General features: G+C 45.8%; 3 protein-coding genes across 4 annotated transcripts; 1 reads left to right on the top strand and 2 right to left on the bottom strand.

Annotated features, from left to right (window-relative positions):
• Positions 1–6,644: 6,644 nt before the first annotated feature.
• On the bottom strand, positions 6,645–18,904 carry LOC126524192 (monocarboxylate transporter 9-like). Its single transcript, XM_055067096.2, has 4 exons — positions 18,889–18,904; positions 16,498–16,641; positions 13,052–13,939; positions 6,645–6,931 (listed from the first exon to the last, which is right to left on the bottom strand). Exons 1-4 carry the CDS (start codon positions 18,902–18,904, stop codon positions 6,645–6,647), a joined length of 1,335 nt encoding a protein of 444 aa, XP_054923071.2.
• A 9,179-nt stretch (positions 18,905–28,083) lies between these two features.
• LOC126524512 (monocarboxylate transporter 13-like) lies at positions 28,084–112,142 on the top strand. Of its 2 annotated transcripts, XM_055067345.2 has the most exons (5): positions 28,084–28,264; positions 73,264–73,503; positions 101,910–102,053; positions 106,200–107,054; positions 109,350–112,142. In XM_055067345.2, exons 2-5 carry the CDS (start codon positions 73,278–73,280, stop codon positions 109,568–109,570), a joined length of 1,446 nt encoding a protein of 481 aa, XP_054923320.2. In that variant the 5' UTR covers positions 28,084–28,264; positions 73,264–73,277; the 3' UTR covers positions 109,571–112,142. The 2 variants fall into 2 exon arrangements, with proteins under 2 accessions (XP_054923320.2, XP_050028769.2); XM_050172812.3 differs by lacking the exon at positions 28,084–28,264 and having other exon boundaries at positions 73,221–73,503.
• Positions 112,143–139,802: 27,660 nt separating this feature from the next.
• On the bottom strand, positions 139,803–145,084 carry LOC126524510 (monocarboxylate transporter 12-like). Its single transcript, XM_055067095.2, has 3 exons — positions 144,986–145,084; positions 143,525–144,370; positions 139,803–141,219 (listed from the first exon to the last, which is right to left on the bottom strand). The coding sequence occupies exons 1-3, from the start codon at positions 145,080–145,082 to the stop codon at positions 140,966–140,968; spliced, it is 1,197 nt and encodes a 398-aa protein (XP_054923070.2). The 5' UTR covers positions 145,083–145,084; the 3' UTR covers positions 139,803–140,965.
• Positions 145,085–288,358: the final 143,274 nt, after the last annotated feature.

Here is a 288,358-nt window from a genome sequence, read left to right on the forward strand (position 1 = left end):
AGACAGAGGCGGTAAGATAGATAGATACTTTCAAAGTGGCAAATGTTCGCCAAAAAATCCTTCGCATTTAAAAAACACAGTTGCGGCTATAAAAAGTAGTTAGCAAGGTTTTATGGAGGCTAAGTCGTCAAGCATAGTTTCGGCAACAAAGTGAACTGCGGTGCCATAGCACCAGAGAGAATGGTTCGCTATTGCACGCGTTGTGGATTGACAGCTGTTACCGGTCGTGACTATAGTGACCGGCCCTCCACAATAATCAGTTGCTAAAGAGATAGAGGGCTTGGGCTAGGGCTTCGGTCTTTATTACATGACAGTTTTTCTCGTACCGCCATCCGGTGGCTATCTATTTTTCTAGACTTCTATCTTCAATGGCATCAGTAGAGCGGCCACCAGGAACCATGGCGTCCTCTGGGCTAGTGCCATAAAAACTATTACCATACTGACTGACCGACTGCGTGCTTGCGTTCTCAGTTTCTCTGTATTAGACTCGCACGCACGCCAGCCTTGAAGAGGCGGCAACCAAGACGGTGTCTTATCTCAGAGAACAAGACCTCAGTGTGACTACTGAAAAGTGCGCATTGGTTGGCTTTACGCGCAAATAAATGTCATTGCATCCCGTTTAAATCAATGGTCTAGGTGTGTCTTATGTTAAGACGCATCGCTTTCTGGATGTCATCATTGACCGCAACCTCTCGTTCAGCCCTCACTGCGTCTATCTGAAGAAGTTAGTTGCCATTGCTCAGGTGTTCAAATTTCTCTGCTGGAGCAACTGTGGTACAGCATTCCATTCTATGATGCAGCTGTACAGGGTACTATTCCCCAAACTCCTACGTTACTGTCTACCAGTGTTTTCAAATGTATGCAAGACGAACATTCGCACTTTCGAGATCATACAAGGCCAAGCACTAGGCACGTGTTTAGGGCGGCCTCTGTGTACGTCATCAGCAGCAATTTCCATCGCGGGAGACTATATGATCCAGACACGTGTAGCTATCCACTCTCTCAGAGCGCACATTCGCCATCTGTCAAGGATCCCCGACCATCATTTGGCCTATCTGCCAGCCAAGAGACCTCAAGCGACCTTTTTAAGAGTGAATAGCGCTCATCAAGAGTGCGCACCGTCATCTTATACACCAGTGGTAAAGCCTTCATCTCCCCCTGTGGTGCCTGCGACAGCCTCAGGTGAATTTTGCTATTCCTTGAATTGCAAAGAAGGTGGATCATCCAGCGCCGGCCCTTAAGCAACTTACGCTCTTATTTCTGCACCAGACGTATCTTAACCACATATATACAAAGCCTATGGTTCCACCTTACCTGCTCAACTTCCGCATTCGTCGTACCAGCTAAGACAGATTTCAGTTCGATTCAAATTGTCACACATGACTACATCTACATCGGCAGAACTTGCAGCTCCCAATGCCGCTATGACATAGAGTCTCGGTAAAAAAAAGCTGCGCTCCGCTATTGCGGTGCTGCGACCGTCAGCGCGCGCCGCTGCTCGCTTGCACCGATAAGAAAGAGGGCGAGGGAAGCACGTCTCTTACCCTCAAGCGTCGTTTGATAACAGCGCTTGTGGAAAACTAGTGCGGTGAGCGCAGCGCGAACGCGACGGTAGCGAAGCGGAAGCCACACGGCCGGCTAGCATGCCGTTTGCAGCGTATGCTGGCTGTGCGGGCGGTGGTCTCTGGCGACCGCTGTCAAACGCGACACGCTCAAATTTCACAATGCCGAGCATTGTGATCATCCGTTAATGTATGTTCTTGCTCTCTTTCTCCTAACGGGCAATTTTCTCTTGCAATGCGCGCAACGGCCACAGAAGCCTAGCTTTTGCACCTGTTTATTTTGGAAACCTGTTTGTACCTGCTTGTTCTGTACGTTTTGTACCTGGAAACCTGTTTAGGTTTCGGAGATCTATATATTATCCCTTGACGATAACGATGACGATGATGATAACAGTTATTGGCATTCGCTCTTTTTGACGGCACAGTGACAAGTAGTCACCCGGCATGCTTGAGCTAAGTAGGTATTGCATATATGTATTGCAATTTATCATTTTGCCTATATCGCTCATTTATTTCTGTATCAACTAAAGCCCCTACGTCTATATTGAGGAGTTGCCTGTAACCATTCCACCACTGTCAATATCTATCCTGGTTTCTTTTCCACCCATACTCTAGAGTTATCTGGCTTTAGGCACAGCGCAATATATACAGGACGCAGAGAAGAATACACACACGGCGTTGTTTTCTGCTGTGTATCCTGTCCACATTGCCCTGTGCCTGCAGCCAAGAATAACCAACAAGTCCACCTTTTCGCATATCTCTGGCTTGTCTGGACTGATTGCCAGGTAATGTTTACATCCGTTTTGAAACGCAGCGTTTCTGGAAGGCGGACATATCGTACGCCTCTTGCTGGGTGAATATTCTGGAATTGATTAGGAATTGCTGAGTCGTTTCTGGAGTTTTGCTGCAGCAGGAACATGCGCGAATATTTGCTGTGCTTGTTTTTGTGCCCAGGCAGCAAGGCAGGGCATTCAAATAGCAACGCACTTCTCTTTCTGATACCGTGGACAATTTCCCTCGTGGTGTTTATTTTCCCGACTGTTTAAATCCCCATCGATTTTTTTGTTTTCCTCCTTTGCGTCCAATTTAGTCCCATTTTTTCTCACTTCTTTGGGACTTCTGGTTGTCAACTCGCAGTTTCAGTTATCATGCACTTAGCTGCCAGCTTTCTTTACCTCTTCTTTCATTCCGTGTCCATGGTTTTTAGGTGTAGGGTCGCTATGACATGAAGCTACTCCAAACTCTTCTATTGGAATCCCGCAATCAGCCCTCCACGATGGCTCAAGAAATGTTCGTGCCGCCCCCACTTCACTCTTTCTCACGCTACGTAAGGAAAACAGCTATAGCTCCCTATCTGATATGAGGTGTACAGACTAAAAATGGATGAATAGAACGAATAAAAAACATAATTACTTCTGAGTCGGCCTATTTTCGCCATTAGCCCTCTAGGATTGGACAAAAGCTTTCGTGCTGCGCCCACTTCGCCTCTCTGTAACGTGGCGCCACAAAACCGCGAAAACTCACCGCATCAAAGGGACGTCTACGCGTTAGAGATGCATAAATATGCCGAACAAAATTCAATTCTTTTTCTAAATAGCAGGAGACTGCAGTGTTCCAAATGAAATATATGATGGCTGCCCGCCGATCACTCAGGCGCCGCCCATTCGCACCTGCCAGAAAGCATGGTTTTATTCGCGTATAATAAGCTCTTTGCGCGGCAGCATAACGTTATCGAGCCCTTTCGGCACGTATGCGACATCGCTCTGCCAACTCTCCTTTCCTGAGGATCCGTTTTAGCAGCGTTCTTAACCTTCCGCTGCACGCCACCGCAATTTTCGACCAGCCACCGCCAGCTAAGTAAGCGGAAGCCGACCAATCACAAACGCCGGCACCACTCTCCTCATCCGCTTCTCTATTTTCACTGCGCTGGCCTAACCCCGCCGAAACCATCTCCACTTGAGCGTGCTCCTCGCCTATTGTCCGCCACTTAGATAAGAAACACCGCTCATAGTAGGCAATTGTATTCCCACTGAAAGCAAACAAATCTGACCACCTATAAACGAAGAGAGTGTTCATTTGGGCTGTTTAGATAACACTGCGGGTCGCCGCCACATGATTGGGTAAATGATTTCGTAAATTTGACGTCAGCAGATTGAAAAAAAAAAAAGAGCAGATTGGTACAGTCCTAAGTTACAAGGCCCCAAGTCTATATTTGAGCACTCTACACACGCATTTATTTCTAACCATGTTCCTGAAGCTTTCTTCGTGCAATAATTGTGCTCGGTGCTTTCCCGAATTCAAGAGGGCCCACCCTTGTCACCCTGCAATATCTCTTAGCTTCTTTTTTTTTTTTATTGCGATAAAGGCTTGCCCTTAAGGCATAATTCTTGGAGCGTATATGTGTATTATATGTGTGCTGTGAGGCCTGTGTTGTGTATGAATTGAAGCAGTGTTTTGTGGAATCTGTTGTCATGTATCCAGCGGTCATAGCTGGTTGTCACACTGTAGCGGAGGCCGGCTTGCAGTAGGAGACACGAGCGTTCCGATTGTAAACCCGCACATGTCCATATTAGGTGGTATGCATCTGCTTTCACCACAGGAACGGAGCAGTATGGACACGTAGCACCCAGTGGTAAATGCGACCAGTTCCACCTTGAGACAACAGCCGGTGTAAGGGCCACCCCGGCCCGAAGACTCCTAAGCACAACTTCCTCCGCCCTAGTAAGGTGAAGGGGGATCTCTGTGCTTTTACCGTGGCCCCACACAGACGACCGGCTCCCCGAGCTATCGGTGATTTCTAAACCCGGTAGCATCACTGATTTTAAGCAAAAGGATTGCATTTGCGAACGTTTAGCGCTTGCACAATTACTCCTTTCCCGATTTCTCGCACCAGCTCGTATTAATTGGAAACCCGGTGTTCCATTTGATGCACACCGCTTGCATTTTTTCAGTTTATGTTCGTGGGTGGCGCGGTAAAATCTCGGCCGTGGCGGCCACATTTCCATGGGGGCGAAATGCAAAAACAGGCATGGTCCTCTGCATCAGGGGCAGGGTAAAGATCCGCTGGTGGTCAAAACTAATTCAGAGTCCCTGACTTCCACGTACGTCATAATGAATTCGTGGCTTTGTCACGGCAAACCCCAAAATTCAACTGAAAATTGTATGAACATACAGGGTGCCCCACCTAACTTTAGCCAGAGTTAAAAATTATGCAAATGCCATGTCGGCGGACAGAACAAAGGTAATGTTGTTTACCGTCAATAGGAGATACACGGATAATTTGTTTTTTCATTCTGCCTAGTTAACTGAATATTCCTAATTATTTAATCGACTTCTCAAATATTTTAATTAAGTAAAAGGTGTCAATGAAAATATTCTAGCGCCACATGAAAAACTCCTGATACAGCTTTCTTTTGCTCAATACGTGCTACACAAAAGTGTTTTTCCAAGCGTGAAAGAGACCCGCCAATACACGCAAATCGCCTCGAGCGGCCAGTCGCGCGGCAATCTTGCGTGCATTTGCGGCGTTCTTTCACGCTCGGAAAAATACTTTCATGCAGCACGTATTGAGCAAAAAAAAGCTGTATCCGGAGTTTAGCATGTCGCTTTACAGTTTTCTCATGGACACTTTTCATCTAGTTATAGTATGTGAGAAGTTAAATAATTAATTAGGACTAATTACCGAATTGAGGCCGAATTAGAAATTAGCTTGAGTATCCCCAAGAGATGGCGAACAGCAACAACGGAACGACCAATTCCAGTGTTTTATTTCTTCAAGAAGGACGCTTGCACAGCTATAGTTGCTTTCAGTGCCGTCACGTCCTATGATACCTACGTGTGAATACAATGAGTCGGGTTCTGGATTAAAGGGCCCCTGACAAGGCCCCATAGCAAATTTTGGTTATACGCTGGAAGTTCCTACGCGCCCTCTAGGGAGCGTTCTGCTGCAAAAATTTTTCAAATCGGCTCATTAATAGCAGAAGTAGAAATATTTAAGTATTTCAATATTTCAATATTTGAAATGATTTCAGCAGGTGGGCTCCACTGCATAGCGAGACTCGCTCTCTACTCGCCCAGTCTAGCCTTCGCAAGCGAAATTCATCCCTGCGTTCTCCCATGCCGGACCTCAAGGATCGAGTCGCACACACGTCACGGGCCACGCTTACACTTTTTTTTTCTCCTCGCTCTTTCTTTTTTTTCGGCGATGCGCATTTTTGCTGGCGACACTGTGCCCGAACTGTTATCGTTTCGCGCAGCGCACGGTTTTGCGCGCTGTGCACAAGGACGCATGACTAGCAGTATAATTCAGTGCTACACGAATACTGCGGCAGAACAAACGGATCGCAGAGCATGATCACGCGCTGGAACACGGTAGAAAATGGCATATTTGCGGGACTTGCGCACATGACCGCACGGCCGTGAGAACATGCAGATGAAGCGGAAGTACATCTCTCGTGCGCCGGTGCGAATAAAGCAAAAAAGACGCAGACATTCCATTTGTGCGTTTTATTATTTCTCTAAACTTTGATTCGTCAATCGAAGCCACAGATGACGCCAATATCAGATGGTGCCTTGAATAATTCTCGAAGTCACGTGTGAACACGAGTGACGTCACACTGCGGACTCGAGGACGTAGCCGCAGGGGCACGAGTACGTCATCCTCCGGCTTGGAGCGCGGCGGCCGCGAGGAGAAGGAAAAACGGCGTTCGGTTTTAAATTTCAAATCTTTCTGCGGCGTGTTGCGATGTAATACTTTGCAGACACGATCATTATCATGCAATGTATGCTCTGCGCCTGTCAGCTCAAAATGGCCAGACCTGGTGAGGGGCCCTTTAAGCTCAGTATCCCGAGACAGAGTATGTATACACACCGACGCCCGTCACCTCTTGAGTCCACCGGCAAGAATGAAGCCTGGGCTGAGCAGCATATATTGCAAATCTAAGTATGTTTTACCTGGACAACGAAGATCCACTATAAGTAAACGCCGTCATAACGATGCTTTGGAACCTAGTGATCTGGTTATAATAATCTTAGATTTGCGAACGCCTGTAATTCAGACAGGATAAATTATTTTGAGAAACTTTATTTACAGACTTTTCCACATTCCAGATCGAATTTCTTCACGCCGTCCGCGGGACAACAGCCAGCGCTGGGACCATGGGCGACGCCTGCGAAACCTGGGTTGCAGTAAATTGCGTGGCCAGCGACGATGATGGCGTCGGTAGCTCCGAAGGGCTGCGGCTGCCATTCCTTCCGTTTGCGCCGCTCGCGTAGGAACACAGCTAGCCAAACCAGTCCCAACAAGAACACGCCTCCGGACAAAAACCGGTACATATTGCTGTAGCAACCAACGTGGTCTCGAAAATAGCCTGCAAGAAGAAAGCAGAGCTTGCTCTCTACATTTTTCTTTACTTACATGCCGGAATTGTCCCCCATTTGTGCTGCTTTATTACAAAAATCCGAGAAAGCCTACAGATTATCTATGCTGGATGTTTCGCTTAATAGTTTGCAATGGAATGCACCAAGGGACTGAATTTTAACTACGGCAATGGACGGTGAGAAGCGCGCTCATTCAGCGAACCTAATATGTGCCATTTTTTATAAGTGTCAAAGGCCCAATTATAAAGGATAAATGGAAGCATTGAAGGCTTCAAGGACAATACGCTATAGCTCTGCCACTACGACTTAGCAAAGAAGTATTCAATCACTTTGTTTTATTCTGCCTGAAGTAATTGTGTTACTCTAGGCAGCGTAGAGGGGCCAAAACACCGGTAATATTTTTAGCATATATAGAGAATGTAACATCCGCAAAATAGCTTTTAGCCTTTACGTAGATGCTCATGATTTTGATAACTCATTTACTTACTAGATTGCATTATGCTTCGCTCGCATAGAAATAGGTAAGTAGCAACCGCCGGTCACTACACGTTGTCCCAGCTTCTGGGAAATCCAGTTACCTTGCCTGGCCTCGAGAACATCGCCCCAACCAGGCACGTACCCAGTGGGCGGCCCTAAGGGGGAGGGTGCGTCCCCCCCCCCCCCGATACTAAGCGGCATACCTGCCATGAGTAACTACTTGAGAGGGAAAAACTAAATGAGGAAAGAAACAATTTATGATAACTCAAAGGGAAGCTCATTACTTTTCGAAGCGAGATCTGGATGCCTTTGAACACGCGCCTATAAAGCGAGATATAAGAAGGAAGAAGAAGCATGTGCTTGCTGCGGTAAAGCTAGGGAAACTATGGAGCTTGGTTTATTAGAATGTGAAGATGTCTGCCCAGCGGTCGATTTAGCCACCACTGGCCTCCTTGAAGCTCTTCGGTTGAGCGAAAGCAGTGGAAAAGTAAACATGTCCGGCAATAGGGATTAGTAAGGCGATTGGAGCATTGGTGGAAGAAAAGTAGGGAAGCGACAAAAACGGAGACGTACAAAAGCAAAGTTCGCAATAGGGGATCAGAAAATTCGGTTGTGAGAGTTCATAGTGTTTTTCTTCCTTTTTTTTTTCTTGTTTAACCTAGTTAGGACATTAGGCAGTTTAATAGCAAGAGCTTGGTGGCGCAACCCACCGCCCTGTTCCAAAGGGACGCTCATAACATCCATCTGCTCATAACATCCATTCATCTTCCTTACGTTTGCGTTCCCGTACGGTAAACTAAAAGTCTTGACAGGACGCGTACCGTAACGTCCCGCAAAGGGGATTATGGTTAACGTACGTAAGGCGACAAACGCTATTCTAAATCACTCTAATGCCAGTTGCGTTTACGTTTTTCTTTTGCTTCATTGTTTCCTCGAGTACACGGCTCGCTGCGACGCTGGCATATCCTATGAACCATATACCCGTGATATAGATTAGATAAGGTGGAAAATAACGTCATGCGAAACAGCGTCCACGATCAAACCGTGCAATAACCGTTAAACCCATAAGCAAGATAAATGTCACCCGTTACCTCGTCTGGTTTTTCTGTAATTGTACAGCACTTTTCAAGAAAAGTTGTCAGCTGGAAACAAGAGTCGCAAGGAGTTCAGAAATAAAGCGATCTACTAAAGGAGACAGCCGAGGCAACACCCAAACAGGAAGCAAAAACGAAAATTAGCAAATTTAACCATTGCTTGTGAAACGATTTATGGATCGACACCTTTTTATATCAAAGAGAATTAGCGAAAACGTCGCCGGAAATGGAGAAGGATTCCGTGTGTTTTAAATGACGCTTCTACCGTTATTAGTCTAACCGCCTGACATAGCCACTTCTCTGCTATGCTTATGTGGGTGTTGTTCTAACATTCCGTTGTGGGCGGAGTACGTCTAGAACCGCAGCGTCCTGCGCTCTACGAGGTTGTACGGGGCTGGCGGCCACGCATCGTTACGCAACTTTCCATACAACAATACGAGTTGGTTTTGGCACTTAACGTGGTAAGCAGTGAACGAGGGATCCAAACTAACTTTGATTGTTCCGCAAATACTTATTTCTCTGTATTTCTTTCACAGCTAATAAAAAAAAAAGTTACTAGAAATGATTATTTTACACTTTCGCTTGTTTACTTGCTCTTGGCAGTGTTCTTCCTAAGCTTCTTTCCTGCGCGCGTACATTTGATGTGGTTCCTTGTTTGTCACGCAATGGAGAGTTCTATTTTGCAGGCGTATACCTGGGAGATACACCATATTTTATTTCTCTTTTGCGGGAGTACGCATTCTTGTGGCGAACGGTGGGAATTAAGGTACCCCCCCACCCTTATTTACGCAGAAATGTTACCTTCGGTTGCCCCCCCCCCCCCCCCTCGAAAAAAGATCCTGTGTACGTGGCTTCCGCCATCTCTTTCGTCGAAGTGAGGTGGCTGCCCGACAGGAGCGTCACCACAGCCACTCAGCAAACCTGCTTTTACTGTGGAATAAAGCGAGTCAACTCTCCGTTCTCAATCTGTCACAACGGGCATTACTTGCCTGCACTAAACCGAGCTCCGAACAGATCCTACATTATGTGTAGGGTTCCCTCTCTCAATGGCAACAGCAATCAAACTATTTCATGGATTGTAGCATGAAAGGAAATTGGCGAACCATCATTTTCTATCGCGCAAATGCCCGCCGACAATATGCCGAACCTTAGCGTCAGCGCAGCGCGGCGTTCCTATCCGTTGACACAATTACAAAGGTAGCTAGTCCCGCAGATGTCGGACGGAGAAAAAAAAAAGATCCGACAGTTACGAGATCAAGTGACTTTAGTCTGCCGGCGTCTGTTGCGACGCGCAGAGGGAAATAAAAGTAATAAAGTAAGCACGCGCATAGTTCGATTCCCAGAGGCGGAACTACGGCACCGAGCTGACCGGAAAACCTTCATCAGCGGCTGTAGCTTGCCCACTTCGAGTTGCAGGACTAACCGTGGGCAGCATTGCTGTCTCGAATGTTGGGAAGTTTATGCAGCAGCCTTTTATCTCGTTAAGTGAAACCTCTCTGCAAGTAAAGTTTAATTGATGGATTACTACTTGGTTGACGAAAAGAAAAAAATCACTAATAGCTTATCCTTATCATGGACGGCTTCGCGGACGACTTTTCCTTGTACAACATTTTGTCAGCTCCTTACGTTACGAATGAAGCTCCTCCGCATGCGTTGCCGCTGACCAGGTTAATCGTTGCAAACGCACACTCCTCCTCTGTGCACGAAGATGATGCCGATGTATTGGCAGCCCTGTTGAAACGGGGCGCTGACAACTGGTCACCTAATGTGCTTGATTGATTCAGGTTTTACTGCATCTATTGTCATCTAGGTATTTGCTTATATACTCATAACCTTAACTTTCGTATTAAAAACCTCTTTCACTATATTGTAACTCTCACTCGTGGTACCTCGTGTACATGAGGGTATCTGGAAGGTAAACGCTCAGTCAGATTGCATAGCTTGTTTCGGGTCACATCACAAATGAAACGCTAGTAGTAGACATGGCTAATGTGGCGGAAAGACAGGAAGAATATTTAAATTGAAGATACGGCACAGCCTGTCTCCGCTGTTTCTGAAAGATAAACACAGTGTAAGTTGGCCCATGCGGACAACTAACCGGCGGCGTGCACACGCAAAGCCGCATAAAGAAGCACCGCAACTTCAAGTCAACAATACGCATGCACATGAACACTTACACACAGATGCGAAGTGCTGTGTGAGGCAATGGCAGTGCCAAGCTTCTCGCAGGCTACACACAACGGCGCCCGACAATGCCACAAGCAAGCCCGTCTCAATGTGAGTTTTGTGGATTGCACGTAGACAAACCATAGTGGTCTGCGCAAGGTAACATTTAAAATAACCTCGCGGCTTCCTTGTGCCATCAACATTATCTCCAAATGTCGTCAATTAATGGAAACAGCGCAGAAAGCTTCGCTTACCTGAATTCAAAAGTGCGAGGGATGTGCATAGTCTTTTGCACGTTACAGTCCTCCTAAACTTTATAGGTATATTACAAAAAAAAAAGAAAACGACCTGGTGTGGCTAGTTCACTGCTTCATCAGCAGCCCTTCAGATGTTGTCTCTTTTCAAATTTGTATTTAAACATTTAGGTTCGCCATATTTTCTAATTTTATCCTCAAGGCATAAGTAACAAGCACTTGGAATTCGCACGATGTGCGCGCGGGACCAAACTGCAGTATTTACCGTCGGAACACTTACAGCATTATCAGGAATCAATTCACCTGGGTTGGCCTGCTTAAATGAGCACAATGGCGAGGCTGCTGCATTGCATAGCCGAGGATGCTGTACTTTACTCGCGACTCCAAATAAATGCTCGCCCGCCCTAACGGCAGCGACGGGAAGCAGCTAATATAGTTTCTATAGCAAGTTCTCAAATTACTACGTGTGCTGCAACGTTGCCTCGTAGTTATCAAATCGACACGATGCCGCCACACAAAAAAAGCCCCAAAAAGAAAAAAAAATGTCGAAATAATTTTGCTGTCTACCATTATGCGTGCCACAGCAGTGGAAAAACAGCAATTCTTCATTTCATCATTGCCCCAAACTAGGGGACGAAGCGCAACGGAGAGCGGTACGGATAATTGGCGACAAGGTCGCTATCATGGACAAGCTAAGCCAAGTGAGAGCCTTAGGCACGTTCTTCTTACCCCATTGTCCCTTTTTCTTAGCACCTTGCTGCATTCTGGCGAAGCTGTCGCTTCTACCACCTATATTGTCATTACGGACAAAATAATGCAATGTTTTTAATATTCTTCTTAAAGTGTCTGTGAACAGCTGTTTAATAGACTTTAAGAAGAATTTACCATGGTTTTTTTTTCTATTTTTAAATAGCGTTCATTTTCATCAAAACTTCACATTTGAGGCGAATTGTAAATATGGTAGTCTGTGATACAGCAACAGTATTGAGCACAATTGTTTATTAGGTTAAAGCCTCACAGTCCACGAAATTTCAATAGGCTACGTGGATTGGTGTAGTTGATAAAAATCGTAAATAAAGCAACTTTTGAAAATAGAAGGAAATTAAGTAGTTATTCTAAAACACTCATTTTCTGCACGGAAGCCTCAAACAGTGCTAGCTGACACTTCTTTACGTCTACGTTTTACATACAAAATGTATTCTTTGTAGCTGTAACATATTGTATTGCATATTGTTGTCAATTTGCGAGAATGCCTTGTGCATGAAATAGGTGCCTCCACACTGAAGAAGTTCGCTATGTTTTTCGTCCTAAAATATTCATTTGGCGATGAAGCCACGTTAACTTTCGCGCTAGCGAGTAATATGCGCATGAAATACAAAATATTAAATAAAATCTAAAATACAAATTTTTTTTACCCCTGTTGATCTCTCGTGGAATCACCCTGCATATCTTCGAGCAGCTATACGATCTTTTTTTATAGTTCACCTATTTGTTTTCATCATAACATGTATGTTTCTTCTTTCATCTCAAAATATGTTCTGAAAGTGTTGGTCCTCCGTCTCTTTACAATTCAACTCGTTATCGTGAATTCGTTACCTTGTGACTGCGAAAGGCTTCTGAAAAATAGCTAATTGCGAGCACATTGTGCCTTTTAGTTACTTGCTTGATCGCTTTTAGTTACACTTTAGCTTTGATTGTAGCCCTGCTGTTTTATTCTGTGCTCGAAAGTATATTTTCTTGTCTAACTGGTGCTATACCCCTTTTTTTATGTAAAATTTTACAATAAAGGGGTCTGTTAAAAAGCTTAGACCATTTTGAATTTTTTTTCTTCATGAGCGCTGCTGGGATATGGAATCATTGAATAACGAACTATAAAAATGCGGAGACACGGCTTCTTCTGGGCGCTTTGCAGTAAATACACAAGAAACGCATTAGACGAACTCATCAAACAGACACAAAAAATAAACCGCTCTATTTTTCCATATTCGACTTGCCTCTACGATGATTGCCTTTATGTTCCCAATTTGTGCAATTTGTAAGTTGATGCATAGCAGCTGACACTTACTAATGTTGTATGAAAAAAACACCACAGAAGAAGTTTGTAGAAGAAAACACTTACCAATAAATAAGGGTTTAAGTAAGAACAGGGGGCCAGCCACAGTGCCAACGATACCGTAGCTAATGGGTAGCCGCTGAAGGCCCATGTAGTCAGCCATGAGGGCTGGGTACATAGTGACGCTGCAACCGATGGCCATGGAGAGGCACATGCAGGCGGCCAGAATCTCATAGTAAGTGCTCACGAGAGGAAACCCGAAGAGCACGAAAGACATCCACAGGTAAGTCACTGTTGCGAGGCAACTGCGCGTCACATACCCTCTGTCCACAAGCAAAGGAATGAACAGGCGTCCAAGCGTATCAGTCATTGAGAACAACGGTATGAGGCCCACGGCAGCCTCCAAAGCTGTGCCCTTGTCGATTGCAAAGTCCACGATGGTGGCCATGAAGACGTCGAAGTTGTAACCAAACACAATGTACGTCAGCATCACAGCATAAAACATGGGATTCTCCAGTACGGTGAGTCCATGCCGGATGCTCCAGGGATTCAGCGGGTTTTTTTCATCACTGTCTGTGTTCCTCACATTCTTCACACCAGAAGTTCCAACAAATGACGTGGTATTCAGTGCCGCTTTCTTGACCTCTTTCTCAATGGTATAGATGTCTTTGGCACGCTTCAACGCCACAGCGTCTTCCACTCGCTTTCGCCGGATCCACGATGGCTCTTTCAGGAGGAGGCTAGCGGCGGTGACATGACTTACAATGGCGCCGAAAATCATAATGCTACTGCGGAAATTGTAAGTCTCCTCGAGGTAGAGCAGCAGCCTCGGAAAGACGAAGGCGGAGCTTGTGGATCCTGCGTACGTAATGCCCAGGGCGAATCCGCGGTACTTCTCGAAGTGCTGGTTGATGTATAAAGGGAGTGTCATGAGGACAAGGCCAGATCCTATACCTTGAACACAAAGAGAAAACAGAGAAAGGAGAAAACATTTGAAAATTTCAAACAAGGTAGATTGCGCGCGCTAAGATATATAGTAATTTTCCATAGTGCACTAATGAAAAAGTAAAACCAATATCCTCTTTACAACACTTCACGCATCACTCTGCTTAGAGTCACACGCCACTGGAACCGTAGGTAACACAGTGTCTCGGTAACATAGTACCGAATTTCGAAATGAATATATGGCTGATGGTGGTCCTATCTCACATTGCGGAATTATACCTGCAAGTATGTTGGCTATTATCACAGCGTATTTTGTGGGATGTCGCTGTAACCATGGACATGTACTTCCAAACAGAATAGGATTTATCGCCTATTGTTTGAAGGCAATGAAAAGAATGCGTTATGCTCAGTGGAGACTCGTGCCAGAAGTTCGGAGGCTAAGCCAGAACGTGAACGACGGGCGCGATGTACTAACTTACCTGGGCTTCGTCCTGTGCGCTTTAAAAGGCATTTTATGCTCCTTTATAACCTTGTCTGAGCTGCTTTTCTGTGGAAAAGGTTTTCTATGGAGCCTTTTGACCCGCATTGAGCCGCACTTGCAACGTAAGATTTTGAAGCGAAAGTGCTCTACATCGACACTTTCTGAAGGTAGTCTTCTTAGGCGGCACATAATGCAGGTCCAGTTGGACCTTAGTTTGACGTTGCCTAAGAAGTGCTACCAATAGAGCATTGAGGAAGACTACAAATATATTTGATTAACGTATCCAGACCAAAACGTCCAAATTAAATCTTTGTTTCAACTTTTGTACGTGTGCCTGCCCCCTTCTTTCACTATATATATATATATATATATATATATATATATATATATATATATATATATATATATATATATATATATATATATATATATATAAGAAACGAGAAGAAAGGGGGTTAGCAGAGGGGCCCGATTTTTATTAGTCATATCATAAGAAGCCAACAAACACTGACACCAAGGACAACATAGGGGAAATTAAATGTGCTTAATAAATGAAATAAAGAAGCAATAAATTAATGGAAATTAAAGCGGATGAATAAAGAACTTGCCGCAGGTGGGAAGCGAACCGACAACCTTCGCATTTCGCGTGCGATGCTCTACCAATTGAGCTACCGCGGCGCTGTTTCCCCATCCACTTTCTTGGGTATTTTACGTGTCCTAGTAGAACCCTGGGAGGGTTAGCCAGAGCCTTCGCTCACAGACTTTGGCGGCGGACTTGGAACGTCCTTTTTGCCGCAGGCGTCACGAAAACGTGATCTTTTTGGGTGAAAGCAACTGGTCAATAAACCCACATATGCTACCTGAAGGCATCAATGTAGCCGCGGTCGAGACCCTCGTTATGTAATAAACGAGAAGAAAGGGGGTTAGCAGAGGGGCCCGATTTTTTTAGTCATAGAAGAAGCCAACAAACACTAACACCAAGGACAACATAGGGGAAATTACTTGTGCCTAATAAATGAAATAAAAAAAGCGATAAATTCATGGAAATTAAAGTGGATGAAAAGACAACTTGCCACAGGTGGGAACCGAGCCCACAACCTTCGCATTTCGCGCGCGATGCTCTACCGATTGAGCTACCGCGGCGCTGTTGTTCTGCGCAATTGAGCACACAGTTTCTCGTCACGTATGCCTACGACGAATCTGTCGCGAACAAGGCGGCCTTCGACGAGCATGCTGTTATAGCTGCAGCGCTTTACCAGGTTGCGTAATGCCGAAAAAAGTCATCCACAGATTCGCCTGGCTGCTGAGGGCGGTGGTGGAAACCACGACTTTCGTATATCTCATTTACTGGATGCACGAAGCGCTAATCCAACTTTTCTTTGATGCCAGCGAAAGAAAGCGCTTCCAGTGTTGACACCTCCAAGGACGAAAGAATGGTCCAGGCTTGCGGTCCCATAGAGTGAATACGTGTCCGTACCTGGGCCTCGTCGCTGGCACTGTGGAGGCCGTCCACGAAAGCGTAATCCTTCACCGTCAAAATCCACGTTGACCATTCTCCCAGGTTTGAAAACGTGAAGTTCTCCGGTGGGCTGAGACCAGATGCGCCAGCGTAAACGTTGTACACTTTTGGTTCGGCGGTCTAGGCGGGTGTGGATTCCGTGTCAGGCATGTCAGTGTTAATGGTGGGATCCCACTTCTGACACCATGTTCTATACAGGAGCCGCGGGACGAGGTGGACTACCGGCAGGGCGGAAACCAATGTTTCTACCCACTCCACAAAGCACCTTATAAATACAAGGTCATTTCAGATTGTAGCGCCACCACAGAAATGGGCAGAAAATGGGCAGGACATCTAATGAGGAGGGAAGATAACCGATGGTTACGGACTGGGTCGAAGGGAAGGGAAGCGTAGCAGGGGGCGGCAGAAAGTTAGGTGGGCGGATGAGATTAAGAAGTTTGCAGGGACGACATGGCCACAATTAGTACATGACGGGGGTAGTTGGAGAAGTATGGCAGAGGCCTTTACCCTGCAGTCGGCGTCACCAGGCTGATGATGATGACCTTAGATATCTTAAAGAAGCCTTACCAAACACAATTCCTTGAGTCACAGTAAGCCATGTTATGGTCGGAGCGAAGCTTGAAGCGACGATGCCGCAACACATAATAATGCTACCCGCAAAGGTAACGGGCGGCGGTGTGTACTTCTGGCATAATGGACCAGCCACGAGACCTGCAGGAAGGCGATGGTAAGGGATTATTGGCACTATATTCCACCACGCTGCTTTAGTTTGATGAATAGAGGTGCCTTATATATACACACACAAGCGAAGTCCTAAATAATAAATATAACCATGAAACGAAGAGCCAGAACAGTGGTGCTTTTCTATATCATAGGAAGCCAAGAAGCAAAGACCCCAAGGACAGTATAAGGGAAATTATTTGTATTTATTAAGTGAATGAAAGAAATAATAAATTAATCGAAATTAATGTAAATAAAAAAAACTGACCACAGGTGGGATACGAACCCACGTACTCGCATTACCCGTACGATGGTCTTACCAATTGAGCTACCGCAGTGCCATTCTCTGGTCCACTTTCTGGGGTATTCAGTTTACCTACTATAACTAACCTTGGCTGAGTTAACCAGTGCCACCATTCACTAACATTGGCGGTGGATGTACATCCTTTCTGCCGCAGGCGTCACGTGTACGTCAACTTTTTAGCGGAAGGCAACTGGTCAATAAACTCGCGCATGCTTCAATGCACAGTGCTTCCAACCGGGCAACGCTGCTTGAATTGAGACCCTCGCTATGTAATGAACGAGAAGAAAGGAAACATTTATTTTTTTTACTCTTTTATTGTGCCAGACAAGTACTACATTAAAGGGCTGAGGAGATTGGAAGAAAAACCACTTTATCGCGGCTTGACAAAGCTCTTATCACCCGTAAGTACATGACACAGTTGCATGCAGACAGGTGACGAACTCTACAAGCACATTACAAATACTATTTTTAGCTAATACTAGACTGACATATAAAACTATACGTAATCCAACAACTATATAACCTTATAGGCCTTACAGTAGTGCTTAATTGAGTTCCAATGACTGAGTATTTGTCTACTCGACGTAGTTGTACGTAATCAAAACAAATATGCCATCACAACTCTGTGGTCCTTTACCCTGACATAGTTAATTTTTGAGCTAACTTTGCAGCTCACGTTATTTCAATATGGGTGCGTTTTGCAGTGTATTGAATTGAGTTTTGACTAATAGATGTGTACCAAACAGAAAATTACACGAAGGAAATGGATCTGTCAGGCAACATGACCTAGACATGTTTACCCCACTTCTGTAAAAGAAAGAAAATATTATAAATTGAGTATTGTTACCTAGGGTGGGTCGAAAAATTAATCTGCAGAAAACTAAATAATGTTTAACAGGCTCGGAAGAGAACAGCAGTTTACAATAGGTAGCGAGGCACTGGAAGTGGTAAGGGCATACATCTACTTAGGGCAGGTTGGGGGGGTGACCGTGGATCCGGATCATGAGACGGAAATAATCAGACGAATAAGAATGGGCTGGGGTGCATTTGGCCGGCATTCTCAGATCATGAACAGCAGGTTGCCATTATCCCTCAAGGGAAAAGTGTATAACAGCTGCGTCTTGCCAGTACTCACCCACGAGGCAGAAACCTGGAGGCTTACGAAAAAGGTTCTACTTAAATTGAGGACGACGCAACGAGCTGTGGAAAGAGGAATGATGGGTGTAATGCTAAGGGATAAGAGAGCAGATTGGCAGAGGGAACAAACGCGAGTTAATGATATCTTAGTTGAAATCAAGAAAAAGAAATGGGCATGGGCAGGGCATGTAATGAGGAGGGAAGATAGGCGATTTTCATTAAGGGTTATGAACTGGATTCCAAAAGAAGGAATGCGTAGCAGAGGGCGGCAGAAAATCAGGTGGGTGGATGAGATTAAGAAGTTTGCAGGGACAACATGGCCACAATTAACGCATGATCGGGGTAGTTGCAGAAGTATGGGAGAGGCCTTTGCCTTTCAGTGGGCATATCCAGGCTGATGATGATGATGATGACCTAAGAAATATGGCCACTAAAATGCGCTGGCATAACTGTGCTGTTTCAAGAAACATCAAGAGTTACTGTAGAACAATTTTGTCTGGGACGAATATTTTCGTTATGTGACACGACTTTTGATGGCGTTGCTGCCTTTACTCTTATAATGTAAATATACAGTGTACGTGTCTCTAATTGTGGGACACTCTTTAGAACGGAAAGGCAAATCGCAAGGAACGTTTAAATTTTACATGCATAGCTCCCTTCCTTATCATTACTTTCTTAAGGCTACAGTTCACAAGAACATCTCTTGGGTTGACCAATTTTTCCTTTCTCAGTGCTCTAGCTTTCCCCATTCCTTCGATTGTTTCACAGTTGTAGCCTAGAGATGTTTCTTAACTCACCAGCAATATTGGCCATGGCTCCCATGAGACAAATTGGCCATGCAGCTTGACCGCGGCCCACTTGAAATTCATTCATAATTCCTATGTAAAGAAAGCCTGATGACCTGATTGTTGCGTTAGTGAGAAACGTGGTCATAGCGCATATCACAGCCACGTGCCAGCATTGGTCGACGCCTAGCGAAGCTCGAGATGGCGCTTTCGTCGTCCCGGCACTGCTTTGTTCAGGAGAAGGCATCCTGCATTGAACAACCCAATATGTATTCTTTCAAAACAATTTAATATAACCACACAGATGGCGCAAGTGGCACCTTGTGCTGAAGTGAAGTGCAAACAATAATAACAAAATGAAAATCTCATTACGTGACAAAATCTCCATCTAGCACTGTTCCCAAATCGCAATAGACAGAAAACACTTTTGCTTCGTCGACTCGGAGCTCTCCAGGTAACCTTTTTTTCTGACGTTAGCGACGCAAGCGTGCCTATCAAAGTTAAGCGATTTTCATTGCGCGAAGGTACTCGTATGAGCGATGGAGGTCCTCAAAGGGAGGGAAGCTCACTAAGGTTAAGCAATTGATTGAAGAACCTTTCCATGGATCAATCAATGCGTTGCTTGCGACCATTTCGTTTTTATTACAGTTTAATCAGTTGAAGGCGAAATAATGAATCAGCATCGCTGCCGATGGAGCTGTTTCGCATTGTGAACAGCACGTTAGGCGATGACAATATATGTCTACTCATGGAAAGATTCACTGAATAGCGTCAGTAGTTGCATGGAGCACTCTTTCTGGGAAGTTTCTGGGCCTATAGCGCTAACTTTCATTTTTATCTCGCGTGCGTACCGCCGAATCTGTATTATAAATCGTCCAGTCGAAAGGTTCGATTTCTCTGGACAATATTCGTGTTGTATACGCAGCCCTTCGTCACACTGATAACTGGTTTCGCCACACAAACTTTATTTGGAAACGCTACATAGGGCAAGTCGGGCCAGAAACATACATACATCACCCTAATATTAGTGATACTTGCGCTATTATAACAATTACAGACAATGTAGTTTTTATATATATTTGAATTGGGTCACAACGTAGAATAGTAATAAATTGTTCTATAATAAAAATATCATCTGTAACTTTACCCCAGTGTTCATTAAACCAAAAAAATAATCCTCTATATTCTAGGCATCGCAGCGTCCGAAGAGATATCGCTCCGTCGCTTCAATATAAAATTGGCGAGGCCCGTCCGCAGACTTCAGGAGTGAATCATTTAACCAATGTATAATAATTAGAAATTATTTCTCGTGTACATGGAAAGGTAGCGATTTAGCAATAGTTGTGGCAGCCCGAAATACGTCAGCAATTACCCCGTTTTACGAGTTATCAACCACGGCCAAGTTTTTTTTTTTTTTTTTGCGAAATTAAAATGTTTGTGATGGTGCTTGTGGTGATTGTGCAATAGCAGATTAAGCAACACTCAAGGCAGGGAGTCGCCTCAACTGCAGCGTCTGTGTCAGCGACATAAAACTGAGTGGCCACAGATGTGAACGTCAGCTGTCATGTCGCTCAAATACCTGTAGGGCACGATATTTAGGATAATCTCGCGGCTTTCTAGGAGGACACAAATAAAAACAAATTTAAGGGATTACGTGCCAATACAACGATTACGTTAAGAGGCATGTCGTTGAAACGAACTTGGCGTTAATTTCCACTACCGGGAGTGGGGTCCTTAGCGAGCACCCAGTGCGAGGTGCGTGCGTGTTTTCGCAGTCCATCATCATAGAAATGCAGCCGCCACAGCGGCGTTCGAACCCGCGACCACGTGCTCTGCAGCCCAGCGCCAAAACCGCTGAACCCCTTCTACGTGTCGGGAATGCGAATTCCCGCATAAAATCAGGAGGAAATACACTTGTCCGAAGCGCATTCAATTACTCCGCGTATGGTAACTCCATAAATCAGTGCCCCGCGAATCTTCTTTTCCGCCCAAATTGGAATGCACACAGAATGCGTACTGTGCACAATCCGTCACGGCAGCCTCAGATGATTTTTCGATTGGGAGAAGCTAGGGTCCTCGGGGCGCCAAGGCCACACCACCCGCAGCAGCCCGAAGCTCCGCCGCTTTCACGCGCCGTATAGTCGCAGCTGCCGCGCGAATGGCGCACGCCTGGCTTGGAGTGCGCGCTCCTCGGGAAAGTGATCGGTTAGCAGGCGCGGCTCAGTACTCTCCACAGCTGCTCCTCTCCTCGCACTGCGAAGATGCCTCGACCAGCAAAGGCGAACTTTGCTTCAACGTCACGCTCCATACTAGCCAGGGATAAGTAGGGCTGCGCTAATCTAACGGAAGAGAAGCAAGAACGTTTAGCTCGCTAACGCGCAAAGATTGAGCTAATATATACTCCTTCGCGCCATGATAATTCCCCTTAAGGAAGTTCTGGCGGTGTATTTTTTCCTCTCTTCTCTGTATTTGAGTTGTTATTACGTTGTTATCATAACAAAATATTACAATGTACAATTATAGCTACTCGGAATGATTTTATTTCGCTTATGTTGTTTTTTACGAGCAATATTGTACTTATAAAGAAGTTTGTTAGCCCAGCAATACCAATGAGCCTACAGCCTCCCCCTTGAAGTGACGATGCCCAACGCAAGACGGATGCAAAACTGCAAACCCATTGAAAGTTCAACCATTGCTACGTGGAACTATTATAAAAGAGTCCAGAGTATGAAGAAATATGCACATCACTCTCAGAAAGACGTATATTTTTCTCATAAGTCCTGGTGTATGTTCCTCAGCACAAAAGGAATAAAAATATGACGGGTATGTTCCAGTGTACACAGCGACAGAGAGGTTTCACGCCTGTTAGTTTTCAGTGTTGTCCCCATATCACTGTATAAGCCAGACTTTCGTAATAACAGACTGATTCTTGCAAATATGTACATATGAGATCGCGACATTAAACAGACGAAAACGACATTCATTCCTTTCAAATCGATCCCGGCATTCTAGGCAACCACGTCTGATATAGGCAATTACTGGTGGCAACGTCCCAAATTAGGAAGTAAGCAATACCGAAGTAGCGGTATGCGTGTTATATTCAGAGGAATCATTGTCATACTATGAAATAGGCATCACACCAATACAAGAAAGAAAATTTACGCATTTCCCCAAGACAAACCGAGTTATAATAGCAAAAGCAATATCTCATACATATAATTAGAACGAAACATAAATCTCCATACACTTGTGGTGTACGATAGCTTCTTCCATAGAAGCGAACGCATGTTTTTATATCAGAGCCTTCAAGTTGCTGTATATCCGCCTCAACTCAATACGTATATAGGCCTAAACAAAAATAAATAAATAAATAAATGCATAATCCATTTTGTTATAGGAAGCATTTTGAATGTGACAATTTTTAGCCCCCATCATGGGGCAACGAATGAAAAATCATTGTTAGCGACAATTACGATACTCAGTTGTGTATAGAGCCATGTCCCTGACTGCTCGAAATGCCAAATTCGCCTCAAGAGGCAATATATAACCACGTACAACAACAGTGTTTATGTGACGGGGGAAAGTACTAAAATTGAACAATTATGCGCCTTCTAATGTTACAATAATGAGCATCCTTTTCGCATCTTCCTACGCAGCTTAAGGTAGTATGCGGGCAGGAAGGCATTCAAACAAGGCGCCAAACAAAATGGCCTGCAGCTCGGCCCCGCTGACCGCGCAAACTTCATTGAACCGTTCTGCAGGTAAGCTAACGACACGTTATTCGCTTCTTTACCTATAAATTGCTCTATAAAGCAATAAATACGTGACTCTCTTGGTTGTTCTACATTTAGAAAGGCCTAAATACACTTTTTCGTCACAAGAGGCACGTTAGATTGCGATCAGACCCGATCCGGGGAAAGCACCTCGTACTACTCGTGTATTACAAGTGTACGTGTCCTCTTTACCTTAAAATTTTAATTACTTCAGCATATGCTCCAAAGCCGCTATGATAGTTCTGGCGTGATATATTTGCTTACGTCTGTGTCGGCATTGGTCATCAGAGCGTATCGCCCCATCCACGGCGGCGCTTCGTAATTTCTTGGTATTTTTAAAACTTCCAAATGTTTTGTTTTGTTCCAAGACCATTTTGTTAACAGAGACACGTACATGAGCTTTCCAGGGGGGAGCCTAAATTGGTGCGCCTTTATCGGAACTGCGTCTTCCAACAAGTTCACATGTTGCGCTTGCCAAATATCTCCTTTGTTTGAGGTTTAGCTGTTGAAACTGCCGCACCTGTTGCAATTAGTTATCTTAATCATGCCAGCAGTGGTAAAAAGTAGATATTTGAGGGCCTCCGCGCATCATCTGGGCGGTTTTATGATACCATGAGGAGCAAAGCAGAAAACGGCAGAATCGACAGGGCAAGCTTCTGAGTATCAAACGGAAGGACAAGAGCAAGCAAAGACAAGCAAAAGGGACTGTTCCAAGATGCAGTTAGAAGAGAAAAACGGTGGATATTGCAGGAGCGTTCTCAGCTTTGTTTGCTAGAGCGACATTTTTAAACACTGTTTTATATCAAAACCATATATTTTTGAAGATAGAGAACATTTTCTAATCAGCCGGTAGTCATTCGAAAGAGAGAGTTTCGCCTAGTTGTTGCCGAATGTCGGGCGCAGATGGTGAAAGCCAAAGAAGCATGCCCTGTTTAGAAGTTTAGTGTAGATTAGTAAATGTGTCCTTAAGAGTTATTCAAAATGTAGCAATACACAATATCAGTTTTTTTTCGACTAATTGGTTGTAGTAATAATTCGTGCTTTGGTTCAAAAGAAAGCCCTGCGCGTTGAAAAAGATGTTGAACAAATGTAAGCTGTGTAACTTACGAAACTTTCTCAAAAATGTTTTTTAACCAAAGGAAGAAACCATTTTATTGGTATGCTTACACCTTAAAAAGTTTGAATATTTCTGTGCAACTTGCGAAACGTTATTAGACTGGAGCATTTCAAGACGCGTAGAAAATATGATCCCTCTTGCGTAAAATTAAGCGAAGTGAAAGAGAACCGTAGCTAAACACTATACGTTGCTGCTAAAGCCGCTTCAACTACAACGCCACTGCATAGCCCATGGCAAGCCGGGAGAACGGGCAAAATAGTTCATACCTTCTATGCAGCTCATGTAGCCCTGGAAGCGCTTTGTAGATGTGATGACGAAGAACAAAGGCTCGTGACACTCGCGTGCTAGCTTTTTAGTCATTTAGCAGGCAGGCTATCAGATAAGCCGGCGTGTTATAATCAGCGATTTTGAAGGGCAAGATGGGCGCTTGCGCAAATTCTTTGCCCGCTCGCCTCATGCGAAGAGCAAACACGAAGGCAGCGGAAGACACTGTGCGATCTGAGGAAACTCACATGGTGCAAGATACGCGTGACGTCACCTCATATTTTTTGTGGCATTAACAGCGTGCCATTTATACCTATCTTGATTGTCAGAGACACTGTCAAGCATACATAGAAGGATGATGGTAAAAATAACAAGCTTTCGAGGGGGGGGGGAGCTTTCAGGAGAGTGTCCTTGTGCTGCTCGCTCACGTGAAGGTCGAGTCAAATATAAATGACACTTAACTGAAACAGCAGTCTGAAGCCCATTTATGGTAGCATCAAGCGTAGCGGCAACGATTTGTGCGTGTTTATTTAATGGAAAGAAACAGACAGAAAGATCGCCAACAAATCACAAATAAGCAACCTAATTATGAACGCACTATCAAATCACGTGACTACATAGCGCCGAATCGCGAAAGTTGAGTTGATAATATATTATTTTCAGACAATCTGAATCAATAGCGAGTGAGATGCCATTTTCACTGTTCGGTAGATAGCGCCGCAATTCATCAACATCATCAGTTCATCATCAACGTCAACAATTTTGGGTTGCACAGATTTGGTGGCGTTTTAAAAGGCGCCCGCCAGGCCTTCACTCCTGTATTACTACTTCCTTTTTTTTTACTTTGGCCCTAATTCCCTCAACATGGTTAGATTAATGACGTGGGTGTCAGCAATTAAATAAAGGTTTCATCATTTATAACGAGTTTCCACAACCAGGTGTCATTGGGCAATCCTCTCCTGATTTTAGTAGACCCTAGCTGCGTAACCCGAAATGCATTTATTTTCCTTTAATCTGCCGCCCCACCGCGACTGAATGTCCCTCGCTCTGTCTTTGCTCATCAATACTGCATTGGCCAACGCCTGCCGTTGTGTTCTTTATAGCCCATATAATGCTTGAAAAGCTTGTCGCAGAATGGCGAAGGGTAAGACTTTTGTCAGCCAGTCAATAAAAGAGCTTCCTGGCTGGCACCGATAAGGTAGCATGATCATTCATTGTCCAGATCAAGCTGGTACAGCCGCACCTGTTTGGAGCTCGAATCAGGTTCAACATCGCACAGAGTTCATCCGGGAAGACAAGGGGATGTAAAAAGAATAACAGAAGTTTAGTACATCATTACGGATGAGCAGAGTGCTCCACGACAATGTGTACATACATATATATATATATATATATATATATATATATATATATAGAAGCGTTCGGTATGCGTGTCAAGGGCTCAGTAGATGTGTCTCCACGAGGCGGCTCGCTGCTATTCTTACACACTCCATTATCCGGGCAACCTCATTCTCTCTTGCTCCCTGGCAACGGGCCTTGTCAGCAAACGTCCGTTAAACCCACACAAAGGAATACGGAAAGAAACCCCTCCTGGCGTAGAGGGGGTGAACGTAGGTCACATCGGGTCAACCCAGACAGAAGAATGCGGAGAGAAACCCTTGCCTGGCGTTAAGAAGGGGCGGGGGGTGAACGTAGGACAAAGGAGAGTAGTGCATATTCCCATCGCACGCATCTGACGGACAAGTACCTTCGTGTTGAAGAGCGTGGCGATTAGGCACGTTGTGTCTCAGGCGTTTGGCGCCTATTCCATTCATTGCCGCATGAACTAAACCGTAACGGATTGCCCTGCCACCGAAGGAGATCCCGATCTGCATTGGACGACACCCGCTGGCCAGAGGGATGACGCAGCTGGGTGCTTGTAGTCGTCGTCGGTTGTCGCACAGCTATCTCAATCGCGAAACGCTGTGGGTGTTTTACCATGTCACTCAGTCTCTGGGTCCGAGTCTAGATGCCTCGGAATGGTCTGCAGCAGCTTCTTGTTCATGATATGCGTTGCCACAACTGCACCGACACTCATCTGCTCAGTCAAAAAGCGCGAGACAAGTTCTCGCTGAGCTCCGCCAGGCTTATTTCCCACTCAAGAGGACAGTTTTACAGACTTACAGCAGCACTATATAGACACACGAACTTGTTATAGGCTTCATAAGACGTGGCTCAACCAAACTACGTAAACCAAGATAACACCCGTGCAACCCTATGTCAGGAATAAAAAAGATGAGTTTTATTAAGGAAGACGGCTGTGCTCCCTCCCAAGCAGCGTTGGCGCGATTTGATTTCAGCAAATTCCATGAGTGACACCAACTCAGCATCTTGCAGTAAACAAAATCACGTTTGACGTAATAGTTCTGCGGAATCCCGCGTGGTGGATAGGCGTAATTAATAAAAGGAAAATGAGACATCCGCCCAGATGTACCAATTTCTACAAAGGAAACCCATATGGGTCCCTCGAAACAAAAAGCATCGCAGTTGAAGAAGAGTTCGTCCTGATCCGAGACTCGATCCCGAAACAACCTGTATTCCGGGGCAGCCGCTCTATCATCTTGACTTGAGGACGAAGTCGAATCCATCAACAACTCAAATCAAAGGCAAGAGTGTGGCGTACTAGTTCTGCGGAAACCCGCAAGTTGAAGAGGAGTAAATAATAAAGGGAAAATGAGACATCCATCCAATCGTACCAAATCGCTACATAGTGCTAAATTTGACGCCGTAGGGACGCATTGCCGCTACTCGTCTGTCTTGAAAGCGATCTGCGACGTGGCTCAAGTGCGCGCCCACGCGGGCCTCACCTTCAAAGTGATCTGCGATGTTTGCAGAGTGCGCGTAGTACCGGTAGCTTCGTGTGCACTGTGCTTTCGACGTTTCGTTCACGCTGAAGCGAGACATGCATGAAGGTCAATTCGCTTGCTGCTGCTACGATTCCTCACCCCAGAATTTTCACACCGAGTTTGCACGCTCATCGAGCGAGATGTGTTCATGATTACCGGTGCGCGCGTGACACCGTGCTGGTTAATTTTGTTAAAACACGTTGACGGGCTAGTTGGTTTGAATCAATGTTATAATGTGTAAGCGCAACTGAACAATCACCTAGAAAGAAACAAATACACAAAGACAGCGCTGTCTCTGTGTGTTTATTTCTACGTCGTCGTTGAGTCCCGCTTACGTATTCTATCATTGTTAACTTAGTAGTAAGCGAATGTTTACAAGTTTATACCACCGACAAAGCTACTATCCTTACTTTGTACAGCGATCTATTAATTTGCTATTACAATTGGTGTTTCGCCTTTCGGGCGGAACTGCGAATTTTTTCTTGAAACGCTAAATGTTTGATTAAGTTCATAATTATTAATAAATGATTAACTCTTTTGCATGTTAGTGATGAAACACTTTCCTTCCCTTGCTGTTTAGAAGCCTCTTCTTTTCGAACAGAAACACTTGGAGAACCAGAGGCAGTTTGCATCACCCACATGGTTACATTTGAAGTTGGGAAAATAGTAAGGTTGACTTTAGGCGTAGATGTGGCAGTGTTTGCCGGGTTGTCCTCTAATGGGGCGTATAACGCACTCCAAATAAAAATGCATTGAGTAATTGTAGAACTTAAAACAGTACTCTGTGCGGTTTATGATGCAGTCTGGCTGTCTGTGTTAGTCGCTGGCGTTGCCACTGGATCACTTCCCTGTAAAAAAACTAAACGTGCTGCAAAGGCTCCACTGGGCACTCGTGGATATCTTTAGGGGACAAGTGACGGTGAGATAACGAAGCATTGTGGCGACAGGTTCTGACGATGAGGTCAAACATTCACAAAGCACTATACACAGTGCCTCAAAATTTATCTCTATATTTATTTTGTTTGCGAGTCTTAGGAATGGTGCCGTGGCATGGCCGTTCTATCAGGCGATAAGAAAAAAGACTGAGTGACGACAACCCTTCCAAGATACGGTTCTTCTGATAGCACCTCTTGTTCAGCTGTTCTGTAACAAAACAACCGGTGGCGATACAGGGCAGGAGAGTGGAAGGTATCGCGCGTTTTTCTCGCGGACTTACTCGTCCGCAGGTTTCATATGGTTTAGTCGTCGTAATATATTTCGTGGAGTTGAACTTCAAGGACCTTCAGCAAGAATTCGCTACAACGGGTACCTGCCATCTATAAAAGTCGCATCAATAGGTTCCACCTCTGGTAAGCTTTACGCTGGAATCAAATGCCTCTGTTATTTTTACTTGATGAATGGAATGGACAGCACTAGAAAGATATTGTAAATTCCTCAAAATTCTAGATCGCAGGAAGTTGTCCCATCGTCGTCTTGTTAGCAATCCGTGAGTTCATTCTTCTTTTTTTTTTTTTTCAAATGGGTGATGTACTTAAAAGTTGTCAAGAGCGTATAACGCCATTGTTCGGGCTTGTATGGAATCCTCGAAGAAGCGGATAGTATAGATGGATAGCAAACTTGCGTTTTCCACTTGCTTCAATATTTGACTTTCAAATACGAGTTGAAATTTCAAATTTTAATCCGAGCTGCCCTGAAGCTCTTTCGAATTCATGATGTTCCTCAGACTAGCACCGCCTTCGCGGTATTTAGCCGTGAAATAAGCTAAGAAATACAATGGTGTTTCACTTAACTTTTTCCCAGAAACTTGCCTTTAGAACTAGAAACCATCCCAACTGCAGTGCCCGGAAATTTTTTTAGGAGAAATTGGTGACGAATATCTGAAAACTGCTCTCAGACTCAATATTTCTGCTCAGTGCACGTTACCATTATTCCGCGAATTCATTTCTTTCAATGCAGCAGTTCATCCAGTTATAATAGTTATGAGGTTAATTAGTGAATATATTCAATAAGAAACATGGGCCTGGGATTTTTTGTGGGTGCAGTTATCGCTTCTTCCAGAAATACACCTAAAAAACGGAATAGCCTAGCATTTCACAAGTTATTTTTTAAAGCAATGTTCTAGAGGTTACAAAAAAAGCAGGGTTTATAGTCTAGTTGTCATGTTGAACATGTATGCGAACAGTTCATGAAGTACTCCATGAAATTCTTAAAGCATAATCGCTCAATCCTCAAGCCTGGATTCCAGCCACGGACGGATATAGCGTAGCCGGGATGAAAGGGGAATAATTAAAGCTTCGGGAGAAATGGAAAGGGAAGAGGCTCATGAACGCTGAATTTTGTCAACACTGAGGTACCGGCATATTTCAGATAGGGAGGCGGGGCGAGGCTGTGTGGCCGCCTCCCAGCACCCAATCTGGATGCACCAGTAATGATAATGTTCACGTGTTATTGTATATTTCATGGATGTATTAAATAGTATAAAATATTGTCACAGTTTCTAATGTGAGAAGAAGAGGACACTGATGGTGGCCTTGGAGACGACGAAGATGAGTTTAGTTTTTTTCGCTGCTCTGCGCTTATTGCCTCCACCATTAAAAGCGATCTGTGAATTGACGTACGTTTCTTCCTCGTCGTAACATCATTGGCAGAATTGCTGGGTAATCACTTGCGCTAGACGGAGCTCCGCGGTGGGCTTAACTTGGCCACCATGATATCTGAAGGAGAGTCAACCACGGCCACGTCGTCGCCACCGACGGTCATCCTGGCCCAGCCTCGTCACCCTGCCACGTTTTCCGGTAGTGATAACGTTGACGTCGATGACTGGTTGCAGAATTACGAACTGGTTAGCGCACACTACAGGTGGTATACCACGCTTATGCTGGTTAATATAATATTCTACCTAAAGAAAACAGCATGGGTCTGCTTCGATACACATGAAGAAGAGATTACAAGTTGGGGCCAGTGCAGACAGAAGCTAAGAGATTTGTTCGGCAAGCCCGTCAGCCGCCAACGTGCTCCTAAGAAAGACCTTGGGAGCCGTGCGCAGATGTCTACTGAATATTACGTGGCGTTCATCGAGGACGCCCTCACTCTTTGCTGCAAGGTGGATAATAATATGGCAGAGGCAGTGAAGGTCAACCAGGTTTTAAAAGGCATCACGGAAAACGAGTTTAATCTGCTTGTTTACAGGAATATAACAACGGTCAACGAGATCATTAACGAATGTCGCCACTTCACCTATAGTTCAACAGTTTACGCGTTTACCCAATAACGCAGCTTTATCGACGTGAGCGCACCTCCTCCGAGAACGTCGTACGTATCGACCGGCGAGAAATCGAAGCCGCGTCTCCTGCCACGCCAGTGACGCAGTGCTTTGACGATTCTCGGCCGCTCATGTTTCTCAATCGGTAGGTCATTCACCAAGAACTTGCCAATGTGGGTCTAACGTCCATCTGCTCCACCAACCATCCTGACTTTCGTTCGTCTGCTGCCTCTGCCCCTGTTCCCCGGAACCAATACGTTCCATAACAAAGCTATAGCAACCAAGCCGAATGGCGCACACATGATCATACACCCATCTGATATTTTTGTGGACGTGTGGGCCACATCTCCCGCCACTGCCGAAATTCTTGGCCAGCTCACTCTCGACCAAGCTTTCTCGCCCAGCACTGCTCCCCACTGAATCCTTGCCCACCTGCACTCTCGACCGAGGTTGAAGACGCAACTGACAACGCTCGAGCCAGCGCTCAGCATCACCAGACAGTCACCACTCTGGTTCGCACCAGCTGCGTCGCTACCAGTACCCAGCTTACTGTGGCCGCTCTGCAACGGGAAATTAACTGGGGCAACTCCTGTAGGTGAAGCTGCTCTAGCATCCCGGCCTGAAATTTCTCTGCTAACCCTGCCTACTGATCTGAACCGACGTGGATTGCCGACGCGGACGCAGATGATTTGCCCGTTAGAACACTCATCGACACTGGAGCGCCAATTTCCATCATGGGTGCGGAGCTTCGAACGCTCTTGATGAAAGTACTTACTCCTCCTCCGACTCTACTGCTCCAGGTCACCGACGGTCGAACTCCGGCTGCGCTTGAAATGTGAACTGCACGTGTGAGTGTCGCCCGCCGCCACACGTCCGTGTTGTTTAGTGTGCTCGAACATTGCCCTCACTATGTGGTCCTCGGACTTGACTTTTTGACAGCCCATTCTGCTCTGATTGACTGTTCAGCCAGTGTTGTGCAACTTGACCTACCTCTTCCCGTTGACCTTCCTGCTGAAGTTCCAACTCGGCTTTATTCTGCGTATTTTATTCGACTCCCGTCTGCAGCAGCAACCTGCGCCACTGTTTTAGCCTGCCCACTTCTACCTGACGGAGACCATGCCTTACTCCCGCGACTTCGTCCTGTTTTCTCACAATGTCTCCTTCCCAAACACCATCGTTTCTGCAGCGGACAATCAGACATGTCTTCCCTTCCTAAGTTCCGAACAGTGCCCACAAGTACTTCCTGGAGGCATGTCTCTTGTGACGTTGTCACCGTCACACGAGTACCACATTTCCGCTGCATCTGTTGCGCGGTCTTCGACCAGTCCACATTCTGCGCCTACCGCATTTACTGCGCCAGTCGAATTTACAAAAATTATTGCACCGGACCTCTCAACCCAACAAGCCTCTGAGCTCCGTGGGCCTCCTCGAGTCGTACTCTGACATTTTCGACCACAATGATCACCCTTTGGGTCAAACTACGGTCGTGAAGCATCGCATAAATACCGGCGTTGCAGCACCTGTTTGCCGACGCCCTTAACGGGTGTTGCCCTCTGAGCGACAATTTATCTAGAACGAGATTCAAAAAATGCTTGCCAAATGTATTTTTGACCGCTATTTCAACCCATGGGCTTCCCCATTGTTCTAGTCAAATAGAAGGATAACAGCTGGCGATCCTGCGTTTACATACGGTATTGTCATCTGAACACAATCACCAAGAAATATGCATATCCATTTGCCAGCATTGCCGATGCTCTGGATTATCTCTACGGTCCCACTTATTTTTCATCGATAAACCTTCGCTCTGGACATTGGAAAATTGCCGTGGATGCAATGTATCGTGAAAATACCGCATTTGTAACACCAGATGGACTAATCAGTTCAGGGTAATGCATTTTGGCTTGTGCTATGCCCCGGCGACCTTTGAACGCATGATGGACATGCTCTTGCTGGCTTGAAATCGTCCATCTGTTTGTGCTACTTGGATGACATCATCGTATCTTCTTCAAATATTGCGACCCATCTGGAAAGACTGTAAGCTGGTCTTTCTGTTTTTCGCACCGCTGGCTTGCAGCTCAACTCGTCCAAGTGACACTTCGGTCACCGCCAAATAATCATGCTAAGACATCTCGTGGATTCGCAAGGCTCTAGCCCCGACCCCGCTAAGATTCATGCCGTGCATAATTTCCCCGTACCAACTTGTGCCAAAGATATTTGAAGCTTTATTTGCCTTTACTCTTACTTGCGCAGGTTTATGGAAAATTTCGCCAATGTTGCCCGTCCCTTGACTGATCTACTGAAGAAAGATGTTCCTCTCTGTTGGGGCTCTGAACAAGCCTCTGCTTTCTCGCAGCTCATCACGCTGCTCACCACACCTCCTGTTCTCGCCCGTTTTGACGCGTCCGCTCCGACAGCAATCTGCACTGACCCTAGTGGCTACGGCATCGGCGCAATTTGAGACGCACCGTCCCGTCGAATCGCGCATAACGCGGCTGTGCCCAATGTGGGCACAACCGCGCTATCGCCTACGCCAGCCGCCTCCTCTCTCCAGCTGAGCGCAATTACTCGATTAGCGAGCGCGAGTGTCTCGCCCTTATTTGGGCGGTGGCCAAGTTCCGACCTTACATAGATGGTCGACCATACTATTTACAATCGATCACCATGCCCTCTGTTGGCTTTCTTCCCTCAAGGATCGCAGCCGACGCCTCGGTCGCTAGACCCTACGGCTTCAGGAATACACAATAACTGGCGTCTACAAGTCGGGTCGCCTACATCAGGACGCCGACAGCCTGTCTCGTCATCCCGTCGATGCACCGGATGGTTTAGGGGAGGTCGCACCGATCTGCGTTCTTTCGCTCTCCGGCTGGAAAGACATTTGTGCTGAACAACGACGCGATCAATCATTACGGCACGTTATCGAACGCTTGCTCTCTGATCCGTCTGACCCATTCCTTCATATGCTCATGCTACAATATGGCATCCTATACCGCCGCAACATGCACCTCGACGGGCCCGAGCTCCTAACCATCATTGCGTCTTATCTTCGACAGGCTGCACTCCAGCAACTAAATGTCATTCCCACCGCTGGACACCTTGCCGTCACTCGGACCTATGACCGAATTCGGCGACGGTTTTTTTGGCCCCGTCTCACCCACTCCGTCCGGCGCTATGCTGCCGCGCGTGAGTCGTGTCAACCACGGAAATAACCACCTGTGCATCCTGCTGTCTGCCGCAGCCATTGGATATTACTACCGACCCTTTTTTTCGTGTTGGAGTTTATCTTCTCGGACCATTCCCTATATCAAATGACGGAAATAGGTGGATTGCCGTCGCTACGGACTCTACAATCCGCTACACCATTACTAGAGCCCTACCCACCAGGTGCACTACAGACGTCGCTTACTTCTTCCTTCGTGACGTTATCTTACACCACGGGGCACCTCGTCAACTTCTCACCAATCGCGGAATTTACTTTCCAACCAAAGTCATATTCGCCTTACTTCGATCATATTCTCCTAAACACAAACTTACAACCGCTTACCATCCTCAAAGTAACGGTCTTGCCGAACACCTGAACCGCACATTCAATTACATGCCAGCAATGTATGTTTCCTCCGAACATCGCGACTGGGACACTGCTCTATCATTTGTCATGTGCGCTTACATTTCCTCGCGCCTACCCGCCGTGGTTGCTCAGTGGCTATGGTGTTGGGCTGCTGAGCAGGAGGTCGCGGGATTGAATCCCGGCGGCCGCATTTCGATGGGGGCGAAAACACCCGTGTGTTTAGATTTAGGTGCACGTCAAAGGTGGTTCCAATTTTCGGAGTCCTCCACTACGGCGTGCCTCATAATCAGAAAGTGATTTCGGCACGTAAAACTCTATAATTCAATTTTGTTTTATGTTTCCTCGCGCCACGACACAGCTGGCTACTCGCCCATCTATCTCTTCAGCCGTGAGCAGACTTTACCTTTCGAGACTCTCCTTCCGAGCACACTCTACTCGCCCACAGAGTACACTCACGAAATCATTGCCACAGTGGCTCAAGCACACCAGATTGTCCGCATTCGTCTTTTTGCTTAAGTGCCGTTACGACCAGCGTCATACGACGTGGAGTACGAACCAGCTGCCCTTGTGCTAGTTCGGTCTCCAACTCGGCGTGATGTTCCTTCGGAAAAACTCCTCTCGCGATTCTATGGCGCTTACCGCATCCTTCGCCAGGAGACCCCTGTCACATATGAAGCGTCTCCACTGGATGCCACCGTGCCTTCACCTCTCTCTGACATAATGCACGTCAGCCGTCTCAAACCATACCGTCGTCGGACCGATAATCCTCACCAATAAAATGCATTTTTCAACGGGGGTAATGTCACAGTCTGTAATGTGGGAAGAAGAGGAGGCTGATGGTGGCCTTGGGGACGACGAAGAAGAGGTACATTTTTTTTCGCTGCTCTACGCTTATTGGCTCCACCAGTAAAAGACATCTGTGAATAGATGTACGCTTCCTCCTTTGCGTAACAGTAATAAATTAAAACAGAATGACTGCGTTTTTTGCGCATGATTGCCTACGCGCACATTGTGCAATAAATATTAACAGTAACACAATTTAAAGTACAGCGCTAGCGTGCGTATATAACCTACTGCCGAAGAAGTAAAATAAAATTTTGGGGCCAACATTTAAAAACCGTTTTCTTCTAATGACAGCAAAGCGATCAAAATATCCAGCCAGTAATTGACTGCTAAAACGAAACCTACAACTTTCCTGTTTATATGCCGTTGCTTCCCTTCGATGTTGTCAATCGCTGCGGATCGGTAGTATCGTATAGATTAGCATGCTTGTAATAAGGGTCAGAAAGCAAACGTGTATAGCCGGTATTGTAATTGACATGAAGAGAAAGAAATGGAGCTGGGCAGGTCATGTAATGCACAGGTTAGATAACCGGTGGAGGATTAGGGTTACAGAGTGCGTGCCATTAGAAGGGAAGCGCAGTCGATGACTGCAGAAGAATAGGTGAGGCAATGAAATTAGGAAATTCGTGGGCGCCTGTTGGAATCGGTTGGCGCAGGACAGCGGTACTTGGAGATCGCAGGTACAGGCCTTCGTGCAGCAGTGGACATAAAATATGATGTTGATGATGATGATGATGACGAATAAGGATTTCACAAATGTAGTGCGGAACACTAGAACCTAGTAGGCGGGAAACGTAATACAAATTCTTTCTAACCTCCCAGCAGGTTTCACATATTTGACGTAAAAAGACGTGCCAAATATTTACTAAATAACGGTCGAGTTCAGTAAAGGATATCCGCCTATTGCTGTGATTACTGCGCATAGCGGACTCGAAAAAGATTTGATTATGGCTTACTCGAAGCTGCGGTGTTTCTTCTTACCGACCATTAATCTGTGCCAGTATAATTTGTGATTTAAGAAGAATGTTCCCTGGCGTTAAAGGCCGCTAACACTTTTACATATCCCGCGAAAAAGCTCGTTGTCGGCTGTTTTTGTATATGAACTTGCTTCGCAAACACTATGTACAAACGCACGTACAACAAATATAAGCACCATTGTTTCGTATGTGTGTTAGTCTGACCAACGAATTCGTTTTCCAAAGGTACAGCGTTATTTACTCACCTTTCACTGCCGTTCAAGCCAGGGAATATTTCTTCACTTCTTTTTTGTTCAAGATACTGCAGACCTTAAAGGGGCCTTTGCAGGAGGGGCAGTACTACAGAAAAAAGAAGAAAGTGCATATGCACGGGACAAGCAGAACAAAAAATAACAAAAATAAAGCTAATGCAATGACTGCAAAGAAAGTTAGTAACACTTCGAGAAACGCTTCACAAAGACAAGATAAAAAAAGAAACAGCAACATTTTTCAGATGTAAAGTGTTCAGCTATCAACATGTCCAATGCTTTCAGCGTTAGTAAAAAGCGATATGGACAAGTAATTCCGTTTAGTTTTTGTATGAGAAAACAAGAATTATTCAAAGGTGGTGTTCCTGGCAAAATACGGGGTTAGTGGTTCATCATGCCGCTGCCTTGTCAATGGTCCTGTTAGCGGTTGTATGTATTGCTGCAGTTTAAAAGATAGCTGACTATTCTGAAGCAGAGAGTTGAACTTAATCCTTTTATTTTCCCGTTGCAATTTTAGTGTTTCTTTGTTATTCATTTTCTTTAGGTTAACCCGCCATGGTTGCGTAGTGGCTATGGTGTTGGGCTACTAAGCACGAGGTTGTGGGATTGAATCCCGGCCACGGCGGCCGCATTTCGACGGGCACGAAAACACCTGTGCACTTAGATTGAGGTGCGCGTTAAAGAACCCTAGGCGGTCAAAATTTTTGGAGTGCCCCACTACGGCATGCCTCATAATCAGAAAGTGGTTTTGGCACGGCAAAGACCAAAATTCAATTTAGATTTCTTTTTTCATTAGGTTAGTGAGCAAGTCAGGCAGACGATATTTAGCAAATACAAAGCATGCAGCTTTTCGCCGAATCTTTTCTAATGCATCGATGTTCTGTTTCGTGTACGGGTCCCAAACAATTGCTGCATATACTAGGATCGAACTTCTAACAGATTCGTAATCAAACAGTTTGGTTACCGGAAGTGACCTATTTAATTTATGGTTGAGCAGAGCAACATTTTTTGAAAGCTGAAGCACATGTAGTAGTAATATGCCGGTTCTAGGAAAGATCATACGATATAATAAACCCTAGGTACCTATATTCCTTGACTTCCGGTGAGCATTCATTTTGTAGACCATACGTAAACGGTAAACGCAGCTTTCTTATAGTTATTCTCATAGAAACCATTTCATGAGTGTTAATCTACACATTTTACTTCCAGCACCAGGAATAACTGCTCTGAGGGGTAGAACTTACGAGAACTTAATCTTCACGGCAAGCAATTTTATTGAACAAAACGCAATCATCATCAAAGGACCTTATTTGAACGAGGTGACTCCTTGCTGCAGCGAATAAGGATTTAAACTTCGCGCCTTATCGATCAATGCCCATGGAACGTGGACAATTTCAATCACGGACGAGCCAGATCCGCATAGGGTACTTCTACACGGACATTTCCGATCGCGATTCTGCTTGGTTCGGATTCACTCAGTTGCTGTGCCGAGGATCTCCATCATTATACGGAAGATTTCCATCATTATACGAAGCAATAGCAGGTAACAAAAGGGAAAGCAGGTTATTTTCAGAAGTACTGCAAAAGCTTCCGTTAAAATATGGGAAGGCATACCCGTTTTAAGTTTAAATGAATATTTCACTGTAATAATACAGTGACCACTATTCTGAATTAAACAGACAGAATTCCGTATATTTATTATACGGACATCCGTATTATTGCGGGGGAAACTATACACGCTGTCTGAATGACCGCTTGTACTCGCGAAGTTTCACCCAATAACATTTATTGAACACGCAAGCTGTACGTGTAATAGGGTACGTACAAAGTGTGAGATCTAGCATTCTACCAAAATGTGCAATAACACTTTGATACCTGGTAGTGATGGTGAATAATACAGCGGTAAAACTGTAAACGACGAAACTAATCTTTTGTTGGCGAACTTCTGCTCACAAAAGCAAGTTACACCAAAAGCAATAGCGGCGCACAGGGTCGGCGATTGTCGAAATATGATCGGCGCGCCATGCACGTCGGCTTTTATACATCAGTCATCGAAGCTTCCAGAGTAATCGCTGGTGCCTGCGTGTCTTCCAGAAAATTCTGCACCATTCACGTCGCGCATTCATGCAATCAGATTACACAAGGTTCGGTGACAACAGACAGCGGATAGAACCATCGATGACATTCGACAAACTTCCGACGATAATATGTGTTTCACTATGAAACGCAGTCTCCCGATAAAGAAGTGCACGTGTCAATACCTCCCTCTTAAAAAGCATCGTCCCGATGCTACAAACATGATAGGAGAGTTAAAAACAAACGTACACTTAATAAATAAAATGTAACAAAACAACAAAGAAACAAAGTACAAAGAGAGTCTATATTTTCAGCTAAGCAAAGTCCCCAAGTTCGTTAGAGCTAATAGAACACCTTACGTCGGACAACATGGACTATTTCAGGTTGTGAGAGCGGCAGTGCGAATGCGAAATGTCGTTTGGCGCGACCTGATGGTCCAGTGCGCCAATGCATCGCATGGTCTTGTAGGGTCCGAAATACTGGCGTAAAATCTTCTCTCTAAGTCTCGTCGGCGTATCGGGGTCCAAACCCAAACACGGTCGCCACGCTCGTATTTCACATATCGTCGTCGAAGATTGTAGTGTTCGCTGTCGGTCACCTGCTGGTTACCTTTGCGGACGTGGCGAGCTGCCGGACTTATGCGGAGTGCTGAAGATAGGCGGCGACGTCGAGATTCTCATGGTCGGTGACGTGAGGGCAGCACCGCGTCGAGAGTCGTCGTAGGGTTCCTGCCGGAAACCGGCTTGAACGGCTTCATCTGCGTTATTTCTTGCACCGCCGCGTCACAAGCTAATGTTAGGTACGGCAGGACGGCATCTCACGTCTTGTATTCGACATTGACGTACATTGCAAGCTTGTCGGCAAAGGTCTTGTTCAGTCCCTCCATAAGACCATTCCTTTGCGGGTGATAAGTGGTTGTCCTCTTTTGGCTTCTCTGACTGCATTGCAAAGGGTTTGGGTGAGCTCTGCAGAAGTCCTCATCACCGGCCGTTCTTCTGTCGGTGATGAGGACTTCCGGGGCATCATGTCAGGGCAGAATGTTCTCAGCGAAGAATTTCGCGACTTAGGCCGCACTACCTTTAGGCATAGCTTTCGTTTCGGCGTAACGGATAATGTAGTGGGTAGCCATGGCAATCCTCTTGTTTCCATATGTTGACGTCGCAAAAGGCCCCAGCAAGCCCATCCCGATCTGCTCAAACGGTTGGCAAGGAGGCTCGATCGGCTGTATTAATCCCACCGGCCTTGTCAGTGGTGTTTTGCGTCGCTGGTAGTCTTGACATGTGCTGATGTAACGCGCGACGACGGCGGTCATTTGAGGCCAATAGTACTTCTCTTGTATTCATGCGAGCATGCGTGAAAACCCGAGGTGCAAAAAGTTCTTCACCAGGACGTCGTTTCGTAAGCAAAACCAAGGCAATCCGCGCCTGAATATTTTTGGGACAAAGTCGGCCTTTCCTTGCAAGTACCCAGCAAGGCTTTTGAGCTTCGGGTATGCTCGTTGCTGCTCGGCGATATCGTCGGCACTTACTGTACCTAAAAAGGCGTCCTTGTCTTGGTCATGTTGGGGCGGCTGGTCCACGGGAGCGCGAGACAGCCTGTGGGCATCAGAGTGTTTTCGTTCTGACTTGTAGGTTACAGTGATCTCATATTCTTGCAGTCTGAGGCTCCACCGCGCCGGACATCCTGAAGGGTTCTTTAAATTCGCTAGCCAACACAACGGGTTATGGTCGCCAACGACGTTGAACGGCCTGTCCTATTGCTAAGGACGGAATTTTGCTGTAACCCAAATGACGGCAAGGCATTCCTTTTTGGTCCTAGAGAAATTGCCTTTTGCTTTTGGCAGCGACCGACAAGCGTAAGCTAGTCGGTCGCTGCCAGTTGGTCGCTGTCCTTGTTCAGAGAAAAGACAGACCCGCTCAAGTCCGTCTTTCCTCTGGACTAGGACAGCACCGAGGCCCAGGCTACTGGGGTCAGTGTGGATTTCTTTATCCGCGCCCTCATCGAAGTGCGCAAGTACCGTTGGCGACTGAACGCAGCGGGATCACGGCTACGTCGCGTTGACCTGTGCCTGGTACGTGATGTCGTCAGGCAGTCTTTCGTCGGTGTATTCGTGACTTACCGGCTTCGTCGGGATGGCGTCGTCTCGCTGATATGTCGTCAAAAAAGTCTTTTTGGCGTATTCGTTGGCGGCAGATCTTCGTCAGTTCGACAGACAGCAACCGCACCTCCATTTTTTCTGCTTTTAGTTTTCCGGATATGGGCTTGCAGGCCGGCCCCGGGCTGGGCCAGTGCACGGTTGGCGTTGCGGAGACAGGTAGCGGCCGGTGATGGTGAACAGGATGGCCATCAAGGGCTTCGCTGAGTGGTGTCGAGGTAGTCACGATGTCACGTGGGCAGTCACCTTGCTGCGGGCACGATGCGTTGATGGCGAACCCTCGCACTCTCATCTTGGCGAAAGGGCATCGGCGGTATAAGTGGCCGACTTCTGCGCAGTGATAGCAAAGTGTATGGTGGTCGGGGGCGCGGCAAACGTGAGTTTTGCTTGGAATGCTGCCCGGGACAATGCGTTGGCGTGATGGCCGCGCGGGTGGTGGAGGACGGAACTCTGGCGTCACTGGACCCTGCCGCGGATGTGGAGGGGGAAGGGGACAGCGGGTTACGGCGGCGTACGTCATCGCTTGCGGTTGAGGCTGCGGCGATTGAGCGACCACAAGTAATTGTTGGAGCTCCTCACGTACGACGCCGGCAATCGAAGCAAGTTGAGGCTGTGAGGAAGGGAATAACTTCTGAAGCTGCTCCTGCACAACCGCTCAGATGGTCTCACGCAGGTCATCGGCGGCCAGTGATTGAACTCCGGCGTAGATTGTTGAGTTCAAGCGGCGGTGGAATTGTTGGTTCCGCACTACAAGCGTTTTCTCAATGTTGGTTGCCTCGCGACGAAACTCTTTCAAAAATCTTCGGTCGGCTTCGTATCATTCTCCCAAAAGTTTTTCTTTCACACCACGCATGAGTAGGCGGACTTTTGCCTCCTCGGATATATCAAGGTCGGCGTGGCTAAATAGAAGGGTGATTCTTTCCGTAAAGATGGCAACGTTATCGTTAGCTAGCGGCACCCGGGCTTTGAATAGAACTTCGGCCATTTCGTTCGGGGCGATGCTCGTGAATGTCCTCAGGAAGTTACAGCGGAACAGGTCCCACATTGTAAAAGTCGGCTCCCGGTTCTCGAATCATGTTCTCGCGGCATTTTACCTTGTACAAGGTATTTTACAAGGTATTACATCAGAGGTCAGGTTGTTGAAGACCGAGATCCTTTCGAAAGTCTCGAGGCATGTTTCCTGATCCTCCGACGAAGCTCCATGGAAGCTAGATGGCTCTCTGTGTTGTTGAAGCATGATGCGGGACGCTGGTGCTCCTATTGTGGGGGTCGTCTTGGCAACGATCTTCCTGGTCGGCTCAGACCAACGTCCGTGCTCCGGAAGCAGTGCTTGCAGCCTGCGGCTAGCTCGCTGGTCTTTGGCGACGTTGGTGTTGTCTGCGTGGTTCGCGCTTGGATCACGGCTTTGCGGGGGGGTTCGGTACATGAACGCACTAACACCTCCACCAGATGTCACGTGGTAGCGACGGTGAAAAATATAGCAGTAGAATTGTGAATGATGAAACTAACTTTTTATTGAGCGAACTTGTGCTCACAAAAGCAAGTTACACTCAGAGCACAGCAATAAGGCGAACATGATTGGCGATCGTCGAAATCTTATCAGCGGGTCATTTGCGACGGCTTTTATACATCAGTCATCGAAGGTTGCAGAGTTATCGCTGGTGCCCACGTGTCTTCCTGAATAACCTACACCATTCGCGTCACGTATTTATGCAATCATATTACACAAGCTTCGCTGAGAATAGACAGCGGATAGGACTATAGATAACATTCTAGAAACATCGCATACATGCAGGCGCGTCCTGCGCTGAGCGACAGCATTTGTTAGACGATGAAGCGCGGTCCCCCGATAGACAAGTACGCGTATCAATATCATAATAATATACATGGGTGTTTCATCTAAATTTAGGCAGAGTTTAAAAATATGTCGATACACTCTAAGAAGGCGTGACCAAATGCGTAATGCTCACTTTTATATGCCATGTGTCACGCTACTTTTTGTATTTTGCTTAATTAGATAGTCAAGATTAATTAACCAACTTCTGAAGCATCGAAGCTATAAAAAAATTCTATTTGCAGAGCGGGTTGCAAAACGTCTGAATAAGCAGTTTCTTTCTATCTATTAGGTATTAGTGGTTTTCAGCTTGCTGCAGATGCCCGCGAAATAAAAAAAAAGACACACCACGTAACATGCCCGATTGTGCTCCGTGATTGCAGCGGTGCTAAACGCTCCGTGTACAAGCGAAGATAGCATTTAGCCAGGTGTGCTGCCGCTGTATCTGCTTATCGCTACCGTGAACCGCGGCGAGGACAGCACATCAGTGATGAAAGTCGCACAGCCAACGCCGGCGTCACTGCCTTGTCGCCATTTTAACAAGGAGCACACCCTGCTAAATGCTGTGTTCGTTTGTACGAGACACGTTTGAGAGCGCTGCAATCACGACGCGCAGGCGGGCATGTCACGCGGTGTTTTTTTTTTTTTTTTATTTTTTGGGCATCCGCAGTAAGCTGAAAATCACTAATGCGTAATAGACAGGAAGACATAAACTGTTTATTAGGACATTTTGCAAACCGTTCTGCAACATTCTGATTATAATTTTATTAGCTTGGTTGCTTCCGAAGTTGTTCAATTATTCTTGACTAATTATCTAATTAAGCAAAATACAACATACAACATGACACGCTATATGCAAAAGTGAGCAACGTGCATTTGGTTACGTCGTCTTAGACTGCATCGGCATATTTTTAAACTCTGGCTAAAGTTAGCTGAAACACCTTGCATATAGGCATCCTCTATTCCGGTCGTGGTCGTCCATTCATGCGGGCTTTGTGACGCCGATCATGTGTGAAAATATATGCGTGTGTTTGCACTGTTTTCACGTTATGCGCTTCGCAGTTTATAGTAAAGTGCATATGTCTAAGTGAAGGAAAAGCGGTGGGTGCTATACGCAAAAAATTGTGTGCACTATGAATCAGTACCGATACGCAGGGTGAGGTATTTAGCAAGAAATGGTCTCAAAGAGATGTGGCGACCTATTCATTCATGTACTACGGCTAGATTAAATTTTCGAAGGACAGACGCATTTAACCGAATAGTGAAAGGGCTTTACTGAGCCATATTGTAGTTGATTTCAATCGCCCCATAACATTTCTAAAATGTCTCACTCGAGAACTGTTCATCCATTGACGCACCCCGATTATGCATAATCTTCACTGTTCATGTGTTGTCATTACTTGAAGTAAGATGTAATCGCAAGCATTTGGCACTTAATGATGAAACAAGGCCGGTCAGCACGCATGTTCTTGCACGGCAGAATAAAGATCGCGAACGTGCACCGATATGGTGTGCAAACTACGGGAAGATTATCGAAGATGAGGACCTAGTACCATGCTAGTACTGTGTGTACTGTAAGAAAAAAAAGGAAAGAAAGAAAGAATGAAAGAAAGAACGAACGAAAGGAAGAAAGAACAAATACCGAGTGCTAATTCGGTGTAACCATTTAGCCTATATTTATGTTGTGACCCAAAATGCAACATCATTTGTTCCATAGCCTTTGTTCTACCCATGGTAAAAAGTTATAAAAAACTCATTATTTAACCTTTTGTTAATTGCACCAACCAGCCTAAGTTAGTACTATACTAGAGTTTATTGACGTGTCACAATGCACTGCATTGTACTGCATAGCAACACTTGGGTTTATATCCTAAACACCAAACCGGGCGCTTGTCTGGTTGACCTCCCTGCCTTTCCTCTCCTTGATTTCTCTATCTCTTTGTACAAAATGTACTACCTTGTATGGACAGGACACATTCTCCTCTCTTATAGTTCAATTTTTGTCAAGCAAATCTTTTACTGTTCCAACAATTAGAGAATAAAAATAAACGCGATCTTGTTTTGTTCTTCATGCTCACAGAGCGCGGCACCAGGTTGTACAGCGCGCTGCGCTTCCGATCTCGAAGGATCTAAGGAGCGGTTGACGAAGCTGCACATAAGTAGTCAGACAGCTTTTGTCCTTTTATGTTGTAAAAAGCGCTAGTATATCGAAAATATGTCTTTGTACTCAACAGTGGTGCAAGATCCCAAGGAACAGAGATTGGCGCATTGTCAGTGAAGAACAGAAGCGACGGATGTTTAGGCTTCTTGACTCTCTGCATGTTCACATTTGTCGCTGCTGTGTGGCGTACGCTTGTGTGCTGGTCATGTGCCCTCTTGGTGTGGGGATATTTGTACCTAATGTGTTTTATTTCGTCTACAAAACTCTGTACGCGGCGGTATCGAAGAAGTCCTGTATTCGTGTGCACGTGTGCACTTGGATACGGAAGAGCCTGACCTCAACGAATATTCAACAGTCTACGCGCGATCGCAACTTGCTCATTAGGTAAGCCCGTTGTACTTTGTTTGGTTTGCATAGCGTAGGTGTTAAAATTGTGTGGTAAGTGGTGCCCCGAACAGAAGTATTGTTTCAAAAAGCCAGTAAACAGCGTGTTGGGGCGAAAATGAGGTGTGAACGGGAAAAAGAATCACCTATCATTTCAGATCGGTTTCAATGGTAGCGCTATCGTCTCGATCGTGGTCGCAATTTTCCATGTGAAACTTATAAGCTCATGCTCACTTGCTTTAAACACTTACAGCAAAAGTGCATTAAGTGGCGAACATAACCTGCATTGACGCCTCTATCAGTTCGCGAGCATAGTGTATGCGATTCACCAAAAGCTTCCGTTAGAATATTGTCACGTTGTAGTGACGGTGACGAAAGCAGCCAAACTGGGAAAGACGAAACTAGCGTTTTATTGGGCGAACTTCTGCCCTCAAAAACAGGCTACACTCAAAGAATGGCGGCAGCGGCGAATACAGTCGGCGATGGTCGAAAATCTAATCGGCGGGTCAAGCGCGTCGACTTTTATACATCAGTCGTCGAATGTTCCAGAGTAATCGCTGGGGCCCGCATGCCTTCCACAAAGTTCTGCATTATTCGAGTCGCGCACACATGCAGATTACACAAGGTTCGGTCACAGACAGCCGTAGGAAGCATCAATAACATTGCAGAAACTTCCGATACATGCAGGCGCGTCCTGCGCTGTGCGATAACATTTGTTAGGTGGTGAAACATGTCGACCGATAAAGACAAACAAGTATAGGTGTCAATATGGAAATAAATGCTCGAGCAAATAGCAGTGGGTCACTACTTGTGATCATTGCTACCTTGCTTGCATGCCCTATTTTTTTTATTAAAGTGGCAACAAAAATTGCTCCCTCTAGCTGCTCTGCTGTATTTCCTTGGTGCAACTGTTTGTTGTGCAGCAAGACGTTTTGATTCAAATGATGTGTGGGCAGTCCAGAGAAAACAGGGGGACGGCAGGAGATCGAAATTCAATACGACGAGCAAAATTAGAACAAGGTGAAATAGTCAAGGCATTCCTGTCAGTAAACAAACTGTAAATGTTGTATCAGCTGCAAAAAAAAAAAAAAGTGGGCATACGAGAGAAGCAACTTAAATTGCCATAGACTGTATTTTGTGCCTAATTAAGTTGTATTAATAAAGCGCAGAGCAGATATGCATCAAAATCAGATAATTATGCTGATACTTAGCAGGAACAAGGTGAGCCATCATTACCAATTAACAATTTTCTTTTACTGAAAGACAAGTTGTTGTTGTCCTGCTTGAGCTGAGTAAAGGTCTGCCGCCTGCAATTGGCCCATGTATCTAAACTTATCGCAGTATTGTTGATCTCTAAATAACTAGATTTTCTTCTCAGCCTTTTAGTACCTGAATCCTGGCCACCTGCATAGCTGTGCAGGTGATCACTGTTAGCGACAGTGGAGTGCTGGTGGTCAAGCACCTCTTCATTACAGCAATACATCTGACAGCATATAGCTGTGGTATTATGCGAAGGTGTTTATATATGAGCCAAATTACATTGTCTGAGTTAATACTTTATTATATTGACGTCATTCGATTGTGATCTGGCAGGCGAAAGTGCTAAACAGGGAGAAGTAACTTTACTTTGCTCTTGGTAAGTTGCGCAATCAAATCAATTAGGCTATCACGCATGAAACAGGCCATCTGTACAGGTGTTCTACAATTCTGCAGCCCTGAATAGCTCGGGGGTTAGGTGCTGCCGCTGTAATTTCTCTGCAAAGCATGCAGCAAGGGCCATCATTGTAAGAGGCTGGCGTCAGCAGACGTCTGTATGCTGTGCAGTTCAAAAGTAAAAATGAGGTGTTCCTGCTGTGGTCACTGTATAAATTTATTTAGCTTTACTCTTGTATGTGGCAGACTTGGGAAAATTGACCCGTTTTGGACAATGACAGAAAGACAAGGGCCATACTTGTACACATAGACATTACGTCGCTGTTAGTTATCCAAGTCTTGCGCCTGCGTGCTCAAATTTACAGTGCTCTGATTGATGAATGTCAACTCTTGTTGTAACATTAAGGCTACACCTTTGATATTATGATAGATTAGGATTATTGCATACCATCATACTGTAATGATATTTGCACTAAATGTGTTTGACTTTGTCTACAAAACTTACACGCTGGTGCATCATGAAAACTTATCTTTATGCGAAACATATATGTCATGCAGCTTACCGATCTGCAGGACTAAAACGCAACATTTCTGTTTCGATAGCTTCAGAACTTGGATTGCGCTTCGCGTTATACTGTTCTTCCCGGCAAGACTATAAAATAGTCTTTTTTTATATTTCTGGAACTTCAAACTGCGACAAGCTGAACCACTGGGAAGCAATTCTGGGATGCGTACCACGTGTGGAGCCTTGTTCAAACGCAAGCAAGTATGGATTCGCCTTGTTAAATAGTGTCACGGACACTTCTGTAGTGCTATCTGTCCAATAACCGTGACAGCATAGAAGCGCCACCCGCTTCTATGCATTCTTTTCTGTTTCGTTGGGGCATCACGTCATATTGCATTATAATTGTAATATATATTGTTGTTCGTTTTCTGAGAGGTCCATAGTTTCATAATTGGGGTCTCATTAAGTGTGTCCAAATTACCAGTGCCCCAAATTCTATTTCATCGCAATGTAAGCTACTAGTACCTAAGCAATTCCCTATAGCAGAAAACCAAGGTTGAGCTATTGAACTGTACCAAGCATCATCCTTAGTGCACAGTCCCAGTTAGACCGATTTCACTAGTCATGCAGAAGTGCAAACACACTTGCTAGTTATTTGCTGAACAATTAAAGGGCCCCTCACCAGGTCTGGCCATTTTTAGCTGACAAGCGCAGTGCACACAATGCATGCTCACGACCGTGTATGCTAAGAATTACATCACTACGCGCCGTGGAACGAGCTGAAACTTCAAAGTAAACGCCGTTTGGCCGTCTCCTTGTGGGCGCCGCGCTCCAAGACGGTGGAATGACATCATACTGTGAGAATTATACGAGGAAATAACTGTTATTTTTGTAATCTGTTGCTTCAGTAGAATAAAATAACTTTAGACAAATAATAAAACACACAAATCGAATGCCTGCGTATTTTTGTTTTACTTCGAACCGCAGTAAACGAGATGTACTTCCGTTTCGTCTGCTTGCTGCCACGTCACGCAAGTGCGCGCGCAGAGAGAAAGACTGCGTAATTTTCCAATGTTCCAGCGCACAATAATGCTGTGGTATCCACTTGCGTTTGCCTTGGTGTTCGTGTAGCACTGATATTTGCCACTGGTCACGTGTTCTCGTGCACAGCGCACAAAAACGTGCCCTGCGCGAAACCAGACAAGCGCAACTGCTCGCGTGCGCGACCATCAGCGGAAGTGGGCCATGCAGAAAAAAAAAGCAAGACAAAAAAACAAGAGGGGGCCGGTCGCGTCACGCGATCCTACAGCTCTGGTATGGGAGAACGGAGGGAAGGAATTTCGCTTGCGAAGGCTAGACACAGCAAGTGATGAGAATGTCATTGTTGGCGTTGACACTCGCCTCCATAAATTAAGGGTTAGAGGTACTGAAACATTTCTATCTCGGCTAATAATGAACTAATTTGAAAAATTCTTGCGGTAGAACGCTCCCAAAAGGGCATGTAACAACTTCCAGTGCATAAACAAGATTTGTTATGGGCTTCGCGAGGGGCCCTCTACGGTGCAAAAAAAATATTGAATATTTACGTAGAATAATTTACGGGCTATATATTACTACAAAAAGATTACTTCATGTGTAAATAGGAATCGCATCACATGGGCAATCAGTAGCCAACAATGTGTAAACTTAAAACATTGGTTGTGCACTTTGATGGCTCCGAATAAGTAGAAATACATCATAAACACTTGACAATTACATTTTACTTGACACAAGGATAGAGCGTACACTAAACGTACTTGCCTGCTGTAGCCGTGTGCCACGCATATTTCAATTGTAGTCCAGCATTCCAGTGTATGCTTTTGTTTTTGCATCCTGTCAGAGGGCTGGTAACACTTTTCACATTTCTAGCAACTAGCCTGTCTAGCAGCAGTAGTAAAAATATGTGAACTATACTTTTTCAACTATTGGATAGAATGTGTAGGCAGTTCTCATCGAAAATTAAAGCCATCGATTCAACACAATGTGATGTGAGTTTTTGTGAATATGTTGCAGGTTGAGAAAAATGAGGTTTCTGCAGTTGCCAGTGTTCCGACTAGAAAGGCAAGCCAGTATAAAAGTGTGCACACCACTGATCTCTAGTACACCGGGCTGGATAGCGCATCGAGTGCCGTCGACTGAAACCAGCCTTGACCCAGAAGTTCGCACTTAACGACTTAGCTGGGACGCTTCGCCTACACGGGAGTGCGCAATTTCTTTCCCTAAAATACATGCCTATTGTGCCGCAAACTACCCAAGCAGGTCAGAGCAGTGTTCCGAGAAGATATCCAGAATGTCCCATCGCAGTGCCAGCAGCGTCTCTAACATTAGTGGCATGCACTGGAAAGACTAGTAAATTATAAAGCTTCTTATGTAAGAAAATACTATCGTATATGGCTTCAGGTTCCAGTATTAGCTCATAACAGACATTTAGAGACCACATCTCTTGGAATGCGAAATACCAGAAAGAATTATTTTTACAGCAGCAATATTATGTGACCGTACGCACTAGCAAGTGCAGCATGCACCCTACTTCGAGGACAAGTCGCTGCACGACACCTATTACCCGTGGCTTCACCTGTGCGCGGCACGGCGAGCGGCAAAGCGGCATCCAGCAAAACATATTAGAGATCAGGGGTGCGCAAAGTGTTTTATGCTCCCTTTCTCGATGCCAGGTGAATACACGGTAACTCTTTCCTATGCAAAAAACTGAAGGCAAGCGCTCTGAACGCATTGCATCTAAAAGTGGCAGGTACTGGGTAAAGCAAGTAGTGCTATAGTAGATTTGCACGAGGCACGCCGGTTGCTGGTTGCTTGCAAATTGCCAACGTATCGTTAACATGTGGAAATTCCGTCTTTATCCTCATCTCATCGTGTATTTCTGCAGTGGAAATCGCCCTCATAACTGGAGAAGCCATTGAAGCATGAAACAATTCATGAAACCAGTTTCAATACTCGGGATGTCCCAGCCAAATATAGCCTCAGTATAAAGATATGCGAATGCCATGTAGCGGGACTGAACCAAGGTAATGTAGTCTGCCGTCACATACTCCAATTATTTATTTCATTCCACCTAATTGATAATTAGGCTTAATTATTAATTAAACTTCTCAAATATTATAATTAAATTAGAAGTGTCAATGAGAAATTGTTCAGCAACAAGAAATGCTCCCGATACAGCTTTCTGTGGCTCAATACCTGCTACATAAAATTGTTTTTCAGAGTGTGAAAGAACCCTGCGAATACACAGGGTTTTACCGAACGGAAAAACACTTATGTAGCACGTATTGGGCAACAGAAAGCTGTATTGGGAGTTTTTCATGTCGCTCTACAATTTTCTCATTTACACTCTTTACCTAAATATGATGTTTAAAAACTTGATTAATGAATTAACACTAATTATCTAATTAGCCGCAGTGAAAAATAAATTAAGTATCTGGAAGCGAGATCAAACAACATTACCTTGGTTCTGTCCAGCTGCGTGACATTCGCATATTCTTGAACTCTGGCTGAAGTTAGCTGGGACACCCTGTATAACCCTGTATAACCCTGTACAGTCGTTTGGACACCTTGTACTCAGTCGTTTGCCCCTCATCGACACCCCGTTCGAGAGAGCGGCTGTGGACATAATCGTTCCTTCATCTCCAACTTCTAGCAAAGGGAACTGGTATGTCCTTACATTGCTAAACTTCGCCACGCGGTATCCTGGTGCTGTAGCGCTGCCGGCTGTCGATTCAGGTACAGTAGCGGAAGGTTTACTGGAATTGTTTTCTGGGATTAGATTTCCACAATAAATCATGTGCGATATCACTTCCTGTTTTACGTCCACTTTATTGAAGCAACGGAATGAACTGCTTGCAGTCAGACATCTCAACTCTACTTCCGATTATCCAATGTGCAACGGTTTGGTTGAACGGTATAACGGTACACTAAAGGGAATGATGCGAAAGCTGCGTCAACAGCAGCCGAAGATGAGGGAGCGGTATTTTGCGCCTCTTCGTATAGAAGCAAGTGCCGCAGAAAAATCTCAGGTCCTCATCCTTAGAACTAATATATGGTCGTCAGGCAAGCGGGCCACTGAGCGTGCTGAAGGAGGTATGCCCAAAAGATTAATTTGATTTGGAAACCAAAACCACTTACAGATATGTACTGGACCTTAGGGAGCGATTGGAACAAACGATACATCTAGGATATCAGAACCTTGGCAAGGCACAAGCACCACAAAATAAATATTATGACCGATAGAGTTGTCACAGACCGTTGAAGGTTGGGAGCAAGCACAGCTATTGCTCCCAATAAAACATAATAAATTGTTGACGCTCTAGAAGAGATCCTTCGTCGTCATAGGAAAGAAGAACAATTTCGACTGTTGTTTGGGCCTTGGCAATAACAGGAAATTATTCCACATCAACATATTGAAATGTTACAAGTAACGCCAAGCATTAAAACAATCCAAGCATCGACATTCATTGTGATTGAGGAAGAGGAAACGGATAACCTGATTTCCAGCCTGAACAATTGAGGTGGACCCCGGAACGAGAAGCAGAGTTCGAAGCTATGAGGAATGCGGTGACTTCCAAGCCTATCGTCAAAGCGCCGAACCTCAACAAGGAATTCCTTCTCCGCTCCGACGCGTCCGATGCGGGCACAGGAGCTGTTCTCAAGCAAGAGCACGACGGTGTCGTATTTGTCATGGAAGTAGACAGTTGGTCCTACCTGAAACTCGGTACTCCGCCATTGAGCACGAATGCCTGGCACTGATGGGGGTAGTCCAGAATATTCATGTTTTTCTTCATGGGACCCCATTTATAATTCCGACTGATCAACAATCCTTGGTGTATCTGTCGCACGCTAATCACCTAAATAGTAGGGTCCTGCGGTGGAGTCTAGTAGTAAAATAGTATTTTTTTATGTAGAGCATATGAAACGCTCTCAAAATGTGGGTGCAGATTTCATGAGTAGACTACAAGCCTAAATGGTCTACCCTAGGGTTTTTCACTGTGTGTGTTTATTATGCAGGTATCGCATTGCTCAGATACCCAGTGGTTTGTTTTTCGCTATATCCCTCACTCTGCACCGCGTTCTTTTATAAAAAGAAAGGTTATTGCGGTGGACACTTTTTGTAATGAGTGAGTGGAAAGTGGCTGTTGTAAACTGTTGAAAAGCGCAGTGACAAAACACTGCGGTACAGCGGCAGCACCAATACCCTCGAGTGGCCAACAAAGATGATGTTGGCGTATGGTCGCACGAGCTGTCGGACGACGAAGAACGAACGCCACCCAACCAGGGGGCGGCACGAAACCAGTAGGACGAGGAACCAGGAGAGAGAAGGAGAACAGACTGGAACTTGGGGAGAAAAGATTGCTCAAGAATGGGGCTCGTAGAACGCTGGTGTCAAGGTCGGTGCCGTCGGGGTGAAGGCTCGAACCCGACAGCCTCGACATAACCAAGACGACGCAGGCTGTTCCTGGAGAGATCCACCCAACGCATAGCTCGGTTGTTGCGGCTGCATCTGCTGCTGCTGGTGCTGATCCTGATCCTGGTCCGGGCCCTGGTCTTGATCCTGAGCCGCCGTGAGGAAAGCGGATGTTCATCGGAGGCAAGCAGAGACCTGGGCCGACGCTCGTGAGAGGCGTCCGGCAATAACAGCGAGCCAAGAAAACGGTACGGGCGCCGCTCAGCTGTGAGGGTCGGACTTGGATGGCTTTGGACTCCAACAGCCTTGGCCTTGGACTTACGCCGTAGAATCGGTCGCCCGGGGTTGGCTCTACCGTGCGTCCACGTCCTTCGTTTGTCGCTACTCGCCACGCCACTACCACCGTCAAAGCATCGCCACCTGAGTAAACAAGACTTCCGATGTCTGAGTTTTTTCCTTGTTTTCCACAGCATGGACTAACGCGGCCAACTGTATTTTTGTTATTTTGTACCTTTTGTGTGCTCCTTGTTATTGTCTTGTCTTTTTCGTCGTAATGAATATTAATATCGTTTTTGAAAAAAAAAAAAAGCTGGTTTCGTCTTTCCTGAACGAAGCTCTGCCTCAGTTGAATAACTCCTACAAGAAGCTCTCGTACGTGTTATTGTACAAGCTGTTGAGGATTTCATTTCGAAAGTCTTCAAAGCATTATTCATTTAGTGGTGCTAAGATTCTACTCAATGTTATTGTTTGTTACTTTCATATGGTGTCCAAGCATTGCGGTAACAACCCTCGGAGTACAGAGCAACGGTGTACTTCACATGAGCTGGTGCCTTCGGCTGCATTTTTAAAAACTGCTTTCTTGTTCAGTTGAGATTTTAAAATTTACTTTATTAGTCGTGTCGGGTTTCCTTTTTCTACAGATTCTTAGTTAAACATATGAATAGTAAACACCACTTGACCTTTGTGCTTGAATTTCTAAATTGCACACCTTGCTGCAAGACAATTTCATTTCAAGGCTGCTTGCACTTTACGAAAAAAATCACTTGAAGTAGCCACAGCCACCAACAACAGTAGCATGACATGGCTATGAGAATTGTAATATCGCAGGTTGATATATATTGCTTTTAAACACGTGGAGCCCTGTTTTTGGTCTAAATGGATTGGTGGTACCGAACCATCATGCCCAAATCAAAGAATAAACAGAAGCACAAATGATTTTGCTACTGTTTACTAGAGAAGCTCACAGCAATTTTCGTTTGAAAAGTAATTTCACTGGAAACAAGTTTACAGTGCCTGGAAGATCACTACAAGTGTCTCCTTTGAATAGTACCAGATACAGAGCCTACAAAACATTTAGCTATATTGGTTGCACTTTACTTCTGTATACGGGGCTGTCATTTGTAGCAAGCTGTATTGAGAACGGCCATACCTCAGTCATGAGTATGGTCTTAATTATCATCATCATCAGCCTATCTTACGGCCACTGCAGGGCGAAGGTTTCTCCATGCGATCTCTAATTACAACTGTCCTGCGTCAACCGATTCCTATTTGCACCTGCGAATTTCCTTATTTCATCACCTCGCCTAGTTCTTCTGCCATCCGCGACTGAGCTTCCCTTCTCTTGGCAACCATTCTGTAACTCTAACGGTCCGCCAGTTATCTAACCTACGCATTACGTGGCCTGCTCAGCCCTATTTTTTCTCTTAGTGTCAAGTAGAATATCAGCTATTGCCATTTACCTGCTGATCCACACCGCTCTCTCCCTGTTTTTTAACGTTACGCATAACATTCTTCGTTCCATCCCTAAACATCTGTATTGTACTATAAAGTTGGCATCACCCGTGAAGTGTCACAAAGGTACAAATACAACTGAAATGCTGTTTTTTTAAAGAAAAATAATTCCAACAATGATCCTTCTTAAGGCAGCCTGTGGATTTCTTAGAAATCCCTATGGCGCTCAAGAAAGATGGTTTATGGCTCAAGAAGACGGCTTATGTGGTCCACAACCGTGGACCACATAAGCCGAGACCACACGCAGTTGTTCATCCAGTGACTGTAAAAATGTTCACTGGGTCAAAAGTCTAATTCGGCGCCATCACCGTTCTCCTGCACTTTTTCTACCATACTGCCATGCTATAAATACAAGCTGCAACAGGCCGTCAACCAGTGGGCGCGGCAGCGGTGCTACTATGCAGACCAACCCGTTTCTATACCTTCTGCAGGTAAGAAAACGCTATGGAAAAGTTTACTGTACTAACAACGTCTGTCTGCTCCTGCTGCCGTGCCCACGGCCCTTGATCGATCTTGTGTACTCGATGCATGCTTTTTTTCAAACTCTTCTACTACTTAGCGGGGAAGTTGAAACAAATCCGGGCCCAGATGATGTGACCATTGCAGAACAGGTGAAGTCTATTGCGAAAGATATCCAAGAAATAAAGAAAGGTAAAGCAGCGGCTAACCAAAAGCTTAATGCAATCGACAAAAAAGTGGAAAAGATCGGAATGCTTGAGAAACAAGTTGCTGAGAGTAACGAAAAAATTGCTGCAGTTGAAGAGAATGTGTCCTTTCTGGCAAGAAAGGTTGACGAACTGGAAAATAGAAGTCGTAGGTCGAACCTCATCATCTATGGGTTGGATGAAGAAGAGGGTGAATCCACTGAACGTCTCCGTGGGTCTATAACTAGAAACATCTTTCAGGATATACTACATATTGAAGTCGAAGGCATTGAAAGGATTCATCGTCTGGGGCGAATGCGAAGTGACAGAACAACAAACTGGCCAGTCATGTTGAAAGTTTTGGACTATCGTGATAAGGTGAAGATGTTCAAATGCTGCTCAAAACTAAAACATTCAGGATATTCTACCAGCGAAGACTTTTCACGTCTTCTCAGGGAAATCAGAAAGAAACTATGGGACACAACTAAAATAAACCGTGACCGAAAGGAGAAGGTCTTCTTAATGCACGACAAAGTAAGCATCAATGGCCAGCTTTTCAAATGGGATGAGGAAATATACGACTTCGTCGAAATAAAAAAAGTGAGAAGAAAATAGAAAAAAACGGAAATGCGAGCAATCCATCAAAAAGAACACTCAGCTGCCGATAACCCTATTAAATATAAACTTGCGCAGCCTTCTAAATAAGATTGACCACTTGGAAGCTACCCTTCTCGCCTTTAATCCAAATATTGTTGTGATCACTGAGACTTGGCTGCACTCTGGCGTTCAAGATCATGAAATCGTTCCCCTGGGCTATGTCATCATTCGCAAAGGCAGGGAATCTAGGGGTGGGGGAGTGGCCTTGGTCTCAAAACGTGATCTACCCTTTCCGCAAATGCCTGACATTCCTGGTGTAGAAGCCGTTTGGTGCAAAGTTCACTTGAAATGTAAATCTGTTAATGTGGGCGCGGTCTACAGGCCACCAAATGCTGAAACTGTGTATTTGGATCTTCTGTTTGATTACATGTATAAATATGTCTATGGCTCTATGATCATATTAGCAGGTGACTTTATTGTCCGCTAGTTAACTGGAATACCTTAAGCTCAACTGATGCAACAAGTAATGCCATGTATCGTATCCTATTCACTTTAGAACTTGTACAAATTGTTAGAGAGCCTACTCGTGCGCAAGGGTCATCCAATTCTATACTAGACTTGGTGTTTGTTAGTAACTACTTCAGAATAGATGATTGTAAAGTTGAAGTGTCAAAAGGAATTTCTGACCGTGAAACGGTACTGTGTACGCTTTTCTTGCCAAACTTGGGTCGCCACCGCGGTCCGACGAAATATGTGCGCGCATTTAACAGAGCGAACGACGCGGCTCTTATGACTTATCTTATTCATGAATTTAATGATTTTTATGATTTGTATGTTCAGAGTATCATAACTGTTGACGCCTTGTGGGTACAATTTAAAGAGCACGTGATGCATTGCATCACAAATTTTATCCCTTTGAAAAAGAAGGCAACATGCAAGCACAATCCGTGGATTACTCGAGAAATATTTCCGCATGAAACGAAAAATTAATAGGTTAAGGCAACGAAATAGACAACGACCAAACTTAGAACTAAAGGTAAAAATAATTTCGCTAACAAAACAATTAAAGAATAAAGTACTCGAAGCTAGGAAACGATTTTGTGGCACTACACTTAACAACTTCATTAAAAATTCGCCGGCCAGGTTCTGGAGGTATATAAACAGAAATAATGTTACTGTTAGTTCGCCTACACGTGGAAAGCAGCAAGCTGACTCATTTAACAATTACTTCCAGTCGATATTCACCGCCGATAACGGTGTTTTAGGAACATTAGCGTGCTATAGTAATTAGTCTACACAACTTTCTGGCGCTCCGGTCATAAGTGTACCTGGGATTCTTTCTCTGTTGTTGAACCTTGATGAAAGAATGAGTTGTGGTCCTGACGGAATTCCAAACTGCTTTCTTAGGCGCTATGCCGAACCAATCAGTGAATATCTCTACCTCATATTTTCTAAGTCACTTCAGGACAGCTGTCTGCCCGCTGAATGGAAGGTAGCAAAAATTGTGCCCATTCACAAATCAGGCGACGTAACGTCCCCGTCCAATTACCGGCCTATATCCCTCACATGTACCTGTTGTAAAATTCTTGAGCACATCTTATTAAAATTTCTCAAAGAACATACTGGGACTAAAAACATCATTCACCAAAACCAGCATGGCTTCAGAGCAGGGTTGTCCACTGTTACCCAACTGGCAGAAATCTTTCATGACCTCGCAGAGGGAATCAATCATCAAAGTCAAGCTGATATAATTTTCCTTGATTACTCAAAGGCTTTTGATCGCGTGGCACATGCTAAACTGAATTTCAAACTAAACAAAATACTTGGCGATGGTCCCGTTACGAGGTGGATAGCCAGCTACTTATCGGAACGCCGACAATATGTGCAATACAATGACCATGCTTCTGATATCGTTCCGGTCATTTCTGGCGTGCCGCAGGGCTCTGTGCTAGCGCCATTTTTGTTCATTTTATACACAAACGACATAACATACCACGTTGATGTGAAGGTGCGTCTCTTTGCGGATGACTGCGTGCTATACCAAAAATTAAACACTCATGCAGACCAAATAAGGTTAAACACAGCTTTGGGCAACGTCATAAAGTGGTGCAATACATGGCAAATGGCAATCAATATGGAAAAACCGGTAGTTATGTCTGTCACAAATAAGAAAACAAATCTTAATTTCCCTTACGGTACTGGCAACGGCGCTCTCAGAACAGTAACTGAAAAGAAATACCTTGGTGTGATTATCTCTGATAATCTCAGCTCTAAAACCCAAGTACAAAACATTACCAAAAAAGCAATGAACAGTTTCTACTTCCTTAAGCGCACCTTGCGCTTTGCAACTTCAGATACCAAGTTACTCGCATATAAAGTCCTTATCCGTCCAATCTTAGAATATGCAAACGTCGTCTGGTTTCCATATATGCAAAAAGATATACACATGCTCGAATCAGTTCAACGAAAAGCTGTTCGTTTTATCTACCACAGATACCAGCGCACTGATTCTCCCACAGAGCTGCTTTCCTACGCAAGCCTAGCCACCTTATCAAGCCGCGTCACGCTCCATAGACTCAAGTTTCTTTATCAATTAATTCATAACGCATTTAACACGGATCCTGCTACTTACATTAGTTTTAATCGTTCTAGAGAAACACGTCACAAGCATGACTTTACGATTAATGAATACTCTTGTGCTAACAACACATATTACTTTGCCTTCTTCCCTCGAGCCATAAGAGAATGGAACGGCCTAGATAAATCTATAACTGCGCAGGATTCCTTGAAAAAGTTCGCTGAGCTCGCAGCCTCGTCAGTCTTGTCAACAATCCAGACCTGATGATCATGTTCAGACTGTATTGATTTTGTGTTGTTGCCCACTCGGTGTGTAACTGGCGTATTACTGTACTGTACTGTATACTGTTTGTATTGTTGCCCGCTTGATGTGTAACTGGCGTATTACTGTACTTTACTGTATACTGTATTCCTGTATCTTGCTGATAAATCCACTCCTGTAACAGACCCAGTGGGACTAACAGTATGTTAAATAAAAAATTAAAAAAAATAAAAAGTTGGTCAACAAGGCAAACGGAAAGGGAACCAACAGCTTCAAGCATAGAACTTGCTCAAGCTTAATGCAGTTTTAGTGTGAAAGTTTTTAGATATCATTAGCCAAAAAAAAGGAAAATAAGTAGATGGGATTGTCCTTGTATGGACACCTCCTTTCGGCAGGGAATCGGCAGTAAAAAAAAACGTCTTATGGGTAATACTTTGAACGTTTCTGGTAAAATTAGCTGTAGTAGGCTGAATAACAAAAGCGTTTAGATATAAACTAGAAGACATCTTATTCCAGTGCCAGAATTTTAAATCACCCCATTAATTATTCTGTTTGATACTCTATGCGTGTCGAACGACAGCGCTTCTTGATGCCTGTCTATTGGTGACATCATTCTTATGCTGCCCAATTCAACTGTTTAAATTGCATATTTCTCCTTTACAAGCAAAGTTTCATTCATCACAAAAAAACCTGTTATGTGATTTTCAGAAACTTGCTGATAAGATAAGAGGGTGGCATGTACTCCTAGATTTCTTAGATATGCGTTCAAGAGCCTGAGATCTTGCAAATGTTAAAGACATACCCCTTCTGAGCAAGTTCTTGGTATTGTCCGCAAGGTTATTTGCGAATGTGAATTTGCCTCAAGTGGGTAAACAGTCAATCTAAAAGATGTCAAGCGATATCGTTCAAAATGCAGCACATTACAACTAAAGTAAATAAAGATAAATATAGCGGCAAATGGAAGAATTATTGGAATGATGCTACTCTTTCCGTGGTATAAAATTTCTCTTCCCATCTAAATCTGGAATCCTTTAAAAGACCTGATGATGCCTAAACAGCAGTGTAAGCACTCTGATCCAAGCACTGAATACTTTATGTTGCTCCAGGAATCAGTTCCTCTGCCGGCTGCGACATCCCACGCTAACAATTTTGGGCAGCAAATGTGAGACATAAGATACTTGACACCTAGAGTTGTGCTATTCGCTTCGGCTGTTTGGGAATGAGGATCATTGTGTACATGTTATGGCCATACGTGTCATTACTTTTAAACAACAGTAAGGGCATCGAGTTTTTCAAACCTGCATAGACGATTTTACTGTGTGTAGATTAAAATAAAGACCTTCACAGCTTATATTAAATGCACTCTCCAAAGCTTTACTCTATACAGGTGCACTACGTAATACAAAGCACACTCTTCACCTCTCGTCACGGCCCACGCGGTCACTCAGGTTCTTCAAAGCTAGTTTATTGTATTGGACGTCCCATTGAGCTTCAGTTATTTGCAGGATATTGCATTACAATTCTGTCATATCAGATAAATGTATTAGAGAGTTTGAACTTGCCCTAAACATAATACAGCTGTGTACCGGTAAACTGGCAACGGCTTACAGTAACTACAGCTCGTGGAAATGTAATTGCAACTGCTATATTATATGTAACTGCTAGTGCACAGGCATCAGGCAACAGCAATCGTTGTGGTACACTTGCTTCTTCTATTCTGGAGTATGCATCCTCCACCAAATTGTAATATGAAGTGGCGTCTCATTTGTCGGATTACCTTTGATAGACACTCCAGGCACATTTCTGGCGTTGCCATTGTCGTCGGCATCGCTGTCACCGTGTACTTCCGTATGAGTGGTGGTGGTGGTGAAAACTTTTATTCAACAGAGGGTGAAGCTCGTAGGCTCCACTAAACTAGGCGTCGTCCTTAGTCCGGGACGTCATTGGTCGAAGCCGCCGCTCGAGCCCGTCAGACCAGAGCTCGTTGTTCCTCTAGTCCGGAGCTACTGAGCAGGGTCGCCTCCCAGTCATCCCTATTGGGGTGGGAAATAGGGGATAGTTTGGGATTCTATGGCAGGCCGAGACCGTGTGATATATATCTGCCAATCACCACAGTGATATCACCACCGCATTGCCCACTGATATTAGGATCGAAATCTTTAACTATAGCTGGCCAGAGCAACCTATTAGTTTGAAGGCGCCGTAGGATGCGTTCTTCTGTTTTGGATATGCCTGTCGCCGGAGGGGGATACACCCGCCGCTGCTCGCAAAAGTAATCTCGGATCGCACTGAACCGTAGTAGAGGGGCAGGATATTCAGGCTGTTTAGGGCAACAAGGAAGTTTCCGGGGAATGAGTGCGCGGGACGCTGCATGTGCAGCTTCATTACCTCGAAGTCCCTGATGGCCTGGAGTCCAGACTATTCGTTTTGGCACGGGATCTGGGTCCCTGATGCAGAGTTTGAGAATTTTGTTGGCTAGCGGAGAGATTTCCCCTGCCAAGTAGCTTTCACAGGCCCTTCGAGAGTATGTGAGTATGCATTGCGATTTCGGGTCTGCAGCCGCCAAGGCGATAGCAAACTCCTCTGCTTGGTTTGGATTAGCGGCTCTAAATGAGAGTCCAACCACCTGAGTTCCCCTATGTATAACCGCCGCCGTGTAATATCCCCTGGGCAATGGTCCCCCTACATCAACATAGTAAACCCCAGAACGGGATCTAAGCAGTCTTTCTTGCGATTTGGCACGCGCGTGTCTTAGTGAAGGCTTGTGAGGGTGAGCCGGCGAAAGCGGTTCAATTTTGCTTGAGCGAGCGAGGAACGTGGCCCACATGCGTGACCTCGCTTGTAACGCGCGAGGCAGGTTGTGAGCCGGGGCAGGAGGGGCGTTCTTCTCAGTCGGCTGCTACGGTGCCTGGATGTCCTCCTCGCCCGCCGCTCCATACAGAATAAAGGCAACCACGGCGTCTGCTACGGAGTTGGCCGTGTGAATCGCGGACGCCGTAGTAGGCGCCCTTGGCGGACGCCGTAGGTTCGCGTTGCCGGCGCTCGTGTGTCTTCAAAGCGGTCTGCGACATGGCTAAAGTGCGCGCCCGCGCGGGCCTCATTTTCAAAGCGATCTGCGATGCTTGCAGAGTGCGCGTAATGCCGGTAGTTTCATATGCGTTGTGCTTTCGACGTTTCGTTCGCGCTGAAGCGAGACATGCATGAAGTCAATTCGCTTGCTGCGGCCGCGATTGCTCCCTCCAGAGTTTTCACATCGAGTTTGCGCGCTCATCGAGCGAGATGTGTTCATGTTTACCTGTGTGCGCGTGCATCCGTGCTGATTACTTTAGTCAAAATACGTTCATGGGCTGTTTGGCTGGAATCCCTGATAGAACATGTAAGCGCGACTGAACAAGGACGTAGAAAGAAGCGCCACATAAAGATAGCGCTGTCTCGGTGTCCGTTTCTTTCTACGTCCTCGTTGAGTCATGCTCACACATCCTATCATGGTTAATTTAGTTAGTAAGCGAATGTTTACAAGTTTACATGGCCGATAAAGCTACTATCCTTACTTCGTGCACCTATCTATTAATTTTCTATCGCATTCGGTGGTTCGCCTTTCGGATGGAACTGCGAATATTTTACGTAGCAGTGGCCTATTACAAAGACTATAATGATCCCGTCTTTTTTTTTTCAGGCCTTCCTCTTTCCGTCTTTACTTCCCCTTTCGCGTCCCCTTGTGCAAGGTAACAAACCAGAGGCTTTAACTCTTATTAAGCTCCCTGCCCTTCTTTGATTTGTATAACTCTCTCATAAACATTTCTCCATGTCTGTGCCACAGATCATTGTTGCTACGACTATGAGAGCAGAGTAGCTGTTTATAAAACCCGTAGAGAACATTCTGCGAATCTTTTGTGAGGAGTAAACATAATGAGTAATCGAATCATTTTATAATTTTTCAATAAATTTACACGTTTCACCTTCCACTATGGTGTATTTCGAATAAAAAGGTTGGCACGTTTTCACAAGGTTTTACTTCAGGATGTCATTTTGTGTGCATAACGCCTCAACGGCAATACTCTGGTGCACAGAATGTTGTGAGTTTCCTTATGCATAGGTCACATCTTCCATAGGGCTACCAAACCGGTTGCTCCTTGGGGAGTTGGAATGCAGCAATAACGCAAAGCACCTTTGACGTTCGTACAAAAAGAATCGTGCCCTTTGATCCCCTTACTCTCTTCACTTGATGGCTACTGTCATAATAGCGTGATCGACACCGTGAGCGTCAATGTGGTGTGTAATCAACATTAATTTTTGCAGCTTTCCCGAATGACTTGAATAAGTACTGTACAATCAGGTTTCTTTGTTTCACACATTTTTATCAAACTTCACTTTTGATTGTGGCAACAAATAGAATATTGTTTGCGAGTGCTCCTGCCATCCTAAATATAATGTGAAAGCATCTCATCTGAGCTTACCACCTCATACCTTCCACAAACCAACCGCCAGACCAAGCGATTGAACCGGGCGCTTACAGATATGCTAGCGAAATGTGTTTCAACCAATCACCGCAATTTGGACGCCGCTCTAATTTACGATATCTTGGCGTATAATTGCTCTCACATTGACACTACTGGCTATTCCCCCTTTTACCTCTTCTATGGCCGTGAACCCACGCTACCGGTAGACTCCTTCCTACTATCGATTACGACCTCGACAAGTAAATGTGCGCATGATGCCATCGCTCGCACTGACCAAGCTCCACAACTTGCACGCGCTCGCCCATCCGTGTCACAAGAGAACTATAAGCGTCACTGCGACCTCTGTTACCTTGAAGTGGCCTTTTCATCGGGCATCTTAGTGCTGCTTTCGTCACTTTCCCATTGAGCAGGCCTTTGCGAGAAACACCTGTCTTGCACAAAGGCCAATATTGCGTGGTTCATCAAGTCATTGATGTCACCCACGAAATCGTTCCAGCTAGCTTCACAACGTACTCCGCTCCGACCACCACTGATATTGTCCACGTGGCCACCCTGATACCCTACAAGTCCATGCTCACCCCAGTTATCTAACGGCACGGGGACGTTGCCATCGCCGCCGGGAGTTGGGCTGGTAAACAACAGACGCTCAAGAGCCGCGGTGCAAATAAAGACGAATGTGGGTTTGGCACGAGCTAGTTTCTATCTTGGTCTCTGGCTGCGTTGCTCTTGCGAATACAGTGTAAACAGTTTGTTTTGCTCTTGTGTTTCCAAACGTAACAATATTGCCCTTACCATTTTTCGCAGGCTGTCCGTTACTATTTCACGGTCATATGCAGTTGAATATTTGCTGAATATATTTTTGTTGAAGGATGATGGGCAGATTGTTCTAGAAAAACTGGCCACCCTGTATACGCAATGCCTCATGACTTCGAGCGTACCGGAATCTCGGAAGAACGCTAACGTAATCCTAATACATAAGAATAGGGACGCTAAAGACTTGAAAAATTATAGACCGTTCAGCTTACTGTCCGTTGCCTACAAAGTATTTACTGAGGTAATCGCAAATAGAAACAGGAACACCTTAGACTTCTTTCAATCAAAGGACCATGCAGGATTCCGTAAAGGTTACTCAACAATAGACCATATTCCTTTCATTTCATTTAATTTAAAGATACTATGAATCCCATCAGGGATTGTAACAGGAAGGGCTGTATGTGATACATAGGAAGATGGTATAAGGTGTTACTTATTAAATCTGATACAATAAAGAATTTGGGCATATAACAATTTGATTACGTGAATATACAAGAGAATAAGAACAGCGAAAAGGGTATGAAAAAAATAATTACAGTTGCAGAAACCAGTTACAGGGTCAGTATTGAGGTAATAATAGTCACGCAACAATCAAGGTTACAATAATGCTAACAAGAAACGAAATATATTGCATCATTGCCGTAATTATATTCAACCACAAACACAGTTAAAATAACAAGGCAACAAAGAACTACGTACATAATGAGAAGAATTATTGCTGCAATACGTATAGTTGATCCGCAATCAAGGTACCAAACGTATCTAAAAATGAGCTGCCAATGATACCTGCGTTAAGATTATTCCATTCGCGTGTCGCCCTTGGAAAAAATGAGCACTTGAAAATATCAGTAGGGAATGAAAATTCGCTTAATGTGTGCGTGACTTTATGGCGAGTTAATTTATTCGAGGTCGTTGATATGTGTGTCATAATAGGCAGTTTGAGTTGATTGTGTATTAACTGATACATGATCTTTAGTCTAGCAAGCTTGGCTCTGTTATCCATGGTTAGAAGTTCTGCCCGTTTCACCAATGCTGATGGTGAATCTGTGATGGAATATTTATTATATATGTATCCCAGCGCTTTTCGCTATACCTCTTCAAGTTTTTTAATCATCTTGTTAGTAAACGGGAACCAAACCGTGTTGGCGTACTCTAGAACCGGTCTTATAAGTGTTTTATATGCGAGTAACTTCGTTTCAGATGGTGCTAGTTTAGGGCGTCTGTTAATGAAGAATAGCTGTCTTATTGCGGTTGATGTGATATTGTTAACGTGAGAATCCCACCTGAAGTGAGATGTTAACGTCACAACGAGGTACTTATGCTCATGAACAGATGCAAGAGGAATGTTAAGGGTGTACTGGAAGGCTGATGTATGTCTTTTTATGGTTATAGATAATAGAACGGACTTTTTTAGATTGAATATAGTGAATTCATATTGGTGATATGATTGATAGTGATATCGCACTATCACTCAGGTGATAAAGAAATATGCGGAATATAACCAACCCTTATATGGAGCTTTCACTGATTACGAGAAAGCGTTTGATTCAGTCGAAACCTCAGCAGTCATGGATGCATTGCTGAATCAGGGTGTAGACAAGCCGTTTGTAAAAATACTGAAAGATACCTATAGCGGCTCCACAGCCACCGTAGTCCTCTCTAAAGAAAGCAACAAAATCCCAATAAAGAAAGACGTCAAACAGGGAGATACGATCTCTCCAATGCTATTCACAGCGTGTTTACAGGAGGTATTCAGTGACCTGGATTGCGAAGAATTGGGGATGCGAGTTAATGGAGAATACCTCAGTAACTTGCGATTTGCTGATGATATTGCCATGGTAGTAACTCAGGGGACCAATTGCAATGCATGCTCACTGACCTGGAAAAGCAAAGCAGAAGGGTGGGTCTAAAAATTAATCTGCAGAAAACTAAAGTAATGTTTAACAGTCTCGGAAGAGAACAGCAGTTCACGATAGGTAGCGAGGCACTGGAAGCAGTAAGGGAATACATCTACTTAGGACAGGTAGTTACCACGGATCCAGATCATGAGGCTGAAATAATCAGAACAAGAATGGGCTGGGGTGCATTTGGCCCACATTCTCAGATCATGAGCAGCAGGTTGCCATTATCCCTGAAGAGAAAAGTGTATTACAGCTGTGTCTTACCAGTGCTCACGTTCGGGGCAGAACCTGGAGGCTTACGAAAAGGGTTCTACTTAAATTGAGGACGATGCAATGAGCTATGGAAAGAAGAATGATAGGTGTAACGTTAAGGGATAAGAAAAGAGCAGATTGGCTGAGGGAACAAACGCGAGTTAATCAATTCTTAGTTGAAATCAAGAGAAAGAAATGGGCATGGGCAGGACATCTAATGATGAGGGAAGATAACCGATGGTCATTAAGGGTTACGGACTGGATTCCAAAGGAAGGGAAGCAGGGCGGCAGAAAGTTAGGGGGGTGAATGAGATTAAGAAGTTTGCAGGGACAACATGGCCACAATTAGTACATGACCGGGGTAGTTGGAAAAGTATGAGAGGCCTTTTCCCTGCAGTGGGTGTAACCAGGATGATGATGATGGTTATGATGATGATGGTATTTTTTGTCGCTCTTTGACAAAATGTTTAAGAATAATGCATCTTTATTTGCCATTTCTATTGATCTTAACTACGCGCACCTTGATACAAAGTTTATTTCCTTTACTTTGTCATTGCTTGTTTTCGAAATGTCCAAACAGTTTATCTAAATTAGTATTTTGGTTTCTGGGAAGACAAGATTTACTGAATTAATGCTTGCTTTCGTGTGTACATCGTTTCTGTTTTCGTCACCCCGACTCTTTACAAGAACTGTCCCCAGTGCCGCTACTTGCTTCATAAAAATCACTGCTAGGCACACCCTACCTTCATTTTAAAACTTCGGCTTGTCTTGACCTATTATATGCACCAGCTTCTGCTCCTCCAATGAAGGTAGGCATAAATGAGCTGCGTACACACAAAAACGCTGCCAAGAAAACAATTGCTGCCCTGACGACAAGTTCTTTTGATAAAATGTAGGCTACAGCAACATATCTTCTTCAAACAGTGTTGATCCATGTTCATGTTTTTCTAACACAGTCATTATCCTTTTTGTGGCATTGTGATTATCGTTTTTCCCGATTCCTTTAAAGTGAAAATTCACCAAAACTATTTGTTCCTCCTAATAGCATCAAGTTTATCCTTGCAAGCTATTTGGGGCCAAGAACAACTTTCACCAGAAATGACTGCAAGACGAGTAGTTGAAGAAAATAAAATTGCTTTTCTGATCCGAAGGACTTGATGAGTTAAATACTGCACCTACTTTATATGTGTCATGCAAATAATTGATATTGCAAAGCGAAAAGTGCTTTATTTTTTCGCCTATGTAAATGTCTTGGCCATACAATTTTCTTAATAGCAACCGGCTGCTTCTCCTATGAGCTGCCTTCATGACATTTGCAATAAAGGATACTACTGGAGACAAAAGTGCCCAGGAGACGTACGAGCTTCGTACAACTTGCACCTCTGTCCTATCAGCCGGGATCAGCCACGCTATTACCTGCGTTCAAGACCACTGGAAGCCGTGGGTCACGTACGCAGATTCCGAACTCAGATATTAACGCAGCTGATCCCGGCAGAAAGCGCATCCATAAAATTCTGTTGACGTTCGCACGTTCGTAGAACCACTGTCAGCCCACGGCTACCTGAACAGTGACAGGGTGGACAGCGCACAATTGCGGACATATTTTCGTTTCGAGCAACATGATTTGCGAAGGCTGCAGAGTGCACTACGACTTCCAGAAGCTGTATCTACACCGCAGTGCGTCAAAATTCCAGGAGATGAGAGTCTTTGTGTAACTCTGCGGCGTCTCGCATATCCAAACAGGCGGCGCGAACTGGAGTCGCTCATCGGGCAACATTACTCTGTGATTTCATCGGCGATAAATGCGGTGCTCGCCCACATTGAGAGCACTTTTGGATACCTTTTTCAAGATGCAAATAACTACTTCTGGTCAGATCTCGCCAAATTTGAAGACTTTTCCCAGGTACGCTTTCGGTACTGTGTCAGTGTGCGGTCTACTCATCCAATGTTTATTTGCAGGCCGTATATTCCAAATGGTCGCCGCTACAGAACTGTTGGGGCTTCATCGATGGTACTGCACGGGCCATTTGTCGACCATCAAGGGACCAAAAGCTCTGTTTCCCTGGGCACAAACGGTTTCATGCTTTGAAATATCAGGCCACCATGTGCCCCAATGGGATCATCTGCCAGTTGAATGGCCCATACGTGGTCAGTTGTCATGATGCAGACAAGTTCACGGTATTGATGATTGTCAGTATATACAGCTAATTGCTGCATAAGGGGACTCAGACTAACATGCTTACTGTCACACGTATACCAGACAAGGTGCAAGCTTTCCATGTTCTTGGAGGAAACAACAAGCGATCCGTTTGTGTGTAATGTGTAAGTGCAGACCTAACGCAAGTTGTTTTAGGTTCGGAGCAAGAAACAATAGTATAATAAGTATACTAAAAAAGGTCTGAGAGCACAAGCTGTCTGGGAACTGTTGCCAAATTTTATAGAAATTGTGAAATAGCTGTGAACTTGTATCACAGGGACAAAATAAGCAAAAATTACAAAAAACAACCATACCATTAAGGAAATTTTAAACAATGTTTTCAAGTGTACTACCTTATGACCAGTGTTTATGGTGAGATGGTAGAGCACTCAAAATTTTCTGACAAGGTAGTGGGAGTGATGTCAAGAACAATGAAAAATACGCATCGTGGTGTAAAGCTGATCCAATGATATGAACAGCATAGTTCCAAGGTTATATTTCAACAGGTGAGTAATTGATGGTACACTAATGCTGTGACACACCGAAGAGGCACTGCTGCTGTTATAATATTATAATTGAATGCGAGTATTCTAATGGTTTGGTGTTGTATGCACAGGTGGTCAGTGAGATAAATAGGTATTGAACCACATGACAATAAAACAATTAATGTGGCTGCAAGAAAGTGGTTATATCAATCCTAGCAAGGCGAACATTTTAAAATAATGGCATGTTCCGATTAACACTTGTGCCATAAACTGGTTTTCTTTGTAAGCGCACATGTTTACAGGGAATCGCACATTTTCATGAGGAATAATACCCATAAAAGAGCATTCATTCACTAAGGAATAGTGGAAATATCCACGTCTGATTGTCGGATACTGTGGCAGAAACCAGTTAAATTATTTAGATGGAATATCTTAAACCTAGTCTTGTTGCATAAATAGATGTGCATCAAAAAACTATGCAGAAAGCAGTTTCCTAAGCATGTGTGTGCACTTAATGGTGGCCAAGCTACACACGCACTTTGCAAGAATTTACTAAAAGCTATCAGATGTGATTCTAATTAGTAATATGTTTCTTTGTGCTATCATTACAGGTATCCTCCGAAGGAGCAAGACGTCCCAGAAACTTGAGAAGCTTAGGAAAGGACGAAGTTTTTGCCTCTACGGTGATGCGGCCTACCCCTTACGATCTCTGCTACTAAAACCTTATGGCGGGTCTAGCCTTACCGCGCAGCAGCTTGCCTTTAACAGAAGGATGAGCACTGTGAGGCAGGCAGTTGAGTGGGGCTTCGGAAAAATAGCAGCGTTGTTTGCTTTTCTAGATTCTCAAAAAAATCAGAAGTTACGCCAGCAAAATGTCTGGCGTATATATAAAGTTGGTGCTATCTTTGCGAACTGTCACACCTGCATGTACGGTTCCCAGGTCTCAGAATATTTTGGAGTGGAACCCCCGCAGCTGGGGGAATATTTGAGGCCGCAACACTTACTCGGGTTTCTTCAACACAGCAGAAGCCCTTTATTTTATACATTTTTCAAAACAGTCCCATAGAAAGACAGGCATGGAATGACAAAGACACTCGTGCGTGTCTCTCTGTAGAGCCTTATTGAAAGATGAGTGCACACCTACTAGCCAAACTTATGAGCTGTGCTGTTGGAGGAGGCTGAGCGTTTTGTTTTCATGCTGCGCGAGCATACTTTTTATGTTTTCAAGCATACATTCATTATTTTTCTTACACTGTGTTTCCAGTTTTTCGAGTCTTTCCTCAAACAGAGCGACCTTTTTTTCTTTCAAGGCCTGGCGCCTCTCATCATACTCCAACCTCCGGTGCTGGAGTTAAATTTCCTTTTGACGAAGGGTGAAATCATTCTCCTCTCTCCCATTCAGGAGCTCCAGCCCCATACCCTGCAGGCCTCTAATTCCTGAAAAGTAGCGAAGAAATATCAAACTACGTTTATCTCAAGACATCCCCATTGTTTTGACTCACATCAATCACAAACGCAAATACAGTCCTTAGGTTCACTTCTTTACTTTTATTATTATTTTTTACTATATGTTCTAAAACAATGTGTTCTATCTGCTAAACTGTTATTTGTTTGAACTACATCTTTTATACTTTCTTTTTGACATGGCCTATTTTAGCCATCAGGTACCCACTGGCCTCACACCTTAAGACGCATGTCGCGAAATCTTTTTTCCGTGCTTCATTGCTTTTTATTTATTTAAAGTGTTCACCATTGACATAACTGGTTTGTGGCTTGTCTGTCCACACTACCTTGCAAATGCCTTCTTGTTAATCACACTTGTAACCCTTTATTGTTATTAATGTTCTATAGTATTTGCGCAATGGCATGACTTCTGCTCCTCCTAGTCTATGGAATGTTAAAGGGTGCCTGCCCTGTGGCAGTACCTTGCCTTGCACCTCGTGCAGTCGACGACAGGGCATGCAGGGTGCGCTGTTGTGCCTAGGACAATCAAGGAGCGAGGTGCTGTGCACCATACACAAGTGCAGAAGGTGCAAAGAAACATAGTTGGATTAATTGAATAGACACCAATAATAACACTGCTGGCATAAGGTACCACTTACTTTGGCTAGATAAGACTTGAATTGTTATATATGCATAACAGTCAGACAGGAAACCACGAAATCACGAAGCTGTTATTACTAGAAACAATTCAATGGCTCAGAAAATGTTAACCGCAGGTACTTCGGCTTAATGAACACAATATTAGTCTTGTGCAGCTGCAATGCCACCTGTCATCAGTTTTCGAACAATGTAGTTTGCTTTGCCGTACCTGTTTGAGGAGCGCGTGCTTGTCGCCGTCTGTTCTGAGTTAAATAGGCCCTTGTGCTTGTTCGTCCACTTCATTCTCTTCAGTGGCCTGCTCTCCTTGGGTGGTGTCCAGTGCTACAAGGGAATCAAATTTAGAGCATACTTTCTCATCACTTGCATTAGTTAGTGCTTCATTTTACATTGTATTTGTTTCCTTTTATTTGATATTTGAACATATTGCACAGTGCTTGGCATTGCACGGGAATGACATGGTTTAATTTGTGGTACACAGTGGTAACTTTTTGTGCACATGAATAAACACTGATATGTCAATGCCATGTCTCTACAAATACGCACCTTCTTCATGACTGTAATTAAACAGGGAGAGAGAGAGAGAGAGAGAGAGAAGGGAAGAAGGAAAGGCAGGGAGGTTAACCAATTAAACAGGGAATTCAGATTGCACTTCTGCCGTGTGTTCTTCCCCCGCTCAGACAAAGAAAAATACTGTGCTTTAAGGAGCCTGCAGTACAAATTGTGAATTACTTAATAAACTATTTACTATCACTTTCTTTGCACCTACGTGACGGGTCAGCTGTCGACACTTGCTGACTTGGCCTCGTCGTGCTGGCTTCATCCCCATTGCCTTCTTGAGTGTAGCACACCCGATCCAATGAAGGCTCTTCTGTGTTTTCGTCGTGGCTGGCGTACATTGACAGCAACAAGACTGATGCACAATCTTCACCTACATACAAGGGGAAAAAACAAAGCACAGGGATGACACCAAACGTTTTTATTGGTTTTAAAAATAATATTGCAAATGCACATTCAGAAGGAGTACAATTCCATTTTATTGGCCCTGCCAGTTACCTTGGCTTTTCATAGTTTTGTGTTTGCAAACATGAGTGAAGTTAACATATATGCCGAAATTGGTCCGAGACAAAACGGCAGGAACAGCAGCAGCTAAAATTGAGTGTCTAGTGATAATCTAATCCTAATTTTGCTCTCTCTGTTGACAGTAAATAACTGATGGGTGCAACATTTTGGCTGCATGGTACAGAACAATAGGCGGGCTCAGTATTTGCATGGTTCTAAGAAGTGTTACATAACTTAGCTGAGCAAACTAGGCTGGAGCCATGGACAAATACTAGACGTCTCAGTGCTCTCGCACTGTGATCAAAGACGGCGCGGGCGCGCGTGTACATTTAAGCAGCGCGGACTGGGAACCGTTACGCTCTCGTACACCGGGCGCGCAAGGTGGGCGAAACAAGGGCTCAAATGCAAACTGTATTTCACTTGTCTCGCCACCGTCTGACAAGGTCATCGATGCCGTGGCCGCGTCTCTGATTTGCCGCACCAGGCGCCGTCGGTCTGTTGCCGACCGCGCCGATGTAGTATGCAGCCGCGGCCCTGTGCCATTGCCCGTTCTCGGCAAAGTTCTAGGCACATAGCCGGCGTTCTTCATCAAATCTAAGATTTCTTGCAACAATTGCTCCCTTTCTCCATAATGCTCCTCGGTGCCAGACCTACGGAGAACAAGATCAGGTGACGTTGCGACTGTGCGTTTCACATATGCTGAATAAAGTGCGCAAACATGACTGTGAAAAGTAGGGCACTCACTTCCTTAGGTTGACGTTATCTCGCTCGTAAAAATACCCCACGAGGCGATCCACACGCTCCTTGATAGCACGAATAGTGAAATGTCTCATCACGGCGAGCATTAAATTTCGAAGTACTTCCTCCCATGCTGCGGTGTTTTGGTAGGGGTCGGCAGCTGCTACTTCGCGCAACAAACACAACTCTTCGTCAATGCGGAACCACTTACGGGGCCTGCTATGCGCTGCAGAAGAAACCGACCAAGGCGAAGCCGAAACCACGTTCACACTGTAGGGAGCCATCTTGCATTCGAAATCGCGGTCACTATGAGGCTGTTGATGCCGATGTGGCTTCACAGCGGCGCCCTAGCAGTGATAGTGGAACGACGCTCCGCGCTCCGTTTAGGCAGCTTCAAAGCGGACCGTGTTCCTCGCTCCGCTATCCCGCTTACAGCTAAGCGGACGGCGCATGCGGATTCGTGTTTCCGCTCTGCTTAGCTGCTTAGCGGAGCGTAAACATGCTCAACTAAAACACTCTATTGAGTGTAACTCGCTTCGCTCTTCGTGCTTGCTCTGTGACCGCAAGAATATTCAGCGGAGTTTATAGCCGTGCAGAGCTTCTATACGTCTGTACTTCGGTCGCCATTCGTGTAAGTAGTTTGGAATACAGCGCGCACCCTGCAGCTTTTCCGCGGCTAAGGAGCCCCTGCCAGCATAGGCCATGCCTCGAGTTCTTATAATTCCCACGACCTGTTGTTCCTACTGTTGAAACGGCGGAACCGCTGCTGGAGACACCCTCGAGTGCGTTGTTACGTGATTGTTCTGTAGCGCACGGCAAAGACGTCGGTGGAAATTCTAAAAACGAAGTTCAATTACTTTAGAGGTAATTAACACTTCATTGCTGATTTACTGTGTAGATTAATCCAGGAACTGCGGCTGCTGAATATGTGCACTATGCCTTCGGCTTGGGAAGGTTCACTGCGGGCCACTAGCATGCGGGTACACCAGTTTCTGTTTGGGAAAAGTCAGACGAGCTAAGGAATAAAACGCTTCCGTGTTACAGCGAAATATTTCGCACTATTCGTTTATATGTTCATGCATCCACACAATTTGTTATTCTTTACGTCGTCTCTTTATCATGGAACTTAACGCACGTTGCTAGGCTAGACGGGGAACTTCAACACAATGTACTACGGAAAAAAGCCGCAAAAGAACCCCTGCAATTGTACAATTCTAATTAAATGCAGACACATTAAAAACGTAATTGAAGTGCACGATAACTTAGACATTATTTGCGAGTGGTTACGCCAATTTCTTACCTTGTTTAGCTATGCAATGTCGCTTGTCGCATATCACCATCGATCATCTTGCAGGCGTGCGCACGAGCATGGAAGCTTGCGCGGGCGTGGCTTGCGCGAATGCGCCGCGCCAAAAGGCAGCGAAGCACGAGTGCTGGCACGTGGCAGTGATCGCCTGCCTACTGGCCTGCCTCGCCTGTGCCCTGGCTCGGTCATCGGGTTTCCTGTACGTCGGCATCATGGAGCAATACGACGCTGATCACGCGGAGGCATCGTGGCCCATCGCTGTGGCTGCCGTGTTATACAACATGGCCGGTGAGAACATGGCCGGCGACAGGCAACCTTGTTTGCTTTACATCGCATACATCAAATTAGAATTGTTACATTTACGTAATAGGACCGACCATCAACAAGGACGTGTCACCAGGTGTAGCTGGAAAAGAAAAGACCATAATATATAGTGACTAGATTGAGCAAGCCGATCGCGATTTAAATAGGAATTATAATTTCAAGATAGCGCAGAAACTTCGAAATATAGCATGTCGCCCCAACTTGCGGTGAAAATTACTACTAAATATTATTGCATTAGAATTAAAAGTCGGCTTTTATTGGCTGCACCATACTTTTGTTTAGGATCGAAGTCTTTATATTACATAGGTGTTGGCGCTTTGTTCTATGCCTAGCAGCAGATAACGAAAGTTCACGCCAACAAGCGGCGGTGCATTCACGGCTACGAGCGGAACGGTGTGCCTGCGGCTAGCCGTGGTGTCCCTAATTGCATGGCGGCGCCGATGAGTGCTTTCGTGCGCGTTCGAGTTTGTGATGTAAGCACTTTGAGTGCTGTGGTATCCCTGTGTCATTGGAAATGCCGTTCTTCCGGCATTAAAAACAGACATTTGGCTACTGCAACACGCTGAATTGTGTATCACGTGCAAATGCATCATGTGGCTTTCAAAAGTTAGCTCGCTTAAAAGAACGCCTTGTCTTGTATCTCGATATATCAGTCTGACAGAAAAACTGCGGAAGCACGTATCTATAATTCTAGAAATAATTGAAGACTGAAGAAAGGATGAACGGAAGGTTCATCGGCTTCTTACACAAGATATTTTCTGACAGCTAGAGCCGCGCCTCTCGTGTGCTTCACATCAATGCCAGCTTGCAATTGCTATCGCGCTCTTAATATCGTTGTTTCGAGCATGTTTCCATCGTACGACTTAATGAAAACGATCGCGACTGCAAATACAGAAATTATAATAAAAAGTGTTTTACGGTTTTTTCTGCGTTATCAATGTGGGATTGCAGAGAAAACACGGGGAAAGCAGAAGATGGAAATTCAAGACGATGAGTAAAACAAGAACAAAGCAGGAGCAACGTTTCCACAGGTGGACTTTTGGTTTTCAGGGCGGCATATGCTTTCCTCGGCGCAGTATATATAGGTAGGGTTCTTCTAAAGGGCAGATGGGGTAACAAGCCCTTAAGAAAATATGAGATGAGTTTCATATGAAAGTCTTATGAGTTTTGACATCACAGCCATTAGACTATCTGATGAATTTCTTTGGAATTTTCAGACGTATTCCTAATGTCATTCTAAAACATATTGGCCACCGTCTTTCTGTTAAATTCATGATGAGTGTTTTTCTTGTGAGCATGAAACGTCTTCCTAATGTGCGCGTCAAAGCAGTTTTCTGGCGACATTCTCATGTCTTCCTAATGAAGGAATAAAGCTGTATAAATATTTAGCCTATTTAGGACTTGAGACTTACTCCAACCAATTACCTTCCTAGCCTATTTAGCAAGCTGCATTAAGTAATATGTCGATAAACTTATCCACTAATGATACCGAGATCCTACTTTTTTGAACACGTACACTCAATGCATACCTGACATGTCCATCCAGAATACACGCCGTGCTGCTGCAGCCATGGCCACGGGTTATGTGGACACTGTGGGGGGTCACGTGACCCCCCACAGTGTCCACAGTGTAGTGTCCCACAGTGTCCCACAGTGTAGAGGTGAAGCCGTACGGCTTCACCACTAAAAAGAGCATTATGTGTTAACTTATATATGTGATACAGTAAGATTGTCACGTGGCGAACACATGCAAGGGGCATGTAAAACCAGTCACGAAAACAATGCCTGCACTGGTGCAGGGTGGCAACAGAGCACAAAAAAATTAAATTATAGGTTTTACGTGCCAAAACCACTTTCTGAGTATGAGGCACGCCGTAGTGGCCGACTCCGGAAATTTCGACCACCTGGGGTTCTTTAACGTGCACCTAAATCTAAGTACACGGGTGTTTTCGCATTTCGCCCCCATCGAAATGCGGCAGTCGTGGCCTGGATTCGATACCGCGACCTCGTGCTCAGCAGCCTAACACCGTAGCCACTGAACAATCACGGCGGATAACAGAGCACAAAGTCGAAGTCACCGATGATTGTCATGATAACAGGGACCCCTTCAACAAAGCAAACTTGCGTACACGCAAGCAGCAGCAGCAGCAGCGCATTACATGAATGTTTGTTTACATGACAATTCTAGATTTTCTTTCATGACTTTAAGCAACTTTCCCCTGCAACGTTTAGTTGCGTCAAAGTTATGACAACACCCCTTGAAAGCAAACCTGTGCCAGCCGCACGCTGTGATTGCTTAGATTTTTTCCCTAATTCTGCTCGTAAGCTGAAAGCTTTGTAAGCAGAGAATATTTACAACGTCGAATCATTTATAAGCGAGGAAACGTCATTGCAGTAAGAATCGGTCAAGAGGCAGATGAGCCGTTATCATGCGACTTCAGCAGAAAAGCGGGAGCTCACGCACAAGCGCGCCCGATCAACACGTTTATTTCGGAACGTAATCTTTCTCATCGGAAGAAAACGCTTATCAAGATTTTGAATTCTGCATTATGGAAACAAATTGGCGTAACTAAACTCTAACACCCAGCAAGCATCGGCATAGGTTTCATTGTTGTCGTGGGAGTTCTCTTTGCTACGTTCGCAAGGCACTCTATGCCCACACGAGAAGCACGCACAACACGTTTACTCACCGTTTACTCACCTAAAAAGCACGGTTACTCACCTTTTTATTGGTACGACGCGGTCGCGAAGCGCCCTCGAAGTTGCCGGTGCTGCGATGTTACTCCCAGCATACATGCCGGTGCATAGTGGACGAGCAGTGGCACGCTAACAATAAGCATTATTTCTTTGCGACGTCCGCCAAACTTTGCACGACAACGAGAGACAAAGGGAACGCGCCCCACGGCACGAACATCGTTTGTCCACATTTGGCTGGCGCGCCACTCATAAGGCAAGTTTGCAGCGAGACACAAGTTGTGTGTGGCACTTATGCGCACGCGAACTAAGTCACATTTCATTACAGCAAACACAAAACAAACGATCAAACAAGCACATCGTTGCAGCTCGCACACCCGACCGAGTCGTTGTAAACAGAGCGGCAAGCTAATTGGATGGATGCTAAGAGCGTCCCTTTTGAAATGGGGCGGTGGGTGGTGCCATCAACAGGTCGCACGGGGTCGGCCAACGCCTCGGCTAGCGTCATCTGAGGACTTGTGCAGCTGCCTCACTGCGCATAGCTGTTGTAAGACAACCAGAACCACAGATAAGTCTACATTGTAAGCTATAGCTTAGCATAGAAAGAAATTCTATGACGCATTTTCAATCTTGAGTCGCTTCTGCTATCTGCAGCCAGCAAAAGCATGGCCTTCGAGATCAGAAAATGTTATTCCTATGGAAACCCGTCACTGTGGCGTTATTCGAACGATTTGCACTTCGGTTACCTCTCTTAAAGCCCGTGAATTACGTATTTCGCTCCTTCCCATGCTACCTGCGCGGTCACTTCATTTTAAATAAGTTCCTGCGGTCGTTAACATCAACTGTATAGCCTCAGACATCGTTGACGCGATCCCCGAGGGACACATGTTCAGTGCGCAATGTTTCAGTGCCCGCTGCAACAGTGTCAGACGGAAAGCATCAAATCTGCTCATCTGGCGCAGCTTACACCGCTTTAGAAATCTTGCTTTCGTGTTAGTGTGTTTAATGTGCGCGGGTTGCACTCCTGTGGACCGTACCTTCTGTGTTGATCGTGCGACCCACGAAGATTCCTCGAAAAGCCCACATGTCTCGGCAGCGTGCATTTGTCCTATGTCGTATGTGCCAGGAATGTGCGCTGGCGTACGATGTGCTTGCAACCAAGTACTACAGTGCGTTCCAGTAAATAGACGCTGCAGCTTACGCACAGTTTTCCTTGTCATGATCATGTCAATCTGCACAATTCTCGGTTGCCACTTAAAGACAAGTAACACAGCCGAGAAATCAAACTACGCAGAACAAGGCATACGTTATATGTTTGCACAGTTTACCAAATGTGATAACGGAGTAACACGAACTCACAGTGCTCTTTAAAAAGAAAAGGAAGTGACGTCGCTGTTTAGTGCCTAGCCCTGATAAATCGGAATCATTTCCAGAGTACTTGGCGCTCCCGCTGTGTTATATCGTTTTGTTCATTTTTGTCTCTTAGACTGCCCATAACGATGAATCTGAACTACTACCACCAAAGGCCAAGGGTCCGAGTGCCTTAATTAACTATATACTAATTAACGGTACAATAATTATCATCGTCTTCATTAACACCAGGGGTCATAGGTTCGACTCCTACCTATAGTCATGGGTCCGAGTGATCTTAAGTGTATCTTAATTAATTGTACAATAATTATTACCGCCTTCATTAACACCAAAGTTTGTGGACACGACTGCCACACAAGATCATGGGATCATGTTCTTTAACTATATATTAATTAAATGTGTCTTAATTAACACCACATTTAGCAAGAAAGGTCGTGGGTCCGAGTGTCTTAATTGACTATATGTTATTTAACAACACCTTAATTAACATCGCCTTCATTAACAACAAAGGTCAATGGTTCAACTTCCACTAAGGCTCGTTGGTACGAGTGCGTTAATTAGCTATATTGTCTTAATAAACTTAATGTAACTGTCTTAATTAACTGTGCCTTAATTAACACCAAAGGTCGTGTGTTCGTAGCCTTAATTACCCCATAGGTAGTGGGTTCGACTCCCATGAAAGGTTGAAGATTTGTAACCTCTTTGTACATCGTATGCTCAAACCGACATTACCGGATTTTCAGCCACATTAGCCATTTATTGCTATCGCATTACAAAGAATTTTTCACGATCGTACACATTCATATATGATGTACTTTGACATTACAAATAACACAAAAAAGCTGTATACTCTTCTCATCAGAAATCATAAGGTGCATTGTCATTTGGGTCTCTGGTGTACTTGTGAAGCCAAAAAACATTAGACGATGCATTTCTTATATATGTCTGGCGTCACATTGGGAACCTATAAAGTTCTCTACTGAAACTCATGTTTCATTTTCATAAGGGTGGGTGGGTGCGGCAACGACCGAATTGGTGTTAGCAGTGAGGATATAGAAATGAGACTAAGGGCCAAACAATTAAATCTTCCTTACCTCAGTAAGGAAGCCTTCATTGCGGTGAGGCTACATTATGTCACTCTGAAAGCTTCCTTACTGAGGGGCCCTCGGTGAAGGCTTCCTTGGTTCTTCCTCAGCATAAGGTAGCTCCAAAGCTACCTTCATGCGTCCTTACGCCGCTCCTGGCCATGTACGAGCGCTTCACCTGACTGCCTAATCACGTGACGTTTGCTTGCGCATGCGCGCTGTCGCCCACCTGTGGAGAAGCGCAAGCACGGTACGTCTTGCCAGGCATGTTCGTTTCAGTCACGCGTGTGGCATGGAAGCGCTGCTAGGCGTTTCACGACGCCGGTGTGCCAGCGTTGCTGGAGCACATCTAGTTTTGTACTGGAAGGCGCTACTTTTTTTTAAGTTTAGTAAACAAAACTAGAAGAAAGCGTCCACGGTTCTCTATATTAGCACTTCAATTTAAAGATTGTGCGATGATACAACATTTTTTTATTGAGTAATGGTGTTCGCGTAAAGCTTTTAGGAGATAATTTCGAACCCAGGCATGCGGCAACCGATCCTTACGTTAGGACGGGTGAAGGGAGCTTTCAGAGTACTGTTGCTTCCTCCATCGGTCCTTCGCTCTAAAGAGGCCAAGGTTAGGAAGCGCTCGAAGGAAAGGAACGTTTCATCGTTTGGGCCTAAAGGAGTGCTGTGAACAAGGTCGGTGACACGGCCGTGTGTCAGCCGGTGCGTCAACAGCCGTGTGCACAACGGCCGCTTGTGTTGTGCACAACGTTGCCACCACCACTGAGCAAATGCTCAGTGGTGGTGGCAACGTTGTGCGTTCTCAATATAACCTCAGTTACCATTTGGGAACATGCTCGGGCATAAGCGAAATGGCCTTCAAGGCTAAAGATGACGCGTCAAAAAGAACATGGAATTGGCAAACAAGCCTTATCTTAGTTGCCCGTAGCACTCAATGCGCAAGTGGTAACTTCCGGGATGGAAAAGCACTGCAGAAGGTGCTTATTGGAATTAATCGAAAATTCTCTCACTTACCTGCAATTCAGAGTAGGATGGATGCCCTTTTTTCAATTAAGGAAACATTCGACAAAAGGGAACACTCCATTCGGCATCTGTATGAACAGTACGACATGGCATTTGCAGCAATGAAAAAAAGAACACGATCTGCAGAAATCATAAGCCTTGGGAAAAGCGTCGATATGGTAGAATCATCTCAGAAGAATCAGGAAGTGTCTGAATTAAACTAACAGGTCCCCGCCCTCGAACAATACAGTAAAAGAATCTACAAGTTCATGACTGCCATTTAGGGTGAATGAACTGGCAAATAAACTTCACCTTCCTGAGGTGACCCATACCGACTTTAATGCCTTACACTGACTGCCTGCCAAGTATGGAAAAAACTCGGTAAGATTAGTTCGTTTGACATTACGTGTCATGCGCGATGAATGGATGGCAAAGAAAAACTAGCTTACATGTGCTGAATTGTCGATACTTTTCAGAAACAATTTAACTCCGCAGAATAAGAAACTTCTGTACATGATGAAAGCAAAGGCTCGGCAAGTGCACTACGAGTTCGCGTGGCAAAAGGATGGGAAGCTTTTCATACGTAAGGCATCTGGCCAGCGGGCAGTGCGCATCAACTGCGAAGCTGACCTGGATAAGATTTGTTGAGCGGTCACAGGATCGCACCGCTTAATATTTTCCTTCTTATGATTGCTGCTTTCGATGGCTGACTTCACTAATGTTTTGTATCACGATGTTTCTTCTTTTAAATCCCGAGTACGTACCCTTCGCAGAGGAAGCGATAACATGTGAGTTTTCTACACAATTATGAGAACCTTAAGAAACAAGCAACGTGAAACAGAGGCATATTTTGAATTCCTTGATTACAATCTTACCTTTACAGCATTTGAGGAAACTTGGTTTCAGAATCATCAAGATGTTGTACACGGTTCGGGCTATATGTCAGGGGGTGTTTATAGATCAGATCGTAGAGGTGGACGAACTTCATTTTAGATTAAGGATGCTATTGCCTATGATGCCTTATCGGATTTTTCTGGTATTAGCGCGCATTGCTTCAATTTATCGCCCACATTCTGGTGAAGTAAAAGCATTCTTTGAATATATTGCGTCTGTTTTTGAATATGTTTTCTCCGCAATGCTTCTCATTGTCCTGGTTGGGGATATTAACATTGACTTACTAACGGACACTTTACAATCTGGTAAATTTCTACACATAATTGAGTCATACTCTTTACAAATGTTGTACGTTCGCCAACAAGAATAACAGGAATTAGTGAAACTGTGGTTGATCCGTGTGTAATTATTGATGATAAAAATTACGTTATTCCTGGCATTTTTTCAGTCGATGTGAGTGACTGCTTACCTGTATTCTGTATCTGTGTTGTTCCAAAAAACAAAATACACCCCGTTTTCAATACACCAGATCCTTATCGTAGTTTTACTCAAATGTGTCTCTGCTTTTCACTCGATGATCGAGTGTGTCGACTGGTTTGGATATTTATGAGGAAGAAACCACAGCCATTTCATACGACATATTTCCACAAAATGCTAAAGGTTGCTATGAAGGAGCTTTTCCTTGAGTTATGCAAGAAATGCACATAAAAATGTAGAAAACCGTGCGTAACAGAAGAGGTATTCAGAGAATAAAAGCCCGTGATATTATGTACCGTCAGTTTATTAATCTAAAAGAAAAATCTCTTCTAAATGAATATAAGAAAATTCGAAACAAGTTAAACTCTGATCTCAAAATGCTCGATGTGAATATTACAAGAATATGTTTATTGCTGCTTCTGATGACCCAATAATGTTGGAACGCAGTACGATTACTTATTGGTCAACAGCAGAATAGCATCCCGGGTACACTAATTACTGATGGTGTTAAATACAGAAAATAGATTTTGTCAGATAAATTACATCCCGACTTCTTATCTTCAGGTGCATATTCATCCTACAGAATTCAATTTTCACTTCGAATTCCATGTTTATATCTCCTTGCAGTGAATTAGAGATCTACTCTTTTCATAAGACGCTAAATAAAGATACTGCTGCCGGTAATGATGACATTAAATCTACTCCAATTATTTTCGTTGCTCACCTTTCATCAGCACCTTTGCAGCATATCTGTAACAAATCATTATCAACAGGCATTTTTCCAATTATCATAAAGACAGCTAGGGTTGCGGTCTTGTATAAAGGTGGTCCTATCAATGATCTTAACAATTATCGACCGATTTTGGTGTTACCCTTATTCTCAAAGGTTTTAGTGCACATTATAAAACCAAGACTAGCCAAGTTTCCTGATGAACTTGGATTGATTGTCAAGGTACCATTACGCTTTCGCGAAAAAAATCCACAGAAACAGCTTCACTTAGTATCAAAGAAAAAAAAAGAGCTAAGAAAATATTGATGGCAAGTAGTTCACCCTAGGAATTTTTTTAGACTTCCGAAAAGCATTCGACTCTGTTCAGCACGATATACTGTTTGAAAACTGGCCACAATATGGCATTTGTGCGGCGGCTCTAAAAAGTGTTACGCAATTACTTAACAGACAGGCTGAAGTATACGTCTCTTCACGGGCATAAATCTCGGCTACAGCCATTGAAATTTCGTGTGCCACAAAGTTCTATACTCGGTCTACTATGTTTTATTATCTACATCAATGATATCGTGCCCGTACCACAAACTTCCTCTATAGTTCTGTATGCGGACGATACCAGCTTGCTTTTTTTCTGGCAGCCGTTAAGATATTTAGAAAATGCGGCGAACAATTTATTTATCTCGCTTTAATACTGGCTTGACTGTAACCAGCTACAATTAAACGTTAGTGAAACTAAGCATATTTAATTCAAAAGCAGAAATAAGTGCGAAGGTTGGACCATTTCTATTTGATATAACAATAATTACATTGAGCGTGTCCCGTTGTTAAAATTCTTGGGTGTACTTTTTCATGAAAACATCACTTGGACACCGCAAATCAACAAAGTATATGTCAGTATGTGTAGATCAATTTCTCTCTTACATTAACTTAGGTATCTGGTAAAAACTGGCTAAAGCTCCAGTTATACTACTAATAAGTTCACTCTCATCTCCATTACTGTCTCTTAATCCGGGGTGCGACTTCAAGAACGAACCTTGAAAGGTTAATAGTTGTACAGAATAGAGCTGTTCGCTGCGTAGATAATCTGGGACCAACTGAACACACTGCGCAATTTTTTATAAGCTTAAATTACTTACTGTTAACCAACTTTATAACCTTGAGTCCGCCTTGTATATTCGCAAGGAAATTGGAAATGACTTGAATAGTTGTATGACTCATTGCTACCTTTCTAATGTTCCCTATGATCTCCGACACGAGTGATTTAGAATACCGCTATTCAGAACCATTTACGGGAATCAAACATTGCACTACCTAATACCTAACCTCCGCCACAATAGTTAGATCCATGAACTTATTGAAAAATGTAGTTCAATACACAGTTTAAGGAAGAATGCGACAATGTACTTACTCTCTGGTAGTGCGTGCAAATAAGTTCCTGTGTTAAAAAAAAAAGTGTATAACCTTTGTACTCTGCTACATTCTCTAAAAGTTAAAAATTGCTAGGAATGGTTCTTACACATTCTATAACGCTTGCATAATCTTGTACTTTTTCATATGTTGTCAGTGATGTACGCGTTTGTTCTTGTTATGGGTGTTTGCTGTTGCATTATTGTGATTCTGTTACACAATATAAGATGCCTGTTCGCGATGTTACTTCTGATTTCTGAAAAAAAAAATTTAAGCATGTTCTAATTTATAAAGCCATTGTCTTTACGTTTTCTTTTCTTTTTATTCTCACTGCTTCTGACCAAATATATGAGTGGAGGGACCTTAGTCAGGCAGAGTTCATCTGCCTTTAGTCCTCTCAACCCTGGCAATGTATGTCTGAATAAACTGGAACTGAAACTGAAACAGCCCCCCTCTAATACCCGCTTCACTGGTGGTCGTGGGCTGTCGTGCTTCTGGAAGAGATAATAAAAGGAGCGGCACGATACCGTGCTCGTGAAAAGAATAAATAAATGAAAACATTGCTGAACTGCAATCAATACATAAAGAAAGGAAAAAAGGAAAGGAACGAAGGGAAAGAAAAACCACTAAGCAGCCAAACAAATGTTGTTGCCTATAAATTGAAACTTAGCATAGCGAATAGTTTGTAAAGGTCCCTTTGAAACGTTTATGCCTATTAGTTGCAGTGTCTTGAATTTATGGATAAGTTGTGATTCTCTGTATTTACCTTGCCTTAATATTTACCACCCCGCAGGGGTGTCTGCGTCAGCAGGCGTTTGGGGTGTTGCGACACCAAGAACCCGAGCACACGAGGGTTGGGCCCTCCCGCGTGTAGCCGTGCGCGGCTTAGCCATGTCTGGGGAAAGGGGTATCCTGGGGATTGAGCCAATGCTGGGTGTTTGGGCCTTTATGGCCCCCCGGTGGAGGCAACACACCTCTTTGGCCTCTGCTTCACATAGACGGCCCCTCCAGACTGACCCACCTGGAGAAAAACGTCAGTCGCCTTTTCCTGTCTCTCTCTACTCAAATCTTCGTCTTTCTTTCTCTCTTTTGACCTTTCATGTCTTCTTCTCTCTTCCTTTTACTTCCTTTCCTGGCGGCAAGGGCTAAACTTGTGTGGCTATCCTGCCTTGGGTACACCATATCTGGTTATAGTGATGGCGTACGACTGGCGTCGTGCAGACTTGTACGCAAGCTCTTCCGCGTCCCTTCCTTGAGCTCCGTGGTGGCCGGCCAGCGCTGTTGCCGAATTTTTTTCGTATTTTCATAGAAACTTCTTTCCCCCCACTTCCTGATCGCCCTCAGAAACGAGGTCGCACCGAAGATTTATTCCAGTTTTTCGGACGCCAAATACAAAACTCCCCCCGCTTTCCCGTTATTCACTCTGAAAAGTCAGACAAACCAGTGCGAACCATTTCGCCGTTCCTTGTGTCAAAGTCCTTGACTGATGTTTTGGTCCAGGTTACAAAGCCTCGAGGATGGCAAGCGGTGACCCCCTCTTGGAGCTCCGCGACCAGAAGCAATATAACGAACTACCGAAGCTAGTGTCATATGGGGAGATCTACATAACAGTAACCCCGCACCGTACAATGAACACCACACGCGGTGTTGTGTCGTATGATGATTTGCTTGAGCTGACTGAAGCGGAACTCCTGGAGGGTTTCAGCGAACAAAATGTGGCAATGTCAGAAGAATTAAGATGAGGCGAGATGGTAAAGAGATTCAGACGAAGCACTTAATAATCACCTTTGGTTCAAGTGTCCTGCCCGAGTCAATCAAGGCCGGGTACATCAAGCTCCGTGTTAGGCCGTACGTGCCAAATCCGCTTCGATGTTTCAAATGCCAGCGTTTCGGCCACAGTTCGCAGAGCTGTCGGGGCCGCCTAACATGTGCGAAATGCAGTGTCCATGAACTGAAGCTTGTGAGAACGCTCTCCACTGTGTAAACTGTGATGGGGAGCACGCCGCGTACTCGCGGTCGTGCCCCCATCAGAGAGAGGATAGTATCCATGAATCGTTCGAATGTTGCTGGCGCGTTACAAAGGCCGAAAGGCATAACGTTAGATTCATAAAGACCGTCTGGTGTCACGAAGGCCATTTTCTCCTTATCGTCTGGGTGCATGGGTATCTTCCAATAATACCCTGATCGCAAATCCAGTGATGAAAAGTAGGCAGCGGTAGGTAGACAATCGATGACATCATCAATTCTAGGAAGCGGGTACACATCCTTTTTGGTGACCGCATTCAGTTTCCTGTAATCAACGCAAAACCGCCATGATCCATCCTTCTTCTTTAATAAGATTACTGGTGCTACCCACGGACTAGAAGACTCTTGAACAACACTTTCCCGCAGCATGTCTTTCACCTGTTCAGCAATAACTGTCCTCTCTGTTCAAGAAACGCGGTAAGGCTTTTGCCGAATGGGGTGCGCAGATCCGGTGTCCATTCTGTGGTGAGCACGAGAACGCGGGAGTGAAGCCTGCTTGTCGCCTTGTGTGAAATCGAACACAGAAAGATGTACCCACAAAACTTGTGCGAGAGCGGGGCGCTCATGTGAGGGCAGTGCCTTGTTGATCATTCGTAGGATCTGCTCTTCAGAAATGCTTCGTTGGGGATCGCATCTATGAGACTGCTCCTCGTCGCTTAGAACTGTAATGGAGCTGTAAGTAATCTCGTAAAATTCAACGAGCTTCATATCACGCGGCAGAACGGCAAGGACGCAAGAACAATTGAAAGCCCACAAATTTGAGGCGCCATTCACTACTCTCACGACAGAGCGTGGTACAAGTACATCTTTCTTTGCGCAGCTCGACGTAAGTGGCTCGACTTGCGCGTCAAACGATGAAAGGTCGGCAGCAGCGAAATTGACAGGGATACGTGACAGCGACTAAAGTGGTAGCAACAAATCGTTCGCAACAACACAATAGTTTTATCACTGGTAAGGATGTGTCGGCAAGGGTGGCGAGAAGCGCGCTATTCAAAGTAATTTCGCCGGTGCCACAGTTAACGGGCGCACCACAATCCTGAAGAAAGTCAATCCCGAGAATCACATCATGAGTGCATCGCGGTAGTACGAGAACTTCTGTTTTAAGATCGTCTTCTCCGAACAAAACACTTGCAACACAAATACCAAGGGGAAGTAGGCACTCTCCATTGACACCACGAAACGTCACACCATCATTCCACGGGAACATAACTTTCCGACACAGCCTCTCTTTGAAAGTCACACTCATGACGGAAACGGTAGCACCAGTATCCGCTAATGCTGTTGCAGGTATACTATCTATTAACACACGCACTTTGTTCTTCACCATCATAACAGGCAGAGGAGTATTTCGCAGAGACGCAGACTGTCCGTCGACCTTACCTCCATCGGCCGCGCCGGCTAGCTTCCCGACGGCGGTGGAGACGTAGCACGTCGCCGTGGTGACGGTGAACGGCGTTGGCGACTGGTTGGGGGCGTCAGGCTGCGGTCTGAAGCTGGCGAGCCACTCCTTCTACTATACTGACGGAAGGTATTCCAAGTGGCGCGCCTGTAGTGTTTGCAGGGTCTATCGGCCAACGGTCGTCATAACTACCACGTCCAAAATTAGGCCAAGTTGGTGGTGGGCCATATGTTGTTGTCTTTTCGCGCCGGCGACAAAAAACGAGCAATGTGTCCTGAGGCGCCACAGCTGTAACACACAGGCGATGCGCGACCGACGTTGTATGCCTCGGAGTCAACCCTGGGACGCTGCGAATAATAAACGCGATCTTCCGAATTCCGATTCGTGGTGGTAGCTCGATGAGTTCGTTGATCGTGCGTCATGTCGTTGGGAAAGGTACATCGGTGCTGTCGCAGCTGATCGACTCGACAGTTTGCAACGCCTGGCATGGCAGACAATGCTGACACAGCAGATGCATGTTCTTGAGGTTGGTTGGAAGCGCAACCAAGCTGCTCAACATCCGCCTCTTTGGTGTGTCGTTCAAGTTCTTCGCGGACAATGTGCCTTATAGTTGCCGCAAGGTCAAACTGAAAACTTTAGTTGTCGTTTTCGTCAACGCTTGCCACCGTTGTGACATTTGCTAGCCTTCCAAACTTTGGCGTGATACGGCGCAGATTCAAGGCCTCAAATGTGCGGCAATGCTCGATGAGGTCGGCGACCGAGGCGAGACTCTCCTTTCCGATTAAACAATTGTAAACATCCTCGGCTATGCCTTTGAGAAGGTGTCCAACCTTGTCCTCTTCGGACATTCGAGGATTGACAGTCCTGCAAAGCGTCAGGATCGCCTCTATATACCTAGTACAGGTCTCACCTGGGACTTGAGCGCGCTGAAGCAATGTCTGCTCCGCCCGCTTCCTTTTCGTGGTGGAATCGCCAAAGCACTCTGTGAGGTGAGTAACGAAGCTGTCCCACGTTGTGAACGTATCTTCATGGTTCTCGAACCACACTAGCACAGTGTCTGTGAGGAACAAAACCACATTGTCGAGCTGAGTCGTGAAGTTCCAGCCGTTTTACTTGCTCACAAGCTGTAGTGGGTGAGCCATTCCTCCGCGTTCTCGCCGAATTTTCCAGAGATAGGGCGGGGCTCCATCTGATGCATCCAGGCACCGGTTGTTCGCACTGGAGCAGCCAGAGAAGGGTGTTGGTCGCTGCTGTGGGACATCGGGATCTCAAGTGGCGTTGCAGGCAGTCAAGCGAGGCGTCGGCTCCGGCGTGGCACTTGCTGCAGCAGCTCTGTCGTCTTGGTCGAAGTACCCCGCACCTCCACCACAAAACTGTTACGATTAATGTTCAACCGGCTTTATTCAAGGGACGAGGTTGATGGTGAAGTCAAGATGGCGTCCTCAGGCTGCACCAGCTCACGTCTTCTTCTTCTTCTCCTCGCCTTGCTCATGCCGTAGCAATATATATATATATATATATATACATATATATATATATATATATATATATATATATATATATATATATATATATATATATACACACAAAAAAATGTTCGTTCACGGGCGAATCGGAAGACAGCGAAACCGGATTTTTCTATGGCACTTAGCTCATAACGCGCTGTTCTCATTTAAAAATGGTAAAAGAAATACCGTCCACTATGTGCTCACTTTCACAGCAAAAGAGGCGCACGCATCTCAGTTGGCACGCCTCGACGGCGCGTTTCGGGAGTTTCTGCTGCCTATTTCGTGAGCCTTACGTGCCTAAAAATTTCCTTGATTTGTCCACGATAGATGCCTTTAGCTGATCGCGATGGATAACTGAATATTGAACGATGTCTAAACAGTTCTGGCACTGGCCGATAGTACTGAGGCAGTTTTTCTTTTCTCCATAACTCACTCATTAATAGACTAATCTTCCAGCCCTTTTTTTTGATTGACTTGATATAAGGAGATGTTGACGCACAATTTAAGGCGCCGGCTACTCCTTAGCTCATGAATGGTTCCATCATACAACTTACAGGGTTCAAGATAACATATAAAATAATCTTTTCACACAAGCACCAGGACTTATGACGCAACGTTTTCCCAGAAAGGCTATGACGTAAGAAGCACATGGTACATGCAATATACAAGGTAAATGTCTCCATAGTCATGTAGATAAAAGTCTCAAAAATACAAATGATACTGTCGCCTAATAACACAGTCTCTATTCAGCGGGTGGTACATTCGTCGTGTAAATGCATTATCACGTATAGTCACAACAGAACAGTCAACATAACATAATTCACAAACACATGCATATATACAGCGTCATTGAAATGAAAGGAACAATAAAAGCGTTAATAACGTCCAAGAATGCTGCTGTCGTTAAGAAAAGTTTTTAGTGTTTTTAAAGCGCTCTTCTTCAAAGACGTTGTTGGCCAAGGACCAAAAAATTTCTTCAAACTGAAAGGTCTGGGATCTAATTTAATTAGGGTTAATTTAAGTCGGCATCTTGGTGAGTCGTGATGAGACCAATCTAGAAGGAGGTGATATATATCTTCGTCTACAAATCCACAATCACATTCGTAGGTTTCCGCACAGCCGATTCTGTGTAAGAAATGCTTTGTGTAGGCAGTGCCTAGCCCTAATCGATGAATAAGCGTTTCTATAGTTCTGTCTAATGATAATGAAAATTTTAATTCAATGAACTGATCAATATTGCTACGGGATAGTATTTCCAATGACGAAGAGCCGAGCAGTAAGAAGACGACGACAGCGATTAAAAGCTAGCGCGGGCTGTTGCCTCTTGGCCAAGCGCAGCGTATTTTCTTGTAAATATACTTGCACATAGCTTTTCATCTGCGTCTTCCTACGTAACAATATGGTATAAGTCTGAGCTCTTTGAATTCTGGTCAAAGCAAGTGTTTCTACACATTTTGAAAGACGTTGTCCTTATAATGCAACGCAATTCAGTCTTTGATATTGGGAGCGCAACTGCATTATCTTTGAGGCGTGCTTGTCATGCTGCTTCATCGGCTGCTGTGTTTGCAGGAACGTTACAATGCCCTTTTATCCACTGAAATGCTATTGCATGTTTCGCTGCGCTTGCCTTTGTGAGCTTTTTGTTGCAGAGTGATGTTAGAGCCGCCTGTCAATCGCTGAAAATTACCCATTTTTGCGCATATCTTACTGACAATATAAATTTTATCACACATAGGATTGCGAACAGTTCAGCTGTTGTCGACGAAGTCGCACGAGAGAACTTAAATGATTCTTGTTTGTTGAGGCGCGGTAAAATGAATGATGACGTTGACGAGGTTGCTGTGCTGGAGCCAACTGTATAGACGTGTGTGTATCCTGAATACCACATCTATATCTGGTAAAGTGCTAGTTGTTGAGCAGCTTGAATGAACATGTCTTTTTTTCTGGATATCCCGTCTACTCACAATTCGATTTTTGGAAGTGTAAACAGCCATGGAGGATATTCGACGTCTGAGTTCCAAAATTGATTTCTTGGCAGTACGTGAAGATTTTGTCGAATTTCTATATGAGCATAACTTTCATATCGTTTCATTATGTCTAGAGCCAATGGGTGACTTTTATGCTGTGTTTGAAGATGGAAATAATGTCGGCATGTTTCTGTAGTCACATAACTGGAAATGGTGACTGGCGAGCCTCAGCTATTACAAGGTAGCTAGAAGTCGCTCGTGGGACTCCTAGACATATGCGTAGCCCTCTGGCTAAAAGTCTTTGAAGGCGCTCTTCTGACGGGTGGGAAAGTCCGTGTAAGATGGGAGCGGAATATGCAATTTTTTGCCGTATTAATGCACTGTAAACAGTCAGCATGGACAATACTGATCCGCCCCATGATGTGCCTGCAAGTCTGCGAAGTACAGTCACTATGGCATTGACCTCGTTTTCGAGTTTTTTTATGTGGGGCGTCCCGGATAGCTGCCTATCAAGTATTATGCCAAGAAATCGATGCTGTGTGACAATCATTAGAGGGTGTCCTTCCAGGTTAAGAAGGAAATTTTTTAACTGCCTCCGAGTAAAGGGTAATAGAGCCGTTTTTGCGCGTGATAGAACCATTCCTCTCTGCCTCAAAAATTGGTTAATTATATTTATGCCGTATTTCAATGCCATCTGAAAAAATTGAGCATTAGACCTAGATGTCCAAATACACACATCATCTGCATACAGTGAAAACTTTACCTGTGATGGCTGTCTTCTTGCTAAACCAGCCATGACGCAGTTAAAAAAAGGGGGCTGTGTACGCTTCCCTGTGGTACTGCTTGTTTGACAACATGTTCAGCACTTTCCTTCACCCGTCTGAACAAATGTGTTGCGGCCTCATAAAAATGCAGAAGTCCATCGCAAGGACCTGCCAGACAGTCCAAGTTGCAACGTACTTAGTAGAACATGAACGTGGCTAACAGTGTCAAATGCCCTTTTGATATCTAGGAATACCGCTATCGTCATGTTTCTACGTGCACGCTTGTGTTCCACACAGGTTATTATACCTAATATTACATCCATTGTGCATCTATGTTTTCTAAAACCTCCTAAGTAATTGGACAACACACTCGCCTAATTACACCACCATTGAAGTCGCGCGTCAATCATTTTCTCCATTACTTTGCATAAACAACTTGTCACGTTAACTGGGCGGAAGGATTCAAGGCACAAGGGCGTCTTACCTGGTTTTAACATTGGCATGATTCGAGCGACTTTCCAAGAGTCAGGTACAGTTTCTTCTATCCATAAATCATTATACACGTCTGGCGTACCTGTCGGTCCGAGGTCTCTTAGCATATTGTACGTAAGGCCATCAGGCCCAGTAACAGATTTTTGGCGACATGATGCAATTGCACATTGAAGCTCACTTAATGTGAAAGTATGATATAATTGAGGATGTTGGGCGCAGTAGCAAGCAGTAATTTTCTGCTTAGCTCCCACTACTGAAATATCAAATTCTGCACATTGCGATGAAAAAGCAGGTCTGGAAATGAGCTCGCAAAATTCATCTGCGACTATTATCTCACACGTGTCACGAGCTACAGCGAGAGAACGAAATGGGAAGTTCTGTGTTACAGGTCCGCTTAAAGAACGAATTACTCGAAAAATTCGTGGGACAAACGTGTGGGGAGACAGCGTGCCGCAGAAATCGCGCCAGCGCCGTTTGCCTAAATTTTCCATGCGCCCGCGCATTACTTTGTGTATTTTCTGAGCGTTTTTGTATACTTCCAAACTTCCGCTGCGTGGGTACGCTCTTTGCGATCGGCGTCTGATGGCTCTTAGGTGTTCATACTCTCCGTCAACTGCAGCATAATCTTTTGGAATTGAGACATTCTTTGTGCATATGTTCATAGTAAGCTGCAAAAGTTCTGTAAATCTTTCCACTGTTGCATGTTGAATAATTTGATCCGTTAGGCGGTACCGGAAAGCTTGCCAGTTGGTTAGTCTGCTGTAACGCCTGATATCATAATAGTGCATGCTAGGGTGATTTACAAGGATGGGAAAATGATCACTTCCGCACGTTTCCATATCTGTTGAACATCCCACACGATTAACTAGCTTATGTGAACACAGGGTAACATCTATGCAGCTCGAATATCTATATCCACGAATAAATGTTGGCGACCCATCGTTTAGAACACTGAAGTTGAATTTATCTATGGCGCACTCAATAACGTTACCACGTGCATCACAATGATCACTGCCGCAGATGATGTTGTGTGCATTGAAGTCGCGACATACAAATACATTAGAATGAGGTGTTTTGAAGATATCCACTACCGCTTCTACTGAATTGCGGTTTGAAGCTGTAGATATAGATTAATCACTGTTATGCAGAGCTTGTCAAAGGATACTTGACATGCGATGAATGCCGGGAAGTCTGAGTCACTGGAGCGAATTTCATAAGATGGTAGGTCCTTTCTGACGTACAGGAGCACTGTGCTAACAGCACCTTGACGAGAAGTCTTGTATATCACATAATTCGAGAGGCGAAAGTCGTCATTGATTCCCGCCTCTTGAATGCAAAGTATTGGAAAGTTGTATTGCACAAGCAGTTTACGAAAATCAGCACACTTCCTTCGAAAACTGTTGACATTTCGCTGAAATGTGGAGACATTTTTGTAGAGGTTATTGATGTACTGCCTGCCGCAGTTTCGGCCCGGAAGGTTGACACAATAGTGCTTCCAGAGGCAGCAAGGCTTTCACTTCTGGTAGGTTGCTTGCTTCCGGCAGAGCAGATAGGACTGCCTTAAGAGCTGCGAAAAGCATTGGCAAAATCAGTTGTGTCACCAATGCGGTGGTATTTTCGCTATTAGCTGGCGTTACTCCTGCAGTAGCTGCGTAAGGTCGCTGAAAAAAATGTGAGCGAATATTGGAGCTTTCTTGTGTATTACTTTCTGCCTGTTGTCGTCTGGGTTTCCGTAACATTGATGCATAAGACCAGGCGCCTGACTGTGATCCTCTTGACTGGTCTCTTGATTGCACTGTTGGTTGTTCTCTTGAGGAAGAATAGCTTATTGATTCTCGTGGCTGTGGTGGTTCCGGTGCCCGCTGATGTGGGTGATCTTGCACTGGATGAACAATCTCAAGGTTTGGGGCGGGTTCATTGCGTCGCGGTTGTCTTCCATGGATAAGTTCATGTCGACGCATTTGTGCCGCTGCCTTGTTCTGAGGGCAACCTGAGAAGAAGGCGGCATGGTTCCCCGCATAATTCGCACATTTAAGTTGAAGTGACTTGCACTCCTCGTGGTCATGATCGTCTGAGCAGATTTTGCATCGACGTGTGCTGCGGCAGGTTTTCGATATGTGCCCAAAAGTCTGGCAATTATAGCAGGGAAGTGCTGCCCTTAGGTATTCTTCTACGGGATGACTGGTGAAGCCCAGGTAAATTCTTCCTGGAATAGGGCCATCGTCTGTGAAGGTCAGAATTACCGTGTGAAGTGGATGTGACTTTACTGCTTCATCTTCTTGGCGGGAATACCTTTTCTGTCTGCGTGCCGATATAACTCCTGCGTCTTTCAAGAAGTCTAGGAGTTGTTCGTCTGTATACTGCAGAGACACATGTCTTACTTTCCCAACGTTTCGCGTGTATGACTCCGGGATGAATGGCTTGACTTCCGGGCCACCTACATTTGAGAGCATCAAAATATGTTTTGTGGGTGCTAAGGAAGCAACGCTGAGACTGAAACTTTCATCTCTGTTTTTCCTGAGAGACTGTACTTTTTCTTTGGCAGCGGAAGCTATTTCGGCAGACACTCGGTTTGGATTTATTTGCCAAAAAGTAGTACCTTCCCTTGTTGGGCGAAACACAACCCGAATGCCTTCTGCTCGCTTTTTCTTATACGTGACCAAAGTAAATGTTGCATCTTTACCCATCTCTTGTTCATCACGTAGCTCATAATTCGATGCTGTATCATCATATTTGCTGTCTTCTAGGCCAAGTTTCTTGGTCTCGGCTTCACCGTCCGCCATTATTCCTGAATTCGCCGACGTGGATTCCGAGTTGTGGAGAACCAAACGTGCCGGCATTATGAAGCTTTGTGACGCTTGCGAGGCCCCAGGCTTTTCATTACGGCCTGCCGCATCATTCACATGGCTTGCTACACTTGTACAAGCATAATGATCCTGACGATGTTCATGGCTTCCGACCACCGTAGTGGAAGGGTAATAGCCAGGTCCTCAAAAAGGAAACGTCGTACCTGTAAGGCGCCCTGCTCGCTGAATCTTCACCCTACGTCTTGTTAGTCAATCGGCGTCAATGGTAGCCGTAACTTTCCAAAAAACCAGAAAAATCTGAGCACCACACAAAGACAGCGACCGAACAGATACACGAAGTATCATATGCCGATTTGTAGAACACCTGCAGAAACTGCCGATCGAGTTTCCTGTATGACATGTCTCACGACGTCTTTCTTTTTTTCCGGGTTGCAAACGAAGCGCGCGATATATGAAAAAACCATGTGATGGAACGCTTGTGCTGTGGTATGGTGCTTCTCTCAAACGTGCATTCGGTGAACAACGCCAGCAGCTTGCATTTAGCCCCTCATTCGACAGGAGCAGTCGGCCGAGCTGCCTACTACCGTCATAACACCCTGCCGCTTCCCCTTCGCCAGTTGCGGTGCAGCTGACCTTGTTTAGCGAACGCATGCTTGGGAGCAGCACGATACCTCTGCGCAAGCACTCCGTCGCATAGCTTTTTTTTATATTTCGCGGGCTTTCTTTGCAACCCGGGAAAAATGACTGCGTGAGAGGTATTGTAAAGGAAACAACTCAATCGGTTGTTTCTTAAGGTGCTCCACAAACCCGCCTATCATACCTGGGGTCCTCAGCCAATTATTTGAAAGTTGCGTAACTAAACTTAAGTAATGAGTGAGTTATGGGGAAAACAAAAATTGCGTGAGTTACTACAGGCTATTGCGAACAGTATGCGTTCGGTTCAATTTTTAATGTCTTGGCTCAACTTACATGGGACGACCTGCATCTTTGCAGATATATTAGTGAATGCAGCAGGCACTGTGACGAATTTCTAACCCCTGTTGGTTTGACATGTAATCTTTCTCTTTTGCGCATAGCCAGCAACCATAGTCAGGAAAATCTGGAATGCTTCGAAGAGAAAGCTTCGCTTGAACAAATTTTTACTAAATGCGTAACGCCATTAAACTTGGTAAAGCGGTTATCTAGTCATGGGTTTCGCATGTATTTGAATAAAAATTAGAGGTTGCGCAGAGATTGTGCACCATAAACCACGCTCCAAATATAGTATCGCTATTTTGACATAACTTGTGCCTTTCCTCGGAACGCTGATATTAATATCAAGAATAAGGAACTAAATGTCATATGACGAGACATGTGAAGCCTTGTTTCAGGACTGGTGCCACATTTTATTGGCATATAATTTTACTTTCCTAGCAGAGATGAGACAGATTAAACAAATGTGTGTATAGTATCACCCGCCCTTGGCACTATCGTCTCCTTTCATCCGCGTTGGCTCTTTCATCTATTTGCTGTGCTCCTACGCTCGGTTACAAGGACACCGAGGGGCGACGCTCGCTGCAGGAAGGGGCACCTAAAAGCTGTTCGCTAAAGTAAGCAGTGATAGACTTAGTGTTCTTGCATAATTAGTATTTCAGTTAGATTTGTCTTTAGTGCTTCCTGAAAAATAGCGCTACATTTCCTATTCTATTTACCCAAATTGTGGTACCTATGACGTTGGCTTCTGCTGTGTGTATGTACCACAAAATACAAAAACGTAAAAAAAAACCTGTATGAAAAACGAAATGTATAAAAGCATAGCGTATAATATGGGCTCTTTAGTTTGTTTTCTTTAAATGGAGATCTGAGTGCTGTGGAATTATTAAAAAACAGAAATAGTTTAGCAGCCTATCTCAAACAGGCAGAGCACTACGCGACAATATTTGTTGATAAATCCGGCCCGCAGTAAATATGCTGAGCGTTCAATGCTTCGCTATCGAAAACAAACAGTACAAGTAGAAGCAAGATTCTCGTGGACGTTACAGCACACGCAGGTGAAATGTTAACCTACACATTTATTGATAACTTTTTTCAAGTTAGAAAAAAATGATGGCTGAAATACCGTCTATGCTGATCCTCTGAGCCTCATGACATTCAATAGAGCGAGAGAGAGAGAGAGAGGAGTCAACTTTTATTCATGCCAGAAATCATACACCGGGGTAAGATTTTTTTTTCCTTACAAAATGCAGACAAATTCATCACTGGCTGCAATACTAAAGAACAACAGCTCCAGCGGAAAAGGATATATAAATGCTGGGGCCATAAACACAACGTGTGATACAATAGCACCAACGCCTTCACAAATATTCAGTCAAATGCTTTACTTGAAAAATGTCTTGAGTTAGAAATGTCGAGCTCTATGCAATATTATCATTGATTCCACCTGTTGCGTATGCTCCCTCCAAACCTATTGTAATCTTATTACACGCGCGACACGAAGCGTGTAGCAGTTTCTGGGCGCCATCCTGGCGCCAGCGATTACGCTGGAACTTTGGACGACAGAAGTTGGTTTCCACTGACCAGGAGATTTTTTTTGGCCGAGATATCGGAGATGGCTTATTATCACTAACACTGTATTGTCAATCATTTTATTATCTGCAAACTGCATGCTGCCAATACATATACATGACTAATGTATGGCTACATTACTCGATAACGCGTTTATGCCCAATAAGAATAAGAACGCATATTAGTCAAACTGGCAGATGCATCAATTAGAGGCTAAAATAGCGTCAATATAATGTCACCAGAGTAATCCCAGGCCGTTTGGGCATCCATTGCCGAGATTGTAACAGCAAACCCATGTTTGATAGTACCATTTTGTATAGGGCTCATCGCACAATGACAAGACAGATTGTGGAAGCTTACGAAATTGCTAAATTACAAGATGCATGAGCAAGTCATCAGTATCGCTACCTGAATAAGAGATACGATTCATCAGTTTGTCGCTGTGACTATTGCAGTGTATATTTTGAACATACCTTAGACATGTGTACGGTTCATCGACAAGCACCGCTGAATTTTTTTTTTTTGTCTCGTTTGATTTCGTTCGTTCGGCGCGCGACAATGAAATCTATAGTAGTAAGTAACACTGTCTGTGTATGTGCGTTTTTTCTACGTCCTTGTTCAGTCGCACTTAGACATTCTGTAATGGAGTGAAACTAACTAGCCCGCCAACGTGCTTTAACAATATACGACACACGTCCTACATTCAACAAAGCTGTTCCGGTGCTTCTTTACGCATGCGTCCTTTCTTATACCATCTGATTTAGTTTTTTTTTTTCGTACAGTCTCAACAGCTTGGTCGCAGGGGAAAGGAGAGCGTTAAGTTTTCCACATAGAAATACCTTCAAGTTACGAGACAAGTGGTGGACATATAAGGAATAATAGCAAAACTTTTTTCTTGCGATATCAATCATAAGACACCCCAGGCGAACTTCCTGCTCGTCGTCGCTGTGCAGGTCCGTGCAGCTCCGTACATATTTAGGTATATGTATTGTATATGTCTATACAGATAGTACATGCTGTTTAATAACGCTATACTTTTCTATCACCAGGTTTCTCAAACGAGGCCTTGCGTTTCTGACTAAGTTTTACTGAGACTTTTGAGAGTAGCCACCCGCAAATAAAAGTCATTAAACATAACGTTCACAGCTCACGGAGTTTAACTCGAATGTTCTCAGACTATAAATAATAAAACTACCAGAACGCTATTCATTGCGAATCTTGAAAGTGATGTAATTTCACTGGCGCGGCTCATTACGAACTGCGTAGTGGTGCCTGTGCGATGCCATTATAGAGACTACACGGCATGTGAAAGCTTCTAAAGCTGCCAAAATTTTCTATGTCACGTTAGCCAGACACGCTTATAGTTAGAACACAAAGCGAGGAGCTCAAGCGTAACGCTAAAGCCTTCTTACTAGGGCGTGCCTCGTAGTCAGCTCGTGGTTGCGGCACGTAACTCATAGTTATTCTTTTTATTTATACATTGCTTAATCGTGCTATCTAATGTCTGAAACTGCAAGTTGTCCTAGTATTCACCTAGGGCGTAGTCTACAGCATCATCTGCATTAGATTTCTTTCACAAACCTTTTCTCGCACTTGCTTCGGCCTTCCTTCTTTGTTTGCATTACTGTTGCATTACTTTATTTAAAGTGAAAATTCGAACGTAAGCAATCTTTTTAGAAGCCACGCTCACTTTCACGAGCGGGCGTGCATCAGAAGCGCGATATTTTACTCGCTTGTTGTGCAACCAGAAGTGCACCACTTGCTGCACACGTTGCCCATAAGATGAAGTATTTATCCGTCGTACTTTTGAAAAAAAAAAGGTGTTTTGGATACCATTCCCCTTTAATTCGGCTCAAAACTTTTCAATCGGCACGTGACGACAAAGTTCCGAGTTCACAAGTTAAGTGACCAGACGTGAATTTTATTCAGAGTATAACAGTTGTACAAGTGCACGTTACGAAAAGGACCGGAGGCAAAATTCCTGAAGAGGCTTGTCCTCATACAAACAGTCATAGCAATTGACAAGCAGCAGCAAAGACAGTTTTCAACGTAGTGAACTTAGAGTAAGATCAGTCACACAATATGAAAACGCGCATTGAGTGGCATCACCCAACATCTGACAGTACGTTCACTGAATAGATATGCTACCTTCTGTAATGCAGCAACAATTCTGCAACGCTCCATTTGTGAGCCCTAAAAGAAGTACTCTCATGAAGGTATCAATGTGGTTGTTATTGTTAAGAAAATGTATTGGTTGAAATTCAAACTTTCGTGCTGCATATTTCCTTATCTGTAGCGTTCTTCAAGAGAAATTCTTCAAATTGGGCTTCGTTTGTGGAGGGGATTTCAGGTTGTAGATAATTTTACCTTTATTGTTAGGTGTGTGATGCGACTCCATTGCATTACTGCAGGTTATAAAAAAATAATAAGCAAATAAATTAATAAAGGAAATGAAATGAAATTAGTTGCTTTATATTCATTATGCTTATGTAACAGAAATGCACCCGCCGTGGTTGCTCAATGGCTATGGTGCTGGGCTGCTGAGCACGAGGTCGCGGGATCGAATCCCGGCCATGGCGGCACATTACGATAGAGGCGAAATGCGAAAACACCCGTGTACTTAGATTTAGGTGCACGTTAAAGATCCCCAGTAGTCCCAATTTCCGGAGTCCTCCACTACGGCGTGCCTCATAATCAGAAAGTGGTTTTGGCACGTCTAACCCCATAATTTAATTTTAACAGAAATGCGTTGCCGTGCTGTTGGAATATGGTATGTGGGCGACCGCATTTATTGCGCTCTTTTGAATGGTAAAACGTGCATTGAGGTTTACTCGTGTGAGCTCAGCCTAAGAAACATCATTGCATACGAGATTGAATGAGCCTAAAGTTCTTCCTTTACCCGTACCTGGTAGGAGGCACCAAAAATTTTATATTCTTCCATCATATTGAAAAATGTTTGCGATACTTGTAACGCGTTCTGTTCAGTTAGTTATTCACGCAAAGTGACGCCGAGAAATTTGGCCCATACGACATCTTCAATTGCACTGCGCGAAAACGTTGCACAGAAAATTAAAGCTAAAGATTTTATTTTGGCTTTTTTAAGAATTAGTTGCAAGTTATTCTCACTCAGCCGCATTGCCAATTCATTCATCCATGCATTTCCATTTTTGGTTATCAGATTCACAATAGCGGCCGATAAAAAGCACGTTGGCGTCAGCTGCTTTTAATACCATTTAGGGCGTATTAGCAAGGTTAAACACATTGTCACGTAGTAGTGACGGGGAAGCACACAGCAGCAAAAATGGTAATACCTAACATTTTATGGGGCAAAACTCTGGCCACAAAAGCAAGTTACACTGAAAGCACGACGATACCTGCGAACACAGTCGGCGATCATCGGAGTCTGATCTGCCGGTCAAGCGTGCCGGCTCTGATGCATCTGCCAGTTGAAAATTTGGACAATCTTCCCATAATTTGCACAAAAGCGCCGCCGGCTTTGCCACTTCGTGATTTGCTGCCTTCGATATTGGCTGGCATGATGCCTGGTGTTTGTTATCGCAGGTATGCGTTACTCACCCACACGGTGGTGAATAAAAAAGAAACGATTGAATGATAAAAATGTTTGCGCACGTGATCTATACAGCTCTTCTGTCATGCTGGTATTGCACAGAATAGGTGGAAATCACCTAAAATTAAAAATTGATTTCAAAGCGTTGGCTTTCCCTTAGCTCATTCGAGTTTCACGCGGTATATATTCGCAATTCACAGCGCAGACCTTGGCAGCTCGTCAGTTTGGCCACGGGGCACAAAGCTTAGTTTGCTTCAATAACAGCAGATGCTGTAGCCCTCCGTGCTTCACGGGCGGCGCAACCCATCCATTGCGCACGCAGTGTCGTGAATGCTTTGCTTTGCCGCGGCGCTGTCACGGGTCGGCTTTCCCTTAGTGTGCCGGTGGAAGCATGGGTGTTTATAGACGCGTTGTGTTAAGCAGATCGAGAGTGTTTACCCTAACGGTGTATTTCTTTTTAGCTGGGACCACCTGCGACGATGGTTCACTCGATGCGCTGCCCACAGGCCCAGCTGTGCCATTACTATGATAGGAGCACGGTAGTTTAAACCTGAACGTCAAACTTACTAAACACTGAAAATTTGCCGAAGCAGGACTTCCAGACCCCCAAGTGATTCAGCCAGCTCGAGATGACACGCGAGAATGCCCAGCCAGCACCAAGCTTACGCTTGAGAATTCACGTTACAAACACGTAACTATCGCGTGATTTCATTGCGAATAGCGTTCGTGGCATTTTCAGACGACTTTTCTTGCCAGCTATCTATCTAGATATCTACCTGTCCCACCGAAGATGCAGTGCAACCACGGCGATAGTACAGTCTCAATACGTGGGGCGGTGGCGTATACGCGTGTGCCCTTAGCATGTGCCGCTCTTAGCTGAACCTTTCTGACGCCAACTTTGGTATGTGCCACTGTGTATATGCCTCTCTGCCCACATGACATAAGCAACTGGGTCTACGCCCCACCGCATAAGTGCTGCTCCTCAACTCCACGTTTGACGTCAACTTGGGTCCTTGTGCATCAGTGGGTATGCGTCAACATCACAGCGGCGCCGCTAGAAGGCGCAGCTTGTCCAAAAGAATCGCTACGACCGAATCTATTACAGGTATAGCTAGCGCTACAAGGCAGATTAATAGGGAAAAAAAAAGAACGATTAATTTGATTTATAGAAAAATGCTAGATGAAAAACATGTATAAAATACCTGAATAAACCAAGAAGGTTAGGTGACTACTTCTCACTGCCCTGTTTCAAAGGAGATGCCATAAGATCATCATCATCATCATAGTCATCACCATGATCAAAGCGCGAGATAGAAGACCATCACACCTTATGCAGGAAATATTTAGGCTATTCGCTTACTCGGATTAACCATCACAGATGTCTTTTCTCCAAACTGTTTGAACGCGAATGCCACCGGGTGCCACCAGACGTCACCGTGCTACTCCTGATGTGGATGCAGTGCCTTAGCATTAGTCCATGTAGGGGCTACTAAGTGGCCCCTGAATATATTTTCTCGTCGAGTCATTTTCACGCAAAGTGGTCTGCGAAATTAAAGCACTAGGTCTAAAGTTGATGCAGGCCTTGCTTAGCATTCTCTTTGAAGATTCTTCGCTATGTCCCTCAACGCAGGGCTCGTGGCGGGACCTCTATGCCAGACGATTGGCGCAGTCCCCGTCCTGCACGCAGGATGCGCCATCATGTGGGTATCGCTTATCACCAGCAGCTTTTCCCGAAGCATTACTGGACTGACATTCACCATGGGTGCCTTGTTTGGTGAGCACAGACACTGCATCATTTTATTGTAGTACTGTCTTTAACATCTTCTTGATGCTTATTCGCGTGTCAGCGACAGGGGCTCGATCGGTATCCTGTGACCAGCGGCTTGTTGTCCTTTGCATTCAACTTCCCATTGCTTGATCAGACTGACCTGAGCAGGACTCACATGTCTGTTTGTTGCTTAAACCATACACCTTTGTATACTTTTATGACTAAATTAGGGTAGCGCGACAAACAGGGAAGAATGCGAAAGGACACAAGAAGGGCTTGCTTGCCAATAAAAGTTTATTCGAACAAACCGAGCATTTGAAATCAAGAAGTTCTGACGGCGCCATCGCGAGAACTCCAAGAAAACTACTTAGCAAGGTGAATGTAAGAAAAAATATGAGAAACAAATATAGAGCGAAAGAATAAAAGAACAATGCCAGACAACGTATGTGCCAAAATGTTTAGTTGTGTTAAATGGATTTCGTTAAATTTTCGTGACTGCGCACCCCGTACTGGTTGCCTGAATTCAGTTTTTTTTTATTATACTATTAGCCCTAATTAGTCTTGTTGCACTTTCATGAGCTGCGACTCTGTGGGGCTGTTTAGATCTCTGAAGCCCAAATTAGTTTTGAATGTGAACTCTTGATGTAGTTATTGAAACAGCTGCTTAGATGTTTGAGCTTCACCGAATGGGCTTAAAATACGTAAGTTAATGCCCCTTAGCTTGTCAGGAAACTTTGTCGAGAGCTTCAGATAAGGACAGACGGCGCCAGGAGAGGCGCTGGCGCAAGTAGAACAGAATGAATCAGTCACCGCGGTGAGATGACAGGGGCTCCGCGATGATGCGAATTTTCACCAGGAACAATGTGACTCCCGTATTTATTACCGCATGTTTGTGGACTGAACACGCAGCGGGAACAGAAGGAGAAGGAATTTAGTATCGGAAGCTTTTGTGCTTACCTTACACACCACAGCGATTATGTGTACGTGACCAACTAGGTCGCAGATCTCGCGCAATATGGTTTCGACGGTGCAGTTTATTTATTTATTTATTTATTTATTTATTTATTTATTTATTTATTTCATTACTCTCAGGGCCCGAGGGCAATACAGAGGGGAGTGGGTACGTTCCATAAAGTGGAAAATGGAAAAAAAAAGCAGCAGTAATTGTATAAAACTGCAAATAAAAAAATAAAAGGTTACATCAATACAATAAAGGAAATTAACAATAAATAGCGCGCAGCACATGGAGAAAGAAAAAATAGTTGCCCAATAGCGATTCTCTCTGTCTTTGCTCTTAACTCTGAGTTTAGCATTTCAATTTTTTTTTACTACGTTCGACTGGCTCGATAATCGAGTACATCTGCGCAAGTTGGCGCGGAACGTAAAATGCGCGTGCTGGTTCTAAACAATATATGAATGGCATTGACGTGAAAAAATTTGCTTTCCGCCAGGCTGTATAATTAGTACGTTCATGCATTGATGGTGTTAAGCGTCCCAAAATATGGTTCTGAGAGGGTGTCCTACCGCTTCAAAACCCGCGAACTTGGGATGACCAGTACAGCCTACGTAGCCAATCAGCCATCGCGGCGGAGGAAGAAATTGTAGCAACACTTCGGACGAAGATGACGGCTAGAAGGAAACAAACGTTTGTTGAATCATTCTTTTGCGTTGACAACTCAGGCGCGGTAGGAAATAACGTCTTTGAGCACATATTATGATCTGTGCTAGCTGCGCCTCTCCTTGCAGAATAGTCCCTTTGCTTAACGAAAGCGCAAAATGGTAGCCACAAATGAACGATTTAATATAGGGGAAACGCAAACAGGGGCGCTATAACGTAAAACTATTCCAAACTTTTCTATTCCAATTCTGCTATCAGCCCTCCACGATTGGTCAAAAACTTTTTTCGACCACCCCCACTTCACCTGTCTGTCACGCGACGTCACGAAAACCGCGATACCTCCCCATCTGATATGATGTGTACACACTGATTATGCATGATTTGACAGAAAAAAGAAAAACAGTTATTTCTTATTCGACCCCTTTTCGCCATTAGCCCTCGGCTATTGGTAAAAAGGTTTCGGGGTGCACCCACTTCACCTGCCTGTCACGCGACGTCACAAAACCGCAAGAACTCACCGCGTCAAAGTGACGTGTACGTGATAAAGATGCATTAATATGCCGAACAAAACTGAAATTTCTTCGGAATAGCCGTAGGCTGCCCCGTTCCGAAAGGAATGGAAGATGGCTGCCGCCGATCGCTCAGACGCTGGCTACTCGCACCTGCCGGAGAGCATGAGTGTATTTGCGTAGAATAAAACTTCTTGCGTGGCCGTGTAACGTTTTCGAGCACTTTCGGCACGTTCATCCCCTCATTCTGCCAACTCTTCTTTGCTGAGGGTCCGCTTTAGCGTCATTCTTGAGCTTCCGTTGCATGCCGCCGCTATTTTCGACCAGCCACCGCAAGCTAAGTAAGGGAAAGCCGACCAATCGTAGACGCCGGCACCACCCTCTTCATCTGGTTATCGACTTTCAGTGCAGTGGCTCGGCCCCATCGAATCCCTCTCCAGTTGAGCGTTCTCCTCGCCTCTTGTCAGCCAATTAGATACGACAAACCGCTCAGTGTAGGCAATGTTATTCGTTTTTAAAGCAAGCAAAAGTTACCTCCTATGAACGAGGAGAGCGTTTGATTAGTCTATTCAGACAACCCTGCGGATGACCGCCCGGTGCTTGCGTTGGCGGTTACGCAAATTTGACGTCAGGAGATTGGAATAGAAACATATTGGAATAGTTTTACGTTATAGGGCCCCAGGTATCGGGTCAAGGAATGAAACTGTGTAACTAGACGAGGCTGTTTCTCCGGCTTAGAAAAGTGATTCGGTAGGCCTTCAAAAATCCTAGGAATGGCGTCTGCTTTCTGTTTAAAGAAATAACTTTGCAGCGAAATATTTTACTTCCCCGCGCACTCATCTGCACGAAAACTATCATTGTCAACAAAATGTTCTCCACATATGCGAACGCGCCTCCGGCTGTAAGTGAAGCCGATAAATTCTCACTACCAAATGGCTCGCATCTACTTGTCGCGTAGGTCCCCCTTGGTAGGCAAACAACGTTGGCGCCCTTGCAATTGAACCGACAGGCAGGTCCGCAAGAAGTATTAGGCATTGTCGCTGTCATGAAACATTGCTGTCACCACACGGGTAGATATGCACAATGCTCAAAGATGTAAACTTGACAGTGACTAGCATATTTTACGCCTAATCACATGTAAGTTCGATATGCACTTTCTGTTTGGCCATCATACGTTTTCGGGTCTCAATTAAGGAGCGGTCACCAATTACGGTTAATCTGTAAAAAAAAAACGCATTGCAATAGTTCCAAAATTGTTAGCGTTTCGCTTTTCGAGTATTCTACAAAAATCGGAGCGGCAAATTTCTCGTTGCACCAGCAATATTCAAGCACCTCTAATGACAGTCGGCCCTTGCGTAATAGTTGGCGTAGGTACAGAACGCCCATGGAGCTCTAGCGGCGTCCACCCCTATGTCCTTCGATATACGCCAGCACCGCGGTACCTACACTTCGGGCGCTATGAGAAACACACCAATAGCGTAACGCGGGAGTTTCTTGACCACAAGAAAAGTATTCCATGCGGGAGATGGAAATTCAAGACGATGAGCAAAACGAGAACAAGGTGAAAGCTGTCACCTTGTTCTCGTTTCGCTCATCGTAGTAATACTGATATTACAGTAGATTACACGTGCTTATGGAAGGCTTCTAACTTTGCAGATAACTATGTTTTATAATTCTTAACCATCGCGCAGTTAAGAATTAACCACGCGATGTTCCTGAAGCTCATAGCTACGTAGCTCCACTGGAACGTCACTTTCATTATACTGAGTGTTGTCATATTGCTGATTTGACATGTCGTTGCCGCTGATAATGTCTCTGTTCGAGTCGCTTTTATTCATATGGGATCGACATAATATTTCAAACTGCGCCTGCATCTTGGGTAAACTACTGTCCTGCAGTTATGTGAAATAAATGAAGGAATAATATGGACGGCCTTTAAGTTTCCTGTAAATTATTCAATAAGTAGCCCCTCGCACGTTTTAGAACAGTGAATGACATGCTTGTTTTATTCCCCTTCTCTCTTAGGAATTGGCTCTGGTACCACGTTCATTACACTGCACGTCATAGTGAATCAGAATTTCAAGAAATACAAAGGGCTTGCGCTCGGGATCATGTACACCGGCTGTACGGCCTCTGCCTTCATTTTCCCTAGACTCCTGCTCTTCCTTACCAATGCCTACGGCTTTCGAGGAAGCATGCTAATATACGGTGGTATCACGATGCACGCAACCGCCCTGGCCTTGCTGCTAAAGAAGCCAGACTCGACACACCATAACAGCGAGCACAAAAAGTCCACGGATGCAGAAAAGAAAGCGGGGATCTTTACCGTTGAAAGAAAAGAGAGCAACAATTTACAAACTCCTGGCGAAGAAGCAACCGCCAACGAGACACCACCGGACCATACTAGTTTATTATACGGTATGACGGTGTTGAGGAGTCCCATGCTCTACGTCATTTTGTTCACGTACACCGTTTTATTCTTCAACTATGGCGTGTTTATGACAACTATTGTGGACTTTGCCGTCGACCGGGGTTCTTCAGTTGCCAGCGCAGTGAACCTCGTGCCGCTCTTTTCTATCACGGACACTGTGGGGCGTCTGGGCCTTCCCGTGCTGGCAGACCGTGGATACATACGCCGCAGTACTCTGACAATGCTGAACTATTCGCTCATGGCGGTCTGCATGTTCGCGCTGCCTTTCTCGTCGTCGTACGCCTCCCTGCTGGGCGTGTGCATGTTCGTGGCACTGTTCCAGGGATGCGGTATTCCTCTCTATCCCGCTCTCATGGCCGAGTACATCGGGCTTGAAAGGCTGCCTATTGGCTACGGCATCGTGGGAACAGTGGCGGGTCCATTGTTCTTATTGAACCCATTATACATTGGTAAGCGCAAGTGTTTTGTCCGTTATCTGCACATATATGTGCCATAAATAATAATATATAATATGTGCCATAAAGTTATTCGTTGAACATTTATACAATATTGCGTTAACATTTAAACAATAAATTGCAATTATTAAGCATGTAATATGCAACGTTTCGAGAATTCTAGCTCAAACACTACAATTCTGCCATCTGCAACACATAACTTAAAAAAAAAGTTTTGGGAGTCTTCTCAAGAATACTTATTATAGAGAATGCTTTGTGTGCTTTAAAAGAAACTTATCAGAAATATATTTTGCTGATGTGACTTCGTATCGTATAAATATCGCTTACCTTGTTCCAAACTAATAGAAATAATTTATCCAGGGTACTCTGTGAAGATAAACTTTTATTACACTTCACACAAATATTAAGTGCGTGTCTTGTGCGGGTAATCTATGATTAAAATAAGGCTCACCCATTAATTATATTCATTACAGATTTCAGCATAAATCTATATAACATAATTGCAGAGAGTTCAATAAAAATTAATCTGCAACATTTTTTTAAGCCGCATAAAATTATAACTTTATGCAGCGTTCCGTAGTAAGCAGCGCTCCGAAAACGTACTGGGCAAAAAAGAAAAGTCTGTAGGAGATGCTTTTAAAAAAAAGTGTGCAGGTCCAGAGCACATGCTGCAATCTATGTAGTGCTAATATTTAGTCAAGCGGGGAAATTATTATGTTCAAACTAAATGCAATGGGTGCAATTTTGACTGTTTTGCACTGTAAAATTTGTATTCTTCTGAAATGTTTATACGTAGTAGGCTAGTACACGTAACAAAAAAGTCACAAATACGATTACTATTACTGATTTCAAATATATAACTGATTGAACTATCCGAACAATCCGGAAAAAGTTACCGATTACTATAACGTTGTTTTTCTCTCTCCTTTTACTATCAGTGCAAAATACAGTAAATAGAATGAGCTGGCTGCATCTTTCAATGCGTTCATTGCAGCCCTTGACACGCTGTTTACCTGCACTAAGAATTGGCTTTCGAAATTTTCTGAGGTAATCTTCCTTCGCTCGATGTGGGCCCTGAAGAGAAGGGCTGTGTCGTGATGTGCTAACACCTTGGCGAACAAAATAGTGGTTGTTCACTATAGCGAAAACCGGTTCTGGGCTGTCTGTGAAAAGCAGCGCTTCATTGTTGATAGGGCCTGGACAACACGGCCCGTCATTAACTAAAAAAAATGCCCATAGGAGATTCTCCGGCATTGGCATTCGAAATGACCATGTCTATCGATCTACAGAAGCGTTGCTTCAATTTCTCGGCCAACATCTCGTTGACCTTCTCCCGAAGCACTTGTGAAATAATTAGGCATTTAGATTTAAACGGCTATTACCGGACACCAGCGAACGTTCATGTTTCTTGAAAAGGTGGCGAAATTGGCAATGTAATTTAACATAAAGCTGCATATTATTACGCTCTAAAACTGTTCGCGTAATATGACCGCAAGGAATAGGTGTGTATGCGTCGCATATATATCAAACGGATGGAACTATAAAATTTTGATTGCCAAAAGCTTATTCCAATATCGAAGAATTCACGAAGAGCGCTAACCAAAGCATAGATGAAATGAGTAGCAGCTCTTGTCGCCTATGAAGGCCGCCTAGAAGCATGGCCAGCAGTGAGAGAGGGGAAGTAAAGCGTAAAAGTTGGACTTCCAAGACAGTTGGCAATCTTCGAGCCTGCCACGTTCAACTGATGGAGACGCAGCTGCAAGACGCTTATTGCGCGAAGGAAGTAACCCACGTACATGTTTGCATGCCTTGGGAGCATGTAGTCTTCGTCTTGCGCGAAAATCCGTGAACATTATGCACGAACGATGGCGATTAACCCTGCTACTTCCTATTACCGGAAGACTGCAGAGCTGTAGTTGCGAATTTCCTGCCTGGATATTGCATGCAGCTTAGGAAAACCTACCTTGAACGAGTATTATATCATTTCACTTGCGTAAAAAGTTACAACAAAATAATTCACCGCCGTATTGAAGCCAGCGCAACCTATTTTTTCTTAGCCGTGTTAGTCAAATAGCACAAAACTAGTAAAACGTTGTGGTGCCCAAACAGCGCCTCCTGGCAAAATTAACCGGGATAATATACAAAAAAATACCTATACTTCATAACTGAACTTCGCAGCAAATGATATCTTCTAGCAGAAGATAACCATGTCAGTTCTAATATTGTTGTAATATTGATTCTGAGCCATAATCTTAATATTAGGGATTTTTCCTTTTCTAATTTCTTTAGGATACTTCAGGGACAAGAGAGGTTCCTACGACGACATGTATAAGGTTCAATCCTTAACCCTAATTCTGCTTGGAGTCACCTGGATGATCGTCGTCTGTGTCGAAAGGAGAAGAAAAGGAACTTCGACCCAATGCCGCAACAACGGAGAGAACTTGCACATCGTTTCCAGCTCTTCATCTCTTCACTCCTCGGGAAAATATCAGTCGCTTTCGTGCTCGTAAACATAATTCTTTACAGCAAGCGGCCTGCTTGGAACTGTTAATCGTGACGTGCAATGCTTGGTTGAGCCACAGAACCGTAACTACTTCTGTGCAGTGCAATTCCTTATGGCGCCATACTGACGCCTATGGATATTGAAGTTCTAGAAAAAAAAAATAGACACACAGATACATTGGCACTCTCGCCATAATTCGAATGACAGGGAAGTTGAGTGCGAATGGGAGGTTTAACCTGTCAGCATTTGAGGCAAGGGACACACTACTTCGGGCGATTCGATCCCCAACGCACGATGAAGTGCTGTTTCTTGTGTAACAGTGCTTGGTGAAGTAAATGACTCACAAGGCTCTGGCACTTGTATAAATATATTAAAATCTAGTCTGCGCATTCCATTTCTTCAAAAAGATAGCGATATAACGGCGTTCATAGATAAAAAAAAAAACATGCGTATCTCAGGCCGCTGTCTCGTGGGCTCCTCGTGCAGTAGGTTTACCATCTCTATTTCAATTGGCACATAGGCACGCTGGCGTGCATGTCTCGGTATAAAAGGATGAGGCATTTCGGCCTCCGGAGTGACAACGGTACTGCGGTACTAAGTGAATGAGAGTAAAACCTGTTACGTCGATAGCGTTTTTGTTCCGTCCGACTTGAGGCTACAGACGAGTGGCTGGAATACGTGCATGTATATCGCTGGAGTTTGTGACCTTACAAATGAAGCACTAGTCACCTCAATCTCGGCCGTTTATTTTCTTTTTTTTTTGTGCTCGCCGTGTGAAGGTACTGAGCCCTGAATGACAAAAAAAAATTATGGAATGAAATTTAACGCTAGGCTCGCTGCGCGAGAAATTGGCAGGCTTAAAGCAACCCTTAGTCAATTCCTGTCCTAAACAACTCGCTTTCATGTTTAAGTACATACCATTTAGGAAATGTTAGCGCCGTTAAGTGCCGTCAGCAGCTCATTTGCGCATTGAATGGATGCATAGTAAACATGATCGAAGACACCTTCACTGAACAAAAGAAAGCTAACGGAACAAAAGAAGCCAACGGCGAGGGAGCGTTTGATTCTGTCGAAACCTCAGCAGTCATGGAGGCATTACGGAATCAGGGTGTAGACGACCCGTATGTAAAAATAGTGAAAGATATCTATAGCGGCTCCACAGCCACCGTAGTCCTCCATAAAGAAAGCAACAAAATTCCAATAAAGAAGGGCGTCAGGCAGGGAGATAGGATCTCTCCAATGCTATTCACAGCGTGTTTACAGGAGGTATTCAGAGACCTGGATTGGGAAGAATTGGCGATAAGAGTTAATGGAGAATACCTTAGTAACTTGCGATTCGGTGATGATATTGCCTTCCTTAGTAACTCAGGGGACCAATTGCAATGCATGCTCACTGACCTGGAGAGGCAAAGCAGAAGAGTGGGTCTAAAAATTTATCTGCAGGAAACTAAAGTAATGTTTAACAGTCTCGGAAGAGAACAGCAATTTACAATAGGTAGCGAGGCACTGGAAGTGGTAAGGGCAGGTAGGGCGGCGGATCCGGACCTACTTAGGGCAGGTAGTGACGGCGGATCCGGATCATGACACTGAAATAATCAGAAGAATAGGAATGGGCTGGGTTGCGTTTGGCAGGCATTCTCAGATCATGAACAGCAGGTTGCCATTATCCCTCAAGAGAAAAGTGTATAATAGCTGTGTCTTACCAGTACTCACCTACGGGGCAGAAACCTGGAGGCTTGCGAAAAGGGTTCTCCTTCAATTGAGGACGACGCAACGAGCTATGGAAAGAAGAATGATGGGTGTAACGTTAAGGGATAAGAAAAGAGCAGATTGGGTGAGGGAACAAACGCGACGTAATGACATCTTAGTTGAAATCAAGAAAAAAGAATTGGGCATGGGCAGGACATGTAATGAGGAGGGAAGATAACCGATGGTCATTAAGGGTTACGGACTTAGCAGAGGGCGGCAGGAAGTTAGGTGGGCGAATGAGATTAAGAAGTTTGCAGGGATGACATGGCCACAATTAATACATGACCGGGGTTGTTGGAGAAGTATGGGAGAAGCCTTTGCCCTGCAGTGGGCTAACCAGGCTGATGATGATGAACGGGATGAAAATGGCCAAAGAAGTCAGGTGATATGTATGCACTAAAGACAACTCACAAGAAAGGTCACATAACGAACAGCGGAATATAAAGTCAGGTTACTCAGATACACTAAAGACGGGAAAAAACGTGAACGTGACATTGTGTGAGCACCAGATTAAGTGAGAATAGCATGTCGTTGAGGGACCTCTCATTCTTCTGTACACTACCTGTAAACAAACGATCGTGTGATACGAGGCGTATGTTCAAAAGAAACACAAGGTGTTCTACTGCAGTAGGACTAGGCGGGCCACATAAACGAGAATGTAGACACGACAATAAGCTGAACGTCAATCAGAATGCATGATGGTCGTGTTTTGCACCATTCGTGGATGATTATAGTTGTCTGTACTCTCGTTTGTTTGTTAGCGAGTGGCCAGGCGCATGTGTATCGTTGCCATATGGATGCTTTCCCAATAAATAACAGTTGCGATTGAGCGACCGTGTTCTGTCTTGCACCACCCGTTGTGTTACCTTGCGCGCTGCTACTAGTTTCCTAGTAAATATGGAGTCAAATCACAGAAAGCACATGAATTCAAGCACCGTAAAAAAAATTATAAATTAAGGCGAAATAAAACTGCTCATTTTTTGCCTCGATAAAAGAGACACAGGACTGAAAGGAATGACTCGGACACAGCGCGAACTTCCAAAGCTTGGCTTATTTTCCGACACTATATATGCGTATATAGAAAACAGATAGTAGCACGCGCAGGGTGCCTTTGCGACGGTTTAGCAGTTTAAAAACAGCAAAGATGCATGTGTGCGAAAGTTGAGGTAAAATTTTGCGAATGAGTATGTAGTGGTTGCAAGGTTAACAGAGCAGTCTGTGAAGCCCTCCCCATCTAGCCACTTTCTGCGTCTTGTTTAGAAAATTTATCTTTTTTTCTTGGAACTGGATTAAGAGACCATAGACTCGTCTCTTAATCTTGCAACCATTAGATTTCTTCTTTACAACATTTTACCTTAATTTAGAGACACATGCATGTTTGTTGTTTTTAAAGTGCTAAACCTGTACAAATGCGCCAGCGCATGCTGCTATCTGTTCTTTTTATCATATTTACGTGTTCCCCCTCGGAAAATAAAGCAAACGTTGAAAGTAGCGCTGTGTCTCCACGTCGTTCCTTTCAGTCCTGTGTCCCTTTTTGTGCGCTGAAAGATTATTATGGATTACTAATATGAACAAGTATACGCTCTAACCAATAAAACGCTGATAGATTTCAGTGGACGATATAACTCTATTCAATAATAGCGAACACCACAATATTGCTTCCTTACGGAGATTTGTTGAAGGCCACTAGCCTTCGTCTTCTTAAATAACTGTTGTTCGCCATGGGCCTAGAGCTTTTCGAGTACTGAGGGCCTGTGGCTTAATTCCGTTTGTTCAACTATCAAATGGCCCCATGCTGTAGCATATGGTGGGCATACTAGTATATTTTGTGCATCCTCATCAGCGTGGGCACAAGTGAACTTAGGACTATGAACGCGTCAATGCCGAACTTGCTTTGTTAGCATAGTATGACGCGGCAAATGGTGAACTAGCGTATGAAAATGGTTGCTGGTATCGAATGTCCGTGCAGTATAAGATTCAAGGCAAATAGGAGTAAAATAGTTGTCTATAGTTTGAATTTGATCACATTTTCTCTGCATCCACCGACCTAAATGTGTCCTAAAATACGATACAATTTGACTTACTAATGAGGAAGCCTCATTATTTTGCTGTACTTATGCATTTTTCGTGCTGCTTCATCAGGTTCTATATCCTCCAGGATGTTGCAACGACCAGGGACTGCAAAAGCACTGGAAGAATATTACTTGGATTCCTTCGCTTTCTATTCTTATCTTTTTTTTATTCTTTATAAGATAAAGCCGAGCTCTACGAACTACTTTTGGTATCTTCAAGAGATGATAATACTGCCTGGAAATGACAGAACTCAGTTTCTGTTTTCTTTTACAGTGTTCATGTAGTGTACGGCTTTTCTACTACAGCTATAAATACGTAGGTCTTGCAAACTAGTCCTTTTCTGAAATCTCAATTTTTAAGTTTTATTAAGCACGGAGCTGTTCTAAGTCGATCCTTCGGCGGGCGGTGTGACGGACGGGGCAAGTCCCATGGCCTAACCCCCACAATGAGAGTTAGGTCATAGAAGGGGGGACAGAAAGGGTTATAGAAAAACAGGTTATAGAAACAGGTGCGGGCAGCAGCGGGAGCTTGCACGAGAGCGGCAGTGCCGACGTCGTGTACATCCCATGCTTCGAGACTGAGAAGCGCAAGCAAAGCGCCAGTGGAGGGAAGCCGCTATCGCCGGGATCGAGAATTGGAAGCGCAAGCCAAGTGCCGGTGCAGGCAAGCAAACTCCCAATTTTAAATCAAGGCAATCCACGCCAAGAGCCAGCAGAGCCAAGCTAGCCAAGCCAACCCCTAACTTCGAGAGTAGGAGGTGGACCAAAGACGTCGACGCAGAGATATTTCTCCCACGGAGATTGCCGATGGATGGCTCAACACAGAATTACTAGACCGGCAGCGTGTCCACAGCAGCAGCTGAAGAATGTGTGCAATCGGGAACCGAAGCTATAATATAGCAAAACAACGACCAACGAGACAAAATACTTTGATGAAAATCGCGCCAAACATGAGTTCACACTTGAGAAAACAGCTTCGCTGTTTTGACAGCCTTCACTGCGTGCAACTGGCTTTACTTTTAACGCGAAAGCGTTAAGGGCTCCGTTTCCCAGAAAATCCGGTGTCTGCGCCCAGCGTCCTCTGTCGCATCGAGAAAACAAAACTTTTCGCACCGAATTCCGAACAACACAACCCAACCACTCTTGTTCCACCAAACCAGCTCATTTCTTGTATTTCATTCTTTCCAAAGTTATTCCTCGGAATTTCGAGAACCGCAGCAGACAAACAAATGTAATGGAAAAAAAAACATCAACAGCGCATATATATTATGTTAGCTCTTCTCACAGTGAAACATTACAAAGTGCGATACAATAACAGGAGATCCACCCTCGCAAGAGGTCGCCTGTCTACAAGAAAGCTTGTCTTCGTGCATAGCGTTCGCAGCCAGCGCTTCCAGGTAAACGTTAAGGTTACATAAACTACAGTTGCCGGGAAGCATGAAAAGGAATCAGTGGAATTAGAATGCTATCGCGTTCCACTCATAAAGGAAAGTTGAAAGGTTTTTCAGAAGAAATGAGTGAACATCTGTACATAATGGTTTTCAACCCTCCGAATTCGAATATCGTATCGAAATTGAGCGAAAGAAAGCGCAAATATCTTTTATTTCGACGAAAAGTGCAGCAGCGGATACGCCCAGCTCGCGCGTCTCGTTTTCGCCTGTGATTGGTCGCGTGCCTCGTGACGTCAACACTAGTAACCGACCGCTGCCGCTACACATGAAGCGCGGTGCCAGGTAGTTTGGTGCTGTTTTTCGCAGACGGTAATGGAAAATTGAGAGAGACTGCGTTTTTCTGAGGAGTTCGGCGTTACTCCCTACATGTACGAGCCGATTTCGAAGAGCCGGCCTCTCGAAGAAGCAAACGATGCTGGTGCGAGCAGTGCTTTCGACGCGAACGAAAGCAAAGTCTTGGGATCTCCTCGTGTTGGAAATGCTCTTTGGTGAGTATGCTTTTTGCAAAGCGATCTAGTGATTTCGCCGATCTTTCGCCGATCTAGTGAGCTCGTTTCCGGTCAAACAACTGTAGTGTTGTGTTCCTGCATGCCTCCTCGTGGAACGTAAGCGGGGATGCGATCGTCGGCATTTGTGCGCTGTCCAAATCTGTCGGCAATCTACAAGGACGGTTTAAACGCGTGAAAAGCTTCCCGGTTCATGCAGTACGTGTAGTGACATTCATCTGTTGACTACCACGCTGACTACCATTCAAGTTGATTACTACTCACGTTGACTACCACGTACGTTGACTACCACTCTACATACACGCAGACCACCAACAAAGGAATGTAGGGTCAATCGAAGCAGATCGAAGGCACGCACGCAGAAACAAGCGCAGTCAGGCACGGTCGCGGACGCTGCGAAGGAACGAAACACTAGAGTTGACGTCACAACACCGCGGTTTCCGGTCTCCGCTCGCATCGTCAGCGTCAGCAGCAGCGCGCGGCATTCGACGGGGGGCGGAGCTACAACGCAATTTCAACCGACGATTACGTCGCTCCTAATTGAAAAAAAATAACGGAAATTTTACCTACATGGTTTATACGGTTCCCGCATCCGTATATGAGCGTCTTATTGAATTCGACGGACTCATCAGCTTTCCTTTAAAGGCGAAGGTTGCGCGTCCTCCAATTTTTTTCTAGTTTCCACGGAGAGTAAAAAAAAAATATCTCCTATGTAATGTATTTTTGTAACAGATTGGTAAATTGATAACGATGACAGTGTGTATTAGCCTTTAGTGATTCTCTGTACTAGCCTTTAGTGAACAAAGGGCCCAGGAACATTGCAGACAGACATATAGGAAGCGCTCTGTGTGTAATGTCCTTTCGTCTTATGCGCACTAAAAGCTAATATGGAATACCAAAATGCCCAAACTGACAATATTTCATTATAATATGTGTGAGTCATTTTGCAAATTCACAGACATTATATGCAATCATGTTTCACTTAGTGTCCATAGCGTTCACATGAGCCTTAATTGATTGTGTCTCAACAACAAGACAACTTAAACGCCACAGAATAATCATACTCAAGGAGCTAGTGCCCTGGCTAATAACGTGTCGCATAATATACACCTGCGCTTTTTACTGGTTGTTATAAAAAGTCTGTGCACAAAAGACTAAACTTTCTGAGCATTGCTGTGGGCTCCAATTTTGCCAGTTCAGCGGCAAACTTTTCTGCGCTGATCCTTCAGCTCTAAAATATTCATACACCCTATCAAGTACTGCACATTTATCTTGAAAAGGCACTTTTTGTACAACTACTCATCATTATTTTTTGTAGTGCAGAGGGGAGCTTCTCAACAACGGCTTCACCCTCCACTCGGCTGGAGAAACGCTGACGAAAAACGTGCCAATAGTTTTTTTTTTGCTTATATTCTTTTCATAGGGCATTTGAAGTGTGTACGTTGCACAAGTATTGGCAAATGGCAGGATTCCGTTGTTTCTAGCTCTGTTTTCTACAAAGCCCCACTTGCTAGATCATCTGAGCGGAGCTTGACATTTACGCAACTCGCTTAGGAACCACCTTGAAATGTCACAGAGTCATCATTTGTTAGTGACAGGCCGGTTTGTCAGCGATGGTTTCAACTACATTTCTGCGGGCATTGCCATAATAATTCCCTAAGTCTGTTAAAACACCCGGGTCTAATCTCACCTAAGTTAGCTACACTGAATGTATTTATCACATTGTCTCCAATATTGGCCATTGTGTGCATGTAAATCATTATGATTGTTACACAGACTAGCGAGAAATACTTTGCACTGTACCAAATTTGGGAAATAAATACATGAATAATTAAAAATAAAAAGACAATAAAGGAGGCAAATGTGTCGAAACACAGTCCATTGGTTTACTATAGGGATCTGCGAGAACGTTCTTATGCATTTTCAAATTCTGTTATGATATATATTCTCATGAAGTGGAAGCAGAAGCTCGGTAACACGAGACGCGAAAAACGTGAAGAACAGGATGCAGTTCGCATGGTATGGCGTTTGGTGTCTTTCTTTTACAACGGCGCAGTCGACTTTTACTGAGATTTCCGAAGAATTGGCCCCGAGCATTGGACGGAGACGCAGGAGGAGCCGACGCGTTCGGACGCATCTCTGCTGGCTCGGTCTTTTTCGAATGACTGCGATCGGAAGATTTGTTTCAATCCTCAAGACTTCTGCACCATTCGACAGATCTTGTCGAGGGGACTTTCCCGAGCCCGTTTTTGACCCGGTACACTCATTTTCGTCATCTTTTTTGTACTTAGAAGTTTCCTCTCGCCGACTCCACCGCTAACCCTAGATTTGGGGTTGGTGGCGGCGAGCAGTACGGCTGGGCGCCTGCCCTCGCCGTAGGAACGGCATCATGCCGGAGCTGGAGATGGTTGAAGGGGAAGCTCTTTGCCGCGACGAAGCTGACGCGCCTAGGTGGCGGACCGCTTTAAGCAATTCTCTCCGGCAGCAAGAGAGTGTTTCAACTCAAAGTGTCAGGACAGCTAGCTGCCGCAAGGCCAATACGCAGTGCGTCTTTCGGCGCCTTGCGACCGCGTCGAGCTTCCACCCCCCCCCCCCCTCCCCTCTTACCGCGGAGCCATATTCGAGTCATTGTCCGACCCAAGGGAAGCCTGGATCTCAGGAAGGTTAGCCGGGTACGCCTGGCCCAAGCCCTGGCGATGGCGGCGATAGTATCCCCGGAGGAAACAAAGGAGGATATTGTCTGCCCGAACTTAACTCAAAATAGTCTTGTAGTCCCTACCCCAGAATCCAAGGACGCGGGCGCCTACGTGGCGCTGCGTCTCATCAGGCTCGGCTCGACCGAGTATAAAGTTTCCGCGTACACCGCGGTCTCCAAAGATACCTGCAAAGGCGTCATCCGAGGCGTGGACGCGGACATTGGCGCGCAGCAGTTGGCGGCCATGATCGTCAACCAGCGTAATCCTAACGCCATGTAGGTACGACGCATCAAGGAAACGACTACGGTCGTCGTTATCTTCAGTGGTCTAAAGGTACCCAACTATGTTATGTGCGGTGGAAGCATGCTAAGGTGTACGTTGTACAAGAGACAGACTGACGATTGTTATGGGTGTGAGGCCTTCGGTCATCGTGCGGATCTTTGCCCCACTCCGATGAAGAAAGTGTGCCGTGGCTGCAGTGTCAATGACCCTGCGGAGGGTCACCAATGCCAGCCGAGATGTGCCTTGTGTGTGTGTGGGGGGGGGGGGTGGCACATCAAACGGCAGACAGGTTCTGCAAGCACCGTTTCCAACTCCCCTTTGTGGTGAGACAAAGAAGACGACGTCGAAAGCTCGCCAAGAAGCACCTGCAAGCCCAGCAGGTCCTGACATCACGCAATTCCAGCGTGGCCTCACCTTCGAGAACGCGCTCTCCCTCGCCAGCTCTTGAGAGGCGCCGCAGCCGCTCCAGGAGGCGCTCTCGATCCCGCGGGCGGTCGCGCTCCAGGGGGCGCTCCCGCTACAGGGGTGCGAATTTAAGAGGCTTACACCACCTGGGCGAATCGCGCCAAGCCAAGGCCGGAGCCGCAGCCAGCACAGGTAACTTACGTGGCATTACCAGAACAAAAGGAAGACCTTAGAGTCGCCTTTCTAATTCAGGAGAACGATACCTTGAAAGCTCAGCTTCAGCAGATGAGGATCAAGTTCGAAGTTATCAGGAATTCAGCACAGGCCCTGACGCGGTCTCCGTTGGCGGAGCCGAGGCCGGCAAAGCGGAAAAAAGGTCCGGAAGGAGAGGTTACGGCGGCGTCCGACTGGGCCGTCCTTGCAGCAATCAGGTATTTGCAAAAGCCGGTAGCGCAGCAAGCGGAGCGCTTTGAACTCGTAGCATGTAAAGTCGCAGTGACTTAAAGCAGGCTTGGTCTCGGCGAGAACTCTCTTGTCCTCCCGATGACGCCCGTCTCTCTGGTTCCCCAGGCGGATCCCGGTATGCTAATGGCTCAGGCCGCCGAAAATAAGGACGTGCCGATAAGTCGGCAAAATAGTGGTAGCAATCATGGCTTCCAACAAAAATGAGTTTGTCGTTTGGCAGTGGGACTGCGCGGGGTTCAGAAAGCGCAAGGCCTCCCTTCAGCAGTCCATTGTCCCATTTGTGGTTAGGCCGCATGTGGTTGCTTTACAGGAAAGCATTCACATGGCAGTTGCCTTTCTGCATCGGATAGGGGGGAGGGGCAACGCGGTCTGGCTATCTAGGTTGCGAGAAAATATGCGTTTGTAGAACACAAGCTTCACCTAGGTCACTCTACTTCAGAGGCCCAGCTGGTCGAAATCATCCCGAATAATTGGCTTACGTGTAGCCTCTTCATAATGAATGTCTACAGTATCCCTCGGTATCACAGGTAAGCGTTCTCCTAGGTGATCGCAATGGCGGCTGACCTAGCGGCCAAGTCGCCGCTCGTATCTGTCGGTGACTTCAATGCACACCACCCGACCTGGGGATATCGAAAGGCCACTGTTAAGGGGAGAAGCCTGGTTCAAGCTATGACGAACTGTTCATAGGAGCCGGTCACGAACCCTCAGTTCCCAACTAGTGTGGGCACCTCCGTTACGAGAGACACCACTCCGGATCTAGCATTTACCAAAAACGATGTGAGCGCACTGTGCGCAAACCTACAGCAAAGCCTGGGAAGCGATCACTTTATCCTCTCAGTCACCCTGGAAACCCGGGCGGCTTCGCCTAGGGAGTTCAGGGTGACGGACTGGGGCGAGTTTAGAAAGCGCCGCAAGGCTGATCAGATCGAACATGCCACGTTGGAGTACCTCTTCTCGCGATTAGCGGAGGATGCGCTCCTCACAACCAAGGCAGTCCAGACTGACTTACAAGTGGATGCAATGGACTCACGTCTTACGCATTTGTTGGAGGCTAAAAAATCACTAGTTGACAGATGGCGCACGCAAAAGCTATAGGAGGCTGCATAAGCGCATAGCGCTCTTCAATAAAGAAATCGAGGACTATTGTGAGGAGCTATCTAGGCAGCAGTGGAATGAAGTTTGCCCGAAGGTAGATGGGCAGATGCACATCGCAGGCAAATGGAACCTCTTGAAGGTGCTGCTCGATGAGACTAATTCCAAAGGTTATCAGAGGCTGGCAATTGACCAATCGCTCCAAGCAGAGAGAAGGGGTGAGGTCGATGACACGACTCTACTTAAGGAATTGGCGGAGCAATACCTTCCGGTTGGCCCCGTCGGGGACTGGGATTACCAACAATACCGGGGAGGGCCGCTAGAGGAAATCGACTCACCCTTTGCGAAACTTGAGATCGAAGAGGTGCTTCATGAGCTTAATAGTCGCTCAGCCCCGGGTCCTGATGGATTCACGAATAGGCTTCTGCGTAATCTTGATGATAAGTTCATCGCTAAATAAACCGAGGAGGTCAATCTCCTCTGGACAGAAGGCCGCGTGCCGGAGGCTTGGAGGACCACCTCGGTGGTTCTCATTCCGAAGCCGGGCAGGACACTCGCCAAGGAGAACTTACGTCCCATCTCCCTTACCTCTTACGTGGGCAAGGTGATGGAGCATGCGGTTCATAAGAGGGTTACTAGGTATATCGAGGGTCACGAACTCTTTCCACATAACATGGTAGGCTTCCTGCCAGGTCTCTCGACCCAGGAAGTGGTGCTCCTGATTAATAGGCAGATTATCGACCGAGAAACCCGAGATGTTCGTGGAATATTCGCCCTTGACCTCGCCAAGGCCTTTGATACTATTTCACATAAGTTCATCCTCGAGGCGGTCGAGAGCATGGGGCTGGAACCAAAGTTCCACGCCTATGTTCACGCCTTCCTCCGGGACCGCAAAGGAACCATAAAGATCGGGCAATTACAATGGAGGACATTTACCCTGAGTGCGATGGGCATGCCGCTGAGAGCGCTCATTTCGTCTCTCTTGTTCAACATAGCCACGAAAAGCCTTTCGGAGCGTCTTTCCACTATATACAATACTAACCACGCCCTATATGCGGACGACATTACTGTCTGGTGCATGGGAGGTTCGGATGCTGAGGTGGAGGAAGCGCTCCAGTCGGCATTGTCTATCACCGAAAGTTTTCTGGAGGGTACGGGACTTCAACTCTCCCCCTCCAAATCGGTGTCGCTTCTCTACAGACCGGTTCGGCCCGGGAGGAGGCCCTCCTCGCCGCTTAATCGTTTACACATAACGGTAACCACAAGCGACGGGCTGTCAATTCTCAGAGTCAACTATATTAGGGTGTTTGGCTTGACTCTTGAGTCCAACATCACCTCCAGCATCAGCATCACCTCCAAAACGGAGAACACTCAGTTGAACAAGACAACAGGAATTCTTGTCGCAACTACAGGAATTTCTGTCGCGACTACAGAAATTTCTGTTGTACGACAGAAGTTCCTGATGTTTCTGTAGTTGCGACACACATTTCTGACGTTACGACAGAAATTCGGGTGTCGCAACAGAAACATTCTGTCGCGAAGACCAAGAGTTCTGAAGTCGCAACGTTCTGTCGCGCCAACAAGAGTTCTGAAGTCGTTACAACAGCTTTCTATCGTGACAGCGATTCTGACGTTACGACAGAAATTCTGTCCTCGCAATAGAAAGATTCTGTCGCGACGACGAAGAGTTCTGAAGTCGCAACAGAAACTTTCGGTCACGATAACAAGAGTTCTGTAGTGACAACAGCTTTCTATCGTGACAGCGATTCTGACGTTACGACAGAAATTCTGTCGTTGCAACAGAAAGATTCTGTAGCGACGACGACGAGTTCTGAAGTCGAAACAACAACGTTCTGTCATGACAAGAATTCTGTAGTCACAACAACAGCTCTCTATCGTGACAGTGACTTTAACGTTACGACAGCAATTCTGACGTCGCAACTGAAACACTCGGTCGCGACGACCAAGAGTTCTGTAGTCACAACAGAAACGTTCTGTCGCGACCACAAGTGTGTATGAAGTCGCAACAACTTTTTATCGCAACCGCGATTCTGACGTCGCAACAGGAACTCTCTGTCGGGACTACACAGAAATGTGCTACTTCCTGTCGCAGCGACATAAGTTCTGACGCCTCGACAGAAGCGCTTTCCGTCGCGACGCTTTAAAATTGTATGTCAGTTCCGCATTGGTGGTGTACACTCTACTTTTCTCTTGCACGGTATTCAATCGTGCTTCTCTGAAGGCGGCAATGCTGATAGCACCGACACCGGTATTAAAGTCGACGTTGCCAATTGTTATAATTGTGCCTTACAACGAGGCACTAGCAACGCCATACCGGCCTCATCAAAATCATACCATCTGCGGGAAAGCTGTGTATCCATTTTACTTTATTTGGTAAGATGTGGCACACAGGCCTGCGGACTTACATAAGCCGTTACAATGACACATTAGTTAATTTCCCAGAAATATTGCATAAGCTTTTGCGAAGCGAAAAGGAAGTCTTGGGTTGTTCCTCAAAGTTACGTGAAGAGCTGTCTAGCTCTGGTCTCATTATTCTGGTACAGCGTTGCCGTGAGAAGTCAGTATGCTGTGAGAAAGAGCACTCATCCACGAATGTTTATGTAGCTATTTTGCATTGGACACACGAATTATTTGCGCGCTCAAAAGTGTAAAGAACGAGAGACAACTGTCAAAATTAACAGTAACAACCCTAACAGTCACCATTGCCTATTTCTGAATTTCTCATTTAATATGGATATCGTACATCAAAATCAATGTTCTAGCACTCCACGATGTACCTGTCGATGGTAACACTTTTCCTCTTCTAGAGATGCGGCAGTTGACGCGGTGCAGTGATAGCGGATCTTGGCTCTTAAGATGCAAATGTAAACATCAGCGCATCGTGCTATTGACATGGCCAAAATGTACACTCAAAGACATGTAAGGAGAGGTGCAGTGAGTAGAAACGTTCGTTTCGCTTTGTGAACGCTGCCTTTTCTGTGTGTGACTCTCATTGTACCCTCCATTCTGTGACTATGCTGGTGAATGTCTGGTTGAATGCTACCATAATAAATACCATGAAAGAAAGAAAAAAAAAGGAGCGGTGCAGTGGTAAGATGCCGTGCTCGTATTCGTGAAGTGGCAAGTTGGAATCCTCGGCGGAGACGTTTCTTTTATTATTTCTTTCCTTTAATATTTTTCTTTTTTGTACTAACAAATTTACATAGCCTTAAGGAGGTCTCTGTAAATTTTTAATTAAATATTGATCAAGAACTACAGAACTTTCTACTACAGGACGTCACACTACAGACAATAGAACTACAGAAACAACGTCCCAAAATACGACAGACTGAAATTTCCTGTTGTGCTTTTCAAGTGGGCATGATTAGGTTGATTTCAAAGGTCTCAAACCGCAGGGGAGAGCTTAAGGAGAGCAACCTCCTTCGGCTCTACCACGCGTTCCTCATGAGCCATATTAATTAGGTCGCATCGGCACCACAATCATCTAAACGCGAACAAGATAAATGCGACATTTAATGCGGAAAAGTATCAAAAGGGTGCTGGGACTCCCCATGAGCACCAGCACGGACGGGCTCATGAGCCTCGGCATGTACAGCGTCCTATCGGAAGTGACTGAGGCTCAGAAACTAGTTCAGGTCACGCGGCTGTCCTCCGCCAAGGCTGGGCAGCGTCTCCTACAGTCGCTGGGCTGCCATCATACGGGCAGTCCGGAGCAGGAGGTCTTTTTGACAAAAAAAATGAAGGACACCTACGAGGTGAAACCGTTCCCGCGTAACGTCCATCCGCAGTGCAATGTTGGCCGGTGAAAGGCACGCGCCAGCTCTCTGCTTGTATTCGCAGCTAGATCCCCGGGAAATGTGGCTTTCGTTGATGCGGCACAGTATGGCCACTCCGATAGCTTTGCGGCCGTAGTCGTTGAACACCGCGGACGCGTACTCAACTCAGCTTCCGTTGGGAACGTGTCTGTCTTCGTAGCAGAGCAGGAAGCGAGAGCTCTAGCGATGAAGGACCCTTCGCGTCCTGATATATTCACTGACTCCAGGGCTGCCGTCCGGGCCTTCGCCTCGGGGGTTGTCTCCAGGGAGGCAGCTGCTGTGCTCAGTTCAGGGAGTATAGTTGGCTTTCACACAATTACCTAGTTTCCGGCCCACCAACGTCAACGAACAAATCACGTGCCGCGGCGGTCCGGGCGGGTCCGCAGGAGGGTTCGTGGAGAGCTTCAGGGATTCACTTAGCACCTTTCACGAAGTTACGTCTCACTAGCAACAGTTAAGACGGAGGTACCCCTTCCCGCAATCAAAGCTCATTACACCACAGTCCTCAGCTCTCCAGATGCTGCAGGCAGGTTCATTCCCGTGTCTTAGCACGTTTAGTTACTTTGCTGAAGGCATAGATCCAGGATGCCCCAGCTGCGGGGCGGATAAGGGCACACTCGCTCACATGCTCTGGCAGTGCCCGACGTTACGTAGCGCCAAGTTCAGCACAGAGCAGAACTGGCAGAGGGCCCTTAAAAGCGGCGAATTCTCAGTCCAGCTCTCGGCAGTCCAGGAGGCCTGCGAACGGGTGGAGGGCCACGGTCTTCCAGTGCCGGCGTGGGCGCGGCCAGCAACCGCGGTGGACCCCCCTTCGAGGGGTGTCTGATCGGGGCTCTCCAAGACCAAATAAAGTTCATTTCACCTCGCCCCGAGCATCGCAATTCTAAGCAGACGGACGCTACCGGGACCGCATGCGTCGACGCAAGTATACATCACAGCACCTGGGGCCGGCGTTTGGGCTTCCTCAGTGGTTCTCGCGGACGGCGGTGCTAGTGAGCTCACCCAAGCCATCTCCTCTCTCTGACAACGACTTCACCAAATGACCGACGGTTTTGCTTCAGTCGCTGGACGAACCACGTTTTTGTTGCGAGTGGCGGCAACTGTTACCGATTTCTTTTTTACCAAGAGGCCCCGTAGCCTGCGTGCGTACCATCGAATCTGTAGCTATTCGCCACGCGTCGGCCTACACCGAGAAGAGGTCCGTGGAAGATGGGTGCCTCCGAGGTGCAGCTCAGGCCTGTAATCTATTCGAAGGGCATGCCTATCCAATTTGCTCCAGCAGAACCGTGGCGCTGCTTTTTACTTCCGAGAACTGTGTCAAGCGCCTCAAGCGCTCGCGTTAATTAGCTGCGGTCTCGCCAACAAGCTCCAGGTGAAGACATAGTCGAATAAATCTACGACAAGGTGGGGCTCTTTGGCACCTGCAACCTTACCTGGCCTTCCCGAACGATCAAGCAGTATGTTATAGTTGGTATCCGCGACGCCACGCATGGTGTCGTCCTGTCGGCAGGCACAGCGTCTGACGCTTCCGCCCTGCAAGGCTTCATTGTTACATGACAGAGCTAGACGGCATCGGGCCGCCACCACGCTACCGTGTGGTACCTCGCATGCTCCCCTGCTGGAATGTGGGTGCTGTTCCGCTGGTGAGGCCAGCAACTGCCCTAGCAATGGGGTGCACGCTACAACTTTACAAACGCGTTACGAGAGCAGTACGCTGCAGTTGCTGCCATTTCGCGTAGACGGTATAGGAGAGCGGACAGCATTCATAAACACGAGTTCTCAGCGTTCCCCGCTGCTTGGCGACACGCCCCTCCCACTCTCCAACCGTGGACTCAGCTACCCTGGCGATGCCTAGGGGAAAACGGACCGCCAGCAGGCTACCAACAACCGCTGACAAGAACCTGTGTACTCGAAGCCTTCATCTTCCACGACTTCACTGCCGACATCATTTAAGGCAGTCACGTGCAACTGCGGGGACGTGCAACTGAGCTTTGAGGGCGGTAAACAACGCTCCGCTCCACTAACTCCTGCGCGCCACCGACTGAGTCACAGGTAGGTAAGCGTTCCAGTAGGAAGGCTCTTTCTAGCGTTTTCGAGCAACATGCCGCCCTATTTGATAACAATGCATGAATTCCCGGTACCGACTTGATTGAGCACTACATTCCAACGCACTTTCACCGGCTTATATTCGTACCACTGCAGTGGTATGCTGAACGCGTACGGACTGTTGTTGCCGAAAAAATACGTGACATCCTAGCTGTAGGTGTGATTAGACAGTCATGCAGCCCTTGGGCCGCACCTGTTGTCATTGGTCGCCAGAGAAATGGCAGATTGCGGTTTTCTATTGAATATAGATAGATTGATTGATTGAAAACTTTATTATTCCACCGAGCTGGCGTGCCCGCCTCTTAACCTACAGGTAGGTAGGGGGGGAGGACGAAGCAATCCCCGTGCGTTGAGGACGGTGAGTCTCCACGGCCTCAACGGCCAGGCGGATCGCTCGACGCTAGTCGTCTTCAGCCTCGCTCTGGAGCAAGGCCTCCCAGGCTTCTGTACTGTCAATGTTTTCCTTGGCCCCTGGGGAGCCAGCACACTCCCATATTATATGGCCTAGCGTACTTTTTTTCCTTACAAATTTTGCAGAGGGCGTCGGTATAGTCCCTCGGCTGTGTTAAGTAGATCCAATGTGCTGATGTATAATTGTTTCCCTGGAGGCGCCGCCAAATACGAGCGTCCTCCAGAGAAAGAGACCGATGCGGAGGCGGAAAGATTCTTCTTTCGGCTTTGTAGTGATCGACAATTTCCCTGTTCATGATGATGCTATCTTTTATCCCTGGAACTGGCTACTCTAGAGTTGCCCGGTGGTACAATGCTCGGGCGAGCTCGTGAGCGGCTTTGTTGCTTGGGACTTCTTCATGGGCCGGTACCCGAATAAAAGTTATGTCCCTCCGGGGAGGGTTTTTGTGTAGAATTTGGAGGGCTTCTTCCGAGATTCTCCCTTTGTTAAAATTTCGGATAGCTAATTTGTTATCGCATAATATTACTCCCGCTTTTGTACCCGCACAAGCGAGTGCTACGGCAACCTCCTCGTCTGTACAAGCGTCCCTAGTGCACGTGGAGCACGCTATCTTAATGCACCGTCGATACTTAACCGTCGATACTTAATGCACCGTCGATATCTTAGCCACCATCGATACCGAAGCCCCGTCTCTGCCGCAAGTGGCGTCCACGTACGCTACTTTATGCGCCGGTCTGTTTTTAAGTTTATTTACTAGAACCTTAGCCCTGTGAGCTCTCCTCTTTTTGTTGTAGATAGGATGCACATTTTTAGGTAGGGTGGTGATTCGGAAGCGTTTACGCAGGTCCAGCGGAATGTCTTTCTTTTCAGTCGGGGCACCCTTGTCGCATTCGATTCCTACCCATTCCATGATTTTTCTCCCTGTTTTAGACTGGCCTAATCGTTCCAACTAAAGCACTCGTACTGCCTCAGTGAACTCAACTAGCGTGTTGTGAACCCCCATGTTGAGGAGGAGGCCGGTCTAGGTCGAGTCTGGGAGCCCTAGGACTCTCTTAACGCTCTTCCTAATGATCGCATCTATTTTCTCCTTTTCTTCTCGTTTAAACAAAAGATACGGTGTGGCATACGCTATACGGCTGGTAATGAAGGCTTGCATGAGTCTGAGGAGGCTGTTCTCTTTGAGGCCCCTGCCTTTGAGTGAAATTCTCCTAAAGATCCCCGTGACCTGCGCCGCGTATCCTTCTAGCTTTTTGATTGTCGTGAGGTTGCATCCATTTCTCTGGATATACATGCCATGAATTCTGATTTCCTCCACCTTGGGAACCTAATTTCTGTTAACAGCTCCGATTTCTGTAGCGAGCACGCGAAGCCTCTGCTGGCTGCATACACTTCCATCATATTCGCCGCTATCTGTAGTTTAAGTTCGATGGCTGCGTCACTCCCACTGTTAACCCAGATGTTAATATCATCCGCGTACATGCTAAATTTAATCGATTTAATCTTATTGATTTCCGCCGGGAGACCCCTCATCGCTATGTTGAATAGGAATGGTGATAGCGCCGACCCTTGCGGGGTGCCCTTGCTCCCAAGTGTGATGGGAGGAGATTTTACATCCAGAAATTTTATATTCGCCTCCCTCTGTGACAGAAAGTCTTTGACGTATGCATATACCTTGTGTCCCACACCTACCTCTTCGAGGCCTACCGAGATAGCCTTATGGCTAACGTTGTCAAATGCCATGGTGAGGTCGACCCCTATTATCGCCCTGGTGCCAGTTGAGTCGTATCCGGCTAGGATATCATGCTTAAGTCTGAGCATGGCATCTTTTGTACTGAGCCCTGGCCTGAATCCAACCATTTCATGCGGCCACAGGTCATTCTTCTCAATGTACCTGGTCAGTCTCGTTTGAACAACATGCTCCATCAGTTTCCCTACACACGAGGTGAGGGAGATTGGTCGCACGTTGTTCAAGCCGGGTACTTTGCCTGGCTTGGGAATAAGGACTACGTCCGCCTGTTTTCATGTTTTTGAGAGTTCTCCTTACTCCCACACCTGGTTCATGAATTTGGTTCATGCAATGATGGACTCATCGTCTACATTCCTGAGAGCTGTGTTTGTTATCCCCTCCAGACCGGGGGCCGATCTCAAGAAGCGTACTATAGCGGACTCCTACCCACTGCGCTCCATTGAATACGCAGTTGATACTGTAAGGCATGCAAGATTCTTTTAGTCGTTACACCTGCGGGCTGGGTGTTGCCAGGTCAATGTCGCTGACGAACACAAATTGAAAAACGCGTCCTGTACACCATTAGGGCATTATGACTTCAACCGTATGCCAATCAGCTTACGGACAACTCCCAGCACGTTCAAGCACGCTATGAATACAGTGCTAGGACCGCTTAAAGATCACGGATGCCTTATGTATCTAGATGATATTTCACTTGTGGCCACAACCCAATAAGAACATTTTCTGATCCTAGACGAAGTTCTTGGGAGCCTCTACAACGCCGGATTCCAAATAAACAGCGAAAAATACCATTTTGAAATTACGAGCATTTCGTATCTGGCTTACTCCTTGAAAGGATATCAGCCGTTACCAACCTCCCTACTCCGACGTACATAAACAGCTGCATTCGTTTTGGTCATTGCGTCTTACCTGCAGAAAGTATGTTGCTAACTTCGCGTCGACAGCTGCTAACTTAGCAACCTGTTCAAGAAAGAAGCGCACTTTAATCGTGCCATTCGCAGGAATATCTGTTGCAATCGCTCAAATATCAGCTGACTGATTACCCTGTAGTGAACCACTTCAGTGAACACTGGATCTCAGAGGTGCACACAGACGCCAGCGAGGTTGCGCTCGAATCAGTGCTTGTGTAGCGCGACCCTGATATTACGGAGCGGGTTGTCTTCAACTACGCCAGCCCAAAACTGTCAGATTCTGAACGCCACTACCACACAACCGATGGAATACGTAGCCGTTTTGCGGAGCATTGACGACAAATTTAGACACTATCTGCTTGGTTGCCAGTTGAAGATGGTAATGCATAATGCAGCAACCTCACAGATGTTCGCAAACCAACACTTGAAGCATAACTTCGCACAGTGGCACAGTGGATAATATGACTACAAGAGTATGCCTACCACGTCCGCCATCGCGTCCTTACTTTGAATGAAATGGCTGATGCATTATTGCGAAATCCTAGTGGGGACGCTTTGTCTGGAATGAAGGAAGTCTGGATGATATTTTCAGAAAGACGTCACCGAGGCCCAACGCGAAGACACTGATGTGGCCGCTATCGTATCTTCACTTGCGTACGCGCAAAACAGCAGCAAATTTGTCATGTGCGACACAAATTCTATATCCTCCTCTATAGAAGAATAAGCTGCAAGGTGGAGAACACCTTCTAGTCATCCGTGCTTCCGTGCGGCCTGGTATTCTTCATGCCATGTACGACGTACCAGAAGGCAGGCACCGATCAGCGAGTAACACTGGAAAAAGTACCGGAGCGTTTTTAGTGGCCCAAAATGGGTAGAGGTGTTAGCTGCTACGTCCGTAGCTGCAAAAGATACCAGCAATACAAGTGGCTTCCAGGATGCCAGCTTGGGCTACCCGTTCCGCCTCCTGCTACTCCATTTGACATGGTTGGCATCAACCATGTTGGCCCCTTGCCAACGACAGCGGCTGGCAATCGCTACATCCTGATTGCTGTTGACCACCTTTCCCAGTTTGTGGAGGTCTCTGCCGTGCATTTTCTAGCAGCCAGCTCCATGACAAGATCTTTCAGAGACCAATTCTAAGTGAGGCATGGTCTTCTGAACAAAATAATATTGGATCGGGGACCCACCTACCGTAGCTCCGAACTCTCGCGTCTATCTACGCTAACCAAGAGTTGAGCACCACTATGCCTCAGCCTACCATCTGCAAGCAAATGGCCTGACCGTAAGAGCTAATCGGCGAATTCAAGTACCTTTGGCTTCCACCTCTCTCCACCTTGCGGGTTTCCGCAGAACTATTACGCCAATCTCCAGGCTGCTCTTTACTCAGTGAACATTTCACTGCAGAGCTTAGCTAGGACATCGCCGTACGAAATAGTCTATGGCAAGCTGCCCCAACTTAAAGAGCACAATTTGAACACCCCGATCAGATTTGCCATCCCGATCACGCGAGAGACGTCATGCTGCAATATTAGAGAAGCTCGTAAGGATTTTACTTTAGCCCAAGACGGTCAAAAGCGTCATTCCGATCGTCGGAGCCGTTCTTTGTCCGCAGTAGCAGATAGGAGAGGAAGTATGGGTAGAACGAGGGAGTCGTCAACCGAGCAAGAAACTACGCGCCAAATTTTAGGATCCCTTCGTGATCACTGCATGCCTAGTGAAACAAGCCCAAGAATTCGGAACATCGACTACTGCAGCGAACCAGTGCGAGGGGCGATGCGGTCTGCGTAGCTCTATGGGAAGCATTTTTATTTAAAAAATTGATTCCTTAGCTATGCCCCATTTTTCGCAAATTGCACTTACAGTCGTTAGTCCCAACAGCGATTTCACGCTATCAGTGGCCTCTAGTCCTATTTCAATGGCTGGATTTTTTCCCAGGGACACTTTTTAGACCCGTTTAAAATGCGTGGTGCGATCTTTAAATGCTAATTGCATGGCCGCGAAAACGGGTCTGCCAATTTCGCTCTAGTGGCATTAGGCCTTCCTCAGTATGTAGGCATAGTTTAGCTAAATTCCGCTTGTTGAATTTTACTTTCCTGGGGCGCGTTTGTTTAGCTATTATGCGGCAAAGCAGCACTACAGTGCAAAAGATTCATCCGTCGTATTGAAAGGAAAGTGTAGGTCGATAATGTTAAAACTCATAGACTCGAACATGCAGCCATGGTGCACATTTGTGCCCATATGTATAAGAAAAGATGACACTGCCAGATTCTCTAACAAGTTACGGATCGAATGGTTTTATAGAATGAAATCCAAGCATTAAGTCTAGCTGCGCGCTCTATTTGCTTTCAAATTTCTACCCATGGTACGATGTTTTGTTTGGTACTTATAAAGACGAACATCACATTCTAGCTTTACATATGATAACTAATTAGTAATTAAAATGATTGAATTAGTACTTAACTAAATGATTACACAATACAGCTAAATATTATGACTATGATAACTAGTGCCCACTACTTACTGACGTACTATGCTTAGTTCTCTCAGTTTTACACACTTGTAAATATATAGATATCAAATGAATTATCGCGCAAGTAATTCAACAATGAGGCCTACTGGCAATTGGTAGCATGAAGTCACTAGTGATGAATTATTTTTGTTACTGCTACAACAGTTGTTCTGATTCGTCTGCGTCGTCATTGGGGCTATTCGTACTATAAAATAATGAGCATTTTGTTGACATTCAGCGTGTTTACCAACCGGCAAAACCAAGAATTCTCAGAAATCTTGAATAGTCAGGAAATACTCAGGGAAAGCTAAGCAAACTTTTCCTTCTATCAGGGAAAATTAGCTGTAATTTTACTGAAAGGGAAAGAAAGTCGCGCTAATGCTGTTTATTGAATCGTAGCGAATGTGTTTGGCTAGAGGAGTTTTCAGTGCACAGTTAACGACTGATTTTCCGGACGTCCGATTTCTGGGACAGGCCCGATAATTTGGATGCCTTTGCGGCACCACCACGTACCCGATAGATTCAATGCATAAGAGCGTGCGATATTTCAGACGCAAGAACCCTTCGCCGTCCGATTTCCCGGACATTTTGCCGTGACTGCAGGTCCGAAACGGCATTGCTCAAAGCCACTACCATTTTTATTGTCACGTGGTAGTGACGGTGAAGAAAGCAGCAATACGGTGGAATACAAAACTAGCTTTTATTGGGCGAACTTGTGCCCACAAAAACAGGCTACACTTATAGCACAACGATAGCGGCGAACACGGTCGGCGATCGTCGGAAATCTGATCAGCTGGTCAAGCGCGTCGGCTTTTATAGATCAGTCGTCGAATGTTCCAGATTAACTGATGGGACCCGCGTGTCTTCCACAAAGTTCTACACTATTCGCGTCAGGCGATGAAATCAGATAACATAAGGTTCGGCGACAACAGAAAGCGGATAGAAGCATCGATAACTTTCCAGAAACTTCGAATACATGCAGGCGTGTCCCGCGCTGCGCGATAACATTTGTTAGGCGGCGAGAAGTGGTCGCCCGATAAAGATAAAGAAGTACATGTGTCATTACCCCCCTCTTAAAAAAAACATCGTCCCGATGCTACAAATATAAGAGAGCGAAAGACAAAAGGACACTTATTAAACAAAAGCAACAAAGCAACGAAAAGAAACAAAGTCGAAAGGTCGGTTAGGCGAAGTCCCAAAGTTCATTAACGCTGGTAGTACGGCTTGAGTCGCACAACGGGGACTATTTCAGGTCGTGAGCGGCGCCGCTGTGATAGCGAAATGCCGTCTGGCACGACCTCATAGTCCAGTGCGCCAATACGTCGAATGATCTTGTACGGTCCGAAATAGCGACGCAAAAGCTTCTCGCTCAGTCCTCGTCGGCGTATAGGTGTCCAAACCCAAACACGGTCACCGGGCAGGTACTCGACGAAGCGTCGTCGGAGGGTGTAGTGTCGGCTGTCGGTACGCTGCTGGTTCTTGATCCGTAGGCGGGCGAGCTGTCGGGTTTCTTCGGCGAGCTGGACGTAGGTAGCGACGTCAAGGTTCTCCTCGTCAGTGACGTGCGCCAGCATGGCGTCGAGCGTCGTCGTCGGGTTCCTGCCGTAGACCAGCTTGAACGGCGTGATCTGTGTTGTTTCTTGCACCGCCGTGTTGTAAGCGAATGTTACGTACGGCAGGACGGCATCCCAGGTCTTGTGTTCGACGTCGACGTACATCGCTAGCATGTCGGCGAGGGTCTTATTCAGCCGCTCCGTAAGACCATTCCTCTGCAGGTGGTAGGCCGTTGTCCTCCTGTGCCTTGTCTAACTGTATTTCAGAATTGGCTTGGGTGAGCTCCGCTGTAAAGGCCGTTCCTCTGTCGGTGATGAGGACTTCTGGGGCCCCATGTCGCAGCAGGATGTTTTCGACAAAGAATTCCGCCACTTCGGCTGCGCTACCTTTCGGCAGTGCTTTAGTTTCAGCGAAGCGGGTGAGGTAGTCCGTCACCACGACGATCCACTTATTTCCGGTTATTGACGTCGGAAAGAGTCCCAGCAAGTCCATCCCGATCTGGTGGAATGGTCGGCAAGGAGGCTCGATTGGCTGTAGTAAGCCGGCTGGCCTTGTCGGCGGTGTGTTGCATCGCTGACAGTCTCCGCGTATTCTGACATAAGAGGCGACGTCGGCGGTCAGGCGCGGCCAATAATACTTTTCTTGTATCCTGGATAGTGTCCGGGAAAATCCGAGGTGTCCAGCGGTCGGATCGTCATGTAGGGCATGCAATACTTCTGGACAAAGTCCTGACGGGACAACAAGAAGGTAGTTGGCGCGGACTGGTGTGAAGTTCTTCTTCTCGAGCAGATTGTTTTGAAGCGTGAAGGAAGATAATCCGCGCTTAAATGCCCTGGGGACTACGTCGGTGTGCCCTTCCAAATATTCGACGAGGCCTTTTAGCTCCGGGTCTGCCCGTTGCTGTTCAGCGAAGTCTTCCGCGCCTATTATTCCAAGGAAGGCGTCGTCATTCTCGTCATCTTGCGGCGGCGGGTCAATAGGTTCGCGTGATAGGCAATCGGCATCGCAGTGTTTTCGTCCGGACTTGAAGGTTACAGTGATGTCGTATTCTTGTAGTCTGAGGCTCCACCGTGCCAGTCGTCCTGAAGAATCCTTTATATTCGCTAGCCAACACAACGCGTGATGGTCACTGACGACTTTGAATGGCCTGCCATAAAGATAAGGCCGAAATTTAGCTGTAGCCCAAATGATGGCGAGGCATTCCTTTTCGGTCGTAGAATAGTTGCCTTCCGCTTTTGACAGCGACCGGCTAGCGTAAGCTATCACCTGTTCGACTCCGTTTCTCCTCTGGACTAGAACGGCACCAAGGCCTAGGCTACTGGCGTCAGTATGGCTTTCTGTATCGGCGTACTCGTGGAAGTGCGCAAGTACCGGCGGCGACTGCATGCGTGGTTTTAGTTCTTCAAATGCGTCGGCCTGCGGCGTTTCCCACTTGAACTGAACATGACATTTATTAGACGTGTCAACGGCTCGACGATGCGTGAAAAGTCCTTGACAAAGCGCCTGTAGTAGGCACACATGCCAAGGAATCTACGCACTGCCTTCTTTTTGGTGGGTTGCGGGCACTGTGCGATGGCAGCTGTCTTTTGCGGGTCTTGACGAACACCAGATTTGCTGATTACGTGGCCTAGGAACAGAAGCTCATCGTAAACGAAGCGGCATTTTTCCGGCTTCAGAGTAAGCCCTGACGACTTGATGGCCTCTAGTACTGTCGCAAGCCGCCTGAGGTGATAGTCGAAATTTCCGGTGAAGACAACGACGTCATCCAAATAAACGAGACAGGTCTGCCACTTCAATCCTGCTAACACCGTGTCCATGACGCGCTGCAACGTTGCAGGCACCGAGCACAGTCCGAATGGCATAACCTTGAACTCGTAGAGGCCGTCAGGGGTGATGAAGGCCGTCTTTTCGCGATCTCTTTTGTCGACTTCGATTTGCCATTAGCCAGACTTGAGGTCCATCGACGAGAAGTATTTAGCATTGCAGAGCCGATCCAATGCGTCGTCTATTCGTGGGAGGGGGTATACGTCCTTCTGCGTGATCTTGTTCAGACGACGATAATCGACGCAGAAACGTAGGGTTCCGTCCTTTTTCTTTACCAGGGCAACAGGGGATGCCCGCGGGCTTTTTGACGGCTGGAAGATGTCGTTGCGCAGCATTTCATCGACTTGTTCTCTTTTAGCTGCACGTTCTCGCGGCGAAACTCGATAAGGGCTCTGGCGGAGTGGTCGAGCGCACTCCTCGGTGATTATGCGATGCTTGGCGACTGGTGTTCGTCGAATCCTCGATGACGTCGAAAAGCAGCCTTTGTATCGTAGGAGCAGACTTCTGAGCTGTTGTTGCTTAATCACGGGGATACTTGGATTAATGCCGTAGTCTGGTTCGGGAACCATCGTCGTCGGGGTAGATGCGGCGGAATCCGAGAGAACAAACGCATTACTGGTTTCCAGAATTTTCTCTCTGTACGGTATCGTCGTGCCCTTGTTGATGTGCTTGAACTCCTGGCTGAAGTTTGTCAGCAACACTTCAGTTTTCCCTCCATGCAGTCGAGTGATCCCTCTTGCGGCGCAAATTTCACGGTCTAGCAGTAGACGTTGGTCGCCTTCGATGACGCCTTCTACGTCAGCGGGTGTTTCGGTGCCGACCGAAATAACAATACTCGAGCGAGGCGGGATGCTCACTTGATCATCGAGAACACTCAAGGCGTGGTGACTACGAAAGCTCTCTGGCGGTATCGCTTGATCTTCCGACAGCGTTTTGCTGCTTTCTTTACCGTCACTACCCCTCACCTCCACCAGATGTCACGTGGTAGTGACGGTGAAGAAAGCAGCAATACGGTGGAATACAAAACTAGCTTTTATTTGGCGAACCTGTGCCTACAAAAACAGGCTACACTTATAGCACAACGATAGCGGCGAACACGGTCGGCGATCGTCGGAAATCTGATCAGCGGGTCAAGCGCGTCGGCTTTTATAGATCAGTCGTCGAATGTTCCAGATTAACCGATGGGACCCGCGTGTCTTCCATAAAGTTTTACACTATTCGCGTCAGGCGATGAAATCAGATAAAATAAGGTTCGGCGACAACAGAAAGCGGATAGAAGCATCGATAACTTTCCAGAAACTTCGAATACATGCAGGCGCGTCCCGCGCTGTGCGATAACATTTGTTAGGTGGCGAGAAGTGGTACATAATACATAAAAAGTACATGTGTCATTATTATCTCAATAAATCTTCGACGGGGCCTAGTTGGTATGGAATCGTTTCGCTTGCTGCGCTGTACTGTTTATACCGATTTTTTCGCCGCTAAGAACCACCGCTCTCGCACGCAGATCATCTGGCAGCCGTAGCCTCCACCGCAGCAATGCTAGGCCTAGCTACTTCGACGATCCCTACCGTTAGCATTTCACCGCTGTTAGCAATGGCACCGACTCAGCCTTTCTAATCCTGGCCATAGCTTCGAAGCTCAGAAAGCACAACGCGTTGAATTAAGCCAGTTTCTAAAAGTAAGCTTCACCTCATATAGAATTGTGGCCCGGTCAAGGATACGCAAAGTATTGCAGTGAAGCTTAACATGTGCGGGAAGGGACAATTGTCAGCGGACCAAGTATGTATTCCTTAATTATGCACTAGCGTACCCGGCGTCTGCTGTCCCTGTACGAGTACCGATATGCCTAATAAGTCTACTGGCAGGTCTGCAGAGTTTTTTTCGGATCTGCCAGTGGCGATTTGAGCCCCTAAGGGAAGTAAAATACATGCATTCATTTTTTTCGTACTACGCGGTTTTTCGGATGTTTCCAGGACTCTAGGGATTCTGAAAAATCGGACGTTGACTGTACTAATACCCAAGAGGATGCTTCAAATGGTCCATGGGGCGAACGCGCAGCGGAAGGGGGACGAGAACAGAAAGCGCCGACGCTTGGAGGAATGAACTGAAAAGGAAGCGTGCCGCCGCTGCTCGCTTCTTTGAAGGAGCTTGAACTAAAAAACGAAAGCCTTGGCTTACGCCGAGATGCAGGCGTCCCTCATACAAACAAAAATAAACCCTTTAAAGCAGTGAAACGCAACACTGATGCCTTGTGCACGGGCTGAGAGTATGTCAGGACAAGTGTGGTTGGCTTTCCAGCTGCTGAGAGAGAACCTCACTTGCGAAAAAATTCGGGCCTCAACCAATGACGTTGCTATCAGCTGATAGAAATAGGTCCTATGTGAACATATTTGCTGCTGCATGCACCTCTTTTCATTCGTATTTGAAAATGTTCGGATTGATTTTCATTCGGCTTTACCGTTTTTTACGAAGCTATTTAGTTCGCTGTGTATTTTAGTAACCCTTCCATTCTGTTTTCATTTGGAATAAAATAAACACTACTAAGGCGTAGTGTTTATTTTATTCCAAAAGAGAACACAATGGAACAGAACTATTCAAACTGGATTAGGTGGTTTTCTTATTCTTTATATTTTAACGTGCCTACTAGAGAGTGACAGCATCGGGCGATATTTTGTCAGCCCATCTTGACATAAAACCAATTTCTGGGTCACTCACAGAATTTTGCAAAGACACTCAGGACAAACCTGGGAAACGCAGGGAATTCTGAAATCCCAACTTGGTAGACACCCTGACTATTGCTAACTGATAACGCCGACTCTACCTTTCATACGTCATCGCGTTGCGAATGTCAAATTAAAAATCATTCAGTGACTCAATTATCATAGGTAGCAGGACTAATTTACTAGTGATTACGAATCAGTTTGTTTAGCGTGACAGTGGCAGCCTTTATTCGTGTACGCTGTCATTGATCAATTCACAAAGTCAATAAATTACTATTTTTTGTTCACTGGTGCTGAGCGATTAGGGCCCGTTATTAGTGGTCATTAGCGATATGCTCTGTTCGATGTTCTCGTATTTTATAGAGAATACCTTAATGAATATCAAAGGAAATGTCATAAACACACAATAAATCATAACAGCCAGGAGGTGGTAGAAAGGAGTCACTAAAGATCAGAAATTACTCTGTTTAGTATGACAGCGGTAGCCTTAATTCCTGCACGTCCTCATTGGCTCCAATGACAGAGTGATTGAATGATGGTGAGCCGTTGGTGAGATTTTCAGTAAACTTGTTTCACGTCAACTTCGGTCAATGTGTGTGTGTGCTGCTCTCCAGTGAACGACATTTGCAACAGTTACATTAAACGATTTTACGCTACCAATGTGTAAATGGATATGCGTCGTTTTTTAATGAATCTCCATGACCCCAACTTGCGTAACTGAATGTGTGCCACTGCGTATGCGCCGCTGTTTAATTACATAAGACATATATGAATACCTCCCGTGGTCGGTGGAGCCGAACCCGCTTCATAAATGTTCAGACAGTCTCGACCGTCTGAGTAATAATTCACACACGCTACGCGTGCAGACTTCAATGCGGCGCAGCGCTGCTATATGGCGCTGTGGGTCCAGAAGGAAGCGCGAGGGTGCATCGCGGCGGAATACGCACCTCCTACATGACGCCTTTCCGTGCTTGTAGCATGGCATGTAGGTACAGTGTTTCGATGCTTATCCTATTAAAGACGACATTCATCATGACAGATACTCTGTCGTTTTTTTCCCCAATGAATTACACTGGGCAGACTAGCCATGTGATTATTTTGACAAATGGCATAGTACACGTTGGTGAACAGTTTTGACAGTGAGTCTAACAGGCAGTTAACGCTGGCGCAACTTCGAGACTAGAAAGGTAGCCATATTCAGGAATGAGGGTGGGTGTGCCAGAATAAATACAATAGCATTTAAGAAAAGTTAGGAAAGTCAGTGGCACGTTTTACCGGTCACTCACATCGCGCAAGGAAGTAGTCCCGGATGCATAACACAGAGGAGAAACACTGGAGCCAGCCTTTCGCCAGCGCAGACAGTGCAACTTCCGGCGAGTCTTATCGATGCCCAGCCAGCGTCAGCCGCTTCCTAGAGTAGGCAATTGTACTCCCGTGGCGTAACAGTAAAAGAAGCGCCTACATCCAGTGTATTCCAGTTCTAGAGCGTCCACTGCTGAGTGAAGCCGTCCCAGTGTCATCCGGTAAACGCAAGTACCCCGAGTGCAATCAGATGTCAAAAGGTGCTTTGCTTAACACTCGGGAGCAGCGAAAGACGTTGGCTATCGCAACACTGATTTCTCGGTAGACAACAAGCACTGCGGAAGAAATCGCAGCGCGCACATGCGGACATATCTGCTCTGATAACGGCGATTGAGAGACGCTTGTCGCGAGCATAAAGCAATAAACACGGATAAGGTAGCGTGGTGACAGTGAAAAGATACGGAATTCTCGTCTTTCTTCTGCTCTGTCTTTTGTGTGATATTTATGAAACCTAAAAGAAGAGGTTATTGGAATACAGGGCAGTGAGAAGGTTTAGACTGACAAAAAATAAATAACGGCAATGCTAGCTTGTTCAGGTGATAAGGCCAAAAATGAGAATTTATTGCAAAGAATATGAGACAGCTGTCTTTTATTCATTTTAATTCAACACAGTCATTGATTGTAAATATAAACCACCAAGTTTACAACAGCGTCGCGAGTGCAGCTCAGATCATGATCGGATGACGTGCACTTCATGAAAGAAATTTAGGGGGAATTTCGCTAAATCGTGGTAATAAATATAGCTCATCGACAACATAGAGGGTGCTTAGAGTTCAATATCCGGATGCAGAAATTTCTGCATCACCCAACCAAACAACTACATTAACTTCGTAAGAGGCAAGACGAAAATTCACTTCTGAAGTAGCAGTGATATAATTCGGCCTGAGCATGATCCTGCACGCCTGTCCAGAAGGCACGCCTGCGATCAACTTCATTCTACAGTTAAATATCAGCCTAGAATAAAAGCCACCCTTACGTTCAGGCGTCCTAAACGCAACCTGCTTCCTGCCTACAAGAGGAAGGCTGTGGTAGAAGCTGGCAGCTTATGGTAATGATGCAAGAGCGGTGATGATGGTGTAACGATATTCTCAGGTATGTGCATGGGCTATACCTGCGCTTTTCCGCATTTCGCCCTTTTATTACCCGAAGATGAAATTGCAACACCAGGATGAACTAAATAGGATGCAATAAATGGAGCGTACGTTGGAAAATTGATCACTTATCATTAATGGTTGTATTGTCATTGCGTTAATTCCTGCAAACCACGGATATTTTATTCACTCCCTGAGCTGGCATGGCAGATATTAAGTTGATCAGGCGACATAAATTATTGCAGCGAGGCTTGTTCCACATGGAAGGGTGGGAACAGTCAGCTCCAAAAGCGGCGACCAAGGCCCTACTGGTCAAACACAGTCTTGCCTCACTGATGCGTCTATTATACCAACAGCACTATAAAGAAGTAGCGACAAAAATTTGCATTATGAATTTTTACGTTGTCGGTATTCCATATATGGTAACGAAACAGGCACGCTAGGTAGTATGGGACATATAGCACCAGGTTGAGCTGCTCCACGCCACATGTCCTTCAATCTTAGCGTACCAAAATATACAGAGTATCCTTCAGCTTTCTTATTATAGTGGCATTTCATAAGCACTGATAATGCGAGTATTTGCCTTACGAAATGGCGCCAAATTCAACATCACGTTACATATTCGGTCGGCATCTCTGCCCTGTTGGTAGACGCAGATTTCTTGAACTCCCCCTTATACTGGCAGCGAGTAGCACCCGCGGCAAGCGAGTCGTCCACGGTGCCCTTGTGGTCCAACCTCCAGATCCCTTTTCTCTTGTTTTCAGCGCAGACCACCACGAGCCAAATGAGCGCCAGGGCGACGAGTGCAGACGCCAGAAGTGTGTACAAGCTGTCGTAGGCACCGATGTTGTCTCTGAAGTAACCTGTAACGATAACGTTGTATTAGTGGAAAATCTGGCGCTTTTGTCATAACGAGAAAGTGGAGTGGTATTGTCGTAACGTTTTCTATAGGTTGAAACCAATTTTGTGGCTACCGGTCACCTTTCGTAAGAGAAAAACGGCGGCTCCTTATTAAAGCAAAACTTCAGTGTTGACCACTATATCTGTCAATGTGGCATTTTCACTTCTTTGGCTGCATGCGTTGGTGACGGATTAGTTGTGCGCGAACCATTTTCGACAAATCAAAGTGCCGCAGTCAATATTTTCGTGATTATTATGGCAATGCAGTTGCCTAACGATCCTTTCTGTACAGGGGCAGTGAGTTGGATTTATGAAAAAAGTTAAAAAAAATGATGCGTAACGAGTTCCTGGGATATTTTATCGAAAAGTCGGCATATTATCACCTTTTCAATTCCGTCAATCCCCCAACCCAAAAGCCCGTAGGCTGACTTAAGGCATCATGGGTGCGATCGGAGACATTTTGTTCTATACGCGTCCTGTTCGGTTGCTGCAACGTCACAAAGTGGCAGTATGCAAAATTTCGGACAACGGGGTGGAGAGAGCAGCCAATCAGGAAGCGGTGACCTCCCCAGAAGTTTACTTCCGTCGTTTGTCGTCCGCTTGTAGACAGTGTACTACAAAACGAAATGCTTCTCGTCCTCCAAATGATTGAAATGTTTATCTAAAAAATGTATTTTTCTTCTCAAGCCCAAACACGTTTTCAAAGTGTAGTACGTGTGACTACTGCAAATTATAACTATTAGTTTCTTTGCGTCGTCCCTAGGTGGTGTCGCGCACCGCGAGAAGAAAAAGCTACGACGGGAAGAGTGGCGCACTTTTCACGAGGCAGCGACAACATTCCAGTGGCTCGCTGGTACCGATGATGGGGTCGATTTCACTGTACAATTAACGAATTATTTGTTTCGAGAAAAAAAAACGACGCTCGAATTCACTTTCTGCCATATCTTCAAACGCGTTTCGCACCGCCACCCGCTCTCCTCCTTCCTCTAGAAACGCCAGCGCAACAACCTAAGTTCCCAACGGAAGCGCCATTTTCTCGAATTGAACTATGGATTGGATCCAAACGTGCCATGTCGCAGCCGCCAGTTGGATCCAATCCAATGCACCAGACGCACCATGCGAAGCCGTATGATCGCTCCAAACTTCCCAGCTCCCGTCGGGTTCGGCGCCTAGCAGACGAAATGCTCGGTGGGAGGATGATTGGCAGGAGCGTGTCGTCATTTTGACGTCACCAAAAACGTGGCTGCGCCCCGCGGCTGGCGACGTCGGCGTGGAGTAGGCCAATCGCGCGCGCCGGTAACCAAACGAACGCACCGAACAACCATCTCCGATCGCACCCCATACCAAGATCGATGGTAACACGTGAACTTCATCCAGTCAGCTTTCCCGAAATTTCCCAGAGTAGCTCAAAGCTCGTGACCAGTGAAAAGCCAGCCACTTAATAAGGTTTTCTGTCTATAATTCTGCGTTGGCCATTCACTAGCTGCATGTAGGTTGCACGCCCTGATCTCTATCTATAGTTACCGCTTGGTTGCTACGCTAAAGGAAGTGGTGGTGAGCTATTAATAGGTGACATATTCTAATACACCGTACAGTGATGCAAGACAGATGGTCTTGACACATCACTTGCTGCGAGAACTTTACTACCTGCCTATTAGGCATGTTTATTACGGTGAGATTTTCCCTATTACACACATTCTTATACAATTTTTTTCATTTACATATGATTCAGCCCCTATTTAGATCTTGAGAATGAGTGGCAAACGTTACACAATATCAGTAAAAGACAATAAAATCAATGAAAGGAAGCAATTAATCCTTGAACGAAGTGGCATTGAAAACTAAACAAACACAAAGAACCATACAACAAATGAAGCAGTTTACTTGTTATCAAGGAACATGTTGCTATGCATGCTGAACATGCAACGATGAAGCCAAATTTTGACTTACTAGGACTGGCTAATAAAGGAAAAATCATACATCAACCCGTTCGTAGCAATTGCTACACAGGAAACCCATACGGATTCCTCGAAAGAAACGCCTGGCAGTTGAAGAAAAATTGAAATTTTTCTTCAACTGCGAAGCTTTTTTTTTCTCGAGGAGTCCGTATGTGTTTCCTTTGTAGCAATTGCTACGAACGGGTGGACGTACGATTTTCCCTTTATTAATTGCTTCTCTCCACCTCGCGGGTTTCCGCAGAACGATTACGTCATACTAGGACTGACGTTCAAAAATACGCGGTAAATGAAAAAACTAAAGAACTCTTACCTATGAGAAATGGTTTCAGCAGAAACAAAGGACCAGCGACCGTTCCCACAATTCCGTAGCTGATGGGCAGCCTGTCTAAGCCCACGTACTCGGCCATAATCGCAGGATACATGGTCATTCCACAACCGACGAAAGTGGCCACGCACAGGCAGATGACTAGCATCGACGCATAGGAGGTAGACCACGGGAGGGCGACCAAGCACAGCCCCATGAGCAGATAGTTAACCATGACGAGAGTGCTGCGCCTCAGGTAACCGCGATCCGCCAGCACAGGCAGTCCAAGTCGCCCGACGGTGTCCGTGATTGAAAAGAGAGGAACCAAGCCGACGGCTGCCGCCACAGATGTTCCTCGATCGACGGCAAAGTCTGGCACAGTTGTCATGAAGACATCAAAGTTGTAGTTGTAGATGATGTACGTAACCATTATTACATAGAACATGGGACATTTCAAGACGGTGAGGCCATAGCGCAAGCTCCTCGGGTCGGTAACTGGCTTATCGGTTAAGGGCTTTTCGGCGATAATTTTCATATCTCCACTCTCGATGGTGAAAATTGGTGTCTTAGCCTTCTGGGCTGCTATTTTCTCTTGGTGCTTCTTTTGCCGAATCCAAAGAGGTTCTTTCAGGACGAGGCTGATCGCCGTTACGTGCATGACAATGGCACCGAAGATCATTACGCTGCTGCGGAAGTTGTAGGTTTCCTTGAGGAACAGGAGAAGCTTCGGAAACACGAAAGCCGAGCTTGTAGAACCGGTGTACATGATCCCAAGGGCGAGGCCCTTATACTTGTCAAAGTACTGGTTGATGAAGACGAACAGCATCATGAAAACAATTCCTGAGCCGAAACCTGCACAATAGACAGAACGAAACAATTTAACGAAATATATTTTAGACAACTCCGTCACAAGCATAGTGTCAAACAAAAGCACACGAATGCTATAAACACGAAGTGTTAGTTTATCTATCTTGGTCTGTTTGCCTACTGCTTACAAGAGGGGTCTAAATACTATGTGAGCTGCTGAGCTGCACAGTAACACCCCCCTTCTCTCAATCCTGTCTGTGGTGTAGCAACAATTTCCCATACTAGTAATATCCGTTCAAATACATGATATTGCTGTGGTTGTTTATGTAAACGATTAGGCACAGTGTACTTAGCTTCAAGCAAGACGGAGTGTCATTCTATTTACGAAAATGTTTTTCTTGAAATTACGAAGAATTAATCATTGCTCCTAAGAGGGTCGGGAAAAACACATTCATAACATCACGGAAAGTACTTCAGTATTATATGTCCGCTAACTCAGTGTTCACACCTGCTTCCTGTGGCCGAGAAACGTTATCCATCTCGTGCATAGACTGAAAAATACCTGGTTTTTGAAAGGGAAGTAGTGGTACCCAAGTTTAAAGAAAAATAGAACTGACATTTCCTGTCAGAATAGTATTTTTTAAAAGGTGGAATGCTCACCGAACAAGATACCAAGAGTCGCTGTCATCCACGATATGCTCGGTGAAAAGCTGCTCGTGATTAGGCCCATCCACATCGTAACACTGCCCACGTACATCACAGGCACTGGTCCGAACCTCTGGCACAAAGGACCAGCTACAATGCCTGTGTAAAGAAAAATGCATCCATTATAAGGCTACCGTTGGAAAGATTTCAATCCCAACATAATTCCGTACAAAGCGTACCCGGTGCGCGGTCGCGATGGCCGTGATGACTGCCAGTTGCACCGTTTAAATAATTAAGTATTCTCATGGCAGGCTTAAGCGCCTAGGAGTGCCCGCACAAATGTGACAAATGTTTACTTACTGTTCCACTTTACATAGTTCTGTACACAGCACCACTTCTCCTGGATCTCGAGCAGTACAATTCTTTCTGCCTATCTTAACGGTTATCGTGACATAATATATACGAAAATGAAATGCAAGAATTTATATTCGCTCCCCAATAGCTATAGTTGATCGCATATAAACAATAAATAGCGTAATAAACAGTTAAGTACTTGTTAATACAATACGAATAAGTTTACTGTTGTACTTAGCATGAGAGCATTGCGCATTGAGCCGTATCCTGCATTCGGAAAAATTGCAGGAAACTCCAGAGGAGCGGGCTACACGTGGCAGCCCTCCCTGAGCGGCTGCCTCCTTCACCTGCTGGCAGGCACAGTTGCAAGTCCATGCTAGCGCGGTCGCGGCAGCAGCTTGCATTCCCATAAACGAGGCCAACTTTGTACTTCCTTTTTTCTCACAGACCAGGCGAATAACGACGTAGAATCCGGAACGCGATCTTTACGCAATATTTGGGCAAGAACAGCGCGGCGGTGAGCGCAAAGTCATTTTTCCACCACTTTAGGCGAAATATGCGCCTACGAGGGCCTGTCAAACAAAAAACAAAACTATTCTTATAAAACTTTGGACTTTCGTGTCACTGACGTGTAAGATGTATGAGAGGAATTACGTCTTGTTCGATGACAACACACTGAAGTGAAAGCAAAGTTCAGTGTTGAGCTTGCGTTCCTCTCACGATGTGATAACAAAGCGCGGAAGCGGCACGACGCGACGCCGCACGCACGAAGAGTGCCCCGGCAAATGTTAAACCTCTGACAACGCCGGCGCAACAAGCAATGCCGGCAGCAGTGTTACCAGTGCTGCATCTTTTATGCGAACCATATTACTAGAGCTCAACCCAGCTCCTCAGGCGCGGCGGTGTCGCCTTCAATACCACGTGACACCGTGACGTCACGACAGAGGAGAAACTGGGCTCCAACTCGCGCCGTCGCTCGCGGCGTCGCGGCGGTATATAAGCAGCTGCGCTTTTTCTAGGTGGCTTTGGCTCAACTCTTGCAAGATGGGCTGGGTGGGAATCGAACCAGGGTCTCCGGAGTGTGAGACGGAGGCGCTACCACTGAGCCACGAGTACGATGCTTCGAAGCGGTACAAAAGCGCCTCTAGTGAATGCGGTGTTGCCTTAGAAACGAGCTGTTTCTAAGGCTCAGGCGTGCGTCGCTTGCTTAGGCGCACATTTCGTTGCCGCGCCGAACGCTGCGTTCGCATACAACGTGCAGAACAGCATGTCCAAAACTGTCATCATCAGTGCCTCATACCCTCGTGAGCAGTCGTTCATACCTCCGTAAGCAAGCACAACATGCAATGACTCATAGTCCCGTAAGGTTCATGGCTACTCACATTGAGTGAATTAGGTGCGCTGACACCACCACTGTTGTCGTTGTGGGTGACTTCAATGTGAATGTGCCGGTTCGGAAAAGGGAGCGGTTTACGCCTTCCGAGTTGCGAATATATCCTATGCGATGCCACAACAATCCGGCCCAACCGACAACCCAGCGGCGTACGTGCATTGATGTGAAATTATCAAAGAACGTGATTACAGTTGCGAGTGAAATTCTGACCCCCGATCAAGACAATAAATGAGCGTGCGTACCTTTTTCAAAATTATGTGTCACCTTCGTGTCATGTGTTCAACAGTTTCGCTGGTCAACAATCTTCACAGTGTGGAATGAGTGGTGATTTCTTATATTCCGCCTAATTATTTAAGGAACAATGATGAATTGTGCAATAGTTTTAATAATCACTTTAGCGCCAAGTGCGTTTCCTTGACTTGTAGAGGTGGTTCAGAAACGGTAGACCCAATTGTTTGTGGCAAGCTACATGCTGCGTCGCGATATTTTGGGGCGTTTAAAGATAGCCCGCGCAATGGCAAATAAAATCACGTGAGTGCGCTCATGCGCAATCGTATTGCAGCGCTCTCAACCGTGCGTCGAGTCTTTCGCTTAGCAGGCACGACGGCGCTTCCTTCTCGTGTGCCAACGCGCAATATGCTGACGCACTCTGAAGCTGATGCCTAGAGCCGCGGCCGCTCCCTTCGCCACGGTCAGCGCGCACGGTTCTTTACCACGAAGCAGGGTTGCGAGCGCTCAAATACGATAACGTATTATCGCGGTCACGTGGTTTTATTTCATATTTCGCGGGCTTTCTTTTAACGCAGAAAATATATCCACGCAGCATGATGTACGTTGCCACAAAAAATTGGATCGGTCGTTTCTGAACCCCCTCTACAACACAACGAAATGCATTTGGCCCTAAAGTGAATAATAAACATTTCGCCTGATTCATTTTAGTAAATAACTAGTTAAGCAGAATACACTACACACTTTAAGGAGCGCCGCATGACGGGATGCCATATACCATTTGTTTCATTCAGCTGTGGCTAACCCCTTTTTAATATACTCGGCACCAGTTACGTGAAACATCTCTTATAGTGCATCGCAGAAATGTGTCGCTGAATAATCTTAGTCACAGCCTTAGTGTAAAGAGTGGCGCCCACTTGAAGCATTCACCAAATAATGCAGTTTTCAGGTTTTCGGAAGTTATCGAGTAAATCTTAGTGCAATTCATTGACGAATGATAAGTGTACATGGTAATGCATGCTTGTCACTCCAGCAGCGGTAAAATTGGGCTAGTATAGTCACAGCTGTGGCCTCATCCGTGAAAGATATTCGTCACCCGTAGCAAGTACATCGCGCTGTCACCCCAGTGTAGGACAGTGCATATGTTCGTGCTGGCATATCCATAAGGAACTGGACACGGAAGGTACGCCAAGTTGTCTTTACTCATGTTGCAGGGAATAGTTATCACATATTGGAACCGACCAAAACGTATTGACGGAAAAGGAGTTAAACCACACAAAGAAGTGCACTAAGCTGTGCGTGAGTGTTTGCACAACCAAGCAATAATATTTCCCAGAAGTTCAGGCATATCGCGAGCGTTGGAAACATATATTGAATGACGCGTAGTTCAAGTAAATATACGATGCTACAGCCGTCTACTCATTAAAATATTTTATAGCAATCATTTACACTTACAATTTTACTGACACTCATATATTATATACATCAGAATACTGTTCGCTACCTTGCACACATAATTTACGCGTAATTCTTTATACCGATAGAATTGTAACTGAATGTGAACGCATTTCTTACGGACTTATGTCGTCATATAGTTAGACGTCCCTCCAGCATCCTTTTTCTCTTGTCTTGTGTATTTTTGTGCTCCTTCTCAGCTTAAGGTTTCGTTTTGTTTTAGGTATCTAATAATTTTACTCCATGTTACATTTCCCCGGTTATTGTGAATCTCTCGGTCTGATGCAGCCGCAACGCCAAATCACAAGCTCGCTTAGGTGCGGCAGGGAATTTGAACGTGATTGAACAGGCACATCAACATAGTAATTAATACTGCGGGCATTTGATGATTGTCAAGTCGCGAATTCATTTAATTAAGTAAGAATATTTTGTTTGCCGAGGTAGAAGTGCTCAGCCAATGGTATAAATTGTTTCAACAATTTACTCCCTATTCCTAACGGTTATAATCCTGTTAAAATTTTTCTTTACTAAATGTACATATTTTTATGCTTGCGAGTGCCCACAAAACACCATGTGCTTTTATTTTTGACGAGTTTCATGAAGCACCGCTACTTTGAAGTATACAGCACGTAGAAAGTCACAAGAAAAATGCTCGTGATATACTCGGCTTTCAAATTTAAAGAATATTTGTTCAGCAACCTTATCTTATCTCTACGGGGATTCCACGATTGGCCACCGCTGCGGTGATTAGGATAGCGATAGCCCATTATGCGGGCGATCGCTATCACCAGCGGTGAGTGCCCCAAGCGAAGACAATGAGGAAACGCTGGCTCTGAATGGAGCTTTCTCAAAACGACAGCTGTAAATAGCCTACAGTAGTTAGTCATCGTGAGTCCTAAAGCATATCTACAGTGGTCAAAGAAGAGAGTTTGCGACAACAGTTAGTTTGACATAGTTTACACAGATTCGCCCAAAACAAAACCCTTCCAGAGCACTCCACCTAAGTATGGACGCGGTCTCTACTCACAAAAGGGAGGGAGAAAGGGAGAGATTATTTATTGTGATTAGATTGATTAGATTAGATTGAGATAATTGATGCCTGAAATGGCCCGCTCATACACGGACTGTGCGCCTACTGGCCTACTGGCGCACTTACCTGGTTCCGGGTAAGTACTGGAGCTTTGTAAATGCACATGCAACTACTGAACATCTCCTTCTTACGAAATCCGTGATACAAGATTGCAACGCGGGAGAACCGACTTTAATATACACGATATTGCGTTCGCTCACCGGCTAGATTGCTCACGGCACCGAAGAGGCAAATGGGCCACGCGGCCTGTCCGCGATCGACACGGAACTCTTCCATCATGCCAATGTACAGGAAGCCAGAGGACCGGATCGTCGCTGAAGTCATGAATGTGACGAGTGCGCAGAGACCAGCCATGTACCAGCAAGCATCCACTCCGGGCTCTTTGTGCGGCTGCTTAGGTGGCGGCGGCTTGTACACCACGACATCCTGTTTGCTCTGTTCGATGTTGTAAGCCATTTTTTCAACTGCACGGAATGTAAAATAAAACTAAAGCCATTTGCTTTTCCGATTAACTGTTCCAGGACTCTGTCCAGCGCAAAACACCACTTCTGAAGTCATCAACTTCATGAGTTGGATCATGATTTATTTTGCCTCAAAGGCCCCCAAAAAGGCTTTGCGTAAGAGCGTGTGTGTATGTGTAAAAGGGGGGGGGGGGGTTGATGTACACACAGTGTTTGCCAAAGCAAGAGACGAGTGCAACGAAAATAGCAGCCAAGGAAAGCAAAGACAGAAATAGTCACTGATGATATCAGAGCAAATTTCATTGACATAAGATGTCATGAGCATCTTGATAGTGAAAATGCGAAGGATATTTGGTAACTGAGGATCGCATGAAACGCGTCATCAGGAAAGCCCTATGAGCTTTCTCGAGCAAACCTTATTCGTCAACTGGCGCGAATCTATGGCGCATATAAATAACTTCCCCTTGGGCTCAAATACCGCGGCGTTAACAGACAACATGTCTTACGCTTGAACTTCTGCCACGGAACGCACGTGCCAACGAATCCCACTTTTACCAGCCCTAGCTTGCTACAGAGCTCCGAGGTGCGTTTGCCCGCTGCATTGCTAAAAACAATGGATACGTATTTTGAGATCATGACAACATTCCGCACTTTCCATCTATTTCTCGACGAATTTATCTCTGGCTGTGGGATATTGAGATTACGGAAACTAGTTCATGTGCCATCTGAGTCTCTTAAAGTACTACAAACACGTGAGCGACGTGTTGTGAATTCTACTCAGCTAAATATTATGCGGTAGTCTTAGATAGTAAGGGAAATAACAATTGTAATGAATGGAATCAAGAGATGCCCTGTAAAATTTTTATTCATTGAAACAAATGCCATCTCTTCCTCTTGTGCGATCGACAGCCAAGCTAATACCGCGAGAAACTTTTCTTTACTGACGGCTGCGCTACCGTGTGTCTATATTTAACCGTAATTCTAGTACACTGCTCTCAGTGCCAGATAGAGCTCTCTGCTGTAGTGTGTGGTATCGAACCAAGCAAACAACTTTAGAGTAAGGAAGCAATTACGAGTGATTATTCGCGTCAAATTGTATGTTCGGTGTACCTTCAGGTAAGCGTTTTAGTTGAAGAGCCGCCACACCCTTTCTTCCTTTTATAGCGACGATTAGGCGCAGAACTCTGTGCAATGTCCCTGCTTTACCGTCATCCGTAACTTATGAGTGCACAACAAAGTAAGGGCCAGCATAACGGAAGAAAAAAACGAGTAATTACAACATACACACTGAGTCTAAAATTTTTTGTGGGCTTACTTGAACTGGGAGCAGCGTCTCACCCGAAGGGTGCTTCTTTCTTCAAGTGCCGCCCGAGCAGTCCGAGCAATGCGGACGACAGAAAGCAATGACACCTGTGCGAGTGCAACCAGGTTACGACGTTTGCATGTACGGCTAATTTCCTTACACGCCTTATATGTTGACGTTTATCACTGACCTACGTATCGCGGCTGGGCGAGAGAGGTTAAGAGAACGGGAGACGTTTTTGTCTTCTGGGAAGAATATTGTTAATCTTGGACGTCAAGTCTCTATGCTGGTTTCGTCCGCCGCCGTCCACGGGGAAAGGAGACGAAGGAAAGAGAAAACCTACTACTTCTTTCCTTCGTTCGCTTACTCGGAAACTAGCGTCAGTGTGAGGCAATGAAAAGGCCAGGCGCACTGTTGTTGTCTAATGGCTTTACAGCTTCACTCAGCGACAAGGTGAAGCTAGAAAAAATGAAGAAAACTAGATATTCCAGCGACCTGTTGGTGCTTTCGGCTCGTATGGTCAGATGCCAGAAAGCTCGCAGCGGTTACGAGTGTCATTGGCCGATATTGGGTGATAATTCGTAAGGGCGTTTTTCTCTCCGGATTTGTGCATCCGAACAACCCTTGCTATTTTCAGTTGCTCAGGGAAGATACCAGTACCGAACGTTAAGTTAATAATATGGGTGAGAACGTTTCTTAGTAACTAGGAAACATACTTTACTGCTTCAGCCTTAAATTCGTCATAACCAGCGGTGACAGTTTTTATTCTATTAAGTAACTCTTCAGTCTCTTGCGGGAGACGTCATACAGAACGAAAGAATTTGGTAAAAAACTTATGTGTCTTGTTGGTTGTTGACTGCCTATAATGGCGCTGTGTGCCTTCCCTGACTGCATAAAATACTCATTGAAGGTGTTCGCCAAACACTTCCCTGCTGTTGCATTTTCATTTGCCTCAATCTCTTGTACGCTAGTTATTGCATTGCTTCTGCTTGTCAACCTGTTTACTGTTTCCCATATCTTCTTTACATTAGTTTGATGGCGAAGAAGCAAACTATCATAATAATTTTCTGTTGCTTTGTTTAGATCTGAAGTTAGTATATTTCGAAGCTTCTTGAACTCTTTAAATACGTTTATATCGCGCGTACTAGTAAAAGTATGATACATCTTGTTTTTTTCTCTCATTCTTCTGTATAGTGCAGGGCTAATCCAACGTTTTCTTATTGCTTTCTTATTCTTTCGGCCACATTGTAAAGGGAACGCATCCTCACAACTTACTTTTAACTTGTAGAAGTTTTTGTTAGCATCATTAGGATCAGTGCAGTCATACACGCTAGTCCAATTTATTGCCTCCACCAACGAATACAATTTTTCGAGTGATTTGTCATTTATCACTCGATACTTGCTTACTTCAAGATTTCTGCGTGTGAAGTGATCAGTAACACAAAACACGGGTAGATGATCGCTTATGTTTCCAAACTATCACTCCACCCATTAGTTCTGATACACTGATATTCGTAACACAGATGTCTATGGTTGTACCTGTTTTAGGACCAATCCGTGTTGGAACCGAAACCAAATTCTCATATCCGTATGACATAATAAGACTCTCATAATTCATCGCGTAATGGTCATTACTCACCGTATTCTTATTTATAGCAGGAACAACAAACGAAGGTAACTTGTTTGTCTGAAAAACCTGCAGCAATTGCTCAGGAAAGTCTAAGAAGTCACGTTTAGAACCAGCTGGTTGCCTATATATGGCAGCAAGCTGCAATTGAGATGTGTTTATAACTAACCATTCGACATTTACATTTGTATTTGTGTACTCCTCAATGATGCTGTAAGCATAGCTATGATTGATATATACCGCCACACCCCCTCATCTTTTCCCTACGCGGTCCAAGCGTATGCAAGTGTAATTGTTAATTACGGGTGTATCATCGGCTATAGACAGCGAAGTCTCCGTAAAAACAATGACTTCATATTTCAGCACGAGAGACTCCAAGAAAATATGTAGGCTGTCCAGCTTCTCTTTTTATACTTCTAATGTTTAAATGGTGCGGCAGTGGCGTAGAGTTAGAACATCCGCCTCATGTGCGAGAGGACCATGGTTCGAATCCCGGTGTTGCTCAATTTTTCGCCAGATAAAAAAAAATCGGCGTGTTGATTAAATTGCATAAACAGGACTGGAATGTGGCCTGATGTGGGTGAACAGAACCGGTAACGAACTCCCTCACCAGACCAGGATTGGCCACCCTGGTGCAGTGCTTGGACACAACCTTCTATATGAACACAACAATGAAACGCCGGCCCCTCAGTCCCCAGCAGCTGTGGGGCAAATGACCACGACGGCGGTCAGACCTGCGACACAGCAGAGAATGCTAAGAACCCCTGGTTCCGGACAGGCCGCCATTGGAATCTGAACCTGGAAACTGTTAATGCTAGAACGTTATCTAGTGAGGCGAGTCTAGCAGTGCTATTGGAGGAATTAGATGGCGGTAAATGGGATATAATAGGGCTCAGTGAAGTTAGGTGGATGAAAGAAGCATATACCGTGCTGAAAAGAGGGCGCGTCCTGTGCTACCGGGGCTTAGCGGAAAGACGAGAACTAGGAGTCGGACTTCTGATTAATAAGGATAAAGCTGGTAACATACAGGAATTCTATAGCATTAACGAGAAGGTGGCAGGTCTTCTTGTGAAACCTAATAAGAGATACAAATTAAAGGTCGTGCAGGTCTACGCCCCTACATCCAGTCATGATGACCAAGAAGTCGAAAGCTTCTATGAAGACGTGGAATCGGCGATGGGTAAAGTCAAAAGAAAATACACTACTTTGATGGGCGACTTCAGTGCTGGGTAGGCAAGAAGCAAGCTGAAGACAAGTCAGTGGGTGAATATGGCATAGGCTCCAGGAATAGCAGGAGAGAGTTATTAGTAGAATTTGCAGAGCAGAATAATATGCGGATAATGAATACCTTCTTCCGCAAACGGGATAGCCGAAAGTGGCCGTGGAAGAACCCGAATGGTGAGACTAGAAATCAAATAGACTTGATACTTTGCGCTAACCCTGCCATCATACAAGATTTGGACGTGCTCGGCAAGGTGTGCTGCAGTGACCATAGGATGGTAAGAACTCAAAGTAGCCTAGACTTGAAGAGGGAACGAAAGAAACTCGTACGTAAGAAGCCGATCAATGAGTTAGCGGTAAGGGGGAAAATAGAGGAATTCCGGATCAAGTTACAAAACATGTATTCGGCTTTAACTCAGGAAGAGGACCTTAGTGTTGAAAATATGAACGGCAGCTTTATGGGCATTGTTAAGGAATGTGCAATAGAAGTCGGTGATAACTCCGTTAGACAGGATGCCAGTAAGCTATCGCAGCAGACAAAAGATCTGATCAAGAAACGCGAATGTATGAAAGCTTCTAACCCTACAGCTAGAATAGAACTGACAGAACATTCCAAGGTAATCAGCAAGCGTAAGACGGCTGACATAAGAAAGTATAATATGGATAGAGTTGAACATGCTCTCAGGAACGGAGGAAGCCTAAAAGCAGTGAAGAAGAAACTAGGAATAGGCACGAATCAGATGCATGCGTTAAGGGACAAACCCCGCAATATCATTACTAATATGGATGAGATCGTTCAAGTGGCTCAGGCGTTCTATAGATATTTATACCGTACCATTGGCAGCCACGACGATAATAGAAGAGAGAATAGTCTAGAGGAATTTGAAATCCCACAAGTAACGCCGGAAGAAGCAAAGAAAGCCTTGGAAGCTATGCAAAGGGGGAAGGCACCGGAGGAGGATCAGGTAACAGCAGATTTGTTGAAGGATGGTGGGCAGATTGTTCTAGAAAAACTGGGCATTCTGTATACGCAATGCCTCATGACTTCGAGCCTACCGGAATCTTGGAAGAACGCTAACATAATCCTAATCCATAAGAAAGGGGATCCCAAATACTTGTAAAATTATAGACCGATCAGCTTAATGTTCGTGGCCTACAAAGTATTTACTGAGGTAATTGCAAATAGAATCAGGAACACCTTAGACTTCCGTCAACGAAAGGACCAGGCAGGATTCCCTAAAGGCTTCTCAACAATAGACCATATTCGCAATATCAATCAGGTGATAGAGAAATGTGCGGAATATAACCAACCCTTATATATTGCTTTCGTTGATTACGATAAAGCGTTTGATTGAATCGAAACCTCAGCAGTTATGGAGGCATTACGGAATCAATGTGTAGACGAGCCGTATGTAGAAGTACTGAAAGATATCTATAGCGGCTTCACAGCCACCGCAGTCCTCCATAAAGAAAGTAACATAATCCCAATAAAGAAAGGCGTCAGGCAGAGAGATAGAATCTCTCCAATGTTATTCCCAGCGTGTTTACAGGAGGTATTCAGAGAACTGGATTTTGAAGAATTGGGGATAAGAGTTAATGGAGAATACCTTAGTAACTTGCGATTCGCTGATGATATTTTCTTGCTTAGTAACTCAGGGGACCAAATGCAATGCATGCTCACTGACCTGGAGGGGCAAAGCCGAAGGGTGGGTCTAAAAATTAATCTGCAGAAAACTAAAATAATGTTTAACAGTCTAGGAAGAGAACAGCAGTTTACAATAGGTAGCGAGGCACTGGAAGTGGTGAGGGAATACATCTACTAAGCACAGGTAGTGACTGCGCATCCGGATCCTGAGACTGAAATGATCAGAAGAATAAGAATGGGCTGGGGTGCGTTTCGCAGGCATTCTGAGATCATGAACACCAGGTTGCCATTATCCCTCATGAGAAAAGTGTATAACAGCTGTGTCTTAACAGTACTTAAGTACGGAGGAGAAACCTGGAGGCTTGCGAAAATGGTTCTACCTAAATTGAGGACGACGCAATGAGCTTTGAAAACAAGAATGATAGGTGTAACGTTAACGGATAAGAAAAGAACAGATTGGGTGAGGGAACAAACGCGGTTTAATGACATCTTAGTTGAAATAAAAAGAAAGATAAATGGGCATGGGCAGGACATGTAATGCGGAGGAAAGATAACCCATGGTCATTAAGGGTTACGGAATGGATTCCAAGGGAAGGGAAGCGTAGCAGGGGGCGGCAGAAAGTTAGGTGGGCGGATGAGATTAAAAAGTTTGCAGGGACAACATGGCCACAATTAGTACATGACCGGGGTAGTTGGAGAAGTATGGGAGAGGCATTTGCACTGCAGTGGGCGTAACCAGACTGATGGTGATGATTATGATTATGATGTTGATGATGAATGTTTAAATGAATGAAAGAGTAGTTAGATTGCTTGGTCCTAAATGTGGTGATGAATAGTTCTGATGTGTACACATCACACAAGCTCATCTGCAGTAAAGAGAAAGTCGTCCTCAAAGCAAGCATATAATTATCTGATCCAATCGTTAGTTCATTTTTTGCAAGGTCATCGGAAGAAGAGATTCGCAGGACACGGCTATCGTCGCCTTCCCGTGCTTGGACCTTGCCACGTGCTGTCAGGCAAGTAGGCAAGTAGAACCCGAAAATTAATTTTAACTTTGCGATTAAAAATAAAGGGTTTCTTCTTAACAATAACTGATTTTTTGAACAATTACAATTATTGTAAATCACCAGAGTGAAGCCCTTCATGGCCACAGAGTTCGGTACTAAAAGCCTTTTTATCAACATCAACAACCGATTTTTTTTTTGGTAAACGATACCTCATCAGCATGAGACAGCTATGCCTTTGGCAAATACCCGTATGACGGCATCCCTCTCGACGGCAACATTATCAATATACGAGTACTATCATTTTAACCACTATATCGGGCCTGCATAAATGAAAAAGAAAAGTCAAGGCGGGAGAGCTCTCGTAAATGTTTTGCAAAGCTGTGATATAGAGTCACAGCAGACGCTGGGAGCGAGCGCAAATCTTGAGAATATAGTGGCGCTTATTTTCTTTGTCACCAGTCGCACGTGGACACCGTCACTGTCAGGGTTGGAGCAGCAGCAGCGTTTTGCTTTGCGCGACACGTGCTGTCAAACCGGACTGCGCCCGCCTAGAGCCGTCGTCTCCAGTCAGGTGGGCTTATTGCAGACTCGTGGCTTCGCAAATTGCCCTGACGAGTAGCAATCTTATCAGGCGATGATGTGCATATACGCGAGTGCACGCTAAAAGCGTTCTTGTACTCTTGGAGATCGCGTAAGGACGTCGCGTCTTTTATTAAAACACGTCACCTTTGTTTCACGCAACGAATATTACACATGTGCAAATACTATATAGTGATATCGGGTGTCAATATATAGCTGTCTCTGAAAGGAAAGTCTGTTTGGTAAGAAAGAAATAATGCCACGAAAAAGAGCTTAGACGTTACAATTTTCATGTAATAATTCCCAGGACACGGCACTTGACAGGGATGGCACTAGAATAACCATAGAAGAGAACTCTTCAAAGCATACATAGAATGATGGGAGATGAAGGGGAGCAGATCTGGGCCTGCTAGTGGAACGTGTCGACATGTTTCAATCCGAGAAACTCCTGGAGACCCGAATAAACGGCGATGTGTTTTAACAAAAGCTGCCACAAAAGTAGTTATTGCTCCGACGCCTGGCACCATACGACACATCCGAGGCTGAGATACACAGAAGAACTGAAAGTTGGGTGAGTTAGTACCTGCGCGTATTTATGCAACTCAGTTCGGAAAAAGAATAACTAATTTTTTTCAGTACCCCTGCTGTTCTTATACCACATACCGTGTTCGAGTCTAAGCCGAGCACCCAAAGTTAAGAAAAGTACATCAGGTATTGCGAGCCAGAACTGCGATTTGATTATGAGGCACAGCATAGGAGACTGAGTGATAGGATAGGAATAACTTTAATAAAGTGCCGGCAAACGACGATTTAACGAGTCGTGACGCTGGCCAAGCGTCGACCCGGGGTTATACCCTACTCTGCACTAGCCCAGTTGGGCCCGTTTGTAGTGGGTCATGAGGCTTGTGCTTTTCGAGCGCACCCCGGGCCTGCTGGACGGCCCATAGTTGTGAGTCCTTGTCTGCAGACTGCAGTGCACATTGAAGTTTTGGCGGGTAAGTCCTGGAGGTAGCTGCCGTCGGGAACCTGGCACAGTCCCACATGATGTGCCATTGGTCCGCCGGACCCGCTGCTCATACACCGCACAGCCCACTCGGATAGAGCTCTGGGTGAAGCACGTGCATTATTGCGGGGGCGAGGAGTGACGCGGTCTGTATTTGTCTTAGGATTACGCCCTCCTCCCAACTGAGTGCCGGGTGGGGAGGCGGCATTGTCCGTCAAGCTAAGCGGTAACACTTGGTTACTTCGGCATAACTAGTCAATCTGTCCTTGGTTTCGAACCACCACACGGAACGATCACTCTCGGGGGCGCGGAAGGTAAGCGCTCGTGCCGCCGAATGGGCCGTCTCGTTGTGGTTCGGTGAGGATGCACACTAGCCGGCGTGCGCCGGGAACCACTTGATACGGACGGTGCTGCCGCGGTCTTGAAGTTGGAGCTTGCCGATGATGGCGGCCGCCGGCGCGCATATTCGCCCCTTGGGAAAGTTGCGCACAGCATTCCTCGAGTCGCTGAGCACGGTGCGACACTCGGCCTCGGTGATCGCCAGAGCGATGGCAACCTCCTCGGCGTCTGTGGCGTTCGTGCACCGCACGCGCGCTGCCGTTGTCTTGGTGCCGGTAGCCGCCGCAACGACCACTGCCGCGAAGCCTTCCCGCTTGTATTCCGCGGCGTCTACGTACCGGGCGTGCGGGTCTTGGGCGTGTTGCTCGGTGAGGGCCTTGGCCCGCGCCTGCCGCCGTTCTTGGTTGTATTCTGGGTGCATGTTCTTCGGGATGGGGTCCACGTAAATGTGGGCCCGCGCCTCATCTGTGATCTCGCACGGTTGCCGGCTGGGAGCTTGGAGGTTGTAACCCAGGGACGTCAGTATACTGCGGCCCGTCTTGGTGGTAGAGAGGCGCTCGATTTGCGCGGTAAGCTGCGCCTCGGCTATTTCTTCTAGGGTGTTATGGACGCCGAGCTGCAAGAACCGAGCCGTACTCGTGGTCTCCATTAAACCCAGCGCTGTCTTGTAAGACCGTCTGATCAGCGTGTTGATCTTGGTCCTGTCAGTGACGTGCCAGTTAAGGTAGGGCGCAACGTAGGCGATGTGACTGATCACGAACGACTGGACAAGGCGCACGAGACTGTCTTCACGCATGCCCGCCCGTCGTGTAGAGACTCGATGTATGAGCCGGATGGCGTCCATTGCCTTGGTGGTAAGCTTGTTGATGGTCTCGTCGTTGCGGCCGCTCTTGTTGAGCAGCAGGCCCAGGACCCTGATCTTGGGACCTTCGGGGATGCGTTGCCCCGATGCAGTCACAATTTTGATGTGATCACACGCCCGAAGAGGAGCGCGCTTCCGTCCCGGTCGAAGTGGTGTGACGACGAACAGCTCGGATTTGGCGGGCGAGCACATTAGGCCTGTGCCATCAAGGTGCTGCTCGATGGCGGTAACCGCCGCTTGCAGCTGTTGCTCGATGCTGGCGTCGGTGCCGCCGGCCGCCCACAGGGTAATGTCGTCGGCGTAGATCGTATGCCGGACGCCGGGCCCCATTGCTGCCCTCGCTACCCCGATCATGACGAGTTTAAAGAGCAACGGCGATATGACCGAACCCTGTGGAGTACCCGTACTGCCGAGCTTGTGTTCGGGGAGCTTGAGGTCTCCGGCGTGCAGTTCTACCGTGCGATTGGTCAAGAAGTCTTGAATATAATTGTAGCTCGTTACCCCCATGTTGAGTCTTGATACTTGTCCTAATATGGCTGAGTGTTTGACTTTGTCGAATGCACTTTGTAAATCGAGACCCAGAATTACTTTGCTGTCTTGTGTCTTGTTGTCGACGATTTCTTGTTTGAGTTGTAACATGGCATCTTGTGTGCTGAGTCTGCGCCGGAAGCCAATCATCGTGTCAGGATAGAGGCCTTCCTTCTCTAGGTATTCCTGCCACCGGTTGGCGACCACGTGCTCCAGCACCTTGCCCACGCAGGACGTCAGCGAGATGGGACGCAGGTTGCCGATGTCCAGTGGTTTGCCCGGTTTCGGAATCAGGATCGTTCTTGCCGTTTTCCACTGTCGGGGGAGCTTGCCCGAATGCCAGCGTTCATTAAATTGTAACCGTCTGGGATTGTCAAACGCGCACCCAAATTTGAGTGCCCACGAGTGTTTTTACATTTCGCCACCATTAAAATGCGGCCGCCCCGGTGAGAAGCGAACCCACGATCTCAAGTTTATCAACACAACGCCACATCCATTAAACTATCGAGGCCGGTAACGCGGAAAATAGAATTTGGCGAGGCATCTATGGAATGCGCTCTAAGCGCAGCGGTGAGAAGGATAAAAATGGATCCTTAATCACTGCTCAAACCTTCGAGCTTTCTCCCTCTGCACTAATAGGTTGATTCAGGATTTCCAGGTTCTCAAACCACACTCGGTTTCTGAATCGTGGCTGATAAAAGGAACTGGATAATAAAAAAAAATAATGATTTCATATTTTCTACAATCTCTTCTCTCCTTCCTTCCTGAGTGATAAATTGTAACCGTCTTGGATTGTCAAACGCGCACCCAAATTCGAGTGCCCACGAGTGTTTTTACATTTCGCCACCATTAAAATGCGGCCGCCCCGGTGAGAAGCGAACCCACGATCTCTAGTTTATCAACACAACGCCACATTAATTAAACTATCGAGGCCGGTAACGCGGAAAATAGAATTTGGCGAGGAATCTATGGAATGCGCTCTAAGCGCAGCGGTGACAAGGATAAAAATGGATCCTTAATCACTGCTCAAACCTTCGAGCTTTCTCCCTGTACACTAATAGGTTGATTCAGGATTTCCAGGTTCTCAAACCACACTCGGTTTCTGAATCGCGGCTGATAAAAGGAACTGGAAAATAAAAAAAAGAATGTTTCCATATTTTCTACAATTTCTTCTCTCCTTCCTTATTTCGCCCGCTTCCGTAGTAAAACAAACACTGAATTTTCGCTCGTACAGAAAACTTCACCGACATCAAACTGCTCTGCATATTATCTAATAAAATTGAAAGTTTAAACAGCAAAGTTCCGCACAGCCAGGGACGACGACCACGCATTATTTTTTATAACTTTCTTTCTGAAATAATACGGGATGTGTTGATGTGCAAAGTTATTACTGTGCGTAAGGTACGGGGTAATAAGCATACTATACGTGTAATCACGAAAAAGACAGAGTTTCACCCGAAAGGCGAAGCATCGATTGCGAGAGCAAATTAGTGGGCAGCTGTTTATACGAATTAAGGATGGTAGTGTTATCGGCCGTATTAACTTGTACACATCGGTATACCAGCTAGATTAACGAGCGTGATATCACGCGCGCGCTAGCAAACATGCACATCTCATTCGATGGCCGTGGCAACTCGCTGTGAAAACGCAGGACGGAGGAAGCGTGGCAGCAGCAGCAAGCGAATTGACCTTCGTGCTGCCCTTCGGATCAATGCGAACTAAGCCACGAAAACACAGTGCGCGGCGGACTCTGTCCCCATCCCAGATGTCTTTCAAGATACGGCGGCCCGGGCAGGCGCTCGCGGCCACCCGGTGTAACACGCCCCCCCTCCCCCCTCCTTCCCTATCCTGACCCAGGATCCTTGGGCGCACAAGAGTGAGTCGCGATTGCCGGGTCACCCTTGCATGTTTTCACTCGAACATACAGTACACGGAGCGCGGCGATGACTTCATCGTCCTTGGACTTTATAAGGAAGCTCACGGCGTCGGCGAGTCCGATGGCAGAAATGCCACTGGAGAGACGATATTCTTGCTATCACAATAACGGTATCACACCGGTACGAGGGTATGTCATGCGCAAGTTGCGTTTCCGGCACGCAGGCCATCGTAATTTTCAACAAAGGTTCGAAATATTGTTTTCTTGTATTTTTGACAGAACAGACGCGTGCACTACGCATGTTTTCCTATTACAAGCCCAAATGTGTGGGCATCCGTAAATCTATGAGCGTGCGCTGGCTGTGTCGTGTCATATTCTCATAGGAATATCTGTTTTATGCGTCTGAAAAAGTTGCACATGAATTTTCAAGAAAAAGTAAAGGGCACGCGAACACTGTTTAATTGAGGAAAATCAACACATGTGCAACGCGTCTCTGTATTGTAATTGAATATTATTTTTACAGAACATTTATTTTGTCCGATTGTCCTTAGCCCTCTCCTGATCCTAGTTTAGGTGTTCGTAGTTCACGTTATACTTATTTTTCGTTCAGTTACTGCTTGGAATCTTGGGGAGTCCAGCCACACATTGCGTTAGTATGCACGAACGCTGCAGGCGCGTTCCAGCTAAAATTGAGCTCGAATTACTGGAAGGCGCTCGTTGCAGACACTCGCGCCTCCCATACCTCACAGCGGACTGTTGGTGTTCTAGCTGCACCACACGAAAATGTCTTAAGGAACGGCGGGAAGTTATTCAATGCCACATTCAATCGAATCTTGGACGGACTCAACGCAGGCTCAAGCCGCCGTTGGTGACGTTGCAGGTCACCATCTTCGCAATGCGCTGAAGCGTAGTTGTAGAAAAAAAGTTCTTTAGGCTTGACGACCTTTCCACTCAAATTGAGGGAGAGCGCGGTCTCGTTTTGCCGCTCAAGTGCGTGACTATAGAGCTCGTACAACGGCCAGAGCACCGCACTGTCCAGGAACTCTGCCTCACTGCGCATAAAAGTGCGCGGAGAGTCGACACCATGTTCGGTAGCGTCGAGTTGTCGCCGGAGACACTTAATCGTGCTATCATACTCTCGTTCCGTCTGCACGCTCCACCACTTGCTAACACTCCCATGATCGTCGAACAGCGAGTTGCCCTTCAGAAGCGCTTGAAGCACGGCCTTGACGACATGCTGTGAGATGATAGGGTAGAGTGGTAAGGGAATTTTGTTTGAAGTGCCACTCAAAAAACCAACTACCGCATTAGGGATGAACACGTGGTTGTTAGTCGGCTGGTACTCGCTGTCCCAGTCAAAAACAGATGTAACATAGGTGTTGTCGTACGCTCTTGTGCTATCTGCACTGGTGGCATGTGCATTCCAGTAGAGAGATGACGCATGTGAAAATACGGAGAGAACTGCGTCCAAACCACTTGCGTTCGATCTCAGGGACAAATCCGGAGTATTTCGGTAGTCTTCGTACTGCTGAAAGTTGTGCTGCGTGCCGAACGTAAATGTCATGCTGTTCAGCCTGTTCACTGCCCTCTGCACGTCGGCTAGGCCAAACCACGATCGCCCGGTCTCCAAAAGCTCCTTGACTACCATTCGTGTATCGCGAAAAAGTGCGGCAAATTGTTCGTCGCGATCTCGACGGTAAACGTCGGCAAATTCGCCGCTAGCCGCAAGCTTCGCTATGATGCCGACGCCGTAGCGATACATTTTCTCAACCGTCGCACTGCAAGCTGAAATTCTGGCATCAAGTGGTGCCATGTTTTGATCTTGACTTAACTTGTAGGCGAAATGGAAAGCTGTAGGCATGAAAGGCCAGAGCGTGAGCAAGACTTTGAGGCCAACGTAATTGGCTACCGCGGTGCCAGAATCTTCCAGATCGAAGATGGAAGTGAACTTTCTAAAAAACGCAGGATCCTCTAGAAACACGTGAGTGGATGGTACGATGCGGTCGCTTGTGTTAAACAGACGTTTGAAGTATCTGAGCCAGTGCCAGCTATCACAGTTCCGTAACGCACCAATCGAGGTCATAGTCCGTACATCCAAGTCTCTGTGCGAAGAGTCAAAGTAAGACAGCTTTTTAAGGACCATTTGGAGCCAATAAATTTGTCTGGCTGCCTTATTGGCGTCTGAAGAATTTCGGTACGTATTTAGAACGCGTGCAAGGCTTTGCTCGTAATATTTTGTATAGTTTGCATCTGGACTAATGAAGTGTCTATTCAGGTGCGTCAGGGGCGCCTTCAGCACTATATGTGGCGTTCCGTTTTTCCTTATGTCTCGCAGCACGTGGACCCTAAACATCGGCCGCAACATTAGCTGTCTGTCTGCAGCGGACACAACTTCGACGATGTCGCCAGCAAATTTCCCATACGGCCAATCACTGATCTGAATGGCAGCGAGGATTCTGCGAAAGGCATTGAGAGCTTCAGCGTCACTCGAAGAGTGGTTTCCTTTGCACTTTGTATACACCAACATCGACTGAGTGAGGAAATTGGTTTCTCTTTCTTGTGAGCGCTCTCTCTTAAGGTGGAAGAATCTTTCGAAAAACAAGTCGAAATCTTTTATCAGCTGCTGGGTGCTCATCCGGGCTAAAGAGAGGTGCATCCAGTCTTCAATGTTAGACCTGCAAGTAAAATAAGACAGATTCCGTTACTTCTCTCAAATAAAAGCGCAAAAACAGTCACGTCTGACAACTGCACTAGCCTAAGGACGCATAATGATTTACTGTAAGCCCAAACGAAGTATTTGCATTTCATTGGCGCTACACTATTGTATCAAGTGCGTTGGTCTACCCGTGGTCAAATGGATAGACCACCGAGCTGCTGTACTGGAGCAGCTGGGTTGAGAGCCAACCGTCAGACTAATTTCGATTACTGCGTTCGTAACTCTGGGTGTGTGGTTCTATTCAATTGTTCTTTCTGACGCCAACTTGTGTCACCGGGCATGAAAAGCTCTGCAACGCACCTTTTTAGCACTAGCTTGGGTCAGTGTATTAAAATTTGGTATGTGGTGCTCTTCCAAGAACATTTTTGGCACCAGATTGAATCTCAGGTTACGTGCTGCTGGGTATGCGTTGCTCTTCAATGGCACGCTTTTACGCAAACTTGGAGCACTGGGTGTGGGCCACTGCGTGTAAGCCACTCTTCAATAAACTAACGTTTCAAGGCAACTTGGACCCAGCTATTCGGCACTGTGTATGTGCCATTCTTCAACAAATATCGTCGATGCCAACTCGTGTCGCTCGGTATGTGTCACGGAATAATGGCACTATCAATAAACTCGCCAAGTTCTGCGAGGCCGTGCTGAAACATGTCTGCAAAGGGTCAACCGGGACGGGAAGTGCTCGAAAGTTAACCGAAGTACACGATGTATCGCACTGAGCATTACGTACAACAATATCGTACAAGTTCAGACAGCCGAAGCATCAGTAGTCTATTGCGATAGGAAGTATAAGGATGCCTGAAGCATAGTGCTGCCGTGCTCGCCCGCTACCTATGGAGTTTGAGCGGCTGGCGCGTACGGTATTAGAGGATCGTCTGAGACGCGCCGTGCGTTTGGCTGCTCAAACGACGAGGAAAAGTGGAGGAAGGACAGCGTTCTTTGCTTTGATGTGGGTACGAATGAAGTGTTCACGCACACTACAAGCCCACTATCATTCCTGCTGAGTTGCTGTGGGTATTTACTGGTCTCAGCGGAACCGGCAGGGAGCTTTAAGCATACGTCACTTAATACATCACTGGGTGCTGCATAATACCAAGCTATTCCGTCGGTGCCATCTTCCTTAACCGTCGTGCGACAATGTCAGTGATTGGTCCTCCTCCCCGCGCAAAGAATGTGAGACGCCTGGTAGCTGCAATAACGTTCTTTTATCTAAATAGCAGCAGCTGTGATGGGGTGCATACCCCCGCCAACATGTGGCACCCTCCTATAGCAGAAATACCTTCCAAGGAGCTGAAATTCAACGGTAATCAGCGCCATCACTCTCATTGCTTCCCCCATTGGGCCATATTGCATTTCTTTGTCCTTTCAGTCTAAATGTAGGAATATCAGGCCCCCACATTAGCGTTCCTATAGAGGCTCCCTGAAACGGTTTGGATAAATTTTGCAGACGCGTAGGGCAGAGTTACTCTAAAACATTCGCTTTACACCTTAGGAGAAGCGTCTCATAATAATAGAGCTACGGACCATTACAAGTTGCCCTTCTTCCTAGCCATGCTTTTTCTCCTCAACTCATTCCCCGAGTAATCATTATTTATTTACTTATCACAGTACCCTCAGTGCCAACAAGGCATTACAGAGGGCGCGAAGGGGGGGGGGGGGGGGTGAGGGAGGCGCTACACATTACAATGGCGACACATGAAAAAGTACAAGTACAATAGCCAGTAAATGTCAAACAAAATTCAACGTCTAGCAACAACTGTGATATCTGAGAAAAAAACAACAAAGAAACCAAACAAAAATACACAGACACTGATCACACCAGAGAGAAAAGGCATCATTAGAAACAGCCACTGTGACATTCCTCGGTAGTTAATTCCAATCTAAAATTGTTCTTGGGAAGAATCATTTTTTGAATGTGTTATTGCTGCATTTGAATTTCCTAATTTTGTTAATATGATCAACTCGAGGAGAAATGTAGTGTGGGCGGAATATATAGCTGTCCAGTTCTACGCACGTTCTAGAATAGGATATATTGCGAAACATTTATAATCTTACTTTTCCTGTGTTTTTCAAGTGAGTCTCATCCGAGGCTCTCTTTCACAAGAGACTTGCTAAAATGTACTGTATAATTACTGAAAACAAACCTTATCATCATCTTTTGAACTCTTTTACTCTTCTTTTATCGTTCCATGGGTTCTGGGCTGTGCAAACGTACTCAAGCGCGGGCCGGGCATTTCTTTGATAATGAACTTGTTTGGTTTTCATTGGCAAATGCTTGGTATTGTGAAGCAGGAAACTCGCTCCCTTGGAGGCCTTTGCTGGGACGTAATGAATATGTCGGTGCCATGATTATCCTGATGTTAAGAATATAGCTAAGTATTTGATCTCAGTGACGAGAGTAGTGTCATTTCCATTTAAAGAATAAGCAAACTCGAGTTAATTTCGCCTTTCTGTAAAAGACGTTGTGAAAGTGTTTTCAAAATTTATCTGCATTTTTCAATGACCACACTACTCAGCAAATTTTTGTAGGTCCTCCTGTAAGGTTGTGCTGACCCCTGGACCACGGATTACTCAATATAAAGCTCAGTCATCGGCAGGAAGCGCACTGAAGAAGATAGACCACTGCACATATCATTCACATAAATAAAAATTCGCCGACGATTACAATGCTCCCTAATGCGACAGTTGAGCGCAGCTCCATACGTGTTTTTATTTGGCGATATATCGGCTCGCGCACACAAACTGTCTCGTGCAGCGCGTTGCAAACAGACCGAAGCGTGGCGCGTCTGCCTCGCTTATCGGGAGATCGCGAGAGGCAATGTGTGGTGGACGTAACGCGTGGTTGCGAGTCACATTAGCCGCCACAGACAGATCTCCGCTCATGCAACGCTTTGTTTCCAAACAGACAACGCGCGGTACTTTCGCGCCATCCCGTAGCCAACGTCACTACAGAGCCTTCTTTGCGCGGCAATGTGCTTTTCGCCTAACGCATTGGCCATACCCTCCTCCTCCGCTTTCCGCCGCATGGTTCCGATGCAGGCTCCCCTTCGCTTTTCTTCTCATACTCTCTTCGCTATCGCAGTCTTTCATTCCTCTTTGCGCTCCGCGTTCGTTCGGTTGTAATACTATTAGCACGTAACTTTAACATGACTGTTGCAATAAACTTGACTTGAAAAACGTGACTTGACTGTGTGAGGAACAAGATGGAAAGCCTTCTTAAAATCAGTAAAGATTGCATTGACTGGCATACCCTTATCTAGGCCATTTGTTAAGCCCGTAACTGGTTCACTAAGTTGGATGAAACCAGAATGCGCCTACGAAAACCATTTTGCTGCGGGAACAGCAGATAATGTGCATTTATATGTGTCACAATGGATGTAAAAACAACATGTTCAAATACTTTCCATACCACACTAGTAAGAGAAATTGGCCTGTAGTTTGAAAGAACAATGTGAAGTCACGACTTATGCAGAGGAACAACACTGGCTCATTTCCAGTCATCAGGCAAAGTACCCTCAACAACCGAGTTCTAGAAAATAACGCGCAAATATTTCGAAAAAGAATGAGCACGCCAAGAAAACAAGGAAGGGGACAATTCGTCGGGCCTCGCTGCCTTGGATACCTCAAGTTTTTTAAGCAGCCAGTCCATTCCCTGCTTATTAAACGTTATGGCTTCCGTGGGCACTGAGCGCAATTTATGAAGCCAAATACTGCTTCATCGCTGGCGTCGTTATACGCGAAAACTGAGCTAAAAAAAGGAATTAAGAAATTTGGCTTTGGTGTGGCTGTCATGAACAGTGTCATCGTGTTTTAAGGCTGGAATTGATATGTCGTCTTTTCCGTATATGTTATTACATGGCTAGAATCCCTTAGGTCGATATTAAAGCGGAAAGAAGAGAAAAGTACTGACTTCGCCCGCTTAAGAATGGCTTTCACCCACCGTGGTTGCTTAGTGGCTATGGTGTTGCGCTGCTAAGCACGAGGTCGCGGTATCAAATGCCGGCCACAGCGGCCGCATTTCAATGGAGGCGTTATACGAAAACATCCGTGTGCTTAGATTCAGATACATGTGAAAGAACGCCAGCAGGTCCAAATTTTTGGATTGCCTCACTACGGCGTGCCTCATAATCAGAAAGTGGTTTTGGCACGTAAAACTCCATAATGTGTTTAAGAATGGCTTTTGTTTTAGTCGTTACTCTTATCAACTCATCTCTATGTGTGGCACAGGAGTGGCTCATCTAAGCAGCGTAACCACGTTGTCTGCGCATGACGATTTTGCTGGCTTCTACAGTGCAGCACGGCTTGCTTTTACAACACTGTGACTTCATCGTCTGCGCCGGCATGTATTCACGTAGTTGAAAGCTCCGTCTTCACTGGCTCTGCTTTCTGAGGTGACGTCGTGTTGTCTACTTCCGGTGTCTTGGAGCCAGCGCGCTAAACCTCTCTAACGTCTCCGCTAGCCACCTGGCCGTCGATCCCCAGCCAGATCTATCCAAGCAGCGTGTGCTGCGAGTATTTTGTCACGCCGCCGAGCGTGCGTTTCGATGGATTGGCGGAGACGTAAATTTAGACCCCTTCATACTACTACCACTGTAATCACAGGCCATAGCTTAAATGTCAGCGGCATAAGCAGTCTACACAGTGCAGCCAGCTGGGTGAGCAGCGCTTAACCAGCAAACACAGAGATAATATTAAGGCGTAAGCCTTTGGTGGCTCATGAGTCTCCGGGCGCAGTACGTGCATGGTGGACGCAGGAAAATGGTGATCAGCGGCGAGGGGAGCAAGAAGACGAGGCGCCACCGGCGAGGGTAGCAAGGAGAAGGAGCGCCATGCCAGTAGCGCTGTGCGAGTGCGCGCGTGGGAAAGTGCGGACATGCGCGGGGGGGGGGGGGGGCGCACACGGGCTACAAACCTTGCAGCCATATGGCTGTGATTGCGTCCCATGCTCGCGGCCACAGCGGCGTGCGTTCACAGAACAGTTCAGACAACACCAACAGAGGAAGTCAGTGATAGGCTTTCTCCTATCGCAGTTCAGCACAGCAAAGTGCCCATAGATTTTGCTGTGGCCCCCAAGTGTAAAACATTTACATACTTTAAAAATACAACGTATTCATTATTACGCTGCTGCGCAAAATTTTTGCTAGCAGCAAAGTAGAATACAATTGGTTACTGCAGTATTATCTCTGTCTGTGCTCCGTGCCACCGCGTGGCTGCACTGTGCAAGCCACGCACTTTCGCGCCTTAGCCCATCTGGCAAAACGCCCAGTCCGCCTGCGTTTACCAGAACAATGGACGCGCTAAATCTCTCTAATGTGGTAATAATCTTCCGACGTGAAGTGACGGCCACAAACGCGTAGGTCCTGGTTCCGATCAGATAGTGATAGCCTTAATCGCTGTTTTCCTTGCAGAGGAAAACAGCGATTAAACGACGTTTTCCTTGCAGAGGAAAACGTTGTCACAGCATTACATGTCGCGAGCCACTAGTTTCGGAACCCACAACGCAACAAGGGCGTTTCATTGGCCTCGCGAAACAAAACTTCGATACCAACACTGGCCCCCAGCACGCGCCAACATGCAGAATATTTTAACAGATACAGAAGAGACTTGCTGTGTGCCGGAAGTGCTTGAGGGTGGTGATACTTCGTCGTTGTGTATTCTCTTTCTGTTACATCTTTATAGAAACGATGGAACCAACATTGAAACTTCTACGATATACATTTGTTAACCATAAAGTTCTTTCTTCCTTCTTTACTTCTTTTACTTCATTTTTTCTCTGTATTCTTTCACCTTTATTTGTAACAGATGTGCATTAAATTTCACGAAGCTCAAAATTAGAGGAATCTGTTTAAGAACATTCAATAAAGTATAGTTGAGTAAAGTATACGCTTCTACAGCACATGTAGAAAATAAGCGAGCTATGACGTTGCCGTGAGACTAGGATTTACGTCTGTGCGATGTGCTGACGTATGCTACCATTCTATGTGATATACGTGATTTGCAGCAGGGGCCCTATAAGATAAAACCATTCCAATCTGTTTCTATTCCGATCCTCTGGCATCAAACTTACCTAGTCACCGACGCAAGCATCGGGCGGTAGCATACAGCGTTGTTTGAAAAGCTCAACCAAATGCGCTTCACTTGTATAGGGTGTCACTTTCTTTCGCTTTCCAAGCGAATAGCTTTCCCTACGTTGAGCAGTTTCTTTCTTTTCCAATTGGCAGAGTAGAGGCGAGGAGCACGCTCAAATGCAGAAAGTTTCGATGGGGCCGAGCCAGCGCAGTGAAAGTAGATAGACGGATGAGGAGGGCGGTGCCGCGTATGCGATTAGTACGCTTCCCCTTACTTAGCTTGCGGTGGCTGGTCGAAAATCGTGGCGGCGTGCCGCGGGAGGTTAAGAATACCCTAAAACGGATCCTCAGCAAAGTAGAGTTGGCAGAGCGTTGTCGTATATGTGCCGAAGGGTCTCAATAACGTTATACTGCAACGCAATATTTTATATCACACGCAAATAAACCCATGCTCCCCGGCAGCTCCGAGTATCCAGTGCTACAGCGATTGGCGACAGCCATCTTCTATTCCTATGGGAATGGGGTGGTCTCCGGCTATTTATAAAAACTTTCCGTTGTGTTCGACATATTCTTCTTCGGCACAGACAGGTAATCTGGGCGTAGCCCAAGAACATATGAGCAATAGCAATTGGTCAAAGGACGTCTTTATTGCTAATGGCCAAAAAGGCGTCGAACTAGAAATTACTTCTCTTTCGTTAGGTCTAAACGTGAATAATCAGCGTGAACATGTCATCTGAATGAGAAGTTTTCGTGGTTTTAGTGATGTCGCGTGACAGAGAGGCGTAGTGGGTGGTGATTCGAAAATTCTTTCCCCAATTGTCGATGTTTGATTGCAGAATAGGAATAGAAAAGTTTGTGATAGCTTTATGTTATAGCGCCCCAGAGCACACGGAGGTGCGGATGATTTTTCTGGTGAGTTCTTTCTTTCATGTCTTTTAGTCTGCGCTTCTTCGCGCATGCGTGAACGTAAAGTGCATACCAGCGTGCATGCTTGAAACTACAAAAGGAAAGCAGTGCACAGGCGGGGCATGTCAACAGCGATAAGACAGCCCTGTTTATCTTGCGGTGTCCATCTTTTGTGCTGTTTACCAAGCGTTGTTATTTGAAAACCAGCCCAAATACGTCCCACCCTAAAGACCGGCGTTCGTTGCTGGTTGTGGCCGCGCTTTTTACTGACATTCGCACATCACTCTTCCGACCATGAATTAACCGACAGCGTCTAAGTCGTTCAAGCTTTCCTATATATTTGTAGATTCATGAAGCGTATCCAACGTAAGGAAGCTCACAAGGCCTTCACGAAAGGCAGAGGCACAAAAGGTCGCTTCTGGACATGAAGAGAAACAGCAAACAGCATAAAAAACATAATGGGTGAGGTCTCAGAATTTGAACAAAGAAAGTTTTGGCCAATATTTTAAGGTGAATAGTTAGTATGTGTATGGGCTGCGACGTAGTAATTTGTGTGTGCTTTCGTTCGCGTTTTTTTTTTCTTTTTCTGCTGAATGGCGTAATAACAAATAAAATATATAGCACTAACGTTATTAAAAGCGAACGACACAATCACTTCGTTTCTGTCATTTGGTCAGAAAGCAGTGGCACATAAATGCCGCATACACATACTCGTCTTTTCAGTTTTTCAGGCACAGATAGACAGATTAGGGCGAGCTTGAACGCAATATTTACAGAAATATTGGACAGTCGAGCTACGCGGTAGGATGCTGATCTTCACAAGAACACTCAATTAGAGTCCTTTCTTGTTTTTATACAGTAGATAAAACAATGGAGCACAACCGGCTGCTGGGAAGTGTCGTATCCTTAATGTGGTCTATATACACAAGCCCTGCCTGCCGTGGTCCTGGGTGCTGTACCAGACAGCTAACCCTCTCAAGAGTCCGAACCTAATTCGGTGCATGAACAATATGCTTGCTCCAGTATTCTCAGATTATCGTCGACTCGGACCACTGTGTCCACTCTACTATGTGGACAATAGTGCCACCCCTCGACAAAGAAGACGCTCCTCTTGTTACAAGGTTTATTGATGGTTAGCGGGAAGCCATAAGCACAGTCATGTCGGTTCAAGTACAGAGCAGCCGAGTAGCTCCAGCTAAACGCAAGCGCGAAATGCGGCGCCGAGGTGTCAGTCATGTTCCTTTTCCGTAGACCAGTGGCAGAAGCCATGCTCCAGATGTCTTCTTCCCTATAATGGCCCCGCGGCAGAAAAGTATCTATCCTGGATACTTATGGTGGTGATACGATAACGGAATCGTAGTAGGATTTGAGACAGCTGACGTGTACGGTATTGCGAGTACAACGGCGGAGGTCGTCAGACGATGTGAGAGGCTCGATCACGTAGTTCACTGGAGAGACGTACGGGGGACGATGCGGTAGGGCCCATTTTATTGAACGAGAAACTTCCACGAGACCCGGAACATGGGGTGGAATCTACAGTCAGTTAGGGAGCCGGTACGGAATGTTTTATTAGTTAAGGCGTTGTCGTGTCTATTCTGTTGGTGAGCTTCATCTTCCGTTATAGAAATGCGAGCAAGTTGCCGGCCCTTTTCTGCGCACTAGTCTTGTTCTGAAATAGGCTGGCATTTGGAGACGTCAGGTTGGTATGGTAGTAGTGTCCAACATGCACGATGGTTCTGTTCTATATAAGAGTAATGGTGAGAAGTCAGTATTTTCTAGCCTTGCAGTGTTATTAGTGCATGTTACAACAGGGAGTACCACTCACTAGTTGAATGGTCGAACACGACATACGTAGCGAGCATTTCGCCAAGCTTGCAGATGAAGCGCTCAATTAACCATTCTGATTGTGGGTGGCATGCTGTTGACGTGCGATGAATTACGTGTAGCTCGGTAAGGAGAGCTTTGACCCCTTCGGACAGAGACACCCGACCTATGCCACTGAGAAGTTCACAAGGCGAACCATGTCGAAGCATGAAATTGCGTACAACTAACAAAGGAACCTAACATGCTGCAGCGGAACGAAGGGCTACTGTCTCAGCATAGCGGGTGAGGTGCTCAACGCTCTACCAGATGTGGTAGACGGGAGTGGGCCGTAAAGGTCGATGGCGATGCGGTCAAAAGGGCGCTCAGGGCAAGGTAGAGCTTAAAGTGTGCCGGTCGACCGCTGAAGAGGTGCCTTGCGTGGCTGGCAAGCGGTGCAGCCAAGGATACACTTCCGGACAAAAGTGTACATTTCGCGCCAGTAGAAGCGCCGGTGCAATCTCATATATGTCGTCAAGGTGCCACAATGAGCACTCCGTGGGTCGGCATGAAACGCAGCGCAGGTGTCGGAACGCATGTGACGCGGTCCAATCAGGAGCCTTTCGACCGTCACTCACCTACTTCCGACAGTAGAGCATGTTTTAGCGCACAGGAAAAGGAGCCGTTTGTCGGCAGACGGCGCAGGAAGGCGGCACGGCAAAGGGGGTGAACAGATTATTTATACTCACCATCCATGAATACTTGCGCGGCTCCAACGGCATGGAATCGAAGTTGAGCGCTGAGACCGACAAATCTTCAAGCGGTACCGGTCAGCGAAAAAGGGCATCTGCGTCAATGTGCTTCCGGTCAGATCTGTATATCCCTTGTGCAGTACTCTGGTACCTGAAGTGCACAGCGGCCAAAGTGGCCAGATAGATTTTAAGGACAACAACCAGCACAGAGCGTGATGATCCGTTATGACGTAGAAGCGTCGGCCATAGACGTAGGGTCGGAACTTCGCGAGAGCAAACACGATGGTCAGGCACTCTTTAACGCAATACTCCTGATGGTCTCGGCCTTTGTGAACCTGCGACTCGCGTAGGTGATAATATATTCTGCATAGGCACGTTTGCGTTGCATGAGTGCTGAATCAAGGCCGGCACCAGTGGCATCTGTATGTACTTCCCTAGAAGCCAGGAGATTATAGTGACGGAGTATCGGAGGATATGTTAACAGCCACCGGAGAACCTGAAAGGCTACATCATATTCAGGTGACCAACTGGAGGTGACGGTGGCAACGCTTAGAAGCCGCGCCAGAGTTGCAATGGTGGTGGCGCAATTGCCCACAAAGTGGCGGTAGTAGGAACAGAGCCAGATGAAACTACGAACGGTCTTCAGTGACGTGGGTTCCGGGACGTCGGCGAGTGCCCGGATTTTCGCGCCGTTAGAGAGGATACCTCTGGTTTGAACATGGACGAAGGTAGTCAATTTACGGGCAGCAAAAGGACATTTCCTGATGTTCAGCTAGAGGCCAGCAGTCTTAAGGCACGTCAGAACCTGCTGGAGACGGGTAAAATGAGCGGAAAAATTCGGATAATATACGAAGATTTCATCTAGATAGGATAATAAGACGTTGCACTTTAGGCCACGAAGGATATTGTGCATCGTGCGTTTAAAAATGGGAGGGTAATCGAAGAGACCCAACGCAGGACGGTAAATCCATATAACCCATAAGCTTTAACGAATGTAGTCTCTGAGCGATATATGCTGCCACAGGAACCTGCCAGTAGAGAAACCGCAGGCTTAACGACAAAACATACTGATAACCTTGCAAGCAATCGAGGGAATCGTCAATACGTGGTAAGTGATTGGCTACTTTCATGTATTTTAGTTGAGACAACATTAATGAACACACAATTGCGTAGAGGGGGCTTTCTTTCGCACTAGCACAACTGGGGACGGCCACGGACTATGGGGCGGCTGAATGACGGCGCGTTGAAGCATGTCCTACACCTGGTCATCGATAAGCCACCGTTCTGCTGCTGAGGCAAAATACGGGCGTTGCCGTAGCGGAGGGTGTGATGCAGTGTCGATATCGTGTGTTACAGTGTCAGTGCCGGCCATGGTCTGCATGGTACAATCGAAGCAAGTGCGAAACTTGTCTAGTCGAGAAAGAACCTGCTCGCGGTGTTCTGTGGAAAGACCAACGTCAATGCAAGAATTAAAGACATCAGCAACAGCTGATGGGCCGACGGAAAGCGACGTAATGACGTCGATCGCGATAACAGAAGAGGAATCACGAACTTCCAATAACTGAATGTCGGTGACATGGACGCAACCGAGGGACTTGCCACGAAGGACATTAAGCGGGTAGGCAAACGAATTCTGGACTAGCATCGTTGTCGCCCCAAATGTTACGTCGAGAACGGCAAATGAAACTGGCCGAAGTGTGTGAAGAATAAACACTGATGACGGCGTGAACAGTGCAGGAGCTTCGGAGACAGGTGGGCACAGCAGCGTGACAAGTAAAGCGCTTTCTGGTGGGACATCGGTGTCGCCGGGGGCAACAATCTTTTGTGGAGCGGCAAACATATCCGGCGTAGTGTTGAAGACACCACACAGTGCGGCTTCGGCATGGGCGCAGTCAATGACACTACAATGACGCGACAGTAAGTGGCACTCTAAAAGTACGTCGTGAGAGCTGGAAGGCAGCGGTACAAATTGAAAGCCTATCAAAATAACGAAACATATCGGCCGGTTGCCCGCATGCGCCAGGGATGTTGCGGCCGGAAGCATTGAGTGAGCATTTGAGGTGCAGCGAATAGGACAGACGCGGCGGCGTCTCGTAGGGAAGCTGTGGCGTCCAGTAGGGCAGTGTGGCGTGGAAAATCGCGGTAGAGGAGCGTCGTCAGTGTAGGATGCGACGCGACTTATGTGTACGTCAAAGGTTCCGTGACTGGGGTTGCTGGTGATTGGTGGGAGAACCTCTGCAATCTGCTCGTGGATGGTCTGCTGCATGGCTGAGGACAAATGTCACCTCATCAGTAAGACGGAGCAACGGGAGTTGGCGGACCACCTCTTCACGAATGAAGACTGATGTGTGACAACACAGATCTATCATCAGTGCGTCTGGGACCATTCACTAAGGTCTAACGTGATGCCACTTGAGGAACAGCTGGGGGGGGTGAGTGCTCGTTGCCTGTGTATATTGTCGAAGCTTTGGTAGAAGGTGCCTACGACCGCGACGGAGGTAGGATTCTTAGCCAGAAACACAACAAAAGTGTCATCTACGGTGCCCTTGAGTATTTGCTTAATCTTATCTTCCTCAGTCATATCTCGACTTACATGGCTGCAGGTTGCAGCTGGGACACCATATCGACAATAGTCAACATAAACTGTAACGCTAAAGTCTAAAAGGTGTTTCAGCTAACTTGGACGAAGTATTAAAAATGAAACAGGCGCTACGCCTGCTGAACTGGCCCAATATTGTTCTGAGCCATATGAAGCACGTCATGATATCCGCCAAGCCATCAAGTTGGGTAACTAAAGAAACATTGCTTAATTAACTTCTTAAATAGTAACTATAGCGAAATATCCTCAATACAAATGTTGTTGCGCTTGTTAAGAAACGTCGGAATATTTGATCTATGCTAAGATAACTGTCCTGTTTATTTTTTACCGCCTTTCTTCAAGTGCGCGAAATTAAAAAAAAATATACCACGTGGCTTCCTGCTAACGTGCCGCGCTGTATGTGACCTCGAATATAAGTTGAACGAATTAGCAAATGCTGCTCCACACACAGAGATTATTTGAACAGGCTGTCAGTGAATGCGATAGACGTTCAGTGCTAAAAGGGGCGTATGGTTTTAAGAAAAATTACTCAACGCAAAAGCGACCGCCACGTGCGAATCTGATATGGGACCGGAAGTAGCATTTCACGCAGCGCACGCATTTTTCTTTCTTTTCTGTTCGGACCAATAAAGAAACAAATTGGAGGGGGCGAGGTTCATAGTGGGATGAAGAACGGTGATGAAAACCATGCTGCTTCCGATCTATAGACATTTGCCTATATACATTCCATATACTTCACTCTACAAATATAGAACTGGATAAGCCTATACAGTTTTCTATCGATATTCTGCAGACATTTGTCTAATAATTTGAATTTTAATATTCTATAGATACTCTATAGAGTGTCTATAGACAGACATTTTATAGATTAGTCTACAAAAAATGTAAGTCATAGACTGTCTATAGTCTGATCTATAGGAATAGTCTCTACATAGGCTATGGGCATTTCCCTATAGGCATCCCCTAGACTTCAGTCTACAAAGGCAGAACTGTATAAGCCTATATACTTGTGTCTACAGACATTCTGCAGGCTATTCTCTAAAAACGTGAATTTTCATTAATCTATGACACTCCATAGACAGACATTTAATAGAAGAGTCTAATGAAAGTGAAAGGACATATGTCCATGGACTATAGTCTAGGCACAAGCCCCCTGGCTAAGTCGGTGGCTCCGCCCACGTAGGCACCGGTAGGCCAAAGGCTTTCCGATGTCGTGAGCTCTCCGGACGGCCAGGAGTTGATCTTGGAGGACTTCTCTGAATATGCGCCGACTCCAGTCCTCCTCACTGTTGAGATCCGAAGCCCTTTGGTTGGGGCACAGCCAGAACAAATGATCAAATAAACACGGAGTGTGTCCACAACCTTTACATTCCGCGAGAAAATCCTGGTCAATTTTGTTAAGCACAACAGGTGTGGGATAAGGTTTAGTTTGAATCATTCCTAATGTGACTGCCTGAGTTCGGTTGAGCTTCTGATGGGGGGGGGGGGGAGGGAACCTCCTGCCGTCCCTATAGTGTGAGGTGATCTCGTGAAAACTAATAAGTGGGTCTTTGTAGGAGCCGCAGTCATCCTGGAGCAGTTCCTGATCTGATGCGCTGCATGTGAGATCTCGCACAGCAGAGTGAGCTTGCTCGTTAAGATTGCAGCCATTGGGGCTGACCGAGTGGCCCTGATGAGCCGGAAACCAGACTAGGTGTGAGCTATCCACTTGGTCGTAATTCTTAGTATTAATACTGTGTGTAAGTAACTTGTGTGCTTCCATTCATACGAAACCGGCTGAGTGATTCCTAATAGCTGTACGGGAATCGGAGAAAATCGTGGAGCATCTCCTCATTGTAATTGCAAGTGCTATGCTTGCTTCTTCGGTGTCATGAATGGAGCTCGTTCTTAGTGACGCCGCGCTTATTAATTTACCGCTCTCATCGACTACGGCAATAGCGTAGCGGTTGCCCGGTCCATAACTAGTTGCATCGACAAAAAGAGCTGAGCTGTGTTGCTGGTGCAGTTTACCCAGAATGCATTTGGCCCTGGCGTCCCTTCTGCCCTTGTGAACAGGATAAATATTTCTAGGTATGGGGTCTACAACAAATTGTACACCTCCTTGGGTATTGTGAACTTAGAGACGTCTCCTCCTCGAGGCAGTATTCTGACTTCATCTAGAATTTTGCACCCTGGCTTAGTGTTGGAGAGTCTTGAAATTTGTGACGCCGAATGCGCCTCAATAAGCTCATCTATTGCGTTATGAAGTCTTAACTTGTTGAGGAGTTCGGTACTCGTTCCGTGTGGGAGTCCCAGAGCCCTTTTGAGTCCGGAGCGTATAAGTGCGTTTAGCTTAACCTTCTCTCCTTTCCCCCTCTTCAGGTATGATGCAATGTACGTCACATGACTGATGAAAAATTCATGATATGCTCTGATGAGATAGTCCTCCTTGAGGCCTGCATTTCGATTTGAGACCCTGCCCAGGAGCTTTAAAGTACTGTTGGCCTGACCTGTGAGAAGGTTCAAGGCCGTAGCATTACAGCTCCTTGCGTCAATGAGAAGACCCAGAATTTTAATTTTCTCTGCTCTGGGTATGACCCGTCCTGTGTTGTCTGTGATTTTATTTGGCAGTGTTTCTCAAGGCGCAAGGTTTCTAACACCTTGTCTCCCCTGTCTAAAGAGCAGCAGTTCAGATTTACTAGGTGATAGCCTGAGTCCGGTGCCCTTAAGGAAGGATTCTGTGGTGTCTACCGCTGCCTGTAGTGTCTGCTCTATTGCTGCGAGTGACCCCCTTGGGACCCACACTGTTATATCGTCAGCGTATATGACGCGCCCCAAGCTCGGGATTTTGGACAATTCCTCCGAGAGCCTGTGCATGGCAATGTTAAAGTGGAGTGGGGACAATACTGAACCTTGTGGTGTGCCGTTGTTGCCTAAATTGTATGGACTGCCTGTGACTATGCCTAGTTTGACCCGAGCTGTCCGATTAGCTAGAATGGACCTCACATAATTGTAAAAATTGCTTCCCAGGTTCAAGGTTGAGATTTCATGTAGGGTATGTTTATGTGCAACCGTATCAAATGCTTTGATAAGATCGAGACCCAGGAGGCCCTTTACGTCCCTGCTAGGGTCGTCAATAGTAGCCCGTTTGATCATCATGAGCATGGCGTCCTGTGTGGATAATGCCTTCCGAAAGCCTATGAGATTGTGCCTGAAAAGCTCCTGGTTTTCTATGTGTTCTATTATCCTGTTATCAATAGCATGTTCGGCTACTTTGCCAATACAAGATGTAAGTGATATGGGCCTGAGGTTCCCCTTTGTAAGTGGTTTGCCGGGTTTCGGTATAAACGTCACCTTGGCCTCCCTCCATTCCGGTGGGACAGTGCCGGATCTACAGTGAGTATTAATTTTGACCGTGATTATGTCTATGGCATCATCGTCCAGGTTTCGCAAAAGTTTATTTGTGATGCCATCTGGACCCGGGGCAGATCTCCCATTTTAATTAAAAAGTACATGCCTTATCTCAGCTGCAGTGAAGTCACTATCCAAGTCCGGTTGCGATATTCCGGAGTAAGGTTCGCTTATTTCTTCTTCGTTTTCATATTCATTTTTAAGTGGCAGGTACATGTGTGCGAGGTCATTTGCGACCTCTCTTGCTGTCCGCCCTATAGTTATCTGTTTATTGACGAGTCTGTTTATGGCGAGGTTTGTAGTACCTCTGGAGAGCTTGTCATTAAGTAGGCTCTTCAATAGATTCCATTTGCCTCCTCTGCTCAATCTGCTGTCTATTTCTGAACAAGTTTCGTCCCATTGTTGACGTGAAAGTTTAGCCGCGTATGTTTCGATATCACGATTAACTTGGGCGATCTTGGCTCTAAGTCTTCTATTAAGTCTGTGACTCTTCCTTGTGGTTAGAAGGGAATGTTTGGCTTCCAGCATGTGAGCTAGCTTGGAGTCCATTTTTGGGACTTCGATTTCTGTTGAGACTGCTTTAGTAGCTTTCTTAATCGTTGCTTTCAGTTGATCTGAAAGCTCCTCATAACATTCGTCATCTATACTGGTTTCCTTATGCAGCTTACGAAAGAGATCCCAGTCCACGCACTCATATTTCCTTGGTGGTGGTGGTTGCGTCTGTAAGACGACTTCATTTATGTAATGATCACTTCCTAAATTCTCCTGCAGATTGTCCCATGAGCACTCAATTCCCCAAAGGAATGTTAGATACGTGGTTGTATCTCTGGTAGTGGAGGTGCGAGTTCTCGTGGGGAAGTTAGCATCTGTATTAGGAGCAAATTTTAGTTCAGATGCCGGGGTTGCTAAATTAGTACCCTTAACGCTCTGATGACCATAGCCCCATTCTTTGTTGGGAGCATTCAAGTCCCCACCCACTAGGAGTGGGGCTGTATCTGCCTTACTGGAAATGCGGCCCAAGAGGGTCTTAAAGTCCCTTTTCCTATCTTGCGTAGACCTATAAACGTTAGCTATATACACGTTAGCTGCTTTTTTGTTCTTCAGGATGAGTTCGATCATTTGTGCTTCTTGACCAACCTTGTACTTGGGAAGCTCGTGAGTTTCATAGGAGGTACCCTTTCGAACCAAAGTCGCTATTACTCGACCCCCTCGAATGGTCAAGGTTTCGGAGTTGTAACCCGGTACAGAGATATCCTCCTTAGCTAGGGTTTCCTGTAAGAGAATAACGTGCGGCTTTACTTTGGCCGATCTTATGAGCTGCTACAGGGGAGCCTTGCGCCTTCGGGTACTCGCACGATTCCACTGCCACATTTTAACGTTATTGTTGGCGTTTGAAGCCATTATGATACCATTGATTGACTACCCGAACCCCTAGAGTCCGAGCACGGGCTACGGTTTGTGCCTCCGTGGACTGCCGATGCAGCCGCTGCGCTTGCCTTTGCCTTAACTTTGGGCCTTTCTAGTTGACCCACTCGAGCATCTAGATTGTGATAAGCTGCATGATTTTCGCCAGAGTCCTGTCTATTGTTTCTAACCTTGCGGCTATTCGGTCTTTTTTGTGTTTGGGGGGTGCCTCACTCTGTTCCATCTCCTCTGCCTCAGAGGTTTCTAAATCTCCCTCCTCTGTTTCGCTAATGGGAAGAGGGTGGGGGGCTTTACGTTTAGGTTTGCCGGTCAAGGGTTTTGGAGCCGTTGTCTCCATCTGACTACGGGGTGTTTCGGACCCTTCTTTAAAGGATTTGAAAGCCTCCCTAAGCTCAGACAGTTCTTGCCTTAATTTCCAATTTTCTGATTCTAATGCCAATATTCGGGGATTTGACTCACGTTCCGGCTGTGCACTACCATTAGTACTCCTAAACCTTGCCCTTGTCGGTTGTCCTGGTTTCCGAAGGCCTCCGTTCTTGACTCGATCGGCCCAGGTTGTTCTTGGGGTCGACTGTGAACGGGACCTCGATCTTGCCCCAGGTCCTCGGGGTTGCGGGTCGACACCAGAAGATTCTCCAGAACTGGGTTGTCCTCTGGATCGAGAACGCCCCCTTGAGCGGGAGTGCTCTCGTGAGCTGGAGCGTCCTCTCGTGCGAGAGCGCAAGTTGGTGTCATTTTCTTCCATGACCCCTTTGCGCTCGGAATAGTCGCTGTCTTCAATGTCGTCCGCCACCTGTCTGTGGCGTGCTTGCTGTCGTTGGTGCATTCGACGCCTTTGCCTCACAATATAAGGCACCTGGAATCTTCGACTGCATTTTCGGTCCCCAGTTGGGTGTGCGCCAGCGCAAATAGCGCACTTGGGATGACAATGATGCTCTTCAGGTGGAGAAGTGATTCCACAGCGCCCACACTTTCTAACACTTGCCGGATTGGGACAAACGTCGGATCTATGTCAGATTTCACCACAGCCGTAGCACACATCTATCTGTCGTCGATAGAGATTACAGGGCATGAGTACGTTACCACAAATAACGTGTTTTAACACTCTTTGTCCTTCAAAAAGTACCACCACCGTTGTAGCTTGCTTGATCCTACGTACCTCGACGAGGCCCGGATTTCGGTGATTGACGAAAGGGTTTTCAGTTCCGCGTCGCTAATGTCCAGGTCGACACCGCGAACAACACCCTTGCATGTATCTTCTCCTGCTGCGGTGTAGGCCGCCACTTAGAAGCGTCCATCCCTCGTATGGATCTTGCGTACCTTGGCGTAAGCTCTAGCGTTTTCTTCCCGCGGAGTCGACACCACCAAAATGTTTTGACAGCCGTTCAGACAGTACGTGTCCTCCGTCGTGTCTTCCGGCGCTAAGGCTGCCGCCATGGCCAGCGCTCTGGAGAGATGTACCAGGCTGAACTTTTTAACGTCGAGGCCGCCACGGGGGCGGACAATTATCTTGATGTGATCCCTAGGTAGCATCGGGATCCTAGAGGCGGTAGCGACGCGCTTAAGCACTTTCTGCGAGGTGGCCGTGCGGCGACTACCTTTCTTGCCATGGTTGGTATCCTTTATAACCACGGATTTCCCGCCAGCGGCTAATGCGCATCTCCTTCGGCGAGTGATGGCTGTCATCTATGCGATATCTTCCTCCGAGGTGATCTCCATGCCTTCAACAGGTAAGCCGGAGGCCATGCCTACACTCCGTCGTGCGCATGAGGCCTAGGCCTACAGCGCGAGTTAGGGGCTGGCACCTTTTCTACGTGGCACGCAGAAAACAGTTTGCAAAGAGGCGAAAAATGGACCCACCGGCAGAAAATGGGCATCCACGTAATCCTTGTGATACGACGCGTCGATCGACACTAGGTTCTCAGGGGTGGCACAAAAATTCGGCGCAAAAACATTGATCGAAGCGGGAGCCGATGTTTGCACGACCGCACTAGTCTGCTTCTTCTTCTTCCTATCCACTTAGAAAAAACATTTTCGAAGGTTAACTCAAGTGAAAAAGCTGTCTCGTCTATCTGAATGATGTGGCTTCTTTTGTGAGACATCAGACGAGCACATTTGTCGCCTTCATGAAGTCCCCGAACCAATTTGACAGGCTGATGTTCCCGCACAATCCCGAGATTTCGGCTACGATGAACAAAAATGCCTATGTCACTTCGTGAGCGCTGCAGTAGTCGGGCACGATCAGGAGAAAATTTGCAGTGTAGCTGCTTTTCCCACTCCGACAAACAACAAAAAGCATGTGACAATTTGTGGTCATGTTCAGACGCGCTATATGTGCCCTATTGAAAATCTCTACAATATTCCAGGGCCGCTATTTCACCTAACGCGCGATTATATACCAGTAATCCGGACTAACGAACAACAGGTCGCCTTCGGCGAACTACGACATCGCTGGTCTTCACCGCCCCTCCCCTTCCCCATGCTTTAGACACTTCGGCGAGGACGCTGGCGTGGAGATGCACCCTGGTGCAAGCGCCAACGGTATAGGAGATATGCTGGTGCAAAAGCAAGCCCAAATTAAACCAGGTATAGCTTACGTAAGCCGCACTCCGCCACGCGCCCAGTCGACCTATCCCACCTCAGCGCAGTGCTTGACGGTGATTCAGGCTCCTACCAAGCTTACACCGTATCTCTTCGGCCCAATGTTTAGGGTCACAGTTGGTCATCATGCTTTTTGCTGGTTGGCCAGCTTCTGGGTTCCTTCTGAGTGATTAGCACATTGAAGTCAGCGCCTTCAGGAATTCTATTTCATTACTTTGTACTAGTGAAGCTGAAAGCATGAAGATGCTGACACGCTTTTCATGCGCGTCTCACAATATCTGCCAATCCAAAAGCGACAGACACCAGGACATTCCTTGGAACTCTCAGCGTGCCGCATTTATTCGATAGGCAGTGATCCGAAGTAGTATTCTGGCTCAACATTGATAATCAAGAAGGCAGCACCATGTCCATTCGCCGATCCATTCCGTAACGGTTGTCATCGTTATGCCTTGCAATAGCATCTTATACAAAGGAAACACAGGTGCCAGCGACCGATCTCTTGTCCTACTAATGCCTCAAGCTCTCCGTGATCTCTGTCTCCACCAAGCCCGTGGGCTTGGCGAAATGGAAAGGAGCAGAACATTCATCATGCGTTCTCCTTATTTTTTGCAGGTTGTGCTACTCTGGGTCACTGGTGTACTGGAGTCGCAAACATGTGTGGACGAGCTAAACGATGCCGCAGCGACATAATAGTTGTACGTTTTTGATATCAGCCGTGTGACTTCAAACTTTTCTGTGCATGAGCTTCCTATGCATTGTATTACATCGTCAGAGTGGAAATCTACAAGAACGCCAATCGACAAATTGCGTCAGTGCACTTGGCGCCGTGTAGAAGAGCGGAACGTCCATCATGAATTCTGCTTACTTGTTGCATGTTAATTACCTTTGTAACTGTCCGGACAGCGGTAGATTTCTAGTCATTCTGCCAAGCCCATGTATAGTGCTATCTATTGAATGTGATTTTAACCATGTTTGCACAGTATTACTGTTTGGTGATGTCGAGGCAAACACCTGCCCGAGCACTGCTGAAATGTTAGGAAAGCTACTTGCATGTCGAACTGTCAGCCGCAGTGATTTGAACGAAGTCGAAGCTTACTGAAACTGAAAAAAGTTGACTCGCCGTGCCGGCCCTGCGAAATGTAAATGTCCAGGGAAGGTGTTGAAACCCACCACAACTGCTGAGGTGATCATGCAATGCTTTATTGCTCAACTCCCCATCCGGCGCATTATTTATCCAGAGGAGAACGTGGACGGGCCGACTCCCTCTGTACTGGAATTTCATGGCAATGCGCCAAGCGGCAACACGCTGCCGCTGGTCGTATGGCCGTTTCCTTTCGCTTAGCCGCTTCTGGTACTCCTGTTGCTTGTCGCGAGACCCGACTGTGCGTTGCCTACCAGTAGTGGTTCTGCTAAAGCAATGAAATCAGTTGCTAGGCTGGTGTGCTCGCTATTTTTTGATGTCGCGTAACACACGGGCGCTGCCCTAAACCTTTCGATAAATAGCAAAGTGCAAATGGCTAAAAGAACGTTGAATCCGAAATGATTATTTTCGTTTCGTCCAGTCTATACGTGCGTGATCAATGTGCCCATACCACATCAGATGTGGCGTTCTTGTGGTTTTCATGACGTCGCATGACAGGTGAAGTGAAGGTGGCCTGAAATGTTTTTGCCAATCATAGAGGGCTGATTGCAAAATTTGAATAGAAAAGTTCGGAATAGCTTGACATTATAACGCCCACGATTGCTTGTTTCACCATCGAAACGTTCCATGCCCTTCCCAAGCAAGTGCGAAGAAAAACGTGTGTCGCCTGACTGTATTGTTTAATTTCTTGCCGGGATTGTCACGCGAACTTCGCTCCTCAGCCACCATTGCTGGCGCACACAGAAGCAAAATGACCGAAACAACCAGAATAAACGTATATAATTGGTTTGCGTCACGTGACTTCGCTTGCACCGTGGAGTTAATCATCGAGGTAATATGACCAACTCTAGAGGAATAGCTCCGTATAGAGACATGCACTAAAATCGGTAACCGCAAGGACTCCTCCATGTTGCTACTCTGCTGAGGGCACAGGCGCAGACGACGAGATGCGATTCATATGAGGCACACAAGCAGCACGATCCCGAGCCACCCTGAGTATGCAGATACCATCTAGTACATGCGCTATAAAGCAAATTATTGAGTCAAAATTTCACCAGTAGCCATCGCATCCCTCAGAAAACTATACGCGATGAATTTTAGTCATTGTCCTTCCTTTGTGCTAGTACAAATGCTTGCTTTCGCATCATATTTTGGAAAACTTAAGCGTTAGAATGCTACAGGTAGCAGTATGGCAGCGCCTTTGAGGTTGCCACAATTTTCGCCCAGCCTTCCCGCTAGAGATAGGTTACGAACTCTATGTTTCGCACTCCGATTTTCCGCGGTAGCAGCTAGAACTGGTGTCGACTGCTCGCCGTGTTGCCACACTGCTCCAATTCTGCTGTCGGAGCACGACACTCCTGCTCCCGTTCGCCCATTGGAACGCCCCTACTCTTTAGGTAGCACTTTCGGAATGAATTTGAGTTTCTTTCCGCTCAAAGAAAGGCGCCATAAATAAGGCTGTCGTTTTACTAGAGCGCACGTAAATATCAAAATCCAAATTGCGCGAATGTCAGCTGCACATGCGTCATCGTGAGGTCAAAGCCTTCTCAGATTGAAGAACAAGTGATTTGTCGACCAGGGATGCATTTCTTATGCTGCAAAGTGTGCCGCTGGTGACCAACAGTGATATCACGTTACCACAAGTGCAAAGGACAAAAAGAAATCGTTTGCTACGTGGCACAAGAAAGTGAACACTTCATTGCTCTTAGCTTAACATGTTTGAACACTCATTGTACCTACCGAATTTTTCAAATTCGACAGTGTTAACCAAAGTTGGCTCACTTTGCAGGTATCACGTTTGTCTGATGTAAAATATGGGCCAGTCCCCCTGACACTGCAAACTAATATAGCGCGTCCGAGAGCTTACTCTCACGAGGGAAGAAAGGCAGAAACAGGCGCGCGGCACATGTTTCAACGAGCAACCTTGGCACTCAAAAACATGAATGCAATCACGCCATAGTGATCAGATCGTTCGTCTGCTACCCAGGAAGATATGATTTCGAGCGCACTGTCGGTCACGCAATTATTTGAAGAATCCTAGGCGGACTTTACTCACTTTGCAGGCGTCTTACAGACAATGTCGGGCTTTTGGGGCATAGAAAAGCGCGCCACAATGTGCAAGGATTCGCAAGTTGGTAAGAGATACAAGGCATAGAAACTTCAACCGGATAAAAAACACCTTCCATGGTTGCGAACAGCTAGGCGGTGGTATCCGATACATAAGTTTAGGCTACGGAAACATGCTCCTGTTTGTCTCAGTGATGATATATATCTGCCAAGAAGCGCTCGTTGTGCAATGTGATGAAATAGCGCCATGTGAGCGAGACACACTAACTAGCGTGACATTGCTGGAGCGAACGCCTTGTATGGCATTCCATCTTTTGTGCGTACCATCGCGGCACAGTCCCCATCGATCCGAATAATTAAAGCGTGTCATAGCTAGCGTAGTCATAAAATGAATGCTTCCACGGTGTAGGCTGGGTTTCCGTGCGTGTGCACGTTCCTTCATTCATGTATTCAAGTGCATAAATAATTATGAAAATATGTGTTATGAATAATATATTTGTGGACGCAATGTAGCGTGTAGTATACGCATGAATGCCCGTTTTCACAGGCTATGTTGTCAATGAAATTGGGAGCGCGACTTACTTGATCGCCGCGCACACGTGCTCGTAAAAATCGTCGCACGGTTTGACTCGGCTCTTGCCGACTTGTGAGAGGTACTCCGTGTTCCACAGGCACACCTTGGAAATGCACGTATCGGCGAGCCCCGGGTAGAACTGGATCACTTTGTGGGGTGAAGTGTGAAAGACATCTAGCGGCGGTAATGACGGCGACGTCGCCTGCAAAGGGGTGTTTGTGTTCAAGAGACAACACACAACACAAGAGACAGCGCTTGTGAGCCTATTCTTCACTATGCGAACCAAATTCTGAATATGGAAACGAAAGAAATTCGGGGGACCGCAACACCATACGGGGATGGACTTCCAGTGAAGCTGTTTAGGCAGCATACATCAGCTGCGTTCATTAGCTGGATGTATTATGAAATCATTCATTTTTTTCGGACGGCACCGCACTGCGCCTACATAAGTGCCGCCAAGGTCACTGCACCCCTCATGCATCTGTCGCAACCGCTGCTACAGCCTCGCCGGCACTTCCTGCGCGCGTGACGTTATAACAACAGTAACGCAGGCCACACGCACAAGTGCCAACATCACGCTCTTTCCCCCTCTCGTGATTCGGCAATCGGTATTTAACACAAACAAAGCGCATGAAGGTCAACTTGCAACACTAAGTGCACTCTCTCTTATATATATATATATATATATATATATATATATATATATATATATATATATATATATATATATATATGCATTGTGTGTGTGACGAACCGCACAAGGACGGTACGGTTTACCAGTGGTGAAGGGTAAGGGAGAGACGAAGAATAAAGGCAGTGTTCAGGCGGTCATGTTTGTCTCCCTCCGCAACCTCCTGCACACGTTACACAAATCGACAGGACAAAGACCTGGCCGCCACCTCATCGGCCTTCAATCATCATGCAAGTAATCAACACCACGCCGTGAACCGCAAGCGCAAAGATCCACCACCTAAGCGACCAGCGTCATGACCACATCAGCAGCAGCCTTGGACGCACCTAAGTACAGCGGACGAAGAACGATTGGATTGTTAGTTCCCCCCTCTTCTCGCTCCAAGCATCCGCAACTTCAATATCGTAAAGATCACCCGCAACTTCAAGAACAACTTCAGTGACCACGAAGACAACTTCGAAACAGACGACGTCAAAGAGCGTCGGTGGAAGCACAGATACGACGACAAGAGAGAAGTCAACGTGCAAGCCAACTCAACCCAAGCCGAACTGAAGCAATATGCCATTGTTCCAGCAAGAAACGTCGCCGAATATAGCTTTGACACCGATTTAGACTGGGTATACGACAAGGACTCAAACGGCGACGCCGCACAATACGATGCAAAGGATACGGAACATTGTCGAGCATGATAGTCCAACAACCATTCAAACTAGCAGCAGCACATGTCTGCCAGCTGCGGCAAGTGGATCGCTGGTGAAAAGAATATCCCAAACAACACACATGAAACAAGTATAGGGCGCACCATGCATCATACAGTCCCTAAAGATGTCAACCATAAGCTGACCCGCGCATGCTACGTGGCGCCCCTGCCTCATTCATTTGCGATCAGAACACACGCTGTGACACCAGCTGCTTTCATGTGCAAGGCACCCATATGTCACCTGGGACGCTACAACCAGCCTCACCCACCATAGATATGTTAGATGTGGTTGGACAGCTGCAACATTCCATAAAGGCGATGAGCTTATGGAGCTATGGCGGGACACTGGTCAAACTGCACATCTTTATTTTTCATTTATTAACATCTCCTAGGTGCATCGTATGTTGCTTGTTGCTCGCACTCTCTGGGGGAGGGGGAAGCGCATAACGAACTGCACAAAGACGGTACGGCACCACACTAGCGGTAAAGGGAAAGACGAAGAATAAAGGAAGTGTTCGGGCTATCAAGGCAGTCTCCATTTACAACCTCCTGCTCGCGGTATATATATATATATATATATATGGCCCTAAATGTAACCGCATAATTTTGTTGTAAGATAAGCTATATATATATATATATATATATATATATATATATATATATATATATATATATATATATATATATATATATATATATATATCTGCCTACATATAGTTTATCGTAAAACGAAATTATGCGGTTACTTTTAGGGCCAAGATAGTAAACTTATTTTGGAGAATGCCTAAATGCGGAAAGCTATTTCGTTCTCCACGCGCCGGATTGAGACATAAGCCGGCTAGGGTAACCCCCCCCCGCCCCCCTCTGGAAAGCATGCAGCGGATGCATAGTGGCGCAAGAGGTAAGCAGCTTCGCTGTAAAGGTGGACAGAAGCGAAGACAGAATAGCATACTTTGGTTTATGAGACGCCATGCCCTGCCTTGGTAGCAGCTTAGAACTAGAGTTGTACTCTTTACAGAAAGAAGGCAACTTATTCCAATTACTTCATTGTCAAAAATAATTGGTTACAGTTACCAATGACTGCCCCATAAACACCTCACTAAGCAATTACTCAAAAGTAATCGCTTATTTCTACGTTACTTCTTCCTGCTATTTTATTAACATAATACTTACACATAAACAGAACGAACAGGTCTGGTACATTCAATGCGTCCTCTGCAGTCATTCATACACCGTTTACACCTTACTAACAGTCGCTTTTTCAAAATCTCATTGGTCATCTACACTGGTTTTGTAGTGAAGACGTCAGCAGCAACACTGAAAAACTTGCTCGATGTGGGCACTTGGAAATCGCGCGGTGCTGTTACGTAAAAGCATCTTGTGCGTACGCTTGTAGTTATTCAGCATCGGGGCCCTCTGTGAAGTGCAGCGCTTCATTGTTCATGCCAGTTGAAGTAGGCGCTCTCGTATGGACTAATAAATAGCTGCCACGATCGTCTATATGCGATATACGGTCATTTATGTCTTAAGTGGTAGTCGCTATTAAAACATACCAGTATCGGTTAAAGTGGTCCGCCAATACCTCGAGAAGCGTTATAACAAGGAAAAAAGTATTGAGCTCCCGGGTTCGTCAGTTTGAACTGGCTACTGCGTAGCACGATCTCGTACCTTCTACTGTAGTTCGCGCCAAATTCAAGTTGAAATTACAAAATTTTGGTTTATTGCGCGGAAGGACACAGACGAAGACTGGAAGCACACAGGATGGGCGTTAACTCGTAACTAAGTCTTTATTTAAACTATCAACATATATAAGTCATTACAAGAACCGTAGCAAAGAAACATCAGCTGATATAAAGAACATCAGGAAACAGATGAACGTATCGGAAAGTATTGAAGCCACAAAGCTAAGCAAGAAGAACAATTTTCAGCGTTCCAGGCACCAGCGTGCCGCGTTTATCGACTCGGAGCCCACGTGCGCACTTCTCGGCAGTGCCATTAGATGGCACAGGGTGTCCAGAAAGAAGCGCGAGGAAAAAAAACTTTGTCGCATGACGCCTTTCTTGGCGTTCGCGCGCACCGACGTACGATGCATTTTGGGCGCCACGTGCAGGCTTCGTGGCGGCGACGCTAGACGGCGCGCAATGATCTCAGGAAAGTCACGTAAAGGGGTCTTGCTGCAGCACACGCCTCATAGATATAACTCGTCTCGACGGTACGAATGTGCGCTATCACTATATTATTTCAATGCCAATGCATTACCGTCAACAGTCATAGTGAGATTGGTCGTGCCGGAATATTTTTTCTTCGACCAGCTTGGCTAAAGTTACCTGGAACACCCTATACAGCCAATATTGTTGCGTGATGCGTGACGAACAATTTTGCAGGAAGCGCTGTTTGAGTCGGGATATCTGTTGCGTTTCTTATTGGTACAGAGGTTATTACAATTTCGAATAGCGGCATGATTACGTGTTCTGAAAAGTACCCCGCTGAGTGCTAGCATCACGCCCCCCTCCCCACCCCGCTTAAGCAACCTCGACTCTTCATGTTCATGCGAATGCCTTTAGGAAAGACATTTCTAATGGTGTCGCCTTGGAATAGGGGTGGCGAGAATCGTCACCAAACCTTCTCGAGTTATTAAATTTGTAGATACAGTTATTGAAGGCTAGCACGTGCCGTGTTTATATATGTAGATACCTGTAGTTTACGAATTCGGGTCCATCCATTCTCTGCGTTTTTCCACCTATGCGCTAAACGTATCATTCATTACCTTCACCGCTCGCCAGGTAGCGCTCCCATCAGGCACATTGGAGGTGGACATTCCCAGCAGCTCTCGCTTGGTAAATATTTTGGCATTCCACTAAAATAAGCTTATCCATCTCTATCTTTTTCTGCAGCGGACACATGCCCCTTCTTGCTAGCGCTTCCTGTACGTGCGAGCTTTATGTTGCCGCGCAGCGATCCTCGTTTGAAAGGTCGATCACGCAACGCGATAAATTTACCGACAGTCTGGAACATTCGTTGGTGTCACTGCTCTGTGGGACTGCTATTTCGGCTATGAACCTAGTAGTCCAATGATGGAGCATTATTCTTTCTGCACCCTTGTTGACAATTGCATGTTCAAGAAGGCGCTCGCCCGCTGGGTCTCTCCCTGTCTCCTTGGTTCACGAGATTTAGGGCAGCCTGGTGAACATCACGTATAACTTTGTCGAAAGCGTGTGCTCACAAAATCGCAACACCTGCCGTGGTTGCTTAGTGGCTATGGTGTTGGGCTGCTAAGCACGAGGTCGAGGGATCAAATCCCGCCCACGGCGACCGCATGTACCGATGGGGGGAGATGCGAGAACACCCGCTCACTTAGATTTAGGTGCACGTTAAAGAACCCCAGGTGGTAGAAATTTCCGCAGTCCCCCACTAAGGCGCGCCTCATAATCAGAAAGTGGTTTCCGCAATTAAAACCCATAATTCATTCACAAAATCTCAAGCAGTAGGTTCTGTTAATATAGCCGGGTTTGTCAAGCATACTTTACAGATTCCTACGAACACGCTCAGACTACGCGCCTCCTTACCTGATCCGTTGCCTCAGGTGCCTCGTCGTGCCACATTTCAAAGGTCCTGTAGTTCTGGAACGTAAACATGGCTGGCGGGATGAGCAGGATCAAGCCAGCAAACAAAATTGTTGTTGGCTGCAACCAAAATTTGTACGAAGTCGTCGGCGCTGCAGGATCACTTCCCGTGTCAGCACCGTCGTCCATTGTTGTTCCTGTGCGCAAGTGGTGTTCTTGTCCTTGTGGTTAAAATCATGGCACATACCCAGTAGGGGGACTGACCACATTGAATATAAGGAAAACTACACAAAGAAAACAGTTCAGAAATGAGCTACAAAAAAATGAAATATAGCGTAATATAAACACTGTGAAATTTCCATACAGCGTACCTGGTAAAAAAAATTCACGCACAGCACAGTCGGCAGCCTTAGCAGGGTAACCTTAAAAAAGCTCCACCAAACTCCTACATAGCTGCTACGGTAAACGTGTGGCTGATACCGAGCTAACAAGCACCAATGCAAAATAGCTTCGGCGTCGCGGTATTAAGGCTTAAATTTCTGAAGTATCATACAGGAACAAAACTAATTATACGGAGAATATTATCCTTACCAAATACTTCGTCCTCTACATCGGCAAAATGGCGTGGCGGCACACACGGCACGTTGCTTGTCTTGTATCCTAAACAGTGGCGCATGGGGGATTGGCCAAGAAGCAAGCGGTTTTCCCTATGCTGAGAAGTAAAGCGAAACTAGATTTGAATAGTGGAGCGTGGGACGATAGAACTGTAATTTAGAAGTGTAATGAAAATACACGTTGCTGCTTGTGAACGTTCACAATTCTTTTTCTTCGAGCTCAAGCGGCTGCTTGCGGGTGGAGCGTTCTTTACTGCGCTGCCTCTGCTTCTTACGGTGGTGGGAAGTTTTGCCAATGTGCATTTAGTGTATCTGACCAAAATCTTGCATAATATTTTCGGGGCACAGCAGACAGATGCAAAATATAATGATTGTCCAAATAACGTCGACCGTGACGTCGCACACTAAGGGCTCCATAGCGAGGCTGAAGTTCACCCAGCATCGAGCAATCCGCCTGGCCATTGAGGCCGTGAAGATTCACCGTCCTCAACGCGCGGGGACTGCTTAGTCCTCCCCCCTACCTGCGTGTATGGTAAGAGGCGGGCACCCCAGCTCGGTGGAATAATAAAGTTTTCAATCAATCAATCAATCAATCAATCAATCAATCAATCAATCAATCAATCAATCAATCAATCAATCAATCAATCAATCACCTTTATTGAGCCCAAGAGAGACGGCGAAGGACCGTCGGCACAGTCCACGCTAATGATGACAACCTCTTGTGCGATGAAGATGAAGGGCACACAGAGGATGATGACAATATACAGACGACGAAGAAGTGAACAATCAATGCCCATGTGACATTCACCTACTTCCTCTCCCGACCACCCACACACAAATTATGGCTTTCAAACATTAAGTTATTGCTTGCCGAAGACATTAAATAAATTCCAGATTTCTTATGAAAACGTTCGCAGACTCTCAAACACTTCTGTTTTAAGCATGCTGTGTTAAAAATGTTCAGTGAAATCTCACTTTTTGTAAAATATGTTTTCTGTGCGTATCATGTTTTTCTCATTAGACACCGACGTTTAAATGTATTTTTCTTTTATTGCCATGCTGCCTTAGTGAACCGGAGACGTGGGGCCAGTCAAGCTGTTTTTAATGCAGCTTTTTTTCCCTTGTTCCAAACACTTATGTGGAACTCCATGTATGTGGTAAATAAATGAACTTGAACATTCGGGCTCAAGGTTTAGTGACCGATGTGGACATGAGAGAAAATCATTGAAGAGCGCCGCATGCACGCTGCTGTGTCACATGCTCATGTTGGTCCGAAGGATGGTTTCAAATCCGGTTCACTGAGCACAGAACCCAACGCTTTACCTATTCGAACACAGGGTAACTAGTGACCCAAGTTCGAGGAAAAAGGGTGATAGACAGCCGGAAACTGAATTAAGCACTCTAATTTAATTATTAATTTGATTAGCATTATTAGGTACGTCGCACATATGCAAGGTTCTGAATGTCTTTCTGTCTGTGTCTCTAAGCGTTTCCCCGCCAACATGGGCCAACATGGGCAGTCTGTGTTCTAGTGGTTGGAGCATCGGGCTGTTGTGCTGAAAGAACTACTTTCGAAACCAATCGCCACGAATCATCAGGTTTGCATGGGCATGCGATATTGAGTACGTGCCAGTATCATTTAGTCCACTTATGCAAACTTTCTTGCTGTGTATGTGCCCTTGCGTATGTGCAGCTCTTCTCGGAACTGCTCTTAACCCAACATGGGTCCCTATATATATATATATATATATATATATATATATATATATATATATATATATATATATATATATATATATATATATATATATATATATATATATATATATATATATATATATATATATATATACATACATACATATATATATATATGTACGTATGGCTGTGGAAAGCACGCTGGCCCCGGTAGTAAAATAAATAAGACTACGACGTACGTTCAATCAGCAGCACAGTATATTTTAATGACGGTTCGGTTGGTGGACCAGCCTTATATATATATATATATAAATATATATATATATATATATATATATGCGGGTTGTCTGGCAGCTTGGGCCATTAAGAGGGTACTCTTGGTGATGCAATCATGGCCGCACCATCGTCGCCGTTGTCGTCACGCCTTCTACGCTGACTACGCCGACTACGAGACCTCTACGCTGACCACGAGCCCAAGTGCTCTAATAGTCTGCGGAATAACTTGTTGGGCTAGATTGTGTTTCTTTACCTACATAATGTAGCGCGAAGACTCACTTACAAAGAAGAAACACAGAACACGCCGGGCCTGTGAAGTGTGCTGTGTCTCTTTTTTGTAGTTGTGCCTTCGCGATACATAATGTTGGTATGGTAAAACATCATGGGCCACTAGGTATCTGCTAGTCGTTGTGATACCGTCATGGTATTTGAACCGTCGTCACTACAGCTTTGTCATCAGACTCACGTCATTATATCGTCGTCAAGTGATCGTCTTCGCACAGTCTTCAAGCATTCGTTGTCATACGACCGTCGTGGGGCCAACATGGTCGTTTCAACGTCCTCCTTCCAGCCTCGTTTTAAGACTCTCGTCATGCTATTGTCCTCACGTCATGCTCGTCACGCTCTCGTCATCCCATGATTGTTGTCGCGCCATCGTCGCCATACTGTCTTTGTGATACAGGTGTCGTCACGGTATCGTCTTCCCGCAATTGTCGTCGTGCCATCATCGGCATACTGTCTTTGGGTACATTTGTGGCCATGCCATCGTCGTGATACATGCACGTGATCCCGTTCTACTCAAACATCTGTCATTCTATCGACGTCTTTTCCTCGTGGTTATGTAGTACTGGTCATTCATTTTAAATGAGAAGCATTTCTTGGGGAACATTTCGCAGTTTGACAGTATCTATCTATCTAGCCGCCTACATCTTGGTGCTGTCATGGCTGTTTCGTTAACTTGGTGTTTACCAATATAGGCATAAAGTGAGAATAGTGTTTGGCAAACATAAATGGTCGGTCATGACATGACTATCACGACATGTGTGTCATGTAGGTCATGAAACAGCCGCCTGCATCTTGGTGCTCTCATGGCCGCTTCGATAACTTGGTACGCTCCCCGCACACTGCTTCGCATAACATCGATTCCCACCGGACGTTGGATCTGACGGCGTTTTTTTTGTTATATCGTCGTCAAATGCCGTCATCGTCGTTAATTTGTCATCATTTTAACTCCTATTCTCGCCAAGCTATCGTCACAGAGTGGTCGTCATAATAGTTTCGCCGGGCCATCCTTACACGCTGTCATTTTACCGCCGTCGCTACTTCAGAAACGCCATCACATTAATGCCAGGCCATCGCCTTCATGCCATCTTCGTATTTTGTTATGCTATGTTATGGTATCTTGTGTCTTCTGTGTTGTGTTATATTATGTATGTTAATATTGTAAACCGCATTTGTATAGAAGGGTCACTTTTTCTTCCCCCCTCTTTCTTTATATATATATATATATACACACATATATATATATATATATATATATATATATATATATATATATATATATATATATATATATATTTATATATATATATATATATATATATATATATATATATATATATATATATAAATATATATATATATATATATATATATATATTTCTTTGTGTATGTTATACTATTCCTCATATGTACCAGTACCAAGACCACCACGTTCCTCATGGGCGCGTTAATAAAATCGATTGGTTGATTGACGGATTTTATTGTCGCGCCACATAGCAGCCTACACGGACGCATGCTTGGTCGGCTCGTCCCCCTTTTTTTAGTGAGCAGCAGCTCTTTCGTTGTGAAAGCTGTGAAAAGCATGTACATGCGCAGGGTGAAACCTGACCGGATGGTGACAAAAGCTTTTGAAGTCCGGAGCACGCTTGTTCTGTTGCAGCTTAGGTGACTTGACCAAGCCCGACGTTTCGTAGCGAAGATGACCCGGCGACCGGCTGAGCGCAGTTTTCCTGCTCCTAAACCAGTTCAACTTCTCGTCTGGTGTCACACCGTGTGATTACACAGCGTAGACCGGCGACGTGCCCGGTCTGCGCTGCCTCCTCCTCGGCACATCCGAGGGAACATCGTTGCTGAGCTAAGAACTATCCCAACTTCGCGACAAGAATTATGGCATTCGTAAAGACCATTTTCATGGCGTGGAGCAACATGCCCAAGTCTTCAACTCCTTTAGAATAGAAGACACTTATCTGCTCCATAACGCCTCCTTTTCGTTTACTTCTGCCTCAACGTCACATCATCTACTTCATCGCACAGCTGAACCATGGGCTGGCGTTTCACTATCTGCTTTCGCTTCGGCCGCGGTAAAATCCGCGTAGACTGAAAAAAGAAAGAATCCAGCCTCAGTTGGAGCCCTGAAGACTTCTACGTTATCTCGACGCTCGACGGCCACACTGACCCAAGGCAATTTCTGTTTCTAAGTTGAGCCCAGGAATAGCTTCTGCTGACCGGACGAAACATCTATTGGAAACGAAGAACTCTACGCGAACGATATATAGCCGTCGATGTGAAGTTCTGGAGCACCTCAACGACCCGTTAATGTGCCTTTGGCGACCCGTCAAAGCTGTTCCGTGAGTTGCTAGATGATGGCCAACTTCATGTTTCTGAGACAACGACCAAATATCAAAGCAATATGTACAATCGGTATTTTACAAGACGCTCGTGGAATTCGCACCAAACAGCGTGAGTTTTTCTGAAATCTTATTTCTTTTCTAATTATTGTTATGTCTGAAACTTGACTGAGAAGGAAAATTTTCTCTCCAGACTTTTTCCGCACTCAACATCATCCGCAGAGACCGGCACTTCAATGCGCGTAAACGAAATGCTGGTGGCGCACTGATTAGTGTTGAAAGTTTACTTAGACGTGTCTGACGCAAAGACATAAAAAGTATGCAGCAAGCGATATGGCTAGAAGTCGACCTAGGGGGTGTAAAAAATTATGATCGAATGAGTATATGCACCACTGCATATTTCCCTTATATTGTTTCATAAGGTAATCTGTTGTATTGAATGTGTAATACCTCCCGATAGCAAACACGGGATAGTCATTCTGGCGATTTTATTACACCTGGAATGGGTTGCAACACGAATAGATATTGTCATTACAATAACTACATAGACAACAAGTGCAGCCTGCTGTTGGACATTCTGTCCATCAGTTCCCGTCAGCGCCATAACTTCATCGTACATTAGTCTGGCAATGTCTCAGACATTTGCCTGTTGAATACACAAGTTGAAGGCGTCTCTCGTTGAGGCATTTCCCTTCTACGTCCCGATAATTTTCATAGGTCATTACAGGTACCTAGACCTCAGGCTTTGACACTAAGGCTTCTACAGACGGGGGCTTACCCAAACCCCCTACTTCTTCACAAGGTGTACCCCGAAATTCAGACAACAAATGCATGTGCACTATGCAATGATTTAGCGAATTTACCTCACATGCTCTGGCGATGTCCCGCGTTACACAGCGATGAAAACAACACTTCTTCACGTTGGGATGCGGTCCTACACAGCCCCAACCTCGAAGAACAGTTATGGGCTGTCCAACGGGCCCGCGACGCGGCGGAGAGACTCAGCCTCTCTGTCCCGACGTGGGAGCGGCCCGCTGCGCGCTAGTGCGCGCCCTAAAGGACCCTAATAAAGTTTTTCATCCATCCATCCATTACAGGTACCTGCCTCTGTGTCAGCCTTGAGGCAGAGGTCCCCAAGAGGCCTAAACAAGTGCGCTCGTTCACCTTTCAAACGTAGTGATTGTGCTTGATTATATAATTTCTCTTCCAGTATCGATTGGCCAGTGCTTACAGAAAAAAAGGAATGTTATTGCGCGAGTACATCAGTTTATGGAGCCTATACAGAGCACTATGTGCAGATACTTGCCCCAGTACAGACGAAATCTAAATATCCCCACTGTTTCTCACCTTACCCAATAACTGCTTTAAAGCATAGGGATTACGCCCACCGAAAATCTTGCAGTCTTATGCATAATGATTCGATATATAAGTGCTGAATTTTCAGGGCACTCTGCAAACGCCTCTATAGACAGGATCATGACTCATACAATGCACTTATGAAAAAGAGCACCTCAGACCGGCCGGGGCACTTTACAAAACGACGACTTTAGCGAACGCCGCCTGCTCGACTCTAGCGGAGGCGAAATACAAGCAGTTGCGGACTGTTGCGCTGCCCACTTCTCACCTTTATATAAAGATTCAGGATTATACGCTGGTGTCAGAAGCATACCAAATTTCCTACATCTACAGTGCTGTATCATTAGATGAAAAGGCCATCAGCGAATGCCTTAAGCGTTGGAACCATTCGCTATTTTATAGCCCTGATGGCATCACCTCCGCAATTCTGAAAGCTTACGGAAGAATATTTACCGCTATTTTATATACAGTATATCCGCAGAGTACAATAAGCCTATATATATGGCTTTCATAGATTACGAAAGGGCATTTGACTAGTAGACATACCAGCAGTCATAAAGGCATTGCGTAATTAAGGAGTACAGAAGGCTTACGTAAACACCTTGGAAAATATCTGCAGAGGTTCTACAGCTAGCTTAATTCTACACAATAAAAGCAGCAAGATACCTATAAAGAAAGGGGTCCGACAGTGAGACACAATCTCTCCAATGCTATTCACTGCGTGCTTAGAAGAAGTATTCAAGCTACTAAACTGGGAAGACTTAGGAGTAAAGATCAACGGCGAATATCTCAGCAACCTTCGCTTCGCCGGTGAGTTGTTCTATTCAACAACGATGCAGACGAGTTATAACACATGAATAAGGACCTTAACAGAGAGAGTGTAAGAGTGGGGTTGAAGATTAATATGAAGAAAACAGATAATGATAAATAGCCGGGCAAAGGAACAAGGGTTCACGATCGACAGTCGGCCTCTAGAGTCTCTGAAGGAGTACGCTTACCTAGGTCGATTAATCACAAGGAAGCCTCATCATGAGAAGGGAATTCACAGCAGAATAAAAATGGGTTGGATCGCATACGGCAGACATTACCAGCTCCTGGCTGGAAGCTTACAATTATCATTGGAAAGGAAGGTGTACACTCATGCTGACCAGTGCTGACATATGGAGCAGAAACTTGGAGACTGACCAAGAAGCTTGAGAACAAGTTAAAGATCACGCAAAGAGCGATGGAACGAAGATTCCTAGGCATAACGTTAAGAGACAGAAAGAGAGCGGTTTGGATCAGAGAGCAAAACGGGTATAGATGATATTTTAATTGACATCAAGAGGAAAAAATGGAGCTGGGCATGTCATGTAATGCGCCGGTTAGATAAGCGTCGGACCATTAGGGTTACAGAATGGGTACCAAGAGAAGGAAAACGCAATCGAGGACGACAAAAGACTAGGTGGAGCAACGAAATAAGGGAATTCGCGGGCACTAGTTGGAATCGGTTGGCGCAGGACAGGGGTGATTGGAGATCGCCGGGAGAGGCCTTCGTCCTGCAGTGGACCTAAAACAGGCTGATGATGATGATAATGATAATGATGATGTACACTGCGTTTCAGCGAACACGTTGAAATTTTTTAAAAAGTTGCCTGTGGCAGATGGTTCAATTCTAGTTGATGAGCGGATTTACTCGCAGCGGCGTACACTACTTGCACAAAAAAATTGAAAAGCAAAATATGCTGATTAACAAGAATTCACTAGTGAATTGTCTATCTAATTACCTTATGACCCATACTGCAATTTACAAATTCTAGCGGTGAAATTCGCAAGGCGGATCCACTTGTAAAGAATTCTCAGGACGACCACCAGTTTCAATATATAAATTCCTGAACATCGCGGAGAAATGCATTGGCGTTCGAGTTACTTCTGAGCTTCAATACATAAAACGACGTTTTCTTAACAAATTAACTAGAACGCCGATGCATTTCTCCGCTAAGCTCGGGAATATATATCTCGAAACTGGTGTCATCTTGAAAATTCGCTCTTTATGGATCCGCCTTGCGAACTCAATTGCTAGAATTTGTAAATTGCAATATGGGCCATATTGTAATTAGCTAAAATTTAATTAGGGCATTTTTATTACATCCCTGATCTTGGATCTCCATTGTTGTGCAAGTATGGTTTGCCGCTACGAGTAGACCAGCTCATGAACTGGAATTGTGATATGTGCTACAGGCAACCTTTGAAGACTTTTGTGTTTCCTGAAACACCCTGTATATATATGTAATAGCTTGTTTGAATAGTCACACTCTCCCTGCATTTGGGAAACGTGCTATTTTTTCCTGTATTTAGGGTTACCTGTAAAACGTATTGACACAATGATGTGGGGCTCCGGCACCGTGGGGCGGCGCGCGCAAAGGTCGGCGCCATGAAAGATGATGAAGCGCGTCAGCTGACGTTCTTCTCCTGGCCGGCTATTAAACAGAATCATATTTTGTAAGACTCCGTCTTCAATCTACGTTACATTTTTCTGGTGGAGGTGCGGGGTACATGCTACCACTCCCAGATCGAACACCGCCTACAAGCCCAGTACGAAGTCCGGTCGAGCTGACTCCACGTCACCTACGGACAAGCCGTCGACTTCACGGACTGCCACCTGAGCACGAGCCTCTACCCAATCGAGTCATAAGGATGAGTACCTTAGTTCCGTCTTCTTCCTCAACCGCGCCGACCGAGGTCATCCTTAACCAGCCGCGAATCCCCACATCCTTCCATGGGGACACCTTCGAAGATGCTGCCGACTGGCTCCATCACTTTGAGCGTGTCGCAGAACTCAACGGCTGGACTCTAGAGCGCAAGCTACGCAACGCCTACATCGCCCTCGAGGACTATGCGCGGGCATGGTTTGAGAACCGTGAGGCGGCCCTATCGACATGGGACAAATTCCGACGGCAGCTAACGAGCACATACGCCAGCCTCGATCGCAAGGAGCGGGCTGAATCCGCAATTCAGGCGAGAGTGCAACGGCCGAACGAAAGCGTCGCAATGTTTGTGGAAGATATGTGCCGAGTTTTCCGGTGCGCGGATCCATCCGTGCCGGAAGAAACGCAGATCAGGAACTGGATGCGCGGCATCAAGCGAGAGTTATTCGGTGGACTAATTCGCAACCCACCAAAGACCGTTGCAGAGTTTCTCGCGGAAGCCACATCAATGGAAAAGGCACTGCAGCAGCGAACAAGGCAGTACAACCGCGACGTGTGACCCTCGCGTGACCTATCGCGTGACCCTCTTGCTATACCCTTGGACAGTACCGACACCTTGCGGGAGCTCATTAGGCTTGTTGTCCGAGAAGAGCTTCAAAAGCTTCAGGTGGCTCCGGTAACGGTACCGCGACTCGCTCTGGCTGAGGTCGCCCGGGAGGAAATCAGACAGGCAGTACAAGTCCCGGAGCGAAGCGAGACACTTCAGCACGAGGTACGGCAGCCACAGTCTCGCATGTCGCGTGCGGAAGCTGCGAGAAGTTCGTTGCCCCCGACTTTTTACGATGTGCGCGACGTCCCGGGCTTTCATGGTGTGCACGCCGCGCGTTGAACAAGCAACTGGCGGCTTCAGGACTCGCCGCACGCCTTTCATGTCTGAAACACGACCACCCCGCAAGAGCGACGTATGGCGCACTGCAGACCGGAGGCCCTTGTGTCGTCATTGCAGTGAAGCCGATCACCTCTACAGGGCGTGTCCTTACCGCCGAGCTGGATTCCGTGGATTTTCACTGAATGCGCCGTGCCCGCGCAATGGTGAACGCCCCCTGGAGATTGAAGCCTACCTCGCGGACGCCAGGACCTCGTTTGCCCCACGATTCCGTGTCCCCCGGTCACCGTCACCCGCCTGAAAGAGGTATTCCAGCCTCATTCTCATGCCGAGCGCAACAAGGCGTCGCTCACCCAGCCCTGCCTCCCGGGAAAACTGAGTCCAGCGACCTGCGGAGGTGAGGTCGCTGACGTTGCGAACTCTGAAGATCCTCCAGTAAGGCGACCGCGAGATGACGTAATTGAGACGCAGAGAAACCAGTGCAGTTCGGTGTCAGTATCTTGCGACGTACCAGCTACCAAAGACGACCACGAAGTCACGACGTTTATCGACGCGGGTGCGGACACGTCTGTTATGAGCCATAATCTCGCGTGTATCCTGAACAAAGTTTCGACGCAATGGACCGAGACTCAGATTCGTACAGCAGGAGGGCACCTCAGAACTCCAATGTGCCGGTGCATGACACGAGTCAACATTCGGGGTTTCACGTACATCGGCGACATCGTCATTCTTTCTGAATGTTCGAAGGACCTTATACTCGGCATGGATTTCGTTCAGCTGAACGGGGCCATCATCGATTTGCAAGAGTCTAGAGTCAGTTTCGCTACTACGCAAGCCATAGAGAACAACAATGGCAACGACCGTGACATCGCGCTTCACATAGCTGACGATCACGTCACGTTACCACCCAAGAGCAGCGTGCTTACCCTTGTCCGATGCGACATGGAGGACGACGCTTAAGGAATTGCGGAGGGAAATATCCCTCTGCTTCTTGAGCGCCACATTTGCATAGCCAGAGCGCTTCTTCTGGTGCGCAACAAATGTTCAGTCGTCTTGCTAACAAACTTTAGAAACGAATATAGGCATGTCCCGCGAGGAACGACAATCGCATTTCTTCGCAAAATGATTGATGTTACTGACATCCCCACATTGGAAATCGCATCGTCTCAGCAATCTGAGTTACCTAGCCATAAGAACGGATTCACGTTAACGCTGCTCTACCAGACCATCAGAAAGACCATCTACGGAGTCTCGTGAATGAATTTGCGGACTGTTTTTAAACGTCGTCCAAAGTACGGCGCACGTCCATCACAAAGCACCGCATTATAACGGACGAGTCCGCACGTCCTGTTCGTCAGCATCCTTACAGAGTGTCTCCAGTGGAAAGGGAAGCGATCAAGCATCAAGCGAAAGAGATGCTCCAAGACGACGGGATCCAGCCGACCACAAGCCGGTGAGCCTCCCCTGTAGTGCTGGTCAGAAAGAAAGACAACACACTACGCTTCTGTGTAGATTATAGAAAGTTGAACCGTGTCACCAAGCGCGATGTTTATCCATTGCCACGCATCGACGACGCATTGCATCGTCTACAACATGCCAATTTTTTTTTCTTCAATGGATCTTAAATCAGAGTATTTGCAAATAGAAGTTGATGAACAGGATCGTGAAAAAACAGCGTTTGTGACACCTGACGGGCTTTATGAGTTCAAGGTTCTCCCCTTCGGTCTCTGTTCTGCACCTGCCACATTTCAACGGATGATAGATACTGTGCCGGCTGAACTCAAATGGTAAACGTGCCTCGTATACTTGGACGACGTCGTCGTGTTCTCGAGCACATTTGACGAACATCTCACACGACTCGAGAGTGCCCTCGCGGCGATCCGTACTGCCGGCCTCACCATCAAGCCTGAAAAATGCTACTTCGGGTTCCAGGAGCTCAACTTTCTTGGCCATGTCATTGGTCCTAAAGGCGTCCGACCAGACCCCGACAAGTCAGCTGCCGTAGCCTAATTTTCGCCACCCACAGACAAGAAGGCTGTCCAACGCTTCCTTGGTTTGTGCGCATATTATAGGCGCTTCGTCGAGGGATTCTCGAGAATTGCTAAGCCTCTGACACAGCTCACACGCGACGATGTGCCTTTCATTTGGTCGGACGAGCAGCAGCAGTCGTTCAATGAATTGCGCAAGCGCTTGCAAACGGCCCCAATACTTGCTCATTTCGACGAAGACGCTGACACTGAAATTCATACTGACGCCAGCAATACGGGTCTCGGCGCAGTTTTTGTGCAGTGGCAAGCTGGAGCGGAACGCCCCATAGCTTATGCAAGCCGCCGTCTCACCAAGGCTGAGAAAAACTACTCAATCACTGAAAAAGAATGCTTAGCGGTTGTGTGGGCAATTGGTAAATTCAGACACTACTTGTACGGTAGACCCTTTAAGGCTGTCAGCGATCACCATGCCCTGTGCTGGCTTGCCATCCTCAAAGTTCCTTCAGGCAGACTAGCCCGTCGGAGCCTGCGCTTACAAGAGTACGCAATTAGAGTTGTCTACCGATCTGGAAGGAAGCACAGCGACGCGGACTGCTTGTCACGCGCACCATTCCCTACGGCGTCCTCGGACCATGACCACGACATGCCATTTGTCGGCGTTATCGACGCCATGAAAATGGCTGAGCACCAGTTCGCTGACCCTTAGCTGCTGCCGCTGATCGAGCACCTTCAAGAAGCTGAAGGTGTCTTACCTCGGTCGCTCGTCCGCGGCTTATCATGGTACTCTTTGCACAACAAAGTCCTTTACAGGAAAAACTGCGGAAGCGATCCAAATACGTTCCTCCTTGTCGTGTCGTCGGGGCTGCGCCAAGAGATTTTGCAAGCCTGCCATGATGAGCCATGTGCGAGACACCTGGAATTCGCTAAGACATTAGCGAGGGTACGCCAGAAGTATTACTGGCCCCGGCTTTTTTCTTCTGTGCAACGGTGCAACTGTCAGCGCCGCAAGAAACCACCAGTTAAACCAGCTGGCTTTCTCCACCCTGTGGACCCTGCTCAAGCACCGTTCCTACAAATAGGAATGGATCTACTTGCGCCATTCCCAGTGACCTCTTCGCGCAACAAATGGGTCGTCGTCACTCTTCATCATCATCATCATCATCATCATCATCATCATCATCATCAGCCTAGTTACGCCCACTGCAGGGCAAAGGCCTCTCCCATACTTCTCCAGCTACCCCGGTCATGTACTAATTGTTGCCATGTTGTCCCTGCAAACGTCTTAATGTCATCCGCCCACCTAACTTTCTGCCGCCCCCTACTACGCTTCCCTTCCCTTGGAATCCAGTCCGTAACCCTTAATGACCATCGGTTATCTTCCCTCCTCATTACATGTCCGGCCCATGCCCATTTCTTTTTCTTGATTTCAAATAAGATGTCATTTACCCGCGTTTGTTTCCTCACCCAATCTGCTCTTTTCTTATCCCTTGACGTTACACCTATCATTCTTCTTTCCATAGCTCGTTGCGTCGTCCTCAATTTCAGCAGAACCCTTTTCGTAAGCCTCCAGGTTTCTGCCCCGTACGTGAGTACTGGTAAGACACAGCTGTTATACACTTTTCTCTTGAGGGATAGTGGCAACCTGCTGTACATGATTTGAGAATGCCTGCCAAACGCACCCCAGCCCATTCTTATTCTCCTGGTTATTTCAGTCTCATGATCCGGGTCCGTGGTCACTGCCTGCCCTAAGTAGATGTATTCCCTTACCACTTCCAGTGCCTCGCTACCTATCGTAAACTGCTGTTCTCTTCCGAGACTGTTAAACATTACTTTAGTTTTCTGTAGATTAATTTTCAGACCCACCCTTCTGCTTTGCCTCTCCAGGTAAGTGAGCATGCATTGCAATTGGTCTCCTGAGTTACTAAGCAAGGCAATATCATCAGCGAAACGCAAGTTGCTAAGGTATTCTCCATCAACTTTTATTCCCAATCCTTCCCACTCCAGGTCTCTGAATACCTCCTGTAAACATGCTGTGAATAGCATTGGAGATATCGTATCTCCCTGTCTGACGCCTTTCTTTAATGGGATTTTGTTGCTTTCTTTGTGGAGGATTACGGTGGCTGTGGAACCGCTGTAGATATCTTCCAGTATCCTTACATATGGCTCATCTACACCCTGATTCCGTAGTGCCTTCATGACTGCTGAGGTTTCGACTGAATCAAATGCTTTTTCGTAATCAATGAAGGCTATATATAAGGGTTGGTTATATTCCGCACATTTCTCTATCACCTCATTGATAGTGTGAATATGGTCTATTGTTGAGTAGCCTTTACGGAATCCTGCCTGGTCCTTTGGTTGAAAGAAGTCTAAGGTATTCCTGATTCTATTTGCGATTACCTTAGTAAATACTTTGTAGGCAACGGACAGTAAGCTGATCGGTCTATAATTTTTCAAGTCTTTGGCGTCCCCTTTCTTATGGATTAGGATTATGTTAGCGTTCTTCCAAGATTCCGGTACGTTTGAGGTCATGAGGCATTGTGTATATAGAGCGGCCAATCTTTCTAGGACAGTGTTCCCACCATCCATCAACAAATCTGCTGTTACCTGATCCTCCCCAGCTGCCTTCCCCCTTTGCATAGCTCCCAAGGCGTTCTTTACCTCTTCCGGTGTTACTTGTGGGATTTCAAGTTCCTCTAGCCTATTCTCTCTCACCTTATCGTCATGGGTGTTACTGGTACTGTATAAATCTCTATAAAACTCTTCAGCCACTTGAACTATCTCATCCATATTAGTAACGATATTGCCGGCTTTGTCTCTTAACGCACACATCTGATTCTTGCCTATTCCTAGTTTCTTCACTGCTTTTAGGTTTCCTCCGTTCCTGAGAGCCTGTTCAATTCTATCCATATTATAGGTCCTTATGTCCGCTGTCTTACGCTTGTTGATTAACTTAGAACGTTCTGCCAGCTCTATTCTAGCTGTAGGGTTAGAGGCTTTCATACATTGGCGTTTTATGATCAGATCTTTCCTCTCCTGCGATAGCTTACTGGTTTCCTGTTTAACAGCGTTTCCACCGGCTTATATTGCGCACTCCTTAATGATGCCCATAATATTGTCGTTCATTGCTTCAACACTATGGTCCTCTTCCTGGGTTAAAGCCGAATACCTGTTCTGTAGCTTGATCCGGAATTCCTCTAGTTTCCCTCTTACCGCTAACTCATTGATTGGCTTCTTATGTACCAGTTTCTTCCGTTCCCTCCTCAAGTCAAGGCTAATTCGAGTTCTTACCATCCTATGGTCACTGCAGCGCACCTTGCCGAGCACGTCTACATCTTGTATGATGCCAGGGTTCGCGCAGAGTATGAAGTCGATTTCATTTCTAGTCTCACCATTCGGGCTCCTCCACGTCGACTTTCGGCTAACCCGCTTGCGGAAAAAGGTATTCATTATCCGCATATTATTCTGTTCTGCAAACTCTACTAATAACTCTCCTCTGCTATTCCTAGAGCCTATGCCATATTCCCCCACTGACTTGTCTCCGGCCTGCTTCTTGCCTACCCTGGCATTGAAATCGCCCATAAGTATACTGTATTTTGTTTTGACTTTACCCATCGCCGATTCCACGTCTTCATAGAAGCTTTCGACTTCCTGGTCATCATGAGTAGATGTAGGAGCGTAGACCTGTAGAACCTTCATTTCGTACCTCTTATTAAGTTTCACAACAAGACATGCCACCCTCTCGTTAATGCTATAGAATTCCTGTATGTTACCAGCTATGTTCTTATTATTCGAGAATCCGACTCCTAGTTCTCGTCTCTCTGCTAAGCCCCGGTAGCACAGGACGTGCCCGCTTTTTAGCACTGTATATGCTTCTTTTGGCCTCCTAACTTCACTGAGCCCTATTATATCCCATTTACTGCCCTCTAATTCCTCCAATAGGACTGCTAGACTCGCCTCACTAGATAACGTTCTAGCGTTAAACGTTGCCAGGTTCATATTCCAATGGCGGCCTGTCCGTCGCTACCGAATCCTTAACCCGCTACGCCGAAACCGAAGCTATTCCGCAAGAAAACTCGTATGAGGTGGCCAAGTTGTTTGTACGCCGCATCGTCCTACGACATGGTGCGCCGTCTGTTCTCATCACCGACCGCGGTGCAGAATTTACAGCCGAACTTATGGAGGACGTTCTCCAGCTGACGCATTGCGCTCACCGCAAGAGCACTGCGTATCACCCACAAACCAATGGATTAACTGAACGTCTGAACAGAACGCTGGCTGATATGCTCTCCATGTATATCCACGTAGAGCACAAGACGTGCGATGAGATTTTACCCTATGTAACCTTCGCGTATAACACTGCTCTACAGGAGACTACACAGTTTACGCCGTTCGAACTTGTATACGGTGCCACGTCACGTCAACACTTGACGCCATGCTACCTCTGGTTGATAATAGCCCGCCCAGCGAACATGCTGGAGAATTCGTACAAAGAGCTGAAGAAGCACGCCAGCTTGATCGGCATCGTATCCGGCGCCAACAGCATACCGACACCCTTCCCTACAACAAGGGTCAACGCGACGTCCATTACAATACCGGCGCCTTCGTGTGGGTCTGGACGCCCATCCGTCGCCGTGGACTCTCGGAAAAGTTGCTCCACCGGTATTTTGGTCCCTACAAGGTTACACGCCGCCTCAGTGACGTGACCTACGAAGTCGTCCCTTGCAGTTCTGACTCCGGTTCGGTCCGTCGTCGTCCTCGCGCGGAAATTCTTCATGTAGTGCGCATGAAACCCTACTATGCGCGTACGTGAACGCCGAAATACACCTGAGGAGCTCCATTTCTTGTCGCCGAAAGAACTTTTTGACGCGACCGAGACGGTCGCCTTTCGCATGGGGGGGGCAATGGACACAATGATGTGGCGCTCCCGCACCGCGGGACGGCGCGCGCAAAGATCGGCGCCATGAAAGACGATGAAACGCGTGAGCTGCACGTTCTTCTCCTGGCCCGCGATTAAACAGAAGCGTAGTTTGTAAGACTCCGTCTTTAATCTACGTTATAATATGTCTTGAATTATCACCCACTTTCTTTTGAAAATGGGTAAGCCACCTTTGAGCTAGCTCTCCACGACATGTTCTATTTAACTATAAAGGGCTTCTTGTTTCCGCATCAGCAAGGATTTGTCTGTTGCCGCTCCACTATCACAAATCTCCACAGTTTCACGGCACATATCTCTGCGCTCGTGTTTCATAGAGGGACAGTTGACATGTTTTACAGTGAGCTGAGCAAAGCTTTTGACGTAGTCAGCCACTCGCTCCGTCTGGCTAAGTTCATGCACCTTCGGGCGGACTCATCAGTTTTGAGTCTTGCGCAGTTGTCTTCTTAAGAGATCACATTATGCTAACGTTGTTGGCTCAAATGTATTCTGTTTACATTGCAACTAGCAGAATCACTCAAGGATTGGTGCATAAACGATAATTTAAAAAAAAATAGTGATGCACTTTTTTTCGTTATTAATGAATCTTCTTTCTGTCTATATTCCGATAACATCAAGATTTGAAAAGGAATTCGTACTGTTCATGACTGTCGCGTCCTTTAGACAAAAACCTCACCTTAAATGCTGCTAAGACGCAAAAGAGCAAGCATTCCCCCTTTTTATTTTGTACATTCTATGTCATTGTGCAAGATCTGTGGGATCAACGATATCTGTAACTTTTCATGCAACTGAGCACTTTTATGCTCCGAATAACGCGTTGCAAAGCGGGGTGTGCGCTATCTAGCCTCTGTTTGGATACTATCAAGAGGAATACATTCCACGTGGCTTTTTCGCAAGTTCAACACGACAATCGGTCCTCCTCAATTGGCATATGCTTGAGTCGTCTCGAGTGGGATTTCGAAGTCCAACAATCACACAACTAGTCTAGAAAAAGTTTCTACGCATACATCATGATGAATTTCCGAACACGGACACTCAGCATTGTTCTCGTGCTGTTGGGTTATCGTCACTTCCATTACTTCGCTGCCGACCTAATCGCGCTTATCTTCTGTTTCTTTTCAAGTTCTTTCATGGCATGCTCACTGATAACCTGCCTTCATCCCCTTAGTTTTATCATGTTTCGTATGCCGCGCAAGAACACCATGGAACATAGACATTTCAATGTTCCTGCCTGTCATAGCATGACCTCAACGGCCTAGGCAATACGAAGTTGTTGTAACATTTGTTTTCTTGTCTCGTTATCTTTGACAACGCACTGTCTATATTATTGTCATGTTATTTGTTTTGATGTCCCTAAATAGGTTCTGTAGAACGAAAAGTATCGTGCGTCTACCTATTACATATAGCTTTTTAAGGGACTTTTGTTTTCAAACGGGGACATAAAGTAACGAGTTTCCGATTGAACCTTAGTTGCTTTTTCGTCGACGCCCAATAGCATCGCGTACGCGAAAACACGCCAAAACACTCACTCATCTCTTTCAGTGCGGACCGCTATTGCCATCTATCTGACAGGTGCCGAGGAAGCCGTGCGAGAGCATGGCCCCTGAGATTTCATCAGTGCGCATTGGAGCGCCTAGCGCACTTGGCGGTAATGCGCGCGTTGGATGACAGATGGCGCAGGCACTCTAAGATTCGAGCGCTGTCATCTGCTTCCTCTGCGAGAGCGAACCATGGTGGCTCGCGGAACAACCCTCTGGAAACACGGCACTCGGAAACGCCTGCTGATGGTGAATGGGTGAATAGAATGTGGTGAATGTCCCGTCAAAAGGTAGTGCTACATAAAGTCCCTAGATTTTCTGCTCTTTGAAAAGTATCTAGCGACTTTAGTGCTACACAGCTCGGTCTGTTCTGTGGATTTTGAAGTGCTGGACATCAGACGCTGTTGACGTTTTATGTTATTAGGTAGCCTATAGAAAGAGCATCACTTTTGCTCGAATCACTTCAGAAGAATGAGCACTAAATTCAGTGAAATAGCCAGCTATCTGAAAATCTTGGCGGAATAGCTCACCGGTAACTTGACCTACTCTGTTACATAATAAAAGCAGGAGAGCATAATAAAACGCTATAAAAATGTCCATCACTTTGAAACAAAAAGTCTGCAATCAACCTTCCATAAATATATCCTTCAATCTATTATTTTCTTTTCTATTCAGGCTAATCAAGTTCAAATTATGAGGGGGTGTTAATGAACGTCATGAACGTGACATAATTATGCTCCAAGGTGCTGCTTATCCCATCTAAAGAAAGTTATGGTGGTAAGATCATCTCTTTTTGCATCTGCTAGTTATAGTGTCTTACAGTGTTACAGAATCTTTTGTTATTGAAGGGTGCAGTTAGCCATGTAGCATTTATTTTAGCAGTTATTTCATAAATAGAAACGTATCGCTGGTTCGAGCGATATGTACACATTATGTATTTGATGCAGGCATTGCGTAGTCGAAAACAATGAGGCCAGATTCACACAGCTGTGAAACGCACCATACAGTCTAGGCACCGCCGTCCGCCATGAGGCCCTGTTTACTGGGCAGTTTCTCCTCAAAAACTGTGCGCCCGAGATGTTGACCGATGCCCTTAGCGTCGTCGATGTCCAATTTTGGAAGAGAAATCGGTGACGTAACGCCGTTATCTGACGCATGGCGCTGCCGTGACGGAAAGGGCGTTTGACGCCTACGCAGATCGGGCCTAACCTTTGATCGTTAGTGACGGAGTACGGCTTACTGAACGTCGCGTGAAACAATGCTGTCCCTTCTGTGAAGTTATACCTGCTTTCACAAGTTTCTACACACGTTAATTCTGTAGACCTCTTCTATAGACTTATTCATCTTGCCTTCTCTTGCCTGCCCTTCTTCTTCTTGGGCTTTTCTCTCCCATCTTCCTTGCACAATAAGATGTAAGCGAATACTTCTACGCCGGAAAACATGTCTACTTTTCAATGAAGAGTTCTCTTTCTCCATAAACAAGTGCGGACTGCGGTATTGCATGTGAGCTTGCTAAACTGAACACTAAAACTCTCCTTCACTATATTCGCGCTTCGTACAATTACAGCGTTCCGTAGGTTCCATTGTGCAGAGGAAGACTTTAAAGCAGGGGACACCACCTGCACTGTTTTCTTGCTGTCCTTTGGCTGTAATGACCCGATCGTCGGCTAGTACCCAGTTGTGTGTGCTTATAGTGAGCACTCAGCTGCACAACAGCGCCGATTAAAGCAAGGTGGTATACTTATGCTATAGGAAACAAGTTTCTAAACCTCACGAACCTGGTGTTTCTTAATTGAGCGGCAGAAAACCCGTGGCATCGGAAGTTAGGAAATCGGGGGCATTGTTGTTTTACATAGTTATATGAATGTATGTATGAATACAAATACCTGTATGTCCCAATTCATTCTTGCGATGAAGCATATCGAATTGCCTAAAAGATAGTTCCCAACCTCTAAAGAGTACGCTGAACACCGCGGAGAACGTGACTGTTTCACTTATATTCAGACAAGGGGAATGGTTCTACCGCCACCGTGCATGGACCTCTCATGTTATTTAAAACCGAGCTCAAGGCCATCAGTGCCCATTATCATTATTTGCTTATTCAACAAATGGCTGTTTGTTCGGAAGCCGCTGACGCAATAATTGCTAGGATTTACAGTTTCATCCAGAGCAATCACAATCCACTGCGTCATATACAAGTAGTCCTTCTAAACAGAATATGCAGTAAAATTTTAGGTTCCGCAAGAGGTTACCAGGTTGATCAATGTGTTTCTGTAAGGGCAGTATTTGTTTGTGTGATGCGTGTACAGTGAACTAGAATTAACGCAACAGCACGTGTGTGCGACAGGAGCAGCAAGGTGACGGCGACAACAACGCGGATTGCTTCAGTTCTACGAACGATCAAATTCATGTGAACGCGCTGGATGGAGGTGCGAGATCAGTGAGAAACGCAGAAACTAAATGCTCACTGACGGTAGCGTGCGATGTCACTTGGAAGACACAAATCTGACGGTGATAATATAGCACAACCTAAAGCCCGTGTCCCTTTATAGCCCTTTTAAAGAGTGCTGTGGCGCAGCTGGTCGAATTGACCGCGCCGTGGTGACGCTGACATAGCGTAATTTTTGCAGGGTTAGCGTATACGGACAGTATGTGCACCAAGATAGGGCAGGCCTTGTTTGATTAAGTGGTCTGGTAACGAAAAGAGAGGGTGTGGAAGTCCGGAGTGGGCTTCAGGAAGAAAGAGGAGGTGGCGCGTTAGTGCTGATAATGCAACGCTCATGGGAAACTTGAATAGCTGTTTGAACGTATGCAATTACCTCCCGCTGTTCTTCTGCCGAGATTTCGGGATCTTCTTACGACTACCGCCTGACTCGAGCGCTGGTAGCACGCGAGAATCAGAGGCCAGGGTTAGAGGCGAGGGTCTGGAATTACGATGAAATGATCGTCAGGGCATCATAAACACGAGCATATAGCCATCGGTCTAAGTCAGACAACTTGGTACACTGGGTCCGCATAAGTTCTTGCCATGGAAATGTCATGCCATGCATGCTTGTCATGACGTTCATGGAATTATCTGATGGGTTGACATACAGACAGTGCATAATATGCTTTCATGGCAATCATTTTAGGCCGTACAGCACATGAGATGTCACTAATATCACACAGGTGAAATCATGACGAGAATATTTATAATTTATCCTGTTAAATAAATGCATTTACTGTCATTCGATCCGTAAATGTCGTCTCATTTATGACATTCATGCCATGTCATGACATGGACGGTATATCGTTCATATCAGAATGATTCTCGTTACTGTCAGGTATATTTTATAACGGTTATCTACATCCGCGACATTGATGAAATCAGATAATGTGCATCACATGAATGGCATGGCATGCATGCCATGATGGGATTGTTATCAAAGACACAAATGACGCGAGGGGATGGCGTCGTGGCTGTTTCTTTACCGGGATATGTATCAGCCTGTGTGTGGCGAGACTTGTGTTCATGACACGCTGATACATGTCTTGTCGTTAATGTCATGTCATGATGCACATTTATGCAATTCTTTATTTATTTATTTTTATTTATAGCTGTACCCTCAAGGCCTTTAGCGCCTCACACAGAGGATGGGTCCAAATATTTCCCATACTACACATCATATGAAGTAAAAGAGCAAAATAACAAGTGCAGGTACTATTCCGCTATTTTTACATGGGCTCTGTAGCGCATGTAAGAACGGTGCATGAAGCTTACTTAAACACATGGGCCGAAAGTCCAATGCGTGTCGCCTTCCGGCAGCAGTGATCACGAATTGTTTCATGTCGTCTTGCCTTGTCAAATGTAAGTGGCGAAAAGGTTTTTGCAGACATCAGGCAAATTGCCACACACAAAAAAGCAAAAAAACAAAGGAAACAGAATAGCAAGAACTTCAGTGTAGTGGTATACAAACTATGTACCCAGCGTATAAATCGTGGATTTTACCTGAACGCTAACAACCGACTTTTGAAAGTTTCCCCACGTGCAAAAATAACCACTGATTGTAAACTCTTCAGATATCTGGCGCATAATTTCTACAGATTTCGGCATTTATATAACAATTGTGGGCTTTACGTGCACTGTCGATAACATGTTGAACACAAATTACCCACCAAACATTTCGTTAGAAAAGCGAGCCCCAAGCCGCGCTTGCACAAAATACCATCGAAAGTAGTTGCGGTATGTGAATTATCGATCCACTTAGCCCCCTTCCTACCGCCCCCGCCTCAGCTTCATGTCCCTACGCCCTCTCCCCCACTCACCTTAAAAAAATCCATCTATACACTATTTGACACAATGCTCAGTGCTGAACTTTGCCCAAAGGTATAACAGTGCAGAAAAAACAAACAATAGCCATAAGACACAAGAAGTATGTCAGTACATAACGATTTTGTACATCAATATGCGTACAAGAGAATTATTACATTTCATTAAGTCACAAAGAAACTATAAAAGTTAAAATACAAAGATGACACAATTCACACAGGAAAATTACGACCAAAGATTGACTTTCGGGACTTCAAAATGACACAAAGTGAAAAAAAAAAAAACACCAAATACTTTTGACAACATGAAACATGAGACAAGGTTTACGTTTGTATTGATGACAAATATGAATGTACCTTCCTCCTAAAAACACGGTATGAACCGATCTGTTCAATCGAGTTAGCTACAAAATGGTGTCGGTTTTAGTAAAATGCGGAATCTGATAGATTAGTTTTTCAGCGCCGTGATTTGTACATGGTTTTAGTTTTCTCATAAATCTCGTGGCGTAGGTTGTGGCGATGGCCTTCCGCAAGATGCGTCTGAAAAAAAAAAGAATTCGAAAGATTATATTTTACTTGGTTCTAAATAGCCATCGCCAATTTCTTGTTTTTAATGATGTTGTTAATGGCTTTTCATGTTTTTTGTAGAGCACATCCGGCCGACCTAACCTCCACTAGTGCGGCACAGTACACAACGTGTGTAGGGACGGATAAGGGAGCAGCGAGCCCTTCCGAGTCGAGCCGGGTGTCGCCTTTAATTTCAATTACCACAGCGCTGTCACATTTGCTTTAGCATTTCTCCTCAAGGTGTTTACACGGTATATACGGGCGTACTTAGTGCGTACAACACCCGTTCTCGCTGTCGGTTGGCGCCCTCCGGTCCCTAAACACTGCCTTCAGCGAGCAGAGCTCAGTTACTAACGATGCGGGCTTTCCGTGTGGACTTTGCATACGAGACACACAGATCATTCTGGCAGGGGAGCGAGAACTGGGCATGTCGTTTGGGTGGAACTAGCTGGAACACTAGTGCAGAGAGAATGCGTTGTACACGGTTGTGGACGCTCTTGAATAGGTGACATCAAGGAATGGTTCGTGCATTAGTGTGTGCATCAGCGTGCACGAGAAGTGATAGGCTAATTATTTCACTGAAATCGCCGGCACTTCTGCGGCCTATTTATCCCGGGTCCTCATAACTTAAGAAAACATTCACAATACTAGGACGCCGCGTTGAAGTGAAACGGGAAATTCAGATAGATATAGCTACGACGTTATATACGAAATCTCCTGTGGTCATGAAGGAAAACAAAAAAAGAGCTTCCACTCCTGTGAATAAAATGCAATGTCCACTATATAAATAACAAAGCTCTATGTAATTTTGGACGGACTTTGCTGATGTTTCTGACGTCAGCAAGGGATGCTTAAGCGAGAAATTTAAGGTGGCGCAGCGGCAACCTTTGTTTTACATTCAAACACAACATTCTGGTCCGGGTAAAAGTCAGCTTTTGAGCGTCTTACTCAACACATCATACTTAATATTCATACATGCATATTGCGTGTTTCTTGTGGCCGATGCACCCGGGCGCCCCGACGAAGACGACGAACGCTCTCTGTCTCTCGAGCTGTCGGCTGAACTGGCCAGCGCTGCAGTTAGCTTTTGTGAATATACCTTGTAAATAGTCTCCAGTCTTAGTTCATTGTTCGCGTAACATTTTGGCTGAGTCTGCCGTTCCTGTCCTCACCACGGAGCTCCACTGCGGCCGCACCAGCCGCTTCGTTTGTTGTTGTTGATTTTGGTCTCCTCGTCATACTCTCGCCGTGTCGTGACTTGAAACTACTCTATTTAGATACACGATAGTGAAGGACGCGCGCTATATTTCACAGTGTAATGAAAGGTCTGAGCCAGATTGGCACCATGTGAGCATGGAAACGGTTTTCGCAAATACTCTGCTGGGAAAGTGTATGGGATCAAATTCACGTATGTGGCAGCTCTTTTTCTTTGGTCAACGCTCCGATTTCTTTCAAGCAAGGCGTCGAAGCCAATCGCTATGGTTTCTAATTTCTTTGGATTTTATTCCATTGTATAAGCATTGTTTTATAACTTTAACTTTGTCAACTTTCGATTCTTAAAATGTTAAATATGCACACATAGATTAAAATGCCCCAGAAATAGGTATTTGCTAATGATAGAAAAAGCGTGTTAAAGGAGGGATAGCTCATTATCCTCTCTCTGGGTGACGCTCGATTAAAGGAAACAATCTTGATTGTTCAGTGTCTATGGCGTTGCGCTGCTGAGGACGAGGTCGAGAGTTCGGCTCGATTTGGGCACAATGCGAAAACGCTCAAGTACTCTGTTTTGTGCGCACGTTAAAGGAGTGCTGACAGCAAAATAATGTCTCGTTTTATTGTTATTTTTATTGGGTAGCCGTTGACCCAGTAATGGCGCTAAGGAGCCTCGATTCTCAGAAATCTAATGATCAGTTGCGTAAGCTTTTCATGTGACGAGCTCAAAACGCACGGCTTTGTATGTCAAGGAGGCGACCCTTTACGTCATCAAAATCTGCTATGGCGGCCTCGTGTTATCAGATACCTACGCGCACACACTATTGCCGTGCTTCCAAAAGCAGAGTCCAGTCAACACTCGTTGGGATAAGAGAAAGCGTGTACTCTCTGCGTTTGCAGGAAATGTGACCAATAGAAATGGCTCATTTGGCATATGTCGGCCAAGCGGTCATTGAACAACCTTCAACTACCGCCCCCGGCTGACAAGCAGCCTCTTAAGCCGTTTCTGTTACCACGTGACCACCAGCTGTGCTTTCGGATACTTGATGCGTTGTCTTTTTCACGCCCTAAGCCGCGCTGCGCTTGATGCCTATTTTGAACGGATTGTTCAAAGGGGGCTGTAATTCAAAATTTGTGAAGCGCTCAGAAAATTGAGGTTTCACGCATATAATTAGGGAGCCGCCAGCTAGCTAAGCAAGCAAATCAATTGGTACAAAACGTTTTTGCGTCAGTACTACTCCAAAGAACCGGGAGTAGTAAATATTGACCTGGATTTCACTACGCCGTCCCCCATAACCCACTGTGCTGTTTCAGCACTTTATGCTCAATAATTTAGGTGACTTATTTCTGCAAAGTTCTGTCACTTTCAGTAGCTTGAGGCTTTGTAGAACTGGCATTTCTGCATCGTTCCTAACGTGGAGGCCGGCAAGAGGTGACGTGACACACGGTGTGAACTCTTAGGTTTCGAGGAAGAGTGCACGGAGCAGCTGTTGTTAGGACGTACGAGCTTTCCCCTTCGATCGAACATGGAACGGCTCACGTGTTTTCTTTCTTCTGTCCTTTCCTGCACGCATGTTTTTTTTTTTTTTATTACTGGCATGTCTATCTCACTGTAGTTTACTTTTGATGTCCTACATGCACCACTTCGGTGGCATGTGTTCCCAGATTCTAGTAATTTCGAAGTAAACGCGTTATAGCATCAGTACGTAACGTATATTTGCATGTCTCTGAGACATGCAAATATACGTTACGTACTGATGCTATAACGCGGCTTTTTAGTTGCTATGTGCGCCTATTTCACTGGGTTCGCTCTGTTTTGTCTCCGTGAAGAGATGAATAAAGACGCCATTTCAAAGCCGGTCGACACATCTTGGTGCGAAACTGCCGCTAGCTCACGAAAGAGATGTTCGCGCGTCGCCAGCTGTTACGTCGCTAATTGCTCGGCGTTATCGCCTTTGATATTGCGTCAGCGCATACAGTGAAGCGAAAATCTGCGGAACCTAACGCATCCGCTGAAGGCTGCGTTTCAGCCATACCACATTTTCGTTTATTATGAGCGAGAAGATTATTGTTACCCAAGGGCCTCAATTATCCATTTAATTCAAGCTTAAAAATAATCTATTAACCCATCATCCCGTCCACTTTCATTCCCGGGTATTTTATTATTTCTACGCATCATTTAGCCGTAACTTCGAATTTTAGCTCTTTTTTCTTATTTCCTTGTCATTTTTCTTTATATGGATATTATTTGTGTGTGTTGTCATATTTTGAATAATATTGAATTTTTTATGCACAAATCGCTATTGTACAGAGAATGACATAAAAGAAAAAATGCACAAGAGGTGAAGCGAGCATTATTTACATGAATATAAATGGAATTCATTCGATGTTATTTTCTTCTCCATTTACGTAAAACCTAACGCGGCGCTAAGGAAGTCGAGTCGTACGCATACCATATGCAAGACCGCAATATGTCTCTCAGAGCTCCTAATTTTCACTATTCAAAATTAGTTATTTTACTTTATTTCAGCAGCGCTATTATTTCAGCAGCCAAGGAAACACGGCTTCAATGGATGAGCGTCCTAATCAGCGGGTTAGCTAAATTTAATCCTTCTTAGAAAACTGGTGGCATCCGTGCTGGGGCCTAAAGCTCCTACACTCCCAGCGGCAGCATCGACTAGGCACAGCGCGAAGGTGATCGGCCATGCAAGAGTTAGCACAGCAACTCAACTGCCAAATTGATGAGCACACAAAGTAATTAATTCTGGATGTGGCAATGAAACTACAGGGGTTTCCTTCTCTAGAGGGCTCCTTTGCAACATGTTTGCTCACACGCAGAGATGCCACCTGTTATACTTATACAAGAAACACTAATCTCTAACATCACGCTGTGCAGCTACAGGCCCATAACGACGTAAGAGGTAAAGGGGGGGAAGGGGGGATCGGCGTGCTGATTAGCAACAAGCTGGCTCACATCACCCACGACATCAAGATGATCGCAAGCCGAATACATAATGATGGAAATTATACCCAGCACAGCCAACCGGCACACAATATTCATCCTAAATATCTACAGCAGCCCCAAAGACCTCAGGCAACCCTTCAAAGCCCTAATCACCAAAGCCACACAACTAGCGCGCGACTCCCCTTTGATCATGGCTGGCGACTTTAACGTCCCGTACCATACCTGGGGCTACCCATATAACACTCACAAGGCAAGGACTTCTGGCGCGAGGCTATGAACCTAAACTTGACGCCAGTCACGGACCCGGCATTTCCCGTCAGATGCGGGACATCGTCGAACCCTGACACGGCAGCGGATCTCACCTTTGTCGGGAGCATCGCAGCGCTGAACGGGACGAGCCTCGGGGACGACTTTGGTAGCGACCATTATATATTGGCCACGCACCTTCAGGTCGCGCAGAAGACACAGCGCATGTTCCAGTAGATAGAGTGGGACAAGTGTCGCAAGATTAAGGAAGAGCGAACGGAGAGGGACGACAAGCCTAGCCTCGATAAATGGGTGGCACAGGTTGGATACGACATCAACGCTACCACCAAACAGGTTTGTACGGACCTCCCTGGACAGTCGTCTGGCTCACCTGTTGGAGGCTAAGCAGTCCCTCCTCGCCAAGGGGAAGGGACAACGCCTCAACCGCAGGTTCACAAAAATATCTCGGAAATCAACAGAACTATAGAGAAGCACTGCAGAGCCCTCTGTAAACAGCAATGGGATGAGGTGTGCAAGTCGATCGACGGGCACATGCGCAACAGGAGAACCTGGAATCTCCTAAAACATATGCTCGACGAGACGAACACTAAATCCAACCAACGCAACACACTGGCGCGCACCCTACACAAAGGCATTAGTGAATCTTTCGGCGAGGAAATTTTATCCAGACTCGTGAAGAAGTACCTGTCGGTCATATCGGGACATACACTACCTACACCTGAATACGAAGGCTCCGGGAACCTCCAGCTCGAGGCTGAATTCGGGATTGAGGAGATCAGGCAAGTGCTCCACCATCTAATTGGCAAAACGGCTCCTGGTCCGGACAACGACACAAAGCCCTACGGAACCTAGAGGACAAGTCCATCGAACAGCTGGCAAACATCATTAACCAACCATGGAGAAGTGGTAAAGTACCATAAATGGGGCAATCGGCTAACACGATCCTAATCCCCAAGCCAGGTAAGCAACCCATCCTCGACAACCTCCGCCTACTTTCGCTCACACCGCGCGTGGGGAAGGTCGCTCAGCACGCAATCCTAACCAGAATTTCTGGCTATCTGGAGGACCACGACCTTTACCCAAGTTCAAGTTCAAGTTCAAGTTCAAGTTAATTCTTCTTCTAATATAGACTAGAAACGTCCTCCCGGGCTAAAAGCTGCCGTCAGCAGCAGTAACCTTTTTGGTACAAAAGAACTTAAGCATAAATTTAGTACACATAAACTAAACATAAATTTGAAAACTCAGATAAATGCTTATGACAGGATATGTAAGAATCAACAAGACATTTTTGTACAAATAAAACAAAAAGGAAAACGTAGTTATTTATATGCATCGTTATACATGAATATATATGTTATAGGTTAACGAAATACATCTTCCACTCTTTACGAGAGAATTTATTAGCGTGAACTTGATTATTTAGAATTTTCGGCAAATTGTATTTAATAGATTGTAACTTATACTCGGTGCGAAAGCGTGGTAGAAGCCAAGGTTCAGGCTTTCTGAGATGCACAGGTATGTCATGGTGTGGCAAGGTCGCTAGTGATGTAAGAAAATCTCTCCATTCTTTCCTTGCAAAATAAAATATTTGTAAAAGACGATATTCGTAGTATCGATCTACCCATATGATGTGGTATGTTTGTGACAATGCTTTTGTTGTTGATCGGGCTTCAATATTTGCAATGTGTCGGAAAAGCGCCTTTTGTAATGTAACTATTTTATTTATGTTAGTTCGTGTTGTGATTGCCCACGCTAAAGTGCAATAATTAAATTACGAGGTGAACAATGCATGATAAATTTGTAGCTTGGCTTTTGTTGGCACGTAAGCTCTACAGCGAGATAGTACACCAGCGACTGCAGAAAACTTGTTTCGAAGGTTATCAAAATGAGCATCCCAACTCAAATGACATAAAAATATTACTCCATGTATTTTGTGTTCATTAACTAGTTCTATGTGTTTGCCTAAATAAGTGATTGAATGTTCCAACTGAAAAGGTTTGTTTCTGGCTCTGAAAAGAATAGCTTTCGTTTTAGTGGGGTTAATTCTGATCACATTTGTGACCAATCAAATAGTTTAATTAGCAATGCATTACACCTGATAATTAGTTCGTTTGCGTCATTTCCACAGAAGAGTATAGTGCTATCATCGGCATATATAAAGAAATCAACTGTAGGACCTATATTTACTAAGTCATTAATATATAACTTAAATAATAGTGGGCCCAAAACACTCCCTCGCGGCACTCCATCTTTAAGTGTTAAGAAAGAAGATGGGATGTTGTTAATACATACACACCGAGTTCTAGTTCTGAGATATGATTCCATTAATGAGTGGATGTCCGCGTACTCCATATATTGATAGTTTATATTTAAGAATGTCATGATCACAACACAACATGATCGGCTTCAGGACCGCACTCTCGACGCAGGACGCGATGAAGCTCATAAAGCATCACATTATGGCCCATAATACGGGGGACACGAGAGCCATACTAAGTTTAGACCTGGAAAAGGCCTTTGACAACATTCTTCACTCGTTCGTTGTTGACACAATCTCGAGCCTTAACCTGGGGGAGCACTTTCATTCCTACAAGCGATCGTTCCTGTCAGACAGAAAAACCACCTTTAAGGTCGGGAACCTGACTTCAGACATGATCAAGTTGGGTCTATGGGACGCCCCAAGGGACAGTCCCCTGCCCTCTTTACCTTGCCATGATTGGTCTATCCAGGAGGCTCTCTGATATCAACGACGCCAGTCACCCCATATACGCAGACGACGTCACCATGTGGTGCACGGGAAGTAGCGACTGACAGGTAGAGGCGGCCCTGCAAGAGGCGATTAATGATACCGAGAGCTACCTCGAGCCCACGAGCCTTCGGTGCTATCCACACAAGTCGGGACTGCTACAATATTGTCCCAAGCGTAGAGGCCCCAAAGCAAAGGGATGGAAGCCATTCGCCGAATGCGACATCAAACTGCGCACAAACGATGAAGGTTATACACCGAGGATCGATGCCATCTGTTATCTCGGCATGATGATCGAGTCCAGTGGCTCTAACAATCAGACAGTGCTGCGACTCGCTAAGCAGGTGGATAGTGCCATCAGACTAATAACAAGAGCGGCCAATCGGCAGTGGGGCCTCGGAGAAGATAACCTCGTGAGATTGGTACATGCATTCATATTGTGCCATTTCACTTACGTCGCGGCCCTGCACAAGTGGCGAAGATGAGAGCGGGATAAGCTCAACGCATTAACCAGGAAGGCAATTAAGAGAGGCCTCGAATGCCCCATATATACACACACGGAACGCTTACTTCAACTCGGCATGCATAACACGCTAGAGGAAATCGCAGAAGCGCAGGGGAGGGCCCAGTTCGCCAGGCAATCTACCACACAAGGTGGAAGATACATCCTAAAGTAGCTGGTCGTTCCCCCAACAACAGTCAAGACAAAGTTCTGCAGCATCCCTCGAGAGCAGCGGGACCGCATTACTGTCCTTCCGATCCGACGAAAGGTCCATGCGGAACACAACGTGGGAATACTTCGGGTGTGTGTGGAGGCCTTCCTGAAAAATGCTTCTGAACGAGCTTCAGAGAACAGTTTCGTAGACGCAGAGCGCTGCGCTGACGGACCGGCCTTCGCTGCGGTTAGCGTAGACCATGACAGTCAAGTGACGAAGTCAATCTCGATTCGGACGACGTCCTCTGAAATGGGAGATCAGGCTGCAATAGCGATGTCCTTATTGGACGACAAGAGGACAACGATCTACAGTGACTCGAAATCAGCCGTTCGGGCATTTGCCTAAGGAACCTTATCCGAGCTGGTCTTGGGGATACTTCCAAGCAAAGAGATCAAGCCTCACGCAGTCATCTTGTTTCCAGCCCACATGGAACAGATTGAGGGTGCTCCGCCCAAACTCAATGAGTAGGTCCATAACGCTGTGTGTGAGATCATCGACCGCGTGGCTACCGGGCAGCGTGATGTTGGGGGTACAGGCCATCGGGACTCTTCTTCCTCGTACAACCAACTTACTAAGCACTTTTACTTGGCTAGGAGGATCTACCCCCTCCCACATTCTAAACTCAGTAGACCTCAGGCTCTAACACCAAGGCTTTTACAGAGCAGGGCATACCCAAGCTCCCTACTTCTACACAGGATTTACCCCGACATTCAGACAATAAATGCGTGTGCACTATGCAATGACTTTGCGAATTTAGATCACAAGCTCTGGCAGTGTCCTGTGTTACGCGGTGATGAAAGCAACACTTCTTCCTGTTGAGATGCAGTTCTACGTAGCCCCAATCTCGAAGAACAGTTATGGGCTGCCCAACGGGCCCACAACGCGGCGGAGAGGCTCGTCCTGTCTATCCCGACGTGAGAGCTGCCCGCTACACTCTAACGCGTGCCCTAAAGAACCACAAGTTTATCTATCCATCCATTCATTCATGGGCGCCTCTTCCAAAGCGCATTGTTTACCTCCTTACAGGACGTCTTCAGCTAGCACCAACTTACCCAACGATGCGTTCAAGTGAACTGGAATTATGTAAAAAAGGAAAACGCACTATAGATGTAGAGTGCAGAAAGACCGAAAAAGAGGTGTGAAGAAACAGTGCCGCTGTTAACAGAATTTAGCAATGACAGGCTCAGGCTGCAATAAAACAATGCAAGTGACGTCAGGTAGATCTATCGGGCGAAGAAAACAGCACTCCCATTAATCTCGAGAAAAAGCATGTTTACTGTGTCGTGCCAGTTTCCTGCTGTCATAATGCAGCTCGCCAAGCTATGGTGTTGCTCTTTCAAAAAGCTGAAGCATTGCAGACTATACGCAAACGTCCGTTTCTTAGTCGACTTCTGCAAGTGGAGCCAAAATATCTGTAATTGCAGAGCCTTACTGAACTTTCTCCACGTTGCTTGGTTGCGTTCAGATTTATGTTTAATTTTTTTCTTCACTGTGGCTTAAGGCAATCCTCTAAGAATAAAAAACAACAACATAAGGAATAACCTGCACTAGTAGTTCGGAAGCAGAGTTGTTCTAGACTAGGAAAGTGTGTTGCAGGGTCGGCCCGATGCGCAGCACGGCGTTGGGTTGAGTTACACTAGGCGTGAACCAGTGGACACCGCACGGTCATCGGCATGCGTAACGTTTCAAAGCAAGCTCTGCCGAATAAAGCCTTCGCAGGGATGCGAACGGGTCATGGAAGAACGTATAGTTGGGAGAGGGTAGAGAGCACATGAACGCTAGGGTCTTGTTCCTGTTTCGAAAGGGAGTGCCACCTGGGGTGCTGAGTAGGGGGCGACGGGTCGCGTTGATCCTCCGATGAACATCCATTAGCATTTCGCTTGGCGGCTGCATTTATGGCGCGTAACGACACGTGTTGCAGCTGGGGCCGGCGGTGACTAAGACGCGCGCAGCCGTGCATTATCGCGCCTCCACAGGCCCAAGTGCGGTGACTCCGTGCACGAGACCTAAGGAGCCGACGACGCATGCGCCAACTGCGATGACTCGACGGTATGGCGAGTGAAGGTGACGCATTGCTTCGCGTTGCGTCTAGAAGAATTTTAGAAGAATATATATATATATATATATATATATATATATATATATATATATATATATATATATATATGGATATAGTATTCGCGTATTGCTCCGAACCCACGTTTTTGTCGTTTCAAAATATTCTGGGCGTGTATGCTGAAGTTGGTATACCCACTTACACAAGCAGCAAAGGAATAACCATGACAGAAACTTACTTCTCACATCCCTTCCTTCCCAACAATTGACATTCACTTTAGCACAAGCTAAAGAGGATGAACGCCTGCGCTGTCCCGAGACATTCATTATCTTATTTTGACGTTCTTATTCGACTGCGTTGCTACTTCCTGTTACTTAATACATCGCCGCCGGTTCTGCGTACATAATAGGACGTTAGAACGGTCATGGCAAGCCTGTGAAGACTATTAAGACACATATACATATGCATGCTCACTAAATGAATTTTTTTACCACTTTATGCGACGAGGGTAGCTACATGGGCTTGTATACATGGTGCATTATACTTTCTTGAAGTGCAGGCAGAATGAGAGCAATACGGCAAGGCAAATTAGACATACACAAAACGCTAACTCTCAACCGCAGATTTACTTCCAGTTCTCGCAGGTGTGCTTATTCTCCTCAAAATGTCATTATAAGAAACGTGTGCGTTGTTGGGAATATATGAACGAAACCGGGAAACCAACGCAAACAGTGTTGTGGCCACACTGGTTATATGGAAGAGTGTTCGCTGAATGCGAACAGAGATACTCGAACTCTTTTATTTATAAAGAAATGGTTGCCCAATAGCGCATGCTCTTGAATTTTGGTGCAATAACGCCGGACTGTCGCTGGATTTTTTCGACCCATGAGCCAACTGAGGCTTTCGCCTTAAAACAAGAAAGGGTGAAAGAAAATACCGCCTTGGTCGGCGTGGTCGCTATTTATAGAGCAGTCGACCTCGACACCATGCTCTAGTTGCTCGTCCTGTCCACCCCAACTGCCGCTGGCCCTGGCCACTGTATATTTCACTTCACTCAGGAATTGCTCTCATATTTCATTCAGTTATCACACGCTTCGTTTCAGTGATTCTTATACGCAACTCTTATTTAGTGAAAGATTGAGCTCAAGGCGCCTAATAAATTATTTTCCGTGTATCGATGCCACTGTTGTCGTTTGGCTCCTGACATACAGTTGCTAGAATTCTCTTTTCTTTATTTTTTGAGTTGCCACTACGCACTTACATGGTGTCGTTAAGAAGTACGCAGAACAGTTTGCTAGAGATTAATTCACAAGATCAGTTGAGGAAACTCGAGCGTAAAGAAAGGAAAGCATCGTGGTGGTGGAGGTGTGTACGAAATACAAGTTTGGGAATAATAGGCTGCCTGTGGGCGCCTGAGTAACGATATTTGGCAATATGCTGGTGTTAGCCGGGTAATATAGAGTATTTCCAATGGATTCGCTTGGCTATTGTCATTGCGTTTCGTTCGTAATCGAAGTCCAACGCTTATGCAGACTTTTCTTACTCGACATAACAATGCAGGAGTGGCACACTAGTTCGTCAAACATATCTCAGCGCCAAACAAGGAAACCCTATGCCCGAGTGCTGTTGCGACTTCCACTTCTCAAGATCCATTTTATATTTCTGTCAGCGCCTTATAGTTTACCACGAAAAGCGCAGTTTCTGGTTGCATACTCCTACTAGAGGGGTTAACAGTGTATCTTATTATATATTGCCACGGTATTTATTTATTTAGTTATTTATTTATATATTTATTTATTTATTATACATATATCACCACTCTCTCGGTGAATGATTACAGGAAAGAAAAGCACAATGGTTGAAGGAGTTACGCTCCTCATGATACATTAGTCTTCAAACACCGAATCAAGTCACACCTTGATATGTTATTTGCGTAAACAACTAAGTGTTGCAGCGTGTGCTCATCAGCAGTTTTCAGGTGACGTACGCCAGCTGTGCCGACAGATAAAAGAAAGGAACATCACGATGTAGGTTATTTTTCGAGGTTTGTCGGTTTGTCGCAGTGAAGGTTGTTCGCACTGGAAACTATGCTGAGGCAATGCGGTGACAATTAACGGCATAACGAACGGTATCATAAGGTCAATGTTTCACACCTTGGTTTAATGAACTGGTACTGAGTAACAATCATTTGTGTAAAATGAAATCAGTTTGGGCTATTTTATCGATAGGTGCTAAACTGCTGGATAACAAGAGAAAAGTTGATATACATACATATATTACACACAGCGTGGCCCTACTATCATGCACCAAGATTTAAATATATGGACATAGTATGTAGCGGGGGGGGGGGGTAAAGAACCAAAGGAATTTTCTTTCCCGTAGCTTCGAAATAGAATAGTTTTTTTTTTGCATTCCGCCTAATTACATAATTAGTGTTTATCAATTAGGCAACTTTTCAAACATTATATTTACTTGAAAAGTGCGAATGAAAAAACTGTAGAGCAACATGAAAAACTCCCGATACAGCTCGCTGTCGCTCAATACGTGCTGCATAAAAGTTTTTTTGCGAGCCTGAAAGGAGCCCGCGAATAGAAGCAAAATACTTCGAGCGGCCAGTTGCGCGACAATTCTGAGTGCCTTCGCGGGCTTCATTCAAGCTCGGAAAAATACTGTTATGCTGCGTGTATTGAGCGACAGAAAGCCGTATCGGAGTTTGTCATGTTGCTGTACAATTTTCATCTAAATATAATATTTCATAGGTTGAGTAATTGATTGAGGCCAATTATGTAATTAGGCGGAAAAAAGTTAATGGGAAAATAAACAGAGAAAAACGGAGAACGTTCTAATTTTGCTTGAGAAAAGTTTTTAAACGCGTAAGCGTTTCTGTGCCTACCCAACGAAGAAACGCGTCCGTCCGTCCATCACGTAAGACCGTAAGACATAAGATTGTTTTCAATAAAGGGCCTGCGTAACTTAAGGAATTCAGCTTGGTGCTGCCTCTCGCTTGAACGAGACTTAAGCGGCGAGAGCAAAGCGCAAACGAAGCTATCAGCACTCGCCACACTTTGCCCCATTGCGGATCGCTCGCAGGATAGGACCCGCGTGGCCGTGCCATGTGAAGCCGCCACCGCATTACTTTTGATCACGGTTGATACTGATTCGACGCAGATGGATAAGGTGGTTAAGAGCTATGACGGCTTATGATGATCGCAACGTGTTCAACGCACCTGGCGCCGCCACCTCCAGTAGTTTGCTTGCGTCATGAATTCACCTTGCGCCGTCATCCGCAGCAATTCGTGTCGCCGCAGCGCTGTCGTTTATACTAGTCGCATCAAGTTTCATAGCAGGGATAATGACACCGGGCTGCGTGGAGACGAGCAAGTCGCACAATGCTTACGCACTTGACAACTCCCAGATGACTTCCTGCGTGACATTTTCATAAAAAACGGATATTTTATTTTTAAACTAACTTTCATTTCTGTTCTAAAGGACAATCTTATTTTCGTGATTGTAACAGAATTGGGCCGTATTTCGCCAATAAAATGTGTTCTTTTATCAGAACGGTGAGCCGAGTGACATTTGTTCGTCTCTTCAGTATCCTTTATTACCAATTTTGTGCAGGTTACTAGCCACGTAATTCTCAAACGCCCGAGCTAATTGGTCTTAATTTTGGAAAACGTAGAGTGGTTCTTCGGGGGACTCATGTCAGTCGTTGCATGGGTATATATATTGGCAATGTTGATGCTTCCATGCGTCGATTACGGCTGGATGTCTTGTCGCATCGTTAATGTTCGATGTGGCCTGCGTATGGGTACTAGTATGATCTGCCACGACCGCATCCCAGTATTTTACTTTTTCGTACTCCAGGAAAGCGGCAATCTGGAGAAACATCCAACCCAAACCCGATGTGATAATGCTACAAGAAACCGTGGGCGCGTCGGCCAACATCCCGGGCTACCACGCCCTCGTCCCTAAATTCCAAAACGATAGGGGCATCGCCACACTAATCAGAAAGGGTCTAGTACCCATTGAACATGAGATTAAAGGGCCGCAGGCCGAGCATATAATGATAGAAATTATTCCTAACAGAACGCAAAAGAATAGCATCTTCATATTGAACATATACAGTAGCCCATCGAAAAGACGGCAGCGTTTTCTCTCCCTGCTCAAAAAGGCAGCCGAGCTCGCCGGCCTGAACCCGCTAATAGTGGGTGGGGACTTCAACGCGCCGTGCCATGCCTGGGGATACGGCCACACCACAACCAAGGGCAAACAGTTATGGCAGGACTCGCAAGACTTGGAATACACGCTCATCACGGATTCCAGCGCCCCAACGCGTATGGGCAATTCGGTTGCAAGAGATACCACACCGGACTTAACAATGGTCAAAAACATCGAGAGGGCTACCTGGAGAAACACCCTAGAAGACCTAGGTAGCGACCACATGATCATCGAGATCACGATCCCCCGAGCGGGAACCACCCTCCCAGTCAAAAGTTTCAAATGGACAGACTGGGACAAGTTCCGCAAGCACCGGGATATCAGGCAAGACGACAAGCCAATCGGTGACATTGACAGATGGATCGCAGACTTGACCAGGGATGTCGGGGAGGCCACGCAAACCATCACTCCCGATTTCCTGACGGAGAAGATGGACAGTCGCCTCGCCCACCTCTGGGAAGCCAAGAAATCCATACAAACCCGATGGCGAGGCCAGCGGTTCAATCGAAAGCTGCGAAAAAAGATAGCCGACTTAAACAAACAAATCGAAGAGCACTGCAACACCTTGAGCAAGCAACAGTGGGACGAAGTCTGCAATGCCGCGGATGGCCAACTCCACAACGGAAATACGTGGCGACTGCTGAGGCACCTGCTGGGCGAAACCCAGTGCAAATCCAAGCAAAGAGCCGACATGCAGAGACTTCTGCACAAAGAAAAAGGGGCGGCGAGCGAGAAGCAAATCGTCATGAAACTCTGCGACAAATACCTCCCGCAACGACCGACGGTCGAGCACGGCCGGTACACTGGCAGTCCTAGTCCCAAGTTAGATGAAGACTTCAGTGAGGCGGAAATCAGAACGGCACTCCAAGGACTCAACAGTAAGTCAGCCCCGGGACCGGATAGGGTTAACAACAAAACGCTCAAAAACCTGGACGACAAATCTGTTACCAAACTCACGGGCTATATGAACAAGTGCTGGAAAGAAGGCCGCATCCCGGAGCAGTGGAAGAGGTCCAAGGCTATCCTCATACCCAAGCACGGAAAGCCGTTGAGTTTGGAGAACCTACGCCCAATATCTCTCACGTCGTGCGTGGGTAAGGTCTTGGAACACGCCTTCCTGAACCGTATCAACAGCCATCTAGAAGAGACGGAAGCCTACCCCCACACCATGATAGGGTTCCGATCCCGCCTGTCCACGCAGGACGTCATGTTACAACTAAAGAACCAGATCCTTGACGACAAGACAAGAAACACCAGAGCCATCCTAGGACTAGACCTGGAGAAAGCATTCGACAACGTCGCTCACGAGTCGATCCTTAAACAAGTGTCTAATCTGAACCTGGGGGAAAGGTCCTACAACTACGTGAGGGACTTTCTGAACGATCGCAAAGCCACCCTCACGGTTGGCGACCTCGAGTCCGAAGAACGAACCCAGGGAAGTGCAGGTACCCCCCAGGGCTCAGTTATATCTCCGCTCCTTTTCAACTTAGTCATGCTGGGTCTCCCCAGCAAACTACGTGAAATCGAAGGAATCCACCACGCTATATACGCAGATGATATAACGATATGGGCAGACCGCGGCAGTGATGGGCAAATTGAACACGCACTACAAACGGCCATTCACAAAGTGGAAGAGTACCTCGAAGGAACGGGCCTCAAATGCTCCCCGAGCAAGTCCGAACTACTCCTTTACCGGCCCACGCGCAGAGGCATGCCACCAAAGAGCTACACAGGACCCCGGGAGTACGAGGAAATCGGCCTGTACACCCAAGACGGAAACGCAATCCCCAAAGTAAACAAGATTAAAATCCTCGGAATGGTCATTGAGGCCAACGGAGCTAACGGTGAAACCGTGAGGAAGATCAACGGCAAAGTCATCAGCGCCACGAGACTCATAAAGAGAATAACCAATAGACACGCGGGCATGAAGGAAGACAACGTCATTCGACTGATCCACTCATTCGTTATCAGCCACATCGCCTATGTAGCCGCCTACCACAACTGGTACATCGCGGAAAAGAACAAGATTAACACGTTCATAAGGAAAACGTACAAGATAGCCCTGGGCCTACCGGAATCGACAAGTACCGAGCTCCTGACTCAGCTGGGCATATACAACACCATAGAAGAAATAGCCGAAGCACAACGCATCTCGCAGCTCGAACGCCTGTCGACCACCACGACGGGAAGACACATTATGAACACGCTCGGCATAACGTACCACAACCAGCACGGCCAGAAAATGCAAATCCCCAACAACATCAGAGAGACCATTACGGTGGCAACCATCCCAAGAAACGTGCACCCCGATTACAACCGAGGTAGAAGAAAGGCAAGAGCCGAGGCTCTGCTCCGTTCATTCGGCAGGGAGAGAAACGCGCGCTTTGTCGACGCAGCCGAATATGCGAACGGCCAAACATACGCCGCCGTAGTCATAGACGCAGAGTCAAAAATCAGAACCGCATGCAGTGTATACACCAAACACTCGGAAATAGCGGAGGAAGTAGCGATTGCGCTGGCCCTCACAGAACAGGAATGCGAAGTTGTACTCAGTGACTCGCAAACGGCAATAAAGAATTATGCCAAAGGTCGAATTTCCAAGGAAGCCCTGTCCATTCTGGCCAAAGCGGGCAGATCCAAAACCGCGAGCTCGACGATCATATGGTTCCCCGCGCACGTCACCACGGAAGGCGACGCGCTCCCGAACCTAAACGAGACGGCGCAACGGACGGCGCGAGACATGACCCGCCGCGCCGAACAGGGCAACGCCTCTCGCACGATAGCGAACGCTTCTCGAGCAGAACGGGACAGGCTCACCAGATACAACGACATCACCAGTGCATATTTGCACGCCAGAAGGATATACCCACCGCCGAGTCCCAAATTGAACAGGAGGCAGGCCGTCGCCTGGCGACAACTACAGACAAACACGTTCCCTCATCTATTCCGTCTCAAACGTATCTTCCCAGATAAGCATCAGGACGACACGTGCAAATTGTGCCAGGAAGGACCAGCAACACTCAAACACATGCTGTGGGAGTGCAATGTAGTTATAGAAGGGATGGCAGTTACTCCGGAGACCCTGTCGTCGAGGTGGGCCGCCGCTCTGCGCAGCTCAGACCTCGGAATTCAGATGTGGGCAGTCCAGCAAGCCCGTGAAGCGGCGTTGAGGCAGGGCCTTGACGTTCCTCCGTGGGAGACCTGAGCGCGGGTCGCGTTAAACCTTGCCGGACATACAAGAAAGTTGTATCCATCCATCCATTCCGTAAAGGAGCAAACAATATAAAAAAAATTCTGTAATATGGCGCACCAGCCATGAATTTATAGATAAAGTTGGTGTAACTACAGACATAATGAGAAACAGAAAACAGAGTAAAAGGAAACATCTGTAATTGAAATTGACATACTACGTCTTTTTTCACAAAATCTTTTCAGTGTGTACGAACATCATGTTCTTATGTGAGATGTCCAATACGAGGCATTCCTCACGAGTGCCTACTAGAACATTGCATTCGTGGAACCTGAGCACTGAATCACCATAAGAATCTTTCTGGTGGAATAAAAACGCGAGATTGCAACTGAAGACCCACTGCTAAGGCATCGTCTTGCAAAGAGCCGAATCATGGCTGCAAGCGACGCTAATAAAAGGAACACGGCGATCGTAAGGTGATCCCTCCCTAGCGATGTTCTTCATGCGCAGACATACTTTTGCTTTGATTTCGTTGTCTTGTTAGGGCTTCCTCTTCCGTTGCATGCCAGAGAGAAGTCCTAAGTGAACGAGGCACATCCCAAAAGCACATTTATCTGAGATACAGATATTGCCGACATCTCCGCATCGCTGCTTCTTAGGCGTTCAACATTCAGGCTCTTTCCTGAAAGCAAGATTTCTCCATAGCAGTCCTGTCGGCCGACTCCTCTCGCTCATGCATTTTCCATCCGCCTCGCCGCGGCACATCGTGCAAGGTGCTGCCATTGCCGTCCTATCGTATACGACACTGAACATGCTTCTTTCGGCATCACCTGCATGATGAACACAGTAGAGCTATCCGTAGAATGGAAATGGCAGGCAGACATTTCTTGCTCCGGGAATGCAGTAGCATTACTCACATGTGTTTTTTGTATCAGGGCCACTGTGATGGCGCCAATATTGGGACCTGCAACCGGACTCGAGTCCAACGCTAGGTTCAATATGCACGTGGTGATTTTGCAGCTTTAAATTGTGCTTCTGGGAAGAATGCCACTGAATATCTGCTCGCTAACTATCATTGTACTAAGCTAAAAGTAGTGAAGTCTTAACCTTATTGCGCACGCACTTAATCAACAAATGTAACATGAAGTCGTAATACTTATTCAGAGCTCTTCTGAATACTTTCCACTTAGACAGAAACACCAGAAACGCAAAAGCAATACTTAGGAGCATTCATTAAACAATTTCAGGTTTGTAAATAGCGAAGGTGGAATGAAGCCGCCTTTGTCCTGGATATCTCACAATATTCCATTAATCTGAAAGCAATACTAGGCAGTCGACGCATCGCTGATCAGCCAGTGAACTTCGAGCAGCAGCACAATATCTCGCAAGAATTCATATTTTCATTTAATATTCATTTGCCCTATTGTAGTTGCGTTCCAAATAAACGTAAGAAATAATTCCCTTTGTACTTTCTCGGGCTTCATTATCTTTTTCTTCGTATGGTTGTGACCTACAAAGAATAGAGACCCCCGTATCCCTTTATTTTTCTCGTAGATTGGATAGGGTGGGCCTCGAACTTCGCAGTCTAGATGCTGTGAGATCGCATTAGAAGGTTGACTGGTCAGTTGCCGGTTGCTCACCTCACGTAGTACGGGTCGCATGTGGTTACAAACATCCTCCACATCCGCCGCGAACGGCGCTATAAAACACTCTCCGTGGTGTTCAAGTACATGCACTGTACTGAAGGCACTGGGCAGCACTGAAGGCAGCACGCACAAATTCTTAAGAAAGTGGATGGTGCCATGACAGCTTAACTGGCAAAACATCGCACGTGTAATGCGGAGGGTCTTGGCACCTACGGCAAATTACTTTTTATCGACTTTATATTCCCCTATACCTTGAATTTCTAGGTTTCAAATAAAGTTGACAGTTTACGTTTGCCCCTTTTTTTTCTCTGGCTTCATTCTCTTTTCCTTCTCATGATTGTGAGTCAAAAAATATAGAGCGTCTGTGATCACCGCATTCCTCTTGCTTATTGCTCTGTAATAAGGTAGCCCGATGCAAATGATTGAAGAAAAAAAAAGAAAGTATTTTCTTAGCGTATTCTACCTTGCCGGCCTTATTTAGTCTCTTAAAGAAGGAAAGTGTATTTATTAGTTTTCGGTAGTGGTGGCTGCTGCATGTGTTCTCATGGTTGCTATTTGCTTATTAGCCATCTTTGTCTCCCCTCATTAGCGTCTTCTGCAGTCGAATATGAGACTATGGGACCGAGACGTTCTCCTGCATCCCGAATAAGGACGGCCCAACTTGGGAACATTAGAAATGCCATGATGAGCTGACTGGTAGGGTTTGAAGACCCTATGTCACAACATGTCATTATTATAAATGGCCAACCAATTTCCGTGGTTGGGACAAATCGCGTTCTTCACTTCATCGCTGAATGCACCCTTTCATGGCCGTCCCACCCCCCCTCCTCCCTCTCCGGCATCTAACTCTAGATGGATTGATTGAAAAAGTGTATTGCATACGGAAAGGGTTGGATAAGTATGTGGGTGGGGCCCCTAGTCGTAGGCTCCACTGGCCCCAGCAGCGCGCCGTGCTTGGTCGTGGAGGGCCACTTCGGCCTCAATTTACTCGCTGGCGAGCCAGCTCCTTGCGCCGGAACATGAGGCGTATTCATTTTGGGTGGCCTGAAATTGCATTGCCAAAAGTTTGCTGGCCTACACAAAACGGAAAAAAAAAGGGGGGGGGGTGGCATGTTTTAACCGTAGGTGCGGATATGTATTTCTCTGCTTGCGGTGCCACTCATACGTTTGGTGGTGGTGGTGACAAACTTTATTGAAAGGGGGAAGGGTAAAAGGGTACGTGGCTGAGGGCTTGGGCTCAAGTAAGGCCCTGGACCTGCTTGGCCTTCTCCGCCCAGTCCACCAGTTCAAGCTGTCGGTCGACGTCCCCGGAACGGAGCCAGGCTGTCCAGTCAGTCTAGCTGCTGACGGGGGGATGACAAAATGGGAGCGAGGTGCATTCCCACATTGTGTGTGAGTGTTCCTGTTTCTAAACAGAGCCTACATTGGTCGCTTTCCTTGCCCCCTGTGATTTTGTTAATGTACCTTGGGTGTGGGTATGTGTTTTCTAAAGTCGCCGAAACGCGACCGCTTGCGTTTTATCCAGTTGCTTGGCCGGTGAGGGGAGCGCGCGACACCTCAAGCGATACTTATGGGTTATTTTATGATAAGTCTCGCAGGGTTCCTCATGTCTCTCCTCCTCATTCACGCCTACCGCATCCGCGGACGAGGCTCGGCGCGCGAGACCTCGAGCCAAACTGTGAGCCGACGCGTTGCCTGGCACAGCCTCGTGAGCGGGGGTCCACACGAGGGTTTTCAAGCCGCTTAGGGGGCGTCGTGTGCGGACATGGTACGCCTATTTGAAAATTCTACCGCGGACGAAATTGCCGATGGCCTGCTTCCTGTCGCTGATGACGGTATTCGCTTCCGCATGCATGGTCATGGCAATCGCGGTTTCCTCCGCTTCCACCACTCGGCCAGCCATGATTCTTGTGTGTTCTATCAATCCTCCGTTGTGATCCGCTACCACCGCGGTCATGAGGTCGCCGCGAAGGTGTCTGGCTGCGTTTCCCTCGCACTTACCTGTGGTTGTGGTGGTGGAAAGCGTTATGTTTCTTTTCGCTTGTGTTCTGGGACATCCTGGGGCATGTGGGACGTTATTGGCTAACGAATATATGTTTGAAGTCCTCTGGGAGAAAAATTTGAGCTGCAGCTGTGCACTGAATGCTGGAAATGCTTCCGGGATTACAATGTGGTAGTCTGCCAATATTATTCAATTCACGCCCCTGCGTGAACAATCTACACACAGGTGCGTGTAGATTGTACGTGTAAATGGTGCTTGTAGATTGGTGCGTGTGTAATCTCTGCGCACCTGTTAGGGATACCTCGATGTATCTCGACAACAGCAACACTGCGACCGTTTTATCCAGATGCACGTAGCTATAGACAGTCTCACAGGGCTCATTCGCCATCTTTAAAAAATCCCGATCGTCGCTTACCTTGCTTCTCCGCCAAAAAGATCTCAGGCGAACTTGTTAAGAGTGATGAACTTTAATAAAAAGTGTATACCGTAAACTTATACACCCAAGGCGATACCTTCGTTTCCACTGTGCTGCCTCGAGTGAACCTGCCTATTCACAGAATTATATAAAAAAGATTTTTATCTCTATACCTTTAAAAGAGCTGCTATTAAAGAAACATATATATTGAGACAATATGCACATTTATACTGACGGGTAGACTTCGCCTACCAGCTCAGCGTCAAATGTCGTGGTTCGAGCGAAACAAGTTACAATTAAATTCTAGTTGTCACATATAACGACCTCCAGAGTGGTGGAACGTGCAGAAGTTCGGAAGTTCGTCTTGCTGAAATCCGGCCTTTCTGCGGTTACATTGGTGTCTTGCCTAAGTTTGTCGTTGCAGAAAATTATATCCTTAATAGCGTTTATCATACAATCCTTTAGCGACTTCGACAATACAGGTTTTCCAAAATGTTGCGTATTTTGGAGGTTGCCGTCACTAACACGGGAATGCAACTACTAACTACAAAAAATTGCGATTTTGGTAATTTTTATTGGCAGTATTGTTCTGTCAATGTTGGCGCGGTTCGAAATCGCTGATAGCATTACCCATTCTGTGTCACGTCGTACCTTCTGTGGATATTAGGGTGGTCGCTGCAGGCACGATAAAGGCTGTGGCTTTCATGACCAATATTTAATTTATATCATGCGAACAAAACATATATATATATATATATATATATATATATATATATATATATATATATACATATATATATATATATATAGAAGGGCTCACAGCCCTTCTCCTAGAATTACTGTCTGTTCAGTTTCGAAGGAAAGTCGACGTGAAATGAACGCAGTTCCCCAACTTTTCAATCCTTTCAATTCACTAGAACTATCCAAGAGCACTGCATTTTCTACCGGCTCAAGTCATTATCACTCGTCGATAAATAGCATGGTAGAATAGCTACGCACAGAGACATCTATCCAGCCACTGTTGGACGGGGGCCTAACCCCAACAAAGTTGATGAATTAAAAAGAAGTAACGTCATCCCTTCCCCCGCATACGCAGAAACAAACATACACAAATATTGTGTGTGTCTCTTCGTGCTCGTTTGCCGCTTCGTGGCTCTGCTTCAATCATGCATGCACACAAAAAAGAAAACTTGTTCTAGGTATGCAGGATAAGCAGGAAACGACGGGAAGGCGAGAATTCCATTCCACCGATGAGATGGAAGGTAGAACGCTAAGACAGCGAGTGCGCTGCAGATCTGAGAATAAGGGAAAGAGCGCAATATCAGGTCTCTTGAGCCAAGCGGATGAAGAGCGAAGCACTGACGTCGAAGCAGTGATAAGGCCGCAATGGAGTTTAAGATAGCGGTAGTAACTAACAGTTTGGTAAGTTGGTTCTGACAAAACTACAAGCTTTCTGCAATCGGAAACAGACCCGCATGAGTGAAGAGTGAGGGCCATGCCATCTTCTCTTCACAGGTCTGCTTCTCGTTTCTTTTTTTCACTAGAGCATTGCTTATTCTCTTAACTCAGAGAGCCTGTTTTCCGGGAGCTTGATACACTCGCCCAAGGCAGTGGTATTGGGGAACTAGCAAAAGGAGGCCACATCGATGGAATTTGGCAAGTGGGATCACATATTTTAAATCACCGGTAGAAATCCTGCCGAGTAATGTGAAAATTTCATGCTTTCGTAGGAGAAGAAGTGAAAAGCGATACATTATGATGGTAAAAAATAATGAAACAGCGCTTGATTACACCTGCATTTTGACATTAGAAATACAGGCGCTGTAAATATCGCTAAATGCATAACTTTTAGCTTGTGTTATTACTCACGTAACTATATTTTTCAGATTTCATGAAGCAAAGTCTCCCTCATATACGGTAAGATTCAATCATTTCTTTTTTTTTATTGGTGCAGTAACCCAAAAAGCCTACAAATAACATCGGTCGAACGCATCTTCCCGGCGCAAGGAGATGAGATAGAAATTTATTCTTACGAACAATTCTAGCATAACTGTTGTCGGCGATTACTCGTTGGGAACTGCTCTTTTTCTCAGGCAAACAGAACCATCGGCGGAATTGTACCTGACTGGTGGAAAAATCCACGGATCGAAGCAAGTCACACGAGGTAATGGAACACAACTGGACCTTATGACTTTGCCGCTGGAAGCTTTTCGATGAGGACAACAATGCAGAAATGCCAGCAATATCAGACCTGTGCAAAAGCCGGGGAGCGACGAACAGAGTGCGCGTGATGCAAGAATAGTCTCACCAGGCGTCCATTCATCTTGGGAACCTCACTGAGCTTCGACTTCACTGCATAAGTGGTTTCCCTAGGGGGTATCGGGAAGAGGAGGAAAGGAATAATGAATATATCTACGTCTAGGTGAGCGCCCACCGTCTATATCGCGCATCGATGTCCATCGGTCACTGTGCCCCGGCAGGCCAACTTCACAAGCCTCACGTTAGCGAGGGCCGCCAGCATTAAACGACACTTCAACGCTCACATCCCTTCCCTTGACCCACCTGTCAACACTTTGGCAAATGGGTTTGTGCAGGCGCATCGACATTACTGAATGAACGAGAAGGAAGCTTGGGTAGCAGAACGGTCTGCCGCGAAATTCCGGAAGAAATGTGACGGAGTTAACTTGATAGAAAGCTACACAGGTTTGGGTGGAATCTTTGCGGTGAGGGTGGAAAAAGTGTTCTTATCTCTTAAGAAGTACGAGAGAGTAGCAAACATTTCCTGCAAGTCACTTGCTGCATAATTTGAAGACTTCGCAGTCACTAAACGGGGAGCGTCATATAGGCTCCTGCGCTCAGACAACTTCTGTGGCTGTCTTGCTCGCTGTCACGGTGATGTTCCCAGGGGCTACACACGGGTATTGTTGCACTCGTGGCCTACACCATTGCTTTCCCGTTATCGTTTCCCGTCGAAAATAATATGTTCGGAAAATAATGACTCATGGACTTACTCACATACTCACACCGCTCGTTTTTCTTTCCTCTAGAACATCACGTGTCTACTGCTTCCTTTTTTATGTTTCTGTATGACCTCAAATATTTAGATTACGAATAATATTGTTTCCTTTTTGCTGAATTTCGGCCAACATTATCTTCTATTTCCGAGAGGAAAGGTTCAGCCATTTGCGATTACTTCATTTTACTCAGCTTTATTCTAATGAATGTTACGTATTATATGTGCGTGGTACTAATGAACTGAAATGCCACTGACCGTGTCTAAAATTCTCCTTTGTGTTCTAGACGCTTGCTGGCTTTATAAACATCATTGTCTGCAAACCTGAATGAGTGGCGCTGATGTTGCCATTAAATTGAATATTTGAAAACCGAGAACAGAGTTCACAACGATGGCTTGGTGGGCTAGTTGCTAAAGCATCACGGTTAACAGCGCACGCAGACGGGCAGAGAGGAACAGGCCTTACCTCTGTGTCCTGTTCCTTACTCAGTCCCGGTCTGTGTGCGTTGTAAACCCTTTAAAATGAGAACAGAGTGCTGGTGAGAACTGGGAGAAGAAAAAAGAGGTGCATGACATTCATAAGTGCATACGAATACCAGGAGGCATGAACTCCAAAAGACAGCAAGAAAATAATAACGAAAACAGACCGCAATATAAATGAAACCCCGAAGTGAGGGATGGTAAACAAATGTACGCCATTTTGTATCCTTCGCAAGTCTCATGCCCAGCGCTTACTGTCGTATCTGTGCAACTTCATCATTTTCTCTTTAATACAGTTAGCCTTGGTTCCATAGATCAGGTATATCAAGAGGCTATCTATCTATCTATCTATCTATCTATCTATCTATCTATCTATCTATCTATCTATCTATCTATCTATCTATCTATCTATCTATCTATCTATCTATCTATCTATCTATCTATCTATCTATCTATCTATCTATCTATCTATCTATCTATCTATCTATCTATCTATCTATCTATGTTCTTACGCCAGCCCAGTGGCACAACTTGTTTGCAGCTCGGGCCCCTGGACACGCATGTGCACGTGGTGGTCATCACACCGCCTTCATCGTTACATCGACGCCATTTTTTCTTTGTCATCTCATCGTAATCATGATGTCATTAATTCGTGATTATGCCGCTTTTCTCATGTCATTCTCTTCATTGCGTGGTCAGGCAGTCGCCCTCATGTATCCGTTGTCATGGCGTCGTCGTCATGTCGTCTAGTTCATGCCATCGTCGTCATTCCACCTCCGTCATCTGGCTTTCGTTATGCCGTCCTTGTCAGGCCGTCGTAGTCATATACTCGTCGTCATCCCATTCTGGTCATGCAGTCGCCGTGACGTGGTGTTCGCTGTATCATCTTCATCAGTGCAGAACCATCATATCATTCGTCATGCCGTTGTCGGCATAACACTTTTGCCGTATTATCGACGTCATTCCTTCTTGGTCATTCCATAGTCGTCACTGCGTCGTCGTCAAGCCACCATTCTCATGGGAAACCTTGGCAAGCGAGCGCCATAGGAAAGTGGGCCGATACCGGTAACAGTGTATGTTGCATATAGACGAATGTATTTCGCTAGAATAGCAGCTTGGGCTTGTTGGTTTTCCATCCTGCTGTTAACGGCGCAAAATGTAGACGAGAGACGAGACAAGAAGACACCCACAAGCGCTGCTTGAAAAGGGCCCGAGGTACTAGAAATGTATTTCGCTAGAATAGCAGCTTGGGCTTGTTGGTTTTCCATCCTGCTGTTAACGGCGCAAAATGTAGACGAGAGACGAGACAAGAAGACACCACAAGCGCTGTTATTTCGCTAGAATAGCAGCTTGGGCTTATTGGTTTTCCCTCCTGCTGTTAACAGCGCAAAATGTAGACGAGAGACGAGACAAGAAGACACCACAAGCGCTGTTATTTCGCTAGAATAGCAGCTTGGGCTTATTGGTTTTCCATCCTGCTGTTAACAGCGCAAAATGTAGAAGAGAGACGAGACAAGAAGACACCACAAGCGCTGTTATTTCGCTAGAATAGCAGCTTGGGCTTGTTGGTTTTCTATCCTGCTGTTAACAGCGCAAAATGTAGACGAGAGACGAGACAAGAAGACACCACAAGCGCTGTTATTTCGCTAGAATAGCAGCTTGGGCTTATTGGTTTTCCCTCCTGCTGTTAACAGCGCAAAATGTAGACGAGAGACGAGACAAGAAGACACCACAAGCGCTGTTATTTCGCTAGAATAGCAGCTTGGGCTTATTGGTTTTCTATCCTGCTGTTAACAGCGCAAAATGTAGAAGAGAGACGAGACAAGAAGACACCACAAGCGCTGTTATTTCGCTAGAATAGCAGCTTGGGCTTGTTGGTTTTCTATCCTGCTGTTAACAACGCAATATGTAGACGAGAGACGAAACAAGAAGACGCCACAAGCGCTGTTATTTCGCTAGAATAGCAGCTTGGGCTTATTGGTTTTCCATCCTGCTGTTCACAGCGCAAAATGTAGACGAGAGACGAGACAAGAAGACACCCACAAGCGCTGCTTGAAAAGGGCCCGAGGTACTAGAAATGTATTTCGTTAGAATAGCAGCTTGGGCTTATTGGTTTTCCATCCTGCTGTTAACAGCGCAAAATGTAGACGAGAGACGAGACAAGAAGACACCACAAGCGCTGTTATTTCGCTAGAATAGCAGCTTGGGCTTATTGGTTTTCCATCCTGCTGTTAACAGCGCAAAATGTAGAAGAGAGACGAGACAAGAAGACACCACAAGCGCTGTTATTTCGCTAGAATAGCAGCTTGGGCTTGTTGGTTTTCTATCCTGCTGTTAACAGCGCAAAATGTAGACGAGAGACGAGACAAGAAGACACCACAAACGCTGTTATTTCGCTAGAATAGCAGCTTGGGCTTATTGGTTTTCCATCCTGCTGTTCACAGCGCAAAATGTAGACGAGAGAGGAGACAAGAAGACACCACAAGCGCTGTTATTTCGCTAGAATAGCAGCTTGGGCTTGTTGGTTTTCCATCCTGCTGTTAACAGCGCCAAATGTAGACAAGAGACAAGACAAGAAGACACCACAAGCGCCGTTATTTCGCTAGAATAGCAGCTTGGGCTTATTGGTTTTCCATCCTGCTGTTAACAACGCAATATGTAGACGAGAGACGAAACAAGAAGACGCCACAAGCGCTGCTTGAAAAGGGCCCGAGGTACTAGAAATGTATTTCGCTAGAATAGCAGCTTGGGCTTGTTGGTTTTCCATCCTGCTGTTAACAGCGCAAAATGTAGACGAGAGACGAGACAAGAAGACACCACAAGCGCTGTTATTTCGCTAGAATAGCAGCTTGGGCTTGGTGGTTTTCCATCCTGCTGTTAACGGCGCAAAATGTAGACGAGAGACGAGACAAGAAGACACCCAGAAGCGCTGCTTGAAAAGGGCCCGAGTTACTAGAAATGTATTTCGTTAGAATAGCAGCTTGGGCTTGTTGGTTTTACATCCTGCTGTTAACAGCGCAAAATGTAGACGAGAGACGAGACAAGAAGACACCACAAGCGCCGTTATTTCGCTAGAATAGCAGCTTGGGCTTATTGGTTTTCCATCCTGCTGTTAACAACGCAATATGTAGACGAGAGACGAAACAAGAAGACGCCACAAGCGCTGCTTGAAAAGGGCCCGAGGTACTAGAAATGTATTTCGCTAGAATAGCAGCTTGGGCTTGTTGGTTTTCCATCCTGCTGTTAACAGCGCAAAATGTAGACGAGAGACGAGACAAGAAGACACCACAAGCGCTGTTATTTCGCTAGAATAGCAGCTTGGGCTTGGTGGTTTTCCATCCTGCTGTTAACGGCGCAAAATGTAGACGAGAGACGAGACAAGAAGACACCCAGAAGCGCTGCTTGAAAAGGGCCCGAGGTACTAGAAATGTATTTCGTTAGAATAGCAGCTTGGGCTTGTTGGTTTTCCATCCTGCTGTTAACAGCGCAAAATGTAGACGAGAGACGAGACAAGAAGACACCACAAGCGCTGTTATTTCGCTAGAATAGCAGCTTGGGCTTATTGGTTTTCCATCCTGCTGTTAACAGCGCAAAATGTAGACGAGAGACGAGACAAGAAGACACCACAAGCGCCGTTATTTCACTAGAATAGCAGCTTGGGCTTGTTGGTTTTCCATCCTGCTGTTAACAGCGCAAAATCTAGACGAGAGACGAGACAAGAAGACACCACAAGCGCTGTTATTTCGCTAGAATAGCAGCTTGGGCTTATTGGTTTTCCATCCTGCTGTTAACAACGCAATATGTAGACGAGAGACGAAACAAGAAGACGCCACAAGCGCTGCTTGAAAAGGGCCCGAGGTACTAGAAATGTATTTCGCTAGAATAGCCGCTTGGGCTTGTTGGTTTTCCATCCTGCTGTTAACAGCGCAAAATGTAGACGAGAGACGAGACAAGAAGACACCACAAGCGCTGTTATTTCGCTAGAATAGCAGCTTGGGCTTGGTGGTTTTCCATCCTGCTGTTAACGGCGCAAAATGTAGACGAGAGACGAGACAAGAAGACACCCACAAGCGCTGCTTGAAAAGGGCCCGAGGTACTAGAAATGTATTTCGTTAGAATAGCAGCTTGGGCTTGTTGGTTTTCCATCCTGCTGTTAACAGCGCAAAATGTAGACGAGAGACGAGACAAGAAGACACCACAAGCGCTGTTATTTCGCTAGAATAGCAGCTTGGGCTTATTGGTTTTCCATCCTGCTGTTAACAGCGCAAAATGTAGACGAGAGACGAGACAAGAAGACACCACAAGCGCCGTTATTTCACTAGAATAGCAGCTTGGGCTTGTTGGTTTTCCATCCTGCTGTTAACAGCGCAAAATCTAGACGAGAGACGAGACAAGAAGACACCACAAGCGCTGTTATTTCGCTAGAATAGCAGCTTGGGCTTATTGGTTTTCCATCCTGCTGTTAACAGCGCAAAATGTAGACGAGAGACGAGACAAGAAGACACCACAAGCGCAGCGCTTGTGGTCTCTTCTTGTCTTGTCTCTCGTCTACATATTGCGCTGTTAACAGCAGGATCTAGACGAAGTAATAAAAGTTTCAGAATGATACAGTTGCGATGTGTGCTTATTAGTTGTTCATATTGAAACGAATGGGTAGTTGCGCGGACGAGGAACAAGGACACGAAAGAACACCTATGTGTGTTCACTCACTACGTGCCTTCTTGTGTCCTTTGACCGCGCTACAACTCACTCATCTCAGAATGACCACTACAGATTTTAAATAAATGTGAGTTCAGCAATACGGTGTGTTGCTGAATTTCTCGAAGGAGAGTCGCATGACTGTCAATAGTAATCGTCAGGTGGCTTCTGACTTCACTTTTCTCCAATACGAGGACATCTTTGTTAGTAGGAGCCAATTACAGCCAGAGGTGGTGACTAGGGTTTCTGTACGCCTAGTCTCACGTCTTTCCGTAACGTAGCTCGGAATGAGATCTAAGAGAACTGCATTAGCACAAATGCAGAATATATTGGGGCAGATCAAAAGAACAGACAAAAGACTGAGGCGGATCTAATGAACACCATCAGAAGAAAACCGTGGGAAATAGCCTTACGGTTGCAAATATGCTCTTTACAATTTGTTATATGCTCTTTTCCCTGTATCAGAGGCCGTTACGGCTGTTCGAAGCCCGAAAATCTGTGGGGGAGAAGCGAAGCATTAAAGATGACTGAAGCGGTCATTCATAAGAAGAAAGCTTGACACGTTAGGACGGCGTCTCTCGACTGCCTCGCTGTACGATGGGAAAAAGCGCCTTGTTGGCGCCTCATTGAAACACAGCTACACGCGTGAACGCTGACGCCGCGCCAAGCAGCGCTTACGCTGCACAGAGGGTTCCACATTGCATAGATGCGACGTGGACTACGTAGACAAGAAAGACGACAGGACAAGGCGCTACTCTCAACTGACATCATTTTATTGCGTCACTCCTTTATAGACCGCTCAAACCAGAGGAACATGCGCAGTGAGACCCAGGAATCGGATGTTGGTGGCTCCACCGCATGGGTCTCACTGCGCATGTTCCTCTGGTTTGAGCGGTCTATAAAGGAGTGACGCAATAAAATGATGTCAGTTGAGAGTAGCGCCTTGTCCTGTCGTCTTTCTTGTCTCTGTCGTTTTGCGCTAAACAAATTATTCGTGGACTACGTAGCTTACCTTTGTATGTTTGCTACCCATTTGGGGGACTTCAAACTGTGAGCAACAGAATGCCCGAAGCAGTTAGCCTTGTAAAGGAGCCTATGCCATGCCGATCTTGTGGCGAATGGCATGACGTCGCTCTCTTTCTCGGCTCGCTGCCGTCGATGGACCGAGAATCCTTTTTTTCGTTTTTATACTGTGTTTTGCAGGGGTATTGCCGCCGTCTGACCACCTCCTTCTATGTCAAACCCTCCTTTCCTCCTCCTTCATAGGCTTCGGGATATTGGTGTATTTCCTTATATGTTGCTGTCGAAAAGTTTAAAGTGGTGCACTTGTTGAAACATTATATTCAAGAAAGGAAGGTGTGGGAGCCCGCGCAAAGAGGGGGCCACCTGTTATTGGGATTGCTCAGTCATGGTGCCGGGGGATCGCGGGAGAAGCGGAAACCGCGGCCGCTCAGGTGGAGCGCACTAGCCTCTCCTATTCTCGCTTACGCGCACGTGAGCCGTCTGGTTCTTCACCGCCTCTGGTGACTGTGGTCGCGCCGCTACAGAAGGTATTTATGCACATGTTCTGATAGTAGCGAAGATACTGTCAAGTCTCGTGGCTCAACTACATGATACGTCAGGTTGCCTTTATAGGAAAGAGACTTTTTCAAAAGAAAAATTATTTATTTTTTAGCAAGTCACCGGAACATTGTTACCTTCTTAGAACCACTCTGTAGAATCGGTGGCCATACAGACGAAAATTTGTAATTCGCGCATAAATATATGCATCTTGGTCCAGTCGGCAATATTCAACGCTTTCTAAAAAACGTCGAAGCACTGTCTCGGCCGTATTTAGCAAGAGCTAAGTATAGACCACATTTTTTAGCCTCGTTGCTCGAGATTAAGCCGTGCCGCTACCCTCGACACTAGATGCTGCTTTCTGGTTAGTGTCGGGGAAATGCTGGAGATGGGACAAAATGTTTGCATTTGCGGTGCTTTTTCACATGTGTTTTTAGACGCGTTCTTTCCGCATCTGTTAAGCTGCTTGCTTTCGAGGTGTTCTTACTGAATCTGCTGAACGCGATCTACAAAGCTTATTCATCAGAGAAGCACTGTGCCCTCATTGGTGGCACCAGCGACCAGGGAATGAAGAAGATGCTCATGAAAGAGCCGTGCGAACGACATTCTGGAAGACACAAGAATTTGTGTTTTTGTTGAGCGCATTCCGCTGTGAACGCCACGTCCACCGCCGCCATAGAAGTGACACCATAGGATACTGGTTTTAAAAAGAAGAGTCTTGGTGCCCAGGAAGCTGGCAAGGATGGGTATTAGTTTGTTTGAAACTACCATATATTACGTATCTTCTTTCCGCGCTGCCGGCCTGCCGGCCACACCACAAAATCGGAGAGCGTTTAAACGTGGTTAAAGCGATGATCGGATCGGAAAACATTTATTGGGCTCTAGAAAAGAGATCTTCGCGGCTTCAGACGGCCTCTTCCATCTTCTGATGGATTCTTCAGTCTGCAATCACAGGGTTGGTGCCCTAGTCCAAGGCTCCACTGAGTATGGCCAACCCGCGAGCGAGCTCTACTAGGCGCTTTTGGCCGTTCAAGCTTACGCTGGAAAGCATACTCTCCCACTGTTCCGCACTCGGGTTTTTAATTTTATAGATAGTTGGGGACTCAATATTTTGACAGGCCCATGATATGTGGTACAGATCTGGTTTCTCTCCGCACCATGGGCACTTAGCCTCATATTGCGTCGGGAAAATTTTATTCAGAAGGTTTAGATTCGGGAAAGTACCCGTCTGCAGTTGTCGCCATGCAACAGCATCCTCTCTGCTTAGATCCTTATCCGGGGGTGGGTACTTCAATCTGACCCCTTTATAATAATTTAGGATATCTGAGTAGCCCATGGGTACTGACTCGGGTTCCTCAAGGCTGGATGCGTCGGACGCCCGGTTGGTATGCCCTCGAGCTATCCTATCCGCCTCTTGGTTCCCTGTTATGCCAGTGTGTCCTGGTACCCAGATTATGGTATGCTGAACTTTGTTTCCCGGGTCGCATGAGCAGAGTATGTGGCGCGCTCTGCGCCCAATTCTGCCGTTTGTATAATTACGGCATGCTGCTTGAGAGTCTGTTATTATTGTTAGGGACCTGCCAGATCGATAGCCCTCCAGTGCTGCCAGAGCCACAGCTGCCTCTTCGGCCTCGACTACCGTGCAGTCCTGTAGTGATGCGCTGGTGATCTCCTTGAGGTCCGAATTAACCACCGACGCCACTGCTCTGCTGTTGTGTCTTCCGTCTTTGACGAACGTTGCCGCGTCCGTATACCTTGTGTTGTCCTTGTTCGCCAAGGTTCTCTGCACGTACTCCGCTCTTGCTTCTCTACGCGCCTTGTGCAGGTTCCGGTCCATATTCTTGGGTATCGGTGCGACTCGCAGTGTACTGCGATATTTGTCCGGAATGGCCTCGGTACGCTCCATCTCTTGAATTATGTTGCCGCCGCCATATCTTCGCAGGAGCACCCTTCCCGTGGGTGTCTGCATCAACCTACGTGCCTGAGAGCATAGTAGTGCTTCTCTTAGTTCACTGAAGGTATTGTGCAGTCCCAGGGCCAGCAGTTTCTCGGTCGATGTGCGCTGCGGCAGGTGAAGCGCAGTTTTGTACGCCTTTCGCAGTATGGCGTCCGCTTGTTCTTCTTCTTGCTTGATGCATTTGTGGTAGGGAAGGCTATACACCGCTCTGCTAACCACGAGGCTCGTGACTAGCCTAAGTGTGTCGCTCTCCTTCATGCCGTGTCTCTTGCTAGATACTCTGTTGATCATACGGGCTACCTGCATAGTGGCAGTCTTCAGCAGTGTCAGAGTATGATTGCACCGTTGATTGGACTGAAGCCACATCCCCAGGATCCGAATGGTGGTCTTCTCCGGAATGCGTTGTCCCGCGAGGTATACGTTGAGGCTGAGCTCATCGCTTGTAGGGACCGTTTGATTTTGTTTGCCTCGCCACACCCTTAGGAGCTCGGACTTCTCCGTCGAGCAGGTGAGGCCCCTGGCCCTAACGTAGCTTTCTACGCAGGAGGCCGCTTTTTGCAGGCACTCTTCTTTTTGGCTGAGCGATCCCCGGCTCACCCATACCGTGATGTCGTCAGCGTAAATGGCGTGCCGTATGCCTTCAAGTTGTTCGAGTTGTCTTGCTAGCCCGATCATTGCGACGTTGAAGAGGATGGGGGAGATGACCGACCCTTGAGGAGTTCCCTTGTTTGGGGTGCGAAACTTCTCTGATCTGACTGCTCGCTGGCCGATTGTTGCTGTCCGGTTAGAGAGGAAGGCCTTGACGTAGCCATGAATCCTTCTGCCACAGTTCAGGCTGTCCATTTCTGTGAGTATGGCTTCGTGGCTGACATTGTCGAAGGCTCCTTTATAGTCCAGTACCATGATGACGTGTTCGCTGTTTCGTGGGACGTTGCTGAGCACCTCCTCCTTGAGCTGGAGGAGCACGCCTTGCGTCGATAATTTAGCGCGGAATCCAAACATGCTGGGGGGGGGGGGGGGGGGGTACAGCTCGTTGTCCTCCATATAATTTTGTAGCCTCATTGTAACCACTCGCTCGTACAGCTTGCCTAAGCATGACGTGAGAGAGATTGGTCTAAGATTTTCTACTTGGAGTTTTTTGCCAGGTTTTGGAATCATCACTACCTCCGAATGCTTCCATTGCTCGGGTACTGTCTCCTCCGCCCAGTGCTTGTTGAGATAGTCAGTAAGCTCGACTACCAGCTCATCACTGAGGTTGCGAATCAGCGCGTTTTTTATCTTGTCTGCGCCTGCAGCCGTATTCCTAGTGGTATTTCTTATTGATGCGTATACTTCCTCTTTGGTTATAGGCCTGTCCAGATCAGAATTGTCTTTCCCCTTGTAGCACTCTGTGTAGGCTGCTGGGTCGCCATCCCCGAAGCACTTGTGCCTTACTCTTTCTATGAGCTCATACTCTGAGCCCTGAAACTGGTGAACCAGCCTCTGTATGGCCTTGTTGTTCTCCGACTTGGTTTTAGTCGGGTCGAGGAGTGCCTTGAGTATGCTCCACGTTCGGGCGGTTCTGAGGGTTCCGCTTAAGGAATTGCTGAATTGCTGCCAATTTGCTGTCGCCAATTGTTCCGCATACTCTTCTGTCTTTTGCGTAATTTCCGCAATCTTCAGTTTTAGCTTCCTATTAAACTTCTGTCTCCTCCACCTTTTGGTCAGGCTCTGTCTTGCCTCCCATAGCCGAAGCAGTCTAGAGTCAACCTCCGGTATTTGCTCTGTGCGGTCAATCTCCTTGGTGTACTCGCTTTGCCTTTCCTTCAGCATATTCCCCCATTCCTCGATTGACGGTATCGTGCCCAGCGGATGTTCATCACAGGCTTGTCTAAAGGCAGCCCAATCCGTTATTTTTGCTGTACCTATCCTACGCTTGACGTGAGCCATTCCGATTTGCGTCTTGATGATGTAATGATCACTACCCAGGCTTTCCAGCATATTTTCCCAGACCGCCTGTCTCGCTCTTCTTACGAAGGTGAGGTCAGGGCTGGTGTCCTCCTGGACGCTGTTTCCCACTCTGGTGGGGACCTCTGGGTCCGTTAAGAGTTGGCAGTTTATGTTGTGTCAGCCGCCTCCTTGAGTGTCGTACCCTTTTTATCGGTGGTCTTGTATCCCCAGCTAGGATCCTTGGCGTTGAAGTCTCCAACGATTACGAGCGTGTTGTTTTTAGCAAACCTGCTCACACCGTGGAAGAGGTGCGTGAATTTGCCCTTCTTCTGCTTTGGAGGACTGTATACGTTTACAATAAAAGTACTTCCCCCGTTCTTCTTTTTCGGTATAATTTCGGTAATATCATGATCTATGTCTGTGTCAGCAATCTTGTCGTGTGCTATGGCGGCAAGGGTGTTGCTGATCAGAATGGCTGTTCGACCAGTGACCTCGTTTGCTTGGCATGTATACCCCTATAATTTTGGCGTGAAGCCCCAGGTCTCTTGCAGAGCAATGACGTCGGGCGGAATTAACTGCTTGTTGATGAACTGTTGTAATTGTCCTTGTTTTCTTCGGTAGCCTCTGCAATTCCACTGCCAGATTTCAAGTTTTTCGTTTTTGCCTTTTCCTTTATTGGGTCTGGCCATGATTAGTTATCTGAATACAGGCCTAATGTTGGACGTCGCTGGTCAACCCCTTGTGTTCTTTCTTGTTTACGCATGTTGCGTGTGTCTGTGTTTTGCATCTCTATTCGTTGCTCTATTATGTTGAATTTCTGTCTCATCTCTGCCATGAACTTGACAAAGTATTCGGGTGCTTCTGATGCCTGATCTTGTGGATGCGATGCCCTGTGAGGGGCTCCCGATTGGAGGTCCCTAACTGCTCTCATTAGCTCTTCAATCTTTTTATCCTGCTCCTCTACCTTCTGTCTGAGGACCTTATTTTCTTTTTCTAACTGAGTCTCGTGTGTACTGATGTTATTTCGACTATTGTTACCCGAGTGCGGAACAAGCGATTTGGGAGGGCCGGCATCCCAGCTCACCTTGCCGTTGTTAATGTTGTTGTTGGGCTTCTGCTTCTTCTGGTGCCGCTGCTGCTGCGGCTGTTGCTTGCCTCCCTTGATGCGTTGGGACGACTGGGGAGCGTTGGTCCGTGATCGGCTTCGCGAACTGTTCCGTGAACGGCTCCGCGAACTCCCCCTCCGCTCCTGGCTCTGGTTCCGGGATTGGCTCTGGTCGCCCTCTGAGCTGAGCCATCTCTTCCGATGCTGCTGCTGCCCGCTCCGGCTCTTTTGGCGGCTTTCCCGCCCGCCATAGGCCGGCCCGCGAAGCTCCTTGAACTGCTTCAGGCGCTCCTTGCAGTCCCTGGACCCGGTGGCATGGTCGCCTCCACATACCAGGCACTTTGGCTGGCATTGATGTCCTTCCGGCGGGTTCCGTGCTCCGCACTGCCTGCAGGCCTTGGCATCCGGCGTCGGACATACGTCAGATCTGTGGCCTTGCAGTCCGCAGTTGTAGCACACTTGCCTCGTCGGTCGGTATGGGTGGCATTTGTATTCGCCTCCCCACCAGTTGACCATCCTGGGAATGAAGGGTCCGTCGAAGGTAATGAGGGCTGTCTTCGACTTCCCCAGCATTCTGGCCCCCAGTATGGTTACACCCTGGGTGCGCAGTGTCAGGTTTGCTATCAATTATTCTTCCGTGGTCCCGGCGTCTATCCCGTGGATCACGGCACGCTTGCAAGCGCGACACGATCGTTAGAAAAAAACCGCATCGGTGATGCTCTTACCGGCATGCTTCTTGAGAGCTACACAACGCAGAGGAGATATGACTGCGCCCGCGTTCGGCTGAAGCTGAAGCGCGTTTGAGTATGGCGTCCATCTACAGAGCGCAAATAAAAACAATAATCAAGCTACAGTTAGACCAAAGTGTCAGATAACACTATATCAAAATTCTAATATTCTATAGTTTAAAGATGTTGCTGTTCGTATGTGTTTGTATATTTTCTCGCTGCTCATTTGGTCAGCCGCCATTGTGGCCTCATACCATGAGCGCCCATTCATCTCTCTACGAGACCTTACTGGAGCGGCTGTCGCCCGCTGTCATGTGAATGTGGCAGCGTCATTATTGCGTGTTAGCCGGCCAGCAAAAGAGGTGCGTGTCTGGCGTTCTCTATAAGGAACCCGACATTTGCTGCAGTTTAAGAACCACCTCCTATTATGCATTAGAAAGGAAAAAAATATTTTTAAAACACAGTGGCATATTACATTATGTTGCAGTATACCAAACATTTTTCTCCCCTACATAATAGTTATTGGGCGTGCTCTAAGTTTCATTCTGTCGGTCGTGGAGTTTTTACAGTATTCGAGCCTGCGCCCACGTGTGCCCTTTAGTGTGCGTCCTGCTTTCAAAGGGTGTCGTATTTCAGGAGATTACAAACGCGACTAAAGAAAGCGTTGGTGCTCAAATAAAAAAAAATTATTGGGTGCAAATGTACATTCAATCACCGTAATGCATCTGCGTTTAGTTTTTCTGCAGGACGGTTTTATACCACAGCATAATATGCCTGCAGTGGTAGCGGTAGGCTTTCCACCACACTGAACTGTAGTTATATTTTATGCCACAACATCGTTCGCCACAATGTTCCCCGATGTATGTTTAATGTTTCTGTGCCTTGCTTTTGCTTTATAATGGCGCGTATGCAGTATATAAAATTGATCACTTAACTGCTGCTGGTTGACTTGAGAATGCGCTCGTACAAGATTTAAGCTTTTTCTTTTATATTGCGAAAACAAACATCCCGACTGGCGCCAATAACATCTTAATTTAGCCCAACCTGCCTCAGTCCCACGGCCGCGCACCATATTTTACACGTTAGTCCTGGCTGAAGATATGATATCAGGATCGCCAATGCGACACAATAATCATCCAACTTCCAATCCATACAGTATGGCCCCTGAGCCACGAATTACAACTTTCTTTATATAAGTTACAATCTAAAGGTTACGAGACATTTGGCGTTGAAGTAACATTTAAAATAGCATGCTTCGGCACATGTAACTTCTAGCCTCGACTGAAATTGACAAAAACACAAATATCCAGTTGGTTTAGCAACCTCGTAACCTTTATGTTATAGGTTAGTTGCGAATAAAGGTAAACTTAAACGTTACCATGCTAAGAGTGATATACATAAGCAATAAAAGAGCGAAATTTGTATTTCTCTCAAGGGATCATCACTGGTCTGGCACATTGCCTGAGCTATTTGTTATTCCACCACTCGTGCGCATGCAGTAACCTCTATCTTAGGATTCGGACCTGTCAGGCCATTGAACATGCGAATTCTCAAATTCATGAACTCACACAAGCAGTCGAATTCAGGAGCATACACAATAAAATAAACGCACAAGTAGCAAGAGATACTGATTGCGTTTGTTCTGGAATAATTTAATAGCATCGAGATTAGTTATCGTGCAATCGCAAAACGGCAACAGGGAAATGATTTGAAGACACGTCTTTTTGTATAATTTTCCTTAATTAGGCAGAAAAATGTTCATTTTTGTGGAGAAAAAAGGAAACTACACCTGCTCTTTCACATTTCCTAAAGTATAAGTGTCAGCTCTGCGCACGTTTCACTTCAGCTTGCCACATAATGCCTTGAAACATGCAATCCATAACATTCGCGTGAGTTGAAAGACCTGACTCGAAAGCCCTCTAATGGGCAGGCCCGCGTCTGGCCCAGACCTTCAAGCCGGAGTCCGCCCCGAGCCCGCCGTAACATGCTTCAGAAGGCCCAGGCCTGTTCAGTGCTCTAGTTTAAATTATGGTGTTATAAAAGATGGGACATAGGCCAATAAGGGCAGCTTCTGGGCATGAGCCAGTTGATCGAAAGGAGCTTTGGTTTGACATCTTATTGGGTTTAGACGACCAGAAAAGTGGGTGTATTCGGTCTGATTTGTGGCCACGGGCAGCGCAAGGGCCTACGGATGCAAGGGAGGCAAAATGACAAACACTTTGTCGCCATGCCTTTTTTTAAATTATTATTCCGTCAACATCAGTAGTGTCAGGGCAGAAAAAAAGTATATATATATATAGTGCCACAGGGAGTGTTATCCGAAGAACACTCAGTTTCACATTGCTCCTTCAAGAGGCAGGGTGCATTCCAAGTGAGCTCCAAAGAACACTTTGCAATGTTGTTAACAAGGTTTAATTCATTGAGTCGGCGGCTCGAATAGGTGCGACGTAATTTTTACACGTTTCTCTTGCATTTACCACTAAATTCTTTTTTGTCTAATCTCTGGCTTGGTTCCCTAACGTGAATTCATTTCCCACTCTGGAGAAGGGCCATGCATGTTCTGGAAATGATTCAGATTTATCCTGTTTTTCAGATTTGCCACAGACACTGACTTTCTTCCGACGGTAGCGTAATTTTCGATATTATCACTTCTGCTGACTATTTCAGGCATCGTTAAGCGTAGTGTAGATTTTTCGCAGCGTTATGCTATGCGCGGCCACCGAAAATTACGCCGGCCCTCAAGATCAATTCACGAGCAATACCATTGAATCAGCGATGCAGCAGCGGTAGAGCTCACTGTAGCACCGAAAGCAGGCAGGTACCTAGCAATGGCGGACACACTCGCTGAACGAACCGGAAAAGAACGAACATTAAAATTATGTAGTTTTTTAATAGCGCATAGTGTAGCCCTACTAAACAGCTATAGATGGAGTGGGATACATAAGTTAGCATACAAGGAACTTAACATTAACAATAGAAGAAAAAAATACTGCTAAAGCAGTCTATGTATCCGAGAAGCCCTCTTTTATGGCGACTCAAACAGATTTATTGGGAAGGGTCCCATTAGTACAAGATAAAAAAATAGTGGTGCTGTATTGCGCATGTAAAAAAGGCACTTGAATGTGCGCTCTTGCCTGTTCCCGTAGTGCCCTGTTGCCTTGTTTTGCGACTTGGACTTTTTATTATCCTTGGTAACATAAACAGGTAATGCAGCTATTTGCAGCATCTTTCTTTCTTGTGTAATCTAAAATTTTGTGTGTAATAATTGAAGAAAAAAAATTGAGGTAGCACTCTCTTTTGTTGGTGCAAGTCTGTTTAGTGACCACAATCTGTTGAAAAAGGAAACATTCAAGTATAGAGTTCTAACAGCCACTGCTATTAAATAAGGGAAAACAGGCGGAATGAAGGAGATGGAAATTCAAGACGATGAGCAAAACGAGAACAAGCTCCCGCTTTCCCTTTGTTCTCGTTTTGCTCATGGTACTATTAAATAGGTCACACAGACGCTCCATGTATATGAGTATGACAATGAAGTGTTTCTTTGTAACTTACTATGCAAGCACATACCTGCATGCAAGGGAGAAGACACGTGAGAGTGAGGACACAGACAAAGCACCCTCTTCAGTCACAGAGGGATGCGCCGCCGCTCAAACGCACTTCATTGTGAAACCTCAGAACGCAAAAATCCAATGTAACTGGTGCTTAAGATAAATGCCGTCATATAATATTTCCAGTGTGTGCAGATATAGCATAAATAATCAATCTCAGGATGTGAAATCAGAGTAGTAGATTATATAGGCATTTTGAAAAGTCACTTTTAGCACTGCAGCTAATAATTTACCATGTTGATATGCTATGGCCTTAAATACTGTTTTTTTTTTCTTTTCATCCAGCCAACTAACTTCAGCGAGAGTGGATACTTGAAATTCTGGGCAGCTAAAAGTCGTTTTGTTGCATAACGTCAAGGACTCTGCATTGCCTGGCGTATTTACCTCTTGTATTTTTTTTACCTAAATAAATAACGCCTATAAATGTGCAGTAGTGAATCTTTAAGACAGTTTGTAACGCCTTTGTAATTCTATAAAATTCTACAAAATCCTTTTCAGTTCTGCAAGAGTTTAATGCCAGATTATCGAATTTCTTGGCGAGTGTTTGAAAGTGCAGGGTTTCAAGTGCAGGGTTTCAAACAGGCGACTCATGGCGTGTAACATTTTAATGTTCCTATTGCTGCTTCAAAAATCTTTGCTGCAAATATTTGCGATTCCTTGAGGTTGCAATCGTCTGGTGTCATTTTTTAAGGAATCATAAAACATTTACTCTAGTCTAAGTTATGCAATATATTTTGTTGACATTGCAAAGTGTTCAATATTTCACAGATGGAATGGTATTGCGGGCATGTGCTCAATCCTTAGCTATGCCATCTGTGCAGTGAGTGGAGCTTTCAATTTATCAAAGCAAGAAAAATTACGGTGGTAACAACGCTACGTTATTGAAGCTGTGCCATTAGAGTGCTCAAATTATCTAATTCCAGGTATATCTTTACCCAAAGTACATTCTGTATTCCATTCTTTGAATGATAAGTGGTACCTACTTTTCAAATTTGGAGGAGGCTGCCGTCATCTAACAATCACCAAGTAGTCAAGACAACCACCTCCTGAAAACTTGCAAAATAGGCGACACTTATACGGGTTTGTGATTTGTATGTGCAACCTTTAGCTATGTATAAAGTAGGCATTCAAGGAAAACATAGAAGCGTATTTCACTAGCGACCTGTTACTGTTACAACCATTATAATAAAAGTTGATTACTTGAAGACTGTGCGCCGGCACCAATAAATTATTGTAGTGCGTATTGTCAAAATATATTACAGTGCTTATTGCCAAGCCATATAAAAAAGCTTAAACGTTCACTAAGCAAAGTTTGCTTTAATTCACATGCGCTTTCCACATGCCTGCAGTTTTTGCAGTAAGAAGAACTGCTGATGAATGTAGCCCAGCAGCCTGTTTTAGAACACAAGTAGCCCACAAGAATTTCAGTGCGTTCAGTGCACCAAAAAGCCAAGGTGAAATTTTAAAATGAAGGTAGGATGGAATTTGTTTGCCATCGTGGACAGGTGCATCGACAATATCACAAGAATTCAAGTCTGTCAAAGAAGTTAACCCTTATTCGCTTTTGCATACTCTCCAAATTACCATCATAGCGCAGCAAGATCTGATTGTGTGTTTCATGGAGGTGGGGGGGGGGGGGGGTTTGGTTTTGAAGTAGGCATTTGCCCCCCCCCCCCCCCATTTACAGAAAACTGCAGTGCAACAAATCCCAAGTAGGCAGAACTTCAACTTCTGCGTACTGTGCCTCAAGTGACTGACAAAAGTAACATTGAGTGCTGTTTTTCAGTAAAGTGTGCTTCCACATAAAACAATGAGACTGATGACCACTATTAAGATGAGAAAGCTGTCACGTGTTCACTGCAGTGAATGCTGTTGACCATTTGTGTAACTGGACACTTCTCAGGAGTGGTGAAGGCGTGAGCGTTAGTCTGTTCTTTTCTTTCTTTGGTGAGGGTTGATCTAGAAAGAATGAAAAATGTTAACCTCCTGTTGCTTTATTAAACTGGGTGACCATGGAAGTTTCACTCATCACGTCTAGCCTTCTTGAGGTGGAACGTGCAATTTCTTCAGGTTTTACCTCTATATATGCGTTACTTTCTTTAGCAGCTATTAATTCAGCAGGGTGCGCAACCGGGCTAGTTGGTACATGTTTATAAGGTAATTGAACAGTGCTATGGAAGAGACGAGGTCTGCCTATCGTCTTCACTTCGCCCTACCTGTAGCTCGATACGATTCCCTTCCGAGTTATTTCTTTGTAATTACTCTGCAAACCTTGTACAAATTTTCACTTGTGTTTCCCCACCAAAGTAAACGCAAATTGTGAGGTATTTTGCACGAGATGTGTAGTGCTTAGTCATTTTTTATTTTGCGTTACCTATTGATGTGTTAACAGCTTATTGGTAGCCTTTCAGTTCGTTGCTTTTATGTGGCTGCTTTTTGCCTACATTTGCTTTATAGGTCTTTTAATGCTCATATTAGTGCTTCATCTTCATATTTATGTATCGAAAATGGCAAGCTATTTTGCAATAAACTTGCGTGAAATTGTGGGTTAGACGATTTCTATTTGCGCATGTGTCATTTATTTATTGAAGCTTTTTATGCTACTTCGTTAATTGTGAACTTTAATTTTAATTTATGGCTGAGGACATTGTTAGCATACTGTTCACTAAATTGCAAAGATGGTATAATAATAATAATATTTATTTTTGATCATCACACTCATGAAGGAAGCTGTATGTTGAAGCTGCTCTCCGTAGAGGCAGGTTTACAAAGGCCCACAGCTACCTTTGTACAATATAGCCAGTAACAGCATTTGCAATAAAATGCAACAGACAGCAAAAGAAACGGAGTGCCTTATCAAAATTAACTGTTTATGCTCATTATTAGGCTTTGTGTACGTTCAGCAAGCACGCAATATCCCCGAAATCACGTGGATCCGTGATTTATTTTTGCAGTCTGATCTTCACATACAAGATGTACCAGCGAACTAGTATCGCTACCCTGCTTGTGTAATGGTTGTGCATTTTAAAATAAAAGAATATTGTTACTCTATGTGCTTCATGTATTGCGTAAGCCTGCAGGCCGCCGGTTTGCGAAACGTCGTAAGGAAGGTGGTAAGCAATGAAAGACGGGAGGGGAGGGAGGGAAACCAGTAAAAAAAGAAAAAGAGCTATCAAAATCAGTGTTGTAGAAGGATTCTATCTGTATACTTAAAAGGCGTGCAATGGTCTTACAAAATCCCCTTTCAAGAGAGCATTTTTTCTAACCTGCTTTAAGCAATATTCTAGAACTTCTTGAAATGGCCATATCCGCCCGGACTTTAGCAACGATATACCACCGTTTATCACCTTCTAAACGGACTGCGCGGATCTCTTCGTGTGCCGCTCAGACATTCATTTCGTCTTGGCGAATAGGTATTGAAGAAGGGCTTCTGTCGCTTTTGCGCTCGCTAGAACCGTACTTCGAAAGAGCACAGGGCTAGTCACTGGGGTTGATCGAGCAGAGCAAATCAGCGTTACATGATTGTGTCAAGGCGATGCGGTTTTGGTCCATAGAATTCGTCACGCAGTGCTTGATATAGGTATTCGTCATTGTGGTAAAATGTGAAGTCATGTTCAGCGTTCGTTATGTAAAGGCCATCGTAAGTGGCTAGACTCAGCACCACGTAAGCACGATTCTGGGGGTGCGGTCTGTTGCATTCGTACAGAACTTTTAATCAGGAGAGGAGGAAAGGCCGCGCGTCGATCCTTTCCTCCAATCTGGCTTATGCGAACCGGCGCTGCGCTGCTTGAAATTATTGCTTTCGCGTGCTGCTGAATGATCTGGAGATGTTTTAGACCATACTTGTGAAATGTATGCAATGTGCGTTCATATAAGGTCGTCAGGGGAGCCTTTCGGTGCATCAGTAACTACAGTACGCGGAAATATCCCTTGGGGGTGCCAATATGTGACACGCATTATCAGCCGCGGTGTGTGTGTTCACCTATTCTGCGTATACCGGTTTTAATTAAACGAAGAGAACCAGTGTTTCTTTACTCCTAGCATGAAATGGTAAATCTGCTCAATATCCAATCGCTTGGCGTAGCCAGTAAAACCTAAAAGATAAGAGTGCATGATAATGTACGGCCAACCAACACAACGAAAAAAAAAAAACCCATTGGATACTATTCTCTTTCTCGAAAAAGAAAGAGAAAAGAGGCTCACCCTGCAGTACAACCTCGCATAGTCCCACCGCACAACATTTTAGATCTATAAACGTTTATGCCGCATGCTTGGACCATGCGCTATATAGAATAAAGATACCTGTAATCCAGCACCTACCACTGCTTAGTGGTCGGAGTGGCTTAGCAAAACGATCGCTTTGCTGTAGAAGTATATTTCACACAGTAATGTAGGCTGTTAGTACTAACCAAGTTTATTTTATTCATGGGTGGAAACCTCATCCACCAAACCAAGTAGTCACGCTACGTAATCTGCAGCTAACAGTTTGAACGGTTGTCAAAGTATAACAGCACAGCTTCTATCGTAGCAGAATAGTATACCCACTCGGTTTGCGATCGTCACCTATGTTTCATTGTTCCTAAACTGCAGCTTATAACTAGAGGATATAACGCAATAAAGTCACATTAGTGAGCGCGACTTTCACAAGTACACAGATGATCACCGGGGCTGATTGTAGCCTCAAAGATGCGCGCACACATCGCGTAGCGAGCTCCGCCCGCCTCAATGCCAGCAGAAAGACCAGTCATGCCGACTTAAACCACTTCTGTAAATCTCCCATAACCGCTTTCCACGTAGATGCCACGTCATAATTACTAGAATGCATGAGCGCAAAAACAAACGCCAGCAACTACGGGCGAGCGTATACCTGCAATGCAAAACGGAGCGCTCGCCCAAGCCAGCATGTCACCTTCCCATAAATGGCGCCACTGCATAGCGATAGGGAGGCGCCCATGAAAAAAAGGGTCTATACAAGGCTGGTAAATGGGCCAACCTAAGATTTATGAATTGTTATAAATAAATTGTTAGTTTCCTTCCTTACAGGAAACTGTGTGGGGAGACATGTGGTGCCAGCCATACGGTCCAAGGTTGTGGTCACCGTGCGTTGTGTACCTGGTACCCACTCGGGACCGACAAAGCTACCGAGTATGCTGCGCAACGGCGCCGCCTTTTACCGTGCCAGTCTTTCCGTGCCGCCACAGTCAAACCTGAAAGACAGTTCTTTTTGCACGTCCCGACTGGTCTACCACAGTGTGACCGATGGTACCGACCGGACCACCGACCAGCCCGCGCATTACGTCTACGTTGAAGGCTATCATGTACGGCGAAGCGCCCAGGTTTGATTTTCGTCTGCACGCACATGAGGCTCTGCGCGGCGACTCTGCCGGGCCTCATTGTATGCTGCATGCTGACGAGGGTCTTCGCAGCGAAGCAACTGAGCCATATATTCTCTCGAGGCACGTAACGTTGCTGGAGTATTAGCTGTCGTGCCTGATTTTCGGCAGCACGCACGGCACGATCCTCACTTTCAAAGGAGGCATCGTCCATATGTGAAAGCTAAGCGTGCGCATGCACGAAACATTAAAACACGAATCACTTGGACAAGGATGTGTGTTTATACGGACCACAATATGTACGTGCAGTGTAAAGTGAGCACGTATCGACGCTACGCTAGGCGCCTGTGAGATTGCATGACTTGTCGCACGCTAGGCGATAGCTGCGGCATACACCGGACACCGGCAGCCGCGCCGGTGGACACCATCGCCAACCGGAACGGCTATTGGAATGAGCCTCTCACAGCGTACGCTGCAAAAAATCCCTAATTAGATTCCTAATTGTCCCTTTAGTGTCACATACTGCGATTTTGGAATTGTAGCACGTGTTTGCACGCGCACTTTGGTAACGAATATATCGAAATTTGTGTTCTTCCGGAAAATCCTTCCAAGTGAATGCGCAGTGCGAGCTGCACAACTAGAATTATTACAATAAGTGCCTTAGTAACTATTTACAAAACATTATTAGTCGGTTTTTTGTTAAATAATCTTTTATGCATTCCGATTACTCGAGCAAGTAATCCGCCACATTGAACAATTCAGTTCATTGAGTAGAAATACGTTACAGCCCTAGGCTGCCTTTTTAATTATTTTTCATGACGGAAAAAAACACTCTGTATATATCGATCACGTGCAAAAACCCAGAGAGCTTTTAGTAGCGCCGTGTCCTCGCCTTCTGTGCTTCGTTTGCCGCTACACTGTGCATTCAAACAACCTAACGAGATTTCTTGCCACCTGCACTCATAGCATTGAGCCTGCGCGTTCGAAGGAGGAGGATTGTCCTGTGAATACATTCCAGTAGGCCTTACAAATGTCACCACAACCGATTTTTCTGCTTAAGACCTGTACATACCTATTGATATCCCACGAAGTAAACTATCGCCCGTTTACACATGTGGACCGGAAAGGAACGGCAACAAAGGACGTCTCTCCCGCTCTGGGACAGCAGACAACCGCGAGGGTAAATCTAGCGTATGGACGATTGCTTGAGTCGTTGAACTATACGTCAACCTGGACCCGCTTGTCCCAGCGACAGCTACCTTCGTGGTTGCTGTCTCCCATAGCAATGCATAACATTCTAACTTGATGTATGCAGCTCTGGTCAGTGTGGCATAGTTCAGGGTCGTATATAACGGTGCGCCATAAGGCAAGTTGATAAGGAAAAACGAGGCTAACAATTTAGCTACGCGCAATGATAAAATAGTCGCCAAGGGAGCTGTTCCTCTTCTTAGCGGTTCGAGTCCATATGCTCTCACAAACCATTCAATTCACTGGTTTCCCGCTCACGTAGGGTCGGTCGAGGGTGCTCCCCCGAAACTCAATGAGTCTGCTCACGAGGTTGCGCGTGACCTCACCGACCGCGCTTCCTCTATAAGGAGCACTGACTCCCTTCCTGGTAAAATAGTCAAGGGACACGTGATTATACCTGAGTGGATGAATGCGAAAGCATTGCAACCATGCACTGCGTGTTGACTATATGCTCTTTTTATGGTCTTGATATAGCTTTGCGTTAATTAATCCCAAACGTCGCCGGTTCCAATGCTATAAATAACTATTGCTTAGTTAATGTACCTCCTATACCTTTGCTTTAATTAAAACCAATGCTCGTGCGTTCATATCCCCCCAACGCCTGTGAGTTCGAGTACCTTAATCAAATAAATCTTAAATGCCTGTACCTTAATTATCTTCACCTTAATACACAACGTATTCCTTTCGGCTCCTTCCAAAAGTAGTGGGTCTGCCTCCCACTAAATGTCGTGGGTTCGAGTGCCTTAACCGCCTGTATCATAATTAACAGTGTCGTAGTAAACATCGTCCAAATAAACACCACAGGTCGTGGGTACGACTCCCAGTAAAGGTCGTGGGTTAGACGTGGCGTCATGCCAAAGTCTTAACCTCGCAGGAGCTACAGCTTTCGTTGAAGCTAGCGTGCAGCGTGCAAAATCAGAAAATAACCTTATTGTAGTCATATCGATTGTGGTATGCTAAAAGCGCATGGTGATCTGGATGACAATGCAGGGTAAAATCGCCGTAGGCGCTAGCGCGCGTGGTGGCGCAGATGCGGTACTCGTCAATTAAAAAAAAAGAAGTATATAGCGCACTAGATTCCGTCTATTACTTTTCATATAGTGTCTCAAGCCCATGAAAAACAAGTTTAGTTACGCATATCTCACAGAAAAAAGCTTGGCCTTATGTATGAATTTGCAGTTGTAGTGATGGAAATGACATGGCAGCTTCACTAAGTATATGGTGCCGCAGGGTGCTCTTGCTAAATCATCTCCGTTGTGCATTTCTGCGACGTGGAATATGACCGCGTTAAAGAGCCCACTCTTGCGACATTGATAGACGAAAAGACTGCAGCGCTTCCGGAACCAGCCACCGCATGCGGCTGACTACCTTAATCGCGATTTGAACCTCTGCAGCTTGCGCCGTTCCCGCATCTACGTCACTACCATCATCGTCAACAGAGGGTAATTTATGTCCACTGCAGGACGAAGGTCTCTAATTACCCCTGTCCTGCGCCAACTGATTCCAGCTACCACCCGCGAATTTCCTGATTTAACCACCCCACCTACTCTTTAACCGAAATCGACTGCGCTTCCTTTCTCTTGGCATCCATTGTGTAACCCTCATGGTCCACCAGTTATCTAACCCACGCATTACATGACCTGCCATGCGCCATTTTTTTCTCTTAATGTCAATTAGAATATGGGATATACCAATTGCTCTCTGATCCAAACCGCTCTCTTTCTGTCTGTTAACATTATGGCTAGAATTCTTCGTTAGATCGCTCTTTGCGCGGTCCCCAACTTGTTCTCAAGCTTCTTGGCCAGTCTCCAAGTTTCTGCCCCATATGTCACCACGAGTAAAATGCACTGACGGTTCATCTTTTTCAATGATAAAGGTAAGCTTCCAGTCAGGAGCTGAGAGTGTCTGCAGTATGCACTCCAACCCATTTTTATTGTTCTGTGAATTTCCTTCTCATGGTGAGGGTTCCCTGTGATTAATTGATCTAGATAAACGTACTCCTTGACATACTCTAGAGGCTGACTGACGATTCAGAACTCTTGTTCCCTTGCCCGGCTATTCATGATTAACTTTGTGTTCTGCATCTTCATCTGCAAACCCACTCTTACACTCTCTCTGTTAAGGCCCTCAATCATTTGTTGTAACTCGTCTCGTTTTGCTTAATAGAAGAATGTCATCGGCAAACCGAAAGTTGCTGAGATATTCGCCGTTGATCCTTACTCCTAGGCCTTCCCAGTTTAGTAGCTTGAATACTGCCTCCAAGCAGGTAGTGAATAGCATTGGAGACATTATGTCTCCTTGTCTGGCCCCTTTCATTATAGGTATCTTCCGGCTTTTCTTGCGTAGAATTAAAGTAGCAGAGGAATCTCTGTAGATATTTTCCAAGATAGGTACGTAAGCGGCCTGTGCTCCTCGATTACATAATGCCTCCTTGACTGCTGGTATCTCTGCTGAATGAAATGCCTTTTCGCAATCTATAAAAGCCATATAGAGAGGCTGATTGTACTCTGCGGATTTCTTGATTACGTCATAAATGAAATGGATAGGATCCATTATAGAGTATCCCTTCCTCAAGCCAGCCTGTTCCCTTGCTTTACTTAAGTCCAGTGTTGCCCTTATTCTACTGCAAATAATCTTGGTGAATATATTATATAATATTGGGAGTAAGCTTATGGGCCCTTAATTTTTCAAATCGTTAACGTCTCTGCTTTTGTGGATTATTATCCAAACTTCTTTCATCCAAACGGGAGTCAATTATACTCATAGATTCAAAAGGCGTTATGAAGGCAGATTATTCCTTGTATTCTTCCGAAAGTGGAACTTGCCAAAATCCTTTATATTAATCAATACGCGAAAACACTCTGCAGCCACCCATCTCGTCTATATATGATAGTCTATTCGTGGCATAGGAAAAGGAAAAAGCCCTGTCTGCTTATTACTTTGCCTGTAATCTGTGCAGAGTCGGAGGCTTCCACCTTCCTTAGGTGCAATAGTGATGGGTGACACGAATGTAAACGTGGATGGACGAATTATCTGTGCATCCAACATCTTTTGAAGCTCGTTCTTCAGCCACATTCTCTTCTCCCGTGACATATTATATCGCTTTTTTCTCACCACTGTAGTATTGCCTGACTTAAATGGTACCTCAAACTTTGTAGTTGCTTTGGGATATCCCTTCAAGCGTAGCAATTCTGGGTAAAGCCTCTTAACATCTCCACATGACGATGGCTGCCGCAGGCTCCTCGAAGAAGTTGAAGGAACGCTGAGATTGTGCCGCTTTTCATCCGTAGTTACTTCTCCAGTCCAGTAGATGTTAAGGCGAAGTGCGCTGATGGCTGGACGTGATAGGAGCAATTCATAGGGTTCTCCGTCGAGTACTAGCTCCTGCGTAGCAACACTGTTGCCGGGAAAGGATATGGTCAAACATGTCCATTGATCATGAATATCTCGCATTTCGTCATGTCCATGTACTTCCATAACCCGTCCCAGTTGTACTTTTTCAGTCTCAACAATACGGGCATTTATAATTGTGATGCTCGTTCCACTGTCAACTAACGCGCTCCTTTCCTTTCCATCAACAAAAATAGATACATACAAGAGGTTTGCATGCGACAAATAAGCAGCTTCTCTTGGTGTCTTCAGGCGGAAGCCGAAGCCCTCTTTATTTAGCTTTTTGTCACAGCACCGGACTCTTCGTGTTGGCTTGAACCTCCTTGGTCAGTCAGACAGGACACAGGAGAAGCGGTAGACTTCCAGCTTGCAAGCGGGCGTCTTTCATCAGTTCATGTGGCAGTTGGGCACAATGCACCAGGCATCATGGGCTGCCGCTAGGGTCCCCAATCTTGCAGGTAGAGGTTTGGCATTCCCTGCAGAAGTTCTTAAACCGTTTTGGGACCTCTCACTTGTATTTGCTTCTGAACGTCCGGACTCAAACCATAAATGATAAGCGGAACCACAGACGTCTCGGGCAAGGCTGAGTCAGCCAGCTGGAGTAGCCTCCTTTACTCATAAAAAGAGCTGAGTGCTGACCCATACCTGTACTTTAATGCGATAGCTTTATCCCATAATAATACTTGTTCTCTCCAAAAGAGCCGAGAAAATTCTCCTTCCACTCCGTTCATGGCTTGTTGCTGTGAGCGTTGACACGCAATTCGTAGCAGCTCTTGGCTATTCATGACAGGAATAGTCGCCATGTTTTTCACTTTATCTTCATCACTGTGCCAGTAGTTTTCATTGCATGCATATTCATAATATGTTAGCCACGACTCGGGGCTACTGGAATCTCCATCGAACATGTCTGGCTTCACGTATTCGAGACTGGGCCTGTTCATTCCTCTTTAAGTCACGTTTACAATCAAACGCATTAATTCATTTTGCTGTCTGTTCTGTTCCTGTTGCACTTCAAGAAATTAAGTGAGCAGGTTGCGCCACTGTCAGATGAAGCAATGGTGGCAGGCTTCGCGCAGTTTGGAATTGGCGTCAGCACAAACTTCTCATAATCTTGAAGTTTCATATTCAGCTTCACTTTTTCTTTCGCAACTAAATTATCCTAATTGAGCTTCGTTCTAACGCTTATATAGGAGACAAATGCGTCAGTGCTCACTGCTTCCGGAAGAGCTTGTTCCTCTTCATCTTGAGGCGTTGCAGCCAAGATTCGGATGCCGCCGCGTTTACTTGCTCCAATGATGAAGTCCACCCACATCCCGACTTGAATGTCCACACAGAAAAAATGCGGCTGCGCCAATTTGTAATAATACATAGTAGGGCTAGGCTATGGTGTCAGCCATCTTCTTTATTCTCCCTCCTCATCCCTTGATCGTCTTCGTTAAGACACCCTGTAACTTGTTCACAACGTCCACGTACAACCTATAGAATTCATTGTGATAATTTCAGATATTCATTTGCACCGGAAACCAGCTATCGCTTAAGCGTGTGCCGTATGAACAAACCTGGTAAGAGAAAATCAACATCTAGAGGTCGAAGTCATCTTAGAACATGACAAGGACGAAAGAGCGAGGCACTCCACTACAACCAAGACAGAAACCGAGAAGGTCTGCCTAAGCCAGAAGGAAGTATAAAGGCACAATAAATTATATAGTATGTCTTCTCCCGCATTATCGTTTTTCTCTCGCCAAGACTTTTGAAGAGTCACAAAGGAGTCGCAATCGTTCACAACGACGCTTCGCACGCTACTGAGAGTCAAGTGACTCATGCAGCAGTGTTGGCGATCAGTTTGTGTCTCAACTCACGCTAAAAGGCGCCTTCAGTGAACACGAGGAGAGTAAAGTTGGCCTGACTCAATTTGACCTCTTTTTTTTTTCTAGACAGTGGTCACCTGCATTGCCTGCGCTAGCGCAGCCTCACTTCAATCCTCGCCACTTATGCGTGTTCCTCGCCTTTTGTAGAACCTTTCAAGGTAGGCTTTGCTATTCCCTTTGAAGGGAAACAAACCTGACCGCCTATGAACGAGTAGCGCGTTTGACTGAGCTTTTCAAACAAAGCGTCGAGTCACCGCCCGTTGCTTGAGGCGGCGGTTGCTCAATTTGAGGCCAGGCGAACTTGAATAAAAACAGATCGGGAAAGTTTTCGCGTTACAAGGCACCTGGATGGTAGCCTGAAAGTCCGCGACCCCGGCATGCACGGTGAATGCTCCGTTTTACGGCTTTGAGAGGCGGTCGTACTGTAACTCTATATGAACCTCTCGCAACACGAGTGCGGTTCCCAGTGGGACACTTGACAGGAATTTACGACTAAAACAAGTCGCCTAATTGCTGCCGAATTTTCGGCCCAGGCACGATAGCATCTCTTTCGTGAGCATGCCTGGCAAAACGTAATACAGTATTCGGCCTGCAGTGGCGCCTTGCTTGCTAGATGAAGAGTAACACAGGCTGCAAAAGCTGTCTTCGGCGGGTCGGCGTCACGCTCGTAAAGTTGAAAAGGAACGGGCGCATGGTGATTTTACGAGAAGAAAAAAAAGAGGAGGTAGAAAACTTAGACGTAAACCAAAAGATTGTGTAAGTGGCTTCGAACCGAATTAATTGCCACAGAAGCAGAGGGAAGACCCACATGAATTCTCGTACGTCCCCAGGTGTGCCAAGGAAAAGTGCTTTCCTGTATCACTTGACGCGTTGCCTGCAAGGACAACGACACGAGGCCATTCCACACGTCTTAAAGAAACTAGCAAGAAAGAATGAATCCATTATTTACGAATGGGTGTGTTTTCGAGCGAAGTACGGTTGATTGATCTATATAACAATGTATTTATCGAGCAATTCTTTTACCCTAAAAAAGTATATTGTGTCCCACATCTGAAGCATACGTGTGGAATGAGGCTGGGCTTTCCTTTCATACTCAAGATACATCGAGTATAGATAAAAAAAAAGAAATAAAAATGGCAACAAGCTACGAGGTCGCTGGAATGCTACTTGCAAAGCTTGTTTGGCGAGATGGCGCTTAGCCGGCTGGAAGAACACGCACACGAATGGTAGGCGTTTGTTCGTATCTGTTCAATTGCGATAGTAATTATACGGACTCGAGAGGCGCGGTCACACCGTTGTCGCTCGCGCTCTCGTTGGAGCCACCTTCGTCTTCATGAAAAGGCCTTGCAGAAAGCGCACCGTGAGCGAAAGCAAGCCTGATACGTGCAGGGTTAGAAGGGTACGAGACACGTCAGACACACGCAGTGGGTTTCGCTCCAAAAATGAGGAAGCGCAACCCTCATGTACCGCTCAATTGTCTCTGAAGAGGAACCGGAGTAGCCTTCTGCCAACCGTAATGGTATGAGCGTTGTGCTAGAAATAAGAAGTGGTCAAGCTCAGCAACTGTGTGCGTACTACACTATGTATTACATAGTGGTCCGAGCGGAACGGACACTAGTAGACTTCAAGCTGCACGCGCTGACCGTTTTGCTTCGGCCTCATCGCGTGAACCGTTGAGGTTCATGAGCTGACACTGAGGTGACCCGAGGGGCATTACTGAAAGCCAAACATTGTCACTCCATTTTTCTGACACTTGATCATTTTTGCACATTGTCCTCGCTCCTCTACGTACTTTCGTTCCGCCTATGGTAAAACTTAATAATGCCCTTCCCCTCCCCCCCCCCCCTCCCCAGGGGTCTCCCTTCCGGCTTTAACGAAACAGTGAGGTGTAATGCTACAGTGACAATTGCGGCCGTTGTCTCGTATCACGCCGTGAATTTGATTGGATTGTGCGGAAGAACTTTTTTTCCTAATGTGTTCATTCTGGCCACTTTTACTCGAGGAGTGTGAGGGCACACGTTATCTTGCTGCAAGGCCAATTTTCCACAGGCTCGCATGTTGCGCAGAGACCGACCGAGCTTCTGCAGTATTTCGGTGTATCGAGTTGCATTTCTAGTCCCATAATGCAAACTTTCAACGATTTCCTCAACATTACGGTGCCCTATTTCACGCATTGTAGCTATATTATGGGGAGGTACTCACCTCTTGTTTTTTCAGTGCGTCAACGGTGACCTCGTTGGCTATAGTTGAGGCTGTCCGACGACGACTACTCCCAGACTGATGTTCAATGCTAGTATGCTCTTCCTTAATATGCTCCGGATCACTCACGTGTCGCCATGCGCAAGTGTTAAACTTACGAAATATTGCGGCTGCAAGATGCTCTCTTACCGGAATTTATTTCACCGTTCGGTGGTGAAACGACATGTCGTGTGTTGCCCTGTTTATCAGCGTACTTGTGTCTATGGTATGTAACATCTGCGTACCAAATGACAAATTTAATGTTCAGTGGCGTAGCAATAAAACCAGAATTTATAATCGGCAGTCAGCCCTAAGGATATGTGCAAGAGTACGTCAGTGTAGGTTAATATCTAGCTCAAAGGGGACCCTAACCATGTCAAGGAAAACAGAATAAAAATGAGTTGTCCAGCATGCAACAGGCATTATCAAATCATGGCCGGCCGTTTATCACTACTTTTTGAAAATAAAACTGTAAAATCATTGCATTTGACCAGAAACTTCAAGGTAAGCAATGAAGCTTGAGAACAAAAGAACTACAGAGCGAGCGATGGAACGAAAAAACTGGCCGATTCGCCTGAAGGGCGACGGACTAACTGCGACAGAAAGGTTAGCGTTGCGCTTACTTTTCAGACGGTGTTCTAACTACATATGGGTATGAGTAACAGAGACGCGACATATGCGGTTGAGCGAAAATTTCCGGCACCCTTAAATGTTATAACACGCCGTATAGGGCTTGTAGTGGCGTCACAGAGGCGCTAGTACGCTAACCGTAAAGAGCCGCGGGGCAGTAAAATTAGATTACTTTCAGGTTTGAGTATTAACACGGTTCTGCTCCTCAAAATAGTATGATAATTTCAAGATAAAAGGCATGCGCTGTGAATGTTATGTATCATGGCATTCGCTGGCGGGCTGTCATTCTCTAAATCGTGAGCAATAATTTAGTCCTGAACGTTAGGCATGCTTTGAGCAACTTTTCTGATTGAACAGTGTAGCAACATAACGCGCTTATAGCATTAACATATATAAGCTATCGCCACAAGTATGTAACATACATGCCCGTAATTATATGCGGAGCGCTCTGGTGACATCGAGGGCGAAAATTTGCTTTCAGTATCCATATAATTACCTCGCTCCGGTTTTCTCATCCCACCGTCAGCAGCGAGACTTACTGGACAGCCTGGCTCAGGTCCGGGGACGTCGACCGACACCTTCAACTGGTGGACTGGGCGGAGAAGGCGAAGCAGGCCCAGAGCCTTGCATGAGCCCGATCCCTCATCCACTTTCCGCTTTCCCCTTCAACCTTTCAATAACGTTTACCACCACCACCTACTATCGCAATAAAATTATACACATATCATCGAGATTTAGAAAGACTTCGGTGCGACTAAGAGCGAATAAATGAATGTAAGAATAAATAACGGTAACAGATAATCTACTAGGGCAAGTAAGAAACTCTTAGCCCCTATTTTTATTACCTAGAGTAAGTTACATACATAGAGTTAGAAATATACGTACGTTTCTACTTACCTTACACTATGTTTTCACATAGTCCACACACTGGTTCAGACATTTCTCCCATCGCAGCATTAAATTTGAAATTCCCCTGTCGTCAGACTGCGATGCACGCGGCCTCCCAGAACGCTCATTCTCATGCAAGTCTTCGCGGCCTCTTGCGAGTTCACAACGCCACCATCTCACACTTCTCAAGGCTAGACACCTTTCTCCATACGTGGGCTGCATTTACTTAGAGACTTCAATGGGCGTTCGTTCCTTCCTCCATAGAAAACGAATCCCACATCGTTGCTCGTACGCCGTGGATATGCATATCACAATCGCCAGCTGACAACAGCCCACTGCCATGGAGCTACAGGCTGATAAGGCCGGGTCGGTCCAAGGAAGGTCCACCACTGAGAATGGATATGTTGGCTTCGCTTTTACAGCCGCAATTTGGCTAAAAAATACAGGCAAATACTTTGTGATTCGCCCTCGTAGTTGGCAGTTGGCAGTGTTCGCAGTTTATTTTAAAAAGGACAAAAGGAGGTAGTTAGCGGAGAGCCGCGGGCATCGTAAGTGTCCCCCTCCTCGGCGAATACGTGAACTGTCCTGCATTCGTGAGAAAGATATAGTCACAGAGAACTGTAAGAGAAAAAATGGAGCTGGCAGGGCATGCCAAGCGTTGGCCAGATAACCATTTGTGTTTAGAGTTACAGAATTGGTCCTATAAGGAGAGAGGCGGAGTCGATAGTGCCTTGGCACCAGGTCGTGTGATGAAATTAAAAATCTTGCGGGCATGAGATTAGGTCAGTTCGCGCAAGGTAGGGGTAATTTGGAGATAGCTGGGAGCGGCCTTCAACCTGCAGTGTGGATAAATAGGCTGCTGCTGATGATGGCGATTAAGATTTCATATGTGAATCCATGATTGCGTGAAAAATGGCGTCACGTACCACCACACACCCATTCCAGTGCTCGTGATATTTGCGTACAAAAAACTAACTTTGCTCTTTGTACTGCTCTCGTAAGCGTTGTCCCAAACAGCAGGATCAATGCATCGGTTGGCAAAACTTTTCGATGATTAAAATTGACCAGTTTCAAAGCTTGTCAAATACAGCAGTCACTGATGAAACCTGAATTTTCAGTCACCGAGGACGAAACACGGCAAAGAGAAGGAACCATAGGATGGCAGGCAGCTGACCATTCATTAAAAATTGGGGGTATATTGGGGAATAAAGTTACGGAATTTTAACCATTTTACTATATTTTCGTTGTTCCCCAGGGTAGTGTTTTGGGCGCCTTGTTATTTTCAATTTACATTATTGATCTACCAGCGGGCATTACCTCTAACATGCGACTATTCGCAGATGATTGCCTAATATACCGTAAAATTTCTTCTTCAGCTGATCATCTTGCTCTTCAGCAGAACCTGGATCTCCTAACTGGTGCTCACGCTGGCAAATACCTCTTAAGAACGACCAATGTAAACTAATGACCTTCACCCGCAAGAAATCAGCTTCAGCATCTCACTACACTCTTAATAACTGCCACGTAGCACGCACAACGTCCTACGAGTACCTTGGCGTGCATCATTCACCCTAACTTTCTAGGAGCACTCACATAGGCAAGATCACAGCACAGGAATCACGCACCCTCGGCTACCTTAAACTAAACCTTCACGACGCTCCTACTTCAACCAAATCACTAGGATATCTAACATTCGTCCGTCCTCAATTCGAATAGGCGTCATCAATTTGGACACCCCATCAAACGTATCGAATCAACGCTCTTGAACGTGTATAAAATTGTGCCGCGCGTTTCATCGCCAAAGAGTACAGCCGTCATTCCAGTGTTATTAATATTAAATCTTCTCTGTTCTGATGCTCCATAGAACTACGCAGAAACATTGCTCTGATCTGCTTATTTCATAAAATAACAAATCGGCAGCACCAAATCGTCCTCCCTCTCTCCCAAACGTTACGAGCGTCTCGCAATGTGCACAACAACCGTTCTTTCAAACCTATCTATGAGCACACAAACGCCTTCAATTCATCAGGGTTACCACTGGCAATTGAACTATGGAATACTCTCCCTGATAATGTTGCACATTCATGACTCCGATAGATTAGGTCATGAAGTAACCGCTGTTTTTTCGTGACCGGTTGTTTTCATTAATTTTCTCTTAATTATGTACACGCTTCTTGCTAACTTCTGCATTTGGTAATGTCAAGAGATGTACCGTTACATTACTTTTGTAAAACTTGACGGTGTTAGATGTTGTACCCTTACATTGTGTATATCTCAATTCATTCCGATAATGTATATCGCATTCTGCTAACTATTCTGTAACGTCACCTCGTTTTATGTACCTTAGCATACGTCTCATACACTCGGTATCTCTTCTTTGTAATGATTCCTCTTATGAAATTATATATTCTAAAATCCCCTCCACCCTCACACAATATTCCTTGTGAAGCCTTTGAGGTTTTTTGAGTAGAATAAAATAAATAAGTTTACAGTATTCCTTTTTGCCATGCCTCGCTAACCATTAACATTACGCTGTTGCGTTTTGTAGTTACATAAGGTGCAATTTTTGAGGATAAGCACAGTGTATGACGACTTATCTTTACGTTTCTCACTAGAGCGAAGGTCCCAAGTCCTAAGATGTGCTTATGCTGCCTACACGCAATGGAAATATGAACTATTTTCAAGATGACGTTTTTCAATGCTTATTCTTATTTCGCCTATCGAATTCTGGCCACTATACCTGTATTCTGTACGTCAGCAAAAGGAAGAGAGTCTACTACATAGCATTCAAGATCGGCGCGCACGTGTTCATGGAAGTGAGGAAAACGCACAAGCAATAGCTATCTCCTAGATTATCTTGCTACAAATTCTCAAAGCGGCATTCAGTGTTACACAGAATATACAAACCTGGATCCCATAAGTATGACTGTTGCTCAAAGGACCAGCTCAGGCGCACATTCTTTTGGTTAATATCGTATCACTGCAGTTTGGCACACCAGAGTTTCGATCGTAACGCCAAAGTCATGTAGACGAGACATGCAGCCAGCCTACGTACAACAATCTCGCTTTAAATAAAGGTTTAACTGTCATGTGAGAACAAGTCATATTTGCTAATATCATGGAAAAAGGCGTCGGTGATTAACACAACTTTTGTGTTAACACTTTCTCTGACTGAGGCGTCATTTTATTTAAGTTGCGAATTATGTTGCTTCCGAGAAGGACATCGCAGCAAGAAAGAAGAACGGCTGAAATACAAACAAAACGTCTATGTTGATTCCTTTTCGAGCCGTCCTGTTTCTGCGCGTATTGTCTCAAAGTGTTGTTCAACCAAGTGGGCCAACTTTGTTGTCTTCTATGTGCTGTCGTTTCACTTTTGCTGTATTGTTTGCAGATTTTCTGTTTTGTCTTTGCTATATGCTTTTCAGCGCTCTTTAGTTGGTTAGGTCTATGTTTGTAAGTAAATGTTCCAACGCATGAAATGACCACCCACTTGCAGCAGTGCGCGCTAAAATCTTAATGGTACACGATGATGTTTGTTTTACTTCAAGAAATAAAGAATAATGAAAGATACTGTCCATCTAATTACGGAATGCTGCAACCTTGTGAGACGTAGAAAGCGCTGACAAAGAGCTATTACAATCCCGAAATAAATGCGTTCTCTAAGTTTCAAAAATGAATTAGGATAGAGCTTTGAATGTCTCCTTAAACACGTGCTCCAAACAAGAAAAAGAATTGAGATGAACAAGTGAATAGAGGACCGCGTATTAAGTTCATGAAAGGAAACACCTGTTTTAAATGTTCTTTATACAAAGTGATGCAAGGAAAAAAATGTCATAATGAACAACGCTGAATCGCCATCGCAACGCGGCTCCAGAAACGTAGTCTGCGAAATGAGCGCACAAAAATCCTGCTTCTCAATAAGAGATTTGCCGGCCACTTAAGCAGCCCTCATTACGTAGGGAGGCTGAGGCACATCGTGCGTTCGGTAATGCAACAAACTCATCTGATTGCACGGCTTTATCAAACATTCCCTGCAATGCAGGGCTGCCGACGTCGAAGCTTCGAGCGTAACGAAACATAAGCATTAATCGAGCTGGTCGAGAACAAAAAAAAAAAGAAAAGGAGTCCTTCAGTCCTTCACCCGTCTGTGCCGCTTCCTTTGTTAGACGTGATGTAAACGAGTATTGTGCGGCTCAGAATGGACTGTTTTGTGAATCCTAGAAATGCTCTGTTCATGCAGATTTGGAATTACCTTCTTTCAGTGACATCGCTGAGAAATCTCTCATACATAAACTGAGTGAGGAAATACAGAAATTTTCGTGCATTTCTATTGAACTTTTTCTTGTTCTCAGACCGCTTGCGCGGGTAATGGCTTTGCGTAATGACAAATAGCCTTAGTGAAGTGCGACGGTGTTCAAACTTTCAAACTTCACTTCTCGCATTGCTGCGCTACACAACAGTGTGTAATAAGAGCAACTTTTTCTTGACTGAGGCCGGCGTAAAATTGGTTATGACTGTTCTGTTATCTCACTGGTACAAAACAACAGAACTGCAACCGAAAAATAAAATCTACCGCCATAATGTAGTCTGATCGACAGTCTTTCTTGTTCCTGTTCTTAATGACTTAACAGAAAACGCAGTACTGAGCTTGCTTGAACGTAACATGATTCTTGAGTAAAAACTGCAGAACAATGCTGTATAGTCACGGAGAATACGCACAGAAAATGATCGGACACAACAACTGTATCGACGAGCCTAGCTAACTGAGTGCGAACGGTTGTTTTTGAAACTAACCACGAATGCTGACATCACCAGGCATTGCATTAGGAGATATAAAACAACCGTTACTCCCTTAACGGTAGCTTGTGTCAATCGATACCGGCTGCCCTGCTTTTTCATCAGATAGAGAGCGAGAGAGAGAGAGAAAGAAATATTTAGTTTTAATAGGGTTGGGTATCTTCTTAATGCGGTTCAGTACTTAGTTGAATGCCGCATTGCCTTATGCCACTCCACATGCCCACTGGATCAGCTGTCAGTAATCGTACTGGTCTGAGCCGTCATGCCGTAGTCGTCATGCCACCTTGGTTGATCTTCGTGACCAGCCTATATATAAGCTGGTCACGAAGATGAGAGTGAAGAAATTAGGCGGTAGATTGGAGGCTGCCGCAGAGTAATGACGCCTGCAGAATAATTTTGTTACCGTTATCAGGGTATTTAGCCCTGAGTAAAGGTGCGCTAGTTCTTGACAAATGAAGAACATCTATATATGAGTTATAATTCACGTGACAATAACAATCAGTTCAAGCCTCGAAACGAGATGCCTGTGCGAATAGTTTCTTGATAACGTTTACTAAGAAAACAATGAGGAACGTGGCGAGTCCTACGCCGAAAAAGGTATAATTTAATACGCGTTTCAGTAGATATGGTGTTAGATCAGCATTTGTGATAAATCGTACTCAGCAGTTATTTATAAAGTAAGGCATTTGTGCTCTGTACTGTGATCTGAATTTCAACTAAATCGTCTCTTTGCACGTATACGACTGATGTTAGTACATGGACGATTCTTGCAGCACCAGATAAAAAAATGTATAGGACATTTCGGTCGTACATGGACCTTTGGTGTCGGGAGAAGTCTTGACGGTGGCAGTGTTATGATTATTCCCATTAACTTTATTGGCATTCTTATTCAATATTTTTCTATTAATATATCATTCATTTATATTCTGCTGTAACACACAGAGAAACAGAGCTGCCTTCCTACTCACTCCCTACCTCAGGCCCTCCAAAGCAGCTGGCGTATAAATGAACAGAACAGCAATAACTTGGCATTGCGAGAACAGCCAAAAGACAGAAGCGATGTACGCAGGTGCGTAACTGACGAGAAATCCACACGCTTGAATCACCGCTCACGCAGCCTATGTACACTTAGCACAACAAAAAACTGCTTTACACCAATGTTAGCCGCGTCTCGCACCATATCCCCCTTGGCCCAATGCCGTGAGGTCAGAAATAAAGAAAGGACATTCGGGGAAATAACTGCCTCTCCCAACCAAGTTTTATAAAGGCTGTTCAAGGGGGAGAACCGGCGACGCATCCGCAATCTCGCGCAATCGTGCCCGTCGCACCTGATGCCCACATCGATGACCCATCGCCAGGGGAAACCACAGGGCGTAGGCGAGCGAGGCTGGGGTCGCATCTATCTCTTTTTTTTCAGCTCTTTTTTATTATAACCGAGACTGTGCCCTGATGCATACAGTCCACGGCCAACTTCCGGTAACGGTCGCTCGCCTCGTTAATTGCGAATGGCGGGTGCGCAGCAGTTTGTGGCACGCCCATGCCGGCATGAGTATGTGAACTTTGCACACTTTCTTGCTCTGCCAATTCACGCATAGATACCGAATTAATTGAGAACACGCTCTCGTCCATATTATTTATTTCGTTATTATTAGCGTACCGCTCCTTTCTCAATGCTTTAGGCTGGACAGTGAGGTAGTCAGAATGGCGCGATGTTTTCTTTTGCGGGTTAGAAAAATGTGTGTGGTAAGCAACACTGTCATTGCTATTTATATCTCCCGAGCGGGTGTCTAGAAATGTCACTTCTACCGCGCGAGGAAGCAGCTTTGCTAGTTTACCAGTGGAGATACTGTAGTTTGCGGATATACAGCAAGAATCTAATATCGAGCATGGGAAATAATAGAATGGCTTGAGCGCCTCAATCTATCTTGAACTTAGCGAGTATAGCAATAATAAAACAAACAAAAATACACGAATGTAATGCAAATGATAACGTAATACTTGGCGACTGTGTTGTGTGTCATCATCCGCAACCTGCCCATACAAAAAGGGGTCTGTCGCAGACCTCCGCACACACAAGTAAAACTGCGGGCCCCTACGAGTCTCATCAGCTGGTGGGGTGCTGCTGCTGCTCCACAACACTCAGCACCACCTCCACGACGCGGCGCGCGTATCGGTGTGGCAACCCTACGCGTCGCTAGCGCGGCCTCCTCATTCCCTGATCAAAGAATCCTCAAAGCAGCGCCCTGCAAATCACAGCATGTTGCTCAGATCTCCGTTCATAAAACACGCACAAGAAATAAATAAATAAAAGCTTGCAGTCTGCTGCGTGACCGCGCTGTGCCCAACGGCAGGCAATATTCAAGTAATGAAACAAAACATTTTGTGTAGCATTTTAAGGGGTGGCAGTAGCTACTGTCGTGCGCCATCTACTGATCTTCTGATTCCATTCACACCCGTGCTTGGAGGAGAGCGATGTTGCGCTTCTAGTGACTGATGCGATTTCGCAAGTCTTTGCACGTACGGCGATTCGAGGGAATCCTTGTGAGGAGGCCAATCTCTTCGTAGGCGTCTACATTTTGTAATCGCCAACAGCACGCATTACATTCTCTCGTGTACCTCTGGGCATGGTGTGTTTAAATTTTAGTTGTACAAAGAAAATCCGCCAAGTAATCCAGAAGGAATTAATTTAATGAAATCTTTCCATGAATATTTTATTATGAGAAGTCTTTCTAAGATGCAGACGACGATCTCGCTTGCGGTAACGAAGGATGGTTTGCGGCGCGAGTTGGTATCCCATTCCCCATGCTAGGAGCGCGCGAATGAAAGACTTCATACAAAGCCAAGAAAGACAAAACAACGCTCACTATCAACAGAAGTTTTATTAAAATCAACCATATATACTCTGAACCTATGCATGGAAGAAAAAAGAAGCATAGGCTGGGTTCGTCTTCCTTGCCTATGTGTGAAGCATTTCTATTTGCTCTATTCCCCTCAACAATAGAAAGAAAGGGCGCGTTTCTGCAAGTAGTTTGAGCAATACCTTCTCGAGGTCAGTCAATTAGACCATCGTTGTTGCTCAATTCATAAAGACGATCTTGTTCTCCAGTTCAGATTCCAAATCACTATGAATTTTTTCTCGGTGACGATGTTCTCATGAGTTGGGATTCTAGGTGCATGTAGCAGAATACATCCCCGGGTTTTAATTATCCCAAATATTTCTTTATAGATTTACTTGTGCTGCTTCGATAACAGCCAATTAGAATAACAACTTTGAAAATTACCTATCAAGAAAGAGGCCAGGCAAGGAGACACAATCTTTCCAATTCTATTCACTGCATGCTTCGAAGAAGTATTCAAGCTATTAGACTCGCTTGTTAGTGAGGATCAATGGCCTATACTTAATCAACGTTAGGTTTGCAGATGACGTTGTCCTGTTCAGCCACACTGTGGATGAATTGCAACAAATGATTGAGCACCTTAACCGAAAAAGTGCAAGAGTAAGGTTGAAGATTAATATGCTCAACACAAAGGTAATGTTCAATAGCTTGGCAAGGGAACAAGAACCAATGATCGCTTATCATCCGCTATGCTCTGTGCAGGAGTACGTTTATCTAGGTGAATTATTCAAAGGGGACTATCATCAGAAACATGAAATTGACAATAGAAAGGGGTTGCAGTGCGTCCGGCAGGCATTACCAAATCCTTACAGGAAGCTTACCACTGTCATTCATACGAAAAGTGTAGAATCATTGCATTCCACTGGTGCTAGCAAATGGGGCAGTAACTTAGTGGTCGACAAAGAAGCTCGAGCATAAGGACCGGGCACTGTGCGATGGAAAGAAAAAATCTAGGCGTAAGGTTAGGAGAGAGGAAGAGAGCGGGGCGGATCACATAGCAAATAGGGTAGCCGATACTCTCATTAGCAATAAGAGAAAAAAAAATGGAGCTTGGCAGGCATGTAATGCGTAGGCCAGACAACCGGTTGGCCATTACAGGTGCAGAATGGGCGCTAATCAATGAAAGCGCACTCAAGGACGGCAGAGAATTCGATGGGGGGATGTCGCTTGGAAAGTCGCAGGCGCAAGGTTATCATCAGCTAGCGCAAGACAGGGGTAATTGGAGATCGCTGGGAGAGGCTTTTGTTTTACCAGTCGAATAAAAGAGAGTCTGATGATTGTGATTACGATAATGATGATAATTACACCGTAATTCCTGAAATTACACCGTACCATTTTGTCAATGAAAGTGATAAATATACACCAAAGGCGTTCTAAGTGAATATTATCGCATGTTAAAATCTCCATAGATAAGTAGCAAACATGGACTCATCAATTGTTGTCATTTCTTAAAGCACAGCCATAGGGCGAAAATCGTTTTCCTGCACCCCACAGTTCATGGCGCTCAAGTGTGCGTTCTTCAAGGTTTTTATGGGGACTTCCAAGAAACTTGAACGGTGGCCGCACCTATTGAGTGTTTCTGTATCTTTTCTGAAGCATTACCATCAAAACAACGTGTCCCGACATTTCTGCCCGCTACTCAGCAAAGTCCCTGCGAAGTGTCCTACTTTCCGCCATGCGAGAGCTTGCATCGAGATGACAGACTAGTACCGCTCCACGTCGTCGATGGCGCCACTAGTTCGGGTCAAAGCTGCAGCGCACAATGCCCATTGAAAACACTTCTTTTAAGTTCCGCGTTATTCGAATTAGCCAGCGTAAGCGTGCCCACTAATCATGAGAGCGATCACTGTGATAACGAGACAGTCGTCCGGTGATGTCCATTCAGTAGCGATGTTTACGTAAACTCAACTTTGTGAATTCGGTATTTTACCCGCCCACGCGATATGACCAATACGCTGTTCTACAATGTCGTGCATGTTGTGTCGATGTGTTATTTGAACTGATATGGGACAATGCCGATGTGTGTGGGTAAACTTTACTTCTGCTTCTCCTCCTACAAAAGTATGCGCAAAAGTACGGAAAGATATAGACATAAAATGACTGACTGTCCCTTGTTCATTTTGTGTTTTTTGTTGCTGATTTTGCTGTTTATAGACAACGAGAAAATGGAAGGTTGTCATGAATAAACGGACGGCAAGCATCGTATGTACGTAGCTTCACTTTGTCATTCACATCTGCATGGTGTGGACAAGCGGAAATTGTTGGCAGATGGCAGAAAGAGAAAGCATCCGATCGGCACACAGGATCGACAAGAGAGAATTGAGGAAAGGAACGAGGATGACGTCATGACAAAAAAAAAGGAATAAATACGACGGAATGAAGGTGACGAATTGATCATGACGGAATGACGACGACGGTCTAAACGCGTTGGAGCCCACATTCGCTCACACATAACCATGTGCTGCCGTGCGCCACCTCGGTGTGCCGTATATCCGGTTCCGCTTTACACTTTGCTAGGCACCGGGCAATTGTGCAAGACAACACCTTCCTACATATTTCCACAAATATGTCCAGATTTAAATCAAAGCACCAGCAGCCAGAAGCCAGTAGCCACGTCTAACTCGAGACAGTTAACGCATAAGGATTCTCTATAAAATAAGGTATATTAAAGGAAGAAAAAGGGCGCTCTATATTGGATGGATGGGGGATATATGGCGCTCTGGCTGGCAGGTTGGCTGGCTGAGTAGATGGACGGATAGATGGATGGATACATGGATGTATGCATGGATGGATGGATGGATGGATGGATGGATGGATGGATGGATCGATGGATGGATGGATGGATGGATGGATGGATGGATGGATGGATGGATGGATGGATGGATGGATGGATGGATGGATGGATGGACGCCGGACGGAGGGATGGACGGACGGACGGAAGGACGGACGGATGGAAGGATAGAGCAATCGCCAAACTTTATTTAGTCGTGGTGAATGTCGTTGGGCCCCTACATGTCCGGCAGGCACCTGGCCGACATCTCCAAATGGGCACGGCATACCAGCCAGAGGTGGTCATTCGGGCCGCTGGTCCGAATCTAGAGAACGACGGCGTCCATTTCTAAAGTTGCTCGAATTGTAATGTTCCCCAATAACGTACGAAGCTTACTGGCTGCGTTAAATGTTGAAAATTATGTGGCTACATGTCGCTGACGCGCTCGAGAGCAGATGGTACAGCGACGTACTCTACGTTATTTCCGTGGGCACGGCAGTCACATGGCAAATAGCTCTCGTTAACTTAGCAATGATGAACTTGTCTAACGCTGGCGACGCCCACTAATGTGATTTGTGACGAAGTGCGGGGAGCAAACTCAGCAGAGGTACTTTGAACGTGTACAGGATGGAGTACGGCAGGGGTGTCTCATAAATAAAAGTAATTGAGAATAATAGCATGTGTTGAAGTTTGAAACGTGCAAATTGTAGAGCACAGTCCCCACAGAACTCATCTCAGAATGACTGCATACGTTAATGCGATTAGCATTTGGGCCACGTAGCGATACACAGTATTTCTGAAGTCAAGTTTATTTAACACTTGTAGTGGTGATTTCTCAAAGTAAAATTATCCAGAAAATTTGTAAGGTACGACTTACACACAACCTACAGACATGATAACGTCGGATTGTAATTTGAATATACGAGAAAACATAACTCTGTTACACGAAAACTCAAACACAAACCGCTCTTCAAACTGCCGTTTGAGGTCTGTCTTAGCAGGAGCAGAAGCAGCCCCCTCAATTCCTTGCAATACCATAAAAAAAGAACCAGAAAGCTCGCCTTCGTGCACAACGTTCGCCGTCAGCGTTTCCAGGAAAACATTGAGCTTACATGAACTGCAGTTGCCGGGAAGCGTGAGAAGAAGCCAGGGACCTTTGGATGCTGTCATGTTCCACACTTAAAGGCTAAGCTTAAGCGCCCTCCCGAATTTTTTTAATCCGATTACCATTCTTTGTCCCGTTCAGGTGTTCTAAGCCTATCTATCTATCTATCTATCTATCTATCTATCTATCTATCTATCTATCTATCTATCTATCTATCTATCTATCTATCTATCTATCTATCTATCTATCTATCTATCTATCTATCTATCTATCTATCTATCTGTCTGTCTGTCTGTCTGTCTGTCTGTCTGTCTGTCTGTCTGTCTGTCTGTCTGTCTGTCTGTCTGTCTGTCTGTCTGTCTGTCTGTCTGTCTGTCTGTCTGTCTGTCTGTCTGTCTGTCTGTCTGTCTGTCTGTCTGTCTGTCTGTCTGTCTGTCTGTCTGTCTGTCTGTCTGTCTGTCTGTCTGTCTGTCTGTCTGTCTGTCTATCTACCCACCCCTGGTGCTCCACGGGCAAGTATCAGCTGAACTGCATTGAGTGGAAACAACTGACATCGAACGTGTCTTAGAGCCCGAATGAATATCTCCGCTAGTCGTGGTTTTCAAAAAGGACAATACCATTCCACTTTGTGACGATCTCCGGAAAGCTAACAAGGCCATAGTGGTCTAACGATTTCCGCTGCCGGGAACTCATCAACTGCTGCATTGAGTTGCCGATGCAACTGTTTTCATTCCTACTGGTGCATGTTCTGCGGCACACACTAAATTTCTATCTCCTGTTTCAGCTCTGCGACAGCGTTAAATTTCTGCAGAAGCATCTGCAGCGCTTCAGGCTGTCATACCGCCGCACTAGAGCGCTCCTGAAGGAACTCACAACCGCGATACTCAGTATTCTAGCTCATCTACGACTAATACTTCTTCTAGTCCTACTGTACAACCAGAATTAGTTCTTCGTAGATCTACACGAAGTAGACAAACCCCGGTACGGTTGAAGGATAATGTTTAAAAGTAGTTATACTATCTTGGGAAGTGGGGTTTGCGTGGAAGCGTTCGTTTAACATTTTACAGAAACAGTATAAAAGACGGTAACATCCTTACCTGCTTTGTCAGGAACAGTACAACAATGACTTGATAATGCCTTATAACATAGACGAGATGAAATGTCATAAATCACAACACAACAGGTTATTTGTAGTCTTGAGGCTAGTCTTGGGTCGCGTAACATTGTTGCATGAGACTCACTGTTACTGTGTATTATATTTCGGGTAGAGCGAAAGACCCACATTAGGTCTACAGAGAATGGCGTGGTATCGATGCCTCCAAGGGAAGAGGCCATAGCCCGCCGTTCCTGTCTGTAGGATGGGCACACGCAAAATAAATTCGTTAGCCTCTTCGACACATTGCAACGGTCGCAATCACTGCTGTTCTAACGGCCAATGAGACATGCATCGCCTCGCCAAGTCGTAGCCTGCGCACGAAACCTGCGGCGCAGCGTTTCAGCATCAGTAGCAAGGGAAGCTTCATTCATTTCCATGCCGAATTTATGGGACTATCTGCGCTGCAAGACTAGGTGACGAATGTGCAATACGTGTTACGTAGGTGAGTAGGAAGTTCATTATGCGTCTTTAGCCAATGCGCTAGTACGACTGGCAATAACGTTGTGTCCGAAGATGCGTGTTTACGGTTAGGAATTATTTTCGCCCTTAAATTTTCTCTTTCTGTATTCAGCAGTCTCAGAATTTTTCCGTGGCCTTCCTGCATATTATATATTCGTTCTAACTTCCAAATATATGGTGTGAAAAGAATGCGCCTTTTTATTTTCCTATTCTGTCATACCATGCAATGATGCATCCAAACGGTAGACACAAAAGGTTATAACCTGCCATAGTTCTCCGTCCTGTTGCAGAGCATTGTCCATAAGACTTAGGTTCAGAACATAACCTGGACCCCGAACCTACTTGTGACAATTAGGACAACGACTCAGTAATGCTGTTCAATTTGCGCATTGTCGTTGTGTCCAAGTATCTGGGCGATCATCTTATTTAGGATGGGCGATGACTTTTATATTTCCCGCTGTCCTGCGGCCTCGTTCTTGTTTGTTCTGAAGAATGAGAAGACCTCTTTATAGTATATTCCTCACTACATGTGCAGCATTGCTTATATCTACTGAAATGTTTCATTTTGGATTTTATCGCCGCAAGCTCAGCACATTGTTCAATACGCGTACACTGTTCTTATCCTTTTGCGATAGAGTAGAACACAGTAAATAATATTTATAACCGACACCCATGAGCACCGCGCAGCCACAATTTTGCCATGTATTGCCTAATTTTGTGCGCGCAATGTTCTAGCAACTACCAGGTGATTTCTGAGTCCTATGAAAATGGAAGGCCACAGTTTCTTCGAATGTCTGTTGATTTATTATTGAAGCAGCGACGAAGAACATAGAAGCACCAGGGTTCGTACGTTGGGATTATTTCGTTTTTCGCATTCGTTTTCGTGCTTCTTCTCAGCGTGTCCGCAGCTTTCATGCCGCTGCTGAGAAGGGATGATTACTTCTCCCAACGGATGAAAAAAGCAAAATGAATACAAAACGAGAAGAATGTTTGCACAATTCTTCCCGAGCTTCGTACCTCTGTAGGGCTTCGCTTAGCTCTGACAACCGCTTAGTATTCACGGCCTATACTGTTGTACACCCCTTTAAGGAGCACTGCGAGAACCTATACCTGACAAACAAAGATATATAACAGGCTCGGCAGGGGGAATTCAATACGCTTTGCACTAATCTAGCTTCTTGCATTTGTGTGGCTTCTCCAGAGTAAGTGAAGAGCACCGAGGCCCGTTATTGTTATTTTCTATGAATAAGGTGTCTCGCAGCAGCAACCGTGCCGCAAGCTGACAGAGTGCCAGGTAGTTCCGTAAGATGTCATCACCGTCTGCGACAAGAATGTGCTTTACAACCTTCAAATGCTGCGGAGTCAATTTTACGCCATATTGCAAGGACATCTTTTAACTCTCCCGATGGGGCTGATAGCGACACAAAGAAAGCAATATTTCCAGCTGTGGTAAAACATATATTTATACAGAACCGCTGTCACTGGCAATAAGAGCAGAGACCTGCTAAGAAAGAAAATACGGAAAACTAAAGGCGGGCGGTGCCGCTTTCACTGTTGCGCACAACCTTCCCTGGACGTCACCTAACTTTCTAGTGACAGCTCGAGCTTAGGTAAATTTTAGCAATAAATATGAACAACAATGTACTCTAAAAGATCGAAAGACTGAAGTGCAATTTCAAGAACATTTGCTGAGTGACAATAGCTCAAATACGAGAACATACTGTGAAATCAATGGCGTCACAATACCGCACTGGCGGTGGTCTTCCGGCACGAAGTAGAAAAAATTGAACTCTAACCTAAAATTTCTCGTGTAATACTCGACGTATTACCACCCAAATAATGCAGTTGTTTTGATAGAATTGCACATCCCACAGGAATTTACTAGCCTAAAGGGATTCAGTTTTACCCTTAGGGTGTGTTTAGGTTCGCTAATGTTTCAATGCGGGTTTTTTGGTTTCACATCTTCGAAAACAAAGAAAGCGCGTAGAGACAAGGACCCAAGAAGGCACATGAAGACGCAGACGCAGCGCTGTCTTTGTGTTCATGTACTTTTTATTGGTCTTGGCTTTATAGGCTAGTTACTACTTTGGGTTTATCCATGATCGTGCTTTTGGCACCGGCGATGCGGTTTGCTTTTGTGACTGAGCCGTATTACAGATTGAAGAAATAATACGGAGTTTGCATTATTTCCCATAAATAATATGGGAAAAACGCGGGATCATAGAATCTACTCAGAACTTATCAGGGTAAGGTGCTGTACTGTTTTTATTCCGATAGAAATTATATGGACGCTCCATGTGAATTTCCACCGACGTCTTCGTCCTCGACATCGCCATTACGGCGATGTTCCGTATAAAGTCCAGGCCCGATAACATTGCAGCCGTGCGCCGTACTCTTAAGGTGCTAGTGAACACTTGCAAGGATGAGCTGAGAAGCATGGTGGCACGATGCGCTCCCAAGGAAGGAAGGCCGGGGGGGGGGGGGCATAAGGGTGGAGCGGGCACATGGGCGCGCGCAAGAGTGGGGGATGAATGGGGCAGATTAGTGCGCATGTCTTCGTGTACTGCAGATGCGGCCGCTTAGCGTAATTGTATCGGAAGGAGCGCGACGCATGCACTGCTGGCTTCCTTGCAGCACCACCAGACGGCATTCG

The sequence above is a fragment of the Dermacentor andersoni genome, chromosome 3 (assembly GCF_023375885.2).
Source record: "Dermacentor andersoni chromosome 3, qqDerAnde1_hic_scaffold, whole genome shotgun sequence".
Taxonomy (NCBI): Eukaryota; Metazoa; Arthropoda; class Arachnida; order Ixodida; family Ixodidae; genus Dermacentor; species Dermacentor andersoni.

Excerpts from the sequence above, each read along its gene's own strand:
- LOC126524192 (XM_055067096.2), bottom strand. Across the intron at positions 13,940-16,497 it reads GACTCAAGGAATTGTGTTTG|GTATAGGATCTGGCCTTGTC; the intron begins GTAAGGCTTCTT and ends TTTGTGTTCAAG. Across the intron at positions 6,932-13,051 it reads ACTTAAACCCTTATTTATTG|GCTATTTTCGAGACCACGTT; the intron begins GTAAGTGTTTTC and ends TTCTTCTTGCAG.
- LOC126524512 (XM_050172812.3), top strand. The coding sequence starts at position 73,221 with ATGCAATGTCGCTTGTCGCATATCACCATCGATCATCTTGCAGGCGTG. Across the intron at positions 73,504-101,909 it reads CGTGTTATACAACATGGCCG|GGCTCGTGGCGGGACCTCTA; the intron begins GTGAGAACATGG and ends CCCTCAACGCAG. Across the intron at positions 102,054-106,199 it reads CACCATGGGTGCCTTGTTTG|GAATTGGCTCTGGTACCACG; the intron begins GTGAGCACAGAC and ends CTTCTCTCTTAG.
- LOC126524510 (XM_055067095.2), bottom strand. The coding sequence starts at position 145,082 with ATGTACGTGGGCAGTGTTACGATGTGGATGGGCCTAATCACGAGCAGC. Across the intron at positions 144,371-144,985 it reads GACTCTTGGTATCTTGTTCG|GTTTCGGCTCAGGAATTGTT; the intron begins GTGAGCATTCCA and ends TCTATTGTGCAG. Across the intron at positions 141,220-143,524 it reads GCTGAAACCATTTCTCATAG|GTTACTTCAGAGACAACATC; the intron begins GTAAGAGTTCTT and ends TTATCGTTACAG.